The sequence below is a fragment of the Phaenicophaeus curvirostris genome, chromosome 8 (genome assembly GCF_032191515.1).
Source record: "Phaenicophaeus curvirostris isolate KB17595 chromosome 8, BPBGC_Pcur_1.0, whole genome shotgun sequence".
NCBI classification, from domain to species: domain Eukaryota; kingdom Metazoa; phylum Chordata; class Aves; order Cuculiformes; family Cuculidae; genus Phaenicophaeus; species Phaenicophaeus curvirostris.
In genome coordinates, this window is record NC_091399.1 from 18,439,237 (window position 1) to 18,718,380 (window position 279,144).

Genomic DNA, 279,144 nt, shown 5'->3' on the forward strand with positions numbered 1-279,144 from the left:
TGCTAGATTGGGGCAAAAAATAAGACAGCACAGAAGAAAAATGAAACTTGGTTTACTGGACCCTCCTAATCGAGCTCCAGTGCCTAGGATCAAAGATTAGCTGATTAAAATCCAATTTCAAAGCTTATTAACTTTTGAATGAGAAATGCTGCTATGGTGAGCTTACTCCGGCAGGCTATTTCTGGCCTGGAAGAAGCGGCTGGCAGGGGAAAAACAGCTTTTTGCTTACTAGCACCCAGCCTGGACCCAGATGACGCAGCAGAATTTCACCTCCCTGGACCATTTTAAACAAAGGGACTTCCCTTAAGCCAGAGATTAAAATCAGCTGGGCATTTCCCCTTCATGCCACCACAGCTCATTTAAAAGCCACACTGAGCCACTGCGCTCCATTTCTAAACTACCCAACATTCAGTTGGTTGCAAGATATTCTGGTCAGGCTGACAACTGCCAGGTGTCACAAACTCTCTGGGTATCTTCAGCCCATGTCCTCGCTGCTCTAGTGCAGCGAAGAACGGCTCTAGCTCAGCAAAGCAGAGGCCTCTGTCCTTACAGCAGCTGTATCACCACAAGAAGCTCTGTCCCACTGCACAAGGGGGAGGATACCCTGCCCTGCTGGCCGAGGGAGATGGTGAGCTTCTCCTCTTCCTTTCCTTTCCTCTTTCTTTTTACCCTGAAGGACATAAATCCCACTGCTAACCTGAGATGCCTCCAAGCATGTTTTAAAGCATGCAAGATATAGGGAGGAGCCATGTCATAGAATCATAGAATCACCAGGTTGGAAGAGACCCACCGGATCATCGAGTCCAACCATTCCTATCAAACACTAAACCATGTCCCTTAGCACCTCATCCACCCGTGCCTTAAACACCTCCAGGGAAGGTGACTCAACCCCCTCCCTGGGCAGCCTCTGCCAGGGACCAATGACCCTTTCTGTGAAGAATTTTTTCCTAATGTCCAGCCTAAACCTCCCCTGGCGGAGCTTGAGGCCATTCCCTCTTGTCCTGTCCCCCGTCACTTGGGAGATGAGCCCAGCTCCCTCCTCTCCACAACCTCCTTTCAGGTAGTTGGAGAGAGCAATGAGGTCTCCCCTCAGCCTCCTCTTCTCCAGGCTAAACACCCCCAGCTCTCTCAGCCGCTCCTCATAAGGCCTGTTCTCCAGCCCCCTCACCAGCTTTGTTGCTCTTCTCTGGACTCGCTCCAGAGCCTCAACATCCTTCTAGGGGTGAGGGGCCCAGAACTGAACACAGGATTCGAGGAGCGGTCTCACCAGTGCCGAGTACAGAGGGAGAAGAACCTCCCTGGATCTGCTGGCCACACCGTTTCTGATCCAAGCCAAGATGCCATTGGCCTTCTTGGCCACCTGGGCAACTGCTGTGTCCTGGAGCTCCAGGGCTGAACACATTCCTTATCCCAAGGACAAGCACGGGGTTAAGCACTGCACTTTGGGGTTCCAGATCATCCCCTCCCGTTCGAGCTACACCTCACAGTACTGCTTGCAGAGAGTTTCCCAGCTCCTCCCTTCTTCCCTGGGCACAGCAACTGTAAAGATGAAAACTGCATCACACAATTTCATAGCAAACCTTTTCAGATGCTAAGGGTCCATTTTTCTCTCAGGTACACCATTTCCAGAACATCTCTCATCCAGGGATACAGTATTTAAAGCCATCTGTGCCCGAACAACGGGATTCACCTCTCCTGCTGAAGGACTGTTTATCAGCTGAGTGCAGTACTTGTCTGCATCAGCCATTGACAGGGACTCAAGTGCATGTATCAAGGGTGACAACTGTAAAGGACCAAGGTCTGGGTCTGACTCTTGTTCCACTCACAGTGAAACACATGACGCGTCCTCAAAAAAACATCAGATCAAGCAGAGGTTAACCCCAAAGCAGAGGGGTAAGAGACAATGTATGCTATTGCATGTTAAAGAGAGAAGGCAGCAGGTAGTCTGGATGACCAAGTCCACATTGAAGAGTGGCTGGTGACAGCAACATGACAAGCACCTCAGAAGCACCTTGGTATCTTCTTTCCTCTCTCCTGCTCTGCTCCAGCTATGCAGATGGGCCTGAAGAAGATAGAAACCATTCTAACTACTGGAGGATTAACAGTTGTGGGCTCTGGAGTAACCTCCCTGCACATTTATTTGATCCCTTCAGAAGGATTCCTGCTCTAGCAGATCAGGCCCAGGCTTTCAGAAGAGGGAACTCACTTATTTCCACACATCCTTCTATAATGAACCCTACTCTCACTTGTAAGCTATGCCATGTTGCCTACTCCAGCAGCAAGCTACAACCGAGCTGTGAAACAACACTCGGAAGTGACACCACCAGATCACCCAGGCAAACGCTGAGGAGAGGTGACAGTAACAAGGAAGGTTATGTTTAGCCTCACATCTGTGCTGTTTCGACGTTCTCTTCAGGGGAGGAGGAAAAACAGCTTAAGAATAAATCTTTTACTTGGAAAACATCCAGCCTGGGAATTAAAAACAACCTAGTCTAAGAGAACAAGTACTTCAGCGGAGAGAGACTGCTGAAGAGGTCAGGGGATATGGGGAGCACACAGGCAGGACCATCAGCACAGGGAAGATGTGGGACAAGCAGCCACCTTTGTGGGGGACAGGTATGATCCTTCCACCCATGCCTGGCTGTCTTGCCAGGATCATCTTGCAGGGAAAGGAATGAAGCCCTGTGCCGCCTCCATTTCTCACCGCCTCTACTCCTATGGCAGGGGAAACTAGCTCTGTTCTTCCCTGAGCAATTCCATCCCAAATCTCCACAGAAAGCCAGATGCCAGACAGGAATGGGAGCTATCGGTGAAGGTAGCCCACTGTGGAAGCCATGCAAAGTCACTGAATCTGGGCATCAGGCTGGAACGAGCTGCTTCATACACCAGCCTAACATCACAGAGCCCTCCTGCACCTCCTCTGAAAAGCACTAGTACATCTTCCCTTAGCTTAATGCAGCTCCACCACACCTCATCCCGGACCCCTTCCCACTGCAACAGCGAGTAGCAGCAGAGGAGTAAAGGCACACACTGCTTCCTCAGGACCAGCTCAAGCACACATGATTGCAAGTACATTCCCAACTAGTCTTCCAGTGTCCCAGCATCCACCAGAAGCCAGCACGGTAGCCTAAGGTCCCTCCCTGCCCACTGCACCCCAGTTCCATGGCAGCACCATACTCCGCTTGACCAGTTACAACTGGCAAACAGACCACCTGGGCCGGCAATTCCAGACTCTTTAGGGACATTTCCCCATTACTGGTGACAGATCTCAGCACTGTAGGATGCTGTGAATCCAATATCTTCTCTTAAAAACCTGAGATGTTTCCCTCTGCCTTGACTCCCCTTTCCCCCTGCCTAAGGATGGAGCCAGAGGCAGCTCAGCTCCCCCCTAAGCATTAATCCATGTTCAAATCAGAAACCCAAATCTCTAATTTACTTCATCCCAAAGTCACTTAAATGTAAACAACACTCTGGGTCCTAGTTCTGTATTTATTTTTATGGTTGCAGGTATTGTAATTGTTGTACTAACAGCGCTTTAGCTGTGATTATAAATGTACAAACTCACATTCCTATATATACACAGGCGTGCGCCCGCACACACTCACTCTTCTACCTCTTGAAAAATGGGTCCGTTCCGCTTTCTTCTGCTACTGATAAAATATTGATTAGGGAATTTGAAAATTTGAAATGATTTAGGAGTCCCTGGATGGGAAACGTAATGTACTGTGCCAGTCGCATTATAAGCCATCCATCACCTGTCAGCAAGCAGCAAGGAAGTGACAGAATCAATACAAACGTGTCTGAAGATGGGTTTAACTCATTTCCCTTCCCCCTCGGGCAATGGCTGGAGCATCCCAGTTGGAGTAGAAGGGAGGATTGGTAGCTACCACCAGGCTACGGTCAATCCACCCAAAGTGAAAGGGGGTTAAACCTCTTCCTTGGGAGTCCAACTACACCAGGGCCAAGAACCAAGGCAAGTGATCTCAGCCACGCTCCCAGGGGAGCACAGCCAGGTCAGCGAGCCAGGAATTCATAGAATCATAGAATGGTCTGGGTTGGAAGGGACCTCAAAGCCCATTCAGTTCCAACCCCCTGCCATGGGCAGGGACACTTCCCACTGGATCAGGGGCTCCAAGCCCCATTCAGCCTGGTCTTGAACCCCTCCAGGGATGGGGCATCTACCACTGCTCTGGACCAGGGCCTCACCACGCCCACATGAAAGCATTTCTTCCTGATACCTCATCTCAATCTCCCCTCTTTCAGCTGAAAACTGTTCCCCTCATCCTATCCCTGCACTCCCTGATCAAGAGCCCCTCCCCAGCTTTCCTGGAGCTCTAAGGTCTACCCAGAGCCTTCTCTTCTGCAGGCTGAACAACCCCAACTCTCTCAGCCTGTTCTTATAGCAGAGTTGCTCCAGCCCTCTGGTGATCCTCGTAGCCCTCCTCTGGACCCATCCCAACAGTTCCACATCCTTCTTACACTGGGGATTCCAGAACTGGACACACTACTCCAGGCAGGGTCAGGCTACGTTCAGCTGCCCATGTGTCAGCATGTAGAGCTGTTCAAGATGGTTTGGGGTGCCCGAGCCCTCCACGTGGATCACAGAACCTGCATGGCTCCTACTAAAGCTGCTTCTACCCACCTGGGTAAGTTATTCAGCCCTGAAGTCTCCCACAGCTGGCAAACACCTTCTACTCTTGCCTCTCCCAGCACACTTTAGCCCATGGCACACTCCCAGATTCTCACATAACTTCATTCTGCTTCCAGAGGGAACAGGCTCAGCAGCAGCACACTATGAATTCCCACCTTGCTTCCCTGCCCATTGCTGCCATGTACATCCTCAGCATCTGCTTTGCTTCTGCATCATCCACCTTCAGTTCGCACAGCCTGATCCAGCTTCTCGCTACACCACAGAGCTCAATGCTGAAGCATCCATTGTTCTTTCTGGGATCAAGAGCTTAAAAATAAAAAAAGGTGTGGTGCAGTCCATCTACAGGGTGATAATAATATATTGTCCTCCCACACTTTGCAGATGGATTCAATTGGCCTGTGATCCTATTTTGCAGATTCCCTTAGAGCACAGTAATTCATCCTGCAAGGCATTTCAGACGAGACTGGACAGAGCACCAGAGAAAAGACAGGAGCAGAGCGCCTTGCCTCGCTCCCGGGACTGGGTAGGGTGACTTGCTGTGGGGAGCAAGATCCAAAATCCACTTGGGTGGGAGCGGGAAGTCTCAGCCCTTGACTGGCTCTTCTCTACTTTGACAGACACCCCATCCCAGCATCTCTGGAGCATCAATAAGAGAGGGGAAGATTTAGACTAGACGTTAGGAGGAAATTCTTCACCATGAGGGTGGTGAGGCACTGGCCCAGGTTGCCCAGGGAAGTCGTGGCTGCCCCATCCCTGGAAGTGTTCAAGGCCAGGTTGGAAGAGGCCTTGAGCAGCCTAGTCTGGTGGGAGGTGTCCTTGCCCATCACAGTGGGGTTGGAATTGTATGACTATGTATTGTATTTAAGGTCCCTTCCAACTCAAACCATTCTATGGTGTCTTAAGGCTTCAGAGAAGCAGCAGTAGCCAAATGGATACAGCAGCAAGCACTCACCATCTGGGTAGCTCTTTTTTCCCTCTGGCCTTTCTGTAAGGGTGAAGCTGCAGTCTCTAGACAGAGTCAAGCCACTGTGTCATGGTCTAGCCCCAGGCAGCAACTAAGCAACCACAGAGCTGCTCGCGCACTCCACTCACACTGGGATGGAGAATCGTAAGGGTAAATTGATGAAACTCATGGGCTGAGAAAAAGGTTTAACAATTGAAATAAATTAATAATAATAAATTGCAATGAAAAGGAAAATAACCAAGAGAGAAATAAAGCCCAAGAAATACAAATAATGCAGACAGAAACCCATTGCTCACCACCAACAGATCGATGCCCAGCTAGATCTCAAGCAGCAGTACAGGCAGCAGTAGAAGCCAGAAGGGTGGCACAGCCCAGCTCTGCCACGTCTGCTGCCGATGTGGCTGCAGATAAAGTTTCTTGGACAAAACTTTCTCATTTATTTTACTTTTAATTCCATTATTTAATAGACTGCAAAGCCCTTAATGCAGAAGTTTCAACTACTGCGTCTGTGCAATTCACTCCGGATACGTCCCCTCTACCTGACCATCCCTAATAGACTCTATAAATGGTTTCCAAATCCAGCAGAAGTGGTCTATTTGCTGCCTAGTATACCATGTAATCTTTCGCAGAGGTGGTATTGATCTTATTAAACCTGCAGCCATTGAATCCTCAGATGTGTCTCAGCATTTGCTTTCCTGCAGCCAAGCAAAGCACCTCTTTTAGCCCCACAGCAGCACGCGGGTGACAGCACCAGCCCACACTGACCCCGAGACAAGGCGATCTCTCCGCTTCTGAGAACAATTTAATAGTCAGTAGAGCCATGGCTTTAGGGTACTTAGTCAGAAGCAATACCCCATCTCAAAAAGAAATGCGAGTCATTTCAACTCTAAGGGACGGAAATTAGGGACTAATTCAGCCCATAACAGGTACTGAATGCTAAGCCCAGAAGCAGCTCTGCTTGTGGCTAATGGATTTTGCACAGTGAGGCTGGCTCGGGGCTCTCAGCTCACTGCTCCAAGACGCTCACAAGACTCATTTGCAGCAGCCTTGCCAAATTTTCCTCACCCATCCACAAAAGAAGAAACTCCTGTGATTATTTATACAGCCTTTTCCAAACAACCAAGCTATTCCACAGCACATAAACTGGCTCTGGGCGAGAGAGGAGAGGCACGCAGGCTGCAGGAGCCCACGCAAGGGAAGAGGCGTTAAGTCACAAAGCTGGAGCTCTAGAAAAATAAAAAATATATATATACACACATACACCTATGTGCAGATACATGAAGAAGCTCACCTTTTTGAAAGGGAAAGCAGCACCACAGTGTGCTGGGAAGGTAGAGGTGTAGAGCACAGTCTAACCAGATACTTATCTGACAGAGCATCACCACTGGGTTAAGTTCTCGGGCCGCCCCAGCAGCAGCATCCAAGGAGAGTACAGATGGAAGCTCCACGGAACAGCATTAGGACCACGACTAGTGTCTGTCTTCTAGACCAGGCTCTCGTGTCACCAGCTTACAGCAGTCACTGAAGGAGCTGGTGATAGGCCTGTCCCAGAGGTGCTGGGGTGCCAAGCAGAGGGGAGATGGAGATGGAGCTTCCACCTCTTCGACATTGGCACTGACCCAGTTGTGTCAGCCCCACTTGTCAGCACATCTGTCACTGTGCTGGCTCCTGCCAGGGCCTCAGCACCCGGGAAGGTGGCTGCACGTGTTGAACTATTTGTCTTCTCAGGCTGTTGGGACAAAGAATCTGACAGCCTTATTAGTTATCCCACAAAGCGGGAATAACCCCGGGAACACCACAAGCCACGTGGCTCCCAGCTCCCCAGGCCTCATCAGGGAAAGGTGAGGCAGCAGCATAGCCTGAGCATTGAAATACCGGCAAGAAGAACGTGAGGAAGAGCCCTGGAAGCTGAAGTTTTCACTTATTTTCCATCTTTCCTTAGCCAAGAGTAAGTCACCACTGTTAATGGGTAAGGATCATCCACACAATTGGAGCTGTCCTTTCAAGCCCTGCCCTGGGAGCTCTTTCAGGAAGCAGCACTGGCCCAACGATCCCTTGTGCTAGGACCAAGACAACACTGTGCCTTCACTGGACTGGCATCATGGAGAGCTAGATTATTCCTGCACCACCCCAAACTAACCCCGCAGTCTTCAAGGCAGAAGATCATTGCTCTGGGAACCAGCCACCCATACCCACACTGATGCCTAAGAGGAAGAAATGCCGCTCCGACAGCCCAAAGAAAGGATTATTCATACCTACGTGATACCCACACATCCTGGGAGCAGCAATTCAGGACCTGTGCCTCTCTGTCCCAGAAGAACTAGGATGTACACAACAGCTCATCAAGGTACTGGAAGAATCAGGCACAGAAGTTGAGTGACTAAGAAAAAGCATCCAATAAGTCCTCAGAACACATCAGTAAGACAGCAAAAGTGCCCTGCTCACAAACCAAGAGCACCTCTAACTGGTCAAAGTGTTTCCAAGCGATACATACATGTGTGATTAAGGCAGCTCCTAACTCCCAACACCTGTATTAGCTTTTGGGTAGGGATCTCCACCTGAGTGATTATGAGCCAGCTGCTCACCATCACGTCCAAGGCTGTCCATCTGCCCTCTCAACACCTCCAGCAGAGCCCAAACCCAGCCAGCACTAGGTCCAGGATCTAGCCCAGCAACTCAGGACACAGTCAGGAGACCGAGCAAAGGCTTAGTGAAATGGAGCATGTTGTAGGTGGGGAGGAGGGGAAACAGCTCTTTAAGTCATTTCAATTGCCTTGAGAAAACAGGCTATTAAAACGATAGAAATAAATGGGTTGTTTGAGCAGCCTCAGAAATGCTTTCAGAGAAAGCTCCCAGGTAGGAATGTTGATTGCAAATACTTATTAACCGCTACTTCATTATCAAAGAGATATGATACATATGTTTACATATTTTGATTTTTATTAATCCTACTTACTGTTTAATTCCCTAAACCTGCCCAGAAGAGCTGTCACCAAGCAACCCCCTAAAAGCAGCCTCAACTTCTGCAAAGGCAGGCGTGGGCACCAAAGGAGTCACTCAAGAATCCTCCCGTAATGAAGAACATTGTGTTAGACCCAGAACAGCTCTTTTGATCACAGCCTCCCAAGAAGAAGGGCCTTGCTTCAGGCAGTGAGCTGTAGGGTCATCTACCCACCTCTGTGGCTTCACAACAGCTGTCAGCCAAGAGAGCACAGGTCCTTCCAATTCAGCCTCTTGTCTCCAACAGCAACCAAGCTTGATGCTAAAGGAAAGAGCTGAACAAAAGGTGGAATGTGGAGGTGTTTTCCCAGGATGTTTCTCCAACTCCTAGCAGCCCAGCGCTCAAACTCCCAAGCTGTAAATCGCTCCAGGGTTGTGTTTAGGCCCATCATCAAGAATTATCTGCCATGAAATTGCCAACTGCCTTTTTTAAAGGTTCACAATACTTTGCAGCCTCCACAACATCCCAGAACAAGCTTCCAGGGCTGAATTAATTTCCGCACACGTGCTGCATGTAGGGCCGTTCGGTTTAAACGTGCCTGCTATTGTCATCAGGGAGCCCTGGCTTCTTGCCCTGCATAAAACAACAAAATTCTCTCGTAATCACCTTCTTGGGTGATTTTATAGCTGTCTCAAGCCTTCCTCACTCTGATCTTTGCCAAGTTGATCAACCACGATCTAAGCATGGGGGCATGGGGGTCACTGGGGACACAGGGGACACTGTGGACATGGGGGACTTGGGGGACACCAGGGACATGGAGGTTGTGGGGGTTATTGGGGACAGAGTTACATAAAGCACAGCTCCTTGCTCTGGGCAGCATCTCCTCCAGCAGAAATTGGAGTGCGAGCAATGCACTGTGCCGGGACAAGGGTTCTCCTCTGGGACTCCTCACCACAGCAGCTCTTCCAATGGAGAACTTGGTCTGTTTATTTTAAGCAGGGCTTGAGAGAGGGCAGGCAGGCAGGGTGAGGAGGAACCCTGTCCCTACACGACCGCGCAGCCTGCCACAGGCAACACAAAACAAGATTTTGCCCTGAGCAGCCCTGTGCTGGAGGGATGCACAGATTGTCACCCCCTGGCTACTCGGGCAGGGGCTTCTGTCCAAAGCAGAAGCATCATGCTGATGGCCAGATCCCTGCAGGCTTCCGCAGGCAGCCCTCCTTCCAGCATTCCCACCCAGGGACAGCGATGTGCCAGCCACAAACCTCCCTCTGAACAGACAAGAAGCACCATGACATTGGCATGGCCCGCGAAGTCCACCTGCCACAGAGATCACAGTCGGTCCACAAATGCATTTTGTTTTCAAAAGGAGCAAAGTACCCGATGAAAACCCCGGTGTGCTGCCGAGCCATAGACTCTTCATCATCGGCCTTGAGACTGTGCACAGCACAGCTGGTGTTTACAAAAGAAAATAGGAAATATCCTCTCTCCACACAGAGCTGTTACAAAACGCTTCATCAGAATGGTAAACCCAGCACGGCCCAGAGCAGACAGGCTCACAGGTACAAACTGAGAGGCACAGCATATCTGATGGCCTTCATTCCCTGGCAAATAGCTCCTATCAGCTCAAACACCAAAAAAGGCAGTTGCAGCTTTCTATATACAGCAAGAACATTGCCTTGCTGTTGCAATTCTCACGCAATTAGAGCAAAGACACTGGATCACAGCCACCAGACGCGTTTTGGCATCGAGTTCCAGGCTCTCGGCATCTCTGCAGAGCCCCCAAACGGAACCAAACTATGCCACAAAAGCCAATCCTCAAGTCACCTGTGGGCCAAAGCCAGGTACCCTTCCCAGGCACGTATCCTCCAAAGACACTTCCACCAGATGGGCCAGTACTTTAATCCCAGAACACCAGATCCTGCTTAGCTTGCAAAGCCTGCTGAGAAGGATAACAAAGCATCTCTTTTACCAGCATCCACGTACACCCCACACATCCAAAGCCTCGGTTCTGCGCATACACCCACCATGCAGTATTTCAACTGCAGAGAGAAAACAGCAGCAGGACTCTCCCTCCCACAGACCTCATCCCTCCCTCGCCGCAACTGTGCGGTCCCTGGGGCCTTAATTAACCGACACGCATTCTCTCAGGGAGCTGCTCCACGGGAACATTTACATGTTCAGCTCCTTTGGACAAGTTCAGAGGCAGGCGGCTAATCCTCTCCCAGGTCTCAATGTCATATCAATTTCCTGTTCGAAGCTGAGCTCTCTCCATCAGGGTTTTGAAACTAATGAGATGCACCGAGGCCTTCAACTCTGGGAATATCAAATGCAGCGGGATTCGAGTTCACTTGATTTTCATGTGGTTTTCCCTTTGTAATTAACACCAGACAGTATGCAGCTCCTCTTCATCCTACTAACTAGGTCCAATCTCTGCTCAAGACAAACACGTCAAGAAAGGCGATGCTTTTACCCTGTACGGCCAAAGGCTTCTAGCACTTTTTCTCTGCTTTTTCCCCCCTCCATGCATATAATCTAGGTGATATTCAGAACATTAAATCTCCAAGAGCAGGGGCACAGGTCCCCGAGGGCTCGCAGGTACAGCAGCCCTTGCTGCTTCTTACTCACGTGGATTACGCTCCAGAAACACTGCTGCATGGACAGGCTCAGAAAGGATTCTGTAGGTCAGTCTTTCCTACCCTTCTCAGAGGACTAAGGATCTCCAATGTACCTGGGCTCAGAATCATAGAATAACCAGGTTGGAAGAGACCCACCGGATCATCGAGTCCAACCATTCCTATCAAAATGGGCAGTACGAAACCATTCCTGCATCCTTCACAAAGGCAGCTCATTAGTCTTCCTGTCATAGCAAACGTCCCTTTTCCTATTATTTCTGCCACAACCCTCCCAGGCCACAGAACCAACTGGCAGCTCCCTGGGCACGTGATGTTCCCGCACCAGCCAAGGTCTTCCACAAGCTTTTAGGGAGCTGAAGGGAAGGATGAGTGCTCTGATCTGCTCATACCTCGCTTGCGGTCACCAGTTTGATTATGGTTGCAGGATACTGATAGCAATTAACACAACAATTAATACTCCCACCCTTGCATTTCATCCCTGGGTGTTAAACGAAGGATGTGAGCAACTTCATAGAATGCAAAGCTGAGCCCTGCAGGCCCTCTATAAGCTGCTAAGACGTGACAGCCTGCAATGGCTACAGCACAGAGACAACACTCACCAATTTTTAACCTAAATGTGCTCTGCTCTGCCTCTTTTTGCTCAGAGGAATTTCAGATACACCCTCTGTGGACCAAAGCACAATACAGCACAGTGCAAAAAATGGGTCAGCAAGGGGTGATTCCTGCAGGCACTCGTATATGAAGGTTTTGAGGAAGAATGCGTGCGCGGTCTCTAGAGCCAGGGAACACCTGAGGGGGAGAGGAAGATCCTGCTCTAAGTGAAAGCAGAGCAAGTCAGGTCTGCTTTACTTCAGGAGTGCAGCAGATTCTTCTCCACAGATAAGAAAACAACAGTCATCAACCATCCACCCCACAGAGCTTGACCCTGCTTTCTCATTTCTGGAGCCACATAAGGGTTCAGAACAAGATTTAGGGTTCTTTCTCTAAGTTAATCTTTCAGGGAGCAATTTCACTGCCATTCAAAGCACAGATATTAAATACACCCTATTGAAAGGGCACTGTGTAACGTAACCCAGACTAGAATGTAAAAAGCTTCATTTTTCCTAGGACAACTGTTTTATTTACAAGACCTCAGTTGTTACCCACACAGAGTAGCAGAAACTGGAAGGATTGATTAAGCAAAATAGATTAATGCAGCAAAAGCCCACTTCCCACACATTCAAAATTACACTCTTCACTTGTACATATGTAACAGCCACAATCCCATTCCGTATGGTACTTCCCAGCTGGTACCAGCAGCCCACAAAGGCTGTTCTAATAGATGTGCTGCACCTGTCCTCGCACCAATTCCAGTTCAGAGCCTTGGAGAGCATTAGGATCCATTAACCAGACAGTTTGCTGCCTGAGTTTGCTCTCCCATACCTGCAGCACCCAAACCGTCCCCGTGAGCCGCTCCCACTGCTGCAGGAGATGCCAAGCCAGCCTCATGGTGCTGCGCCAAGAGCCTACAAGTTCAAAGTCCTGAGCAGCACCTCAGAGCAGAGTTCACAACCACTTCATTATCACTCCATCACAGAGTTCCCTGCACTGCCCGGCAGCTCCAAATGAACCCTCCGTGGCTGTGACAGTCAGCACCACAGGACCACTGAGGTTTCATTAATATTCATACCCCACTGACACTCTGAGCAAGCAGTGAAAACTCACTTTCTACAGCAGATCATTAAGCAAGGGGAAATGAGCGACCTCTTAAGACCCGCTGCGTCACAGATGTCACCAGGAGCTGAAGGGACAGAGACAGGGTCATCGCCCGGCACCTCACTTAATAAATAACAGCTCTAAATGACTGTGGTCTTGCCATGCTCAGCGACACCCACATGAGATAAAGCATCTGGGAAGTGGATGCCCAAAATGCAAGCTGGGCATAGCTGTGCCTCCTCTCAGCAACCTTGCCCCAGGAGAGCCTTGGCAGCAGGATGCTGCTGTGTGGCGAGGAAGAAATGTGTCGCCAACAGATTAGGTGCAGAATTCTGAAATAAATCATGGTGTTTGGGGCACAGTTAACCCAGATCAGTAGGAACACCCTCAGCCTGCAGAGCTTGGGAAAACTTACCTCCTTCTACAAGCTGGTCACGTTTAGGAGCATCCCAGCGCATCCTCAGAGCATCCCAGCTCGGGGCGTTCAGCAGAGCTCCTCCAGGCAGTGGTTATGACACTCCACACAGCAGAGACTCATCTCAGATTACTGACCCTAATTGCTGCTATCAGTCAGAGCAACAATTAGCATCAGGTTAATGCACTTCCAGCACTCACAGGAGAGGACGAGGAAGGAAAAGGGAGTCTTAGTCCCAGTTCACCCCGAGTTCATTGGGAGGCCACAAGAAAGGACCTCACAGGCACACTTCCCAGGCAGCTGGTTTCCCCAGGATACCCAGCACCTCTGAAACACCTAAATCAGCACATAAAAAACCCCAAGCTCCTCCAGCTCTCCTAGTCCAAGCAGACAGCTGCCCTACCTCTGCATTCCCACAGAAAGAAGCTAGTGGAAGATCACTCCTCATCCAAAATGAGTTGCCCTCTCTACTAGAAGCCAACATCACCCCCCACAGCCTCTGCTCTTTTTAGCTCCTTCATTAAAGCCTAACACCCACCAGGTGCGCACCAGGCTGGGCAGATTCATCCTCTTAACCCTTCTGTAACTCTTGAACTCCATATCCCCACAGTACCAAGACTACAAGCACTGCAACAGGCCACATGCAGCAAGGAAACTCCTGTACCCTCAGTGTGCACGGCTGCTGATGGAGCTGCTGCTGAGAATTGAGGTTCACAGCATCTCAGAACTCTGCCACCCAACTCCTTACAACCTCAGGGGAATCAAGAGTGGAGTCGGAAACTACAAGTCATCTCAAACCCACAAGATTTATTTCTAAAAGTACTTGCCCGACCTGCAAGGCTATATAAGGAGTCCCCTACGTTTACCATTTTCCTCAAAAAAAAAAGATATTGCCTGAGGACCAGGACAGACTGTGTTCAGTCTTAGAAAAGCAGGATATTTAAGGCCCGAGATGAGAGCTTTGTCTGCTGTTCAGCCCATTTAAACCAACTCAAAAGACTAGAAAATGGCAAAAAGTGCTTACACAAAGCCAGGGCAGCAGCATATTGACCTCACGAAGCACCCTGCAACAGGGACTGAGGGAGATAAAGGTGCACGGGTGCAGGGTCACAGCCCCAGCACATCCGAGAGGCAGAGGCATCCCAGGACTAGGAGCCCCGTGTCCCAGGAAAACAACTGGAATTGTGTGCTGCAATCAGCCAGGCTCCGGCAGCGCAGCATCCTGGGCTCAGCGAGCCCAACCCGGGGGCATCCAGCCTAGCAAGGAGAGCCCGGTGGGCAGCGCTGGGAGCGTGTTTGTGGGGTCTGCCCAAGCCTGCAGCCCCAGGGACCGCAGCTCCCCAAGAAGCACCTAACTCCACACCCTGTCACCAGGCGGCCTCAGCCCCACAGCCTGCAACCTCCCAATCCTACAGGCTGCACCCCACAGCCTGCATCCCCCAATCCTACAGGCTGCATCCCCACAGCCTGCAACCCCCCAATCCTACAGGCTGCACCCCACAGCCTGCAACCCCCCAATCCTACAGGCTGCACCCCACAGCATGCAGCCCCCAATCCTACAGGCTGCACCCCACAGCCTACATCCCCCAATCCTACAGGCTGCACCCCACAGCCTGCATCCCCCAATCCTACAGGCTGCACCCCCACAGCCTGCATCCCCCAATCCTACAGGCTGCACCCCCACAGCCTGCATCCCCCAATCCTACAGGCTGCACCCCCACAGCCTGCATCCCCCAATCCTACGGGCTGCACCCCCACAGCCTACAGCCCCACAGCCTGCAGCCCCCAATCCTACAGGCTGCATCCCCACAGCCTGCATCCCCCAATCCTACGGGCTACACCCCCACAGCCTGCATCCCCCAATCCTACGGGCTACACCCCCACAGCCTGCATCCCCCAATCCTACAGGCTGCACCCCCACAGCCTGCATCCCCCAATCCTACGGGCTGCACCCCCACAGCCTGCAGCCCCCCAATCCTACAGGCTGCACCCCACAGCCTGCAACCCCCCAATCCTACAGGCTGCACCCCACAGCATGCAGCCCCCAATCCTACAGGCTGCACCCCACAGCCTACAGCCCCACAGCCTGCATCCCCCAATCCTACAGGCTGCACCCCCACAGCCTGCATCCCCCAATCCTACAGGCTGCATCCCCACAGCCTGCAACCTCCCAATCCTACAGGCTGCACCCCACAGCCTGCGTCCCCCAATCCTACAGGCTGCACCCCCACAGCCTGCATCCCCCAATCCTACAGGCTGCACCCTACAGCCTGCATCCCCCAATCCTACAGGCTGCACCCCACAGCCTACAGCCCCACAGCGTGCAGCCCCCAATCCTACAGGCTGCACCCCACAGCCTGCATCCCCCAATCCTACAGGCTGCACCCCCACAGCCTGCATCCCCCAATCCTACAGGCTGCACCCCCACAGCCTGCGTCCCTCAATCCTACAGGCTGCACCCCACAGCCTGCATCCCCCAATCCTACAAGCTGCACCCCCACAGCCTACAGCCCCACAGCCTGCATCCCCCAATCCTACAGGCTGCATCCCCACAGCCTGCAACCCCCCAATCCTACAGGCTGCACCCCACAGCCTGCAACCCCCCAATCCTACAGGCTGCACCCCACAGCCTGCATCCCCCAATCCTACAGGCTGCACCCCACAGCCTGCATCCCCCCATCCTACAGGCTGCACCCCACAGCCTGCATCCCCCCATCCTACAGGCTGCACCCCACAGCCTACAGCCCCACAGCCTGCACCCCCCAATCCTACAGGCTGCACCCCCACAGCCCCCAGGCCTAAACGCAAAAGGCGGGAACGCTCTGGCCCCGCCCACATCCCCTCAGCGCGGAGGGCGGGAGCACCCTGGCCCCCTGCCCCCGCCCTTATCGGCGGGGATCCTAATTAGCATACGACGCAATGCACGCCGGGAGGCGCGCCGTCGTCTCGCCGTGATCTGGAAGCGTGTCGCGCCGCCGCTCCTATATATACCTTCCGCGCCGCTGCTTCCGGGTGCCCGGGGGAAGCTCACCGCCGAGGCCAGCGCGGGGTGCGCGTCACCCGGGCCCCGCCTCGGGGAAGGTCTGAGGGAAGGGCCGCCCGCGGCTCCTAGCAGGGCCCCGCCCGCGAGGGGCGGGTGAGCCACCAGCAAGGAGGGGGGCGCCGCGCGTGCACGCGAAGGGCAGGAGAAGCCGCGGCGCGCGCTCGCTCGCTCGCCCGGCGGATGCTCGAGGCCGCGCGGGGCTTTGGGACAGACTCACGGCCGGCAGCTGAGTCCAATGGGTGAGGCGGGGCAGCGCCCCGTAACCCAATTCAGACTACTCTCCCCCGGGCGCTTTTTTTTTTTTTAATCTCGCTGATGGTTCTTACGTGTGTCCCCGCCACACGCCCGCCCTTCCCCTCAGATTGACGCCGCTCGACCTGCTATGCCCTTTTCCACCCACCCCGACGCCCTTTCTTGAGGCTGAGGGGCAACCTTATTGCCCTCTACAAGCCCCTGAAAGGAGATTGTGGAGGGGAAGGAGCCGCCCTTTTCCACCCACCCCGACGCCCTTTCTTGAGGCTGAGGGGAGACCCTCTTGCCCTCTACAAGCCCCTGAAAGGAGATTGCAGAGAGGAAGGAGCCGAGCTCTTCTCCCAGTCATAGAATCACTAGGTTGGGAAAGACCTACTGGATCATCAACCGTTCCTCTCAAACCCTAAACCGTGCCCCTCAGCGCCTCATCCACAGGACAAGGGCGAACAGCCTCGAGCTGCGCCAAGGGAGGCTCAGACTGGATATTTTCCACAGAAAGGGTCATCAAGCGCTGGAAGAAGCTGCCCAGGGAGGCGGTGGAGTCACCACCCCCTGAGGGGTTTAAAGAAGGGGGCAGAGGAGGTGCTCAGGGTTTAGGGGCAGGTAGGAACGGTTGGACTCGATGATCCAACAGGCCTTTTCCAACCTGGTGATTCTATGATTTTTCACCCCCCGGTTCAGACTACTCTCCCCTAGACACCTTTTGCAGCCCCAAGTCAGACCGCTCCCCTCACACCCCTTTTATCCCCCCCCAGCTCAGATTCTCCCCCAGATACCCCTTTTCTACCCCCCAATTCAGACTACTCTCCCACTACTACCCACTCCGGTTCAGTCTCTTCCCAAGATACCCCTTTTTTTACACCCCCAATTCATACCACTCTCCTCTAGCTGCCTTTTTTATCCCCCCAGACACCCTTTTTCACCCCCCAGTTGCAGCTACTCTCCTCCTCCACCCTCTTTTTCACCCCCATCACTGGTTGGCCTTTAACGTCCCTTCCAACCCAAACCATTCCATGATTCTAAAACTGGTGGCAGAGGATGGGCCCGCAGCCCCAGCTTCTCCCACCCCCTCCAAAAGAACCAAGCCAGATGATTTTTGTTAGAAACTTCCACCACTGTTGGTTTCTGTCAGCCCCGTCCCTGCTCTGCGCTCACAGCGGGTTGGGGTAGCGGCGCTGGGAGAGCAGCCTGGGCTGGCTGGGTCGAGCAGCAGCAGCGAGCTGGGAAGCAGAAAGAGAGATGGGCTATAAGGGAAGGTTGTACCCCAAAACGCGGACCTATTGTCCTTAGGACACAGCCATCTCCACGTCCCCCATCACATCCCTCATCACGGTGCTCCCCCCATTTAATTTCTTAACCTCCAGGGCTGGTAACCTGCTATATCCCCCTGCCCACAGTGGATCCTGGGCAATCTGGTGTCACCACAAAAGCCAGGAGCCACCCCCACCCCTACCTGGCACCACCCAAGAGGATGCTCTCACCTGAAAGACCTGGGCTGGGTTGAAGAGAGGGATGGTCCCCACTGGTGGGGGAGACTCATGTGAGCCCGTCTGGAAGGTGTAAAGAGAAATTTAACAGCCTCTTTCAGTCTGAAACCCCCCATCACACACACGCATCTCCCTCCTCTTCACCTGCTCTCCTGCCCACTCCCTGTCTGCATCCCATGAGCCTTTCATCTCAATGGACGCTGGAGTAACAGGAAAGGTATTTTCACCTTGCAAACAAAAGAATCCCAAAACAACTTAAAATTAAGAGCTTCTAAAAGGCTGGCAGAGAGAAGGGCGAGGGGATCCACACAGTATTTACCAGGGTTTCTGGATAGAGGCTGAGCCAGAGAGCTTGTCCCAGCCACAAGAGGGGCATCAGGTGTGGATGGCAACATCTGTTCCTGAAACCACATCCGCCTGGTTAGATCAGAAGCTCCTTGCGTGGTGAGACCTCTGTACCAGAGAGCACACTACGCTTCGGGGGTACCGCTCTGCACCCATCCTGCTGGAGGTACCCCAAGAGCGACAGAGGCACCCAAGCTACGGGGCAGCTGCAGGGCGAGCAGCCCCTGTCACAAAGCTGAACAACCCAGGGAGCTCAAAACTAGGCAGGAGGCTGGAGGCCCAGCCTGTGTACAGTGAAAGGGGCCACCGGGGTCCGTGGGTGCCATGTTGTTCCTCATCTCCTGCTAGTTTTGCAAAAATATCCTAAAATTTCCTGCTGTGGGGCTATAAGGTCACCCCCAACCAGGAGAAAACTTCCAGAGGAAGATCTCGCTTCAATATCTGCCTCCAAGCCCATCATGCAGCTGCAGCTGGGGACGTGACACCCAAGGAGTCAGTCAGGTCTGGGGTAACCACGTGGGGCCGCTTCCCTCTCTGCCATTTCCCTCTCTTGACTGCTTTTCCAGTCAATGGTTTTCCTTCCCCTCAAGTCCTAAAACCTGCTGGAGCGGTGCCACTCACAGTTGCTTTCTGCTCCAGTGGAGGGCAAGCAATCCCCACAGACTTTGCTGAGCACTCCGAGGACCTCCCAGGTCAAAGAGGCTTTAGGAATTTACAATTATTATTAATCAAGGATTCATTTCCAGTCTAAAAGGGCTCCCAGTCTTGCTCTGTCCTGGCACAGAGTGCCTGTGGACACAGAGAGCTGTGCAACGTTACAGCCCAGCTGCCTGCATGAGGATGGGGGAAGAAATAGTGTGTGATGGGGAAGACACGTCACCCATCCTTGTAGCTGCACCCTGGGTGTCACCTGGGGACAGGACAGGCTTTTGTCCCCTACCTGCAGTTCCAGCGTGGGGGAGTCCGGATCTGCCTCGGACACAGTTTTGGGAGAGGTTTCCTTGGTGGGCTTCGACCGAAACCAGCCAAACCACCTGAATCCAGAGCTCTGGGAGATGGAGGTTGTCACAAAGAGAAATTGTGGAAATAGATGACGAGGATGCTACGGCCACGCAGATGCTCACTGGCAGGCACAACAGGCATCGGGACAAACAAACCCGAAGCATAAGGCTTCACATTCGCTCTGGTACGCTCACCTTGTCCTCATCCGGCTTCGTCTCCTCTGCCGATGCCAGCTCTTCAGCAGTGTCATCAGCTGTAGTCTCCGAGGAATGCTGGCTGTCATCTTCCAAGGAGATGGTGGAGCTCTCCGAGACAGTCCGAGCTCTCGTCTTTAACCCATCCTGGCATCAGAGACTGGAGCTACCACATAGTGTTTCCCAGAGGAGCCACCCCAAGCACCATCAGGGTGCTCCCAGGAGTCCTCCATGCCAGGCTTCACAGATAGCATCCCTGGGGCCCCCCACATCCCTCACACAGCAAGAGGGGAGCAGAAGCACCCACAGAGTGGTGCAGTAGGGAGGCTGGAGAAGGCTGCCCCAACCCATCAGGTCCCCCAAGGGGACAGCTGGCACCATGACAGGGAATTCTTTGTGAGCAAAGATGTAGAAGGATGAGCCAGCAAGTCCCAGATCCCCCCAGGTTCCCCAGTGGAAGGGTCTCCCTGACCCCTCTGGCTCACCTGCTCTGCTGGGAGGGTGGGCTGCACGCCCTCGGGGGACAGCAGGGTGCCCCGGGGCTCCCCAGCATCTCCTGTGGAGCAGAGAGAAGGACACAGTCAGGGTCTGACTTGAGGGGCTCCTGCCACGTTCATCAGAGATGTTTCCAGTACTTCTGTCATCCCACCACAGAGAGCAGGGCTGTGTGGCCAAGACGTCCTCCCAAGAGATACAAAAGGCCATTGTAGTCCCTGTCTCTGTCCATGCTGGCACCGGGGAAGGAGTAAGGCACAAGGCTCCACTGGTGCATCCCAAAACCCCACTTTGTGCTCCTGGACACAGAACTGGTTTTCTCATCTGGCAGGGAAGTGGGAGCACTGCCACCAGCCCTCCCTTGCTGCTTTGGTCACGTTCTTCCAAAAATGAAGACCCATCCGCCCCAGGCAACCAGTGCTGGTGGATGCTGTTTGCATGCACAGCACCACGGCAAACGCAGCTCAATGCCTGGAGCAAGGTTGGAGGGAAACAAGGCACTGGATGAAGGCAGCGGTGTTTCAAGTGACACACATGCCATAGGGAATCACGCTTCCCTGGTGGACTGTTCATCCCACTGCTGCTACCTGGGGGCAGGCAGTTTTGAGACAAACAAGGATGGAGCACTTGCCTGCTGGTGGCACTGGCTGTGGAGAAGGCTCAGCAAAAACCACACCGGGGCTGAGCATGGGGTTCTGCTGCTCTTGCCCAACGCTGAGCAGCGGCGACGCTGTGACCCGAGCGGATGCTGGAGACCAGAGGGACACATCCTTATGGGAGCTGGATCCCTGGGGTGGCGTGGATTGGTACCACTGGTGGTCTTTGCTCTGTGGGAGCTCATGGCCAGGTTCTCCATCTGCAAAAAAAAACCCACCGCACCACAGGAGTTTACTCCAGCGCTTATTTCTCCTGGGGGTTGCGCAGAATTCTCCACTTTTCCATTATACATCAGCGGGTGCCAGGGAGGGACCCAAGGGGGACCACAAACAGGTGAGGGATGAGTAGGGCACAGCACAGCAGTGCGGGCCTTCCAGAGGCTCCAAGGAAGGTGGGCTGTGAAAGATGGGAGGAAGAACCTCCTGGGAAGGCACCTGAAGTTGCAAATGAGATCGGCAGGGGGAATGCTGTGGAAGCAAAGAGACTGAGCACAAGCAGCACGTGACAAGCAGTTCAAAGGAGCCCGGGGTCTTCAGCCTCTTCTTCCACTCCTGCTGCACCCCCTGAACAGCAAAGAATTCACCAGGAGGCTGTACCCTTCGTTCCTGCTCCACAGGAGGAAAATACAGAGTTCTAGAGGGATGTAGGAAGGAGGGAGCAGTTGCTAAGAAGTGCTCCAGGGAGCAGGGAGTTGCCTTTCTGCCCATGGCAGCTCAACTCCACGTGTGGCGATGCCCACTGCGGCCACTGCAACCTGCTGCTTCATTTTCTTTACCTGCCATTGATGCAGCAGCCCAGGAGAGCCCTGGCTGAACAGGTGCCACCTCCGGGGGAAGGTCATCTTCCTCCTGCAAGGAGTCAGAGGGAAAACATGATAAAACAGATGCAAAAAGGGATGGCACAGGGCAAAGAGTAAGGAAAACATGAAGCCAATGTAAAGGAAAGCACAGTGCTCACGAGTCCACAGGAGCTTAGGCTGCAGGCGAGACCCGTGCCAGCACCATCACAGCTCTTCCCCAACAAGCAGAACCAACATCATGCTGAGAGCTGGCAGGAGGGGTAACCAGAGATAGAAAAGGGCACAAACCCAAAAGCAGACATGAAACTTGAGTGAAGAGCATTAATCCAGGGTCCAGACCACAGCTAAAGGACATGAGCACCTGCCAGCAATGCTGCAAGCATCCTCTGCAATATCCTTACCATGAGAGGAGATCATCGTTCACCCACCAGCCCCTGACTGCCCTCCTTGGGCCAAGACAAGGAGCCTTTTGCCCCGTGGGAAGCTCCGCAACCGTCACCGCTCACCCCCTCAGGTGTTGCAACTGCTGAAGGCCCAACAGCACAGACCACATCTGAACTCACAAGCCAGGGGGAAAGGCACCCTGGTAACAACCGCCTGTCTCCTTGGATTCAGGGCAGAGGAAGAAGATGCTTCTGCAGACAAACTACAATGCAGACAAGCTGCATCCTGGCTCCTCCTTACCTCCCATTCCTGGCAGCAGGCTCGGAGCTGTACCAGCCAGTCGGGCTCCAGTGCCTGGTTCTCTTCTGGCATCTCCAGAAGCAGCGGGTCAGAGAGCTTCAGCCGCTCGGCTAGCTGCAGAACCAGGAGGGCAACGGGGCTTGTCACACAGCTCCACAGGGAGACTGACCCTGGCAGCAGCGGCCCACAGCCCCAGGGGAAAGGAACTGCACTTAGTAGCGTGGGAGTAAAAGTAACACCAGCCTCTTGTGTGGGGTTTATACCATTCTGCATCACTGCAGGGCTGATCCCAAGCCCTGCAGAACCTCCCAGCTGGGATGCCTTTCGCCTCCACAGAGATGTCAAAGTACCAATGTCAAAGATGCTCTTCCCATCAGAGACCCAGGTAACCATTACCATCCTTTTCTCCTCCAGGCTAAATGAGCACCTTTAATCCCACTTGACATCCAGCCCCGGGCATCAGTGGGTTTGCAGGACACCCCAGCAGGAGGTCTGGGAACAGAGCTGTGCATCACCCTCAGACCTGCCCCATGAGGATGGATGGGAGCTGGTAGGGTTTGAACTAAGGGCTCACCCAGCTTTCCTCTGGAGTTGCCTCGCCTGGCTTTGCAGCAAGCATTAACATTACCAAAAAACACACAGAAAACAAATACAGGGCTGGTAGGGACTTTCTCAGGTTACGGGCACTCAAGAAAATCTTGTGTGCCCACACCAGACCGTGGTTGTCTGATTTGCACTTACAAATCTCCCAGGAGAAGATTTCACAGCCTCTCAGGCCTGTCCTGGTGCTTAACGCCCTTAAAGCTAAAGAGTTTTTTCTTAATATCTGAGTGAAATCTTCCCTGCTGCAAACTAAGCTTCTCGATTACTGCTCCGTGGAAGCTGCAGAGACAGCCAGGCACCAGCCCGTGATCAGCAGCCTCCTGCGTGCCAGAGGTCTGTTATCACATCCCACATACCCCTGCCTCCCCTGGCATATCTTGCCTGGAAAAAATAACCCTGAAGCCTTCTTCAGAGGTCATTTTCCCCTCAATCTCTTATCATTCCTGCTCTTCTCTTCTGCACTTGCTTCCAATTTGACCCTCTCTCCGAGTGCAGCATCCCAAACAGGGTGCGGTGCCCCAGCAAAGACCCCCAAACCCCGAGCATGGGAGACTGTCACCTCCCTGTCTCACACGTGCTGTTCTTGCTCTCACAGCCCAGAATAACATTATAACATTGGCAGGTTTGTTTTTTCCTTTTTTTTTTTTTTCTTTGCAACAGCATCCTGTTATGCTGCTGGTTGGTATTTTTTCCATGCTCCACTATCTCCCCCAGGTCCCTCTCTGCAGTATTGCTGCTGCATGTCTAATTTCTCCTGCAAGAGAGGGGTCTGTGCCGCTCTGTCTGCAGCCTTCCCTGTCAACGGAGCAGGAGGCTCTTCTAGGGCAACTCATCCCTCCAGCCCCAGGTGAGATGGAGGGCTCCCTGCAGAGCTAAATCCCAGTCTGGAGAAACTGCTTAGACCAGGGCCTAGTTTCAAAACAGCCAGATGAGAGGAGATGACACTCAAAGCACCGCTCTTCAAGTCTTGACTGAATTTGCTCTTACTGATATCGACCCGCTTCTTGGGGATTTATTAAGGCTCCCTCCCAGGTCCTTCATGCTTATTTATCTTCTACATTTTCCTATGAGGCTGCCACCAAAAGCCATCCAGAGGTGACTCTGCAGCTCAGCCATAGAGGTCTCAGCTATTCCCTCCGCCCCAGTCCCTGTCAGACATTTCTTCCTGTTCCTAAGGTTTTAAAATCAAAGTCCAAACCGGCACAAAACACACTTCCCATCTCTGGGAAGTTACAGCAAGACACTACACAGCCGGAGCCCATCGTGGGACAGGGACTGGCCATGGAGAGCAGAGCAGCCCAGCACCCAGGCAGGTACCTACAGACCCACTGTCCCATCTCTTTGCAAACACAAGCGTGTTCATCCTAAATCAATTGCAGGAAAGAGGAAATTATAAGCATGATTACTCCTAAACGGGGGGAATGTTTAATCCAAAAGCTAATATGCACTTTGATCCAATATTAATGAACCAGCACCTGGTTGTGTATCATTCCCAGCTTCAAAAGAGGGGAAGTCTTAATCAAACACTAATGTGTATCATAATTTGTAACACAGTCTAAAACATCAAAGACAAGAGCGTCTACGAATGCACTAGTTTTTCAGATGAAAGTGTTTTCTCCCAGGAGGAGCATTATCCCCAGCAGAATGGTGGATCCGAGAGGCTATTAGACAGTAAATGGGTTTCAACAACGGGATGGGGGGGCTGCATGAGCCAAGTTTGGGGCGATTTCTGCAGCATCTGCTTCAGGCAGGCATCCTTGCTGTCCCTCACCACACAGCACTGTGGCCTTTGCACCCTTCCTGATGGAGGAAGGCTTTGGGCAGCCTTAGCACTGCCCTGGTGATGTGCATGGAGGGAGCAGACCTACTCCCTTGAGCGCCCAACCTGCCTGGAGGACCCGGAACCCTTTGCTTCATCCCTTCCTGCCCCCGCATCCTGCTTATGAAGCTGAGGAGCTGGGCTCAGTGCTACGAGTTGGGACACAGTCCTAGTCATTGTCACACCAAAAGAGCCCTTGGCAGGTAAACGCAACCGTGGGATGATGTGCTGGAGGGGAAATGTCAAGCACTTGCACTTCAGCTTAAGTCTGTGCCATTTTAGAAGTTCAAAAAGCCTCTCCAGAATAAAAAACATCCTCTGCTTCCAAATTATTCTGTTCCTACTTGGCAGTCAACACAATTCCTTTGTTTTCTGCCCTAAATCCACGGGTATTAGAGATCCCACGGAGGCGTCGGCTTTGCTGTACGCAGCACACACCAGACAGCAAACCCTGCAGGCCCACTCAGAGCTGCCAAGCACCCCCAGCACAAGGAACCCTGAGGATGCTTCCCACCTCAACGGGTCCTGAATGGGTATCACACCCCGCCAAGGATATGGGGAGGTTGGGCACTCACCTTCACCACCTGCTGGGCCAGGACAGCCTGGCTGGCCGGATCCTGACCCAGGAGCGCGGTGGCAATCTGCTCACAGTATTGCAGGGACAGTGCTGGGAGCCCGTGGTCAGCCAAGCGGGAGGCGTAGAGGAGCTTGTACACCTCAGGAGGGGGAAGCAGAGCAGACAGGTGAGCAAGGAGATGCTCGTGCCTAGGGGTCTGCTGTAACGCATCATCCCAGTGTGATTCACAGCACCTTGAATCACAGGTCTCGTCAGCCAGAGGTCACCTGCAGCTTAGGAGCACCCCTACCCACCTCCATGGGGCCATCTGGCCTTGGTTCCCCAAACCACAGCGTCATCACAAGACCAGACCAGCCCAGAGCCAGCAGACGGGCAGTGGGGAGAGAATGCCAGCCCATCACCTGCAATTATCCACCCAGCCTAGGCAGCACCCACAGCAGCAGCAGCTGAGTGTGTATTTGAAATCGGAAAAGTCTATCCATCACCCAGAGAGCAGGAAGGCAACCAGACCTGGGCAAGCACTGATTAGACACACCATTCCCCAAAATCTGCCTGAAGCCCTACCCTGGAGAACCTCCCTGCCTGGCCCAGGCAGTCTCCCAGTAACTCCTGAAGCCCTGCGAGCGGTTAAGCCTCGAAGAGCAGCCTGAATCCCTGTTTTCAGCGGGATGGATGCCTTTTGGGGCAGATCTGAGCTGCTGCACCCGCTGTGTTCGTGCATCTCTGCTACCTGGAAGGGGAGCAGGAAGGACTTGGGCTGTCGTAGGTGCTGGCAGTACTCGAAGATTTCCATCCGCTGGATGGCCTCGGTCCTGGCAAACTGGGCAAACGCCTGACTGCGGAGGAGAGGGGCAGGTTCAGTGAGCAGGAGCAGGGCTCTCCCTTGAGACAGACCCGCACGTAAATTTACAGCTCCATCGCTGCACAGGCCAATGAGAAGAGCAGTTAAAACCCACAAACAGGGATTGCTTTTTCATAAAAGCGAGAACCCAGAGATGGGGAAGAAGGTGGGACATCACCCTGGCAAGAGCACCACCTGCCTGGGCTCACTCACCTGTGGCTGCTGCCCAGAAGGACCATGCGATCTGCTTTCACCCCAAAGTAACCAAAAGGGACATCTGCCATCAGGTAGCAGAAATGAGCTGCTTCAACTGCCCCCTTGCCAGCTGCATGGGAGGGGAAAAAAGACACTTAAGTCCTGAGAGAGAGGTCACCACACAGTCAGCATTGTTTTGGAGGCCCCCAAGCTCACATGAAAACCCCAAACCCAACTACATCACTTTTCTTGCCTGCCCTTTCTGACTTTGAACTCTTCCTCCCCCTCATTTTTTACCTATTTTCCCCACATGCTGCTTTTCATGCCAGGCAGGGGGGTCAGTTCAGTGGTGGGACCAGGGGAGCCTGTGCAGAGCCCAGCTCCAGCTCCACCTCTTCAGGGTGCCATCATCAGCACAAAACCACTGAGCGTCCCCAGCACTGGGAACAAGTCTTAGTCACTGCAATCACACATGCCCTTGGGTCCAGCCACTCCAGAACAGCTAATGGATGTGTCTGAACTTCACAGCTCCAGGGGTACAGATGCACCATTTCAACAGTGATGTGCATCCACGCCAGCGTGGACGTGCTTGGTGATGTTGCAGGTGCCCACCCAACTGTTACAAGACAGCAGGGACACAACTGCTCAGTATGGCTTCAGCTCACCCAAAGTGTCTCCCATGGTGACGATGGATCGGTGACACAGCTCCGTGTCTCCAGCCTTGTTGGACAACATCGCAGCCAGGTGGGGCCTCCAGTCTCCCCACGTAGCATTCCCGCAGCACTGGAGGAGAAGCAAGGAGGGGGAAGGTGAGCAGAGATGGTGACCACAAGGTGGGTGCCACAGGCAGGTGACGCAGCACTGGGGCACGCCTCTTGCTCACAGACCAGAGCTGCCTGGGGGATCCTTCCTGACATGAGCTGGAAGAGGGTCTGCAGGGGATCGTTGGTAGCCAGTGTGCTGGTGAACCTGTGAGGAGACAGCAGAGATGGGGCTGCCACATCAGGACCCCAAAGCCCCATTCACCTCCAAGGGCTCTACCCAAATTCCAGGAACGCAGTGTCTCGAGGGGCTTCTTGGAAAAGGCACAAAGAATCATCAGCGGTGCAACAGGCTGATGATCTATGGTACTTCCAGAACAGCCAAGTCTCCAGGACAATGCCGGATAAAACCTCCTTAAAAGGATTCAGGTTGCATAAACCAGAAAATTTACTCTTAACTCTCCCTGAAGGGATCAACTCAGTCCAGACTAAGTACATTAATTCCGCCAGAAAACATTCATATGAGTGGGATGAACAGCTCAGATCAGGCCGGATCGTGACAAAGATAGTTCAGCTCCCCTCGCCTTTGTGAGGGCAGAAAGGGCAAAGCCCAGGATAAATGCACTCCGCATCTCCAGAGAATTGCATTCCTTCTGCTTTACAGCCCCTACTTGGTTTCTCATGTCCAGCAGGAAGCCCAAGGGACTCAGAACCATCCAGATGGTTGTCCCCTCTCCCTTTTGCCCCCTCTGAAAGAATCCAGTTGAAATCAACACACTCTCCCGTGCACTGGGGCTGAGGACACCCAAAGGAACAATAGGCTTCGCAAAGCCAGCCACAGAGCATCTTACCTTGCTTTAACCTCTCCAACTTACCCGGTGAGCACCCAGCTGTAGGTCCGAGGGTCCATCTTGCTGGAAAGGAAGAGAGCGTGGCCCCACAGCTGGTTCCTCATGGCCCAGACCAGGGCGTCCTGCAGCCGAGGTGGAGAAGAGACAGGGCTTGCACTGACTCCACTTCCCCGCTATCCTCTTCTGCCAAGGGATCAACCCTTTGCTCACACAGCTCAGAAAAGAGCTCTGATGACTGCTCTGGCTTCAACAAACACCTTTTAAAAAAAACTCTTCCACATTCACAGAGTTCCTTTTTCTTTCTACCTTGCACGATTACAAGAACTGGAATCTTCACAGCAATATTGTCATCCTTGAATTTCCAGGTGTCTGTTGCCCGCTAGCTCTCAATGCCACCACTATGGGATCCCAGTCTGAGCACCCAAGCTTCACTGTATCCAGCCGTCCAGCTCCCCATGCCTTCAGCATCCCCTGAGATCGCAGCTGCAACTAAACCCATGGCACTGGCAAAAGACTTTGCATCTTGTCCTCACTCAGGACCTCATCCCAATGGTAGGAAATCATTGCCATAAGAGCTGTTGTATGAATGCTACTTAATCCCACAACCAGAAGGCACCCCTAGGCCACTCTTCCCTTGATGAAGAGGTCAAAGGGGCCAATAAGGGTCAGCCCCGTGTCCTGGATCCTGCTCGCCACTTACTTTCTTCCTGCCATAGTAGAGGAGCTTGGTGAACTTCTCCACTATCTGTGCTTGCGTTTCCACAACAGGAGAGACCTCTCCTGTAATGAGGTCCAGTGACCCTGGCTGACATGACATCAACTCATCATCTGTCAGGCCGATCAGGTTTGACGCGGGGCTCTGCCTCTTGTACTTCTCCCGGCGCCTGCAGTCTTGCATCAGCAGCTCAGCCGTGTCCGAGCCCATCATGGACTATGAAAGGGAAGGGGAGGAGTGAGACCCATGGAAGCTACCCCATGAGCAAACACTGATGGCACTTCCAGTCCGACACCCTTATGCTTGTACCCTCGTCCTGGCACAGTTCCCCAACAAGGTCAGCGTGCAGTTTTGGAGGGTTCAGTACAACTAACAAGATCTTCACTGCTCACACTCTGAAAATCTTGTTCATCTGGTTCCAGCAAGCAGCCACGGATTAGATTGAGTGGATTTCATTGTGTTAAGGGAATAATGAATATAGGGGATGTCTCCTCAATGAAGGCGGCACTTGTTCCTTTCACAGTTATTATAGCACTGAGTTGTTGGTACTTCACAAGGACGAAAAACAATCACAGAGAAGAGTTTGCTTCAATTATCCAGGCAGTGTCAAACTGGTTGATGGTGCCATGAGAATGCGATGCTTTTAAGGTAAGGCCACCCCACCAGCAATCAGATCAAGAGGCACCTAGGGGGCATATAACTTGTCTCACTTCTTAGACTGAAAGGGTCAGCCCCTTCCCATGGGACACGTACCCCGTTCTGCTGGCAGAGGAGGACGAGGAGTTTCCAGAGAAGAGCTGAATCTCTGCCTCTTTGTGTTGAGAGATCACAGCTCGTGGCTATCTTCTGCTGGCAAAATGTCAGCACATCCACCTTGTGCAGATCCTCCCTGCAGCAGCAAAGTCATCAAAGGAAACCCAAGGCAAATAAATCTAGGACATCATTCAGGTCCCCAGGTTCACTGATGGGGATGCTGAGAATTCACATGGGAGATGGAGGAGGGAAGATCCCCAGTGCCAATACCACACACTGCATTGGTCACACCAAACCCCAAAGCGTTTCAGTTTTATCATTACTACGACTCTCTGCAGACTTTTGTGTTTCAGGGATGCAGAGTGCATATCAAACCCTCTCTCTGCTCTCCTGATATTTCCATCCACCCATCTGCAAAGAGCCTCAGATTTGCTTGGCTGTGCTGCTGTTCCAGCCGTGGGTGTCTGCGGCTGCCTGAGCAGGCACACGTGCACGCAAGTGTCTTTTATTTAACTGCCAGAACGCAGGGAGAAAGACACGCTTGTGACCACCTAAACCCTTTGGGTCTGAAACAGAAGCAGAAGCCTTTAAGCTACGTTCAAGCCAGGCAGAACTGCTGCCTTAGACTACAATAATCAGACAGTTGGAAAGCCAGGAGAGGAGGGGCTGGGGATGGAGATGCTGATCCTGACTCAGTCACACCAACATATCACGTGGAGATTCCCAACATTCCTTTTTCAGCAGAAGTGGTGGCCACCAGGTCTTCTACGTGACTCTTTTGGTCAGCTCTGCCCCTTCTGCACACTCCTCTATGCACTTTGGACAGGAGGGACCAGAAGAGACAGTGGCGTAACCAGTACAACAGAGACAACCTGATGCGACACAGCACGATCCATCCCAGACTCACACTAGACAAAGGTGCATCCTGGGTCTGACCCTGCCGCGCTCAGCAGTCTCAAGGGACAAAAATCTTAGGAAAAGCTAAACCACAGGTTGATCCAGGGCTTCAGACATCCAAACAGATCTCCCAACAATCAGTTTTCTAAGCCACGAGTACAAAATAAGTTCAGACATACAAACCACACTGAACCCACACCCAATGAATATTCAAAACAACCAACTTCCACAATCCAAACCAACCTACCCTGCAGCAAACAGGCTGGGCTCCTAATTTGAACCTAAGCTTGGCCTTTGCAGATAGCTCAAAACCATGGGGACCCTAGAAGTCTGCCTTGATCTCATGCCTCCTCCCAAAGAAGAGGTGCTGCCAGGCCAGCCGTGCCAGCACAGCCTGGAGGACACGGCTCCTGGACCTGCCGGTGCAGCGTACCTGGCCAGGGGCCCCGGGAAGGCCTGTAGCTCCTCCAGATCTTTCGTGCCATGAAGGATCACCTAAAAACCAAGAGCAAATTCAGCTACTGGACTCCAGCAATCAGGCCAGTCCCTGCTGAGCGAGCTGAAAGTCGGTGCCTCGGCCAAGAGTTCAACAGTGGCAGTGAACCTGTTCTCTGTGCTGTCTTAAAAGGTAAATCCAGAGCACAGACCCTAAACCACCCCATGGACCACAATGAGAAGGTCTGGGAAGGAAATGCCTGTTGAGGTGGCATCTGCCTCCTTTGGGAGGCAAAATAGGATACTGAAACTGCGTGGTAGACTCCACGACGGATACAGCTGCTGTATTGGAGCACCTCAGAAAGGTCTGGGTCACATCTGCTCCTATTGGAAGGGATCACGTCATCACACAGGACAAGGGTTATGGAAGGGAAGGACCAGGACGTGGGGCTCAAAGGCTGACAGCAAGGCACAGGCTGGCACAGTGCAGACTCAGGAGTCCACGTGGGCTGGAGATAAGAGGGCAGCAGGGGACAGGAAGGCTGCTAAGGAGGCTGTTTGAGTGATAAATGGTGTTTGCATCCCTTGGGGCAGAAGAGGCTGCTCCAGGGAGGGAACCGAGGGTGGTTTGAGTTACCTCCAGGCTGTGTAGCTCGACGTGGGCCAGCTGCCCCTCAGCAGGGCGATGGGGACACACCAACACCAGCTGGCCTCCAGCTCCAAAGCACAGCGCCACGTGTGGCAGCGGGAACTTGTGGGGTACCACTGGGGCTGGGGTGGATACTGAAGGCCCCTCTGCAACAAGATATAGGTCAGCACGAGTCCCTTCAACCAGACCCCACACCACCTCCACGTGGAGAAGGTGACCATGTCTGGATCTGCCCCCTGATTTAAATAGCTCTCCACTGACTGTCCGTCCATCCATCCCCCCCCCAAGCAAGAACCAACCCCTGAAGCAAAAGGCAATTGTGTGGCAGCTCCTGAACCCACCACAGAGGAGCCACCAGATCACACAACCACACTGCAGCCCCCCAGCCATGCCTTGTGCCTGCACAACTCCTTCAGGAAAAGACCAAGCTGCCAGACAGCACATAACCTAAGGCTGGCTGTTTATTTCCTTGCTCCCTGCCTTGTCAGATCTTCATCTCGGCCTCCATCACACCTCACCTGCTTGTGCAGGGCTCCAGGTCCCTAGAAGCGCAGGGTCATAGTGGTCAGCACCATCAGGGATGTACTGGCTGAGCTCATGGCTGCTGGAGCTGAGCCCCGACTCACGGTACTGCAGGAGCAGGCTGGGCTGCATCGAGGAGAAAACACAAACCTGGATGACCATGGGCAGAGGGTGAAGGGGGTGGAGAACAAGCCTTATGAGGAGCATCTGAGGGACCTGGTGCTGTTTAGCCTGGAGAAGAGGAGGCTGAGGGGATAACTCTCTGCAGCTCTCTGAAAGGAGGTTGTGGTGAGGTGGGTGCTGGTCTCTTCTCCAAGGGATGGGACAAGAAGAAGTGGCCTCAAGCTGTGCCAGGGGAGATTTAGATTGAACATAAAGAAACATTTCTTTACTGAAGGAGTGGCAAAGCACTGGAAGAAGCTGGGGATCGTTGGAGTCTCCATCCCTGAAGGTGTTCAAAAAACGTTAAGATGTGGCACCGCAGGACATGGTTTAGTAGGGACGGCATATTGGACTGACAGGTGGACTGGACGCTCTTAGAGGTCTTTTCCAACCTCAATGATTCTACAATTCTATGAAACTGGGGATGCCACTGCTTTTCTGCTCCCAGGGCAGTGGGACAGGCTCTGCTGCTCTGTGAAAGTGCCCAGCAGGAGCAGCACAACCCAGCCCATTCTCATCCAAGCAGCTCATGGCCTTCAGCACCTTAGGTTCACCATGGCACAACCATGGTCATACCCACTGGTTTTTAAAATAATTTCCATCAGCCACCAGTCTAGCTCAACAGCTTTCCTAGCCCTAACACAGGCTCCCCAACACAGGCAGCAGATGATGCTCGAGAACCCAAGAAAAACTCTGCCCAGGATCAACACCACCAGAGCAGCTTTGATTTGATCTTTTAATTTGCTCTTTAGCAAACACAGTGATCAGGATAAAAGTGGGATGGAGCAAACCTTGGTGGACACAGCTGAAAATGACACAGCTTTTGGCCACCTGGGGAGGATGCAGGAGAGCATTCCACCCAGCTTGGACTTCTGTCCTGCTCTTGGCCTCATGCAGAAGCAGTGTACAGCCCCACGCCGGGGGGAACAACAGCCTGGAAAATGGTTCACAAACACTAATAACTCACTATAACCATAGAATAGAATCATAGAATGGTCTGGGTTGGAAGGGACCTTAAAGATCATCCAGTTTCAATCCCCTGCCATGGACAGGGACACCTCCCACTGGAGCAGGCACTCCAAGCCCCATCCAACCTGGCCTTGAACAACCCCAGGGATGGTGCAGCCACCACTGCTCTGGGCAACCTGGGCCAAGGCTTCCCCACCCTCATCGTGAAGAATTTCTTCTTAATGTCGACCCAATTTAAAGCCATTCCCCCTCATCCTATCACTCCACACCCTTGTAAAAAGTTCTTCCGCAGCTTTCTTGTACGCCCCCTTCACGCACTGGATGGTCACTATAATGTCTCCTCAGAGCCTCCTCTTCTCCAGGCTGATGATAATCCCCAGAGATTAAATACTGAGTGCAACATAGCTAAGCAGGTTTTTTTCTCCTCAGGCTCCTTCCCAGCTGGAGGAGGGACATGTGGATTTGCGTTTGGGAGATCTGCAAGCCTTTTGCCCTTCACCCCTGCCCATCTCTTCCAGGGAGGTGGTTGAGTCACCTTCCCTGGAGGTGTTTAAAAGATGGATGGATGAGGTGCTGAGGGGCATGATTTAGTGATTGACGGGAATGGTTGGACTCCATGATCCAGTGGGTCATTTCCAACCTATTGATTCTATGATTTTATCTTGATGTTACCTCTTGGGGCTGGCCGCTGGTCTTCCCCGAGCTGCTGCTAAGGGTTTCTCCTTCTGTCCATTCAGGCCAGGCAGCCGTGGCGTATCTCTCCTTATAGGAGACATAGGTCTGTGTCCTGCAGAAGGGAACAAAAGGAGATGCTCTGAAGGCGAGAGATTTTTGGGACCAGCCACAAACACAACAATTTTGCAGTAGATGGTTGCACCAGGTGGTGTCCAGACTCCCCAGCCTTACCTGTCCTGCCCCGGGGGGGTGGCCAGGTTGGGATGGTAACCCCTGTAGTAGTGCTGGTCCCAGTGGCTGGTACTCTTGCCATAAGGTTCTCCCTGTCTCAGACCTAGAGGGAGAATCGAGATTTAGAGTTTCCCCTCCAGAGCAACAAGCCATACTGGAGTTTCAAGGAAAAAGCAGCGAGTCAGGCAATGCACCATGCACCCCCCATTTGCTTCCAAATCAGCCCAACGTGTTGGAGGTGAGATAAAGCCCTGTGCATGTTTGCCAACACAGCACTGATGTCCTTTACATTTTCCTCCCTCCCCTTTTTTTTTCAAGCTAGGAACTCCAGAAACAGCAAAAACGAGCCCCCAGCCACCCCGATCACAGCACCATCACTACCAAATCCAGCCTTGAACTACGAACGACCCAAGTCTTTAGACATGGAGATCAAGATCAAACACTCCTTTGGTGTGTCTCCTTCCTGCTCACGATTCCCAAATGCCAACTGAGGGCAGTGCTGCACGGGGGCAACAGCACCAACAAACCTAGGAGCCTGGTGATGTGCAAGCCCTGGGGGAACCTCCCATCCTAGAGAAAGCATTGTCTCTTCTCTTGCAAGCAAGTTGCCTCTGTCCCCAGGCCCAAAGGTTGAGCCCGTACCTCTGTCATCCTGCCAGGCCACCGGCTGCCGTTGGTGGCTTTGGTAGGTGTAGTCATCCCTGTAGCCGGCTGCCGGGTACTGCCAGCGGGGGTCTTCATATCCTTGCCTGAAACGCAACACACTTAATCTGAGGAAGAACGGGCACCGCTGCAGCTTCTGGACCACATATGGTATTAGACTCATGAGCTGGATGGGACCTTCAGAGGCAGAAATGGCGATGGAAATAAAATCAGGTCTCCCACACAGGTGCCCTGTTCAGGAAGGAACAGCATCCTCCAGGTAGCATCCTCCGGCACCCCCGGCCAGGTCTGCAAAGCACCAGCACTCACAGCCTCCTCGAAAAGGTGACAAATCAGCTTTACCTCTGTGACAAGGCAGTGAAACCTCATTTTGTACGTGGTAGGAGAAGGAATATGGACAAAGCTACGAGGTTTGGACACTTTCCCATTCCCGTATATGAGAAAGCTGTTCACTGCAGCTTCATGAGATGCCCAGTTCCAACTCAACGTTGTGGACTTGGGTGAAAGTTGATCATCATGACATCTTTTAAGAGATGTCCCCCAAAAGCACCTTCTCCCACAAGCTCTGGAGCTGCCACGTCCGTCACACAGGCTGGTGGGTCTCCCCCCGCGCTGGATCCCAGCGCCAGCCACCTGCCCAGCACCTGCATACTGGAACCCTTGGCAGCTGACACTGCGATCTGGTCAACCCTTCGCAATCGACACCCCCCTTCCCGGTGTGAGCATCACACAACTTCAGCGCAACCCCCGCTGTATCCACACCGTAACTCAGAGGGCAATAACTGAGGAAAATCAACCCAAATTTGCTGGTGTGCTCAAAGCTCTTTTCCAGCACCTAGAGCATCCTCTAGCCCATGTTTTATCCTTCCACCCTCCACTGTTTCAGCAGCTGAGCTTGCAAGCTCCCTTCTGCTTCTATATTACCGTTCGTATTTTTATTGTTCACCTTGCACTTGGTAGAAGAGAGCTGCATTTAATCAAACCTTCAAGAAAAATGCACCTTGGGACCAAGCCGAAGCCTGTGATGGCAACCGCAGAAGGCACGGCTGTAAGAAGAAATTAGAGCTGCAACGGCTACGCAGCCTTAAATAGAGAAGCCACTGGCTGCTTTAATAGCTGGACATCATCTCATCACGCACGGCCTCCTCGAGGCTGCTCGCTGCTTCCTCCACGCAGTTGCAAGGGCAGGATCTGTGTCACAAGCCCGTGAGAGCAGCAAAACAGTCAAATCTTGTTTTAAGAAGGTTTCTGCGGAGGGGGCTCAGCAGGAGCATCGCAAGGCTGGGCAGCTCTCACCTGGAGTACGGTCTATCCGGGTAGGTGCTCCTGTGGTGCCCAGCCCGCGCAGGCAGTCTGGGGGCATCCCTCTGGGGGCGATGTCCCCCATCCCAGGGGTGGCCCCCATCCCAGGAGCCAGGGCGATGCCCTGCGCGAAGGACCTGCTGCCTCAGCTGTGGTGGGGGGCCACGGGGAGCCTCTCTCCACTCCCCCAGCGCCGCCTGCCTCTCCCAGGGCTGGGGTGGCCAGGAAGGCGCCCAGGGGTCCATCCCAAGCTTGCAGCAAGGTCGTCTCTAATCTAGGGTGAGAGAGGGAGTTACGTCCCCAATGGCTTCAGTGGCCTGCAAGCAACGAGATAAACCACAGAGCGTTTGATCAGCGGGTTTTCACCACCCTCAAATCCCCTATGAAGCCCATTGCCACCTACTCTTTGCTTTCGGGAGCCTACTGGGAACCTGCCATCCTCTCCAAAATAACCGGAGGCAAGGAAAAGCTGCCTCCTCATTTGCTCAAACTTGAAGCTGCCTGTGAAATGGTCCATGAAAGCATCAGGCACCCCGCTCGCCCTGGAGCAAAAGGCAGCAGCCAGGCAGCATCCTCCTGCACCCCTGGCCAGGTCTGCAGAGCACTGGCACTCCCAGCTTCCCCCATAAGGTGACAAATCAGCTTTACCTCTGTGACAAGGCAGAGAAATCACATTTTGCATGTGGCAGGGGAAGGAATACGGGCAAAGCTACGAGCAGGACAACAAGAGCTGTTCTCAGAGATGACAGAAGCAGAGAGAAATGGAGCTTCGCTCTTGTGAGCCATAAAATAGGGTAGAAACAGGGATTTCTTCCTCCCTTTCAGCTCCAGCAAGAATATAGCAGGTCAAGCAGACACCAGATTTAATTACAACAGCCTCTTGCAGAAAAGGGAGTTATAAGGAGAGCCTAGAGCAACACACGGGTGAAGCCCCAGCTGCTGAGGGAACCTTAGAACCCCTCCACCCCGCGTCTCCTCTTGCAGCATCAGCGTCCCAACTGCCCCCACAAAGGCTAACGAGCCTCCTCGACACAGGCAGATGACAAGATGCTGTCTGAACCCCTCATTACCCCTCTCACACTCAAAGTTTAAGGCACTCTGGGGTGCAGGGGTATGGGGGGACCACTCGGATCTGAGCAGAGGTGGCTCTATTTGTGCTGGCTGGGTGAAACCAGGCTTTAACTCTTGCCCTAAACAGCCCCCAGGGACAAGTAGCCCAATGCCCACCACCAAGAGCCTCCCTGACTTTGGGGCAGGGGCTCCCACCGCCGCACACACCTGCTCGGAGGCTGCCAGAGCTCATCTTCCGCTCCCCAGGTGCTGCTGCCAAAGTCCACTGCCACATGGGCCACCGCGGGGGCAAAGACCGTCCTCTGCTCCTCCGCTCCAGCCAACCAGTCACTTGGCTCCCAGGGAACTGGTGCTGCTATTTGCAGCCCTGAGGGTCACCTTCCCCATCACCCGGGTCTCCTCTCACCGAAGAGATGGAGCGCACGGCTTTCTGAGCTCAAAAACAAGCCAGAGATTTTTTCTGTGGGTTTTTAATGCCATGAGATAATTATTCCTCTCTATACATCCTCAATTCAAGGCTGCACAGTAGCTGCAGCTCCAATGTCTTTACAGTGAAGAAGAAAGCGTCCCTGCCCATAGCAAGGGGCTTGGAACTGGATGGTCTGTGAGGTCCCTTCCAACCCAAACTACTCTGTGATTTCCTAACAAAAATAAACAAAACTTGCTGGATGAGTTGTTTGATGAATCCAGACCCAGACGGAGCTCAAGCAAACAACATCCATCCCCCTGGCCACTGCCCAGGGCAGGATCCACCCCAGCACCGACACATCTAAGTCCCTATATCGCAATAACAGCCTCTTTTGACAAGTGATTTGGGATTCCTGCCCAGAGATCCTCTCCCAAACTCCCCCAAGCACCTTGAAAACTGAAAAGGAGTAGATTAGGGCAAATGGCATCATAGACAAATGCAGTAAAACTAGATATAAGAGCAAACCTCTTCCACCTGCCTGCCTAGTGACACGCTATCTTCTCTCCCTTCTCCCATGGAAAACGTGCATGGATTCCTAACCCCTGAAGCCTCCATTTGCTGAGTATGAGCAGCCAGATTTCAGCCCCAGGGCAGCATGGAGAAATGTGGGATGACTGGCAGAAAAAGAAGGTTTTTTTTTCCTTCTTTTTTGCTTTTTTCACACCCTCGCAGTCCCAGCTTTCCTTGGCCGCGCATGAGAGCCTCCAAATTACCTCCACTGTGACACCGCAACACCAATTGATTTGGGATTCACAGGCAGCGTTGTACGCTTTGCATCGCATTGTCAGAAAACCCTATTTTAATGATGTTGCAAGACTACATATATTACGGCTTCAGAGCTTGAAATTTCCACCCTGCTAGGGGAGGAAGAGATCTTCCCTGGTGTTGCTAAGAAATAAGCACTTGGTCTCTGCAGAATTCAAGGTTTCAACTGAAAAAAATATATCCCTAGCACTCAGCCAGCCGTACCAAGAGCCGACTGGAAGAAACACAGACCAGAAGTGTTGTCCTCGTGCTGCCAAGCTGCTTTAGCAGAACAGAATTAAACATCTCCTACCTGTTTCACAGCTGCCCCTCAAAACTTTGGAGGTGCTGAACAAAGTGAAAGGTCTTTTATGGGCAAGTCAGACCTCCCCAGAAAGCTGGAAAAGATCCCTAGAGACCACAAGTGTCCCACTTTTTTAATATGTAAATACATTTCAAGCTTCCACTTGGCTGCTGGCTAATAATTTTGAAATTACAGAATCGTTTGGTTGGAGAAGACCTTTGAGATAGAGTCAATGAAGAGGATGAGAGCAGCCCATCTTCTCTGGCTGCAGTTGCCAGCCTAATCTGGGGGATTCATCTTGAGAGGGAGACTCAGAAGCCCGACTCGCATAAAAGCATCTGTAACTTGTGGTGCTTGTGCTTGAGAGAAGTGGAAACACTGTACTGGTCCATGCTAGGGAAGGAGATGCAAGAAACACTACCAGCAACATCAAGCTTTGAGCAGAATTAGCTTAAAATAGGCAGCTGGAGAACACCGATATAAAAGAAAAAGCAGAAAAGCATGTTGAGAGAGGAGAGAGCCAGGGGAAAGAGCTGGGAAATGAGAAGTGAAGGAAGAAAAAACAGAGATAAAACAACCACATGGGCTAGAAAGACCAAAAGAAAAGGGTAACCCTTTAACTACATTGCTTCTCACCCAGAAACTTCTCTTTTTGAAAAGATTCATAGCTTTCTTGGAAACGCAAGCCCTGCACCCGGGACCGCCACGGAGCATACAGGGCTGCTGCGGCACAGAGCGTTTGTCAGAAACCTAGAGGGACAGAAATAACCCTTTAAAAAATCGTATTTTTCCACTTTTAAAGGTTTCACTGCTGTTGTCACAGTAACAAGATTAGGTGGAAAACATTTTTCTTCATGCCCTCCGGGTGCCTGCACCGCACGCTGCTCACAGCCAACCCCGGTTTTTCCCCGCAAGCCCGATGGGTGAGCCAAGCCTCATCAGAAATCTTTGTAACCTAAGACAAGACATCCAGGTGGCTTCACTACCTGAAGCTATTTTTAGGTGATTTATGTTGTCTCTAATTGGTTCTGAGATTTTTTTTTTTTTTAAATGACATCAATAGGAAGTTTTATTCATCTTTGAGCTTTAGCCTCCTCGAAGTGCCAGATACATACATGCACACTTTTTTTGTGGAGATGTCTTAAGCATCAGGTCGCAGCACAGAAGAGTTTGAAAAGGCTGGTTACAGAAAAAATTGAAACCGGCTCATCTGTCCTCACATCTGTAAGGTGGAAATGCAAGAAGTAACTGAGTTACATAAAACAAGAAAACCCATCTTAAACATTCTTTAGAGTGAAAACATCAGCCCTGAATACTCTGCCAGCATTCGAGACATTGGATGGAGCGTGGCATGTCGCACACAGACCACAAAAATGAAAATCACCCAGGAAACATGGGGACTCAGGTTCTCAGCACCCACATCAGCATGGAGAGAGCCTTCATCCTCCATCAGTCTCAATGGCAGCTAATTAAATAATGAGCTTAATCACTCCTGATGGGCTTTCAGGGAAGGAGCAATAAGAGCCCCTGCTCCAGCTGGGGTCATCTGGGGCCTTCCCAGGCTGGGGACAACCCCAGGGAGGAAGGTGATGGTGGCCCCTAAAGCAGCTGAGATGTCTGCTCCCACCTGCAGCTGCTGCATTAGCACCATCGTGTGGATTCGATTCGGCCAGCGTGGCACCACTGCACATTTCCCCATAACCAGTTGATGTGCTTATGCTTGCTGGATGGTTTTGCACCTTTTTTCCCCACATGAGATTGTTTCCAGCTTCGAGGGACTGAGCTGTCCCTCCCATCACCTCATGGGAACACATTCAGCAACATCCAGATGTGCCTATTAATAGCTTTGAGACTTAGGCAAAAATATTAATTGTGTCCCGAAGACATTCAGCACCCAGAAAATTAAGAAAAAGCATTTTACACCTCATGCCATATCCTATGAAGAAGCAGAGCTGCAAAAAGCTATTGTTTGTGGAAATCAAAGCACTTGTGTGCAAAGAGCCATGTGAGTCCCCAGTCTGGCTGCAACGAAAAGGTACCTTCAAGCCTTCTGCACGAGCTCCTATTACAAAGCAAGCCCACAAAAACTTTGAAGGCTTTTCCTTACTTCATTCCCACTTGAACAAAACCTCCTGACTCTTGGCTGTGAACACTAAGTCCTTGCTACTGCATCCCCCACCCCGACAGGGAAGGCGGTGCTGCTCCTGCATCCCATCGTGGCAGGCTCTGCCATGGCATCTCGACTCACCACTGGAGAGGATTGGGATGCACGAGGGCCAACAGAGACACGACAGCAAAACCCAACTGTACTGAGGAGGTCAGAGAGTTCTCAGTATTCAGGTCCTCTCGTTTTCCTATGCAACACCCTTCATGTTTTCCCAGCCATTAAATTGATGTTTATCTCGCTGCTAACTGCCTTACAGAGATCATTACGCATTGCAAATTCAACCGTTTGCAGATAAAACAAGCACGAGCAGCCTGGAAACTGTCACATCGCCCCTGTTGCCTTGCCACACTGCAATGCATTACAACCTTTAAGCTGAAAATTAACATATAAAACCGAGAGGCCTGGAAATATTCACCAAGCAAACGATGAAAACCACGCAGAGGTAATTCCTCCACCGATCTCACACCACCTCCTGCTCAACCATGGAGAATTCATTATTAAGTGAGACAAATTCAGAAGCTATTCTTGTGGCATTAAGCAAAAAAACATGAGACAAAGTTATTCCTCCTTGTCTAAAATCTCCTTGCTATATGAGACGTCCCTTGGGATCTGTGTCTGCTGGGAAATACATGGGGGGCAGAAGGCAAAGATGTGGATGTAGAGGCCAAAACAAGCCCTAAAAGAAGCACCATCAGCCACAACTGCTGCATCCTGTGGCATTAGGTGTGATGAACGAGCAGGGGAGGGATGCTGAGCTCCTGTCAGGATCTGACCACGCGGCAGGAGCCACCAGCCCTACTTCTGCTGATGCCCTCAGAGATCTCCACCTCACCCCACACGCCTTCAGCCTCCGGTGGGTTACAGGGGGAGCGAGCTGGATGGTCTCCAGCAAGTGCCAGAGCAAAGAGAGCCGATAGCTTAGAAATCTTTAGCCCAGAGATACTCCAGGGTGTCCATTAGAAAAGATTGCCATCTTGTGTCATTTCAGACACTCGAACATTTGTTGCCTTCATATTTGAGACCACGGGTCTCTTTCAGGAGCTTTATTACACACAATCAGGGACAATAAAGACCCTTGACAGTTACAGATGGCTTTGCTGTGCCCTGTTCTCAGCGCTACCTTGTAAAGTTGGACAGCAATGTTTCCCTCATTTTTTCTCATCTCAATTTATGACTCTTCTACCATGAAAAGCCACTTATGCCCTCCACAGTTACATATACCACAGCCTTCAAGGCCAGTAAATCACAGTCACAAGTCACGTCAAATTTTGCAAAATAAAACTAAATTGCAGCTGCTCTGTAAAGCAAGAAGCTGCAAAATTGAGAGAGAACAAGCTCTGTTTGAAGCCAGAAAACTGGCTCCCACGGCGTGCAGGGGCAAGGACCATCAGAAACCTCCAAGTGAAGCAGAAAAGCCTGATACAAGGGAGTCCAGGGACTCCCCGCCACCCCAACCGGCTGCATCCAGAGGTGCTTCTATGGTCTAATGGTATGAGTTAAAACTGCCCCAAAATCTCAGGATTTCTCTACATAATCTGAGCCTCCAGCTCCCCGCTGCCAGGATGCAGAAGGCTGGGAGCAGGACACAGCTGGGCTCCAGCAGCATTTATTCATTGAGGCTTGGTCCCTGGGCTGGGGTTGTGCTTGGAAAGAAAACTAAGGACCCGATGGGATCATAACTTCTTGTTTTAAGGCGGTTTTGTGCAGAAGAAAGTTAGAGAAGTACTAACACAGCAGAGTTACACTCAGCTGAGCCCATCTGGGTTCGCTCAAAGTGCTGGGCACCTCACCAGGGACCGGGGAAACTGAGGACAAAGCCTGAGCACAAAAAAGCCACTGACCCCAAATGTTCTTTTTACATTTTTCAGGGCCACAGTGACTTGTCTTTTCCCTTCCGCAGCAGAGTTAAACTTTCATGGCAGCTGAATTAACTTGAGGAAGAGCCAGGGACAGACAGCAGCACTCTAGAGTAGGTGCAGGGAAGACCCACAGCACCTCTGTGCTTGCTGATTCCCCTCCCCACATCCAATTCACGGGGGGCTTGAGCTGCTCCGTGTGTGGCAGACTCACCATCGCATCGTGGCTCAGCATCCAGGGCAACTCTTTCACCCCACGCAGCCATCAAAACCCTCGTGATAAGCACTATTTTAGAAAACTGTTTAAAAGTTTGTTCCACAGTCAAAGCTCAGGAGGCTTCATCACTTCACAAGGTGACCTTACACCAGATTACATGAGCTGAGAGCATGAGTAAGGGGCAAACTCTTGGTGTGGAACAGCTCCCTAGAAGAGAGAAAGATCCAAAACACACGAAAAAAGAGAAAAATTGCTACAAGCAGCCATGACAGAGACAAGGAAAAATGCAAAACATCTCACGCCAGATCCTTAGCTGATAAAAACCCAACGTGCATAACATACATACAGCTTCAGGCTGGGATACACTTACCCACCTCTGAATGTTTAATGGGAGCGCACGCATCGGTTAATCAGCAGCGTGAGACACAAAGCAGTTTGTACCTCCTCTCCACGTGTTGTGCAATTAAAAGGCTTCTCATTCAGGCACAGAGAGAAAAGTCAAGGGATTTCGGCTGTGAAGCATCCATTATTCAAAAGTGTATCCATTATTCAAAGTTTTTCTTAAAATCCTATTGTCAGCTTGAAAGGAAAAAGAAAATGAGTTTTTGAAAGCTGTGCTCCGTTGACATTCCACTCCAATTTTTGCTGATTGTAAGTATTAAAACTCCAGACATTTTGAAGAGCTGAAGAAATCTTTCGTGGTTACCAAGGAAGACAAGACCCTACGAGTAGCTGCAGCTTTTCCCTCCTCGCTTAACTCTACCCAGCATGATCCTTCCCCAAATTGCTCAGCCACCCCAGCATGAAGCTGATGAACGTCTATCAAGGAGGCAATAACAAGCTACTCAGCAAGCAGCAGTAGATACCACCCCAGCCCACCTGACCAGTTTATTGATACCCATAAGCTCAGCTGAATGAGGTCTGGGTGGGATGCAAAACCTTCTCGCAGCACCTGGGAGTTTCAGTGGTGGGTGCCAGGGCAAGGCTGGGGAATCTCACAGGAGTTGATTCCCAAAGGTGTCTTCTCCCACCTGGATAGGGGTGCAGAAGGCTCCACAGAGCTAAAGCCAGGGGAAGTCCAGCACTACCACAGCTCCTGCTACAGGGGAAGACACTGGGTCAACCAAACAGCGCTGCTCACACAGGAACCACCTGGATAGCAGGGAAAACCTTCAACAAGACCAACAATTGATCAGCTTTTAACACTAACCTATAAAAATAAGCAGTAAAGGAAGCTTTGCCTGCTTTTAGGAGCTGGAGGACCCAGAGGGAAGGGCATTGAAAGTCCCCAGGTCCAGTCCAGGTACCTCTGTAGGGATGAGATAGGTCTGAATTCTAGCTTGTAAGTCTGTCTACAGGTCAGAACCAAGCCTGAAGAAAGCACCTAAGTCACACGTGCTCAAGCCTCATCCAGAAGCAGCAGGGTCTTAAATCAGTCTCACTGGGATGAGCTTAAGATCACTCTTCCACCACTGCTTAAAAAAGAAATAACATCCCGAGGCTGAGCTTATATAGGGCCCCAGGCTTGTGGGTGGGGATGCTCAGGTGAGGCCAGTTAGGGCCACTAAAGCTTATTAAGGCATTGAAAGCCGTGGTAGGAGCTTGTAGAGAAAGAGAACAGGGAAGGGTGGGCTGCGGTGATGGTAGCTGGGCATCAAGTTAAGAAGTGGAGGCCAAAGTCTGAAATGCGTTTGATAGCCGTAAGGTTAAAGAATTTCCTCATTGTTTTGTCTAAAAATAATTCTTTGTGAATGAAAAGTAGAAGCCTTTGAAAGGCTTCTTTATTCTTGAGCAGATAAGGCTGTAGGACTCAGAGGTTGCTGGGGGCCTGAGGACCCTCCTACCTAGGAAAAGGAAGATCAAAAAAAGGTGTGAAAAAGGTAAGAGCTGCTTAGGAGTAAGAGACTTGCTTCTCTAGGGCCTCTTGTGATAGAAGTAATACCAAAAAACATTTTCAGACTTAAAATGAGCTTGGTTAGGTTTTCTGTATCTATAGAGTACGACTAAATTGTGAACATCCCCAGGGAGCAGTATGAAGATAATAAAGATGCTCTTTCAACAAAGCGAACCGATGGAAAGCTAATAAATGCAGTAATCTATATGTGATGTATGACTTAAATTCCTTAAACGCTGCTGGAAGCTTGGTGGGTGCAAATGGGGAAGAGGCCAGCTCTTCCACCATCAGGCTACTGGCTCCAGGTGTCGTCAATAATTCAGAGGACTGCTTGAATGTATAAAATGAAACCATTGTTCAGCAGCCTTTGCTGACTGCTATCTTTAAGTAGCACGTTTACCTAAAGCACAATGATGCTCCAATAGCAGATGCTCACAGGGTGCTTCCAGGACACTAAAAATGAGCTGGATGTTATCTACAGGACAGCTACTGCTCACAGCTTATTTGGATAAATTTTTTGCTGCAATAGATCATTTTCTGCTATTACCAGTGAAATAAGCTAAAAAAAACCCACTCCTTTTCTTCTGCAATGAGAAGCTGTGCATAACATGATAAATTTGCAAAGCTTTTAAAGCCTGGATGAGAGTTAAATAACTTCCTCTGGGGTCTAAGGTGCTGCAAAGCAGGACTGGAGATGCTGCTGCAATAAAGGCTCTCTGAGAGAGCCAGGAGGGCTGCTGCGGCAGGGGAAGGACGTTGTAATGGGAGACAACACTGAAGCAACTTGTATAGCCAGACTCTGTGTAATGCTGGAAGCTGGGACGGCAGGGCACAGCACAGACAAATTTAAGTGTTGTCAGATGAAATGGTTTGATTCTCATGTCTCCACAGCCTGTTGTTGTTCAAGTCTCTCTCCTAAAGCTTCAAAGAGCGTAGCCGGCTTGTTACCAGAGTTTCAGGTTCTTTTTGTTTGCGGTGATGCTTAGGAAGGTAACGATATCTGTAATCACCCCTCCTGGGACCAAGCTGGACTGACACAGATTCAAGAGCATGTTCCTTCTGCTGAGGTAGAAACACCTGGGAATGTGGAGGGAGAACAGTGTCTCTTCTTTAATGGCCACTGCTGGAGGCAGGATGGACCAGGGACTTCATATCTGGCTCAAAGCACACGTGCAGACCTTTATCCCTCCACCCACGTCCATCTCCTTTTGTTCCTCGTTACAGATCGGACCTTTCGGTGAAGCTGGCTGTCTGATGCCTGGTGGGGCACTGCTCTGATGTCCTCTGGCGGTGGCTCCCAGAGCAGGATTGCTGGGACCCCAATTAGCCTCAAACTTTGTACAGCTCAAACTGTGTAAAAAGCTGGAAGTGAGCCACTTTCCCCTGCTTCCCTCAGGGATAACCACAGCCAGCACAGGATAAGGCCGTTGCCAATAAGCAGTAAGTGGCTGATACTGATGCGGCTGGACAAGCTGTGTCAGAAATCAGATCGTGTCTGGACTGCGTATGTGACCCTCTGCCACGGAGAAACGTTGGGGCAGATTTTGAACACTCTGTAAACTTATTCAAGACTTTGGGAGGCCAGGCAACGTGGTCCAAATTGCCATTCCTGCAGCTGTGGCGATACAGGACATTCACGAGGTGAGCTCGACGCTGCGGCATCCTCAGAGTCGCCACATGAGTACAGGCAGCGAATCCCGGAGAGCACACAAGGGTCTCCTGGGCTGTGTGAAGGCGTGAAGCAAAGCATCAGCCACACCAGCTGCGCAGTGTCTGCGAAGATTCCCCGCTCTCACTTGGTCTGCAGAGCTCTGAGCCTTGGCAGGAGGCTTTCCCAGTGGTGGCAGCACCCAGAAAGGTAACAAGCACGTGGCCATACAGCTCCCCTGCTCAGCTGGCAGCAACTTCTTAAGGCACCACAACCAAGTTGTGTCCTGGACTCACTTGGCTTGCCTGTTGTTAGCGTGGGGGCTTGGAGAGTCTCCTCTGGCTGAGTCCTAGGGAAACGGTGAATTTGCCTCGTGGATGTGATGACCTTTTCCTGGATTTGCACTGGAGCATGTGGCTGAAGGCTTCATTTACCTGCAAGCACAAAGCCCTGGGTATCTGTGGTTATGACCATGAGGATGTGTGGGAGATGTAACATCGAATGTCCTGAGTTGGAAGGGACTCCCAAGGATCACCGAGTCCTACTCCTGTCTGGGCTTTCAGTCGCTGGGATCCACCGCTGGGACCGAAGTAACTTGGGATCAGACCAGCTCCTGGATATTCCTCTGCCTTACATCCCTGAACGTGCCAGATGGTGGCTACATAAATAATTCTGGGGAGCTGAGACATTATTTAAGGATTAAAATACCATCAAATGAGGAAAAAAGTGTTTTGGATGCTTTGAGATGCTTGGGGGTAGAATGCAAATGAAAGTACATCAGGATCCGCTAATCCACTTCTAAAATATTATCCCAACGCATTATTCTTCAAGAACACAAACTCTTCGATAGGGAAGTGAGCAGTTTTAATATGACTTTGCCATTCAGCACAACACAGTTCTGGCCTTGCAGCATCGAACTGGGAGTTAACGGCTCCCTGGCTCAGACACAATGAAAGAAAATTAAAAAGGGTGAAGTGAAAATGGGATTTCTTGATTTAATATTTTTGTTTCTTAGAGAAATAGGACTCTGGAGGCTTCTGTGCCAGGGGCCTAACTGCACACAAAAGCACATTTCTAGCTACAAAAAAAAGGGCTTTGCTAAAACAATATTGAGGGATTCTGCTCCATGCTTACCTCTTCAGCTTTGAAGAGTGCTGCAACACGGAGGTGGGTATTTCCCTCCTGGCAATACTGAGCAACGCAGGAGGGAGTAGAGGAAAAAACAAAGAACTCCTCTTTGTGACATTAACTTAGCATGCTCCCCTGGTAGACGTGGCCTGCAGAAGCAGCAGGTTGGTGAGAATCGAGGGGATTTTTCTTCTGGCAAAACCCATCCCTACAATCCTGCCCTCCCACGCCAACCTGGGAGGGACAAACGCCGTGGAGACCTCGCTCCTCATCTCGAGGCAGCACTTGCACGCTGAGAGGGCTGAAGAGCTGCAGGTATCAAGCATTCAGGTATGGAAAGCTCTGGTCTGAGCTGTATTATTTCAGTGACTGTTCTCAGAGAACGTACTGAATGTGCTTAAAAGCACGACAAGCCAAGGTGCTGTCCCACCCACACCTCTGCGTGCACCGCGCTGCCCGGGGAGGGGTCAGCTATAGCTGGGCTGCATCTGTGCAAACAGAGCCCAACAGGCTTGCTTAACCTTCTCCTGGAGGGCTGCAAAGCCTTCCAAGAGGTCAAGAGCATAGCTTCTGCTTACGCAGGTTTGTCACAAGGCAGGAGTTCTGCTCAGTGCTCCCTACAGAGCTGCCCTGAGGATGGCCCTGCTGATGCTGACCCCTCTGCTGCTTGTGAGCTTCTCCACCTCTTCTCTGCTGTGCCTGTCGCTCATGCTGTGGCTTGTGCTGCTCTTCAGAGCCAGTTCATATCTGAGGGACTTGCTGCTGCTGCTGTCACCTGAGACCACCTGGTGCCAAAGCTGCTCCTTTCAGAGAAACGCAGCTTGTCTCAGGCTGGAGGTAGGTTTCTTTATCTTATTTACAGCCAATGGGAAGTCGCAGCCGGTGACCCAACTCTTTGTAAGTTTAAAATGTGTCTATGTATACAGCACGGCAGAAAATTGTCATTGATTTCTGAAAGGGAGAAAATGCTTCTGGGCCACAAGAATCCCCCTTGCCCTGGGGTGTGTGCTGGGGACTGCAGCCGTTCAAGAGGTCCCTCTGGAAAGGAGGTCTGCCCCCTTCCCAGGCTCAGCTGAACCCAAGGCGCGGGCTCTGCCCCAGCCCCCAGCTTTGACGCTGCAAAGTGAAATGATGTGCTAAGCAAGGATTTGCGTTTGCTGGCTGGCTGTACAAGCAGAAGTACATTAACTCCACGCCGTAGAGCAAATGTCATTCCTGTACCGTTCAGACAGACCGTGTAATTGCCTCTGCTGCGGGGCCGGGGGAGGAGGATTGCATGAATCGAGGTGTAGACATGATTTCTGCAGGCTGTCCCCACCTCTGCTGTTGTCTGTCTGTATGAGCATCGGAAAGGTGCTTAATCTCCAGGGCTCCATCCAGTGATGTTTCTGTATTCCAGAGGAGTGGAGAGCTCTGCAGTTCAGCTGCTATCGAAAACCCAGGGAGGGACAGACATCCCCCACTGCAGCTCCCTCCCTAGGCAGAGCTGTACGGCCCCGCTCCTCCAAACCGGAGCTGCTGCCCTGGAGCCCATCAGGAGACATGCTCATGGACAGCAAGCTTGTCTTTGAGATAGCAATGAAGCATCACCCGCCTGGGACACTTCCCAGTGAGGGGAATGGGGGATTAATTCACTGCTGCATCTGGCCTGAGGCTTATACAGTGTCTCAGCAATGAACAGGTTCACCAGGAATATCAAATTCCTTGTAGAAAGTCCACGTTGAACAGTTTCAAACCTACAAGGATACAGTACAAGCTTTAGTTTGTAAGAGCTGCACTTCCTACAGGTCCTGACAACTTATTACTGTTGAAACTCAGATGCTGCCACATCTACGAGGAGCTGGGGGTGTTTAGCCTGGAGAAGAGGAGGCTGAGGGGAGACCTCATTGCTCTCTACAACTACCTGAAAGGAGGTTGTGGTGAGGTGGGTGCTGGTCTCTTCACCCAAGTGATAGGATGAGAGGGAATGGCCTCAAGCTGCACCAGGGCAGGCTCAGACTGGACATGAAGAAAAATTTAGTCACTGAAAGTCTTATCAAGCACTGGCAGAGGCTGCCCAGGGAGGTGGTGGAGTCCCAGTCCCTGGAGGATTTTAAAAGCCGGGTAGATGAAGTACTTAGGGACGTGGTTTAGTAGTGGACAGGGGTGGTTGGGCTTGATGATCTTGAAGGTCTTTTCCAGCCTAGAGATTCTATGATTCTTGCTGGCTACATCCCACCTGGATGCTGTGCAGTCCTCACCCCCGTGGATTCTGCACGCTTTCTTTCTGCTTAGAGGGAGTAAAAATCGAGGGGTAAATCTGAAATACAGCTTATGCAAGCGTGTGCAGAAGACACAAGACTCGACACCACTTCTGACAGCTGAAACACCCAGGTTTGGGGTAACCCTTCATGTGGTGCCCTCTGAGCTGCTGCTGCCACCACTCAGCCTGGCTGAAGCTGTGCCCTGTAGCTGAGAACCAGCAAGGTTGTGCTGTAGGTGGTCGGCAATGCCACCGCACCCTCGTATGACACCTTCAGGGGTCAGAATATGAAGACCTTCAGCATCCATAATCCCAAGGAAGGATCCACCTCTGCTGAACTGAACCCACAGCCAGGCTTCGTGGGGGGCTGGCACGTGAAAAGATTTGTTCTAACAGTTTTTACAGCTTTCTATGAGCCTGCTGTTTGGAAAAGCTCCTGTGAGCATCCTGCTCTGCCAGTGGTGCCAAGGGAAGGGGAAAAAAGTAATCGGAGGGTGGTGAGGCAGAACTAAAGCGCCGAAGAGAGACACAAAAGTCTCTTGCAGTTTTGGAAAACAAATGCTCTGTATCTTTACCTTCCAATTAACAATGTACTCCGGTGCAATAGCATTAGTGCCAGCCACACCGATTACTCTGTAACCCTGCCAAAAAAGCCTTCTTGGACGGGTGTCGCGAGAGAAATTGTGCGGTCCTGCTGTTCTCTCTGAATTAAGCATTTGATTTTCCTGTGTTTTCAGGAAGAACCATGAGCAGCTCAAGCTGTCTTTAATAAGAGTCCACTTAGCATCTGCACTAACTGCATGATTTATCCCCTCGATGCCTCGCACAGCGTGCTCCTTCTCCTTTACCTGGCAGAGCTCAGCACCTCTCCCTTGCATCCACGACCAGGCTGCAAAGGCTTGAAGAGGACAACCCCTGCTTGACACCCCTGGATCTCCACCCGCAGTCTCCCAAGAGGGACCGTGTGGCCATGTCTAATTTTTATCTCTGTGTTTTTCTTCTCTCCTTTACCCTGCACAGATCTCTGGGCCGGGGAAGTTCTCAACAGCAAAGCCCCAGATGGGCAGGAGGTGGCAGCATCAGCCCAGCAGAAGGTGAGGGTTTGCTAAATGAGGTAGAGCTTGCTTGTCATTGGGAATACCAATATATTTTTGCAGAGGAAAGTAGGCATTTTAATGCTCTTAGACTCCAGAACTGTGATCAAGGCACAAAAAAAACCACCCCAGCTCCTGGGCTGGCCAAGCCAAAGGAGATGGCTCAGCCTGGTGCGGTGCAAGAAGAACCGCACGATGCTTTTGTGGTTCTTCTTGCACCGCACCAGGCTGAGCCATCTCCTGTGGGAAGATGCCGGGCATGGGGCTGGAGGGATTTCATGGCAAAGGGATGTGCCTTCAGCAGGGGAGTGGTCCCACTGCCCCTGCCAGGCTGCCTCCTGTGCTTTAGGAGTCACTGCAGCACCTAGGAGCTCTGCACTTGGGACACAAGGACCCAAGATGCCTTCGGTGAGCCTCTGCTTTACCTGCAGTGGCCTTTGTTTCCCAGGGCTGCCCCTCTGCTCTTCTCCCAGTGAGAATTCAATGCTTCAGCTCATGAGCTGCTCTCCACTTTCTGTGCAGTCATCGCCTCACCAAGAGGTTTTCCTGCTAAAACCTCAGACAGGACAAGGTACCAAAGAAATTTCACCTGCAGTGCTGGACACCCACTGGGACTTGTGAGAGCAGGGGACAAACGCCACTGCCTCCTGTCCCACAGCAGCAGGAGAGTTTTGAACAGAGGAGCTGCCCTCAGTCCACAGCAGAGTCTGGAAAACCAAATCCACATCTCTCCAGCTGTCACACCATCCTGTCTCTTGAATTACCAGTGGGGCTGCCCACCGGGATGGGCTGGCAGGCACTGGACGTTTCATGTGGGAGGGCGGTGAGAGCTGAACATCACTCTGCCTTGCATCCTGGATTTAACCTTTCTCTTTTCTTCTGCCTTCCTTGCAACCCTCGCGCAACCTTTGTCTGTTTGTGTGTCCTGTTCTTGGGCAGCTTCGCTGTGCTGGGGCTCAGGAGATCCTCCAGCTCTGCTGCTGCTCTGCCTGCAGGTCTTGCACAAGTCATTTATGTAAGCTCGGTGTCCACCCTTGTAAATGGGAGGCAAAGAGCCTGAAATTTGAATGCGGGGCTTAAACTGTTATGAGGTGTCACCCAAACGCTACAAAAAAGAGGCAGCCCCTCATGTTGTGGAGAGTTTTGGGGCAAGTGGACAAGATGAAGCAAGCAGAGAGGTGGCTGGAGGTACCATCAAATTCCCAGAGCAGGGCTTTCTCCAGTGCAAGAAGCTGCCGAGGAACCAGGCAAGGGCAGAAGTGTTTGCAGAGGGGACAAGGGCAGCAGGAGGGATCTAAAGAGGGTGCTGAAGCAGGAGATGATTTGAACTGAAATAGTGGAGTAGGGGGACAACGGATCCTGGAGACGATGGAAGACCAGGCAGAGCAGGTAGAAGGTCCCCTGAGGAACACAATGTCACTTTCTTCCCTCATGTAAGAGTGTTAGATTATTCTTGGTGACTCATCAGATGCCACAAGCTTTTGCAGTGATGGGTGTATCTGATGGGGTTACGGAGGAGGGGATGGGACATCTTGCAAGACCAGGGGCTTTGCTAACTTGGGATCCCTAAGCACCTCCTCTCCAGCAGGCTTGTCTTAGGATGTCCATCTTGAAACGCAGGCACTGCGTCAGGAGGTAGAACTGTACCATCCTCTTGCCAGGGCAGCGTTTCATAAAGCCATCCCAGATAAAGCCAAGAAGGATCTTTGAGATGCTCCAGGAAGGCTGTGTTGGAGCAAAGATCTTCAGCCCCAGGCTTAGGGGGGAAGTGAAGGAAGCTCTGCCCTGGGGCTGGGCTGCAGGAAGGCTTGGGGGAGACAGCGGGTGCTGAAGGGGAGAGAGGAATGGGTGGGGAAAAGAGGATGGGGAAAAATAAAGGGTGTCTCGGGGCATTTGGGGTGGCTAGGGAGGCTGCGCATCCCTGGGGGACCAGGCACCGAGCACTGACTGACACTTTCAGTAGTGGGTAAACATTTAAATGCTGGGTAAATGTTTAAGTATCTGAGTAGATCTTTGCAGCTCCAGTGAACCACACTGGCAGAGAACTTAGCAGAGGAGCACTTTGCCTCCTGAAGACCCAGTTTTTGCAGTGAGAGAGTGTGCCCATGGAGGAGCACGTGGTGGATCCCAGCATCTATAAATGCACTCCCAGCGTGTCATCCCACCAGTTTTCCAGATGGGGATACTGAACACAGATGAACTGCGCAGGGGCTACGGGGTGAGTCAAAGCTCTCAGAGCCAGGAGATGAGAAACCCCAGCCTGCTGACTCTCCATCCCATGGTTTAACCACAAGCTCATCCTTTCCCCTCAGGGGATCTCCCGTTCTGAATCTGCGCTACAGTTTGCTTCTGACTTTTAGAGAAAAGTATTTTCAGATAACGTAACGTGCTGCTTGGGCTGAAACATCTTAGAATAACTTTCTGTCCGGAAGGTAGATGGAAGTGCACGTGGGGGAGGGAGTATGAAACAACAAATTTTGGGGCACAACAACCCTGTGCAGTGCTACAGACTAGAAGAAGTCTGTCTAGAAAGCTGCCTGGAGGAGAGAGACCTGGGGGTGTTGGTTGACAGCGACTGAACATGAGCCAGCAGGGGCCCAGGTGGCCAAGAAGGCCAATGGCATCTTGGCTTGGATCAGAAACGGCGTGGCCAGCAGGTCCAGGGAGGTTCTTCTCCCTCTGGACTCGGCACTGGTGAGACCGCTCCTCAAATCCTGTGTTCAGTTCTGGGCCCCTCACCCCTAGAAGGATGTTGAGGCTCTGGAGCGAGTCCAGAGAAGAGCAACAAAGCTGGTGAGGGGGCTGGAGAACAGGCCTTATGAGGAGCAGCTGAGAGAGCTGGGGTTGTTTAGCCTGGAGAAGAGGAGGCTGAGGGGAGACCTCATTGCTCTCTCCAACTACCTGAAAGGAGGTTGTGGAGAGGAGGGAGCTGGGCTCATCTCCCAAGTGACGGGGGACAGGACAAGAGGGAATGGCCTCAAGCTCCGCCAGGGGAGGTTTAGGCTGGACATTAGGAAAAAATTCTTCACAGAAAAGGGTCATTGGGCCCTGGCAGAGGCTGCCCAGGGAGAGGGTTGAGTCCCCTTCCCTGGAGGGGTTTAAGGGACGGGTGGACGAGGTGCTAAGGGACATGGTTTAGTGTTTGATAGGAATGGTTGGACTCAATGATCTGGTGGGTCTCTTCCAACCTGGTGATTCTATGATTCTATGAAATGTGGATTTGGTGAAATCGGTGTGGCTTTATGTTCCAGTTGTGGCCCTAAGAGAAAGACCCTGCTACTTCCAGCAGTGACTGGTCCTTGTAACAGTTGCCCTGCAAAGGTGCGGGGCCGTGCCGTGCCCCACGCGTGGTGTGGCTGCCCAGTCCTTCTCCTGCCCTGCTGCTCCTTGGCATGGGCCAAACTTGTACTGGGGCAGCTCCTGCTTTTCACCAGCAGCCGCCCTGCCTGCATGTCCTTGTCTTTCTTTTCAAGCGAAGCAGCATGTTTGCGTGTGACCACCCTGTTGTTTGGCACTTGCGATGAGGAACAGAGACGTTTTCTTCTAATAAGATCCTGCCAGAGCTCTAAAGACCAAAGTGTCAGCGGTGGGACTGATGGAGAAGGATCTGTGCAGGGTGCTGTGCCCTGACAGGAGCTCCAACTGATGCTGCGGAGTGCCCCACATCTGAACAGATACATGATTTTTTTTTTTTAGGGTACCTCCCCATTTTCCTTCTAGGATTAGCTCCAATCAGTGGTATTTCAGTAGCTTTGGGAGAGAATGGCTTTCTTACTGGGGTCACGACTGCTGTGTTATGGTGCTGTGAAGGAGAAGGGAGCAGGCTCAAGCTGAACGCTGGTGTTGTTTTTCAGATACGCCAGGACATGATGTTAAAAGACATCTGGGTTGCACTCCTGGACTCACAGCCCTTCTCTGTGGTGAGGGGATTTTGAAATCTCAGCCGTGGTTGGGGCAGATCTGGTGCTGAGGCTATCCTCTTCCATGGAAGATACAGGGAGGAGAAGAAATGTATCCCATCTATGTCCCAGACACTCAATATTTCTCAAGCAAAAATCTGTACTCGTGCACAGGGAGCCCTGAGTTGTCTGGCTGGTTCTTGCGGAGATGCCTGGGCATCGCCCCTCTGGAGAGCGGGGGCTTGTGGAGGGGTTCGCTGCAGTCTGGGAGTTCAGACTCCTGAAATTCAAGCTGTAGATGTGCGGGGCAGTCATCGTGTGGGCTCTCCGTACGTGCTGCCCTTCACACCTGCCCTTCCCAGGCGTCAGCCCCTACCTGTGAGATGAAATGGATGGTTTGAAAAGCCCTTTGCTGCGATTTGCCAAGGGGAGTCTGTCAGCTCGTTTCATCCATCAAATAGGTGCACGTTTGGCACTAATCACTTTTTGTCTCTACTGTGTGGGTCTGATTAAAGAGCAGTGATGGTTGTAGGGTAATCTGGCCAGGAAAAGAATCGCTGCCTCCCTCCCATAAGCAACAGAAGGTCTCTCTTGTAAAGGCAGATGCGATCAAATGAAATGGCTGTGCCCCTGCCCGGGATGACTGTCTGGGGACAGAGCAGTGAGTCTTGGCTGGCAGCGGAGGCAACGAGACGGTGAGCGCAGCGTTTTCCTCCTCGAAGCAGTTCAGATGCAATTCAAATGAATGCCTTGTGGAACCCTCCTGGCTTCTGCTGAACTGTGACACAGATGGGTCTGGCTGATTGTATGCGGCAAAGGCTGCTTAATTACAGCAGCAGCTCAATTTATTTGTTTTGGATCATCTTTATTAGCCATCACTTAAGATCATAATTAAGGGCAGAATAGAGACTGTAAAAATGATACCATCCTACGCTGTTTGCCTGCTCCCTGTGCTGCAGCTGCTCAGTGCCTTCTGGGGTCTCTCCCTCTTGTATGGGTAGCACTGTTGTCATCTGCACTCAAAAAGCTTGCTTTATTGCAGGCAAAACAGAAAGGAAATGGCAGTGTTTTTATCCCAGGACACTTTTAATTGACTGAGGTGGAACATCCGCTGCCCCATGTGCCAGGCAAGCGCAGCGAGAGCAGCAGGTGTGACTCCTGGGGAGATGTTGCAGCCCAGCTCTTAAAACAAATATCCAAGTGCTAACACTCAGTGACCAAAATCCTCATAGAGGTTCTGGCAGGCAAAATGAAATGAGGCTCTGGAACGAGTCCAGAGAAGAGCAACCAAGCTGGTGAGGGGGCTGGAGAACAGGTCTTACGAGGAGCGGCTGAGAGAGCTGGGGGTGTTTAGCCTGGAGAAGAGGAGGCTGAGGGGAGACCTCATTGCTCTCTGCAACTCCCTGAAAGGAGGTTGTGGAGAGGAGGGAGCTGGGCTCTTCTCCCAAGGGACAGGGGACAGGACGAGAGGGAATGGCCTCAAGCTCCGCCAGGGGAGGTTTAGGCTGGACATTAGGAAAAAATTCTTCACAGAAAGGGTCATTGGGAACTGGCAGAGGCTGCCCAGGGAGGGGGTTGAGTCACCTTCCCTGGAGGGGTTTAAGGCACAGGTAGACGAGGTGCTAAGGGGAATGGTTTAGTGTTTGATGGGAATGGTTGGCCTCAATGATCCAGTGGGTCTCTTCCAACCTGGTGATTCTATGATTCTATGAAGGCAAGAGCGATGGAGACTTGAGGCTCATGAAGCAGCTAAGGAAGCTTAGACCTTCTTCTCAGGTGAGAATGCTGCTCAGAAACGCAAAGCTACATCACTGCTCTGATTGTGGCTGTTATTGCCACGTGGTTATGAGCTTGTGTTCAGTGAAGGCATTTCTGTTCGGCTGTTTCTTCTGAAGTCCCTGAGACGTTTTCATGGTTTTCAGTCTGCCTCTGTGCCACTCCAACGTCCCAAATCTCCTCCTTGCAACCGCAAATCCTGGTTGCGCTCTTTAGGGCTGAAGGGCTGCTTCAGACTGTGAAGACCACACAGTCTTTTCCACCACAAGGCAATTCTTGCTCTGAGACTCGGTTTTCTTTTGGATGACCCAACTCTGGGATTCCTACATTTTATCTCAAAGGCAGCTTGAACCAGGGCAAGCATGGGATTGTAGCTTTACTAATCTCTTCATTTCTAACAGGGACTGAGTCTACAACAGCTATGCTGGTCTCTTCTGTCACCGTGATGCCCAGTCCTGGACCAGGACCCACCTCGGCCATCAACCCTGCAGGGTAGGACCTGCTCGCAGGGTGTTTGCGGGTGACAGTCAGGGATATGTCTCCATCACAGCATCTTCACAGCAGAATTGTAGGTGCCCTCCCTGTGGGAGGCAGGGCTGGGCTTGGTTTTGAGAGCTGGCAGCTACAGTCACTGCTGTGGTGCGCAAGGAAATCCCCCAGACTGGAATCCAGCTCCTGTAAAACAGCAAGCAGGTACTGCGTGTGTTGCAAGGTGATGTGTATCGATGGTCTGGGGCTGTTCCCAGGACAGTGGGGGAAGCTGGATGCTGTATTTGCACATACACGAGCAGTTGTGAGGCAGCTGCCTTGTGCTCCAGAGCAGTGATTTTTCCTTTATTTGTTCAAACATATGAAGGAACAATAGGTTAGAGAATTGGGAGGAGGGAGGAGGCGAGCTTATAAATTTTGCTCCTCCTTTTTTTCCTCCTGAAATGTCAGCATCCTACAGCATTCTTGATCCGTTCTGCTTTGGTGGATGCTGCTACCACTGCTGCGCTCAGCTCCAGTGATAAACATCGAAGGGCAGAGTGGGGGACCCCACAACAGCGTTTTTAATGAAGTGCATCTCCAGGCTACACCGAAGGAAGCTATTTGTGTCCTGGTACAGCCTTTGTTTGCAAACAACAGCCTCTCTAGGTAACCACAAGGCAGAGAACAAGTGCCTATTTACTTGCCTCTGTCTCCACCAACAATAGCGAAGGAAAGGAGCCCATCTGTCTGGGCAATGCGGAACAAAACTATTGCAGAGTGGAGCTGGATAAATTAATAACATAGGCAGCCCAGAAAAATAAGCCCGGGTTCCTAGAGATGTAGATAAACCTAGTGGTTGTTATTTTCTCAAAGTTCAAGACAAGTCATCTAACCTGGAGTCGGACAAGAAAAATGGGGACAGGTAAATAATTCCTTCCTTGTTGGCCTCTTTCCTTGCCCAAAGATAAAACAGCATCTTCTCTCATCACTGTCCCAGGGACCACCTTTACCACAAAAAAAGGACTGGCTCAAAGGCTGTGATTTTAAATGCCAGTCTTGCGCTCTCTGAAGATGATCCAATCCATGAAGAAAAAGCTGGCAGGTTTGTCACAGTCTTGCCTTTGCTCGTTAGAGTCAGTCGGAGAGTTTCACAGATCTGTTCTGAAGGTTGCTGCGGGCTGGTTATTCTGTTTTAAAGCTCGGGCAGCAGTGTTTCTCCAGACAGGCAGCCACTATTGAAAGAAAGAAATTAAATTTTAAGAAAACAGAAATGTTTTGGGGTTAAAGTCAGCTGACTGGTTTTGACAAGCTGAAGGGGGGGGTTGTACTTCAATATTCTCTTCCTTATAGCAGCCTTCCAGTACTTAAAGGCAGCCTACAGGAGAGCTGGGGAGGGTCTCTTGGTCGGGGAGTGCAGGGATAGAATCATAGAATAACCAGGTTGGAAGAGACCCACCGGATCATCAAGTCCAACCATTCCCATCGATCACTAAACCATGTCCCTCAGCACCTCGTCCACCCGTGCCTTAAACCCCTCCAGGGAAGGGGACTCAACCACCTCCCTGGGCAGCCTCTGCCAGGGACCAATGACCCTTTCTGTGAAGTATTCTTTCCTAATGTCCAGCCTGAACCTCCCCTGGTGGAGCTTGAGGCCATTCCCTCTTGTCCTGTCCTCTGTCACTTGGGAGAAGAGGCCAGCACCCTCCTCTCTATGAAAGGGGAACTGGTTTGGGCTTTAAGAAGGGAGATCAAGATGAAATCTTAAGAAGAAATCAAAATGCTTCCCAAACAGAAAAGTCCTGGACAAGCCCATGGGTGGCCACACTTAGAAATGAAGAGCTCGCAAGGGCTCAGATGGTTGCCTTTTCACCCCAAAGTGTCCACTGAGCCATCAGGGTTTCTATTTGGCCTCTGCTCTTCCAAGACTGAGTCGTATTTCCTTCCTCGAGAGTTTCTCCTAAAGGCTGTTGCTCTGGGAAGGGTGCATGTTTCTGCCTGGTTCATGCAATACCCAGGAGTGGCCTTTTCTGTTGCATTTTTAGGGATCCCTTCCAATTTGATATACTCTATGGCTCAGGCAGACACGGATCACTGAGCACATATGAAAATTAGACCTGAACTGAGTAAACAAATATTGATCAACTCAACCTCAGGTCACTGCTGAGAACAGTATTTTGCAGGAGTATATTGAAGAGGCAGGATCCCATCGGACGGTACAAACGCAGGGTGAAATTCAATCCTGCTCCAGGGAGTTTGCAATCTCAGTACAATCAATAGTAGCATTGAAAAATGCTGGTCTCATTGGGGTGACAAAAATCTGTCTGAGTGGCTCCTCCTTTTGTAGCTGTGAATCAGAAAACAATGAATAAGCAGTCCAGATCTCATCAAATGAGGAGAGGGAGTGATGCTAAAATAGCTGTGTTCTGGGGGTACGCAGGGCCAGAAGTGGATTGGGATGGGAGGAGAGGAACAGCCCATTCGAGGGAAAAGCAGGGCAGTGGGATAGACCTTCTCAAGATGATTAATTCCGACCTACACACCATCATCATTCAGGAGACGAGTGTTTGCTTCATAGAGCGACTTGTGCCACTGTATGTGCGATCTGGTAATTTTCCAGGTACTTGGCTGTTTGACTTGAGGGGTTTTTAAACACGCCGAATGAGATGTGATGTCTCGTGAGCGCTGGAGTGGAGGTAGCAGAGCGGATTTTTCCCACCGTGGTGAATTAAGTAGGACACGCTGCCTTCCCAAGCAGGGTCTCTGACTCTCCTGTGTCTCTGCAGGGTCACAGCTTATTTGTTAACGCCTCGTAGAGAAAAGCTGGGGCCAGCCGGTCCCTTCTCCATGGTCTGAACTTTCCATTGAAATCCATGCTGTGATTCTGGAGGAAAATTCAGACTGTTGGTGTTGGCTCATTCAGAGCAATGAGGTCAGCTCATCGCAGGCTTGATCCCCCATCAACATCATCTCTGGGATTACTGAGCAAATTGCTGTTATTTTCTGAGTCGGACAGTTTTTCTCTATTTTCATTCCACCAGGATGGAAAGACAGGAGCAACCCCGTCCGTAGAGGCACTTTGTCACCAGCCCAGCAGTCAACAAACATCAAGTGCTGAGGGGACAAGTTCTCACAAGTCCCCATTTTTAGGGCTGGTTTCTGTTTCATGTCACGGCCTCGACCCCATCCCCTGCCCCAGGGAAGCAGGATACGACGGCGTGAAAGGGGCTGTCGTGTGAAGAACAGCTGAGAGCCACAATGATCCTGGCATGCGTATAAATAGAGGCAGAGCTGCTATCCCAATGAAACGAGACCAGATGTTTCTCTGAAATCCCTCTTCTCCCCCAGTGAAAATGATTGTTTAGTTACAGCAGAGCTAAGCAGGCAGCAAAGTATTTTTAGACCTATTAATGTTGGGAAGCCAGAGGGAACGGCGGAGGAGCTGAATGCCTCGCTGGGTCAGGGGGTGCCGGGGCAGCCACCCTGTGATGCTGCGGGGATGGATGGAGCACGGTCGAAGAGAGTGTGAGCCAGAGGAGCCCCTCGCTGCCTTTGTTCTCTTCTTCTGCTTCCTATCCTGGCATTAACAGCCTGAGTTTAAAGCCCATGCTGCGGCCGCTTCTGTGAGGTAGAAATTCGGTGTCAGCATATGTATCCTGGAGGCAGTTGGCATGAGATGAAGGAGGGACGGCAGCAGCATTAAAACTGGGCTTTGGCTCTTTAATATTAAACTTTCCCCAGCACCGGGGGTTTTTTAATCAGTTGGTGCATTATCTGCCATCCCCGTTCAAAGAGGGGTTTAGGACAGAGATTTCAGCGCTTAATCCCAGGGGCAGGGAGAGCGGAAGAGTCTCTCTGAAGGTTTTGGGGCTCAATCTGGCCTCAATTACATGAGCCTAAATCAATACAGAGTGGCCACGACGGGCTTCGCTGGGACCGTGTCTGGCTGGAGGTAACAAAATCAGGGGTCAGCCCCGGCTCTGGCCAGGAGACGCCTCTGTTCCCTAACGCTCCATCCACAGGGACCTACCAGGGGGATATAAGCATTGCCAGGCTGGCTGGGGATAAACCTTCACCTTGGGCAATAACCAGCGCCTGGCCGTGTCCAGCTGCAGATGCTTACGAAGGGATATCGGAAGAGGGAGACTATAAAGTGATCCTTCCTCCGGCATAGCCTCCTGGCTCCCGGTAATCACCAGTTGAGAGACTTCCTGAGCCGGAGCTTGCATGAATTTGTCTAATCCCTTTTTTTTTTGAATTCATTTATGATTTTGGCCTCCATGACATCCTGTGGCAACGACTTCCACAATGTAATTATGTGTGGTGTAAAAAAGTACTTCCTTTCATCTGCTTTAGACCCAGCTCCCGAACATTTCTCTCTGAGCTCTTTAACTCTTGTGTTGTGAGGAACAATAATTCCAGGTCCGTACCAGACCTCTCTCACCTCCTCAGACTTCTCTGTCTTTGCTTGCCCCACGGTTTAGTTCTAGCAAACTGGAGTCTCTTCATTTTTCTAGTCTTTCCTCCTTGTATGGTATCTACCCCATCACTTTCACTCTCCTTATCACCCTCCTCCATTTCTCTTCTCATTTTATTATCATCTATTTTTGAGATGAAAATCACTGAAGTGAAACTTGTTCAATCCTGAAAATGTGAATTCATTCTTCTGGAAGAAGGTCAGCTCAGAAGCTTCATTTTCTCAAGTCAGATAGGTGTAGTTTGATTTCTACAACACACAGTCTTTGCCTGAATGGAAATACATAGGCAGCTCTCTCCGAACGCTTTGATTTAACCTATTCTGAGTAAACTTCCAGCCCTAATTTAACCAGACCCCGTGGGTTAACGTGATGGCCACGATTTTGATAGGAATGGTTGGACTCGATGATCCGGTGGGTCTCTTCCAACCTGGTTATTCTATGATTCTATGATTCTATGATTAGATCAGCTAATGGGGCTGGTTTACACAAAGGGAATTTCATGCATGTGCTTGTATCGCCGCTCATTTACGCCTGCACGAATTCCCTGAGTGCTGCTGGCAGAGAGGACCCCCAGCCAGAACAGCTGAGCCGATGAAACTCGGCAGTCTCTGATTTCCAGGATATCTTTATTTATAAAATATGTCTATTTTTGCTACTGTCATGCTTGCAAAACCAGCCTTCCTCTGTTAGTCATCCCTGCTCTTTATTAGTGTTTATATTGCACCAAACCCCACAAATAAGGGCAGAGGAATGGATTTTGTTTCCTGCTACCGTGTGGACTGCAAAAACCTCACTATCCAGTTGGTCCAGACCTTGCTGCTAGGATGGCTTCATCATACTTGCAGATAAAACCAGTCCTCGCTTGATGGGAACCAGTTGCTGGTGCCTTTCTCCTCTCCTGCGTAATCGCTGTCCCAGGAGTGTGTGGCAGCTTTTTAAAGCACCACTATTCCCCTTCTGGCAGTAGCTCAGCAGGCACATCCTTCCCTCGCAACACGCCGGCTCCTCTCCTCTTCCTTGGAGCAGCTTCGTGCAAGCTCCGTGTGGCTGCAGCAGGTGAAGACCCGTGTGAGGGATGGAGCAGCCTCTGCGAGGCTGACAGCAAGAAGGGAGTTGCAGGGAGAGTAGGAGAGGAAAACCTTGAAGAGTTTAATGGATTGTGGCCACTAAATGATGAACTTGGAGAATACGTAGGTTATGTCATCGGCAGAAGTTGGAATGAGCTGGGATAGAAAGAATGTAGGAGGGAAAATTTTGGTTTTCCTACTCTTTATGGTATTATTATGGCAGTTTATGCAGATGCCTGCTCTGGAAGGAGCAGCCTGCCTCCCCTCAGCACCCAGGCCTTTTTAAACGATGATGCAGAGCACGTTTTGGGGTGGGAAGAAGCCAGGAGAGGTTACTGGGTGTCTCGGCTGTGCTACTTCTGTCCAGACCTGTGCAGCATCTCCCGCGCCTGTCACAGAGATGGAGGGAAAAATCCTCACTAGGAGGATTTTAAACCAGGTTTCAGCCTGGTTTAATTCTTCTTGGTTACAGTGGTAGTTTAAAAATCCTTATTTCCCAAAGAGTTGAGTGTAACACCACCAAGATCTCTCTTCCCCAATCCCGTGTCTTGCCTCCTACAACCTCAGGAAGCGTTGAACTCACTGGTCTGTTTCAAATAAAATATATAAAGGATAAAGGTCCAAGAGCTAATTAAATCCCTGCAGGAATAATGAAACCTGGCGGCAAGGTAAAGCAGGGAGATTCTAGAAGGCTCTCGGCTGAGGGTGTCCACCCTTCGCTCTGTGCCTAGAGGTGAATCCGCAGGAAACTGGGCTGCACCAGTGCTGCCTCGTGAAACCAAAGAGCCAAACATTTTGAAGGCTCCTTTGTTTTAAATCCCAGCTTGGAAATCACAGCAGAGCACATATTCTGGCCGTGCAGTGGGAAAACTGCAGCACAAACTCATCCCACCTCAGAACAGAGGGGTAGAGAATGACCAGGGCAAGTCATGAGACAGAAACCCACAGGAAATGAGGCTTCAACAATTAATCATAGAATCATAGAATAACCAGGTTGGATGAGACCCACTGGATCATCGAGTCCAACCATTCCTATCAAACACTAAACCATGTCCCTCAGCGCCTCGTCCACCCGTGCCTTAAACCCCTCCAGGGAAGGGGACTCAACCCCCTCCCTGGGCAGCCTCGGACAGGGCCCAATGACCCTTTCTGGGAAAAATTTTTTCCTCATGTCCAGCCTAAACCTCCCTTGGCAGAGCTTGAGGCCATTCCCTCTCGTCCTGTCCCCTGTCCCTTGGGAGAAGAGCCCAGCTCCCTCCTCTCCACAACCTCCTCTCAGGGAGTCGGAGAGAGCAATGAGGTCTCCCCTCAGCCTCCTCTGGGCAACGGGGCGGGGCCAACGAGGAGGGGAGGGGGAAGCGGAGGGGGCGGGGCCAGCGGAGGGGGCGTGGTCACATGGGCGGGACCATCGGAAGGGGGCGTGGTCAGAGCGCGGGGCGTAACCAATGGCGATGGGCGTGGCCGGCGTGCAAGGGGGCGTGGCCACAGCCTGTGGGGGCGTGGCTAGAGAACTGGCGCGGGAGTCAGGGCCGGGGGCGTGGCCAGAGCTTGGGGCGGGGGGCGTTGCGGGGTGGGGGGGGGGGGGGCTCGGCTATTGCCGGGGGCGGGGTCAGACCGGGACACGTGGGAATTGCGGGGGCGGGGCCAGAGTTAGAGGCGCGGGTATTGCTGGGGGCGTGGCCAGCGTATATGAGGCGTTTCTTGAGCTGGGGGCGTGGTCATCGCTGGGGGCGTGGCCAGAGCGTCGGGGGTGTTTCCTGAGCTGGGGGTGGGGTCCACGAGGGGGCGTGGTCAACGAGGGGGCGTGGCCTAGGGGGACTGGGGGCGTGGTCAAGGCAATGCTGTTAGAGCTGGGGCGTGGTCACGTGGGAGGCGTGGATACTTCCGGGGGCGTGGCCAGCGGGCGTGTTCCTTAAATAGGGGGTGTTGCCCGGGGGGGAACGTTTCTAGGGGCGGAACGTTTCTAGGGGGAGGATGTTTCGGGGGGGGCGTGGCCAGGAGGGGGCGTGGCCAGTCCGGCGGCGGTGCCGGCTCGGGCGGCGCTCGCTGAGGCGGCGGCGGCGGCGGCGGCGGCGGCTCCTCCGTTCCCCACCCCCGCACCGGCCTCCCCGGTGTGGGGCATGGACGTCCCCGCGGTGGAGCCGCCGGGCTGGGCGGCTGAGGCGTTCGGCGAGCCGGAGGAGGCGGAGGAGGCCATCGGCGGCGGCGCGCTGGACCGCGTCCTGCTGGAGTCCGTGTGCCAGCAGCAGGGCTGGGCCCGCGTCTACGGTAAGAGAAGCGGAGCCGGGCTCGGCCTTTGTGTGCCCGGCGGCCTCGGGAGCCTCAGCGAGGGAGGCGGCCCACACCCCCTCGGTGGCCCCCGGTAGGGCTCAGGGCTGCCCCCCCCCCCCTCCCCCCCACCTTCCGAAGCCGAGACCCACGGAGGGTGCCCGGGGAGCCCCGAATGGGGCTCCCCGGGCACCCTCCGTGGGTCTCGGCTTCCCCCGGTGCCGCTTCGGGCTCTCCCTGCGATGAAACCTCGGGTTCAGTCTCTCCGTCATCATCCAGACGGTGGGAATGATGTTTTCTCTCTCCCTGTGGCGAATCCCGTGCTCCAGCCTTGGGAAGGCAGCAGTTGCAGCGTGTGGCTTTGCTGTTACCGCTGCCCAGTCTTGTGTAGAAGCTGTAAAAAAATCATTTATGGCTCCTTTTCCGCCTCAGGTCCTGTCACGCTGCTGTCTTCTCCCTCTCCTGCCCCGAATCCTAGAATCACCAGGTTGGAAAAGACCCACCGGATCATCGAGTCCAACCATTCCCTAAACCAGCCCCTCAGAGATCCTCCTGGCCCATAAAAGTAGAACCAAATGCTTTCTCTTACCCGTCTCATCGAGCTGCTACCGGTCGCGTTATTCCTGAAACACGAAGGTGACATAAATAAGTTATCGACGTGAACTCTGCTGGATTTCTTGGCTGAGGGTGGTTAATTATTGTGAGTACCACCAGCCTCAGCCTCCGCACGTATCAGGTGAGGAGGATCAGGCTGCAGGTCTTTTGGAGAGCACGGTCTGTTCAAAGACCTTTGTGTTTATTTTGGAAGCTTGAAAAGCTGGTGCGGTGGGATGAGGCTGTCTGGCTGCTTTCTGTCTGGTGCATCAGGGAGCAAAGTTATAGTTAGCGCGGTTAATTGCGATAGAAGTTTGGGATTTGTTGTAGTTTCCACTATGTCAAGCTCGCTGCTTCTTGCCTGGCTTGCTTTGTTGCTCTCACCCTAATGCTGAAGCTCTAAAAATGCAGCCTTCTAAAAAAAAAAAAAACAAACCCTCTCTACTGTTGTCAGGGTGAGCTGGGAAGATGGCAGATTGCCTTCGAGTTGATTGTTTGTTTGTTTGGAATACTTTCCAAAGGTAAAATGAGAACTACTTAAGAAGAGGATGTCTGGCACCGGCCTATCTTTTTGTTACCCAAGGTTATATCGTGGATGAGTGGAACCAGGAATGCGGTTTCAAAATTAGCCACAGCGAAAAACATTGCTTGTTGATAAAGTCACGTTGGACGTCGTAGTGTGTCTGCAGCCTGACACTAACACGGAGATAAATGGAAAGTCGCCTGTGACGGAGCAGCGAGCTCACGGGCTATAAAAATCAGTGTAGACTTCAAGCATGTAAAAATACATCTCATAGCCCAAGGACAATAACTAATTATTCCTAGTCTGTGTTTAAAAACAGCTCATTATCTCTCTCCCTGAAAGAATCTGATGTGGTAGTGCCTTCTCTCCTTCCCTATGAATTTGCAATCGGATTAGCTCCTATTTGTTCATTTCCTCCTGCTCATTAGCCTTTTCTTCTGGCCTGAACACATCTGGAGGAGTTTGTGGACAATGGATCCGGTTGAAACTGTGCCATGTTTGCGCACAACTAAATATGGGTTATAAACCTATGAGTGACAAGTGTTATTTATAGGATTAAAAGTAAAGCCTTGCACAGTTGTTGAGGAACCACCGCAGTATCAGGAAAGAAAACAGGAGCAGAAAGCTCAGCCTCAGTGTCTGTATTGTCTGAGGAACAATGCGAACACTAACAGTAATTATTTCACCCTCAGTGGCTTGAGGAGGGAATGAATATCTAGTGTATGAAAAGTAGAGAAGCATTTTCTAGCAGGGCGAGAAATGCAGCTTTTGATGTCATAGCCTTCCTTTTCCATGCCTCATTCTGCTGTGTTGGGGAGTTGTGCCTAGTGAAAGGTGGCTGTCTGAAAAGTGGCTCAAGTAGCTGAAATGCTTATTTTAAAGAAAAGGAATTTGGGAGCCGCTTAAAGGTGACAGTGTTTATTTCTGTGCATCTCTCTTTTCTGTAGTGGCGTGCTCTCCGCTTTGTCTCTGTCCAAGGAGGTAATTACTGGCATGAGAGGAGCCGGTCCAATTGCAGAGCCTGTAAAACTTTGTAGGCAAAAGGGAAGAAAATGTAGCAGTAAAGTACCATCATTACTGGTCTCTGCGGCTTGCCAGCAGTGTGACAGTGATGTGAATACACTAGGACTTTACCATGTCTGGGATGTGATTTCAGTGTGACGCTGAGGTCTCGTCTGACTTTGCTCTGAGATCTAAATCATAGTCTGGCTATTTTTGCATTTCCTGCCTCAGCTGATTAGTTAAAGGGTAGCTTTTTCATTCCATGTTCTGGGGGTTCGGCAGCTTCTGGTTAAGTGAATTAGCAAGGACGTTATCAAACCATGGGATTACAGTTTCCGTACTAGAGGACAGAGCTTATCATGCAAGCAGTTTCCTCCAACCTGGTGTTTGAATAGTGGACGGGAACAGCAAATGTGCCTGTCGGAGCGATAGATATAATTGCTTATGAAACACAAATCACGTGAGTGCTGTTAGATGATGTTTCCAAGAACTAGTTTTGACACACAACTAATGTTTGTGTAAAATATGTATCAACGTGCGTTCTGCACGATGGCTTCCTTTCAGCCTCGCGGCGTGTGTGTAATGGGTAGGAGGGAAGAGGTTATCTTGATTGGATTAATGCTATGACTTTTGGTTTTCCCCCTCTGTGAAAGGGATAGCTGACTTTTGAAAGCATCCACCAGTGCTTCAAGGTCATTTTCTCTGCTCTTTGAAACTTATTTTGGGGGGAGAAGGCAGGGGAATGACTGAATTTGCAGCTTTCTCTGTGCTAACTGTGAAAACAGAGCAATTGTGTTGCCTGCTGTGGCTGACTGAACGGCCATGGATTTTGTATCAATGAATTATAAAGCTAGCATTGCAGCACTGGTGTTAAATGTTGCGTGTGATGGGGGCAGAATCAGATTTTGCCTGACTTACAGTCTGTGTCTAAACGGGTTTTAAACTTCTGCGACAGCGGTTGTCAAATTAGCTTCTGGTGCGCCTGCTCTAAATCTCACTGCGAATGTCCAGGCGCTCAAATGATTGATTTCAAAGTAGGAGTCGCTGAAATACATAGAAAATAGCACCCGGGCCTTATCTGGACTAGGAAATGTCTTTCTCTTTCAGCAGCGGTGCTAAAAGAGGATAGCGCAAACTCTGGCACAGATCAGACACAGGCATGTTCAACACCTTGTCCTCTAATCCTGTGAGCAGCCTGGGAACATTGCTCACTGCCAGAATAAGCCTCCTCACCTCTTCCTCCTGGCCGAAAGAGGAGGCTTTTCAAATGTGGGCTTGAAGGGCTCCGTGCTTTTTCATGATTGTGATCTGCAGACAGAGCTTCTCTGGCTCTGACTGCAGAAAAAGCCCTAGACCCCATGCAGCCAGATAGAGATGTCTCTTGGCTGCCTCAAACCTGAGTTCCAGGCTTTTCAGTGTTGTCTGTCAGAAAATACTGGGCTCACGTGCAGGGCTGAAGCCACGGTAACGCGCGCAGTGTCATGTGGAGATTAAAAACCGCGTGTGGTTCGAGCACAGCACAGAAGCATTTCCTAATCGTGTGAAGTTCGGTCCAGAAACCCAATTTCTGCAAGTTACCCATTCAGCAATCAGTTGCCTACCTTGTTCAACTCCTCTGTCGATTATTCCAGCTCTGTTCTCGATGCTTTCTGCTTCTTTACAGCCTGCCTTGCTATGACTTTGTACCTGGCTTGATAGCTACCTGATCAAGAGCCCCTCCTCAGCTTTCCCCTTTCAGTACTGGAAGCTGCTCTAAGGTCTCCGGGGAGCCTCCTCTTCTCCAGGCTGAACAACCCCAACTCTCTCAGCCTGTCCTCGTATGGGAGCTGCTCCAGCCCTCGGATCATCCTTGCAGCCTCCTCTGGAATCACTCTTAGCAGATCCGTGTCCTTCCCGTGCTGAGGGCTCCAGAACTGAATGCAGGGCTCCAGGTGGGTCTCACCAGAGCGGAGCAGAGGGCCAGAATCCCTTCCCTTGTCCTGCTGGTCACACTTCTTTGGATGTGGCCCAGGATGTGTCTTTAGATGAGCACCAACAGGCTTTGGTACTGGATAGCATCTCCTTCTTGTCAGCAAATCCTCTCCTACCCACCTTGCTTGTTGTTCTGGCCAGCTTCTTCCAAGATGTTCATGTGAGGATGGGAGTCAGTCTCCCCTCCCGGGGGTCCCGTCTGTCCCCCACCATCTCCACGGCTGGTGGAGGTCCCACCAGGTGGCGGCATCTTCATTGTGGTGGTGCAGGAGCTGCTGAAGGACACCCAAAGCTGCCCTAAGCAGGCTGGGGAATGGCGTCCTCTCCACATTCGGACCTTATAGCTCATCTTCTGGAGCTCAATTAAAAAGTAATCTGGAGGCTGTATAATGGGGGGGGTGGGTAGGAATAGTGTGTTTGATGTAAAAACCAAACAGCTCTTGTGATGGAGCGAAGAGGCAATCTGATAGCGGAGAGACCGCTGTTGCAGCTGTAGAAGGCTTTCCTCTTCCTCCTGAGATGGGTGCAGGTAGCTCAGCCGGGCTTGGTTCCGTGCGCTGCTGCGTTTGTGAGTGTGAGCGGGGCTGCGGTGCGTGGCAGGAGATCGTTGGCTGTTATGAAGGATTTAACGTGAAACAAGCTGAAGGTGCGGATGAGACCCTTGGGAGGCTGGAAGGGAGCTGACGAGCTGCATTAGCGCGTCTGTGCAGGCGGTTGTGAGTTGGAAAGAGGACGGGGTCAGCGTTCCTGAGCATTTCTTTCCCTTCTGATCAATAGGCTTATTTTTAACTCCCTTAGAAAGTTGGTGCAGCAGAAGATAACCCTCATTGGGACGGGAAGTGTCATTTCCTCTGTGTTTGCACAATGCCTGCGCTAGCGATACCTGACCTTATCGCGGCCTTCAGGTGCCGCTGCAGCGCGTTAAATACAAACTTGGAATAATGAAGGCATAAAGCTGCTTTTTCATTTTGTTGAGGTGATCAATGACAATGATTTCTAGTGAATGCCCCGCTGTGAAAGATGGAGTTTAATCAAAACCAAGGTTTTCAGTGCCCGCGTTTGCAGATTAAAAATGGATGAGCGCACAGAGATTCTGCAGTGAGGAGCATCTAAAGATGTGACTGGAGTACTTTTACAGGTGATCCGCTCATACCTGCTGTGTGGTAGCTCCTCTGACAGCTCTTTTTGACCACAGGGAGTTCTTACAAGCACAAGGGGGTGAATTTTGGAATCTCTGTGCTACCACAGCTGTTGAATCTCTGATGACTTTCTTGTGTGATCATAGGGGTGATTTGGAGTTCAGCTGAGGGCTAGATAGACCCTGTTTTCTTCTTGGTTGCTTTGCTCCCAAACTTCATTGCAGAATTACTCTTTTGACATTAAAAGTTTGCACTTCACTCTTTTTAAAGAACATGAATGTTCGTTTATACATGAAATAATTTTTTCAAAGGAACTTTTGGCTGGGATCTTTCAGCTGGCTGTGTTGTTGCAAACGTTGCCTAGGTTACTAATTCATTAAGTCACTTAAATATTTGGAGGCGTCAACAATACTAGAGTGTGGAGGGGAAATGAGGATGACATTATTTTAAAACACCAGTTTCCTGACTCCTGTATTTCAGTCACACGATTTATCTCTGGCTGAACGTTTTCATGTGGTGCTGTTTCCTATTTTTAAACAATAGGGGAAAAAAAAAGGAAGATAAGAGGAGCATAACGGTGACCCGTTGACTTATTATGAGATCATGGGTTCCTTTCAACTGATATTTATAGATTTTTATAGAAAATAGCTGAGATTTCAGCGTTTTCTGGCATATATGCATTCTTACCCTCAAGGTCATGGAGTTAAGCTCTCATCAGAATTCTTTCGAAATCCTCTGTACAGGCACATAGTAATCATGGAAATACAATTTGTATCTGCAAGGAAGGGAACCCAGTGGAAAGCAAAATGACTGCATTTTGGGTTGTAAACTGCTCACGAAGTCCTCTGTGTGCTTGGACACCCTCTGGTCTGAGAAAGCCTCTGTGGAAGTGATGGGGAGGGGAAATAACATTTGTTAATTCTCTTTAATGGGGTTTCAGAAGGTCACAAAACTGTACAAAGGCTCTTCTCCAAGAATTAGTTTTATTTTTAACTATAAAGTTAGTCAGAGTAACGAGCACTTGGAGGTGAAGAGGATCTTTGCACTTAAGTAAATGTAAAACCAAGTCCTGGATTTAGATCCCTTATTATCTAAAAGGATTTCTTTTGTTTCTTTACAGCTGGGAATACCCCTTTAAAAACTAGCTCTTACACTTGCAAGCACTGGCAGGCACTGAGTTAAAGGCATTAATTCTGCAAACTGTGGGAAAACGACACCCATTTCAGCAGATGTGCAATGTCTGGTGTGGATTTGCATAAGAATGCTTATGCTCCTCTGTTAGTTTCTGGCTTGATTAAAACCTGCAGGCACCTTTTCTCTCCCTGTAGTGCTGTGTCTGCGTTCTGGGACATTAGTACTTTAATTGAAAATGCCCCCTTTTCTCCTGCGTTAAGATAACTGATTTTATTTGCCAAGTGCTGCCCTGTGGATGCTTGGTGCTTTACAGACAGAGGATGCTTGGCTTGCCTTTTGGGATGCATAACCTGGACCAGAGAAGAAAGGAAACAGCAAAGATGAAAAACTTGTTTGGAAGTGGATGGAGGATTACATGGTATTGAGTCCTTGCTTCTGAGGACATGTGGGAATGGAAAGGAGAGTTGTGGTGAGAGGAAGGGAAGAGCTTAGGAACCTGTGACTAAAAATGATCACCCATCTCTCACACTTAACCTCTCCCCACGTCAGGCTGTTATGTAAGAGTTCCAAGGATTCTGCAGAACCTCTTGTTCCTGTTCCCAGTCTGGATGCCATGAAAAAAAAAGCCTAGACTATTCTTTCAGGGAGACCATAGATACAGCAGCATTAATTCAGAGGGAGCTTTCTGTCCTCAGAATAGCAGGGAATTTAAGCAAGGTACCGGGAGGTGGGATATTGGAAAAGAGGATAGGAAATTGGATTTCTACCTGCAGTTTCTGACAGGGAGGGAGAAACTAATTAGGAAGCAGTGTTTTGCATAGACTTTATCCACATATGATCAATGTTGGATGCCCACCACCACGATGCGGGGCTCTGAGAGAGGAGGCTTTGTGTTGGGACTGTTTTGAAGGGTTTTTTTGGCATGGAGGCACAAAACACAGCTTAGCAGTATCCTAGACAAAGCCTAATGCTCGAGGAATGCGGGTCTGGAGCTGCACTGCCCTATCTGCTGCTGCCAGTGGTTTTTCCTAGCCCTGGTAGCCAGCAGAGCACTTTTGGGTTGGCCAGCACGGGAGGGAGGAACAGTTAGCGTTGCCTTCGTGCAGCACCTCTAGCTTTGTTGTCCCATCGGTTGCAAGGAGTGTAGTGGCATGGAAGTGAGAGGGAAGGAAGGAAGGAGGTGCTCTTCACAGGCTGCAGGGCAGTGAGCCAACTCGCACCCTTAACAGCTTCCAGCTCTGTTGCGAGAGGGCTGATGCGCCCCAGCTCTACAAGAGCAGTGTTTATGTTCAGGCTTAATAGGTCGGAAAGCCTGGAAATTCATGTCATATCCATTTTTTGGGTATCCTTCATAGAAGAACTTTGAGTACATGGAATATAATAGCACAACTGCTTTTTTCCTTTTAGGAAACGCATCTCCTTTGCCCAGTAAGGGCTTGGAGGAAATGGGGCTGGTTCTTCTCTGGAACGAGTCCAGAGAAGAGCAACTAAGCTGGTGAGGGGGCTGGAGAGCAGGTCTTACGAGGAATGGCTGAGAGAGCTGGGGGTGTTTAGCCTGGAGAAGAGGAGGCTGAGGGGAGACCTCATTGCTCTCTGCAACTCCCTGAAAGGAGGTTGTGGAGAGGAGGATGCTGGCCTCTTCTCCCAGGTGACAGGACAAGAGGGAATGGCCTCAAGCTCCACCAGGGGAGGTTCAGGCTGGACATTAGGAAAAAATTCTTAACAGAAAGGGTCATTGGTCCCTGTCCGAGGCTGCCCAGGGAGGGGGTTGATTCACCTTCCCTGGAGGTGTTTAAGGCACAGGTGGGCAAGGTGCTGAGGGACATGGTTTAGTGGTTGATAGGAATGGTTGGACTTGATGATCCGGTGGGTCTCTTCCAACCTGGTTATTCTATGATTCTGTGATTCTGGAGGGGCTTCTTTTCCATGGTTTGTACTTGTATGGCGGATGGATTTAAAAACCTGCTTGTTCTCTTCAGTTTCTCATTACTTGAGTCACTGGATTGGCTTGAGATAAGCAGAGGTAATTCACACCCTCATTTAGCTGACTCTTAGTGCACTGACACCCATCTCCAGAAGACGGGGTGCAGACCTTCCTTTCTTCAGCACAATGTGTGGTATGAGGGATTTCAGGTTTGAGGAGAGTGTGTGGAAAGCAGCAGCAGCTGGGAGGGAAGACTCCAGTCTTTGGGTCTTTGACTCTCTTTAGGGAATTGAATGATCACTTTGCTTCAGTTTGCCGTACCGTTTTGTCGTGGCGAGTGGTGCCCTCTTTATTAGCAATTCCCATTCTGCCCCTTGGGGTAAAAGGAGGAAGGATAGGTTTCACTGACTTGCACCACTCGTTGCTTTGCTATGTGAGTGTGTCCAGAGCTTTAACGGTTTCATTTGAGAGTGCTGCTGTGAGCTGGGAAGGTGAAGGAAAGAGGCACAAGTAGGTCAGATAACCTGCCCAAGGGCACGCAAGAAACTTGTTGGCAGAAGTCAGATCTCCTGAGACCTCTGCAGTGCTTTCCTCCACACTGAGTCGCGCTGCTTTCCGTTTGGGGTACCTTTAAGCCTGCTACATACTTGGATCCTTCTGTGGCTATTGATGATCCTCTCCAATACCCTGTCAGATCTGTAGGTCTGTAGGCTGGGCAGGGTGCTTTTGGATGGGAAACTTTCATTCGGGTGGTTTTGTCTGCTTGCTCCTTTTTCTGAAAAGAAAGAATAATTGCCACACAAAAACCAAAGGTAAAGTTTTGTTGACCTTCAAAATGTAATGAACTTGTCTCCTTGCAGCAATAGCAGGCTGGACTGCTGGTCGGAAGGAGTTTGGATAGCGGGCACTGATCAAGTTCACTTAATTGGTGGTGAGGGCCAAGTGTTTGACTAAGTTGTCATTCCTGAGCAGATAACTCTTCACTGTGGGAGGAAACCACGTCACAGATTGAGACTGGAGAACCATAGAGCAATTATTAAACCACTTGAAGGTCTAGCATCCTTTCCGTGGTATTGGAGATCCTGTGCCACTGAGTAACACTTTTCTTTTTCATTGGCTTTGCCAGGAGAGTTGACTGCTCCGTAGTAGTTTTCTGTGTTAGTTGGGTATTTTATCTTGGTGTGCAGGAGTGCAGTGCAGAACAGGCACTGTGGCAGGAAACAAAGCTTCCTGAAAATAGGCTTCTTCACATTATGAGCTTGTACCTCTGGCTATACAGACAAGCTGCTGACTTTGCTGGGTTTCCTACCTTGCTTGAGTCTACTGGAACATGTACTCCACACAGCAAAAGCACGGTGTGGGTGCGCTAATGCTTGTAGGAAATCATCAGCTTCCTCATCAAATACTACTGGGCATTTGCTATTTTGAGGTACATTTCTGTAAGTACTTTCCTTCTTTTTGTTCAGGACTGTGGGTAGTTGATAGATCTCTTGGAAAATAAGAAATTGGGAAGAAGGGAGTGGTGTCAGTAGAGCAGTCTGGCAAAAGGACATGGTGTTTAAATAATAATAATGAAATCAGCATTCTTTTAAAACTGGTTTGAGAAGATTTATGTTCTAGATGGCATAGGCTTATGGAGTCTCTCTGTCTTGCTCTCTGGCAGCACTGGGATAGGATGTTGGTGAGGGATGGGGTGATTGATGACCACGCTGGCTGGATTTCATGGGGTTCTTCCTTAACTCCTTCCACTTGCTAAGGCTTTGCTCACTGAAGTTTTCAAGCAGCCTGAACTCCTTGAAAGTAATGAGGTTTTTTTTTTATCCCGTGTAGTAAAGTAGCAATGGTCTTGCCATATATATTTGTCAGTTTTCTTTCACGTGCCCTCAGCTGGCAACAATTCTGCTCAGGGAACCCCTCTGGTTGCTCCCATCCAGATCTGTGAGAAGTGGCAGAGCAATGTGAACCAAGACCATCTGAAACTCAACCGTCCTCATTTTTATCCCAGTGGCTGCTATTTTCTCAATTTATAACCATTAAATCAAATTAAGGAAGAAAGCCTCTTTCTTATGTCAGCCTGGACAATCTTTATAGATGGAAGCTGGGCATTTTCCACTCTAATTTCTTCCTTTTTTTTTTTTTCCAGACTTATTAATAAGGAAGTCAGGAATGTGAAGTAAACAGCCTCTGTTTGCCAAAATGATGAATGTGTAGGAGAAAGGAAGGATGATAAGAAGGAAACCAGTATTTTTGATTCCTGCCCAATGCTGGGAAGGGGGAGTTTGCATGCTGTAAAAATTAAAATATGTCTGAAACTTGAGTGGAAAAAAATTGGAGAGGAATGCAGTAATAATAGTTAAAAGGCTAGGTGGTATGAAAAAGCATTAATCTTCCCTATGCTGGCAGAACTTGCTTTCTGCTCTTTCTTTGTCAGAACGCACTGTTTTTTCTGTGTTAAAAAAAAAGAAAGAGGGAAAATAAAAAACTGTCTGAAAGCGCAGTGTGGCTCTCAATGGTAAACGAATGTTTAGTGGCAGGGCAGGATTCACCCAAAGCTTAGTGTCTCAAATTTATCTGGATCCTGGCTTCATTGATTTCACGTTGTACTGTTTGGGTAATTTGGGTTTAATAGCTCTCTTGGCACCTTTAACCTGGTGCTTGGAAAGAGAAGGCAGCCAGCGTGTATAATTTTTACGTACATGAGCCACTAAGCAGTAGCACACTATCCATAAGCAACTAGGAGGAGGTTATCTCCTTAGTCCTGTGTTAATACATCTAAAAACTTCGTTATAAGCCCTGCCTGTATGGAGAATGTGAGGCTCAGTAGCTCTTACTACCAAGAGGCGCTGGCTGTTCTCCTTGCAGTGGTCTGACTCTTATGCAGTGCTACAGACTAGGAGAAGTCTGTCTAGAAAGCTGCCTGGAGGAGAGGGACCTGGGGGTGTTGGTTGACAGCGACTGAACATGAGCCAGCAGGGGCCCAGGTGGCCAAGAAGGCCAATGGCATCTTGGCTTGGATCAGAAACGGCGTAGCCAGCAGGTCCAGGGAGGTTCTTCTCCCTCTTTACTCGGCACTGGTGAGACTGCTCCTCGAATCCTGTGTTCAGCTCTGGCCCCTCACCACAGGAAGGATGTTGAGGCTCTGGAGCGAGTCCAGAGAAGAGCAAAAAAGCTGGTGAGGGGGCTGGAGAACAGGCCTTATGAGGAACGGCTGAGAGAGCTGGGGGTGTTGCTTATCATTGAGAAGAGGAGGCTGAGGGGAGACCTCATTGCTCTCTCCAACTCCCTGAGAGGAGGTTGTGGAGAGGAGGGTGCTGGCCTCTTCTCCCAAGTGACAGGGGACAGGACGAGAGGGAATGGCCTCAAGCTCCACCAGGGGAGGTTTAGGCTGGACCTTAGGAAAAAATTCTTCCCAGAAAGGGTCATTGGGCACTGGCAGAGGCTGCCCAGGGAGGGGGTTGAGTCACCTTCCCTGGAGGTGTTTAAGGCACGGGTGGATGAGGTGCTAAGGAACATGGTTTAGTGTTTGATAGGAATGGTTGGACTTGATGATCCGGTGGGTCTCTTCCAACCTGGTTATTCTATGATTCTATGATTCACAGACTGGGTTTGAGACCAGCTCAGCCCAGGACTCAGCAGCTGCTCTGGTGAGAATTAAGGTAGTTTCCCATATGAGTAAGTAGCTGTTCCCATAAACAAGTGCCAAGAATTAAGTTGACCTGCTTCTTCCCTGCTGAGAAACTACTTGCTGTGGCCACGCGTTACGTCAGCTTTGGTGCTTCACTGACAGCTTAGGAAAGGAGGTGAGAATGGACTGGAGGACTCTGGCTTTCCATGTGTTCTGGCTGACGACTGGCTGTGTGGGGCTAGCAGAGGTATCCGCTAGCCTGCTGCACGGGCCAGGAGGTCTCTTGGCTGACGTGCCCGGCCAGTTGTAAAACACAACCACCACATCTGTTTGTGGGACAGTCTGTGCCGAGATGGCTCTGAGAACTTTGGGATGAATGTTAGATTAAAGCCGTGGTGAGAGAGGAGTGTTGGGGTGTTGATATCCAATGACACAAATCTTTGCTGTCGAGATTGCTGGTGGTGGTGGCAGAGTTTAGAAGGGTTGTCGTGGATTTGGCCTAAAAAGCATGCAGTTACATTTAAAACTCGAGTACCTTTGCAGGAGACTTGCAAAGGAAAAGCTGTGGTGTATCACTCGCTGTGTGCTTATATTTCATCCACGAAATGGCTTTCCAGTTGAAATGCTCTCACTGTACTTTTGATGTCCATTTATAACAACCACTCAGTTCTATAGCTGACACAGTGTCCCTCCCTATTTTGCTTCCAGACTTTATTGATGTGGCTTCTTGGTGACCTACTTGGTGTTCACTCCTTTAAGGTTGCCTTTTCTCATTCCTTTGTATAAGGAAGCTCCTTCCATGAGAAATGTTGGAAGCTCACTAGCAAGTTTTTAATACCGGTAGATGGAAACTTGGACCTGAGCGGTTGAGTGGCCTTTGGCTTGCACCCAGGATAGATGACACACTGACTCTTAGGTACTTTCCTTACTAAGTTCTGTTGCTAATCATTGTAAGACCCTGGAGGGGGGTGTTTGGAGAACTAGGGAAGGAAATGCTTGTATTTCCTTGGAGATCACATTACTCATGCCTGAATTGGTTAGCCCTGTGACTCCAAGGGCATTGCGTGTGCCTCTCGTCCTTGCAAGGGGCTGGCAGTCTGTCATGTGCTTGTTGCTTAAACACTTGCGCAGCTGGAGGAAGGAACATCCCAGTTCTTACTCTTTTTACTCATTCTGGGGTATTTTTCCTTTGCATTGCTCCTTGTAGGGTTTTCCTGTGACTTCCACTGGTGGTGATTCAGTTTGAGGCTCAGCTGTGTCACCCTTCAATTAGAGGAGCTTTTGCTTTTTATCTTGGATGTGAGGTATATGCTTACTTATTTGTCAGCATACTTAAAAATCAGTTAATGTGATGCAGATGTGCAGTTTTCAGCAGATACAGAGCATTTAGCTAAGTCTTATGGAGGAATTAATAACCTCACGGTATTACAAATCATAGAGCCACAGAATGGTTTGTGTTGGAAGGGACCTTAAAAATCATCCAGTTCCAACCCCCTGCTGTGGGCAGGGACACCTCCCACTGGATCAGGCTGCCCAAGCCCCATCCAACCTGGCCTTGAACACCTCCAGGGATGGGGCAGCCACAGCTTCCCTGGGCAACCTGGGCCAGTGTCACCACTCTCATGGTGAAGAAATTCCTCCTTCTGTCTAGCCTAAATCTGCCCCTCTCCAGTTTATTCTCATTGTCCCTTGTCCTGTCACTCCAAGCCTTTGTGAACAATCCCTCCCCAGCTTTCTTGCAGCCCCTTCAGGTACTGGAAGGTCACTCTAAGGTCTCCTCGGAGCCTTCTCTTCTCTGGACTAACAACCCCAACTCTCTCAGCCTCATTGGAAAAGTCTTATTCACTTCTGTAATTTCACAGTGTGGGTGTAGCTTAGCATTTGTAATCATTACCCTGTAAGACTCGCTGCTTTCTCCCCGTGCTCCATGTCATTTGGTTGTCGTGTTGGTATAAAGACTGGTTACCATGAAGGCAAAAATCCACACCGATCCTTTTCTGGGAACCTTGATGGCTTGTTGGTTTCCAGCAAAGAGTAGCCAGATCTTTTGTGTGTGTGTGTGTCTTTCTGCCATAAAATTAGCATGCTGTTAACTGAAACCGTGCGGTGTTTGCTTGGAACAGCAAAGAAAACCATAAGGGAAAGCATTTGCATGTGTGTAAACGTCAAAGGAATTTCAACAAGGGTAACATCCAGCTGCCTTTAGGATCTGGAGGTGAGCTTGCCTTCTCTCCACTGGCATGGGGTAGGCAGGGCCTCTGCCCCTATTAGGAGAACCTTTGGCAGAAGAGGAATTAAGCATTAATGAATGAAGCAGAAGAACTTAAACTAGCAAGAGATGTTGAGGGTGATGCAGGCAGCAAGGCATTTGAGGAGAAAGTCCTTGTAGCTCACCGTTATCATTAGTAATCCTTGCTCCTTTCCTTGCCACCTTGTCATGTTTAGCTGGACGCGGGCGTGCGTGCGGGTGAGATGATGAGGTGGAGGTGTGCTTGTAAAAGGAGTGCTGGACGGGCCTGACGGACTAAACCTGGAGCTAAAAGTAGCTGCGTCGGGGTCGGTTGCCTCAAAAGGCCAGCCTGGGGCTCTGAGGTTAAATGAACTGTGTGTGATCGGTGAGAAAATGAAGAATTCAGCGAGCGCTGTGACTGCCAGCTGCAGCGCGGCGGCAAGCTGTGCTACCCAGTGGGTTGCTGGACAGACCAGCTATTTATCCAGATTTCTTGCCAGCAGAGCACTGGGTGGAAGGGGGGGCAGTGCTGTTTTTGTTGGAAGCGGGCTGGGCATGGAGGCTGTGCTGGTCCAGAGGCACCGCATGTGAAAGATTTCGGTGGTCTGCAGTTTTCTGAGGATGTTCTCTTTCTCTGGCTGAAATATCCAGCCAGGCAGGTGAAACGTTGGCACAAGGAAGGAAAGCTACCAAGTTCTATACTTTGTGGTTTTTTTAATCTTGCCCTTTATGAGCAGATAGGAAACAATGAATGCAAATCTAATCCCCAACACGTGCAGATGCATTTTGTTTCTTGGAAGCTGAGCTCTGATGAATTATCATCGTCCTATTCCAGAGCTCTGACAATCTACAGTCTCCTTAATATTCTGATGAGCCATCGTGGCTATTATTCCTCTGCATTTTTCCCCCTTTTGTGTTCTTCAGACCCATATTGCAATCTGAGTGTTGTTGGCTTAGGATTGAAAGAGATGCTGGCTGGCTCTGTGCTTTGCTCAGTTTTCCTTTGACAATAGAGGGGGAGAGCGGGTGGTATGAGTCTTCCCCCTGCCTCAAAATAGAAATGTAGCCTGGTTTAGAACCAACTTTGAAAACTGAAGAGTTATCTCCTATTCTGTTCATAATTGTCTCACTCTAATAGTATAAAGGCATACAAATTATTCATGCCAAGAAGAAATCCTTGATAAACTTAAGGAGTTGCAACACTTCCAAGGAAAAAAAACCTTTTGCTTCTGAAGGCTGTGAGCAGCTCTGCCCTGGATTCTCTGGCAAGAGAATTATTCCAGTGATGGCTTATCTTTAGAAATAACTGCAGATTAATTACACATGTCTTTTAAAATGTAGCTTTCTTACCCAGATGGCAATTAGATTTGAGTTAATGGCAACGTAAACCAGCAGGATCTAGAACAGCTCTCCAGCCTGAGGGCTGAGCATTTTTACTATCCAGCTGTTTTCCAAAAGACTTATTTCATATTCCCACTTGGTTTCTTTGCCTCGCCCTTCTGTTTCAGTCTTGCTGCTCGCAGTACGGTGTGGGTGGCAAGGCAGGGAAAGAACAGCTGCACTTAGCAGCTCCAGTGAATGACTTTATTAGAATTAGAGTTGTGTCTGCGTTACACTGATACCAGAAGTCTTAGATCATCTTGTAGCTTCTAGACCGGTTTGTTATCATTTCCACCCGGCCCGCTTGCAGTGCAGAAAGACGCCCCTGACTCAGCCTCCCAGATAAATGGGGATGCAGTGAACTGCCTCTTGCTGCCGGGCCATTTATTTGGGCTTTGTCAGCGGCTAGACGTGCTTATGCCTTTTTCCCACTTCTTCTATGTTCTGTGTCATATGCAGGAGGAAGGACGTGCTTTCAGACAGCTCAGAAATAAGTATGAAATACCTTGCTGGCCAAATGGTGTAGATAAATCCTTACGCTGTGGTTCTAGCTTGAGGATTTAAGGTAGGAATTCAGAGGAATGGTACAAATGTTATTAATGGCTATAAATTGGAGGGGGGAAGATTTAGACTAAACGTTAGGAAGAAATTCCTCGCAATGAGCGTGGTGATGCCCAGGCACAAGTTACCCAGCGAAGTTGTGGATGCTCCATCCATGTCCAAGGCCAGGTTGGATGGGGCTTTGAGCCCCTGATCCAGTGGGAGGTGTCCATGCCCATGGCAGGGGGTGGGACTGGATGGGCTTTAAGGTCCCTTCCAATCCAAACCATTCCGTGATTCTATGAAATGTTATCTTGGAACACATAAAAACCAGTGGTAATTCTCCATCGCAAACCTGCGAGCTCTTTGGCGTCCCTTGTTGAGAGAGAGGAAAAAGGGTGCAAACCCCTACACTTTTCAGGTTTTCCGATGAAGAACAGGGTCATGAGCAGGGAGTTGCCTTGTGTTTGTCATGAAGCAGCTCGCGTTTTGTGTGGCGAGATGAAAAACAATTTGCTGCTTTACCCAATTCTTTGAGCTACACAGAAATCAGGGTGCGCGCCCAGTGCAGGAACATTCCCATCCCAGGGAAGCCATACCTGCAGTGTCTTGGAGATGGAGGAGAACAAGCCTTGGAGGCCAAACCCATCTACAGGATCCACTTCGCTACTCCGAAGTCCACATGAAAGGTCTGGAGGAGGAGGCGGTGCTCAGACTCTCTTGCTCAAGAAGAGGGTTGAGTTTGAAACGCTGCCTCTGGGCTTCACTTTAAAGCTTCTCATCTTTTCATACACAGTGGTTAAGTGTGAGCTGCTGTTTGCATTTGTCTGGTCTTTGGAGCAAGAAGAAGAGCTAAAAAGGGAGCAGTTTGTGAGAGATGTCTTGTCAACCTTATTTAACTCCAGTACTTAAAAAATTTCACTGGAAGTTTTCCACCTCTGTTGTTGGTCAGTGGAGGGATTTCTGGCAGGTAGGCACAAGGTGCACTTGCACTCCCACATCTTTGCCATCACTTTTTTTTTCCCCTCATTTCAAATACGAGTTCATCCTTCTGAGTAGCTCATAGTGGCAACCTGCATGAGTAGAAGAAAAAGGATTTCATTTCATCTTTCATAAGGTGTATCACTGTCATCAAGGAAAAAAAAAAAAGAGTTGGAATTTATAACCAAGATAATTTTCAAATGCAGTGTGAGACATGGGATTTTTTTCAACCGTTCTGCTTTTAACTGGAATTTTGTGGGTGAAGTGCTAGAATAAAACCCAGCAGCTGGATGCTCTACACCCACTTTAATGGTAGAGCAGAAAAAAAAGTACCAAGAAAGCTGGGGAAATGCGCAGCAGCCCTAAAAATCTAAACTACTGCTAACCCCTGCCTTGTTCTCTTGCGTTACCACGCTCGCAGGAGTTCACAGACAGCCTGAAAGCAGAGACCCAAAGTACTTCAGGGGAAATTTGACAAATCCATCTGTCAGTGTCACCAGACAGCTGATTTATCATCTCTGACAAGGAGAAAATTGCTTTGACTTGTCTACGGGACAAGTAAAATTTACTAATAGTCATGGGATATTTTAAAAATTGTCATGATCATGTAAATCCTGTTATCTAACCCAATGCGAGCGAGTTCAGAACGGTGAAATGACATTAACTTTCTAGAGGAAAATAAAAAGCGAGAGTCTAGTATGAACAGATAACTGGACATTTTTCCCCCTCAGTTCATTTTTAAATCCTGTTGCCTTTGAAAGGCTGACATTTCTGTCGCTGAGCCCTGTTTCCCTGGTAATAGAATATCGAAGTAGATGTCTTTGAAAGAAAAAAAAAAAAAGGCATGTAGCTACATCACATCATAAAATACAAAGGAAGCAAAGTATGCTTAATCTGACAGAGCATCAGTGTTCAGGCTGTAAGCTCATTACGAGGCTTGTGTAGTGGGAGCTGAGTTTTTCAAATTAATTTCTATGTATTACCATAATAAACACTTCAATAAAATCCTTTTCCTTCCTTCATATCCCCAGCAGCTGAATACTTTAGTAAGTTATCTGGTCTTTTATAGCAGTCTTTATCCCCATCATCCGTGCATGATGTGTTTACAAGAATGCTGGTAGGTATTTCCAGTTTAGTTCAATGCTCCAGGTTATGCTCCTTCAGCAGTTTCTCTCGGTGTGTTTACGACAGCATTTGGGATGTTTCCATGAAATACTTAGAGAAAATTGTCCTGCAATCCTAGAATGGTTTGGGTTGGAAGGGACCTCAAAGCCCACCCGGTCCCACCCCTGCCATGGGCAGGGACACCTCCCATTGGACCAGGGGCTCCAAGCCCCATCCAACCTGGCCTGGAACACCTCCAGGGATGGGGCAGCCTGGGCCAGGGCCTCCCCACCCTCACAGGAAAACATTTCTCCCTAAGATCTCACCTCATCTCCCCTCTTTCAGCTGAAAACCATTCCCCTCATCCTATCCCTGCCTTCCCTGATCAAGAGCCCCTCCTCAGCTTTCCTGCTGCCCCTTTCCATACTGGAAGCTGCTCTAAAGTCTCCCCAGAGCCTCCTCTTCTCCAGGCTGGACAACCCCAACTCTCCCAGCCTGTCCTCGTACAGGAGGTGCTCCAGCCCTTGCATCATCTCCGTGGCCTCCTCTGGACTCGCTCCAGCAGATCCATTTAACAAATATTGAGACTTGCTTTTTATTTCTAATTTTCTTGGATAGTAAATGGGGAAAAAAAGTCCCATCTTCTGTTTTAATCTTGCAAGTGTCTGAAACATAACTCGCTGTAGCTGGCATCTAGCACCTCAAAAAAAGTAGGGCTTGGACTGTGTAGGGTTTCATTTCATAGGTTCGTTACTTGCCTACAATAATAAGGACAGCCTGTTTTTTGGTGACTGCTGAAACTGAGCGGTTTGAGGCATCTGGAAAGGAGGAGGAGGAGGACACTGTTAAAGCACAGAAATCTGTAGATTAGGGATCTGCCAAAACTTCCAGCTTCTTAGATGCTGGTGACGTTTCAGGTTGTCACCCCACTTGGGTTTAGCCTCGTGGCTCAGTATTCTGCTGCTGCATTTCTTCACAGTTCCTGAGCAACTCTGTGGAAATGTCCCAGAGGTACATACTGATCTAGGCTTGGGCGTAACAGGCATCCGCTGGCATCCTCCACCGCATCCAAAACCCACCTCTGTTTGAGGCAAAACCCAGCTCAGTTTTCCACAGCAATCTCGCGTTTGGTATGTTGTCCGTGATCATCCTATCTCTTCCAACACCCTTGCTTCTCACCCACCAGTAGCTTTGGATATTTGTCATCCTGCCTCGAGCATCTTTTTGTGTTTAGCACTTTACTGAGTCACTTGGCAGCAACAGAGAGGTGTGGCACACGGGCTGGAGACCTGCAAAGCTCTGCATGGGAAGGCTGCACAAGTGTTTGAAATCAAATTAAAATCTCCTAGCAAAGTACTGGCTTAATCGTGAATTCTAGTATGTAAACCTGTTTTTCCAGCCTGCTTCTCTCCCTCCTTCAGCTCCCCCATCCTTCCTTTACTTCTGCTGCCCGCTGCTAGGTCTTGGGGACAGAGACACCTTTCTTACAATAAGACACATTCCATGTGGTAGCTAAATTCAAGAAAAATACACAGGAAGTTCTTAATAATTGTCAAAATCCCCTATCAAGACCTGCATAAGATAGATAAAGCATCGATAGGACGTGTGACACTTCTGCAGTGATTACATCCATCAGTACAGGAGACAGACAGCACAATCCAGGTATGCTTCCGAGTTCTTTTTGTTTTTTCTATTCTTGTCTTTGAAGCTGCTTCTTGGCTGCTGGTAGGTGACAGCAGTGCTGTTATCTTCAGGCTTTCTAGTGGCAGCTCATTAAGAAATTATGCACTGTTTTACAAAGGGGGGTGGGGTGGAGGATTGTGTGCAAAGGAGGAAGCAAACAAAACCACTTTGGAATTCCAGCCCAGTGCAAAGAGGAACAGGTTCGTTGCTGCAGGAAGAAATTGTTTCCAAGTTCTAAAGAGACTTCTGATAAATAGGAAGAAAAATAGGAACCCTCAAGCTTGTGACTTGGTACATGCTTTAAATGTTTCAGCATCAACACGGAGACAAGCAATGAAGCTGGAAGGTGGCTAAAAGCACCTCTAATGAAAATACTGATAAGACCAGAAGGAACAGGTTTTGCTGTAGAAATGAAACGCTTCTTGCACTTGCATTCTAAGCAACCTTCTGGCTTTTTAAAAGCATTTGTGAGGAAGACAAAGGTAAAGCAATAGGAGATGCGGCAAATACACGAAGAAGCTTGTTTACTTCTGACACATCACGCCAACCAGAAAGAGTCAGGAGATGTGACAAAAGCAGATTTAGAAGATTGCTTTGCTAAACTTGAGCTGCCTTTGGTTTTCCATTTTATTTTGATTGTAATTTTGTCATATAAAATCAGAGAAGGTGTAAATACATGCAAGCGTTGCAGCATTTTAAACTTACCCCATTTCCTAATGACTGGCGTAGGAAGCAGGGGCTGCCTGGTGACCTTGTCCCTTGGGGTGGTGTCCGTGCCTCATTGACCGCTCTGTGAAGCTGAGGAGGCTTTAAGAAGTTGCTTTTTGGAATGCCAGTAATAGAAGGGTTTTCCCAATCTCAAATATGAGGTTGTTGATTTTGGTGATTTTATTTGCTGTTAGAATGAGATGTCTTCTCCCCCCTGATGTGTGGAAATGCCAGTGGCCAATGAAGGCAAAATCTGCTTGGTTTTGAAAAGTGACCATCAGGAAGCAACATTTTTTGCTTCTTTTAAACTATGCAACACATTGATTCCATGCTCTTTCTGTCCTCAGTTCCAACTTGCAATATCTCAGCTTCCTCTCCATTTACTCCAAATATATCCACATACGGGGTGGGGGTAGATAGGTTGTCTTTCTTCTTGGAGGATAAGCTTTTAGTAATGCTGCTGTTATCACCACCAGACTGGAGTTTGCAGGGTGATGCTTAAGTGAGAAATAGGCAGAGTGTTAAGGAATTACTTTGTGCTCGAAGCATTTTCTCCAGTGGGAAAATAAAATGCCCTGTTAGAAGGTCAGTGAGCCTCCGATAGCCAACATTTGTTTTTAAGAGGACATAATTGGAGAGCAGACTGGTGGTGTGATAGAAAGGAGACGCACAGCATCTGCTGCTATGCCTGAAATGGTGCAGGTTTTGTTTGGTAAACTCGGTTACTCGGGTTACATTTTACCAGTTTCCCTTGTCCAATTAAACAGTTTAAGTAAGTTTTGGCAGCTGCCTTGCTTAATATACGCATGATTGGTTTCTTCATGTCTTCGTTTGTGCCCTGCAGCCTTGTTAATCTGATCTTTCTTTCAGACGGCATCGTTAAAATACACAGGCTCACTGGGAAAATGCCAGTTTTGTGAAGTCTCCTCACCGTAGCCTGCGTGCATCCACTTGGTGCAGTAACGCCGTGTGTGAGCTTGTCTCTTCTCCCTGCCCGCTGCCCCGCAGTGTGTTATCAGCTGTGGTAGATGAGTGGAGAGCAGGGACCCTGTAGCTCCATGTTGGGGCTCAGGACTTCAGCAGCGACTTATCAGGAGCCTTGGCTGAGTAATGGCTCTGTCAACATTTGCTGAATGTTGCTTCCTTGGTCACAGGGTACTGGGGCTGCTATTCTGCTAAAAACCGTGGACTCTTTCTTTGCTGTCTAAAAAGACCAAATGCAGGTCCCTCTACACAACCTGTAGCCAAAGACAGAGATGTGTTTTAATTCTGCCTTCATTTGAATGCTGTTTTGATTACATGAGATGGAAGTTTTAATTGCTCGGTGCCTGCTTGGTGTAGGTGGGTCACACATACTGTCACTATTAACATACAAATGAAGGATATTCTTCAAATATAACTTTTTTTCCCCCTCTCTCTCTCTCAAGAACTGAGAGATTGGGGTATTTTCTCTCCTCCTTTCCTCCTTCTCCTCAGGTTGTCATTCTTTCTCCACGTTGAGAGATAAATTATATCAAAACATGATTTCGGGTGCTGCTTTATAGAATTATTACCTGGAAATCTGCATGCCCTCTTTAAGGACTGACCCTCTACCTCCAGACCGTTTTGGCTCACTGACCACAAACAGTGTATTTGTAGAGCAGTCGCTTTCTTTACGAAGCAAATGCAAATCTACCAGACCCCACGTTTCCCAGCAAGAGGCTTTCTGCCACTCTAATTCCCTTATCGTAAGCACAGCAACTTTACTTGTCCCTGAGTCCTGGCCCATCTGTCTCGGATTTACTAGAATAGTATCATGATTTAAATAACGCTTTCTCCATCTGTGGAAGCAAGCAATTATTGTTTTATCTGCGAGAGGAATTGGTGAATATTAGTATGTGCAGAGATAAGCAGCGTTTTATCGTGGGCTTGTACCTGCCGTGCACCTGGCGGCGGCGGCTGCTGGAGACAAAGTGCAGGGGACAGGCAAGCGAGTTCGCGTACGGGCTCGGAGGAAAGCCAGCACTGCTCTGCCTCCCAAGGGGGCTTGTTTATAAACATTTTTTTTTTTTCTTAATTTGAGGCATCTGTTTCGATTTTGTGTTTTGTTTTTGTGATCAAATGCTTATCTCAACTCCTTTTCCTGACCTTCCTCAAGCGTTGTTTTTTCCCCCTGTAGGAAAGAAGCAACGATAACTTTCAGCTTGGGAACATGCATTTGTTAGAACGCTGACTAGGAACCCTCGATGAACCAAACCTGCTGCTTTTTTAGCCTAGCTGGCATAGACCTGGGCTTCGGTTCAGCTTGGGAAAGATTAAAGTGTCCTTGATATTTGTGCTGATTTCATGGATGGTGAAACTTTATTTTCCAATTTTGTAAGCTGATCTAACAAATATTACGTGGAGAATCATCCTACTGTGTAACTAATATGAAAAAGCGTGAAACCTTTTCTGTAGCTTTCCAGTATTTTTTCTGCTGACGTTTTCTTGTTACAGTGATTTTTGCAATAGTTTTATACCTACTTTATTGCTGGCTTGTAGCAGCTGTAAGAAATCTACTAAATAAGGACAGTTGATAGTCAGGGAGGATTTTAGGAGTTATAATTCGTGTATGTGCAGGAAAAAACAGCTCATTTGGTGCGGGATCAGTCCTTTCCACGGTCATTCCCACTGCCAGATTCCTTCAGGTAAGGGCAATCCAGCCTGCGCCGAGTCCTCTGGCAGGATGGAGGAGGCTGTAGGTCACCGCTGTAAGCCAGAGGTTATGTGTGTGCTCTGCTGCGTTGGAAAGCTTGATTACTTCGAGGCTTCTCAGGTTTTCCTCTGGGTGGTGAGGCAGAGCTGTATGCAGGCATTAGGCAGCTGCCATGAAGCTTTCCGAGCCAAGGACTGCTCTCGTATCCCTTCTGTCGCTTGCCAGTCCTGGGAGGAGGTGGTTCTGTGAAGATGCCAGCCAGTCCTGCTGGGTGGAAAGGGATTGACCCCGGGGTTAGTGCTGGGCAAAGTGTGCTGCGAGCGTCATGGATGTGCCACTCCCAAAGAAATGAGTAGCCTGCCCTTGGTGGATTACCTGTTAACCAGCCAAAGTTTAGGAATAAAAGGAAAAAACTAGCATGTGTGCTGTCAAAGCAGCAGCTACGCATTTGATTACAGGGTAAGAAAGAAAATCATAAGACAAGGAAACCCAAGTGCAGGTTACACATGAGAACGAGATTCTTCCTCAGCTGCTCCAAAGGCCGGCGGCTTCGGGAGCCTGGCAGCACGCTCACCCGCTCCTCACAGGGCTCGCTGGCTTTGGGATAGCTCCAGGTTTATAATTTACTTGCTTCTGTCGCTCATATAGAAGCTCAACAGGCTGCTGAGGGCAGCCGCCTTCTTCAGCCTAACCCAAAGCAGCCTGGCAGCTGTACCGCCCCGGCCGGGCTTTGCCAAGTCAGGCGCGAGGGTGGGAGCGGAGCGGTTCTCCCCTTGCCCTCTCAGCTGGGAGAAAGAGCAAAGCGAGACGCCTTCCTCAGTTTTGTCACTCGATTCACATATTGCTCAGACCTCTGTTGGTTTTGTGCATCTCGCAGCGTTTGTGGGATCTCTCTTTGACTGTTTGGGGCTTTCATTGTCCGTAACCCTGATGTGCTCCCTGCCTTCCATCTCACTGTGTGAAGGCGAAGCGTGACAGACACAGGGCAGGTTTGCCATTCCCTGGGTTTTGCGTTTTTTTTTTTTCTCTAAGCTACCTTCCTTCCTTTCCCACCACGTCTTTTTAGCATTTTTAGCCACTGTAACGTTTCTACTATAATTAGCTCTGAATATGACTGTTGTTATCTTAACAGAGTTTAATTTTTAAAGGACGATCTGGAGGAAGCAATGCTCATTTGGCTGGAGTCCTTTTATTGTTCTAGCTGAGCAGCCAGCTTGGGGATCACATCACACAACAGGTTTTTTTAAAAGGTATCTGCTTGTCCCCTTCAGGTCCTTGGTCTAGGTGAAGGACTTGACGTACCTTGTGATGTGCAACTGAGAAGATGTATTATACACCGATTTATTTTGATTTAGTCTGGAGTTGCATCAATATAATTTGTCTATCATATCTAGGTCATCGGTGAAAATCGGCTCAGGGTATTATGCCCAACACTATCCGAGCTGTGTAAAGGAAATCTGATTTTTGACTTGGATCTCTTCTTCAGTGTGAGCCATATCCATTGTAGATTTTTCCAAAGGTTGGTGCCCAAATATGAGGAGGAAAGAATTTTTCCTTGTTTTGAAGCTTGTGCTGGTTAAGGCTGAGTTTTGGGCATGAGATGGCGGGGTGGAAGCTCCGCTGTGGTGTTTCGCTGGGCTGCCACAGCCTGTGCCCTGCTAACTCAGCAAGCACACAGATCCCAGGGGGCTCTACTCAGAATCTTTTCCCTGCAGCTGCTTCTTGCTATTCATGAGCTCTGCTGCACTCCTTTTCAGTGTTATTTTGATTTTTAATCTGAGTTTAGTATGGGATCACTTCTTACTCCTTTCACTCTTCCTTTCAGCACGCATACGAGTGAATTTTGTCTCCGTGTTTATTAGTGCGAGATTAAAAAATTGCTAAATTAAACAGGATACGGGATCATTAACTTTGACTTCACCTTGCACCATCTTGCAAACAAATCAGTGGCTATCGTGGTGCCCTTCCCAGAACTGGGTGTGGTGGTGGAAATAAAACGTGTCAGGAGTACAAAGGGAACAGAGTCCTATTGTTTCAGGGCAGGCAGCAAGATGACTTCTGAAGGCTGAAGTGTGGGTTTGGGGAGTTTGTTAAAAGCAGGATATTTGTGCTGCTCTAGCCACTTTCTTTCCACTCATGTACATATTTTGTTGATTATCTAAATGAAGTAATTCGACAAGCAGCCTTTGGGGCCAATTCCTATAATTTGAAGCTTATTTCGAGGTATCTGCTCCAATTTAATTGAAGAATTTCAGTGAGTGGTAGCTTATTTTCAGTGTTCCTATGTGATGAGGAGGGGCTTTGTCAAAGCAGAGGCTGCCTAGACAGTTGCCTCTATAGTTACCCTTAGAGAAACATTTGTATCCCCTTCTATTCCTCCTTCTCTTTGTTTTACATTCATGCTTGCAACTATTTTGCATGTAGTTTTTAGGTTTTGAGTCAGGATTTTTCCTTACACACTTTATGAACACAATGTCCTGCAGGACTTGGTCTGATACATTAAATCCAGTCTGGATTTAGTGCCTAAAGAGCAAACAAGACAAGAGGCCCTCCTACATACCTGATTTAATTTTCCTTGCTGAATAAAGCTGTTCTTATGATCGTGTGGCAGGCTGAGAGAGTTGAGGTTGTCCAGCCTGGAGGAGAGAAGGCTCTGGGGAGACCTTAGAGCACCTTCCAGTAGTCAAAAGGGAAGGCTGGGGAGGGGCTCTTGATCAGTGAGTGCAGTGGTAGGATGAGGGGAAAGGTTTTAAGCTGAAAGAGGGGAGATTGAGATGAGGTGTTGGGGTGATTGGGATGAGATGTTGGGGAGAAATGTTTTCCTGTGAGGGCTGGGAGGCCCTGGCCCAGGTTGCTTAGGGCAGTGGTGGCTGCCCCATCCCTGGAGGTGTTCAGGGCCAGGTTGGATGGGGCTTGGAGCCCCTGATCCAGTGGGAGGTGTCCCTGCCCGTGGCAGGGGTGGGACTGGATGAGCTTTAAGGTTCTTTCCAACCTGAACAATTCCAGGACTCCATGATTCTTCAGTGCAGTCGTCATGAGAAGTTTGTAGACAAGGTACTTATGCTTGCCCATGTCCTGCTTTGTGACTTGTACCTACAGCAGGGGCTAAAGTGCGTCTGGTGTTGGTGTATTCCATATGTATGTTGTGGAGAAATGCTGCGCATGGAACAAACCAGCTGGGCTTGACACAAGGATGACTAGCTGAAAGCTGGAAGAACTTCGTGCAGGAGAAAAGCCTTACGGGGGTGTAAGATAGCCTCTTGGATCTCAGAGCAGGATTCTCCCAGAGAACCCTGGATGATGGTGCAGCATAACTAAAGATCAAAGGAAAATCATGCATAATGAAAGCGTGATTTATGACCGTGGCTTCCTCGTGTGTGGAGATCATTCTTAATAACATAAGAGGTAGTCTTTGGGTTCATAGTTTTATTCACTCAGAACACCAGCTGAGACTGAGTTTGTTTGAAAGGGAGTGATTTTAGGGTGTCTTTTCCTCCTGAGAATATGAAGGAGTGGAGCACTGCAGGCTTCTTCCTTTGCCAGCACCTGCGGCCGTGGTGCATGGGGGTGTCTGAGCACAGCCCAGCTCTGGGTACTTTGGTGAGTCTCTCGCTGCTGGCACAGAGCAGCGCTTGACAGCGTAGAGCAACAGTTTTCTCTATTAAGTGTCTGGGTTCATTTGCACTCAGCATTGCTCAGCGTGGGAAATGAGAAGGTTTCCTTTTAAGACCTGTCACTAACTCCTTCCATATCTGATCTTTCACATGTCTTCTTGTGTGGCTTCTCTGTGTTTTCTTTTGGAGCAAATCTGATAAAAATGGTCAACTGGAAAAACTGATATACAATTCAAATATGCTGCTTCCCTACAAACCCGATGATAAAGAATTTAGGAAGCTACCATGCTGCCAGAGCAATTGTTTCAGATCATTGACTGTGGTGGGCTAAGGCTTGATCCTTCAGTCTCCCGTGGAAATATAAAAATACAGGTTTTAAAAGCTTCCTCTCTATTTTAGACTGAAAGCTTAGACTGTGTGAAGTGTGAGTGTGCCAGAGCAACATGTGCTGGTCAAATGAGAGAAATATTTGATGTCCTTTAGCTCTGGTAACAAAAGGAGCATAGTCTGTGGAACCCCTGGTGCCAGCTGTGTGGAAAGTTGCTGACTCTCCGCTGCTCAGTGTCATGCTGCCACAGACGCATCCAAGCTGTGTGCAGTTCTCTTTTTCTTATAAAGAAAACCCAAACATATGCACACCTATAAGCAAAGAGGTGTGTGAAAAATTCAAAATAAAAAGCAGGCGACAAAGCGGTGTGTTCGTTTCTGAGGGTGTTTGTGAGTAATCTTGGGTTTGATGGCTGGCCACACCTTCATCCCTTTTTCCTTTTGTGCATCTTCACAAGTGCCACAGCTTTGCCTCATCCCTTGGAGAGAAGGGTAATAAGGTGATAGTATTTCTAAGGAATGCAGTGTCACATCTCTGGCTGTGCAGCCTTCCTTGCCTTTGCTCTTTGGCTTCTTAGTTGCTGCTACATGCAAATAATCCTCCTTCTTCAAGGGCTTTTCCTGCGTGTTAAAGTGCCTGTAGCAGCGGTACAGCAGCTCCTGAGACGTGCTTTTGTTCTTGCTCCCTGCTGTAATGGGGAGGAGTGAGTGATGGAGAAGAGTTTCCTTTTTTCTAAGCACCCAGAGCAATCCGTAACTTGTTCCGGATGCAAGCAGGACTGCTGTTTGTAGAAGATCAGTGTGTGGTGCCACAGGCTGTTTGAACAGGGGTAGAGCCATGCATGGATTTGATGATATCTGTGTACTGGCTACTCATAACAAGAATTGTGACATCCTTTAGAAATTTAAATATTTCCCCCCAAATTTTCTTTTCTCCTGAATCCTGGTCTTTCAGTGTAGGACCAAAATAAAATCTAATCAATCTGAAGTTGTAGAAAACATGTTAATGTTTTATGTCACTGATTTTGGTGGGCTTGAGCTGAGGATGTAAATATCATTTTACAGCATCGTTTACACAAGACGACAGTGAGAAAAACATGGTTCTTTGAAGGATGGCTTTTTTCAGGCTACTACAGAATTTCATTGGGGGCCCTGGGGGTCAGTTTGTTCTAACAAGCGTAGTGCTCCCCAACAGTAATTCTCCCCGCGTGGAGGAGGATCGGTGGGCAGGGTTGACTGTCAAAGGCCTGGTGGTCTGAGTAGTTCCACGATGCATCTTTCTTACCCCGGAGAAGCTGCCTTCTGAGGTACGAATGGTTTTCACAGCAATAAAACTGTTAAGAAGTGCAGTGCTGCGATTTTTACTTTGCTAATGCAGCTGGGAAATCCTTTGAGATGGAGGCTGAGAATGTCGATTGCTGATCTGCTGCAGAAAGGCAAATTAGAGTTAACTGATGCGCCTCGAAACGCGGCCTGGGTGAAATGAAGTTGTTTGTAGTGTAATTTTATTTTTTTTAAATGGCACGATTTATTACTCTGTAAGTAGGTAATTTCTCATTGCTGATAACCACATGGCTAGTCCTCCCTCCTGCCATTGCGGTTCCCTTGCAATAGCAACGTTTCCTTTCGGAATGCCAGAGATGGAGTTGTAGCCCCTTGGGGGGCTGTATTTAGACTGCCTGTTAATAGATCAGTTCGTTCCTGTAATTACCGAGCTCCGGCGGAGCGGCTTCTGGAGCTCCGCGCACATTATCGCTTTACATTTGCTCTCTTCGAATTGCAGAACCCTTCACGCTTGGCGAGAGCTTTACGGCGCTAGAAAACAAAGCAAACTTTTTGTAGCTCCCAGCAGACCTTTTAATAAATTGTAGCAAGTTCCGTTTATCCATGAGATAGCAGGAAAATATTTTCCTGTCTGATTCTGTGTCATTACTTCATTAGCTTGAAATGCCCCGTTGCGGTGTGGCCGCGGTGCCTCTCCTGCCGGGATGCGCGTCGTCCTGCCCTTGGCACACAGGAGGAGGAGGAGGTCGCTCCCACCTGCCTCAGGAATGGGCTTCACCGACATCCTCGGGGCAGGATCATACGTGAAGCCGTACCTGGCTTTGCAGCCGCTCTGCTCATTCGACTGCAGGGAAGGCTGACGGTGTTAGAGACAGGATTTTTTTCTGAGCCTTTTTCTAGCTCCATTTCAGTAAAATGGAGCGGTGTGAGCGAGACAGTGCAGAGACTGAGAGAAAGGCTTTGTGGATTTTATTAGCAGCAACTGTGCAAGCAAACTTAATTTGGCATTCTTAAGTCCGCTGGTGTTTTTCCAACATCACCCCTCAGCTGTTGCGAGCTGCATTGCAGAGGACTGTGCGATCCAGCAATTTCTCATTGTCTCCAGCCCCTGCCATTTATAAGTGGGGATTCAGATTGCAAAGCAGATTAAGTGAACATTCCCTTTTATTTTTAATTTTAATACAACTGTTCCCTCAAGTCCTTGGAAAAATATACATGGCACACTCTAGCCTGAGGATACGTGCTTTTCAGCTGAGGTAAAAAATACCTGTATGGTCTTGTCCCACATGGTTTTATAGGAAAGAAACAGTTATATGCATTTCATTTATTTCACTTCCTATATTTCATCTCTTCTCCCAACCCCCAGAACAATCAGTCTGGCTTTATTCTTTCTCGTCTTCCTCCTCTCCGTTTCCTTCTTGTACAATTCATGGTGTATCTCATCCTGTCTCTTGTCTGTGTTCTTCCCTCCCTTGCCGCTGCCCCATGTGGAGCTTGTGCCATCTTGATGATTTTTATATCCAAATTTATATCCTTTTGATAGGGGTGTTCTTCAGGCATCTTTTACCTGCTCTGTTTTACCATCCATAGGAGACGAATGTAGCAGCCACCTCTAAGAGCTCAAGCCTTCTCTTCTCTGTGTGCCACAGGGACCATCTCTGCTGTCCCCTCACTCAGCTGTCAGATGTCTGACTTGCCCCTCTTAGACAAACTTGAGCAACTTTGGCACAACACGCAGTGACACCCGGATGCTTTTCAGCCGACTGTGGACTCGGTTACACCCGCAAGAAGAAAGCGATCGGTGGTCGAGGAAATTCCTAATTCCTTCAGTAAAACGAGCATCTTTTTCCTAAGTGCTACCCCCACTTTGTCCTGTCGCCCTCTCCAGACAAACTTTGCAAGAGAAGGAAAGACGAGGAGGTCAGTGGGTTTCCTTCTTGCTAATTGCAGTTCAAGGAAAAACCTGGCACTACAAGCATGCTGGAGGGGAAAAATCACTAATTTTCATTCAGTAACACAGCTAGAACCTGGTGTGAAGGTGTGATTTTCTTTTTTTGGCTTACAATATCTTGTAGCATTTTTTCCTCTCACTTGCTCCAGAGTGCAAGTGCGTGCCCGGTGGCAGAGGCAGGCGTGTGCTCACGTAAAGCTCTCTTTGGGGAAGCAGAGGAGGAAGAGCCGTGCAAAACAATTGAACACAACTGCTCAGCAGTCCCTTTGAGGGAAGGTTTGGGGATGGAAGGCTGCGCCGGCACCGACTCCGCTGGTGGGGGGCATGGAGAATAGGACTTTGCCCTGTTGGAGGAGGCAGGCTGCTTGGTGGCCATTGGCTGTGGTAAGCGTGGGAGCTGGGGAGGCAAAAGGGCTTCTTGCTTTTGTATTTTTAGGACCTCACCTTAAGACTAGTGGAATATTTTAATATTATAATATCTGTGAGAGTCATTTTAAGCAAACAAGAGGGAGACAAATTGTCTTCTGTTGAGAAATATTGTTAAAAAATGGTTGTTTTGGGCATCTGAACTTCTCAGTCAAGAAAACCTTGAAAGATTGATGTCTGCATCCTGCTTTTAAAATACCGACACCTGCAGTAAACCTGTTTAGGTTTCAGAAGTTATTAATAAAGCTGCAAACAAGTCTGATATCAGTGAGGGGTGACTGAGAACGAGGGAGATGGATACCTTTGAGTCTCTTCTACCCTGCAGCACAGATGAAGCTCCAATTACTGTCGGATACTTTCATTAACTGCATTTTTTATTTTTTAATAAAGGTATGGTAGTTTACTAATACAGTAATAACGACTATTTTGTTATTTTAATTTGGCAATATCCTACAATGAAGTAGGTAATTTATTAGCACACTGAACTATGTACTTTTTTGCAAAGCACCAGTAAATAAGGTATGTGAGGTGGCACTTGTTCTTTAGTCTTTTTAGCATCCTTGGGCTGGAGCTTCTCCTCTGAAATAAGAGGTGCAGGGTAAGGCAAGGTCTGACATGTTTTTATTCGCACTAGTGCTGACAACAAAATCGTTCATCTTGCCTCTCAGCACAGCCCGTGGTGAGAATGGGAACAATCCTGTGGTAACAGCGATCGGGAGCAAGATGGATGTTCTGCAGGTGCAGACGGCATCTCCTCCCCATGCTGAGCACAGGGCTATAGAAACATGCTTCTGTCTCCTCTATGCACCCCAAAATTGTTTTCCTAGAGAGATGCAAGGTCCATTTCCAGCTGTGTACATCTGTTTATCCTGGGCTAAGGGCTGCAGAATCATGCTTGAGGACCAGGAGAGTGTGTAGAGACAAAAATCTAAGCGTGCTTTTCTTCCATTTTCTCCAGATTTTCTAATCTGTTGTAGAAATCTGATCATTTTTTTTTTTTTAGCTTCCCGTCCTCAGTCTCCCTGACTTCTCCCTTGCCTTCTTTTCTCTCTTACATCTTTCGGATGGGTGGGTTGATGAGGAAGCTGTGTCTTTGTTCATTTCATTTGAAAACTGTTTCTTGTTTGGTTTCCAACAAGTTTCCCGTTTGTCTAGATTCTGGATTATTCACTCCGCAATGAGCAGAGGCAGTGAGGCTGCTGCAAACTCCTCAGCGCTGAGATCTGCCTGGTTGGCACACACGACTGCGTGTCAGCCACAAAGGCTTTCCCCCCTTTTCTGGCAACAGCATAATTTATGCAGTTCCCTTTCATCCATCATTTCAGATTTCCGATCTTCTGAGTTTAGTTTCTTAGCTTCTTGTCCTTCTTTCTCGTAGAATCACAGGATGGTTTGAGTTGGAAGGGACCTTAAAGATCATCTACTTCCAACCCCCTGCCGTGGGTGGAGGCATCTCCCACTGGACCAGCCTGCCCAAGGTCCCATCCAACCTGTCCCTCTTCTTGTCCCTCGGCAGAACAGGCACTCGCGTGCAGTAGCCGACTGCCTGGTTTGACTTGTGAACACCTGTAGCTGCTGAAATGGCCCTGCATACCAACAGCTGTGTCTCTAAGGACTGGTACTAGATTCCCTCTTCTAGACTCGCTGTACTTGACCTCTGTGTCCCTCTATCAGCAGATATGGCCTCGTCTTCGTACTCTTTTTATCTTCTCCTCTCTTCTCCCATGGAGCGTACAGGCATGGATAAGAGAAGCTGCAGGGAGAAGGGGACTGTTTCCAGAGGAGGGAGGTTTCCGTGGAAGAAACGGAGACCTGTTTCAGGGAATAAGCCTGAGGTTTGAAGAAATGAAGACAGGACAGCTCTTGGCAACCTCAGTGAGGACTGTGACACACACGGGCAGACCTCTGCAACCATGGTGAACTCGGGTGGACGAGGTGCTAAGGGACATGGTTTAGTGTTTGGTAGGAATGGTTGGACTCGATGATCCGGTGGGTCTCTTCCAACCTGGTTATTCTATGATTCTATGACTGTTGAGGGGGGATGAACCTGCACGCAGAACTCGCTGAGCTGCTGGAGAAAGTTTGATCTTGTAGAGAGTAAAATGTAGTTTAAATAATATGCTATATTTTAGAGCTTTCATTCTGCATGCAGAAAAGTTTGCAACTTTTTTACGGTGTTCGTTTTTGGTTTGGTGGTTTGTGTTTGGTTGGTTGGTTGGTTTTTTTTGTCCTATCAAAAGTTCTTAGACATTTAGGTCTGACATCATGGACTCAAGAAGACAAAGTCTCGCTCGATCAGCACGTTTCTGGGAGTGTCCATGGTTCTCCCCACACACCCCTCTTGCCTCAGATGCCTCGTAAATCTTCATTGTTTTATCTGTCACAGTGGTGTTAATCATCCCTGCAGTTACCAATGATTTCCCTGTGTTTCAAGTTTTGCTAAAGTGAACCGGAGACATGGAGCTGCAATTGGCATTTAGATGTAGGAAACGGGTACACTCTGCTCCCAAATAAAGACCGTCTCTGGAGACAAATTCATAGCGATCTCCCATGTAGTCTCAGTGCTCTTTTCCCTGCCTTTCTCGATTCCTAATTAATGTGCAGAGAGATGTGGTACTGAGGAGGCTTAAAAAGTTGAATTTTTCAATTAGATGGATTTTCACAGATTGGATATGGTTTGCAGGATGGGACGTGGGAAGCTGGTGAATATCTGTATCTTAAAAACTGAACATGTGAATCTGAATTATTTGGTTTTTAATAATCCAGCAAGTCTTTCATCTGTTTGGTTTGTGGGGTTTTTTTTAGAGAAAAGCTTTGAATGCAGACTGTGTAAAGACTTTGAGAATGATCAAAACTATTAATGCATCATTGATTTTCCCCATTGACTTGTCCGTTAGCTATTTAATCTCTCCTTCTCTAAAAATGTGTGCTTTGCTGTTTCAAAAGCAGCCTCCCACTGTCCCTTGCCTAGCGGGAAGCATCTCCCGCTGGCTCTCTGTAGCTTTGCCAGCCTTGAGGCTTCACTTTCAAGGGCGGTTGAGCACTTTGGGCTTTTCCTGTCCTTCTGGAACTGATGGAGTTGGGGAGCAGAGTCCCCCGTTGCACACTCAGCTTCGTGTCCAGCCGCGCCGATTTAGCCTGTCCTGCCCGAGCAGTGCGTGCTCTGATCCCATTTCGTTGCCAAACCCATGGTAGGACCTCTCTGGAAGGAATCACAGCACTCTCCTGGATACTCCTTTATGCTGTGTGCTTTTTTTCCTTGCGTCCTTTCTATTTATTTATGCCAGTTGTAATAACGTCTTTTAGATGGTCGCTGGTGGCGAGGTTTCTTCGCGGTAATGGTTGTTATAAAGAATTGCCTGAGCTGTTTTGCAGAGCTCTGTAATCATTCTGGCTCTAAGAATACATTTCCTCTCTCAAAAATAAAATTACTTACCAATGAGAAATGCTCAGCTGTTCTGGGGTCTGCAGAGGGACCGTGGGTTTGAACTTCTGAAATAACTGGTTAAGCTGAACGCCCGAGAAACACAGCGATTTGACTCATTGCTTATATTTAGTATCATTACCTACTGCATTTGGTTCCGTTTTCTTCTGAGCATTAATGTCTCTGGTCAGGAAGGTTAACAGGGAAAACGCCCAGCAGAAGGCATTTCTGTGCTTATCGGGGGGCAAATGCATGGAAAACATCGGGTCACAGTGCTGGGTGTCAGCTTTTTTTCCTTTTTCTTTTTTTTTTATTTTAAAGAGCCTGTGAAAGGAGGGGTGCTCGGGGTGGGGAGAGGATGTCCTTCCTTTCCAGTTAAGCCTGTAGAACTGGAGATGCTGGTGCATCCTTAGGACACATGTGACCTAAAATCACAACACCCTCTTTGTGTCTTGATCCAAAATCATGTGTCATTAATGTAGAACATCCCAAACTTAAAATATATCCTTGGTTCCTGCGACCCAAAGTTACAGTTTCTCTGGTTTTGAGTATATTTGTAATTGAAGGAAAAATTCTGAGTGCTGGCTTTACATCTAATATTAAAACTGTGACTAGTCTTATATTTTTGTTAGGAACAAGGTTTTACTACATCTTCCCGTAATCCACGTGGCAAACAAAGGGGAGATGCCCCATTTTAAGGTGCTGCCTGTGAGGCTTTAGACTAAAGCATGAACACTTTGAGTTCTAGATACCCAAAGACCCATAAACCTGGCCAGGCTCAGCTTGAGAAGCTTGCATTTCTGGAACCAAGTGAGGAGCTGTGATGCTGTGATGTTCCTCATGTTTAATGGCTTTAATAGGTCATTAAATTTGGTGTATGTCAGGTGACACCACCTAGTACTGGGGAAGTGGGGCTGAAAATGAAGTGAGAGGAAGAGTTTGAGCACGGTTTTGCTGTTCTGAAGCCTGCGTGCTGCTCTTTTGTAGAATCATGGAATGGTCTGGGTTGGAAGGGACCTCAAAGCCCATCCAGTCCCACCCCCTGCCATAGGCAGGGACACCTCCCACTGGATCAGGCTACTCAAAGCCCCGTCCAACCTGACCTTGAACCCCTCCAAGGGATGGAGCAGCCACAGCTTCCCTGGGCAACCTGGGCCAGGGCCTCCCCACCCTCATCGTGAAGGATTTCTTTTTAATGTCTAGTCTAAATCTTCCCCTTTCCAGTATGTCTTTGTTCTCCCCATTCTCATTTCTGTACATTATGGTGTTGTTTATTCCAGAAAACCTCTTCAAGGGGTTGACTGACCCCTTTCTTATGGCACCTCTTTTTATGAGACCTTAACTAGACACCACATTCAAGACAATTTTTCTTCTCCTTGAGGGGTGTGAGAGGTGGCAGAGCCACTGTCGTATTTTTCCCTTTGAAAACACTGAGGGCTGTGACTCCTCAGAGTGCAGGTGATGGAAGCAGCAACATTTTCTTTCACTCGCTCCCAAGTGTTCTCATCCTGCGGCTCGTTATTTTTATTGTTATTTTTATTACATGGAACCTCCTCCGTACCCAGGCTGAGGAGCCTCTGCTGCCTCAAGTAATCGCTCTCTAAATTGATACAAATTTGAGGCATTGTACAGAGTCTCCAGTGTCTCCTGAGATTCCCTGTGCTAATCACAACATCCTACAGAGGAACCCCTGTTAATATTCATGCAGTAATTGTTTCAATACTTGGCAAGGAAGAGGGCGTTAATGTGAAGCCTTCTTTGGCTAATGCATATTAAAGAAATGATTTGTGTTTTGTGCTGTAGCAGTGATTTCATTACACTTGAACAATGAAATCCTGGATGCCTTTCAGTAGATGTGCCTATAAACACTCGTATTGAGGCAACGAGCTGACTACAGGAACCTCTTATTATCTGTGTACAGATCCATTTCCCAAAGAGGACTCGAAGTGAGCTTCCAGACCTCTTGAGGGCCATCCAGGAGATCAGGAATGGTCCTGCACTGTCCCTGGATGTGCACGTGTATTTTACGTGCACGTACGTGCCCAAGCATGTTCCTGTGGTGCAGTATGTGTGTATGTGGCTGGGCAGTCTCAGTGATGTGGACTCAGATTTTGTTGTTTGAGATGGTTAATATTTTGTTGGGTGTTTTTGGTTTTCTTTTCTTGGATCATCAAGGTGAGGTGGAGTAGGTAGAGGTGGATTGCAAAGAGTAGCAGGGAGGAGTTTGCGAGAGTAGCAGCTTGCATGACTCTGCCTGTGCCTCTAGAAGCTGTCGGGAGAGAAGACCGAGAGGCAAGCCAGCTTCTGGATGAAGACTTGTGGCAGGGCACCTGCTGGCTGTGGTGCACTGGCTGGTGCTGGTCAAGCGAAGAGGGGCACGCACAGAGGGACGCTTTCTTATTCCTAGAATCATAGGGTGGTTTGGGTTGGGAGGAACCTCAAAGCCCATCCAGTTCCATGCCCTGCCATGGGCAGGGACACCTCCCACTGGACCAGGGGCTTCAAGTCCCATCCAACCCGGCCTGGAACACCTCCAGGGATGGGGCAGCCACCACTGCTGTGGGCAACCTGGGCCAGGGCCTCCCAGCACTCTCTCACAGGAGATTATTTCTTCCTGCTAACTCATTTCAATCTCCCCTCTTTCAGCTTAAAACCATTCCCCCTCGTCCTGTCCCTGCACTCCCCAATCAAGAGCCCCTACCGGACTTTCCTGTAGGCCTTAGTCAAATGGAAATGAAGGCTTGAAACTGTGTTTGGTTCCTCCATAATGAAGTGTTGCTTTTTAAGCTTGGATGGTAGAACAAGGAGAAACAGCCCTTTGGCAGAAGGCTGATGGGCTTGCACAGCCTGCCCTGTGCTCCTCTGCTTCTCTGTAATTGGACTTCTCTCGTACGTGGAGCGTTGTTGTGAAACTTGTCCCATGTACCCTGAGAAGATTACTATGAAGTCTCTGAATTTAAGAGCAGCTCTTGTCTTTCTTTACCCCAACCCCTTGATCTCACCGTTACATGTCTTAAGGGATGGCAGCAGTTTAATTTTTCTTTACTTTTATAAGACTTTGGTGTCTTGAAAGTCAAGGTGGAAAAAAGGAGGGGAAGAGATGGACTGTAGAATCTGCTGTTGCCGTAGTAAGAGATTAAATAAAAACGGGGGGGGGGGGGGGGTCTTTTAGTAGCCAGCTTTGCAAGATGGTAATAAAAAGGACGTTTGTTGAATGGTCATAGATCTTTCTGTGTTTCAGCTTAGATGTAATAAAGCTCTTTTATGAGATAAGTGGTCTTTGATAGAACGATAAATAACACACATCTGTCTGAAAAGGCATAAGATGGTAGCTTTTTCAGACAGGCACTTCTTATCATCGTGGGGAGAAGTCTTGCCAAGCTGGCAGCTTCTCTTCACTCAGCCTTTTGTTCCGGACGCCGTGTGGCTCGGTTTGAAGAACCACAGAGTGGTCAGACACAATTCCGTTAGCATTCTCGATAAAGATACCGGCTGCCCAACATCCCAGACCAGGAACTACTGTAACTTGGGTATAATTTCAGAGACACAGGAAAGTTTGTAGTGCTGCAAAGCCATGTGGATTCAGCCTTTCCTACCATGGGCAGCTGGGGAGAAGACTTGCATTTTCCAGCAGCCAGGCTGCTCCACTGGAGCATTTTGGGTCAGGAGAGCCTGACCTACCTGCTCTCTTATCCATCAAGAGGCGTTTGTTGCCAGCAGTGTGCGAATGTTAGAGCCTTCTGGTTCTGTGCAAGATAGTTTGGTGGCAGGTCTCAGGCACGCTGGTGCTGTGCTCTCCAGTTTGTTTGAAGATGGAGCTGCGGTGAGTTAAACGCCTCAAGATGGTGGAGAAAACCCGTTGAAGACTAAAGGAGCCTGAAGCTGTGTGGGATGAGGTGGAGATCTTGCAAAACACAATCACGCTGTTTATGGAACACCATCTGAGAGGATGCAGTTGACTTCTGCCTAATCCCTGTGCACACACGCACTCCTGCAGGCTGCTGTTGTTCCCAAGAGCCGGTGGCAGGGTTGCCCTGGCCACGCGGTCTGTCCCAGACACAAGCTCAGCATCCCCTCCAACTTGTTCATGGCGCCTACACTGGAAAGGGCAGCAGTTTTAGCTGGTGATGCCTCTCCCTGGGGCTTATTTCTGCACCTGCCTCCCCCTTCTTTGCCATCTGTCCCTGGAGCGATACCAACGTTTCTCAAGTGTTTTGTCCAGGCACTTGAAAAGCTTACGGGACGCTTCATACTGGAATTCCAGGAGACCTCTCCAGAGGAGGAAGCAGAGTCTCCTGTTTGTCTTGAGTTATTCTGTCACAACAATGGCTTCAGAATTTGCCTAATTTAAAAGCTGGTTTTAATCTGATGGGAAGATGTTTGTGTATTTAAAATAGTTATTCCTTGCTGGAGCCACTCCCTTCTTTTGTCCTTCTCTGCTGGACTTTTCGGCTTCACTTAGCTAATATGCAGTGCTTGTTTACAGCAGAGATACTGGAGCATGAAGAAGGAAGTCGGTACGTCTAATACTGATTTGGTTCCAAGCTTCCTGTGCGTGTGTGTGCACGTGTGTGTGTCTGTGTTTTCAGCCTTGTTCATCCAAGCGCTGTGCAGCCTCAGGAGAAAAAGCCAAGGGACCAGCGGAGATGCAGGGACTGGATGCGAGCAGGTTTTTTTAACTCTTCCACCTAGTTTGGTCCTGAGCAGGTTTAAACAACACGGGTGAAAATTCCAGAATGGCAAGCCTGGTGAGGAAGGTGCTAGTGCAGACAAAGCCGTGGAGTGGTGAGTATGAGAAACATCTTGCCTGATGGGAAAGATAACTGATCAGAAGGTGTTGCTTTAGGTGCCTAGGAGGAGAAACATGGTATAGCGGGCAGGGACCTGTTGGGTACAGTTGTTGTTTTCATTTTCCATTGCCAGTGCGAGGTGGCAACCCTGAAAAGCCAAACCCTTTGTGCATGGGAAGATGGTTATCAGAGGAACGCGCTAGTTATGGAGTGCGGTCACTTTTAAAGTCCGTTCCTCAACTCGCTCTGGGATTTCTGCCCAGTCATATAAGAAGGATGCCTTTTGATTTGGGAGGTTCTCGGGGAGCAGGGGTCTTGCAGGAGACAGGCGTCTTAAGAGCATATAAACTGTTGTGTGAGTTGTGTCTGTACCAAGAGATGAGACTGAGAAGAAAACAATGCTAATAAGCTGTAGAAGAAGCAGTTTTATTGCTTTGGTTCTATTCTGTTTGGTTTGGTGGTAAGTACTTGATTTCAGTAAGATGCTCTAGTGTGTCAGGGGTTACAAATATCCTCAGCAGCAGTGCTGGATATTTTTTTAGATTTTAAAATATTCCAGTGGCAGCACCAGCCTGTGCCTGGGGTTCTTAATTTAAATTTATGGTGTTTATTCAGCTCTTAATTGTGCAAATTAGAATAATTATGGCGTGTGATTATATGCGTACCCGGTGAGTGTTTTTAAGAAGCCAGCTCACATTTCAGGAATTGATTTTATTAGCCTTGTGTCTTTCTAGTGCAAGCGTCCTTTCTTCGTGCCGCCGTTCTGCAAAGCAAACATCATAAACTGCCACAGCAGGAAACCATTTTTGCAGCGGCATATCTGAGTGAATCAATCTTTAATAGGGCAGAAGGCTCGTCAGTAACTCTGGCTAATTAGGACTGATGGGTGAGATATCGGAGTCTGGAACAACCCTCCCCAGGCAGAGCAGCTTCTCTCTGCTCCAGGGTTTGATAAGGACAGGAGAGCACAGTTGGAGCCGCGTGTGCTCCAGTTTGTGCAAGTGCCAATTTTATCCATGTATAAACCTTAATGAAAGGTTGTTCTTGAAAAATAAGGGCTTTTTTTCCTGACTTACTTGCTGCTGCAGGTCTCTTCCAGGGCTGTGTTTGTTATGGACAGGATTTTCGAAGGATTGCTTTGGCTTTTGCTGGAAAAGAGATCTTATGGGCAGCTGGCGTTCCCTCATGCCCAAACTCACTGCTCTGTCTTCATTCAGTCAGGACTTCTTAGAAACCATGAACATTTTGCCTCTAGCAAAAAGGAGTCATCTCCTTGAAAAGGAGTCATCTCCTTGATGAGTGTGACAGCCGTGGTGTGACACGCAGGAAACTGAGGAGGAGGTCTCAGCAATCCCTCTGTGAAATACTTGGGACAGCGGGTAAATCAACCAGTCCCTATAAAAAGCGACTCAGTGAAACCAAAGAGGTAAATAGATTTCCTAGTTTTGGAGATGAGGTTAAAATCATTTTGGTTGAAATTTCACTGGAAAAAAAAGAAAAAAAGCAGTCTGAGAATTAACAGATAGGTTGGGGTTTTGTTTGTTTGTTTTTTGTAGAGGAGTCCAGCAATTATTAAATGACTAGAGCCTATGTTTACCTTGCCTAGATTTCTTTAGAGAAGTTTTAGCCCATTGCTGTTTGAAAGCGCAATGCCTTGATGGAGGAAAGAGCCAGTAGGGAAATGTGCAATAAGCAGCAGCTTGATAGCTTTCAACGTGATTTCAGAATCTCTGTAGAGGCTGTTTCGGACTGAAATCTCATTATTTACGCCGTGGGGTTGTATGTTAAACACATTTCTTAAATAACTGCGGGATGTTAGGAAGCTCTGGGTGCTAAGAGAATGGTGTGTAATGCAGCTGGCAGGAGGGGAGGGTGACCCCAGAGGAAACGCATCCAGTGAAAAAAGGTTTGGATGGGGTGTATAAATACAAGCACTCATTCTGCCCCATGGAAAGTGTATGCTTCAAGCCACTTTGGCTTCTTCATTTGAGGCGGCTGGATGCTGAGATCTTAGTCCTGCAATGCCAGCCTGCTGCCCAGAGCTTCGTACCAGTGCGTGGGCGAAAGGAACACAGCAAGGAGTGCTCAGATGGAAAAAGAAATGGCACAGGAAGGAAACGTTGTAAGGAAGCATAAAGGACACTTACAGGGCTTATTTTCCTGTGTTTAAAGTGTGGAGAGCAGCAGGAATATAGATCTACACGTTATTCTGTGTTATCGCACGTAAGTCTGGCAGAAGAAAAGTCTGCAGCAAAATAGTCTGAGTGTTTTGGCTTTGCGGTGGGTCTGTGTCTGACTGCCACTCTTCTTTATCCCTTCTCATGCCATTAAAAAAACCTCTTTTCATTCATTCTTAGTTCTTAGTCTGAGTTACTCACAGGATATCTGAAAGTCATCGTGGGTTTGTGTGTTCAAAATCGTGGCATCTGGTTCACCAAGAACAACTGGCTTTTGGAGACTTCAGGATTAATGAACTAAATTAAAGAGCACTGGTCTTCAGAAGGGACTTCTGAGGGTGCCTTCTGTACAAGGATAGATATGGGCAGAGGCTATTTCAGCAGGAGGTACATTCCACTTACTTTGAGACAGTTGTTTTCTTAATGACCCCTTTATATAAGTGTCTGAGGTTGGTTGTGGACACTTCGTGAAGCAGTGGTGAAACAGCACATCCCAAGGTTTTGATCTTTAAAACAAAAAAGTTATAAAAAGTTGAGATCAAAGTAAGCAAGTGGTATTTTTTCTGGCTTAACAAATGGTATAGTATTTATCTCATGGTTTAGTGTTTGATAGGAATGGTTGGACTCGATGATCCGGTGGGTCTCTTCCAACCTGGTTATTCTATGATTCTATGATTCTCCTCTCCAGAGATCCCCGTTCCCTTTAAGGTAGTGTTTAATTTGCCCATCTGCTGGTCTACAACTGCAGGGGGAACTGCAAATCGTGTTTTGGTTTGAGGTAAACTGAAATTAGCTTGAGCCTGTTCCCTAGCTGAAGAGACATTTAAGTCAACTGAAACTGGCTGTTCTTTAACGTCATTGTTTACCTTATAAAATATAAAAACACAAATTGTATGGAAAACCCAACATATTAAGGAACAGCAAAGTAGCAAAAACTTATAAAGAAATACTTGGCTAAGGAGTATCCTTTGTTTTCTAACTATATGCTGCCTTTTCTTTTAGTTAATGTTTGAAATGACACCCATTATTTCAGCTGCATCGCTACAAACGATGCTGCCGTATCATCTGAAGCTTGTGCAAGACAGTGGTGGATGCAAGAAGCTGTTAAATAAGAGTTAAGGTTGTCACATCAAAAGCTTTCTAATAGCAGAAAAGTAGCAGCCCTTTTGGCAGGTAAATGACGGCAGTCAAGCTGCTTCCTCAGAGTTTTTTTTAAGCATGAGGAATATCTTACATCCGAGACTGCTGAGGATGATGCACTGGGGACCTGTTCAGTAGAAACAGTATGGAGTTTAAAGGCAGCAGCTGCCGAGCTGTCGCATCGGAACGCCGTGGCTCAGGAGGCTTCAGTATTGATTTAATCACGTGAGTGTAGTGGCATCGATGCTGCTGGTTCAAGCAAATGTGTTCTAGAATGTATTTACTAACAAAGCAATGCGCTTGATGCAACTCTTGTGGCACGGGTGTTGGAAATATTTCAAGTCTGGATTGGTAGCAGTGCTTCTGTCATGGAGCCATCAGAATCCCGTCTTCTGAAAGTCTTTTAATGTTCTTAGGGGGAAAAAAATCTATTTAAAAATAATGTGGCATTATCTACTATATTCATTCTTCTCATCAATCCTCTAGCTAAGCACGAAACTGGAGGCTGAAGGCTGGCTGATGTTGTGCCCATCTACAAGAAGGGTCACAGGGAGTATCCAGGGAACAACAGACCTCTCAGTGCTGGGAAAAGTCATGGAGCAGGTGATCTTGAGTGCTATCATACAGCACATGCAAGAGAACTGGGTGATCAAGCCCAGTCAACACGGGTTCACAAAAGGCAGGTCTGGCCAAACTAACCTGATCACCTTCTGTGACAGAGTGACTCGGCTGCTGGATTAGGGAAAGGCTGTGGATGTGTCTTCCTGGACTTCAGTAAAGCCTTTGACACAGTTTCTCCCAGCATTCTGCTTGAGAAACTGTCACCTCTGGCCTGGACAGGCGCACACTCTCCTGGGTGGAAAACTGGTTGGATGGCCGGGCCCAGAGAGTGGTGGGAAATGGTGTGAAATCCAGCTGGAGGCCAGTGACAAGTGGGGTTCCCAGGGCTCAGTGCTGGGTCCAGCCCTGTTCAATGTCTTTATCAATGACCTGGATGAAGGCATCGAGTGCACCCTTAGCAAGTTTGCGGACGACACTAAGCTGGGTGGAAGTGTGGATCTGCTGGAGGGTCGGGAGGCTCCAAAGGGATCTGGACAGGCTGGACCGCTGGGCAGAGTCCAATGGCATGAGGTTTAACAAGGCCAAATGCCGGGTCCTGCACTTGGGGCACAACAACCCTGAACAGTGCTACAGACTAGGAGAAATCTGGCTGGAAAAATGCCCAGAGAAGAAGGACCTGGGGGTGTTGGTTGACAGGGACTGAACATGAGCCAGCAGTGGCCCAGGTGGCCAAGAAGGCCAATGGCATCTTGGCTTGGATCAGAAACGGCGTGGCCAGCAGGTCCAGGGAGGTTCTTCTCCCTCTGGACTCAGCCCTGGTGAGACCGCTCCTCGAATCCTGTGTTCAGTTCTGGGCCCCTCACCACAAGAAGGATGTTGAGGCTCTGGAGCGAGTCCAGAGAAGAGCAACGAAGCTGGTGAGGGGGCTGGAGAACAGGCCTTATGAGGAGCGGCTGAGAGAGCTGGGGGTGTTTAGCCTGGAGCAGGTTGAGGGGTGGCCTTATTGCTCTCTACAACTCCCTGAAAGGAGGTTGTGGAGAGGAGGGAGCTGGGCTCTTCTCCCAAGTGACAGGGGACAGGACGAGAGGGAATGGCCTCAAGCTCTGCCTTGGGAGATTTAGGCTGAACATTAGGAAAAAATTCTTCCCAGAAAGGGTCATTGGGCACTGGCAGAGGCTGCCCAGGGAGGGGGTTGAGTCCCCTTCCCTGGAGGGGTTTAAGGCATGGGTGGATGAGGTGCTGAGGGACATGGTTTAGTGTTTGATAGGAACTGTTGGACTTGATGATCCGGTGGGTCTTTTCCAACCTGGTGATTCTGTGTGAGACGTGTGTTGTTTCCTCTGCAGGCAGGGAGAGGAACGTGAGCAGCGTGAAAATCATTAATAGCGTCTGTAAGTGCCCGTTTCTGTTTACTGAGAACTTAACGTGCCTTTTCTTTGTAATTTTTTGCGAGAACGAAAACATTTCCACCTCTAAAAAGAGAAGTTGTCATTAGTAATAAATTACGTAACATTGTCTCTGAAGATACCTTATGTTAAAAAGAAACTGGTTCCTGTTTTATCTTCGCTTGGAATCTCCTCTTCACTGTAGATCACCAGGGGACTGCAGCAAGGCCACTTCTCTTGTTCCACAGTCACCTGTCTTTCTGGAAGTAAAAGTGAGAGAATCGGGTATTTGTTTATTCCCAGAGTGCAAGCCCCGTTCTGTGACCATTCTGTAGGGCAGTCTTTTCTTCCTAGCTCTGCGGTAGATTCAGCCTTAGATTCTCCACAAGGTAATTAGGAGCTGCACGCTGTGGTCTTTCCAGCTTCTAATACTATTTATACTCTCCGTGGTTTTGATTTGGGAGTTCAATAAACAGAATGCTCCGTCAAAGGCATTTTGGAGTTCTGGGGGATCCATCCATTCCCCTCCATCACACGCTGTCGATATCCTGACTCTTTCAGGACAGGCTTTTTTAGTGATGGATAGAATTTTTTCAAGGAATGAATTCCAAACTGAATTCAGCTGTACCAGAGGAAAGCCACTGATTCTTAATGAGGAAGGTTTTGTAAACGTTTTGTTATCTGTGATAAATTACCTTAATTGCTGAACATAATCAGTTTTTTTTACTGTCCCTGCGTTTATCCATCCAAAATCTGCAGAGGGTGTCTGTGATATCAGCTGTGACATGAAACTATTTTGCCTTCTGCTAACCAGCTCTCTGGCACTGCCACTGTGTAAATAAACACTGGTTATTGCTGTTGGTGTAAACACTTAAAGCATTCACTTGTCCTTATTCACGTGATTAAATCTGCAACCCTGAGAGCTGTTATCAGGTAGCAGTAAGGGAGGGAATTTGTTTGGAAATGGGATTTCCAGTCTTAGTAGGGCCTGAGAGGAGACAACAAATTAGATGACCATCTAAGTAGAACGAAGAATGAATTTAAACTTTGAGCTCAGATGTACTGAAAGTTGCTTTGAGGCTGAAAGTTATAATTAAGGTAGTCAGAAAAAGCACAAGCACTAATTTCCTGCTTGTATGTGTAGCTTTAAAGCTTTAGAAGTCCCTGTATGAACCTTTCAACATCACAAGTTTCTTTCTGGGACAATCACAGGCAGCAGCTGATTCTTCTCCGGGCTAAATTCACATTTTTTTTTTCCTGAGTAAATGCTCAAAAATAACTACCCTGGCTAAATTACAGTATTCTAGCTGTCAGATTTCAGGAGCTGTACATCCATCGTTGGATTCCTGCGGCCAGGTAATGGCAGCCTTGGGCCCATCTGTGTCAGAGAAGCGGCAGGGGAATTTTTTTGCTGCTGCTTTACTCCTTCTGGAATCTCTGAAGTTAAGATCTTGAGATAATGGATAAATGTTTTCCCCTTCCCCGTCCCCTTCCCCTTCCCCGTCCTATTTCCCCTGGTATTCCTGGCTGTAAATTTCTGAGCTTTAAATATGCGTTTATCCCTTGTTTACTGAGAAATTGTGCTGTGTGTCACGAATCGCTTTTGTATTGCTGCGTTGGTTTTCCGTTCTGCTTTGTTTTCCCAGTAGTGCAGTTTGTGGCAATGGGCTTCAGTAATTTTACTAGGAATCCTTGCATTTAATTATATTGCATTTAATAATAAGAAAAGAATGTGAGATGTGAGAGCAGTGAATAACCGCTGCCTCCCCCAGGTTGGGTGGGATTACTCAGAAACTGCTGCCTTCTGGTTTGTTCAGAAATTCCTTTGACTCTCTAGTACAGTATTTGGAGGTCTTAATGGTTAAGGAGCTAAAGTTCTCATTTTAATATTCTTCTCATTGCCAAGTTTAAAAAGCGCTGAAAAGAGAAAATTTAAATTAGTGTTGGAATAGATATTTTTTGCATGGTTAATTCTATTGAACTCTAATTTGTTTGATAGTTGAGAGCTATGATTATAAGAAGGACTTTCAAAAATAGACTGAAAGCAGAGGTGCAGGTGGGTGAACTCTCCCATTAACTTGAGTGATATGCAGTCCCTTCACATCCCCGTGGATCAGAATGGAGGTAGTATGGACTTATTCAGCTGTGTAAAACTTGGTGAATAAAACAGAAATGTTGTGTGATTTAATCCCTCTCTTGTTTGCATTTGATAGTTATTACATGGGAAGAGCAGGGAGGAGAGAGAGTGGAAAAAGAGACTGAAAATACCCAGTAGGGCAGAATAAGGAAGGATGGGAATAAACCCAGCTGTTTTTTCCAGTGAATTTGACACAAAGATTCTGAATGAGGAACTGATCTGCAGTCATGTCTGCATCAGTCTTGCGCTATTTCTGGAAGACTCTTGGTAGACTCAAATTCCACTGCAGATGGATGTCAGTGAAGACAGGTTAAGAGGCATTTGTGTTCTCCCACCTTTGCTACAGGCTCTTTGTATGTGCTGCTTTAAAGTGTGGAGCTGTAAACCCACCATCACCACAGTGAAAGGTTTTTAGCAGCTCAGAACAACAAAACCTTCCCACGAGACCACTTCATAGCCACAGCTTCTGCAGGGGACAACAGCAGCCTGGTGTGAGCAATGAGGTTTGGATTTGCTTGGGTTTACTTATATTTCTGCACTCTAGGATGCACAAGTAAAAATCAAATTAATCGTCTCTGGACTCGATGATCTTAATCACACTCCTTCTCCATCAAGGTGACCATTTCAGGTTTGCAGACTTGGTCTCTGCATACCTGAGTTTCCACCCAAATCGCTAGGATGTGCTAAATTGAGTGTACGGTCTAAGATGTGAACGCGGTTTAGTGATTTGGCAGGACATGTGAATTTTTGTTCACTTGAGAAAAAGAAACGCTCAATTTAAGCACACTGGAAATCTGCAAAATGGTTGGGATCTGGGGGGAGAGTGTGGGCGATCTTATACCCTGTCTTGTGAGTAGACAGTGAATCATGGTATCTGCTCTGGGAACAGAGTGTTCCACTCCTCAGCTGGTCTGGGAACATCTTTCTGTGTATGGAACAGAGCAAGTAAGGAAATACAGAAAAAAAGAGCTCATGCCTTCTGTGCACGGAAACAGAGCCCGTATCTGAACTTTAGTGACCCAGAAAGGAAAGACAAGGAAACTCAAAAGAGAGCTTGTTAAAATAACTTTGTATACCTAAAGAATGTGTAAAGTTTATTGCAAATATCAACAATTAAACCTGTCTGATGTCCAAAAGCAATGGTGTATTTACTGCAGGGCAGTAAATGTCTGCAGCATTATCAGCTCTTTCCAGGCACTTTGGTTTCAAGAATTTCTCATTGATCTGTGAGAGCCTGTGTCAAAGAGCCAGTTGGATGGCAGGACACTCAGCTTCCCATGGTGACGTTGCTGAGTCTGGTAGGGGAAAATATCACATTCTAGTGCAGTTCAGTGAAGTTATGATACTAGGTGAGACCTGAGATGTCTTACTATTTTAAGAATGAAATATTCTAAACCTCTTTATTGGAAAAGTTGTCTCAGTGGTCCTAGAAACTAAACTGCCTTGCACGCTTTCTGTTCTGGCTCCTGCGTCCATCAGTTGTGGAAAGCTCAGAAGTAGGCTTGACAGGTCGGTTTAAAACACTTAATGCATTGAACAATCCCCCAAACCACAACTTAGTAAACTCTTAAGGTGATTTGTTAAGGATTATCTTGAGGATTGTCTTTTTATATTTAATTGCAGCAAATTATATACCTCAAGGGGTTTATATTTTAAGAAGATAAGCTCTGATTTATCCCTGTTTTGTTTTTTTTTTTCTCTGTTCCAGTTTATCCAAGACTAATACTCTGTTTTCTTCTGTCAGTTTTTTAGACAATCAGCACGATAAAAGGAAGACTTGATAGCTTGACAGAGTTTCAGGGAGGAGAAACTCGGGTTTGTTTTGGTTTCATTTGTCCTTGTGTCCTACGTGTATATTTATACAGCTAGGTGATTTTGGTCTCTGTTCCTGGAAATCATGCCAGCTGCATGATGGTAAAACCACTTCTCCCTGAGTCTTAAAATTGTGTGTTAATCCTGTGCCATCAACACCTTTTAGTGTGGGGCTACTTGTGCCTCGCTCTGCCATTGGGATAAGAGAGGGCACAGTCACTCCAAAGTGAAGCCCAAGGGATGGGTTGGAAAGGAGATTTTTAAATATGCTCTATCACCTTTCCTCCTTTTCCATATCTGGTGTGAGCAGGAGCACTGTGAGCTGAGTGCTCACATCTCCCTCGCCCTCCGTACAGCAGGACTGCAGCTGGGGAGAGATTTGGTTTGGGGTTCTTTTTCTTTCTTTTAGCCATCTCTACCTCAAAATATTGCTGGCTGGTGGTGGTAAGAGAAGTGCGTTCCCAGAATGTAGCATGAGCTTTACTGACCCTAAGGCCTGATCTGGGTTTTCATAGTTAAAAATGTGGGTGCTTTATGGTGGGATGAGAAGTCGCCTGTCACCCTAAACAAAGATGATAACCCCAAGCTTGGGTGATGTTGACGTGTGGAGCTTCTCCTGCGAGAACTGACGTTGGCATTGTCCCGCTCTGTCCTTGCTTGTGAGAACTGGGGAGGGAGCAGGAAGCCAAGGCAGTGTATTTCATCTAACGCGGTGGTGTTGGGAATGCCGAATTGGGAGGATTTCCTGGCCTTTCTTGTTTTTTTGGAAAGAAGAAAACAAAACTTTAAGACCAAAGAAAAATCCTTGTTCTGTCTGCCTCTTCCCCTGCCACTCCCCAGCACTTCTGCCTCGTGCGTCCCCAGCCTGGAGGGAACGTTTCCAGGCTCCTGTTTGAAGATATTTATAAACAAATTTGGCTCCATATGTTTTTTTCCCAAATGATTTCTTTACTGTAAGTCATTGTATTTCTGTATAATTGATCCACACATGGTGACTCCCATCCAGGGAGGGAAGTTGCAAATGGTTTTGGCCTCTGCTGTGCAAGCATGGAGAAAGGAAATAAAAAAATAGTCTGACAATGACCCAGCAATAACATCTGGGGAGAGAAACTTGGTAAAATCACAAGGTAGTTTTAAATTGTTTTGAAATGATAAGAATAAACGTGTAACTGTGCTGAACTGAAATAGAGTGGGGAACGGCACGCAGAGATTTCTCCCCTCAGCCTGCCTGGCAAAACCAAGCTTTGCCTTTATAAATATCAATAGATCAAAGGGCAAAACCAGTTTAAGTTGTGAGTATTTTTAGCGAGAAGGAAAAGCCCCTCGGTGGTGTTCCTTCCTTTACGCTGCGGTTACAAATCGCATTACCGCGGCGAGCTGCAAAACACAGAAGGATTTCGGGTTCAGTGTCCTCAGTGTGCGGATTTTGTTTCCCGACACGGCAAGGGTGGATTCGACTCGTTCCTACGGAGTTTGAGGAAAGGGGGAATGTATGGCTGGACGTTTGCTACCACCAGGGAGATCCGTGGTGGAAACGGGGCAGGGCAGGGGGGCAAATGCCCTGCCATGTGCCATGTAAGAGGATTAGGTTAATACTGCAGCACGGGCTTAACGAAAATTAGAAAGGATAATGCCGCATTAGTTCACACAGGTCTAGTTTCTGTAGCGCGGTGACAAAACAAAACTATTAATAGTCTAAAAATATAACCCTGAAGAAAAGAACTTTCTCCTCCTCCTTTTTCCCTCATTCCCCCTCCTCCTCCCACTTCCTGCTTGGGCACCCAAGATTTTTAAAAAAAACTTTAAAATGTCACTCAATCCCTGTTGCCGTGGCCGTGATTCAGTGTGCGGTGCCTGTCTGCCCGGTGTCAGGCCGGGGCTGCCGGCGAGAAGCAGAGAACGCGCATACCCGAACCGTGATGCAAGCCTTGAAATGGCACCAGGGGCGCTCGGAGCATCAAACGCACCAGATCACGCTGCGCTTCCAGTAAGGGGCAGAGCTCCCTTGGCTCCGGCTGGGAAAGTCGTCATGCAGCCTGGCAAGGGGAGAGAGGCCAAATTGCACATTCATTTGGATAATTAGGTAAACAGTAAATATGAGAAGTCTGTCTCCTACTCACACTCCATTGTTTTCTCCTTAAAGGCTATTTTTGGATTTGGCAGCCAGAATTATCGCAATAATTGGTGCATTGTTTAAACAAGGTCACTGATGTGTGTGCATGTTTATCTCTGCTTCACTGGATTGCTTATTTGAAGTGGAAATACCTCAAAAATATGATGCAGACCTCTTAAACTCACATACTCGACTCCTGAGCCACATGGTCTTTATTAGAAAATAGATGCAATGATTCACGTTCGGTTTTGCAGCTTGAAGCCCTGAGGGATTTGTACATAAAACTGTGGAGATTTGATTACATCCCGATTTTATGTCTCACTGGTATATGAGTGTTTCATATGTGTAAAACCTTTTTATAAGGCATAGATTACAATAAGTCACTAAGTAAAGCCATATGAGTGCCGGCCCATCAATTGGAATTGGAATACACGTGTTCATTAATTTAGTCTAGCTTCGGTGGTTGCTTATGTATTTATAAAACCCAACGTGGCTTCGTGTTTTATATTTAGAGCAAATACTTCTGGCTTGTTGGCAGGTTGGTTTGAAACTTCAAGATACGATTTCAAAGCTGGGCTTTATTGTTCACAGCAGTTCTGCACCGCCGGGTGAGGACGCAGCGCGGTTACTGACAGCGCTAGGGTGACCAAGGTAAAACCAGCAAATAACAGTTCATCTTCCCTGTTGCTCGTAAGCGCGAAGGCCTTGAGGAGGAATGTTTTCGTCAAGGAACATTTTGGAGTACAGCTGCACATCAGGAGAGGATGGTATAGAAGTATCATTCCTGAAACTGCTGCGTCCCATCGCCTTCGCTGCAACTGGTCCTGGCAGGGCAGTTAGCTTCTAGGCAGTTAGTGGCTTGTTTCTGAAAGCTGGTTTCTTCGAGGGTGCAATGGTTTTAGCACCCCGAAGAGGCTTGTGCAAAACTATCTAGGGGTTTAAATAAATAGTGTTTAAGAAATGTCAACTCGAGAGGATTTTGCTCTAAGCAAGAGCATGCAGTTCAGGGTTTGTTGTTTTGTGAGGTTTTTTTCCTGGTCCTGTTAAACCTTTTGGCTAAAATTTCCATTTTTGCAATGGAAATAATTGAGACTTTTTTTTTTTTTTTTAAAGAGATTGCTGGTTGGGGCTGTCAGCTCAAGTGACGCTTGCGCAGACATACAAATGGGACTGTGCATGCTCAATTTGGAAACGATTGACCTCAGAAACAGGCAGTTCTGTCAGCTGCTTAAGCTGGTATTCGCACCTAATGGAACAAAAACAAAGTCATTTTGGAACTTGAAAGAGAAGTAGTCTCTGGTACAGAAATAATGAATGGAAAGACACAGAAGAAATGAGGTGCTTGTGTCATGAGTCACTGCTGTGTGCGGTTATTGGGAGGTCTGGGCTTCAGCCTCCCTGCCTGGTGGTGCAGACGGCAGCCCTCGGGAGGGCAATGCTAGCAGAGGGGACCCACTGCAACCACTCACACTTTGTGCAAATCCTTTTTCACGATGTCCAGCTCTTTTTGTCTCGTGGCGAGAAGATGTATGCATAGGTTACAAATTTGTTCCCTAAAGAGCCTCTGACTGCAATTCTCTTTCTTCCCTCCCTCCCTCTCCCTTTCCTCTTCTCAAAGGTTGAAATAGAATCATAGAATCATAGAATAACCAGGTTGGAAGCCACCCACCAGATCATCGAGTCCAACCATTCCTATCAAACACTAAACCATGTCCCTCAGCACCTCGTCCACCCGTGCCTTAAACCCCTCCAGGGTAGGTGACTCAACCCCCTCCCTGGGCAGCCTCTGACAGTGCCCAATGACCCTTTCTGTGAAGAATTTTTTCCTAATGTCCAGCCTGACCCTCCCCTGGCGGAGCTTGAGGCCATTCCCTCTCGTCCTGTCCCCTGTCACTTGGGAGAAGAGGCCAGCTCTCTCCTCTCCACAACCTCCTTTCAGGTAGTTGGAGAGAGCAATGAGGTCTCCCCTCAGCCTCCTCTTCTCCAGGCTAAACACCCCCAGCTCTCTCAGCCGCTCCTCATAAGGCCTGTTCTCCAGCCCCCTCACCAGCTTTGTTGCTCTTCTCTGGACTCGCTCCGGAGCCTTTTTTTAATAAAGAGGGTGTGCTCCTATCTTTCCCCCAGCCTTGTGCTCTTTTGGTGCCTGCAGGTCACCTTGCTTCATCTTTTGGCTCGGCCGTTGCCAGTTGTGAAATTGGCTCCAGCCCTGGTGCTGGGCTCGAGCCGGCTTGGGCTGGCAGAAGGTGCATCTTCATTTCAGTGCTTCATCACTGTCCCCGACTTCTGGCATTTGCACTGATTCAAGACTGTTCCCGACAGGGAGCGTGTGGAGAGAGAACTTCTCAGGTTAGAAGGTCATTTAAATTTAATAACTGATCTTTTTTTCCTCTCTCTTATCTCTTTTTTCTTTCTTTTTGGTTGTTTTTTTACTCTTTTCTCCATGTGATGTGGTAGTTACTGCTACAGCAACCGGAATGTTACACAGACCCCCTTTATAAGCTGGTGCTAAATGTTTAATTGCAAACTTTTGCTGGCGTTTTGAGATACTGGTGTGTTTCATCCTTCCTCTCTGTGATCCATTTCTCCATTTAGATGAAGGTTTAATACTAAACTCCTACATGTCACTGAATTATTGTCAATAATTGTTGCACTTTAATTTGCCAATATTAATACAATGTCCTGGAGGGGTTGTGAGGTGGGCATTAGGCCAGTTCTCATGCAGCTCAAGGAAAAGGAATGAGGTGATGGAAAGTTACTTTTGCCTGTTGAAAAAAAACATAATTAAAAACTTAAATCAGTAGCTCCCATGTGATATTTCAGATGGCACCAAGACCAACCTGTCATTGTGAATAAATGGGTGTCAGGCTGGGGATAAGCACTTATAATCATGGAATCATAGAATGGTTTGTGTTAGAAGGGACCTTAAAGCCCATTCAGTCCCACCCCCTGCCCTGGGCAGGGACACCTCTCACTGGACCAGGCTGCTCAAAGCCTCATCCAAACTGGCCTTGAACGCCTCCAGGGAAGAGGCAGCCACCACTTCTCTGGGTTTCTTTATTTATACAGTTGAAGGACGGCCTTGCAGAAGTCGTCGGTGCAGTCGGTCAGTGCACTTGTCTGTCTTCAGGAGCTGAAGGGAGGTTATTCTCCCTCTGGACTCGGCACTAGTGAGACCGCTCCTCAAATCCTGTGTTCAGCTCTGGCCCCTCACCACAAGAAGGATGTTGAGGCTCTGGAGCGAGTCCAGAGAAGAGCAACAAAGCTGGGGAAGGGGCTGGAGAACAGGCCTTATGAGGAACGGCTGAGAGAGCTGGGGGTGTTTAGCGTGGAGAAGAGGAGGCTGAGGGGAGACCTCATTGCTCTCTACAACTACCTGAAAGGAGGTTGTGGAGAGGAGGGAGCTGGGCTCTTCTTCCCAGTGACAGGGGACAGGACGAGAGGGAATGGCCTCAAGCTCCACCAGGGGAGATTTAGGCTGGACATTAGGAAAAAATTCTTCCCAGAAAGGGTCATTGGGCACTGGCAGAGGCTGCCCAGGGAGGTGGTTGAGTCCCCTTCCCTGGAGGTGTTTAAGGCACAGGTGGACGAGGTGCTAAGGGGCATGGTTTAGTGTTTGATAGGAATGGTTGGACTCAATGATCCGGTGGGTCTCTTCCAACCTGGTTATTCTATGATTCTGTGAAGTTGGTGACGTGTTGCTCCAGGGGATTTCCTCTCACCTTGACCCCCTGTGCATGCTGGTGGGTTCACAGCTCTGCGTGGTGGGAAGCCCACGAAGGAGCCAAATCTGTGGGAGCAGCTGGGCCAGGTGGAGGGCTAGTCTGCCTTATGGAAACCTGGAAATCTCTTCATACGTCTTAGGCAAGAGCCACCACTCACTGCAGACGGGTCTTTTTGCTGTTATGACTTCCCATGCTACAAAGTCATTGCCAGTGTTTACCTCCAGGTTATGCATTTGTTTATTTGCACCAGTGCATGTTGCTGAAAGACTCGTCTGGCTCGGGGCGGCGTTGCTCGCAGCCGTGTGTGGGCTCGCTCCGCCGCCGCGCGCTTGGCTGGCTTTTACGCGTATGTTTTTATGGCCCTTGAAACTTGGCACGAGCTGTGTTTTGTCGACAACAACAACGAGAAGATTGCTAGTGAAATTAAAATCTGGCATCGCTGTTCCGCAGGTTTATTCGCGATGTATTGAAATGGGATTTTCTTGCTAACTTTTCCTGGCACCCATCCAGAACCCAGCATCTCATAAATTTATATTATCTCTCCCTGCTCTGCTCAGTTGACAGGGCTGTGGCGGTTTCTCATGCTGATCACAGGAACAGCATGGAAAAATGAAGCCTGGAGACATTCAAGCGGGGAGTTTGTATCGACAGAGACATTGCAGGAGGTGTTTTGCCATGGAATTAAAGGGCAGAAATCCCAAAGGGTTGTTCAGTACCAGCCTTCGGAAATTGGACAACCCCAAATGCTGCATCATCTGCGTGACAGCAGCTTTGGCTGCAGGGAAAGGTAAAGGGCTTGGAAACGCAAGGCAATGGCAGCGCGACTATCGCAGCGTGCCTTGGCATGGAAATTTCAGACCAGGAAAAGGAGGTGCTCTCTGGCATTGGCATTTAAATGTGCCAGTGTCACCATTTAGCTTGTTCATAGGTGCGTTTCATTCTCAGCATAGTAATGGCCAAACCAGCATCCCTTGCTGGTTTATCTGGGAGAGGGGAGCTGTCTCTCAGGTCACGGCTGCGCCGTGCCAGCGCGAAGCCTGGCAGAGACACACGTGGCAGTTTTGCTCTCGGGAGCTCTGATCTGGGCTCGGTGAATTATCTGTGTTCCACTCATGCAATTCCACACTCCAGTAAGCCTTGCTCTTCCAGCCCCTCTAATCCTAAACGCAATGATTTTTAAGGTGCTGTTTCATTTATCCTCTGCATAACTTCGTGTATGAAATATGAAGCGGTGGAGGGAGTCAGGTGCGCTGGTCTGCGCCGCGGCGAGGAGAAGTGATATCCACCTGCAGGAAACGTTGCAGGGGGGAAGCAGATGCATCTCAGCGATAGGAGATGGGAAGTGGATGTTAGGTCATTAATTACTTAGCCTTGCATAAACAAAACTTAGTATTTTGTGGAGTTTTTAATTTAAAGGGAAGGAACAATCATCTTGTGTGCTGCTTAGCCTCGTGCCAAGTGGGGTCGATTGGAAGACATCTGGGATGGTACCTGCCCTACGCATTGATTACTCCTCCGTGAACTGCCCCTGTGGCAAGCGTTGGGCTGGTTTTGAAGGTTTGATAGGAACGGTTGGACTCGATGATCCGGTGGGTCTCTTCCGACCTGGTTATTCTGTGATTCTGTGGGAAGGGAGGTAAGGGGAGAGAGACTGCAAAACCAAGGCTCCCTGCCTGCCTGCATCCCTTCTGCATCCTCCCTAGAGAAACCAGGGTGCAAGTTGTTTTACTTCTCTGCATGTTAAAGAACTGATTTGATGGATGCTGGTTGGGGACTTAGCCTAGAATCTTCTCGGAAATGGCATTTCTTAACCTGCTGTCCTTATGATTTAGAGGAGAGGACTCAGTTGCAAACCTGAGCACGGTGAATAAAGGCGCAGGGTTTGTCCTGGGGTTTTAGTGGCTGTATGGGGCTCGGGGCTTATTTTTTTAACTTCCTACTCTTTCCTCCCTCCCCCTCCATGTCTTGGCAAATGTTTTAGAAAATGAGAAGCTGGTAAGTTTGTGCTCTATCCAAAACTAATGTAAAATGGAAGTTTCTAAAAACATAATGCCACAGGAGGTTTCAATTCATCTTTTTCTCCCTATCAGCTGTGCTAAAAAATAACCAAAATGTTACTCATTGTAGTGCCTCTAGTCAAGCCCTAGACAGCTTTCAGAGGGAGAGTGAGCACGAAATGTTAATTTTTATCATCAGAGAGGGGCTCTCCCCCCAGCTGCTTGGCAATGATGCGTTTGGCTTTTTGGTGTTGCTTTTTATTTAAATTGGTTGATAGTTTTTATTAAACAACAGATACACTGAGGAATTTCTGCAGCTTCATGCAGCAGAGCTGGGTAGGTTTTTGGAAAGCTGAATGGTGGGGAGCAGACTGCCCACGCAGGAGGCTGTTGCCAAAGGATTGTCTTCGTCTGCTAGGGGAAAATGAAATGCTGCTTGTGTACATCTCCCATGAAATGTTGTTATAAAGTTAAAGATTGTTTTCCCAATATAATCCTAAAGCTGAAATACAGTTCCATTCCAACACAACCAATCTGCATTTCGTGCATAAATTACTTGAATATCTCAGTGTGGTGAAATATATGCTGTTAAACATGTCAAGTTGGATGATTAAATGACTGGATTGTTAGGGAGAAAATAGTAATTTTCTGAAAAAGCTAAATGAGTGATTTGGCACAATGAATTGCAAACAGTACCAAAAAAACTTCTTCTGAGGAACGTGTGCCAGCTGAGGATCACGTTTTTATGCAGTAGGTATTAAACACAGGGGGCATTAGTGACAATATTCCAGATTTTCTCAGGTTAATTGACAGGCTCCTTTCTTCCACTGAAATGGCTTTACCTGCTGGGAGCTGAGTGGGTGGCTCTGCGCAGTCGGAGATCTTGCGTCACCAATATTAGCAATCACTGCTGCAAGCTGATTTCTTAGTGACAGCAAGAGCGTGTGAGTGCTTCCTTGGGTAAACTGCTGCTCTGAACAGGCTCGAGTTTGCACATGAGTAACTGGACTGCGGATCAGGGAGAAAGTTTATACAAATTACTTTCTTGCGTGTTATATGAGCACAAGAAACGCTGGAGCCAAGCGAGATCAGTTTTCACTGGGTGGCATTGGATCAGTATAGACAAAGGGTTTGTCTGGGCAGTATCTTCGATACCGATGATGTGTTTAAGGAAGAGTCCAGTTTGACTCAAAGCCCAGGCTAAAGTTTTTTGAGCTAGCAATTTAAAAGGATGTTCTTACCCGTAGACTAAGCAAACTTGTGTATCAGTGATTTTACGTCAATAAACACATAAGCCTTGTGTGCCTTTTTGGAAGTATTTTGAGAAAGACCATTTTACCCTCTGCAGAGCATGCTGGAATTGCAGCTAAGTGAAGGCAGCTGGGTAGCTGTTTGCTTTGATCACAAAGTGCGTTCGTCTGAGCAGTGGTAATGTGAAATCACAAGTGAAGTCAGAAGTCAAAACTGAAGACCCTTCTTAGTATGGTGCAAACTTAAACTAAGCTGTGACTTTGATGTTACTGGGCTTCGTGTTGCGTGCTCATTGAACCTTGTCTTTTACTGTACGATAGTTCTGTACTGAACTGCGGTCAAGCCCCTGGCCGCACCAATAAAAATATCTTTGAGTAGAAGTTAACCTGTAACTGGTTTTATGCATTGATTTAAGCTGTAACTTGAGACACGGTTAATCTTCTGTGCTTTCCCTTGCTGAAACGGGTGGTCTGAGGACGTCGACGACGTAAGGCAAGCTGCACTGGGAAAGAGATGAAATGGTATTTCTGTATAGTCCAGTGATCACAGGATGATGGTGAAAAAGAACTAGGATGAGAGTAGTGTCCTGGTGAACACCTCTGTCCTCATGCAAACGCCAGTGTCTTGCCTGTAGTTTCATTGTGTCCAAAGTGCTGTTGTGCTAAATCCCTGCTTCAGAAAATCGTTGACACAGCGGCTGTCATATTATCTGAGTTGAGTCATTCCGGTTGGTAGTACCGAGTCCTCTGATAAGGTAGTTAAGTGCTTTCAAAAGGCTGTCTCAAAACATGGTTCAGGTGAGTGCTCAGCTTGGTCATTAGGTTCCCACAGGAGTTAAAACATGTCCTAGAAACCCACAGCAAGCGAATCCCAGGGGGACTTCAGCTGCTGCGCTGCCTTTCTCCGTTTGCTGTCCTCTCCTGCCCTTCTGTGCTTCCAAACCAAAAGCAGATGTAGATGTGCTAGCGGAAAGTTGTACAAGTGAGGCTTGCAGAGCTTGACCAGAAACCTACCTCACATTCTCGTTTTTCTCTGACGATTATGGCTTGTGCCTGTAGGCTGAACCACATCGTTGTCTGTCGAATGTATTCATACTTATTTCTGAAGTTCTGTTTCTGAAGTTGTTTAGCCTGGAGAAGAGGAGGCTGAGGGGAGACCTCATTGCGCTCTATAACTACCTGAAAGGAGGTTGTGGAGAGAAGGGTGCTGGGCTCTTCTCCCAAGGGACAGGGGACAGGACAAGAGGGAATGGCCTCAAGCTCCGCCAGGGGAGGTTTAGGCTGGACATTAGGAAAAAATTCTTCACAGAAAGGGTCATTGGTCCCTGGCAGAGGCTGCCCAGGGAGGGGGTTGAGTCCCCTTCCCTGGAGGGGTTTAAGGCACGGGTGGACGAGGTGCTAAGGGACATGGTTTAGTGTTTGATAGGAACTGTTGGACTCGATGATCCGGTGGGTCTCTTCCAACCTGGTTATTCTATGATGCTATGATAGAGCCCACTTTACTAGACTGGCTAACTTAGAGCATCCTTTCAAAGCAGCACTGCCACAGTTGTAGTAAACGGCTCGAAAGGAGAATGTGGACCTGTTACTGAGAGGAGTGGATGATCCTGTTACAGCAGACCCAGGTGAGGTTGAGATCCTCAGTGCTGCATTTGACCTCTGTGCTTGGTGAAAGGGACAAAGGAGGACAGTGGATGAGGGTCAAGTCAGGGATTGCTCACAGGAACTCAACCCACGCAAGCCCATGGGACCGGGCAGGCTGCACCAAAGGGTGACCCACAACCCCTGCAATGAGGAAACAGAAGATGATCCAAGGGCTGGAGCATCAGCCTGAGATAGGATTGTTCAGCCTAGAGAAGAGAAGGCTCCTGGGAGACCTTAGAGCCGCTTCCATACCTGAAAGGGGCTCCAGGAAAGCTGGGGAGAGGCTCTTGATCAGGGAGTACAGGGACAGGATGAGGAGGAACAGTTTTAAGCTGAAAGAGGGGAGATTGAGGTGAGATGTTGGGGAGAAATGTTTTCCTGTGAGGCCCTGGCCCAGGTTACCCCATCCCTGGAGGGGTTCAAGGCCAGGTTGGATGTGGCTTGGAGCCCCTGATCCCGTGGGAGGTGTCCGTGCCCGTGGCAGGGGGTGGAACTGGGTGGGCTTTTAGGTCCCTTCTGACCCAAACCTCTCTTTGATTCTGAGTTCTATAACTTCCACAATGGGAGTACTTGCATCTCTGCTCCTCTTGTCTCCTCTAGGAGACCACTGCTGTGCGTGGAAATAGTAGCAGGGTTCTAATTTAGATACATTTTGCCATTTAAAATTTGTGCTCTGAGCAGCAGGACTTCCTACAGAGCAGGCGAGTCAGCGTCGTTATTTTCAATGCAGAATTTGCATTGCAGTGTCTGATCTGTTCCTGCAGCTGAGGTCATTTGTTGTAGCTTCTTGAACGTGGCAACGTCAGACGCTGCTGTTACTTCTCATCGTAAAGCGTAACTTGCTGCCACATCAGGAAATTATTTCTCTGGGCTATGAGGATCTTTAGGTGACTCCATCCCTGTTCAGGGGAGCAGTGGTGCCCTTTTGCATATAGACACAAAAGGAAGATACTTTCTACATCTCCAGCTATCAGGAATGTACTTTGGCTGACGAACGGAGCCCAGCTTAAACGCAAGATCCCGTAGCGGGAGAGTTGGGCTTTATTGGTCTGCCAGACCAGATTATCATTGTATTTAACCAGAGAAGGAGTTTTCATTGTCACTTGATTGCCAAGGGTCTGTCAGCGTTTTCATTATAAACCCCCTATTTTCAGGGATTTGAGTAGACTTGAGATTTAAGTGTTCTGGTCTAAAACTTGGCAAGCGTGAGCCGAGTTCACCAGCGGATATTTTCTTTATGAGATTTTAAAATAGTCAGCTGTTTCTTAAATTGTAGAGAAGGCAAGGGGTTTTTTTTTCCTCTTGGTTAAACAGATAGGACTATTTTTTCCATCTCACTTATTCCAAGTAGATTTATAAAAATAAAGCCCTATTCTGTTGTTTAAAAAGGAGGGAGAGGGGAGAAAAGGGGAAAATCTGCCTGCTGCCCTGTTCTGTATGCCAGAGAATCGTGCCTCAAAACCTTCCCCGTGCTCTGTGTTTGGTGAAGTCCCACCCACCTTCTCTGTCCTTTTTCTCCTCCCCTTAACTTATTTCCCTTTGGTGTATTCACACTCTCACTACATTAAGTTGCAGAATTTCTTACTCCATTCCTCCCTGTTGCCTTCATCTCAGGGGCTTCCAGTGCTCGCTTCTGATGAACATGCCTATTTTACCTCTCCCTAAAAGGCAACTCTGACCTATTCTTGAGTGATATGAACTACCTGCGGTAAATATGAACTCTAAGAATCGTCTTTATGTTGTACGTTACTTTTTACTTAACTCTCTGTATAGTTATATACTTTACTACTTTGCTGAAGAACGTAACGTGCGTGACTCTCAGTTGCGTATTGCAATTTTTAAAGCTTTTCTGAGACTTTGCTGTGACTCTAGAGTGAAATACTTTCACATTCTTTTTTTTTTTTTTAACCAAATCTTTAATGTAGACCGAAAAAAGCGAAGTGTGATTGGCGCAGAGCACCACTGTGGGTTTTCATGGCTGGGCTCTTTTAGTCATTTCCTGAAAGCCTGGTGCAGAAATGTGACAGCGCAGGAAACAGCAACGAGCTTAGCAAGGCTTCGTGTGCCGTTCAGAAGTCAGCTTGCTAGAGGTGAGGGCATGTCCTTCTTGCTGAGATGTAGAAATACCTGGTTCTGGGATTGATGCTCAGGCTCTTCAAGAAGAAGCTCCACCGTCTGGCAGTCACAGCGGTGAATAAAATGACTGGGACAATAAAATAGTGATCGAGGAAGTACAGCTCTATGATTCGTAAGCATCAATGAATGTAAGCAGAGAGCTAAAATTCAAGGGCTGGAAAATGAGTGCTTTCAAAAAGCACTACAGCCTCTCTCCCAGGTCCTTCAGAAGATCGTTGTCAGAACAAGATGCTGGCACCGCTGCCTTGAGGGACTACCATTGGTACCACCAAATGAAAGGCAAGAAGGTGAATCAACACACAAGTTCTGACCTGGAGAAACCTCTTGGAGCGTACAAGTGGCAGGCACGTCCTCGGCTTCCCTGGAGGATAAGCAGAAGGGAGCGCTTGTGCAGCCTGAAAGGGGAATGCGATGATACAGGTCTTGCCAAGAGTTCTGCAAGCGTGGATGCTACCAGTGCTGATGATCTCCTTGAAGACGCAACGGAGACCTTTTTCCAGGCAAGGACTAGACCGTTTCGGGTTCCCTTCAACCGCTCTCTGTCCGAACCCGTGCCAAGCGATGGAAACAGGAGTGCAAAGCCATCCCTGCAAGCTGTGCATTCAGTGGACTCTGAACATCAGGGCTATTTCATCCGTAGCATTTTCTCCTCTCTCTCGAATGGCTTTTCAAAGATAATGAGTCGAAAAGAGGAGCCTAGCAGTGAGTCAGTAACGGAAGGGAAGACAGACGATGATCCCGTAGATCTGAGTACAGGTAACAAACTCATTTTTGTTTTGTTCTGCTTCTGTTTGTGTAACAGATGAGTGTAGCGAGACATTCTTCGGGACATACAATGGTTGTTCTAATTAGTTTTTAACTTACTTTTATTAACGCAAAGTAGGCAACTCTCTGAAATTCTGTCTTAATTTAAAAGAAGTGATGGGAAAAGAGCCTTTTCTGGTAAAGAAGTGGTGTGACACGTTTTGGCGTGTTAAAAAACTTGGAGGTTCCCTTAAAACAAGGATCATCAGGTTGAAGCAGTAGGATTTTGCTCTCAAATGCACCCTGTGTGTGATGGATGTAGTCCTGCAAGCACAGCAGCCTCTGTGGCATTGTAGTGCCCTGATTGAGATATCAAGCCTGATGCTGTAAATGAAGTGTGAGGGGGAGAGAGAAAAATCAAGCTCTCTTTTTAAATGGCGTTCAAGGCAGTGGAACTGATCTGGTTCCTCAGACCAGCTTCACAGTTGTGTAATCACACCGCTATGTTGATGTCTGCTCTCAGGGAGATGCCAAGGACAGCAGTGCTGCAGGGGTTTAGCCAGCAGGGATTGAGGTCAGCAAGATGCCAGTCTGAGATTTCATTTAAATCTGCCCTGCTGAGAACAACGCTCGTAAAGTGGGAGGAGGGGAAGGGGAAAAGGGGAGAAATTTGCCTGCTGTTCTTTTAGTCTTTGCTGTGACTTCTAGAGGGCTGCCCAGCCTGAGCTAAATCATTGGTGCTGCTTTGGAAAAAACTCAAAAGTTGATATTTCTAATAAAAACAAGCCTTCCTTTTCCTCAAAACGTCAGCTCTTTCCAGAGTCCTCCAGGTTAAAAGCCTGATAACCTCTGGATTCAGTTGAGATTGCTGGAGGAGTCGTCTGTGTGCAAAAAAGCTCAGCTTAGTAGTAATGGTGGTAGTAAAAGCAGATGCTCTGGCTACAGGGCTGTTCGGTCTCTCCATCACAGTGGAATGTCCTGACAGGCTTGTATTTGCTGCAGGAAGCTGTCATGTTGCTTTAAAACAAAAACAAAGAGTCAAAAAGAAGAAATAGCTGAGAAGGACTGTATCTTTTGCTCAGCCTAGTTACGTACAGACAGTCCCTGACTTGTGTTGTTCCTAGACCTTGCTCAGTTGGAATTTGGCTTGATGATGCTTGTTAAATTGCATGGAATATGTGGAAAAAACCAAAGGGGATAGGACTTTCCTTTTTGCTGTTGAAGGCTTCTTGTTTAAGGGGGCCGTATGTTTTTTCCCTCTCTTCTAAGCATTCATATTAGAAACAAAGATTTGCTGCTTCAGGCTCCCGCTGCTGCTGAGACCTCCTGGGAGGTTGCGTTGCTCTTGCCGACTGCCTGGGACGGCTTTGCTGCCTGATCTCTCCTGCCCACCGATGCACGTCAGCGAGCTGTATTGGGGAAGTATTCTTTGTGATACAAGGATTTTGGGTTAAAATCTTGCAGCGTGTGAAGGGCTGATCATGCTGTAGTTCCTTTTTTTTTTCCTCTTTTCTGGTGCACTTTGATACCAAATGGGTTCTCTCATAATTCCCAAGTGGTGTCAACAGACTGGGTTATTGGGATGCTTTGCTTTTTGCTTTTAATAGCATGAAAAGTAAACTAAAGAAAAAGGACTGTTTGTGAGAAGCCACCGCTCAGTAAATACCGCATATCAGTTGAGGGACAATGACAGAGCTTTTTGGCTCTTTGGGGGTGGATAAGCCTCTGTGTGAAGCTGCCAAAACTGGTTTTGCAGAGAGGCACCATTCAGGAAGCGAGAGAAAAACAACAGGGCTCCAGATGAAAAGTCAAACTCTCAAGGATGTCATAGCTGGGAAGGAGTTTGGGGAAACAGGGTTGATGCGGTCACCCACAAAATCACCTGGAACAGCCTGTGGTCCTGCTTGGGCTGCTGCTGTAGGACCGCAGAGGGCTTGGTGGGATGGACACCTCCATGGACGTTTCTTCTAGTTTTGCCTTCTCAAAGGTTGGGCCTCTGATCATCAGGCAGACGACAGCTGGGGCTGAAGAGAACTTATTCACCTCATGAGACATGCTGCCAGGTAGCACATACAGCCATTGGACAACTGGCTGCTTATCACAGGGTTTATTTTTCCTTAAAGAAGAGCTGACCAGAGCTTGCAGGAGCTGCTGGGTAGAGTCTCCTGCCCCTCACAGTGCTGCAGGCTGAGACCTAATAAAGCAGTGGCAACCCCTGTGGCCTCCTGGAGTTTAGCTCTCAGATCTGAGGGAGGTAACTCAGAGACAAAAGGGGTGAGAGAAATACTCCCATGTTTGTTGTGTGCTTCAGCCATGGTCTAGGTGCTCAGAAGTGGTTGAAGCTCCTTCCAAGCACCTCACAATTTTAGTTCATTGGGGGTCACTGAGTTCTCCAGTGACAGTTTGGGGTCTTGGGAAGACAGAAGATATCTTCCCATGCCTATAGCCCTGTCTACTGTTCAAGAAAAGATCCAAGAACATGGATTCCTTTTTCCTCTCCAAGAATGGCAGAATTGGGGAATCCTCAGGCCACTGAAGTTTGTGTGGTAAAAGCACTCAGGCACTTTACTAGCTCAGAGAAGGTGTGAGACGTGGGGCTTCTCCTAAGTATGCAAACAGTTTAATTGTGAAAAGCTTGATCAAAAGACTCCCAGGAAACATCTGTTTATACAAAAATTGTTGTCACTGTGACCCAAACCCCGAAGAACCTTTTCTGTGCTTTGAGGTTCAACCAGGAGAACGTGGAGGCGTGCTTTCTGTCTCTCTTCCACAAGCTCACTTCGTTAGAAGTATTTCCGTTTTCCTCTGAAATACTTGCAAATTAGCAACTTTTAAGTTAAAAGGTTGTTTTCCTTGCAACACTTACCTGGCTTCTTGTGTTTTCCTTCATCTCTGGAGTTCTCTCTGGAACTGGAGAGGCTGGGTCTTCTGTGTGGGTTTGTGTAGCGCCTGGCAGAGTCTGCTGCTCATCCTTATAAGCCTAGGGGAGAGCAATTCCCTTCTTCAGGAACTGGTTACCTCCCAGAAGAAGATTGGTTGGTTTTTGAGCAACTTGAAGAGGGAAGCAAGGTTTAGAAAGCAAAGGAAAATTAAAAAAACCCAAGTGGATAAATGTTTTCCAGTTGGTCTCACGGTGATGGAACAGCTCAGACACTGCTTCATCGGTTCTCAACTGTAAAAAAATCCTACCGCATCGACTCACTTGCCATCTCCAGTAATGAAAGGATGCCGAACCTTGGCAGATCAGCCCCCTTTGGCTCTGCCCTGAGCTTTGGCAAGTTATGGAGACTCCTGGAGGCAGGTCGCATGCTTTCTGCACCACCCTGCAGTGAGGACAGAGGAGCGGACAGTGGGTCGTAGGAGCAGAGCTCATGCCCAGGGCGCTGCAGGATCTTCCCAGGAGCAGCCTGGGCCAGGTTGGGGTGTGATGGAAGTGCTTTTGGTGCACGTGTGCTGTCTTCAAACCACTGCTGGAGCTGGGTGCTTTGAAACCAGCCTGAAAATCAGCACACGGCAGAGCCTGAAGGTAGAAGGATTTACGGGATTATTATTTACAGCTTGAGAAATCTAAGAACATCTTAATTTCTAGTAAAGCTGTCAGCTTGAGGAAGGAGAGGTGTCATTCTGATGAACTTGTTGGTTGCGAACATGCCATGTTTCTGGTAGAAAGAAGATAAGGAAGGGGCTCTGCAGACAAAGCCTCTGCTCCAAAGGCTCTCGCAGAGCTGCTGCACCTTTCTCGTTACTGACCTCTAACACCGCTGAGAATGGTTTGTGAAGGAGAGCTCAGATAACATTTATTTCACTGTTCCTTCTTATCTGAATCTCGGGGCATTGCAAATTTAATTGTAGATTGATGACAAAATAATTCTTCTGCAGAGTCGTTTACCTCTGCCTTCCCCGGGTGTCTGTGCTCTGGTTGGGGCAGGGAGGGGAGAAACACTAATTGCTTTGATTTAGCATGTTTAGCTTTCACAGGCACTCTATTGTTACGATTTTCATAAGCAGTTTTTCAGAGTTATTTCCTTCTCTTTCCTCACCTGGATATGGATAAGTTTCTTCAATCCTTTAATTTTGATTTCATGCTTTAGCTCGTTTTATAGAGGGGTTTTTGTGCCTCGAGCAAGAGAAATTATTTGATATCCTTGCTCTTCTGGAATTGATTTTGGCTTGTTTTAGTGATTAACTAAAGTTATTCAAAATCTATGCTCTTTTTAGTGTCATTACAGTCTAGATTGTTTCAATTCTATTCTTATATCTTTTCGTATAAATTTAGAGATTTGTATTTTCATGTTTATAACTCAATGTAAAGCTGAGGCAGTTCCACATTCTCTTTCTTTCAGTGATCCTCAAAATACAGTTTTCTTCCTGTCTGAGATGGGAATTCAGTATTTATTACTCATTGGAGCAACTTTTTTCCTGTCATGCTTTTAAAACCACTTTCTCCTTTTAGAAGGAGACTGACTCATGTTCCTCCAACCCCAAATCTCCTTTGCTCTTAAGTAGTTTATTTTTAGTGGGGTTTTTGTTAGGGAACTTTGACACCATTGAGCTCATTCTGTATTTTATCTGTTCAAGTGCTGTTTATACAGTGCTGTTTTGATAGGAATGGTTGGACTCGATGATCCGGTGGGTCTCTTCCAACCTGGTTATTCTGTGATTCTGTGATATGCCTGCTGCTAGGAACCCCTGTGGTCCGTTGCAAGGTGTAGCCTTAACGTTAAAACTCATTCACCTTTAATTGTCAGAACAGATCCAAGATCACTGCTTTATACCTAACCCCTTTGCTGCATTAAAATGCCTGTAGTTCTTTGTAGAGTTGCAGCTTTGGAAATAACGTGTTGCAGTCCAGTTATTGGTTCCTTTGCAGCAGCCAGTGCTGTGTTATGTGGTATATTGGAAATTACAGGGGCACAGGGAGGCACACATAAGCATTTCTGGCATTTGACAGCTTTGAATATCACTTAAACACCCCACCATCATCCAAGTATTTCCTTCTGCTGGTCAACCGTGCCAGGTTCATCCCAAGCATTCTAACATTCCGTGTAGATAACCGATTAATGCTATTCAGGTGAGTGTTCATGAACACAGCACAAAATAATTAGCCATAATCTATGAACCAAGTAAAACTATGCCTATCTGGGTTTAATTGCACTTAACAAACGGTGTCTCTAAGCAGGCAGTTGTCCTCATTTCAGTGTTGACTGTTGATTTTAGTTTTTTTTTAATCTCCAAACCATTTTGTTCAAAAATTAGCACCCAGTGGGATGAATGAGGACATTTATATTTGTAAGAGCTATTTTCTGAGTCATGAAATCATGGCAAGCGAATGGCAGACTCTTGCGTTCCAGGTTGCTCTTCCTTGATTTTGTGGTTGGTATCCACGGGGCTGTTGGGATGTTGTACTTCACGCTGCTTGTGCAGAGGAGGCCGACAGCTGGTGCTTTCAAGGATCTGATCTTTGATGGCCTTGATCATGAGAAATTATTGCGTGGGAATTATCTAAGGAGAGGGTAATCGTGTCCTAGAGACATCTCGTCTCCTGGATTTTCTTTGCCGGGAGATAGGGGTTTGAAGAGATGCAGCTTTCTTAGAGGCAGGAAAAAGTGAAAGTGTTGGGATTAGGAGAAAGGGCTCATGGTGAAATAAAGATTTGGGGGTTTGGTGGGGGAAGTTTTTCCTTTGATAACAGGCCAGACAGGGTCAGAAGGAAGTGGCTGGAGGAGGAAAAAACAGTCTTTGCTTTCCAGAGGAGGAGCGATGTCTGGAGCAGTTGGATTTGGAGTCTTTGGCAAAGCTTTGTGTTTTGACTGTTGAGTGTCCGGAAGGAGAAAGTTCAGTTGCGAGACCCCATGGGGCAGGATCCCCGGGAGGGCACCGGGAGATGCTCACGGTCTGGGGTGTCCGCGGCATGTCAGCACCTACCCCACAGCCCAGGAGGGCAGCTGGTCCTTGCCGTCTCCCTTGAGGGGTTAGTGAGCCCAGGCTTCGGGAAGCAGAGAAAGAAACAGTGTTGGACTCATCTCAATATGCTGTGTTTTTCTTAAAGATAGACTTAACGCGCAGCAGTTGGAGTGTGTGGGAAGGGGAGCTGTGCCCAGTGGTTCAGCTGTCCTGGAAGGCTCAGCCCCTGCTAAGCTTATTCGGCACTGGAAATGGGAACCTTAACTCTTGTAGACGTGTACATTTGGAGCCTGTAGCGAGAGGGTGAGTTCTGCTGTGGTAAAGTTTTTCTTCAGGCAAAGCTCCCTGGTTTGCATTTCCACAAACGCTGCCCCTAATGGAACTTGGCGCGAGATGAGAATTGTCTGCATGCTTACACAACGAGCTCTTCCTAGGCACATTGACCCTTTTTTCCTTAAAATAACAAACCCAAAGGAAAGTATTGGGGTTTTAGGTCTTTGGGTTTTTTTCCAAATAATGAACAGTGTAGGTTTGTAGTTGGGACTCAAAGCAATGGCATTATAGAAGTAAACAAACATGCATACGATTATCTCCATGCCCTTATTTATACCATTGCTGTGCTACAGTTACTGGATCTTTAACTAACATGTATTATTGTTAGCCGTATGCTTTCTATGATGATACTTTCTCTGTGATAATTACTCAAGAGATTCTTTAGACCTCTCTAAAATAAATACTTCATAATCTTGTAAAACATGATTTGTTTAAAGGAAGCTGTTTGTGTAAACAACAGGCTAATGCATGAAACTCTTGACATGTTAGCATTGAAACCAACTGCCCGCTCTGTGGTTTTGTTCTGACTGTGAGGAAGGCTGAAGCTAGACATCTGGTCTTCTGTGGGCGAGAGAGATCTTTATAAGTTACGGGACCGCTTGTTCAAGTGAAGTTAAAGAATATTTTGTGCAGAGAAGGTGAAAAAAAAAGACTGAAATAGCCAGCTTCTCCAAGAAGCTCATGTTTAGAGAGTAGGCGGTCATTGTCTTTATTTCTGATGGGAAATGTGCTGGTCATTTTAATGTGTGCATTTGGTATGGGAGCATCCTTCTCAGAAACCACTGTCTTCAAACTGATGCAGAGAGGAGCCAGATTGTTGGCAGTGTTGCATGGGAATGGACAGTGTGCAAAGAGGCTTTTCCAGCTCAGGTGCAAGGGTTGCAGTCAGCTGTCACCACACATCACTACTGATACGGTCTATAGGTTGGAGACCTTGTGGATCAGAAATGTCAAGGGATCATTGAATGGTTTGGATTGGAAGGGACCTAAAAACCCATCCAGTTCCAACCACCCTGCCATGTGCAGGGAAACCTTCCACTGGATCCGTTTGCTCAGAGCTGTGTCCAACCTGGCCTTGAACACGTCCATGGATGGAGCAGCCACCACTGCTCTGGGCAACCTGGGCCAGGGTCTCCCCACCCTCACAGGAAAGTATTTCTCCCTAAGATCTCATCTCAATCTCCCATCTTTCAGCTCAAAACTGTTCCCCTAGTCCTGTCTCTGCAATCCCTGATGGAAGGCTGAGGAAGGGACTCTTTGACAGCCCCCCATTTAAGTATTTGTTACTTAAAGGGGTTTTATGTGTTCGTTTAATGGTTTCTTGCCTTTGTATGAAGTTTGAATTCCAGTTCTTGAGATTTGTTTAATTTGCAAAGCTCCCTCTGTCTCCTCATCCTCCTTCTCCCATCATCACAGACAAATCCCTCTTTTTAGAAAGTGAAATACGAGAAAGTCAACTGCCAAGCCCAACGGCATGTTATAAGCAGATCTACTTATGTTTTCGGTCTGCTCTTAGTGGCTTTTGCTTTTTTTTATAGGGACAGGAGTATTTTCAGGCATCCCACACTCTTGATTACCCCTGAGTAAATCTTAATCTTCTGAGATGATTGTGGAGTCATGTTGGGATGGGATGGTCAGACTTCCAGCTGCACCTCACCCATCCTCAGCTGAGTCGCTGTAGATTTTCTTTTAGTTATGTCTACAAGTTTAGAATGCATTTTCATAGAAAAAATAAAGTCCTTTTAATCCAGTCGCTTTTAAGACCAATTTTCTTCTGAGAGTCGCTTAATGACACGGGTGCTTTGACAAGCTGTGTTGCTAGATTACTACATACAAAACTGCCAAACTAAGTTCTTGCAGCGAGTCTCCATCTACCTTAGCACTCCTGTTGGCTCTGGCTCTGCTGGCATGTGAGGAGAAGCTTTGTAGGTGGCATGACTCCAGGTAGGGCCTCTGCACGAGCTGCATCTGCGGGGAAGAAAAATGCAGGGATCCGAAGAGCTCCTGGTTACCTATAGTCATTTCCATTCAAGCAGCACTTTGTTTACACTACTGATCAGTCTATTGCTGTCCCCTCTATAAATGACCTGTCTTTATAAAGCTCGTAGAGGAACTGGTTACTAAGCAATGCAGACGTATGTGCTTAATATATGATGCTACGATGCTGGTGTTCTCAGGCTGGGGTTGCTGAGCGTGTGATGCTTCTGGCTGCAGTGTGGTTGGCGGCAGGCTTCCTGTCAGACCTCCTGCAGCTTGATAAAACCAGTATGGTTCAAGCCACCAATGTCTTGAAATGACAATCTTTTCCTTTGTTGAGGTAGGGCTGATACCTAGGCTTTTATAGAAAACAGTCAAGTTTTGAAACGGAACGGGAGAGGAAGAGCTAATCATTCTGAGTCTGCTACGATGGAGCTGAATTGTTTGTCTCGACACTGGTTTTCATGGTTTGTGACTGTGACTTCCACCCCCAGTCTCACATGTCACTGTCACATGAAGGTCTGACTCATATTTGGTGTGTCTTGCTGGTAGAGAAGACCTGGAATCCAGAAGACTTGTAGAAAGCAGAGGACACCTAGGAAAGTGTTGAGTGCTCTGGTAGGGTGGGAGGCGAGGCCCTTGGGACGTGTAGGGTCAGGCATTAGGGGGTTTGTGTGTCTTTCACTGTTAAAACATAATCGAAGTGAGGTCGCTGAGCTGGTCACTGTGGTACTTTGGAGTCTGAAGTCATTGGGGTAGCAGCGTGCGTCGTCAATGCTAAGGCAAGAGCAAGCCAGTGTATGGCAGTCAAAGATGGTGCAACAATTTCTTTGTCTTGGTCCTGCAGAGACAAATCCTGTACGTGTCCGGAATCGGGCTGGTGCCCTCCTGCGTGCTCGAAGAACGCAGGTCAGGGTTGGGCAGTGCTGGGGGGGGAGCTGAGAACTGGGCATCTCTGCTGGGCTGGCCCTTTCGGGTGCCCTTCTGCCATACCACGCTGCTTGGGACTTTATTCCCCTCCGTGTACAGATCCGTGACTGCTGGAGCCTCTTCGCTGTGCTGACGAGGGAGTTGGTTTCTGGCATCTCCGCAGCAGCAGGGAGCTCGGCACAGGGTGCCACGAAACCTGCCTGCGGAGCTCGTTACGATGACAAGTCCTTAGCCCCCGCTTGGCTATAGCCCAGGAGCTGCAGGAGGGGAAGACTTCTTTCCAGGAAATACATTTTGCCGTCTTTATTGTGGAGTTTCTTCTGAGCTTTCTGTGAACGCTGCGTGTCTGTAAACAGAAGTGAAAGCCCTGAAATGTAATTGCAAAATGCCATTTGGTGCGCCTGGGGGAATCGCTTGCATAGAGCAGGAGTTTTGAGTTACTCTGACAAAAGACATGAATGGCTCAAATGTACTAATTGAGAAATTTGTGTTTGCGCAGCAGCTAGAGCTGTTTATTGTGTGCATATGTAGCATCTTGGGGTTGGTGGATGCTGGCTCTCCAGCAGCCTCGCGGCGCTGCGCAGCGGGTGTGCCCAGACTCCTGACACCTCCCTACTGTTACTGTGGAAACTGTAATTTCTAACTCCAGGCTTCTATATCCCTGAAAACAGCAAAAGGGGACAAACGAGATAAGATGGAAATGCAGCGAGAACCCAGCTGGTGCACTGCCTGTGTTTGATTTACATGGTTGGGCTTGGTGGGGAAGCAAACGTTCTGATGGATGTGGATTTATTTCTTTTCACGGTGAAACTCCAGGTAGGTGTGCTGCTTGTGAACACAGATGTATGGACCTCAAGAGACCTACCCTAAGGAATGGAAACTATAGAATTGCAGTAGGAGGAAAACCAGCCTTACCGAGTCATACATTTCTGAATTGTCAAGGACACGGAGGGAGAAAAGTGACAGCGTAGAGCCCCGTCGGGCTCCCTCCCTGTCCCCCACGGGCCCGGGCTGAATTGAAAACACATACAGCAGTCTGCCTTCTGAATAACTTATGTGTGGCTATATCATTTCAAAGAGGAATTTTTTCAGGGTGATGATAGGTTTTGTCTACATCTGTAATATCTCATTTGTCTTTGGGTACCCAACAGCCTCCGCTTTGTTTATTCAGAGATGAGCAAACATGAAACCGAATGTACTTTTCAATGATGTGTGTAAATCAACCTGAGAAATGGAGATCATTATAAAATATATACACGCGTATGTATTTAGCGAGGTGTGCTAGATTGATTGCTGCAAAACATAGAGCCTCTTACGTGCGGAGAATTCACTGAGAGACTGTTGTAGCCCAGGGACGGTGAAGTGTGGTCACTGATGGGTAAAATAAAATTCGAGCCGCTTTGCATTTTAATGGATTTTAATCACATGGGAGTCTGGGAAAGAAAAAATAGAGATTTTTTTTTATCATCGTGTCTGATTTCTTTAGGGCTAGCAAAACCGGTCCCAGGTACCGAGATAACATTTTCATGTCTTATACTGGTGTTAAAAGGGGCTTTTAAAAAGAGACGGGATGTTCAGGATCATCATTAGTCACTGAGAGCTGAATAAACAGCGCTCATCTGGATGTGGCAAGGAAAGCGGAGTCGAAAGTTTTTGGCAAACTAAGTAGTGAGGAGGAAATGAACAAGATGCCATGCATGGTTTTTATCGCCAGAGATTTACAAAAATAGGTTTGACATCCGTCAGGGGCTGGGGGTAGGGTACCATCCAGCTGTAACAGCGCGGCGGCAGCACCATCTGTCTTTAACAAGCTAAAACCCTTGAAAACAGGGCCTTGTTCCTTAATCTCTCACTTTTTGGTGCTGCCTCTCATCTGTTCGTCATTTCTGCTGGCTGTGACAAGATCTTCATACATATTTTAAACGCTCCTGCGCTGTGCTGCTGGCGTGGGCTCTGCCTGGTTCCTCTGCCGCCTGTGCTGTGCAGCCCCACTCCTGCTTGGTCTGAATTCCCTGTGCCATAACATCAGATGGAATTTATCCCTCAGCCCCCAGGCGTCGTTGTTGTTTGACACCGCCACTGCAAAGACAGCCGAGATGGGTACTTGGTGGTAATAGTGTCACTTCAATGAAAGAGGGGGGACCAAAGGACGTTTAAAACACCGAGATTCAGAAACGGCGTGGCCAGCAGGTCCAGGGAGGTTCTTCTCCCTCTGGACTCGGCACTGGTGAGACCGCTCCTCGAATCCTGTGTTCAGCTCTGGCCCCTCACCACAAGAAGGATGTTGAGGCTCTGGAGCGAGTCCAGAGAAGAGCAAAGAAGCTGGGGAAGGGGCTGGAGAACAGGCCTTATGAGGAGCGGCTGAGAGAGCTGGGGGTGTTTAGCCTGGAGAAGAGGAGGCTGAGGGGAGACCTCATTGCTCTCTCCAACTACTTGAGAGGAGGTTGTGGAGAGGAGGGAGCTGGGCTCTTCTCCCAAGGGACAGGGGACAGGACAAGAGGGAATGGCCTCAAGCTCCACCAGGGGAGGTTCAGGCTGGACATTAGGAAAAAAATTTTCCCAGAAAGGGTCATTGGGCACTGGTAGAGGCTGCCCAGGGAGGGGGTTGAGTCCCCTTCCCTGGAGGGGTTTAAGGGACGGGTGGATGAGGTGCTGAAGGACGTGGTTTAGTGTTTGATAGGAATGGTTGGACTCGATGATCCGGTGGGTCTCTTCCAACCTGGTTATTCTATGATTCTATATTTTATAACAGGCAGAAAATAGAGTAGCTGAAGTTTTTTGCCCCGTATTTTCTTTTGTTATATCCCTAAGTGGATGTTTGTGTCTGTTTACGCTCTGATTTCGTGTGTGTTTTGAAATCTCATTGTACTCGGTGGTGGAAAATTGGCTGCTTAAGTAAAGGCATGTTAAGGACAGCTATCTACAGTAGCTGGAAGGAAATGCTTCTCAAATGTATTGTCCAAGTTGGTTCTAGTTAATAGTCTCTTGGGTACGTGAACTTTCCTTGCCTTCTCCACCCATCTTTTGGCAGCAAACAGAATTCTCAGTGTTTTCATTTGAAAATAAATTAATTAATAGAACCTTTGCTACCCTGTAACTTGTTTCCCCATAGGAGTGAAATGAATTTCAGCAGTAAGTCGTAAAACCACTTGTGTGGGTTGACGAGTCCTGTTGCGGGGGGGAACTCCTCAAAACAGTAATGTAAAGCAAATATCTTCAAACTGTGTGAAAATTATTATATTTATATACAGCTTCCCCACTCCTTTTCCTTCTGGTCTGGTTGGCTTTGCTCTTACAAATTGCAGTTGTGCAGCAGGACTGCTAATGAGAGGTTGCAACCTGGTGGTTTCTGGTTAACATTGCTAATGTAGGAGAGATTTTCTCTCCACTGGGGTTCATTTGTTTGCCTTCTAGGATTCTGGAGACAAGCACTTGTGGCTTCACCCTTCTGGTGGAGGGGCTTGGGGGCTGTGGGAGCTTCATGTCAGTTTGCAAAACATGGCAGGGCATGGATTTGGGATCGAGTGCATGTTTGTGCTGAGGGGCTTTGTGGCATCACCACTAAGCATCAGGTAAATCAGATAAAAAAGCAACATAAGTGAATAATAAAAGGTTTGGCCCTTACAGGCGGTATATTTTGCACACTTTGGGGAACAAAGTAAGGAGGAATAAGTAAGTAGGCGTGGGCTCCAGGCTGGAGGCTGTTTGGGGTGAGTCTGTGGGGTTGCCTTTATTCTTCTTAGCCAAGCTTATGGGGGAGAGAAGGAAATACATTAAGTAGAGGGAAAACCCAGCTGAAGAATACCTGAAACGCTGCACCCTGGCTACAGATCCTTTTATTTTCCTAAAGCTAGCCTGTCATCAAAGGAGCCATTAGTCCTGCTTGCTTAGGTTAGCCACAAGCGTAGTAAACCTGTCCCACCTGTTGTGGTGGTATCTCGGGAGCCTTGGTCTCGGTGTGGCTTCAATGTCCCAATGGAGCAGCCCTGCAAAAATGAATTCCCCTGGCACAGTGTCTGCTCGGCTCTTGCGGTTCCTCTGCCCTGGCACTGTTATTTCTTCCTACGTTGCCTCTTTATTTCACTGTCATCTTCTCTCAGCATCACGCGGAGTAGGCAGGAAGAAAGAAATCATCTGCCGTATTCTGGAATTTCAGAACAAAATTGCGCTTTGATTTGCAAATGTTCAGGTTGTGGCAATGAGGAGACCAAAAGTGCTCTAAGTCAGGAGGCTCCGGAGCCTTCGTCTGCACCGGCAGCTCCATGTCCTGCCTTGACCAGGGTGGTGAGGACTTCCTTATGCTTAGCCAAAGTGGATTTCTGTCCTGAAGCCAGCTTTCCCTCCCTAAAACCAGGTACAATAACTGGGTTAGATTACAAAGGGAAAGTAACCTCATGTAACCTCTAACTATAGAGTAAAGGAGAAAGATGATAAAAGAAGAATTGCAGGTCATTACCTCGCTTTGCCGCATTAAATGCAGCATTCAGAGTATTTGCAATAAGACATCTCTTTGCATAAACCTGAACGTGGCTCAGAAACCCCACTGAATTTATGCAAGATCCACTCTCCTTCCCCTAAAGTTTTGTGAATGAACCATCTTTAGAGGCTGAAAAAAGTCCAGTTCCTAGTGTATTAGCATCATGTTCCTGAAATGCATGGAGACTTTGCAGATATTAGGGAGAAAAAAAAGGATGAAGAGTGTTCTGGTGCATTTATGGGGGTTTTGTTTGTAAGTAGGTCACATCACTGAGTTGGGTGTAATAGCTGGCTCCAGGTTCTTCTGAAAACGTTTTGAAGATGCCAGAAGGAAGCAATGCAAGTCTTTTTAAATAGCGTGGGGAGTACTGGAGGGCTTCACTTCCATTATAAGTGCATCCCGTGGTCCCTTATGAAGGCATTTGTTTAAGTGGCTGAAATAAGAAAGCCGAGTTCAGCCTGTGCGCCCGAGTGACCTGGATAATATGCAAAAACATCGCATGTGGTTGTAGTAGCTTTGAGTGTCCTGTGAACTCTCCCTTTGACAAGGGAAATGAAACTCATCTGAGACATCAGCGCTGGCCAGAACTCCTGTTGTCTCTTTTCCCGCAAGCCTACCGAAGCAAAAAACCCAACCTCAATCGCTCGTGTGTTCTCGGGCTTCAGGAAATATTCAGGTTGCAAGTAGCTGAAGGAGTTTGGCAGCCCCAGGCTGTCCAGGGATGGCAGGGTGGCCGAGGACTTAGAACCCCTGGGGTGGGAGAGACCCACAGAGAGCTTTGTGATTTATTTTTTACATTATTATTGTTACTTCTGTAATTCCTCAGTTTGCCTTTCTTCTTCTCTCTCACCACAAAAACCAGCACACCCAGGGAAGGTTGTTTTTTTTGAAACCACAAGAGCTGTGTCGAGGTAGGCGTGAGGGAAGGGGAGTTCAGCAGTCCTGCCGTTGCTCTGAGAAATTAAGGGTAAGGGCTGAGATTGTTCAGATTGGTGAGAGCGAACACGTTGGGTTTCTTGCAGGAAAAACAAAGACAAAGGCTTATAAAAGCAACAGCCTGCGTGGCGTGATTCAAACAGTGCCTGAAAGGCAGCGTGTTTGTTTTTCAGTTGTTCAGCTTGACCTTGTTGTGGTCGCTGCCTCATCGCCGCGTCCGTTCGTGTGACTCGCTCTTGTCTCACAGGAACGCCTCCCTACCTTTGCTCTTCCCATCCCTCCCTGGCAGAAGGAGGCGAAAGGGGTCTAGTGTCTGAAAAGGGTCTGGGACAGATCATAGAATCATAGAATAGAATAGAATCATAGAATAACCAGGTTGGAAGAGACCCACCGGATCATCGAGTCCAACCATTCCTATCAAACACTAAACCATGTCCCTCAGCACCTCGTCCACCCGTGCCTTAAACCCCTCCAGGGAAGGTGACTCAACCCCCTCCCTGGGCAGCCTCGGACAGGGACCAATGACCCTTTCTGGGAAGAATTTTTTCCTAATGTCCAGCCTAAACCTCCTCTGGTGGAGCTTGAGGCCATTCCCTCTCGTCCTGTCCCTTGTCACTTGGGAGAAGAGATGAATGTCAGCCAGTCAATGCTTCATAAGTGAAGGTAGAGGGTAAAGCTCCTCAGGGTGCTTCTGCCAAGCTCCATGCCCTGCTTGTGGTTCACTTATGTTTAGCTTTGACCATGAGTACACCGGTACGTTTTTGTGCAGAGTTTGCTTTCAAATTGTTGGTTGTTTTGGTTTTTTTTTCACAGCTGCCCTGGGCCAAGGTGCTTTTTAAGTTCTGGATGCTTTTCCTTCTAGTCTTCTTCCTGCGCTGCTGCAAGGAGTAAAGAATTAAGAGCCAACAGCCCCATCTGGATTTTTGGGGCTGAAGAGGCTGTGAGATGGAGATTGGGCTTGGGGGGTGCAAGCATTACAGAGAAAAGAACAGGGGGAAGAGGACAGAGCTGGGTGAGGAAAGGAGCGTGCAAAAATTAAGAGGAAAAATTGTGGACTTTTTCCTCCTACGAATAATTAACTTTTCTGCTGTTCTCCATTCTCCGCTTCCTAAACCTCTCACGAAAGCTTCTCCTTGCTGTGGGTAAAAGTGTCGCTTGAGAATCTTCTCAGAACTTGGCAGCTATGTAATAGGGGCATGTAATCTTTTATAATCCTCTCTACAGGTTTGTAATAACCATTTGTGTTTTGAGATTCCAAAGCATTTTGTAGCCCAAGTGGGAATGTAATTGTGAGAGAAAAATGTACTTAATATTCAGGAGCAAAGATGAATGGTCCTGGGCAGGGAAAGAGAATGGAATAAGGAGGAGGGAAAGCCTGCATAGTATTGTAGGAAGTTTCACGCGGTGACTTTGAACAACTGCGGGTTATTTGAAATCCTAGATAGCTTGGGAACCAAACTGTTTATTACACAGCTCGCAGCTTCTCCTCTGGTGATGTCACGAGATGTTCAGGGCTGCACGATGAAGTCCTTGTTTGCGGGCACGCACAGGAGGCTGGGCTGAGCACCAGCGCACCTGTGTGATTCGTCAGGTCCCCACCTTGGCTGGGTTGTGTTTTCTCGTTCCACTAGTTGAGCTGCAAAGCACACAGATGATTGCATGCGTTGAGGTTGCTGGCACCGATCCACTCAAGAAGGTGCTGATGTCTCCTGACAGACCCATCTTTCATGCTGTCTCACGAACCTGACTGGGTGCAGACCATGAGAACAGGGACGGAGGGAGACGCAGCCGGGGAAGGGAGGATCAATTACCCTTTGTAAGTTTAGCAAGCGGCTGTGTGGCACGTAAGAAGCTTAGAGGAGCTCAGCGATGTTCAAGCTAATTGGCAGATTTAAAGCGCTATTAAGAGCTCCTACACCTTTTGCTCAGAGAAGCTGCATAGTGACAGCGAGCGGATGCAACTTTCTGCTTTCTAATCAGAATCACCCTACCAGGCCAATTTTAGTTTTCTGCCTAATTTTCACTTCTGCTGCTAGCTTCTTAGCTCTCATTTTTAGGGCTTTGCAGGAAAGCTCAAGACTGTTGGCACACTCAGCATCTGCTCGCTAAACTACTCGTAAGATTTTAAGACTTGCGGTTTCTTTTTTTGGAACAACTCCATGATTTTCCCTTTTGAAAAGAAAACCTCGGTGAAACGGCTTGCACGGTTGCGGCCTCACTGAATTTGTGCTCTCGTGCCTCCGTGGAGCATTTCGGTACCGGAGAACACTGAGCCCTTTTAGAGAATATCGGGAGCTGAGGGTGGTGAATGTGTTAGCACAGGTCTCGACAAAGGTTTGGGGTTTCAATTGCATGTGTTAGGGGGAAATGAGAGGGGAAATCTTGGCTGGTTGATGCTGTAGTCTCAGCCTTGATGTGAAAGCTCCTGAGTTTTTGATAGGCAAAGTGGTGGCGTTGCAAGAACAGGGCAGATGCACTGACTCGGGACCGAGCTAAGTAGGCAGAGCTTCCTGGGAGCCCAGCTGGAGGAGTCTTGCTCATCGCCGTCCGTCGCTTTTACAAACAAGTCAGATCTCTCCCAGTGAAGGAATGAAAGAGTGGGAATGATGTCACCAACAGAGGGAAGAGGCAGCGAGAGCTCATCCTTGTGGGAGATGCCAGGTCTGTGGAACAGTAGCGTTCTGTATTTTGTCTCCCACTGGCTGCAGAGGAGACAGCTCTTGGGCTGGCTGTTGGGCATTCGCTCCTCTGATGTCTTAACCTGTCCCACACAAAAATGTCTCCTTACCCTTTTTATGCAGATTGTCTGTTGGAAAGTCAGGAATCTGACTGGTAGCTCTGGCCTCGTGGACAAAACGTCGATGCCACTCTTTCAAGTTTAAAGTTTCACCCTGCTTTCTCTCTGTTGAGGTATCATAGAATCATAGAATAACCAGGTTGGAAGAGACCCACCGGATCGAGTCCAACCATTCCCATCAAACACTAAACCATGTCCCTTAGCACCTCGTCCACCCGTGCCTTAAACCCCTCCAGGGAAGGTGACTCAACCCCCTCCCTAGGCAGCCTGTTCCAGTTTCCAATGACCCTTTTTGTGAAGAATTTTTTCCTAATGTCCAGCAGGAAGGTGACTCTTCTCGCTCTCCATCACAGATCTCATCAAACAGCAGCTGCTGGAAAAAAAGCTGCGCCCTTGCCTGTTTGCAGGAGATGTGTACGGTCTGTGTTCAGAGGAGACAAAAAACCCCAAAGCCTTGTCTGTAAGCAGTAAGCAGCAGATGCCATCAGACTTCTCTGCTGAAGAAGAGAAGAAGAAGAGAAGGCTCCGAGGAGATCTTATAGCGACCTTCCAGTACCTGAAAGAAGCCTACAAGAAAGCTGGAGAGGAACTATTCATAATGGCTTGTGGTGATAGGATGAGGGGCAACAAGTGTAAAATGGAGAAGGGCAGATGTAGACTAGACATTAGGATGAATTTCTTCACCATGAGAGTGGTGAGGCCCTGGAACAGGTTGCCAAGGGAACGCCCCATCCCTGGAGGTGTCCAAGGCCAGGTTGAATGGGGCTTGGGTAAGCTGATCTAGTGGGATGTCCCTGCCCATGATAGGGGTTGGAACTAGATGATCTATAAGGTCCCTTCCAACCCAAACTATTCTGTGATTTTACGATTCTGTGATTCTCATCTCTACATTTAGGAGATGCCTCCAGCCAGAGCTGGTGGTGAAACAGAAGCACATGGTAAGCGTAAAGATTGCCACAGTGATATTTCTGTGAGGGTACAAGGCATGAAAACTTCACCTGACTGGACAGTTTTTATGTGAATCAATCTGGCACTTATGAGGTTCTCCTCTGGGATAATGGAAAACCGGCTTTTAGACTGTGCCTGATCACTGCCACTCAATAAAAGAGTAGTGGAAAGTTAATAGGTCAGACTGGCGAGCTTGGCCTGTGCTAGAAAAACTAAACATCTTATGAAGTTTGTGTTGCTGTGCCAAGTGCACTGGAATCTGAGAAAGTCATGGCGCTGGTCATGGCTTCTGCCAGCTTCCAAAACACCATTTTCACCTACTTAAACCCTTTATGGCTTTATTCTTTGTAGAATGGGTTTTCCAGGTAGCGTTTTGGCTGTAACCAGTTGGTGCGTGAGAGCTTTTGAGATCGTTGAAACCTGATGGTTTGACTAAGCTTCCTTTTCCTCCTACCCCTGATATTAGGTTTCCATACCAGAGTTTGATTATCGTTGCTCACAGCTGCTGGAGGAGAACAACTGGATTCAACTGTGATGCGGGCTGGTTGTTGCACGTGTACTGAAGTTTGTTGAGGGCAGCTATTAAATATGACAAAGAATCCACACCAGGTATTTACCTCTAGTAACATCCTCCACAAACAGCATGCCTCTCATCCCGAAGGATCCACTCGTGCTTTCTACACTTAAAATAATGCCTCCTTCCTCAGAGAGATCTCTTGCTGACCACGAAAATGTAGGTACCTCTTAACTGAGATGGAGCCACGCTACGCAGTGATTTAGGAGGGAAAGGGAGTAGTGTTCTGTCTCACAGCAGCTACAAGAAGCTTCATAGAAAACCTGCCGTCACTGCCCACATTGTGGTTTGCAATGAAGATTAATGGGTTTATTTCTCTAATGAGTGCTGGTCATATCTCGCAGCGTGTTGCAATTCAGAGAAGAATTGATCAGCCCTGAGAGTGTCATATTTTCTATGCACATGTGAATTTCTGTCTTAACACACAGAGTATGTGCTGAATTTTCTATATTGTATTATACTATTTATAGCATGATATATATTATATAGCATGCATAAATATAGTATGTATTTATACTATGTATTTACTATCCTATATTAGGAAGAAATGTTTTCCTGTGAGGGCTGGGAGGCCCTGGCCCAGGTTGCCCAGAGCAGTGGTGGCTGCCCCATCCCTGGAGGTGTTCAAGGTCAGGTTGGATGGGGCTTGGAGCCCCTGATCCAGTGGGAGGTGTCCCTGCCCATGGCAGGGGGTGGGACTGGATGGGCTTTGAGGTCCCTTCCGACCCAAACCATTCTGTGATTCTATACAATCAGTCATGACCGTTGTATGTTCTGTGTCAGGACATTGGGGTTGTTGTCTGTACAAACTTGGACAACTACCATTCCCCTCCTCCCAAGTGAATTTGTGCATCCTGATGGGTTTTCTTTGAACAGTTATTTCTGAACGTGCCTTTCTGGAGACCTGCTTGGGTCAGAAACCACCGTGTATGGCTGGGAGCTGGTTTGAGAAATAGGGAATGCTAACAAAAGCTATATATATCAACATGAGAGAAAGTGGAAGTTGTCTCCATTGTGCTTTTCCTAGCAGACCCCCAGCAACTGAGCTCTGTTGTTATCCACTTCGTGTTCATGCTGGGAGATTGTCTCCCTCTTAGCTGAGCCAGAGTTGTTCTGACGCCCGTGCCTGCTTTCAGGGCTTGAATTCTCTTCTGTTTCAAACTCAGACCCTGCAGATCTTCATCTGAGCAGCGCACAGCTGGCCGAAACACTTGCACACAGGCACACAGCTGTACGCCACAGACCCGTGCTATTGCTGTTTATTTTCACTCGCATTAGCGACTTCTTTTGCGGAAATCCTGCCTTCTTACAAAATGCAGGTTTAAGGCAACGAAAACATGTTGAGGCGCAGTGTGTTTCCCTTTCTGCCGTATCCTTTTCCTTGAATCACGAGCGTCGTCAGCTTTTAGGGATGGTGCAAGTTTCGCGAAGGGATTTAATTGCTATTTGTCTTTGAGGCTTCATGTCGACAGTAAGGCTTGTTTGAGCTTCTCTTCAACCGCTTGATGAAGATTCGAAGTGATGATTATTTGAATGAGGCTCCGTGCTCATGCACCGCTGGGTAGATCGGGGTACTGACAAGCTCTCAGACGACAGCGCTTACCTAAAGCTTTCCGAGTCCTGTCTCTATGGCAAGAACATAAAACACTACGGAAACATTGACATCGGGCAAGTAGGCTTGTTGTCAGAAGGTGTTACGGCTCCTACTAATCTCTCTTTGAGGGGGAAAAATCCTCCCCGCATTCAAACTTGGCCTCTACATTAGTTACTCAGCTGCTTGGCAGCTCCGTACTGGAAATACTAGGAACAGAATACGGACCCTAGTAAAGTCAATGAAAATTTGGCAAGGACTTCAGTAAGTGCTTGATTTCACTGTAGGAAGAGTGCGGTTCCAAACCGGAGCTTTGACACATGCCAGGGGTGCTCTTGTCATCACCGGGAAGGAGTTTTAATTTTCTGGGTTTATTGATGGTAGGTAGAGTGCTGCTTGGCAAAGAAACTGAAGGCATGGATTTACCTTAATGTAGTTTGGTTGGCCCCATTTCTGCTAATTCTGTACTAGTTTGGAAAAGGAGAGTGTTGTGGTTTGAGATGTCCTTCTTCTAGTTGTAGGAGAGCTGTTGAGGACTAAATGACATTGGAGCTCTTGGAAATAATTTTCTGATGCTGCCCATTGCCTGCTTTTTGGAAAGTGTCCTCTGCTTGGAACTGCAAAACAAGAATTGTTGCATGCTTGCCATGGAAGATTCAGAAACGTTCCCATCCAATAGCACCGGTATCCCTAAATACTGCCAAACTGCCATCAGTTTTCATAAAATGTCTTACTCTTTCTGTGGGGATTGGCTTGGTACCGGCTGCTTCTTTCCTTGTTCCCTCACCCTGCACCAGTCAACATGTTTTTTTGTTGTGATGTGGTTATGGCATCATTGTTCCTCTTTTTCCCCTCCTCTCTTTTTTTTTTTAATAAGCTCTGTAGTTAAAGAATAATAAGATACAAGTTGTCATCTGGCTGAGAGAAAGGGAGCTTTGTTGATATTTTTAACATGCCTAATGGCATTTCAGAGCCCTGAGGAAAAACAACGCAGCTTCAAGTCTTCAGCTGTGTCGGATGTGGCAGGCGGGCAGCGATGCTCTTCTCAGTTCAGCAGGGGAGGATGTACTGAGAAGGGGATTTTTTCCAAGCTGTTACTTAACTGATATTAGCATTTGAAGGCACAGAAGGCATGACCTTTAATCCTGTGTGTAGACTATCTGGTCTGCTTGTTTGAATGCCTCCTTGTCATGGTGCAGAATGGAAAGATTGCATCAGATTGGGGAAAGAAATCTGCAGTCACCAGAACTTGCATGTTGAGGTGTGTGGCTGTATGAGCCCATCCCACATGTAACATCTGCAATGTCAGAGCTTCAGACACATCTTGATCTCTTCTCCAGCTCCTGGTCGAAATGGCATTCCTCAAGGAGTTACCCTCCAAAGGGTCCCTGCTCACTGCAGGGGCTTGGACTAGATGACCTTCATGGTCCCTTCCAACCCAAACCGTTCTATGAAAGCACAAGCCTTTCAGTGTGAGCTGATGGAGAGCAGCCCCAAAGTGAGAAAGGACAGCCCTGACACGTGGTCTTCCCCAAAGCGTTCCTACTTACGCATGGATTTCTTGTCATTCGTTTCCATAGTGATTCAAACAGCGGTGGTACATTTGTTCTGGGGCACTAGTGGAAGCAGTTGGAGGGTTTTATTACATTAACATGAAAAGTTGGAGCCAAGAGTGTAAAATGAAACCTGAAGATGAAGAGTATCGGAAAGCAGCAGAACAGTTTGTGAAGTGATCAAGTGTATGCGTGATCCTGTGTAAAGTCCCAAAGAGTCTTGAGTCTAAGCTAGAAACATGCTTCAGAATCAGTTTTGAGGTTACAGCTGTTGTGAGAGGCTTCCAAGAGGTCAGCCATGCAGAAGAAATAGTTTGAATAGGTGGGACAAATGAACCAAAGCTACACTGTGAGTTTTGTCGCAGCAAGTTTTCTTTCAGCACATATTCAGCATCCATCTGGTTTGCAAGATGGGCTTGCAGCATCAGCCTCGGGGAGAGGACTGGAGTTGTGGGATCTGATACATCAGAATACCAGCTTGCCACTGCTCCTCTTTGTTGAGGAAAGCACTTGGTCAGCCCAGGAGCGGTAGAGCTGTGTCTCGACGTGTTCAAAGGGATACCAGAACAGACACCAAATATTAATGCTGTTCTCTGGTGGTGGCTGACAGCTCCTGGCACCAAGATGGCACGTTACCCTGCCAGCAGCCTGTGGAAAGCTGTTCTGACGTAGCCACCCCACTTGGCAGCAGAGCCGGGGCTGGCCCACAGCGCCTGATGACTCAGTGGAGTCCTGGAGTTGTTATTGCAGTGGAAGAAGTTGTTCTGTTCTTTAATTCCTTTGTGCAGCCCGTAGATCAGTTGGATGGTATCCTGCCAAGGCCTGCAGTTAGTAGAAATTAAAATGCAAAAGTCTTTGTGGGCTGGATGAGTCGTGACTGTAGGTGCTGTGTTGGAGCTAATGGTCTGGAAGGGTCTTCTGCTGTGAGGAAGTCTACCGGCAGTTCAGAATAGAGTTTACTCTGTTATCGCTCGGCGTAGCAGCTGGAGGCACTCCCTCGCTTCTAGCCCACCCACATGAGCAGGATGGGGTATGCATCATCCTTTTTCCCCTTCAGTGACTTATCATGTGCTTTCATCGCCCGAGAGGCTAGATCCCAGCACTCTGGTCCTCACATTTCTGTTGCACACTCACACTTGGAACCGTTGGCTTCACCCTTCTCACTCATCTTCCCCCTCTCAGCCCGTTGCTCAGAGGTTTATCTTGGGTGCGGGTAGGGTTCATGAGCTGCTGTTTGGGAAATCAAGGTCTAAGCAGGAGCAGCAGTAGTTTTATTTTGCATCTGGTTGGATTTTGGGTTGGATGCCATGATAAATGTGTGCTGATGTTGTGCCAAAAGTTTACAGGGAGGGTTAATGTCTGTACGATGGACAAACATGTAATTGTGATAGGGCCCGTTGTGCTCCAGGAGTTTGCACAAATGTGCATCTGCTTCACGGAGATCGTGGTGATTTCCCTTAGCTGTTTTTATGCCTAAGTAGAGTTTTGGGGCAATTTTGAGATGCACAGCATTACTTTGTCCCTTTTGGAAGCTGAGCTCTGTTCGGAGAGGTTACAGTGCGGAGCCCAGCTCTGAATCTTGGCTTCTTCCCTGAATTCACCCAAAATTAAGACAACAAAGGTGCATTTCTTTATTATTCAGAGCAGTAGGAGCCATGCAGTATCAGGTTGGCTGTTTCAAGCGTTCTTCTGAATGATCACAAGAGTCCTAATGCACCATGAGGTTGAACTAAGTACTGAATGCCATCTTTCAGGCTTTAGAAGCTGACGTTCCTTTCAGTGCGCACGCAAAGTTGCAGTTACCTGCAGGAAAAGAGCATGAAGACGTTGCAGGTCTTTTAATGTTTGGATGGGGTTTGGCTACGCAAGATCTGCAAGGAGTGCAGTCGGTTGGAGGGTCTCACCAGTCCAGCTTCAATGGTTGCAGTTGGACTTGGAGGCTGCCTTGCAGGTGGGTGTTTGAGGATTCACTGGCCTCTAGTGGTGTAACTGGGTAGGAGCTCCAAGAATCATAGAATCATAGAATAACCAGGTTGGAAGAGACCCACCGGATCTTAGTGTGTGCACTGAAAGGAGGCTAACATTACAAAACACTGTGGTTCTGAACATTCATTTTGCCTAATGGGCTCCTCAAGTAGCTGAAGGAGGTCCTGGACACAGCCAAGGCCTGATAATATCCTGATTTTTGCAGTATCTGTCTCTTAGAGGCAGTTCAGGGACTTGAGGAATCTCTAGAATATGCCTTGAGAATGGCCAAGTTTTAGATCAATGCAGGTCAAGTTGTATAAAACTAGAGTGCAAGATGGAACTGAAACTAGATGTTACAAAGCAACAAGAGCTTGATCTCAAAACTTTGGGAAGACATGACTTGAATGTGTTTTCTAAGTTGTATACATGACTCTGTTGCATACGTCCCTTTTTCTGTTACTCAAATAGCATTTCTGTCTCCTTGTAAAGAGGTTTTTACCAGTTGACTGCACACTTGAGTTCCTACGGCAGCCTCTTTGCACCCAGTCTTCTCGGAGCACCAACCGTGCTGCTCCATGGCTTCCTTGCCTTTTGAGCTGGGCTGCTTGGCAGAGAAGTCTGTCTGCTGTGCTGCTCCATGTGCTTTCCTTCCCCAGTCTGGGAGGAAACCTCTTAGCTGTGAGAGGCACGATGTCCTGTGTAGCTCAGGCCTGAGAGATTTAAGGGAAATTGATTTTTAAGTCAATCTTAAAAGATCAGCACTGGGACCCAAATGAGTTGGATTTTGCTTTGGAGTTTGGTTGGGGTTTTTTGTTGGCTTTTGAGGGTTTTTTTGTTTGATTTTTTGCCACCATAGCGCCTGCGGCTAAAATGAAAATGCTGGAAGATTCCTGTCTGTCACAATTTAATCAAATAGCTTCCCTACCAAAAGATGCTAGTAAGCCCTTCTTAATTAAATATCCACCCCTTAGAAGTTCTCCTTCCCTTCTTCAAGTCTGTGTTCCTCGATCCCCATATTCCTTCCTCTGTCTCTCTTTAGTCTCAAATAACCTAGTTTATTAATTTCCCTTAGTTTATTTATTTCCCTTCCAACTTAATTTGATAGGAACGGTTGGACTCGATGATCTGGTGGGTCTCTTCCAACCTGGTTATTCTATGATTCTATGATTATTAAGGTTTAAGGTACATCCAGGCCCTATCCATTTGACCGCATTTTTGAGAAGGGAGTGGAGGGAAGATGGAGTTTGCGTTAGAGCTCTTTGTCAAGGACCAAAATAGAATCAAAAGAAAAGACCAAGACATTTATATTCATCTCAGGTATTGCCATTTTTGTAAGTCATGCTATAGATGGGTAGTATTATTATATATAATATGCATATTATATATATATATATATATATCAGGTATTCATAGTGTACTTTCCATAGCATCCCGTGTGGGTGCCTCCCAGGATTAGCATCGTGTCTTTTCGATACACTGAAAGGGGCGCCGCTAAGTACAGATCGCAGTTGTGGGTCACATCTGGCTGCAGAGCCACAAAGGCAGAGGTGGTGGTTAACGACACGTGCTAATGCTTCTGGCGTTGTGGTTTTCTGTTCGCAGATGTGAAAGGACCACCTACACACAGACTGTCCTGCGGCCAGTCCCCCTACACGGAGACGACAACATGGGAGAGGAAATACTGCATCCTGACAGACAGCCAGCTGCTGCTGCTCAACAGGGAGAAAGAGGTGAGAGAAGAAGGTGTTCTTCTCAACAGTATGAGAATAGGTTGTTTTCCTTGGTTCAGGAGGAAGACTCCTGCAGCCAGCAGCACCTCAGAGGAGCAGGTAACTCTCTGAAGTTCTCGTCTCTCTGGTTTTCCATCTACAAAGCAACTGATGCTCAAATTAACCCAAGCTGATCAAGTCAGCTAAATCAGGGTGTGCAAAGGTGTGCGTATAAATTCGTAAAGCAGTTGGGTTCCCGTCCTTATCCTCCAGACCCCTTGGTATGTTTTTTGGGATTGGATTAGGAGTACAGAATGCCCGTTCCTTGTTCCCAGAGGTAGGTGCTGTTGGACAAGGAGACTGTATTGCTTGAGCTCCTTGGAGCTCTCGGCTGTTGTCCAAATGCCTTGCAGCTGCAGTGAGAGGAGCACAATTTACCACTTCTTTTTCCAGCGTGAGCACCTCTTTAGCAAAATGCAGGCGTCCAGGCAGGTGTGGGAGCAAACCCTAAGGGGTCAGGTTCTGCCAGAATCTGAGAAGATAAATGACATCTAGATCCATTCAATACTTTTAATGAAAACTGGCGTACAGAATATTATAACTAGGAAATACTGAGGATCCCAAGCCTTTTTTCAAACCTTCTGAGGTTCCACCTTTAGGATGAGTTTGACGTAATCCTAGAAGGGATCCCCTTTCTCTGTGTGCCCAGTACAAGCAGCCAAAGGTCCGTTTGTCCCTGACGCACCGTAGCCGGCCACTGAATACGTGCCGAGGCTGCAAAAATTGTTTTGTCATCTCCAAGCCATCTGAGCAGCAGCCTCTGCCTGACCTGCCCAGCATGGAAGCGGGTGAGGTAGGGCAGCAATGGGTCTGGCTTTGGAGAACCAGTTTGCAAAGGCTGGAGAGCCTCGTTAGGCATGTGGGTCGGTTGTGTCATGTCGAATCCTGTGTTCAGTTCTGGCCCCTCACCACAAGAAGGATGTTGAGGCTCTGGAGCAAGTCCAGAGAAGAGCAACGAAGCTGGGGAAGGGGCTGGAGAACAAGAGGAGTGGCTGAGAGAGCTGGGGGTGTTTAGCCTGGAGGAGAGGAGGCTGAGGGGAGACCTCATTGCTCTCTCCAGCTACCTGAAAGGAGGTTGTGGAGAGGAGGGAGCTGGGCTCTTCTCCCAAGTGACAGGGGACAGGACGAGAGGGAATGGCCTCAAGCTCCACCAGGGGAGATTTAGGCTGGACATTAGGAAAGAAATTCTTCCCAGAAAGGGTCGTTGGGCACTGGCAGAGGCTGCCCAGGGAGGGGGTTGAGTCACCTTCTGTGGAGGGGTTTAAGGGACGGGTGGACGAGGTGCTGAGGGACATGGTTTAGTGTTTGATGGGAATGGTTGGACTCAATGATCTGGTAGGTCTCTTCCAACCTGGTGATCCTATGGCTCGATAGCTCTGGAGCACCGGTTGCAGCACGCCGGCATGCAGCTCGCTCCGGGCTGCTGCTGCACCGAGGCTCCTCGCCGCTGCGGTGCCTTCCCGGTGAGCTCAGGAATTTTGTGGTAAGGCCAGGCACTCCAAGCTGCACCTGGAAGTTATTACCAGATGAGTAGAAAATTAATTTCTTATCAAGATGGCATACTAACAGCGTGGCCCAGTGGCAAATTTAACAGCTCTCGGCATCCTTTTTGTGCAGGTGTCTATCGATGGCCTTCAGGAGCCGCTGGTGGATGCTACCAAAGGGCGATGCCTGCGCCGCACGGTGAGCGTTCCCTCCGAGGGCCAGTTTCCCGAGTACCCACCAGAGGATGCCACCAAACTGGGTAAGTCCAGATCTGGGACACAACAATGCATTTTATTGTCATTTATAGCTGCAAGCTCGATCAGCCGTCACTGCTTCCCAAGCAGCGTCCTTGCTGAGGAGCCGCTGTGATGGGTCACGTCCCAGCTCGGTGCTGGTGTGGAGACCCTGTGCCTGTGCTGCCCACCAGCAAAATGACTTCCAAACATGTGGATTTATCGAAACGTCAGGTTATGATGGGGTACCAGAGAAGCTGGGCCATTGCTGCGTACGGGAAGGTGTGTAGCTGTGTTTGTAAGGTTACTACACAGCCCTGGGATTTGCAACTGAGAGCTGCTGAATGCAGCGGCTTTTGCAGATAGCTGTGAGTGGTTCCAGCTGGTTTTAGAACTGTTGCGTGGTGGTGTTTTTGCCTCACTTTGAGTCTCAATTTCCTTTGCTTCATATTTTCATAATGAGCACTAAATAACTGGTTTTTCTGTAATGTACTTTGTGCCTGTCCAGGGTGCAGTTCCTAAAAAAACAGCTAACTGCATGCTGCTCTTGGCTGTAGGTATGAATGTTGAAATCTAGGGAAAGCAAAAGAAAGGGCAGGTAGTAAAAATGACAGGCAAAAGCCCTGTTGCAATGTTTTCCCAAGTCCAGATTTGGCCCGGTTCCTCTTTTTTGTTCCACCCAACCTGTGGTTGCATAAAAAGCATCGTTCCCACTCTCTCCAGAAGAAGGGAAGAGTGGAGGGAGGCAGGAATCACGTACAAGCGAGCTCTTCTTTCTATCCCCACACTGTTCCAGAAGCTTTCTTTGGCATAGGCTGACAGGAGCTAAGAGCAGTTCTTCCTTAGTTCAGCTGTGAAAAATATCAGTCCTGGGAGAGAGTGGACTATGAGGGAAAAAGTAACGTGCATCTCTAAACAGTAAAGCAGCTTTGATAACATCATTATCGGAGGTGACGAGCAGGTAAGGTATTTCTCATTTCACAGGCTCAGCTGGTTTTTATGCCAATGAATTTTATTCTGCGAGTACATTGCACACAAGTCATTAAAATCCCACTGTTCTGGATAGTTAATGAACACATTGCAGCTGTGGTACTTATCTGTACGTGCCAGCAGCGCTGCTTCCCTCCTCCTTATTTGAGGAAGGCAGGTAGGGTTCGTTCTTTGGGTTTGTTTGGTTGCTGGATTAGAAGTCTGAAAAACAGCAGGCTAGGTTGGGGATTTAGGAGGAAAAACTGCAAAGTACTTGGGGGCGAGTGACATAAACAAGAACCCCTGTTGGATTTATTTGTGGCATTTCAAATGCAGCTCTAAATGATCATCTTGTTTTGCAATATGAATAAATATTTGTTCTTGTTCGGGACTAAACCCAGCATTAAACATGTTTACACAGTGTTATAGGTACTTCCTCCAGGTGTGTGGCTAGTGAGATGAGTGAAGAATCCTATTGCAGCCAGTCTGTGCTAGGCAATGACCATTATTTTCAGCTATTTTGCAAGCCAGAAAAACCTTTAAAGTTTAGGATTTCATTTAGCATATCTTTTTCTATACCATGTGCAATAAGTGTTTAATTTCTAGACTTCACTGAGCATCTGAATAGCTGGAAATCCCAGTGTTATGGTTTTAAACGTAAACCTTGTAACCTTCTTCATATTTCCTGAATTGCCATACAGAAGAGATGATTGTGCAGTTTGGGTATACGCCTTACCGTGTATTTTGCTGCAGTTTTAGGGGTGTGTGGTGTCTTATAGTGTGCTACTTGATGCACGCCTGACAAGACTATATTAAAAGTGCAAGAGAAAGTCATATTCACATGGTCTTTTCCATATGGGAGCTGCAAGTGTGGTGAATATAGACGTCACAGAGCGTGTAGTTAAAAGAAGGAGGCATGCACTGGGAGGGGAGGAAAGGCATGAGCTGGCAAAAGGTAGAGGAATGCCCATACTGTGAGGAACGAGGAGGGTGAGTGGGAGGGAAGGTTATATTTGATCTCTGATTGCAGCACCCTAGGTAGTTCCCTTGTTTTTACATCCTGCTTAGAAATGTCTCTTATCAGGATTACAGAATTCCTGCTAATGGGAAAAAGAGCGTTGGTGGAGAGCAGTGGGAATAGCTTTTTGTCAAGATATTGAGCCAGAGGACAAACCACTGAAGGAAACCATTGAACATCCTTATTAAAAGAAGGGAAAGGATGGTGACAGCCAGAACATATCACAGGCAGTAGAGATAACAACTGGACTAAAACAGCTTTGGAATGGACACCAAAAGCTGAAATGTGCAGAAGAAGCAGCTAAAACATTGAGTTGAGAAATTGTTATGCAGAGCTGATAAGAAAATTCAGCTTGTCTTAGGGAAGCGTGTGCATAACATGGCAACAGTGGGCATTACATCTTAAGATGATATCTGAAATTACTGCTTGCAGAAGAGCTTCTAAGGGCTGGCTCTAGCACAGAGGTTGTGGTATAGCAATGGCATTTGCTTTTGCCCCTGAGCAAGGTTACCATGCCTCTCCTGTGGTTTATTGATTGATTGATTTTCAAAAAAGGAAAAAGGGAAAATCAGGTGATGAGACTCTCTTTCATCTGTAGAACTATGGTTACACCTTGTATGGAATGTTCAGAGTATCGTATGAGGTCAGTCTTTCTCTTACTAGAGCACCTAGAACAGTGCACGTTCGTCAGGGGCTCTGCAGAATCAGCGGTCATACCCATTCTGCAATTTTTTGTGGCATTCCTTATAGCATTGTGCACAGATCCTCACAGCACCATTCCCAGGAAGTGAGTGGGAGAGAAGCTACCCACGCTACAGCCGAGAAGTTGAAGCACGAGCTTCGTAACTTGGCAAAGGTCAACATTAAGTCAAGGGTGCTTTACCCAAGGGCTGCTGTAGCTATTCCTGCTGTCTCTGTCATTTCTACCCTTGCTGCAGGCTTGGCTCAGCTGTTCATGAGGCAGCTGTTGCACCACCGTGGTTTACAGCCCCGTGTACTAAGATAGACACCAATTTCCACATACTTTGGTACAGTAAGCTGTAATTTGTGATGGTTCAGCAGCTGCTGGAGGAGCAGCTGAGCCATCCCTTCTGTGCAGGGAGAAACCACTAGTCACCCTCCAGCGAGAGCCGGAGGGGCGGACACAAAGATACAGCGCGAGATAGAGAGTGACTTGTTTAAACGGTGAAAACTAATAAGATCATTTAAAAACTGTGACTCCGGAGAACACTCGCCGTCTACTGCTTGCTTAGGAGCTTGCCCTCTGCTTGCGGGCAGCGGAGAGGTTGTTTCTAATGCTGAAATTCTTAATTCCCACCTGGAAGGTACGTTGTACACAGAGTGGTGTCGGCACGCCATCCGTTCAATAATACACCAAGAAATACCCATAGCACATAAGCTGTATCGTTGCAGTAATACAGCTGTGAGTGAATAGACACATTATAATATGTCATTTACTAGTTAGGATTTCATCTTTGCAGCACTTATTCGGAGGTCCTTCCATTCAGGGAAGCTAAAAACATCCCTGTAATTTCTCCTTAACTCCTGCTTGACAGCCTCTGTCCTTCTTCTTTCGAGCGTTACTACTCAGTGGGCTAATCCTGTTATCAAGTGTGGCCCAGGCCCTGGAGACCAGCACCTCGAAGTTACAGGGTGAAGAAAAATCAGGCTGGTTCATCCCTTCTACTTGCCTCCATCCCTGCTTCAGATCCTGCTCTTTTTCTGTCAGGTGTGGGTTTGCCTGTCAGGGAGGTGGCATCCTCCATAAAGGGTCTGTGCTTATAGCAGCACGTTGGAGTTAACCTTTCATGCAGTCAAAGCATGATTCAGGTTTCCACCATTCATGCTCTTTGACAGACTAGTAACAGTTATCGCTTCCTTTCCCAAAATAATCCTCTTTTCTCCTACTCGGCTTCCTTCTCACCAGCTGCTCACACTGAAGGAGGGTTGTGAAGGAGAGTGCGTAGCACAAGTTCTATTCTGGCATCTGGGTGCATCTTCATGGCATTAATAAGAGATTTTTTGCCTGCATACAGGGAAATATTAGGAGGGATTGAAAGTGAGGAAATGTATTTTTTTTTATTCTTTATTTTTAAATTGTTGGAAGGGACCATCACTGGGGAGAGTTTTTTGAGCTTCTCTGATCCTTAGAAAGGCTTGTGTTGATGCAAATGGATTTTCATTTTGTATTTGGAGAGGAAGTCATCCGAGAAGAAAATAAAGACTGTTTCACCTGTTGAAACACATTAACCTGTTTTTTCTCTGTCGCATCTCTGCTGAATATGCAGGCTCTTGAGAAAAGACTGCTGGAAGCAGGTCAGAGGCGAAGATGCTTTTGCATGTTTTCACGTTGCCCTCGCCTTGAGTCATTAGCATTGAGAAATTCTGGTTTGTACCCAGTCATTTGGTCAAATCAATGGGAAAACACAGTCTGTACCCTCTACCCACGGTAAATACTGGCGTGCTTGCTGCTCACTGATCTTATTGTTCTAAACAATATGAGCATGGCAGGTAGGCGAGGAGCTCTGGTGGGATGGTTCCGCAACACAAACAAGCAGCCAAAGGGCAGAGGAGGGAAGACAGGGACTCCTTCAGCTACCTTTGTTATTAACTAAATTACCTGGGACCACACAACTAAAGGATCTTTTTCTTTTCATTTCTATTTATTTCTTTTAATTTCTTTTCTCTTTCTGGTTTTCTATTTTCCTTCTTTTCTTTTTTTTCTCCTGCTTTTTATTCGGCTGGAGAGACAACAGCCACCAAGTTTGAGGACAATCTGCGTAAGCGAGCCTTATGCCTTTTAGAAACTTCTGTGCAGTCAGCTCTGCACGTACAGTGTCTACTGCGTGTATCCGCCCTTGTACAGCTCTCTAGCTCGTCTTACCAACTTTTATCTGGAGTCATCTTCTCTTCATCAGAGAAGCAACTGGCCTTTAGTGCCTTAGCTGTCTCTGTAGGGCATTAATGCTGTTGCTTAGCTGCTCACTCCCCTCTCTGAAGCTCTTCTCCCCGTCCTTTGGTTCAGTTGCATCCACACAACCTACTGTTGTCTGTTCCTCCTCCTTGGGAAGAGCCTACCATGCCGAGATGAGCTGCCCTTCTCCAAGTGGCCATAAAGATTGGTTTTGCCAGCGCAGCTACATTCATGGAGGAGCAGTTGTGCTGATGGCCTGTATCCAGTGCTGCTGACATACTGGGAATACTGGGTGCAGTGTCGGACCCACCACTTGAAGGAGGATGTTAAGAATCTGGAGACAGTCCAGCAGGGATCTGCCAAGGTCATTTTGTGAGTATGTGGCCCATGAAAAGAGACTGAGAGAGCTGGGCTTGTTCAGGATGGCAAAAAAAGAGGCTAAGGGGTTGATCTGATAGTCTGTGGCTGCTTGGAAGAGCTGGCAGTGATGGAGCCAAACCCTTCTCCATAGCGACAGATGATAAAAGTAGGGGTGGTGGCCACAAGTCACACTTCAGGAGATTCAGATTTGAGAGATTAAGAGGAAGTTTAGCACCAGGAAGGTAGTGCAGTGCTAGAACAGGATGTTCCGCAAGATTGTAGAAATTTCATCCTTCGAGTCTTTCATGGCTGAGCTGGACAAAGCCACAGGTGACATTATCAAGTGTTGGCAAGGCACTGCTCTGGTGGTTCCTTACAACCAGTGAGTCACTGGTTCTTTGTTTAACTTTCTATCCCTTTTTGACTTTCTCTCCCTAGCACGTGTGTTTCTGCCTGTTGGCATAAAGCCGGCAGAACTCGTCTCGTGTAGAGACTTCTCTAAATACTTTCAGCCTGTTTTTGGAATGAAGCAAAACTGATGCTGTATCTGTGATCCCTCCTTTCTTCAACAGTTTGTGTCTCCCAACCTACAAATAGTGAATTTGAGAGAGAGAGAGGTCTCAAAGATACTAAGCTCCTATGACTTTCATAAAAATACATGACCTAGTGATGATATGGGAAGGAGAATGGACAATTTCGGATGAAAACAATATTGCAATGTGTGCTGCAATTGGAGAAAAGCACTAAAATGCAAATAGATTGGAAACTCCGCAGTCTTACTTTCCTGATCATGCAACTGTTATGTAGTTGGCACCTAATCTGGAATTCCAGCTCAATGGTAAATCAACCCAGTCGGATTTTTTCAAACCTGAAGTTAAGCCCATAAGTGAGAGGACAGAGTTTCACAGCTACTGCAGCAATTTCTACCTTTTACAGAAAGACTGAGGCTGCTAAAATTGATTTTAGATCTCTAGACAACCTCAGGAGTGTACTTTAGAGCTGGTAAATAAAACCTGCCTTCTCCACTCTAGTGAACTACATGTACAGTTTTGAAATTTGGGAAGAAGCGATAAAAATGGAGCACCGATTTGTTTTGGTGCCAGATCCATACTGCATTGCTATCAGGTGACCAGGTAGCTGTGCAGAAATCCTGCCTCCGTGCTGTTTGAAAAGGTTGTGTCCAGAGGCTTGGAAATGGAGTGAGCAACGGAGGATTTGTGCAGCGACACCTGGTTTCGTTGCTGCCTGGTATGTACCTCTTACAGCAGTTCCCGCGGAGCCCTCCTACGCGGGGATGGTTGCCCCGAGAAAACACACAGCCTGTGCTCATCCTTCAGGTACAAACCTGGCAGGGGAGAACAAGCGTTAGCCAGAAAGATTTCTAGGATTATTGCAATAACTGCTGGTTTTGAGACAAGGTTGTTTGCAAGTAAAGCAATCAAAGCCGAGACTTGCTTTCTGTGTATTCTAGTTGGAACGAGTACTTTGTGATGAAAGAATAAACAGATTTACTCTGTGCTCACCACATAATTACCATCCTCGTGTACTAGGGTTTAGGATGAATTCCTGAGAAGGGTTACTGCTTTAGGTGGCAGGGAGAGGGAGGCAGGCTGTTCTGGAAGAAGAGAGGTTGTTTGTGACCTGGTCAAGGGAAAAATCTGCAATGCACCAATCTTTACATATTCAGGACAGATTTACTTAGGATAGATGCGGGAATTTGAAATAATGGACATCCAGTAACTTCTAACAAAACTGTACTGGAAAGAGGACTGTCACTTTGCCTGCCACCACTCAACTTTGCCTAGAAAGGATATCTATTAGAAAGTGAAGGTGAAAAAATGCTGTTGCAGCTCCCTGTATCTCAGCTGTAGGAATTTCTGATATGGCCTGATGAAATCATTTTCCCAACAGCACGATCTGCTTTTTCACTGTGTTGCTGTATGCAAAATATTCAGCCCCTGTCATCTATTGCGCGTGGCTGGGATGCGAAAGAGGGCTTGGAGTTTGGCCACTGAGGGGCTGTGTTGTGTAGCAGCATTTCTGGCTGGGAGGTGGATTCAAATGTGCTGACTTGACTCGCTTGCAGCTCCTCGGGTTCGCCTGATTTGGGCTTGCAGAAGCGTGTTTGTGGATGCACAAACACACACGCGAGAGAGTGTGTCGGTTGCCTTCTTTGTTTAAATTCGCAACCCTCCAGGAGTGTTTTGGGGATTCATTTTTTTTTTTTTTGTCTTTTTGACCCGTTGTAAGTGCTTTGTACCAGAAATCTAAACTGAGAGGTTCCCCAGCAGCGGAAAGGTGATACCCTACTGAGATCAACACATAAAGCACTGCTCTGCCCTTGGGTGGTTTGAGGCTGCTTGGCGGTGGCCAAAGAACCGGCTGGGTTGCTGTAGGCTGCAGGGGGACACTGAACATTTAGCCCCACAGCTCTGTTCTTCACTGCATGGCAGTCCTGGACCTGTGCACAGGATTTGTGCAGTAGCACAAATGCAGGTTTGCTAAAGCCTTCATGCTTTGACTGCTTCACTGTCTCACCAGAGTGCGTTGGGTCACGGGCTCATCATGGTCTGTTGGGTATGGTTAGTAGGGAGTGGAGCTACGCCGAGATAATTGAAATTCTAAACCTTTAACTGTCTTTAGATGACACTGTTTACCCATCATGTTCTATCCCAAACTGCAAATACGTGCAAACTGTGAGCTGCATTTTTAAAACTCTCCCGTGAAATGCTTTTGGGCATCGTTAGAGAACCAACGGGCTACGCAGGGAAACACCTACTGTGAGCGAAGTGTCTTGCTGTCTCCTGCATCCACAGGAGAGGTTAGGAAGGTTTCAGAAAAGCCCTGAAGTGATCTGAAATTTGGACTATCCACAGGGTAATTTGCTTGCCTTGGAAGGATGAAGAATTTAGGCAACTGCTGGGAATTAAAACCAACTCCAGGGAAGCGAGGTGTAACGGACGGGATGGCTGGATCTCAGTGACATTCCCCCTGGGCAATTGGAGTTATTTCTATACAGAAAATTGCCAAGCTGCTATATTTTTCTTCTTCTACCACGCAAGTGAAGCCAGAGGATTTTGTTTTGTTCTGAATGCTGCTGAAACTTTAGTCCCTTGGACACAGATTGTCTGTGCTGAAAGCCAAGGTTTGTCATGAAGCAAATTTTATCTGTTTAGATCTTTTTAGATCTGTTTAGACCTTTTTAGGACAAATTAACAGGGGTCTGAACACATAATCTTAACTTTCTAGTATTGACACATAAAGCATTAGGGCTTTTTTTTTGTCTTGGAAATGTATTATTCGATCCCTACTCACTACTTGCAGCATGCACAAAAAATCACCTCAGAGATTTAAAATTTTTGCTCTGTGAGCATAAAGAGCACTTTTTCAGTAGAGCGTGTTGTGCGACGTAGTAATTGCTAAGAACTGGTAGCTCTTGGACCATCTGGGGCAGATTTGTTGGCTGTGCTCTAGCCAAATCTCAGTTTATTATGAAGGAAGCTATCATTTTCCTTGGTTTTCTCAACAATAACAACAAGAAATCATTTATTTAATTCTTTTGAGAAATCTACCTTAAATCATGCATGAACTTACTGTGGATTGTTTAATTTTGTAGGTTCTCTTTTATAGTTGTTTGATCTGATGACAAAAAGTAATTATGCTGCACCCAGCCATGTATCGTTGTCCTTTTCCCTTCAGTAACTGGCTTAACACTTGATGGAAAATTAACCTTCCTCCCTACAGCCTGAATTTCCTTATCCTAACTCTTGTCTAGAGTTAAATTGAACTGTTGAACTCAAATTTAAAATGTCAATGTAATTAAAGCTCGTTCAGACTTCAGTATTAGTTATAGTTGCTGATCAAGTTATTGCTTTGGCATAAATTGATACTCAATGATGCAAATATTTATGAATCGGGATTAAGCGCATCTAGTGTGAAGTTTGTATGAAATCCAGTATGCAAAGTTCTCTCCACTGCCCACTCTTGTCTCCTGCTTTACCACCCTCCTCGGTGCGAGTTCTGTCACGAGTTTGCCAGGTGAATCGGGGAAATCCTATTTGCATCAGGTTGATGGGTTCCCAGTAACCCTGCAGCCGTGCGGGGGCTCCAGCCCCAGGGAGGTGGTGGGACTCTGTTGCTTTAGGGCAGCAGGAGAGCCAGGCTGCTTCCATGCTGCACTCACCCCAGTAGCAGCCTGGAGTCGTGGTGGCTTGGGTGCAATGTGAAGCTGCTCTCCGCATTCACTTTCATAGAATCACAGAATAACCAGGTTGGAAGAGACCCACCGGATCATCGAGTCCAACCATTCCTATCAAACACTAAACCATGCCCCTCAGCACCTCATCCACCCGTGCCTTAAACCCCTCCAGGGAAGGGGACTCAACTCCCTCCCTGGGCAGCCTGTTCCAGTGCCAAATGACCCTTTCTGTGAAGAATTTTTTCCTAATGTCCAGCCTAAACCTCCCCTGGCAGAGCTTGAGGCCGTTCCCTCTTGTCCAGACAGTGCATTTGCAGGATCAGAGATTTGCAGAAGGGCTGGGCAAGAAAGATTTTCAGGAGAGCTTGTGTTGCTGCCTGCCTCTGACACAGACAAAGTCCATGCTCCCACATTCTCACAGCTGCTGTTACTTGAACCACTTCTGGTATGTTCGCACGCGTTGCAGTCAGGGCTTCTGCTTCGTTTCCGAGAGCTATTTCATTAGGGCTGCACATTTTTCTGTCCTGAAGCTCCCTATCTCTTGCTAGCTACGCATACATTGTCTTACAAGTTCATCCCCTTCTCTAGCCTTCAGCTGAGAGAGCTGGGGGTGTTTAGCCTGGAGAAGAGGAGGCTGAGGGGAGACCTCATTGCTCTCTCCAACTGCCTGAAAGGAGGTTGTAGAGAGGAGGGAGCTGGGCTCTTCTCCCAAGTGACAGGGGACAGGATGAGAGGGAATGGCCTCAAGCTCCGCCAGGAGAGGTTTAGGCTGGACATTAGGAAAAAATTTTTCACAGAAAGGGTCATTGGGCACTGGCAGAGGCTGCCCAGGGAGGTGGTTGAGTCCCCTTCCCTGGAGGGGTTTAAGGGACGGGTGGACGGGGTGCTTAGGGGCATGGGTTAGTGTTTGATAGGAATGGTTGGACTCGATGATCCAGTGGGTCTCTTCCAACCTGGTGATTCTATGATTCTATGTGTTTCTGTAATCTTTTTATAGTCCAAACTTCAAAGCAAGAAAAACACAGACAGGGGATCTGATGGACAAGCTTGACCGATCGGTGGGAAAAACACCAAACCCTTCTGGGGGGCCACTCAAGTCATCCTTCCAGGGGCTTCATTTAAAACAAAGCACTCTGTGCTGAGTAGTAAAACCATTGCATTTTTTGTTTTGGTGAAGCTTGGAAGGGGGCACTGCCACTTCTACTGGGTTTTTGCCTTGGTCGTGTTGTTTCTGGAAAGTTTGATCCAGTCTTCCCTTCACTCGTTCCTCCCCCTTCCCCCAGCGTGTTGTCTCCACATCCTTGTATGCTGGACGTTCTCATAGCAAGCAGAATATAGACAAGGAGGGCTGGCTGCTTCTGTGCTATAATAACCCGTGAGCTGCCCTGTGTCTTATCTCTAGAGTCCTGAAAACCTGTGAATCCCCATGTTTTGTTTGTCCTTATGGGTTGGTGTCACGGCCTTTGGCAGGTTTCCACTTGTGTGTCTGAGCCGCCCATGCTGAATGTCTCTGAACGTATTTGGTGGAAGGTGTTCTGCGTAAAAAGTGCTGAAGAAGGACACTTTGTCGTTGCTGCTTTCAGATCCAAAGTTTGGGGGATTTTCTTTACTATCATTACTTCTGGTTGGGGGTGGTCAAACGTGCTGAGAGAGCTGGAATGGGGCAAGAAATCCATTGTCGGTTGGTTGTTCTTGGGCTGTGCCACCCAAGACTCTCAGGAGATTTGTTTTCCAGCAGGCAGTAATATTCTTACATCTTCAAAATAGTCTATGAACACAGGCTAATTAATCTCCGTGAGACCTGTGGGAAGCAGACGAGAGAGGCTTTAAAAAATAAATTAAAAAAGAGCATTTTTCGGTATTTCCTGTGCTGCCTTGTGATATTTACACTTCGCCGGGGCAGTGACACGCCTCCTATGGGTGAGCTACTTCTTATCGATGATTAAAAGGCTCGTAATATATGAGGTGGCTTAGGTATTAAATCAGACTTATTCAAGCATGCACTGGATATTTTGCTAACCCGCTGCCCCTTTTGTGAGTGATCGCTCTTTCATAGCAGAAGGGGAGGAAAGAATTACAACTGTGATTTTTATCTGCAAAACAGACAAAAAATATTTCAGCAGCAGTGCAGAGAGATAATTTACTTAAAAAAAAAAAAAAAGTAACAAAGCCACAGAGGAAAATCGCACTACTGAACTCTGCTGGAGTTCATCAGAACCTCTTCCAACAGGCACCTCTGTGTCGCAAGCAAATCCCCGATTCCCAGAAGGAGCCGTGGAGATGGAGGGGACGTGTGTTCTAGGAGTGATTAGTGCCCATTAAGATTCAACTCAGTGTCCGGTAAAGTGCTTCTGGCTACAAGCTAATAATTTGTAAAGCATATTTGAGGGTACTTTATCTTGTGCATTACCCAGTGAAGAACTGAAGGGGTTTTCTGCCCTGTTTTCTTTTCTCTCAGATGGAACTGCAAATATTTCCTTGACTAGTGACCTTCTTTTCAGCGAGCTGGTGTAGTTTAGGTGAGAAACTGGCCACTGAAAACTCCATCTGTCTCACTTTTTCCTCACCAGTGGATTTTATCCCACTGTTACATGTGTGTAAGTTAAAACGGTAGCAGCAAAGTCTCGAGCAGTGGTCACCAACCTTGCTGACACAAAGATACTCATGTTGTGCAAAGAATGAGTGCTTTGCTTTTGCACTCAGTTTCATTTTTCTTTGGCTCTAGGTGCTGTTGGGGATTGCTGATCACTTTTTGATCGTCGTTGGGTTAGTGCTCTGGTCTTGCTTTGACAGCGAGGGTCAGGCGTGAACCATTCCACCAGGAGCAAACGGGAAGGATCTCAGGAGTGTGTTTTGTTGGATTTCAGAGACTGAATTTAGGAAGATGTTTTATTCTTGCTCCTGGTGAAGCACGTAGTGGTGGGTTGACCTTGGCCAGCTGCTGGCTGCCCACCCAGCCACTCTCCCCGCCTTCCTCAACAGGTTGGGGAGAAAATAAGATGGATAAGCTCGTGGGTTGAGAGACAACAAGGAAACCACTTCCCAGTCATGGTCAGGGACAAACCAGGCTTGACTTGAGCAAAATGAATTTAATTTGTTGCCAGTTCAAATAAATTTGGAGGGACAAAATGTAAACCACCGCCTCTCCCTCATCCTTTTTCCAACTTTATGCCTTCATTCATTGGAATGGTTGGACTCGATGATCCGGTGGGTCTCTTCCAACCTGGTGATTCTATGATTCTATGATTCCCAACCCCCTGCTACCCTGCAGTGAACCTGCTAGCAACGCTGTGCCACCAACACAGGCACCTGGGAGCCGGCCAGGGCTTGGTGTGGATACGTGGGTGTATAGGGGAAGTGCCACTTTGCTCTGCACACGCTGCCACCAGTCCAGATATTTGTGGAGAAAAGAGGATCCGCACTGAAATGCCATCCTTGTGTGGCTTCTCCCTCGCACTCTTGGTGGTAACATGATCAATGCAGGCGTATGAGCTGAACTCAGTAACTTTTCCTGATAAAAAAGGCTATACTCGGGGCAGGTTGCAGTAATTTGAATTTATTCAGATTATCAGATCTCTGTGATGTTAGAAAACCTGATGATGTCTGTCAGTTTTTAAATTCATTTCTGTGTCCTCAGCAACGGGAGCTTCGCTGAATATAGACGACTGGTGTTTTAGATAAAGAATCTGGAATGCACTGGATATATAAAGAGAATGTTTATTAAAACATTTTTCTAGTAGCTTCTCTCCCTGTATAATTTGGCATTTACAAATCTTCTGTCAGGCTAACACTCATCCAAGCATTCCCATACGTCTTTCTCATTTTAAGTAGTTCAGATGGATCATAGGAAGATAGACCTTAAGCCGACATCTTACCTTCAGTTGTAAATGATTTATACTAAAAGAAGTGGGTTTACATTTAAAATAGAAATTTAAAAAAAAAAAAATCCAACTCTTAGCTATCTTCTTTTTCTCTCTCCCACTGCTCCTGCTCTGCTGGCAGGATTCTTCAGCAGCTGCCTCGGAGGCAAAAGCTGTACAGGTGCCTGCTCTGAACAGCCAAGCTGGCCAGGAACAGGTGAATTCATTGCACCAACACTCTCCCTGAGCAACCTCCTGTCCTTCCAATTCCACAGCTCTTTGTTGTGAGAAGTAGAATTGTCAGAAGACTGGTTATTTGAACCAAAGTAGGTGCTGAGATACAGGTGATGTTATCGGGGGGGGGCGCTGATAATCTTTATTCAGAGTCACAGTCTTTTAGAAACAACTTTTATTCTTAGAGTTCGCAAACTACGTTTCAGATTCCTGCAGGTGGGCAGATTTCTAGGATACTTCAAAGACCTTGTATTGTTTGCCCTTTTCTTTTGGTTTGGTTGGGTTTTATATCTCCCTAAATTCATTGTCTCTTACTAATTCTCCAGCTGCTGTGCTTGCTTATGTCTGACAGCTCCTTCAGCCTTTCAGAGATCTTATTTTGAGGTCATTACAGCAAGTTTTAGGGTTGACAAAAATAGATACCAGGACTGAACCTTCCTAAGTTGCTAAAATGGCTTCTTTGGACGTAACAGGCAGATTACGGCCTCGCTACAGAGCTGGTTTTAACCCCTCTATTTGAACCCTGATTTAAAAACCAGAGGATTCCTGAATGATGTGCAATGAAAAGAACAAAACACAGAGTCAATGTAATCAGACAAACTTAAAAAAAAAAAAAAAAGTCAAGAAAAAGCCAGCATTTGCCCATAAAAGCATTAGAATTCTTTGAAGAGATGTACAGACTAGCTTTAATGTCCCGGTCTTTACTTTTTCCATCTTTTCTCTCCTGCCCTGTGGTGTACATGGCTTCTCTGATGTTGCTCCACCCTCCAGGGAGATGCTTTTCTGTGGTGCTGCAAATGCAGTTGGTACCGGGCTCTGGAATGGAGCGTTCTGTGTAATTACCAGAGTACTTAGGGTTTTGCGGAGCGAGGGTGGTAAGAGAGAGGAGATTGCAATCATTTATAAGCTGTTACTACTTTTTGCAGATCCTGAGACCGTTTTGCCCTGCTGTGTCCGGTAATCAGGCATTTCTGAGCTGCAGGTCAAACCCATTTGTCTATCAGCAAAACCGTTGATTTGGCGATACTGCTGTTAGTGACAGGGGTTTGGAGGTGTCTGTTCTTTGAGCTGCTATTCCATCCCTCGGTGTGAGATCCCTGGCTGTCGGTTAGTGATTGGCTTTCAAGGGACCCATTATGATATTCTGATTTATTTTACAGTCAGTATTGTTTAAGCAAGCATTCAACAAGTTTCTTTCCCAAGGGCTGTGTTGTGCTGTTTGCACAGATCTCTCACGTGAGCCTTGGCAGGGGGTAGGTGAGCAAAGCTGCTGTTTCTTCCAAGGGAAACACCTCCAGAGCGTGCAAGGCTATTGCCTAAGACAGTGGACAGAAGCTCATCTTAAGTAATCCTGCAAGAAAAAAGGAGATGGGTAGCACTGGAGGAAAAAAGGAGACTACTGTGTTGTGAACAAATAGCAAAATTAGAGTAAAGTAGGTATGTTCGGCACCCCGCACACCCTCTCTCAAGGGCTGCAGAAGGTAGGAGAGAGCGTGCAGGCTCTTTGCTCTTCATGAGCAATTTTAGCCTGTTCAGCAACAGGCTGAACCACTTTGCATTCCTCTGGTGTGCCTGCTTGTCTGCTCTGGTCCCCGACTGGCAGGTGGGATCTGCTGGGAATCAAACCACGGACTTTTAAACTGATCCAGCTTGACACGCTATTCTCAGCAGGGGCATTATAACGTATAAGGGACGTTACGATGGCAGCGGCAACCAAAATGTGTAGGTTTTCGCCTCTGCACCTTAAAGAACAGCTTTTGTCTTGTTGTTTTAGAGCAATGCTATACCTGGAAGTTCAGCCCTCAGCACTTTAAAAACAAAAAAGAACAGAGCTCAGGAAAAGGCGTTTGGTATCGGACGTCACCATTTTGCTTTCAAAGGCGTAGATCTTAGATTGAATTTAAAGGGGGAAAAAAAAGTGCAGGAAACAAAAGGAGGGGAGAGTTCCTTGTTTGTTTAAGTGACTCTCCAGGGCTGTTTTGGTACTGCCTATTTCCTAAGCTGTAGAAACATTTAGAAGTGAGGAAACACCTTCAAATACCACGCAGTTTTGTCAGACCCGTTTGGAGGTAGCTCCTCGTCCGGCTGCCAAACCCGTGTTTTCATCTCGACTGCCTCCTTGCACTCTGGTCGGTGCACGCAGTGGTATCTGCCTCTTAAGTTTCCCCGTAGCTCATTTTGGATTTGGAGGCAGCTGTGTGAAATCCCAGACTTTTCTCAGCATCGGAGTGGTTTTGCTTCGCAGGAGTCTCCTCCTGCCCACACCCTCTCTACCCAACCCCGAGTGCTTGCGCTGCCTCTGCTCCCCCACTCTCCCTTGGGACAGGAAAAATGAAGCTTCTACCTACCCCGGGTAGCTCGCGTCGCTGTTTGCAGGGAGGGCAGCAGGCATCCCATGCTCAGAGAGAGAAGGCAAGCAGCAGAAGGGTGGCTATTGTTCAATTCGAGCCAAGGAACTGAACGAAGAGGCTTGGGCTTGACGGGCTCTGGCTTTTCTGCATTCCAAAGTGTCTGAGGCAGAGAAACCAGCGCGGGAGAGAAGCGCGCGGAGGCTACACCGATTTTCTGGTTGGCGTGGTGGCAGGACCATGGTTGAGGCATTAGGATTACCGCAGAATGCAGTTCACAGGTGAGAGATCCCTCCCGACACGGTCCATGCAAAGCAGGGACTCTGCTGCTGCAGCGTTTCCAGTGAGACAGGATTGGGTTGGAAGGTGTTTGGCTGGCAATTTGAAGTGAATAGGCTTAAAGCAAAACTTCAACGCGTTTTCCCGTGTTGCATGTATATATAAATGTGGGGGGGGGGGTTGCTATTTTAGTTTTGTACACGGGTTTTAGAAAAAAAGATTCGTACACAAATTTACTGTGATGAATGGAAAAGTTTATTATTGGGGCTTTTCTCCTCACTAATACAGAAACTACGTTTTAGTGTTCAACTATAATCTAGTTGTGAGAAACAAGTTTTCATACTGGCTTTCCAGTTAAAAATCTAGTTTATTGCTACTTAAATCATCAGGTTTACTTTCCTCCCTCTCCCTGAAAGCCTTTACGTACCTCACACAAGTCAGTGCATTTTTATGATACTGGATTTGTGGATGAGGCCAGACATCGTTCCGTGCTGCGGGGATATTTGTCAGTGTTTACTTGTGGTTAGCATTGTATGATTTTTTTCAGCATATAGGATATTGCCAGCCTTGCTTCGTGTCCTCCAGCAAGTGATGGGAAATCAAAGCTGTGCAGGGAATCCTACAGGTTGCTCATAAAAAACAGAGGATTTGTTTTCAGTAGAAAGGGCGCTGCATTAGTAATGCTGCTTGCTTTTCTAGCAGCTTTGGTCTTGAAATGTATTGTTAAGTGGTAGCAAGCTGGAAAGCATTTAAATTTCATGCCTTTTTGATATAGTTAAACGTTTTTCAGTAGCTGCAAAAGCAATAAATGTTGTCTAAGGAAACAGGGAATGGAATCTTCAGAGTTAAAATTTTTCCACCTTGGAAGCATCCTTTAACAGGTAGCGTTTATGGAGTCCTCCTTAGTCATTTTCCTCCTCATCTGTAGAGCAGGGAGAATACTAATTTGCTAACTTGGAGAGGCTGGTTTTGTTAGCCTGAACCAATGAGGTGGTTCTGCAGCTGCCTTTGAATTACATGATCAGAAAATGAAACCCTTCTGCCTTAGCTTTTTTCTGGACAAACACGTTTCTTTCAAAAACAAACAAACTTTTGGCAAACTAATCAGAAACGCTCAAGGCAACGCAATCAAGATCCTTTCCAAGTCTCATTTAGGTGATTTTGTGGTGGTTACCAGGACGTACCCTTTAGAATTTCATGTCCTTTTGGGGGGGGCTCTTTCATACAATTAACATGTTAATAGAGTAGTGAATTAAAAATGCAGTAGTGGGGAGTTCTGGAGGGCAGGCGTGAGCAGCAACTTACATTCCTGCACATTTTTCATGTTGTGCCTAACATTATCAGATACCCTGTGGCTGCACTCCCACTTTCTCTCTCTAAAATCCATACAGACAGGGAAAGGGTGTGATTGTAACGAGTAAGTGAGGTGACTTCTGTCAGAAAGATCTGTCATGGCTCTTTAGAGCTCATGGGAACCAATCGGTTTCATTGGTGGATAAGCAGGACGGGGCATTCTGGTACACTGAGGCTTGGGCTGCTGGCATCTGGGACTAAGTCTTGCTCCAGCAAAGTGGTACTGGAAGTCAGAGAATGATGTGATGCAGCAAAATACGTGGAATGGATGGCATTTGTAAATGGCATGTTGGCTTCAGGAGACAGATTAGTTTTCCAGCTTGCAGAGGTACCTACCTTTTCAAAGCTGTAATTCTCCACAAAGGGAATACTTCCTTTTATCTGGATTTCTTGGCTAATTGGGACCAGACAGCACAAATGTTTTTTAGGAGAGCTAATAATGGTGAGATTTGAAACAGGGTCGGTGGCAGAAGGGAGACCTAATGATCCTCTTCCATTTAATTTTCTACATACATGGGTGACTGCTTCTAGGGAGGGAGAGCGAGAGCTGCACAAAAAGTCAGCAAGCAAACAATGCAGCTACAGTCACTGCACGCAGTTCCAGTTTACCACCTCCACGTGTTAAATGGTCAACGGCCTCCTGTGACTGTGTAGGTTATGGATTTGATGGGAAATGGTGCCAAAATTGTCGTGAAAGAGAGGTGAAACAGCTCTGCTGGTGCCTCTGCTTAGACCCAGCCTCTGGGCAACCTTCAGAAGGGGAACCAGCCACAAGTGGTCAGAAAGGCGAGTCTGGCTTGGAAAAAAGGAGGTTGGAAATATTTTTTTTTTAATTCATTTTCCTGCTTGTTTTGACCCTTTTTGGAGTAGGCTTCAGATTTAAGCTCAGTCGTGCTCAAACTCTGAAAGCCAGGCCCTTTTTCTAGAATAGAAGCTGGGATTGTCTCAACATTTGTTTGATTCCAGGGATAATGGCTACAGAAAAAGTGCCAAATGTACACAATACAGCATAATTCTAATGCCAGCTTTCACCACATCCATGCTTTTAAAGCCCTGTCGTGGCATGTCCTAACGTCACTCTAAAATGTCAGCTATGTTCTCCAGAGAAACTCTCACCACTGTTCAAGAAGAATTTTTGAAGATGCTGCATCATTTGGGAATTAAGCCCATGTCCACAAGATGGAAGACTTGGTATGTCCTCGTAAAACTTCTTTAAGCTGCACCATCTCTTGCCTCGCTGTGTTTCCTGGTTTCACCACTGAATTTGGTCTCTAATCTGAAAACAAATTGAACAAGCCTTCCATGCACTGCCTGTCGTGTACTGATCGCTCGTGTTTGGAAAGGCCTTGGGCTTTGGCAGTTGCCTTATTTTGATGCTTACACAGAGATTAACATATTATTCCTATAAACACAGGTGGAACTGACTAGTGAGAGGGAGGAAAGCCACGTGATTCATAGGCAGGGGTAGGAAATCATATTGCTGGTCCCTACCACGCATTCATCAGAATGCTCCTGCTTTTCTGCTCGGTACCTGGTAAGTGCCAGCTGCACGCTTTCAGGCTACTGGACACAAAGAGGTTTTTGTTGGTGGTTTTCCATCTCATTGTCCAGTGTTAGAAATGCAAGTTATTGTGAATTAGTCTCTTTTTCGCCTGTGCCAGTCAAGGAGAGTTCAACTCACATCTGATGATGTTGGCGAAGCTGCGGTTTCTTGACATATAAAGGGAGCAAGCAGTGACCTCAGGGTGGAGTAAAGCTCCCTCTTGGCACAGCACCACCAACCCTGCTCTGCAAGAATTGCTGGTATTTCGTTTGTGCTGAAAACAAGCAAGCTGAACTTGTCGTGGGAGTGCTATATAAAGCTGTTGCCTTGTGCTAGACCTTGTAGGAAGAGTGTAAATTGTGCTGAAATTGGTGTGGCAATTCCTATGGGATCTGACCAGAAGCTTTAGAAGTCGTATGGTCAGTAGGAGATCTCATATTGATCCTGTTGAATCTCTTCCCAGAGTACTTCGAAGCCATCTGTGTGGGTCTTATACATTCTGATGGCACCAGAATGGTGCAGGCTGAATGATAAGATGTTAGGTTCTTTCTCATCTAGAACTGTTTTTCTCGGAGCTGCAGTTGTCTGTTATCACGTCCAGTCATAGAAGGCAAGAAACACCCACGCCACCCAAGCCCCAGCCCTCACTGACTTGTTCTTTCCTTTGTTTGCTTGTCAGAGATGTCATCTAGATAACTGTCTGAATAAGAGAAGTCGTTCCTGCCTGTTTCTCTGCTCTGATTGAGAAAAACACTAGGTCAGAAATTAATAGTAGAGACCAAAACGAGTGATGACAGCATTCCAACAAAACTGCCTTAATCAATTATTTTCACTTGCATTATTTTCTGAATTTCGGTAAAATTCAGCACTTATGAAGACATGAGTTGTGCAAACGATGTGGCCTGCAGGGTAAGCGAGAAAAATTGTTTTCCTTTCCCTTGTCTCACTGCAGCATTCATGGGGAAGTGCTTTGCTGCCCCAACAGCAACTCGGAGGACAGCTTCGTGCAGCGTGTCCCCTTGCCCCCCAAACCTGCCTGTTTGTTGCCTCTTTCTGATGATTCATAGCTCATCAGCATCTTGCAAGTGCAAAGGATGGAGCAGTTGATTCCTTGAGGACAATAATAACGTGTTGGATTGCTCACCCTTTTGCACTGTCCCTATCAGTCACATTACAAGCACTGGGAAGAATTACTTAGAAGATACTCCTTCCATGGTGTTCTAATATAATTTTTGATGAATCCGTCATATATTAAGTGCTTCTCCTCATCTGTCTTTCTAATAAAGTTCTTTTATAATGATTTAGAACAGATAAAAGCTGTAGGGCCTTTAAGATGTTCTGTAAAGTAGCAGTGGTGCTGTACCTGAACTGCTTAAGCAAGGCAGAGGTAGGGAGCAGTGGATGCCTCAGCTTACTGCCCGCCTGCCATGCGCTTTCTAGGCAGTTGCTGCTTTTTCTTCTTCTTCTTCATACCTGGGAGACTTGGAAATACAGCCAGGAAAGCTTCCTAGCTTGGAAAGTTGACTCTTCAAGGACTACAGCAGGTTTAGGGGGTAGAAGGAAGGAAACTGTGCTGGGTTTGGTGGTCAGCAAATATTTGTGGGTTTTTTTTCTATTTCCCTTCCAGTACCTCTACAAAAAGCAGTGTTCATTCTTGTTAACTTTTGTCTTGGTCATGTTTAAGCTGTGCTTGTATCTGAAGTTTGCATTTCTTGGAAATACTTGTTCAGAAAAACAGCGTGATGCTGATATCGCTTGATACACTGGTGATTTCAGTCCTCCTAGTATCAAATTCAAAAAATAACCTTCTCTTCCTCTTTCATACTATTACGCTTTAAAAGATGGAAGAGCTCCTGGATTTCTGGGCTGGCTGGATGTATGAAGCAGGTGAGGTAATTGGGCTGAAACGTGGGAGATGTAGGTTAAATCTTAGGAAGAAATGCTTTTCTGTGAGGGTGGGGAGGCCCTGGCCCAGGTTGCCCAGAGCAGTGGTGGTTGTCCCATCCCTGGAGGGGTTCGAGGCCAGGTTGGATGGGGCTTGGAGCCCCTGATCCAGTGGGAGGTGTCCCTGCCCATGGTGGGGGGTGGGACTGGGTGGGCTTCGAGGTCCCTTTGAACCCAAACCATTCTGTGAATGTTTCTAGCAAAGCTGCTTGCTCAGAAATCCTTAAACTGAAGTGCTTGAGGCTCAGTTGGATTCAATCTGTCATTTTAAAGTGTTACTGAGCAAGGACTTCCATATCGATCTTCATGCTTGCAAATCTAGGAAAGTGTGGGGTTTGTTTTGGTTTTGAAGCTCCATATTTTCGGTTAGAGGGAAAGAATTTAGAAGGAATTCTTCATGAACATATTCCTGGGAAACAAGGCATCGCCTGAATACCAGCATGAGGAATTAAGTAGTCTTTACGTCCTGCTCGTTAAATGTATAGCTGGGTGTAGTCATACTTTAATACAAGCCTTCTGTTTACATGAGGTGTATGTCTCGCAGTTTGGAAAGGCACTTCAGAGTGGATGACTCTGTAAATAATGTCTTGGCCCTAATTTGGAATTAAATTAGCTTAATGTTTTTTGAGTAGTCATTAATAGATACTTATAAACTACCACACTTCTAGGAGCATAACTTAGCCCAATCCCTTGGCTGTGCTGAGGATACCTGAAGCTGGACTGAGTACAAAAATGTAATTAGGTTGGTGTGGAAATGGGGAAATAAAACCCGTGGTTGCTTCATCAGTGGAGTTCTGAAAATCCAGCAATTGCTTCTGGTTAGGTCACTGTTTTGTAACGTGAGCGAAGTTTTTTTTCCGTGGAGAAGTGGACAACAGTAACAGGACAGTTTGACTGACAGCGGTAAAACTTCCCTAGTTCTTGTGATTTTTTGGAACTGGCTTACCTAGGGTTAGCATGCCCAAGAACCAAACTCACAGTCATCTCAATTTTCAATTACAGCAATTTGTTAAAGTGCCCTTAAGACTGCGTGTTTCTTTCTGTGCACGAACAGCACGATGGTCCTTCTGTGCTTGCCTCCTCGGCCTCTAGATAGAGGCAGCTTTCTTTCCTTAAGCGATTTTGGGTGTTCGCTGGGGTGTGGATGCCGGTCCGTGCCTCGCTCTTTCTTCACCTGACGGTTCGACTCCCGTTCTTCCTGCTCTCCTCAAGCATCTCTTTATTAATACATTGAAGGAAAAATAGTATAGGGGTGTGTAGCCTTAGACTCAGCAAAGCTTCATGTTGGAGGAATCATCTCCAGCTTCAGGAGGAAGGAATCATCTCCAGCCCCTACAGCGTTAGTCTTGCATCAGTTTTGCCAGGAAAACACAATATGGGGATATAGGGAGGGCACTAGGGCAGACGTCCTTCTAAAAAAAGCCACCTGTTTATGTTGTGTTAGAATATTCAGGAGTTTAAAAAAGTTTTATAAAGGAGTTTAAAATTCAGCTCCTTGGCAAGAAGCTTGTTAAGCTCCTGACAGCTGTTTTTCTTTAATCTGCAAAGCACATCTGTATTTCTGAGATGTTGTGTATACCCGAGATAGTTCATACGCACTGAGGAACCAAATGGGAGGTTGCTTAAGACATAGCTCACTATAATGGAAAAGACTCTGAAGCATTGATTAGATTCATGTAGGCAGTTAGGTATATCTTTATAATGCAAAGGAGATAAAATCCAGCTTCTGTACTGGCGAGTGTCGTTCTTTGAAGTGTTTGGGGTAGGGACTCGCTGCTGTTCCTGTGTAGGCGAGATAGCCAGCCAAGAGGGCAGGTGATTTCGCTAGGGAGGCTCAGTGGCTCTGGAAGAGCTTTCTAAAGGCTGGCTAGCCCCTTCAGGTTTAGGTTCAATTTTCATTTTGGTTCCTGGCTTGTTTGTGATGCCCTGTCAAAGCTAAGTGTGGAAATAGCTTCCTGGCGTTATTTAAAATGTCACTTGTAGAAGGGATGTCTTGCCTGTACTACTATATACAAGAGAACTTCAAGGTTTGTTGGTTTTCTCACCTTCATTTGAGCCTTTCTGTCCCTATTTATCTTTACAGACTGTCAGCAGGTGCAGCTTTTGCTGCCCCGGGTTCCTTACTGCTCCAACAATTGTTATTTAGGAAATTCTTTGCTTTGCTTTCCCTCCTGGGTAACCACTAGGTTGACGCCTCTGATCCCAGCTGGGTTTGGAAGGATATTGGTCTTCACTCTGAAAAGCAAAGGGAACTGTTACCCTGGTGAAAATATAATATTGCATCAGTGCTGTGGCGTGTAGAGGTTGTCATCTTCAGCTGGATGAGAGCTTTTGAGAGCGAGTGCTAAAGATCATTGACTGTGCTAAAACCACTTCATTAAGCAATCTGACAGGATAAAATGCTAGATGATAATGTGTATGCATGGGCTGGTACTTCATCAGCGCAGCTTCACTCTCCACAACAGAATGGACTGGCTTAAGGAGAGACCTGACTGTCCATTGGGGTTTTTTTCTGATAAAAAGGGCTTTCTGTGTACTTTGCCACACTCCAGCAGGGCTATCCGCATCTTCAACGTCTGACATAAATCCACTATTGATTACATTGCAAGAGCATTGTCCTGTTCAGCTGCTCATAGCTTGTTCAAAGGATTGTGTCACAGTATTAGACGCTGGGTTTGCTGATGTAGCTTAAGCCAAAACGTTATCTGTGTCGCAAAATCATTGTGAATCCTTTCACCACGGTTCTGTAATACACGATGAGCTACGCAGCCTTGTCCATCCAGAGCTCTTCAACCAGGGTATAGCACGTTTAGAAGGCTGTCATGTTGTAATACTGCTTCTCAAAGCAAAATTACATTCGTTGTGGATAGGCATTTAAAATTATTTAATGCAGGAAACGGAGCCTTTTGCATCTAGAATTGACATTTGTAGATGTCTGGAAAACTTATTTCCAAGCTAGCTTGCTTGTTCTGTGCTGTGGCACTGAATAGGGTTGGAAAGTTATTACCACTTGGTGTTCTTCTAGGGCAAACCGACTCCAGTAACTTTTCCTATTTCCTAATGGACAAGCATAGAGGTGAGCAGTGTTGCCATGTACGTTGATCCAGGAGTTGGAGAAGCGGATGTTTATTGTTTCTTGTGGGCTCACTAGTGCTGCAGCCTCCAAGAGCTATTTTATGTGTCTATGCCTACCTGCTTTTGGTGAAAAAAAATTGTTCTCTCTCTCTTCTGAAGCATTTCATTTTTCAAGTGTGCAACTATCCTGTCCTTATTCACCCCTAAATTAACTGTAGAGCATTTTAATAAGAATGACTTGGGTTTACAGAGTCTGATAAATATTGCTCTGAAGACAACGTCTACTGACTGTAGCAATATCCATCAATCAGTCCATCAGAGTCTGTCCTTAGTGCAAGTATGATCTATTTCTCCTCTTCTTATAAGTGCCTCGTGCAGTGAACATTAATACATTATGATTTATAATACTACCACAATTTTGTGCTTACAAAGCATCTGCATGAGAAGGCATCTGTGCTCAATTTTTTGCATATATTATGAATTATCATTTACTACAATTCTTGTAGAAAAATCGGAGCTGTCATGCTTCCGTGTAGTTTCACTTACCAAGAATGCCGACTTCTAAATCCACAGGATGGCAAAGCTTCATAGGTTTCAGAGTCATAACTGTAGGAGGGTGACGCTGCAGAACAGAGCAGAAGTGCATTTGTTGATGGTAAAGCAAAGAATTACCAGTTGGGGATGCATACAAGTTTTAAACGATTCATTTAGATAGGAGGTTCCAAAACAGAAGGGCTTGGTTTCATTGTCAGCCTTGTGGATTCAAATGCTTTCGGAACTCAGGGGTGTGAGGGAGTTGAACTGCAACGCTATGAAAGAGTTTTCTCATATTTTCACGTGCTATTCTGTATGGCTCTCAGGGCTAATTCTGGAAAACAGCAGTCTCTCGAAGACAGGGATTACCTGCTGCTTACTCCTGGTTCGGGTTGTTTGAATTACTGCTTTGCTGACCTCTTCCACCTTTCTATATCTTTCCAGTATAGGCTATTTGCATACTTGCACTCTGGTCGATAGAGCAATTGCTATCTGTATTTGCATTGATTCAACAAACTTTTATTTTCCAGTGTAGGTGGGTCTCACAGCATGAAAATAAGTTAGCCAGGTTTTGAATATTCCTCTCTTGCTTATTTGCAGCTTATCTCAAAAACTGGCTGTCCTGGCACGGTGGTGTTGGGCTGATGGTTGAACTTGATGGTCTTTGAGGTCGTTTACAACATCAACAATTCTATTATTCTATTATTTTTTGAAAGCTTTTGGTAAGCTCTAGAGCAAAAGATCTGCTTTAAGGTGAAGAAAGACTAAGAAGCTGTTCACAGTCTTTCTTCTGCCTTTGGCAACTCCAGCACTGCATCCCTCCTGCAGTTGTGGAGCAAGTTCAGTGCTGGAGCAAGTTCAAGTGCTGGCTTTTCTTGGCCAGCAAAAGTTTTAAAAAGTAAAACCAATGTTACAGAGGAGATTCAAGATACTTTTGAAGTGATTGTTTGAAACTAAATATTCAAAGGATGTAAACAGGGAGGACGTTTCTGATACCAGAATTTGATAATGGAGAGTGTCAAAGCATCCAGATGTCAACCAGTGCCCAGTGGTTGGGAGATAAGGCTGGTTCAAGTAATTCTTGGAACTAAGGAGCAAATGGCTAAGCACGAATGGAGTTAGCCATTGGAACAGAGCGGCTCTTTATGTCTTTACAGTGTCTGTTCACAATCACCCTTTTCTCTTGAAGGTGTGTGTTGGTTCAACTAGAGATAATGCAGTAAGTGGAGGAGAGTCACTGGATGATGTTCTAAAGGTGTTCCAAGTCAGGTTAGGTGACTGTCACCATTATTCCTAATAAAAATTGGATGGATTTGGTGTTTCTAAACGTCAGTGGTTCTACATCTGTGTATTGCTTTAGATTTCCAAGATTTCTGACGGGGTGTGTTTGAGACTTACTTTCTTATGAGAACTTGACCTCTTCAATTCACGCTTTGGTTCCGATGCACATCTCCACCTCCTGACAGTCCATTGCGAGAGCCTTCCTGCCTGGTGCTGCGACCTGTTAACCACACAAAAAGGAGATTTATAGTAAGGAAGCATTCATGCTGGTTTGTTCCCCTCTGTGTGTTGCCCCAGGAATGTTAATACATGGGAGAGGTCGGCATATGAAAAACTTTAATGCCCTTTCAGTGCCTCGTTACATCCTTCCCGCTGAACTCTTTGCCAGTTCTGCCTCTGTTGTTTAAAGTTTTTAATGTCCCCATATTATAAAATACTCCAATAAGCCAGTTTCCTATTTGATATTTAATATACTCCCCCTTTATCCTGAACATTGTAAAACATTGAAAAGGGTGAGTAAATTATGATAGAAGATGAGGCAGCTAGGGAGGAAAACAGGATCTGTACGCAATCTGTATTCCTTGAGAGGATATGAAATTGGTAAGCATCCATGGGAAATCAATACTCTTAACTTTGTTTTCTCTAGAACCTATTGGGCACAGTATTTGTTTCACGGAAAATTATCATGAAAGCAAGGAGGTGAAATTTTTGTTTCATATTGACCAACCAGACAGAAAATAGCTCTCTAATAATTTCTCTAAACTGCTTTTAATTCTGTGCTTATCGCAAATAGATTCATGTCATCAGTTCACACATTCTTTACTCAAAGAAGATTCTAGTTGTAAAAGTTGGGCAATCTGTGATCCTTACACACGTGCAGTAAAATTTATTGGAAAAGCTCATTTTGCCTAAAAAAATAGCTGTTATTTTTTGCATGGATGGGAAACACATCTGATGTCTCTCTGTCGCTGGCTTTTCTATTATGTAGGAAACGTTTCTGGTTTTTATCCCTCTGCTGATACTGAGGCATGTACTTCCTCAGTGTGAAGAGGAGGACTGCTCTGCTAAGCCTCCCGTGCTGCCTCACTCCGGAACCGTCTGTCCCGCATTCCCTCATTAATTGTGAATTCTGTACAGCATCTGCCCTGCCGGGCAGGTGTTTTATGAAAATATCTGTCCTACACAAACAACGCTTGCTACAGTTTGTCTTCGTAATTGGAGTGTTCTTCCCTACTGGGACTTCATAGCTCTTTTTTTCCTTCGTTGGTTGGTAGCTAATTCATCGCTTTGCTGATCTAATGGCTTTTTGTTGTTGCTCTCCGGGCTTGGGTTTTAGTCAGTGGTCAGCAAGTGCCTTAGTTCGTAATAGGGCTTGGCAAGTGTATAAATTATTTAAAATAAAGACAGGTTCAGAAAATGGTGAACAAAAGGTGGCTGTCTCTTTAAAGAGAGCAGTTTGATCGGAGCACCAGCCCCATCCCCTGAGGACAAAGGCAATTTTGATTTGTGGGGCCCAGGAGTCCCTCACTTATCAGGATTCGTCTCTGCTCATGCATGTGTAAACCTGTAAAATGCTCTTTTGTGTCGAATAAATCATATGCTATAAATCCTGTACAATTAAATGTGACCCTCCGTGAAGTCACCGTGACAGGGCTTCATTGCGGAGCTGCGCGGAGCACGCTCGCTCTCTTGACAGACCAGAATGATTTCCCATCTATCTTCTTTTTATTTTTTTAAATACCCAACCAACCATTAGCGTCGATGGCTTCTGCGACCCCCCGAGAACGCTGCTCTCTCCTTACCTCTTTCTCTTTGCCCCGTTGCCGCCGAGGCTGAAGCCTGGTAGGGCTGTGACCGCTGCGGGCGCTGATGAAGAGGAGCAGCTCCCCTCTCTCTAATGCTGCTCTTGGCAGTCCCAGGCAGATTCCATTATTGCCGATCAATGCCGCCGCCATGCAGGAGGAGGGGAGAGGGAGGGGTGGGAGCTTCCTAGTCACAGATTGATCAACCTGCCATTGCATGAACAAATTCATTCTAAGAAAGGCTGGGATGCTGGTATAATAGCTGGGGTAGGAAGGGGCTGGTAAACAGGGGAAGGCAGGCTCTTGGTGACAGGGAGGGTATTTAAATTGCCTCTAAGCTCGCTGCTTTTTCTTTTAGCATACCTGAGCCTTCAAACAAAGCCAGCCCTATGAGGAAGGACAGGGATATATTATGCTTAGCTGATGAGCTATTGTGCTGACTTATTTGAGCTTCTTTAGCACTGAGACCTATTTCTTTTTTTTACTTAAACTGATTCTATCATAACCTGCTACCTCTTTTGGATTTTAAAAACTCAGTTTCCGCTGCTCCCCATTTTTGCCTTCTTTCTGTTCCAGCTCGGACTGAAACCTGATACAAAGGGACAACAAATACAGATCCCACTTACTGCTCCCACCCATGCCTGCTTGGTCAGTGGGGGCTGCTAGGCGTAGGGCTGAGGGGTCGAGGCAGGAGCAGGCTCTCATGTTGTCAGGGTAGACAATAACTGGAGTTCTGGAATCCCAAGACCATCAGTTCCTCCCCACCCTTCCTGCCCTGCTTCGTTCACTTACTGTTTTCTGTATGGAAAAGTTTTCTGGCTGGAGAATGAGTCTTCTTTCTCCTGGTGATGTGGTCGAGTGGCTGGATAGCAGCACAGAAGATGAGAAAAGCCTTCTCTCGTTTCTTGGTACGGTAGGGTACTAACTGTATTTTTATTTTTATAACACTTTACTGGGACGCCTTTACTACTTTCACTGGGGCTTAATCTCTTCATTCCTTTAGCTCTCTGACCTTATTTCTTTTTAAAAGCTTATGAATGGTATGTGATTGCTAATTAAGTTTGTTTACAGTCTGTTTGAAAGAGTTGCAAAACACATTGGGCAGAGGTCAAGTTATAAATGGGCATGTGCCATACAGAAAGTCCTTTCTGGACTAAACTGTTACTGGTCTGGTTTTCTCCTCACTGCCGTTTGACCACTGTGTGCAGTCTCCTTCCACTCATTTCTGTCAGCTTGCCTACAACTTGTCAGCTGGGTGATGGTAGGAAAATAAATTGGAGGAGCTGCTCAAAGTTTTGCTTCTCAAGAGAAATGCTTAGGTGGCTGGAGTATAAAGATTTCAGTCAAGGGATCAGGCACTACTCTAGCCTAGAAATTGAGTCTAGGAAGCACAAACAGTCCTGTGTTCTTTTTCTGGTTACTTACACCTCAGTTTACTTGCATTCAGGTAGAAAAATCAAACTGTTCTTTTATTTATAGGCCAGTGTAAGTACCACTAGGAGGCTGAAAATGTTTTAAACAGAATTCACACATAGATGCTGGTTATTGATTCATCTTTCCCTTTGAGCTGTTGCTGCTGCTGCTATGTCAAACTTGTTATTTGGTTTTGTTCTTTCAATCTCATCTCCACAAACCGTTCCATCTCTCTCCTTAATGGCTTCTGTTCTCGGGACACAGTCTGCTTTCTTTCTGTTTTGATAATTTCCAGGTACTGTGTTGCTCAGATGGGCTACTTGATCTGAGTGCCCCTTTTCCTTTCCATGGACCGTTTAAAGTAATGTTTGTCATAATATCTGCTCTAACATCTTCCTCCCCAGGACACAGTAATCACCGTTCTGGATCTTTGGCTGTCAGTTGATTAAGCAACAGCCAATCCAGATGCTGGTTTTTCCCCAGTGTTGTGGCCTCCCCCAGACGAGAGTCGGGTACCTGGTGTGGCCATGCTCTGTCAGTAGAATTTACACTAGCGGCTGCAGTAAGCACTTCTCTTAACTCAGCAGGTCCAGAACAGTGCAGAGCATGGGAGAAAAGTAAGGGGCTCTCACAGAGTCTCGTTTGGTTTGGTAGTACCTCATTGCTGCGCGCTGTGGCCTTCTTTGGAAGCATCACACTAGATGGGAACAGGGACGAGGGTATGCATGGGTTGGCACACGGGATGCCAGTTTCCCCGCCTTGCACACGTACCTGCATTCACATTTTGTTCCAAACCAGAAGATCCTCAAGGTTTCTCCTAAATCCTACCCCAGGAACTCAAGGAAGTGTTTATCCAGGCTGGCGTCTGAAGGGCATCACAAAGCTGAGCCACGAAAGGTGGCATGTTTTGCCTCCAAGTGCTTAAATTATCTTTTTTATTTTATCTAAAAAAGATACTAATTCCAAAATGGTTTCTTGACTGTGGGGCCATTTTTAAGGTTCAGTGACATCCCTTGGATGTCTACAGTATGTTGGGACTTTTTGTGTGTCCAGAACCATAATTATTATTGCTCAGGGGCAAAATCCTGCCATAGCGAGCGAGAGGTGCTGAAGCTTTGGAGCAGCCTTCTGGCCCGCTGAGAGGGACGGAGAAGAGCTGTCGAGCTTTGATGCATCCAAAAGCCACTCACCTGTGTGCATATCCCGATAACCAGAGCAAAGGATTGCTTTTTCAGGAATGCCTCGATTCACAGCCCTTTCGCAGAGAGTAAAAACATGGGGTTTGAAAGCCGTGGCTCAAGGCTGTTGTATAATAAAGAGGATAATAAATATTGATATCGTACTAATGCATGTCTGTCATAAGCCTCTAAACAAATTACATTGCGGGAACAAGTTACCATGCATCAGCTGATCTGCCTTAATTATCTGTGTGCAATCTCTCTGCAGCAAACACAAGGTAATTTGAATTAGCAGAGGCGGCCCAAGATCATTAGGAACTAACGAGGACATCAGCATCTCCAGGTCATGTGGAATAGCTCCTCGTGTCTGCTTCTGTGTTGGCACCGTTGTCTGGGCGATTTGCATTGCGGTGGCGAGTCAGGCAATAAAGGCCTTCACGCTGATGCATGAGGAGGTTGAAAAGGGGCAACTCCTCCATATTTTGTGTGGCCACCGCGCACATCGTGCAAAGGATGGGTTAAGCGATTTCTGGGCATGCATCTGTTTCATTTCAGACTGACATTTGCAGAGCTGGAGGCTTCGTTCCTCCACCTCAAAGCCAATGCGTGAGTCTGGTAACAGCTGATGTTGTACTCGCTGTTTCCTCAGAACGTTCTGCAAAAAGAAATTGTCAGAATCAGGACTTGAAAGCCAAAAAATTATTCTCTCCTATGATATACTTGCCCTTTCTTCCAGCCTCCTCTGTGTATTCATCTGCTTTGCATGTTAGGTCTTGTCTTTCAGAATGTGAAGTCCTTTAGGAATCAGTGACTTAAATGTCTTTTAAGTGACTTACTCTGTCAGTTAGGTTGCTTGCTATGCACCTTCTGAACTGGGCACTAATTCAATTGCACTTTTTTATATGCCAGTACTATGCAAGGGTCTTCACGCCAACAGAATTACCTGGCTGTGAATTAAAAATCTTTAATAGCCACCTGGATCATCTGGCAGGGCTTGATGGACTCAATCCCTAGTAAAGCACATATCTTCTTCTAAAAATCCTGCTGATGGGCTGGGAGAGGTTTTGGTTGTAATTGTTATCTAGCAGTTGTTTGATGATGGAGTTCTATTGTCAGCGAGCTTTGCAGAGTTTCCTTTGTATTGCCCTTTCCAGGCTCAGTAGCTTTTGTGCACTTCAGTGTACTGTGACTTGGTTCCATTCTCTGTGATGTTTCTTTTTCTGGCTTTTTCCCTCGTCTAGTTGTCTTGATAAATGTGGAAAAGCTGTGACTGCAGATTTTTATGTTCTTTCAGTTATACCTTGTCGAATTTGCATGATGTGTTTTAGTGTGAACACGAACTTGGACTTCAGGACTTCAAAAAGATCGGGGTTTTCAAGTTTGCTTTCACCTTAAGCTTCTTATTTAGTTCAATTTTTATGACAGTCTGTGAATTGGGCTTAAGTCTGATTTTCTCCCCAGGTGAGCAAAATGGGAGAGAAGGCATACACCAAGATAAAACATTAACATTTTTATTTATTTTTATATGAGGCTTCCTATTTCACTAAGTAATACTCACCTGAAAGGTGCTATTTAGGCATTTCTTCTCCTTAATGTTCCTTCTTATGAATCTCCTAACGCTTTTGGTCTTTCTGCTTTTTATTACTGTCTCTTAATTATTTCAGCTGGTACATATATTCACCAGGGTAGAAGAAACTGTAAGTAAATACTGAAAACTGCACCCAAGGAGATCTCCTTCTCATTAGTGCTGCCCCCTGAGCACTCTGAAACAACCCTAAAGAGACAGTGAGACAAACCCAGGCTCTTCTGCCTTTACAGAGTTGTGGATGCCATATTGCTACTGATATCAGTGCTGTACTGATACATCATAAACTGCCTTGGAGCGTGTTGTGGGTTTGTACCTGCTGCAACGCTTATTTATTTTTTAAAAGGTTCTAAGACTGAATTAGATGCTCCCTTTTTAATAAGCTTAGCACAGTAGTTTATTTGGAATGAAAGTACTTGAATTAGCAGCCTAGCTGAATATTCCCACTGGAGGAACATCCATGTTTTTAAAAGTGATGTATATATGAGTGTCAGGGGTTAATTTTTTTTTAAATATGCCCATATGGGAGGAGATCAAACCACCAGGGTCCAACAAGCACCTTCATTCTGTATTAGCTGTGGTAGGTGATCAACAGCTTGCAGTGAAAATCATTAATCAAAATGTAGACAAGCAGAAAGGCGTTATCTCCACTTTGGTTTGATTTTCTGCTCTACATGCTACAAGTTTTAGGGTACTGTCTTGGTAAAGTAAGAAACAAGCTCTGTCCTTTGTGTTGTCTGAGAAACAAATACTGGATCTCTATCTTGGTAGCAAACCTCTGGACTGGTGGTTACATCTAGGAGTAACGCCTTCCAAGACCAGCTGACAACAGCAGACCCATAAGTGCTCCAGCTCTTCCAAGCTTAGATTTGAGTCCTTCACTTCTTTGTGTTTGTAAAAGAAATAGTCACAGAAAGTCAAGTGCTGCAGGTGTTTACTCTCTATTTCTTTTGTAGTTAATCCGTAAGGCTAATTGGCCTTTTGATGGAGCTGAAAAGCATGTTGAAGGGGGTCTTTTTATTGCTTCCTTGTCCCTTCCCACATCCCCAGGAGAGTCTCTTCTGCCTGTCCTCTTCAAGACAGTCGCTTGTCTTTCCCATTCTTAAAAAGCTTCAATAATAAGATTTCTTTTTATAAAATCTTTCCAAAAGATCGTGTTATTTTCTCCCCTGGAGGTGTTCGAGGCCAGGTTGGATGGGGCTTGGAGCCCCTGATCCAGTGGGAGGTGTCCCTGCCCATGGCAGGGGGTGGGACTGGATGGGCTTTAAGGTCCCTTTCGACGCAAGGATGGGTTTGGTTTTGTGTCCACTGGGGACATTTTAGTGCGAATGCACCTGAGAGGTGGTCTGGGCACGCGTGGGGCTGGCAAGGTGACTGGTGGTGTTGAACTGGTCTCTGCTTCTCCAATTCCTGCAATTAAGCAAGGCTTGAGAGGCAGAATGAGTTGATTCTTTTTATTAATCACATCCCCTCCAGTCGCAAACTTAGGTACCATCACATCAGGATGTGCACAGACAAAACAAAAGGAAGTCCCAAGCCCTGAAATCTCATTATCTTTTATTTTCCTAAGCAGTGGATGATACACACCAGCAGTCTCCCCCTTCCTACTAAAGACAAAACAAAGATATCAAATTAAGATATTTCATAGAATCATAGAATAACCAGGTTGGAAGAGACCCACCGGATCATCGAGTCCAACCATTCCCATCAAACACTAAACCATGCCCCCTAGCACCTCGTCCACCCGTGCCTTAAACCCCTCCAGGGAAGGTGACTCAACCCCCTCCCTGGGCAGCCTCTGCCAGGGACCAATGACCCTTTCTGTGAAGAATTTTTTCCTAATGTCCAGCCTGAACCTCCCCTGGTGGAGCTTGAGGCCATTCCCTCTTGTCCTGTCCCCTGTCCCTTGGGAGAAGAGCCCAGCTCCCTCCTCTCTACAACCTCCTTTCAGGTAGTTGGAGAGAGCAATGAGAATTGGAGAATTAATTTGAGGACAGTTTGGTTTTTTGTTTCTCAATAGAATCTGTGTCTTGGGAAATAAATTTTCTTTGGTTTTTTTGGTTTTTTTTGTCAGTAGTACAATTTTATTTTTTTTTAGTGGATGGAAAAACGTAACCTTGAGATCCAAATCCTTCTCGCACATCAGAACAAAGGATGTTGTAGCAGTTACCTGGCCCATGCGAAGCCATGTGTTATTACCAACTGCTGAAAATAATAAAATTGTGACTGATTATTGTTTGGGACTTATGATTTATTGATTATTATGAGCAGCTACAAGTCACAATTGATCAAAGGCTGATGTGCAGAACATGAGCAGGCTGAGAACTTAATTATAGAAACGTAGGATCTGCCAGCCCAGAGTAGGTGGACATCCCTCTAATCTTTGCTTCTGTGACCTTATTGGCAAGTTCGGTACCTTAATTCTTCTCACTCTAACCCCTGAGGGATGTTTCTTCGCTCCTGATTGTTTTTCCTGCCCTTCTCCAGTCCCTTTCTAATTCAGAAAAATAGAGATCAAGCAGCAAGCACTGTCCTGCAGAGCTGGGAGCTTTGTTTCATCTTCTCCCAAGTGACAGGAGACAGGACGAGAGGGAATGGCCTCAAGCTCCGCCAGGGGAGGTTTAGGCTGGACATTAGGAAAAAATTCTTCACAGAAAGGGTCATTGGGCACTGGCACAGGCTGCCCAGGGAGGGGGTTGATTCACCTTCCCTGGAGGGGTTTAAGGCACGGGTGGACGAGGTGCTAAGGGGCCACAAAACAAGCGCTGGAGTGGGAGAAGGTAGGATGGCGTGATGTGGGGAGCCCTGTCTTCAGCACATCCTTGGGCAGATCCCTCTTCAGCGGCATCTGCCGGGTAATTGGCTCATCTAATTTGTAACCGACCGCTTCCGTGTAGTGTGTAAATATTTATTTGCATAAATATTTATTTACGTAATTATTACTGCATCTCACCAATATATGAGGTGATACATTAAAAGTGTCCCATAGGAATGTTTACAACTCTTTTTTTTTGATGGATTATTTTTTTAAGGTTGCAAAGGGGAAAATCTGTCAACTTTTCTTTTTCTCCCTTTTCTTCACTGAAATTCAGGGTGGCTGAAAAGGGTTTCAGATAGCTTACCCATAGTAACGATGTGATTTATCCATAGTCTTGGTCCCCTTGAGTGAGCAATGCAGAGAGCGGTTGTAATTTAATACTAAGCCGAAGAGAGGTGCATTGATTTTTCCAGCAGGTGAGGATTATGCAAGAACAGCCTCTGGCATCACTCGGGAAGCAGGGGAGGGAACTGTCTAATTTTGTGCCGAGTGGTGACAGTATAGATTTATTTATTTTTTTTACTCAACTCAGCAAAAATACTGTTCTACAGGCATCGTAGCAGGTGACTTAGCTTTTCACTTCCAGTTAATGTATCTCGACAATTTTGCTATATCTAGGTCTTCTTTTTCCTGAGGAATGAGCTTGTTGTTTATTTGCTCTTGTTTTCTTGGGAAGAAGAAGAGAAGCAAAGGAAGTTTTTCATTCCTTGCAGGCACCTTGTGAATATTTCATTTTCCCTTCCCCGTGTGATACACTTTCATGGTGGTCTGAGGATGGAAGAAACTCATTTTAGTGATAGAATCTCTTTGTTTTATTAGCAGAGAGTTTGAATTGCTGCCGAGTGAATGTGGGGGGAGAGGGTCAGCAAGGAGAGATGGGCGAGTTCCTTGTAGCTTTTCAACTCTGTTTGGTTTCAACTTTTCCCTAAACTGCTCCTCCTGCAGAACCTATTGTTGCAGTGGTGGGGAATTCAGGCTCTTGCTTTCATTTATGACTCAGCAAAGTTAGCAGACTGTGTTAAATTACTGAGGCAGCTTTGATGTGATTTCCTGTGTGTGAGAGGCAGAGAAAGCCCCGACCCATTACGTTACACGTTGCTATTTGATGGAAAAGAAAAGGTGTTCGCTTCAGCCCCCAGTTCCAAGCGAATACATCGCTCGCATTTGCTTTGATTCCATTTACAGAAGCGACCAGTGAAACCCTGCGTACTCCGGCTCTCCTTGGGCAAGCAGTACTTACAGGGGCTACGGGAGAGAAGTTTCCCCTTGGCAGAGGCAGGGGGAGGAGGCTGGCGGTGTAAAAGAGCGCATCTTCAGCAACCAGCAACCAGCAAAGGCTTCGGAGCCCCGGCCGCAGACTGACATTCAAACCCCTTGGCCGAGCGCTGGCCCCGCTCCAGGCGCTTTGTTCTCCAAAGGTGCCCCGATGGGGACGTACGCTGGAGCGCTGGCACGGGCGATGCCCCCCGAGCTGTGCAAGGAAGTGCCTGGTGCTGCTCATCAGCCGCAGGAGAAACCTCCTCGAGAGTGGTATCGCTCTATCGCAGTCACTGTGAGCTTTGACAGACCCTGATGTACTTGGTCGGTGCGAGCGGGGCTTGAGCATCGTCCTAATGGTCAGCAGCGAGCAGGGCTTGAGCATCATCCTAACAGTCAGCAGCGAGCGGCTCTGCCCTGCCTGTCTTCCCGTGTGTGTTGGACCTTGTTTGCCCAGTTTGGGAGGCAGCTCGTTCCCCATCGATGGTTACAAGCAGAATGAGAGCCTGAATGGTGGCAGTTTGGTTTTTTTAAGAGATAAATGTCTACATTATACTGCAGGGTCCGTATTTCTTAGCCTCTCGTTCGGCGTGCTCCATTTTGTCGTTCCTCAAGCATCCGTGAGAGATACATGTTATAACTGTGCTGAAATCAAAATCCGGTGTGCAGAGACATCACCGGTAACGTTATCCTTCAAGAAGGCTTGTTTTGTTTTGTTTTCTCTCTGGTTATTCTGAGGAAAAAGCTGTTCTCGTGGCTCCAGCTGGCTGCCTATCTCTGCAAACCCTTTTTGCTGCTGTGAATCAAGATACCCAGGGAAAATTTCTGTAGCAGAGAGAAGCCGGCAGTTGGGCGTCTGTTAATAGCCTGAAAGTAACTAATGAGGATGTGCAGCCGGAGCGATTGATTGAATAGCTGCAGTCCTGGGTGCTCCTTCTTCGCTCGCTGGCTCGCCGGCTTGCTCTCCGCAAGCTGTGGGGAGGGAGGGGGAGACGGAGAGCCCCGGCTTTCTCTCGAGTGGAAGTAGCACGGATCCCTAGGGCCAGGCAGCCAGCGATGGAAGTTTAAGCCGCATCCGTCTCTCAAAAGGAAAACAGCGGGAGTCAAGATGTCACTCTCTGGATTCACAGCGTACTCCTTTTCTTTACGATTCGGAAGATAACAGTGGACTTTCTGCTAGGAAGTGATTTTTGCCCTCCCCGTGTCGGGGGGTGTTTTGTGCAGCCGGATTCCTTTAAGTCTGGCAGTTGAGCTGGAGATGGGCAGCAGTTGTGATAAAGGTATCTGAGTGTAGACGTGTGTGTGTACCTGGCTATATATATAAAAATGCATGTATGTACAGTATCTGTGTGCTGTGTAGAGATTTTTAACGGTGTGTACTTTATTACGCTGTTATTCTAGTCTTTATGCTAGGAAAAGATGCAAGTGTGTCTTTTATCAATCTTTGTGCTCGGCAGATCAGCCTGTGTGGATTTAAGATGCCAAAGTCGTATCTCAGTAAGGTCATATTGCCAGAATGAAGGGAAGTTGACCTATTTTTTTTATCTGCAGAGATATATATGTCACATTACCTGGGCAGTGATGAGTTGTGCTGGTTGCTTGGTTGGAGCAAGTAGTGGGATTGTGTTCGACCGAACTTTGACCTTTGTCAAATCATGTTCATCTAAGACTAAAATTGAGCTTCTGTGTCTTGATTTTAGTTATCTGCTAATTACTGCATCGCTTATGTAAAAAATAAATAAAAAATAAAAGAATTTAAAGTTTTCTGAATACTGCCTCTCAAACAGTGTTAGAATACTGTGTTTGGGTATTGAACTTTACCAGCATTTTTTATTTTAATTGCCTATAGCCCACAATTAAGTCAGATTCACAATCTTGATTCAGTCTGTGGAAATGCCGTTGTAATTTAGCAAGTAAATAAGATACAGAAAAACAGGTGAGTGTAATTGAACAGTTCAGTACTGCACGTGAAACTTTGCTGTCCTGCAGAGCGTAAAACCTGCCTATTCCCCACCCCCCGGCACCCAGTCACCTTCTTTTTTTTCTCTTCCTCAGAGGTCCCAGCAGAGAGATCTCCTCGGCGACGGAGCATCTCCGGGACCAGCACCTCTGAGAAAACCAACTCCATGGATGCATCGAATACGTCTCCTTTCAAAGTGCCAGTAAGTGTGCCTTTCCTGCAAAGGGGGAATTTTTCTCATTGAATACGAGGAGGAGATTAAAACATCGCAGCGTACAATTAAGCTCTGACAATAGGGAAAAGAGAATATTTATTTAATATTTCCAGTTGGCCAAGAGGCATTGCTGTCAATGGTCGTGTATTAGAAGCGAGAGTTCTGGTAGATCCATAACTTGCTTATTTTCATTGCCTTCATCTAAAGTTGCAAATAGTGAAACGTCAGTGTTAACGTGGGCAGTGACCTATATAAATACTTTTGAAGTCGCCACTGGGGATTGCATTACATATTCAGTTTTTACTAGGAAAAAATTTCCTTTAGGTTGCTGATAGCATGTTATTTTTCCCTCATGCCAGTGAAGTACGTGGAAAATTGAAATGGCTTTGTAGTTTATTCAGATGGTGCTGAAATTCCTGCAGGTGTGTTGATTGCTCTTTAGCTCTACAAGTTTTGTCGTGAGTTCAGTTGTCTGTCATCTGTATGTGACTTTTTTTCAGCTAGAGTCTGGCTTTCCTTGCTCTGTCAGCCTTTGGTCAGTGTATCCAAAAGCAAAGAGGCTTTTTGATTATTAAACTGAGGGCAAGTGCTTCGAGTTGAAATGAGCAGCTCAGTATTTTTTTTAACAGTATTTGTTCGTGTTTTAAAATATATAACTTGAATATTGCAAATATTTTCATACCCCTCTTTACTTTTGGCAAGTAATTTGCCTGTTTTAATACCTGAGGGGAAAAAGGAGAAGATTTATCTAATGATTATTGTGGTTTCTGTATGTTCTCCATGGACACAAGTACCATTTCTGTGACTTAGTTTATATCTTCTTGCTTTGCTTTAGAGACACTCATCCCTTTTAAGCAGGCTTCCTAGCTCAGTTCAGATCCAAATCTGTGCAAAATTTGGTTTTTATTTCAAGTCTATGTTGTGTCACTGTAAAAATAAATTTTAAAAACAGCCACGGATTGAATGAGAGCTATTAAAATTATTAAAGGATAAAGGTTGGTCAGAGTATATAGAACATACATTGTTTAAAACAGCCTGTAAACTTGTGATTTGTTGGAATTGAAAAAGGGGTCAAAGAAGCAGTGAACATAGCAGACATCTGTACTCGGTCCCTTTTTGGAGTCCTAGAATAATGCAGATTGCGAGGGACCTCCAGAAGTCTCTGATCTGTCCCCCTCTGGGATAGCTGGACCACCTTGTATGAGGTTGCTCTTGGCGTTCTTCAGTCAGGTGCTGCAAGCCTCCACGGATGCAGATGACACAGCCTCGCTGGACAACCTGCTCTGATGTGTCACAGTCCTCGTTGCAAAGAATATTTCCTTTGTAAAGGCTTTCTTGTCAGAGCAAAACTAGAGCTTCTAATGTCTATCGAAAGACCATAAATCACGGTTCCCTTTAGTTCAGAAAATATCTGGAGTAACAGTTAAAGCAGAATATATTGCTTAGCCTTGAGAAGAGAAAGCACAGAGGGAAATCTTAGCAGTGTGTGTTCGTACCTTATGGAAGGGAATAAAGGGAACGCAGCTGGGCTCTTTGGACAAGAGGCAATAAGCACAAATTGAAATATAAGAAATACAAAAAATGTCCTTTCACTGTGAGGGTGATGGAACACTGGGATGGATTGCTTGGAGAGGTTGTTGAGTCTCCATCCTTGGAGATGTATTCAAAAGCAGACTGGACACAGAGTCCTTAAGCATCTTGCTCTAGTTTGCCCTGGGCTGAGCCTGAGCTTGGATTAAGCAATCTCTGGAGATGCCAACCCACCATGGCTGTTCTGTGAGTCTGTGCGCTACCCTTGATCTCTTCAGTGACCTGTTTTCTGAGTGGTGCTTGGGGGAACAAGGGTCGTGGTCTGGTTGCATGTGAAGATGTCACAAGAATATCCTAGTACATCAGGGTCTGGGATTTTTATGCCGAGCCCATGGTCCACACAGTCCCAGGAGGATTTCTGTACTCTAAGAGCCTTCAAAAGTCCTAGCTATTCCCATCTTTGTTTATAAGAAGTACTCTTTCTTCTTTGTCTTCCTCTACAAGTAATTGCCCCAGCCTTTAGACGCAAACATGCGTTGTTGTAGTCTTTGTCTACTAACCGCAAGCTGCATATCCGAAGTGTTTGATTGCTATTTCTGTTCTTCATTTTATATGCCTCACTTTTTCTTTGTTCCTCATTTGTGTACAATTCTTTTAATGATAATCCTATCTTTTAAGTAACTTTTTAGTGTTTCTCTAGTTCTTCTCTTACAGTTCTCTAATACTTCTTAGCTCCCACTCGCTTTCAAAACAAGAACCTTGCAGAAATGTTTCTCGTTTCCCCAGGCAGCGTATCAGGATTTTAGGGCTCGAGCATATAGGCTGAGGAAGCAGGACACGGCTGCCTTACTTGGGCGCAAACCAGCAAAGAAGCCTGGAAGCTATTTGTGCCCCGTGTGGCTGGTGTTGTGCTGCTTTGTCTACCTGGCCACCTGCGTACCCAGGAGCACAACGCGCCCTCCTGCCTTTCTCACAGGGACGAGGCTGCTGGCTTTGTAGTTTTTGCCCTGAATAACCTGTTTCTGTGCTGTTACTCTTCAGCAGGTTGCGGTGCAGGTGGGGGCTGAGATCATCCTGCTTTAAAACATGCCAACCTCTGATCTGTTTAGAGCAGCAAGCTGTGATTAGAAGTTGCTTAACAATACAGATGAGCTCGAGCCAGAAGTACTGAAATAAAATACCCTGTTAGCTCTGTGGATTGGCACACACCTGATAGGTGGGTGAGGAGAAGGCGAAGAATCCTGTTTCTCCCTTTGATTTATATTGAGGTTTTCCCAGCTCTCGGGTGGCTTGGGTGCCTTGTGGAGGTCCCGGGTCAGTGGCCTGAGAGAGCTCCCAAGCGAAAGGCACAAGCAGGGCTTGTAATGGCTTTAAATTTGTGTGTGTGAGCCCATCTTCATTTGACAGGGATTTATTGTGCGTATAACGGGGATTAATAATAAGAGAACGTGCGTTTTTGTTCTTCCAAACGTTGACGCCTAGGGTTGAGGTGGGAGGGCTGGAGGCAGCTGCAGGGTAGCGCTGCCTCGGTCGTCTTTCCACAGACCTGACTCTGTGCCATCCCTCTTCTACTCACTGCCTGGATTTCTAACGGAAAAGCAGCTTAAGGCAGGGGACGGCTTAACCTTCTTCCATACTGATGGAAAATTATGCTGAGACTTTCATAATAAGTTGCTTTTACAGCTTTTTAAGTTTGCCTCTCCGAAAAGCTATTTAAAAGCTGTCTTCTCCATAGGACTGTGGCTTCCAGCATGTTCTGTACAGGTTTTTTTTCCTTTCGAACACCAGGCAGTGGTACTTGCTCAGAGCAAGGCATCTGTTTTTTTTAATTCTGCTAATTGGCATTTGCTTAGCATCTGGAATTTTGATTCATATCGGCATAATAGCCTTTAAGTGAACATTTCCTTGACGAGACATTTTTTAAGTAGCCTCTTCAGTGGCAGTGGTCAATGGAGGATTTATTCTCAAGGGCTGACACGTAAAATTCAGGAAATCTGCCTTCCAGACAAGTGTTTAAATTTACCATTGTAAAAGTAACGTTGTGAAAGGTAACATTTGAGTAGTTACGAACATACTGGTTCTCCAGACCAGCCACTACGTGGCCCAGCGTGCGCGCCGTGGTTGTCTCCCACCAAGGGGAATGAAGCGGACTCTGCTTACGCTGACATTGCGCAGCACAAAGCATACAGACCGAGATAAGAGCTTTGGGGGCTTCTCCTTTCTTTTTCTTCCCCATATATTCTTGTCTGCAGTTAAAACACGAGTCTCCGTCTAGGTTCAGTTGTGTTAGTTGTCTTCTGGTGTTTTCCAAGCGTATCTGGGAGGAATATTTAAAGAACGGAAGGGCACAAAAGGTAGGAAAACTGAGATGAGGAAGTGAGGAAGTGTGTGTGTCTTCTCACATGCAGACAGATGTGTGCTGTTTATAGATACGCGTGGCTAGGAAAAGTCATATTTTTAATAATGAATATTATTTGACTGAACAAATAGGAAGGCAGAAGGAACTGGCTAGAAGTAGGCATCGTGACGCATAGGTGGGCGAGGAACCAGCTTTTCCCTTCCCACACACACGATGTCCTGGCAGAGCGTCTCCGTCTCAGTGCATCCCGTTCCCTACTGTTGAGCCCCGGCAGCGCTGCGGCAGCCTACCATATTCTCTCATCGCTCTGCCGTTGGAACTGAGGGACTGGGGTAAACATAAAATCATCAAAATCTTCAACCCTCTTGCAGTGGCAGGGCAGAGAGGAATTGCTAAACCCCTCTTCAGACTCACCTTGCACTCTCCAATTTTTGCTTCTTTGGGGTAGGGTTGTTCGTGAGTTATTATTAGAAATAATCTGATTTATCCAAGTCTGCTGGCTATTCCAGAAAAAGAAAAAAAGGAAAGTAGCAAGAATTAGTGCAAAGAAATAAGTATCTTTGAAATAAATAAAATGATGTTCATAGTATATCTGCGTCCATACGATGGGAAGACTGAAACTTCCACATTGCCTTCCTTGGTTTGTTTCTAGTTGAGGATATAATTGGATCTATAGAAACACTGTCTGCCTCTCTGCTCTTTAAGAGTACTGCTAAATGGAACAGAAGACAATGCAGCCAGCATAAGTGAAGGTCAAAGCTTGATGAGATCTCGTGGCTGCCCAGCCTCATCTTTTATGCAGTCAGCAAGATTGTGGCTTCTCCAGAGCACTGCTCTGCTACCGTCATGCTGCCAGGTTAGGACGAGTCTGATCTCTTCTGGCCGTGTGACCTAACAGCGTACAAGTACACATTTTTAATTCTGCAACAGCGCCAATGCAGAGATGGAGTTGCTGATTTACTTTAGCGTGAGGCATCGCAACATCCTTCATGAAAAACTGCCTGTGCTCAAACCTGTCCTCCCTACTGTAAGATTAACATTTTCCTTCCGTGTTCCACTCTTTTCTTACCGTAACACATTTGTTTGAATCAGCTTTGATTTTTTTATCATTTGGCTGTGATATGAGGGTGTAGGTATGCTGGGAATTACTCCATAAAGTTTGTGTCAGAAGGCCAAAATGGATGATTGACTGTCTCCAGGACACTCACCAAGTTCTCATCCCCGTCTTTATTCTGAGGTGATACCATTCACAGGCTCTGTAACCTTCACAATATCTTCCTGCCAGAGCAGATTTGTTCATTACATCAAGCTTTGGCATTGAGTCAGATGATGGGTATATCCAGTATGTGACACTGTCTGCGGAACCTCAACAGCAGGAGCATTTTGCTCAAGTTCGGTGTAAACTTGACTTTATCCCCTGCAATTGATGTACGGGAACTATGAACGTATATAGTGTTAAACATGGATCATTTTCCAGCTGTCCTTGGTTTAATAGGGTTTAAATGTATACTGACTCATTCTATTCCTCACCTCCAAATCACAGCTTGTAAAGTTCTGCAGAGTTTAATTAATGTGCCCTCTGCAAATCGGTCTTTCTTGCTCTTTTATCACTTCTCTTGCTCTCCTGTTTTTAATTCCCTTCAATTGATTCTCCAAGTTCTGGTACTAAAGTTCACAGGAATGCCTGTTATCAGTTTCTAATTGCTCACAACCCTTTGTGTTATTTCTCTGTCCTCCCTAGCCCTCCCTTTACTTCCTAATTTAATATAGCTCCCTGTAATTAATGTGCTGTTTAACGTTTCTTCCAGATCATTAACAAAGATGTTAAACAGAAGCAGGCATGCCACTATCCCTACCACATCCCATTGGACCCTCTCTTCTACCTTGATACCTTATCACTTGTTGTAATTACTCTATTTAGATATTCCTGCAGCCACTTCTCAGGTTTGTGTTACCAGCTTTGACAAAGCTCATTTCCATTAATTTTTCTAATTAGGATGCTCGTTGGTTTATCAGAAAAGCGTTCTGCAGTGTTGGGCTGCTTACTGTCTGTGTGCCAGAGGACTGGAGAGCCAGGGTCACAGGAGTGATTGCCTCCTTCCTGACAGCTCTTGAATCACGGCGAGGTGGGCTGGAGGCCATCGCCTCTCCGCGTACCTCACCGGCTTGCTGACAAACTGTTGTTTAATTAAAAGTCTGATAGACTCCAATGACCCGTTTCGTATGATATTTATGGTTTATCACCGTTGTTTTCTTGTTGTATAGACAGACTTCTCACTTCTATTCTTAATGCCTGGACAGGGGGTTTTAAGGATGCTCTGTTCCCACGCTGGTGCCTGGTGTTGGCAGCGACCACGAAGGCAGCCAGGCTCCACTCCCCATCGCGTCTGTGCCAAAAACCTTGCTGAACTGGGATCTCAAAAGCTGAAGTGGCTCTCCCCGGCTATCGGGTAGCTGTTGTTTCTTCATGCATTTTTAAGTATGATTCCCAGTGATTTGGAAATGCAATTCCTTCAACTGCCTATCACGCAGTGTACCTGCAATCTTATGGTACATTTTATTAACAGATACATTATCAATGTGTTCCTGTTGCAGTATCCTCTCCATTTCCCTGCTTTTCTCATTGCTGTTCTTAAATTTGTTCATCCTATTCTGCATCCCTCCTGTGGCAGTGGACAATTTTTCATTGGAAAGTTGGAATTGTTATCTGGCCAAATCTGCAGTGCTGTCCCACCAGGGGAAAAATATCTTCCTGATCCTTGCTGTTGATCAGCTTGTGTCCTGGAGCATGATAATTGCTCACTCTTGTTATTTTTAAACCTGACTAATGCAGCTACATATGTTATTCTTCCTTATATAAACACATAATCCCTTTTTAATCTTGCTGAAAAAAAAATGTGTATAATATCTTGTGGTAGAGAATTCTCCGGGCTGATTTATAGCTGGCGTTGGAAAAGGGCTCCTGACAATCAGTGAAATGTGCTGCCTCTCATGGTAAATTGCCCCTTGGTTTTCTTATGTAAGAGGGCGCATGAGAAGCTTAGGTAATTTCCATTCTATTTGTTTGATACAGCTCTAATCCCTTCTTGCTTTTGTTTCTAAAATAAATAGTCAGTCTTTAAAATATATCATTTGTAAATCCCCCTCTTGTCTGCCTTTAATCAGTTTATACTTCTGGAGTTTGGTTCTGTTCTGGTTTTCTTGCTGAGATGAGAAGATCAGAAGAGAGTGGTGCATTAGTGTGAAAGCTCAGGCAGATTTACATAATACCACTTCACTTTTATTGTGCCTTATCCTTTGTTCATACATTCTAACATGGCTTTTATTGTTCTCTGCCTGTGCACAAACCACCTTTTCAGTGACTTAGTGCCAGGCTTTTTGGATGGGTTGCTGGTAGAATTTGACTGCTGTAAGTCGCCGTCTTGTTCTTTTTATCGCCACCAAGGTGTCGGTATAGTTGTTTTCATCTGCTTTTCCGCTGTGCAAATGGCTGAGAGCCTTTTCAGAGGCGGGCATTGCTAATATTTTAGTCATGAGTGTTACCGTGCTCATAAGCAAACTTCTCCACCTCCTCGCTAGTTACGTTGGTGGTTTGTGGTTCTACAGGGGGTAGTGAACTTCACCATATTTGCTCCTAATCCCTGGAATATCCTGCTAGTTTTCTCTTTCTGTTTTATGCACTGACTGTTTTCCCCTGCTTCTTTGCTTCCCATGGCTTTACATCCTTACGGGCACAGGAGAGCATTTTTCACTTGGCTACAAGGAGTTTTTTCCCCGATAGCTGCTTGTTAGCAACTTAAGAAATGGTGTGCTAACAGCGTGCGGTGGTTGGGAGGCCATTCTGCTGTCGTCCGTAGCCCTCTAGTGCTGTCTTTGTACCCATCCAGTCCTTCCCCTCAGAGAGAGCAAGTCTCATCGCTCTGTAAATGAAGTTACCCACCTGCTGCTATTAATAATGCAGTAGTGCTCCTCATCGAGAGTTAAACATGTTAAATATGCCTTGCAAGCCTCTGAAAGGCAGTGTGTGTGCCCCCAGAAACACCTAATGAGGGGAACAGTGCTGCAAACCACAGCTTTTAATTTAAACGAACCTTCATTGCCACCCCTAGGTTTTGTGCTTCAAAACTTCCACTCACTCATTGCATTTCCTCGATGGATACTTCGTGTTGCAGTTACGTCTGTGGTTTTATTATTTCATGGCTGGATTAACCTTTTGCTTTCAAAACACCGGAGACAATCATTATTTGTTATGCATGGGCTGTTCTCTCCACGGTGAGGAATCGGGGCGTCTGCAGGGAGCAGCAGGCACTGAGTTGAGTGTCTCATACTTGGGCTGCCCTGGGATTCATCGGGTGGTTCTCATGCTGCTCCGCTGAGGTTAAGGACGGACAGTTGGCATCTTTGGCATGGATTGAGCATTTCCGAAAGCCCAAGCCGTCCCGAGCACAGGGCAGCTTGAATTTAAAATCCTTGGGGGTCCGAGTGTCTGTGCTTTCCCTGCGCAGCGATGGAGTTACAAACCCTGCTGAATTTATCGCTCTTCCTGTGGCGATTTCTTCTTGGCAGAGTGAGAGAGATGAGTTGCTTAACTTCCAAATGAGATGAGTAGAATTCTCAGTGGGTTTGCATTATTTTTAGATGTTGTGTCATTGGGATTTCGTACCCCAGTGTTTGATGCTTTTAGCTGAGATGATAAACGTGCTCTGAACCTATTCCACATCCCCAGTTGAGTCCAGGCTTGTGCGCTCTTGCACTCTCTCCCTCTGTCTTCTTTTTCCACCCCTGTTGCCCTAAACCTGTGGTTCTGAGGGGAATTTGCACTGAGCTTTCTCCCATTAGATATGGACCATCAAATCTGTCCCTTGAGGGATTAAAGCACAATTCTTCTACAGTTATAGTCTCACTGGACTCCTCCTAAAATAACTGTATTTACACGGTACTGATCTTTTCAGATTGCATCCTAGCAAATTGGTCCTACCAAATATTCTGCACTTTTTTTTTTTAGTAAGAACATAGTCTCATAATTTCTGACAGTTTGTGTAATGAGTTTACATCTTTTTGTCTGAGGGTGTTTGTTTAACCACTGAAATTTCCACTGATTTTAAAAACATTCCATGATTATTCTTAAAGCTCAGACACTTCAATGCATTTAGGCATAAGAACCAAAGAGCAGTGTATTTTGTATAGGAATAAGTATTTAAGAGAAATACCTAGGCAATAAGAAAAAAAGTAAAGATTGTTTTGTCTTTTTAACAGTACAAGCTACAGTTATTAGCACTGGCACTTCATATAAGGAAATGAAACTTAGAGTTGCATCGTTTTGTTGCAGGTGGAAGTTTATTCTTCATCACTACATCTTTTTGATATCTGCATTCAGTGTTTAAAAGCATTTCTTTTGGCCAATGGAAGTCGAAAAGCTCTGCTCGGTTCTGGCACGTGTGAATTTTTCATGCTGCTCCCAGGTTGTCCATCTGTAAGCACTGGCCCTGCATGAACTGCCAGTGAGGGGCAGAGAGCAAATATTGCAAATGTGAATAACCAACAAGTACTTTCTTTGTTTGAATAATTTTTATCCTTAAGTATGTCTTTACCCTAATTTTGTTTGGGGTTTTTCTGTATGGTTAACTCTGGATAGCCTTATTCAACCCCAGACAGCATATTTATTTCATTAGGGAATAGATTATGTTCAATTAAACCGAGAACATGTTTCACTAACGTCAAAGCAATGCCAATTTAAAAATGTACATGCACACAAAAATGAATATTCACAGTCCCGCTCTGAGTGGGATTTTGAATGATTTGGTATAAATACTTCTGGATGCTTGCTGAATTGGGTCAGGTCTGTCTTATTTGCCCTTAAGGGGAGAAAAACATGTTATTTCGTGTTTGTAATTCGAATAGCCGGAGAGGTACTGGAATGAAGCCAGGGTCCACCAGGTCTGAATCCTTGTAGCTGAGTTTGTTCCCTTTTATGCTGAGAGGCCAGAGCAGATGAAGGTGCCTTTGAAAGGGCTGTGCATCCTCGACTTGAATTCCAACAGTGGCCCCAGGAGAAGTCCAACAGCATCTATCGATGATGGGGTTTTTTCAAAGGCAGTCCCCGAACCTGAGGGCTTGTTTGTCTGGGAAAGGAAAGCTTAAGGGGGGATCAATGGAGAGGGGAAGCACAAGGATGATGGAGCCTTCGTGAGACTTCATCTGGAGCCCTGCATCCAGCTCCGGAGTCCTCAGGACAGGAAGGACACGGATCTGTTGGAGTGTGTCCAGAGGAGGCCATGAAGGTGATCCCAGGGCTGGAGAACCTCCCATATGAGGACAGGCTGGGAGAGTTGGGGTTGTTCAGCCTCGAGAAGAGGAGGCTGCGTGGAGACCTCAGGGCAGCTTCCAGGACAGAAAGGGGCTCCAGGAAAGCTGGGGAAGGGCTCTTGATCAGGGAGGGCAGAGACAAGACAAAGGGGGATGGTTTTAAGCTGAAAGAGGGGAGATTGACATGAGATCTTAGGGAGAAATGTCTGTGGCCTACTGGTGCTGGGAAACAACTGTAGTTCAGGAGACAGAGGACTTGAAGATTGCAGGTAGGTTTTTGAGTTGCGTTTAGCTTCAGGGGCTGGTATCTGAAGTCACTGGTATATGAAATCTCTTCAGATATTCAGTTCTGGCTAGTGAGACTATTGACATTACAGATTGTTGTCAGGCTCACCTGCTCTAAATTAAAAAGGACAACTGTGGGTGCAATAGAAGCTCATAATAAAAGACATGTTCTTAATCTGCTGAGAAATTAAAAACGTGGTCTGTAAAGAGGAGGTAGGAACAAATACTGATATCTAAGACAGCTCCTTAAATGATAATTGTGGGGTTTGAGCCCTCTTGTATGATAGCTGGAATTCATCAAAGAACACCTGTAATGTGAGTAGTGCTAATTATTGTAATTTGATGTTATCGCGCACTGTAACTGTCACTGACAATCTAGCCTTGCCTTTCTTCCTGCTCAGAGGAATCCCAATGCAGCACGGTCTGCAATCCGCCAGCGGGAACCACTGCTGAGTCTGGACTCAGTGGCAAAGCATTGATTGATTTATTACTGGCATCACTTTCCCTGTTTCACTTCTGCAACTTCTCATTTTAGGGCTTCTTCAGTAAACGTCTGAAGGGATCCATCAAGAGGACCAAGAGTCAGTCGAAGCTGGACAGGAACACAAGTTTCCGTCTCCCATCTCTCCGCAACGCTGATGACAGGTAAGCTTCAGTGCATCTCCCAAAACAATCTCTCCTCATGCGGAGGTACTGTGCACGGTCCACATGCAGGGTGTGTATGCACTCACAGAACGAGAGCAAAGAAGGGGATTTGTTGTTAAATGGGCAGATAAGTGGGTTTTTTAGGCTGACTTTAGTATGCCAGAAGTTATTTAGCATTCAACATACTGTTGACCCAGGCCTGGAAACCTGCACTGCTCTTAACAGCTGACAAAAAGTTCAGGTTAAGCTTATAGACCAAAATACCTTTTTCTGCATCTGTTACAAATAAGCTGCAGACTTGAAATTTTATGATACAAAACTGTTGGATTGACCAGCTTTAGCGGAACTTGCCTTGATGCATGCAAGGCTTCTCTGCCAGTGGGTGCAGCGGCCAGTGTGAGGAACTGTGTTGGTGCAAGCAGGTCAGCCCATCCCGTGCTGGCAAAGTCCAGGGGTGCGTGGTGTGGTTCTGGCACGTTAAGGATCCTGGCTAATGTCGGTCGATCGTATAGTTACTGCAGCGTTACTACAATGAACAGACGATCTTTTTTTCAGGAATTTGGAAGACTCAGGAGCTTCTGCCCATCTTTGTGCTCTATTTGGTTTGTTCTTGCTTGCTTAGTTTTTGGCTGGCAATTCAGGCTGGGAATGGATCGTATATGAGGCAAGCGAAAGCTCTCACACACAGTTCTTCCTAACTATTTGTAAAGTCTCTTGACTGTTTTTTATGAAATGTTACTCTGTGTTACACACCAGGGTAGCCTGGCACCACAACTGGACTGAGTGAAATATAGGTGTCCTAGTACTTAAGGCAGCAGGAGGCTTCTGGTGGTTCTGCATTGTTTAGTGCATCATCCCTTCTCCTTCAGCTGACTTGAATTCATTAGTTGTATCTTTCATGCTGTGCTGCTTCAGTCAGTGGTGCTGTCTTCTCCATCGGAAAGGCAGCACCATAAAATCATGGGGATAGCAAGACTTTGGATGTTAGAGGTCTTGTTAGCTTCACGAGTTACAGAAAAGGCTGCTGCTTACTGAATGTGACTAACGATGGGGATGGGGTTGCTCCTGTACTTACAGTAATGTCTACGCACTCTGTTCTGGGGCCGGGTTGGTTATAAATCCCTGTTTCCACGGGGTTCCAATGTGGCTATAAAAATCAAGTCAGTGAGCATAAGCATGTTGAGTAATGTCACTGTGTGATAAAGTACCTGTTATTTTTACCATTGTTTGTAACCAGCTTTGCTTGGAGTTTTGTAATGCAAAAATCTCTTTGCCATAAATAATGTATTTGTCTTTCCTTAACTCGGTGCTCACGGTGAATGTGGACTGCTGATACTTCCTTTTGCAGTGTAAGGGAAACGCTATCGTTCTGGGAAAGCCAATAAATGTAGCTAGAATTAATCCCTACAATTTACGTTGAAGACATGATATTATACATAGCAAAGCTGCCTTGTCTTTAAAACCAGATCCTCCTCCTGTTCCCTGCCACTGTGGGAATGATTGTCAACTAGACCTGAATGAAACATGCATTTTCTCTGATTGCTTGCAAAGCATGAAAAACAATGCGTGCGGTGATGGCGTTAAGCATAGCCGGTCTGTTCTGTCCTCTCGAGGCTCTTTGGCATGGATTTAAAAAGGAAGATCCAGGAGCAAATGAGAAGTTCCAGGGGCAGAGTCCATGCAGAGGTTCTTGGGGGACACAGCCCAGGAAAGCCAGCGATGTGCAGGATGTTAGATGGGGACAAGCCAGTGGTGGCTTCTTCCTCTCCATCCCATCAGTCTCTTCCTGTGGCCTTCAACACTGCATCTCGCAGTGATTGTCCTCCTTTCAGAGGTCCATTTGCTGAACTGAACAGAGGTTTGAGGCAAGGGAGATAGTTTGAGAGTAGCCACACTGTGTGGACGGCAAGCCAAGATTAAGTTTGTTTGGGGATAAATCTCTATGCAAATGAGTATTGCTGTTCAGGAGCGTGAGCCTCACCTCAAGCTCTGTTTGAAGCCATGTGCTGCAAGTGAGCGCCGCAGATTGCTAATAAGTTGGTTTTGGAAAGAAAGCATACCAGCACTGCACAACCTTGTAGTTACCTTTTGTTGGAAAGATTGAAGGTTTAGTGGAGTTCTGTTTGCATTTGTGGTCTAATCGGACACTGCACCAATTGAACATACGAACTTTGAGAGTTTATGGTTAGAGCTATTGGTTTTCTAATGGTATTTTGTAAATAAAACCATAAAGGAAATCTAGTTCCGCTGTCAAGTGAAACTTGCCAATGATTTCTCCCTTCCCTCCCATGTTTCACTCGGCATCTAAGGGCGCCAGAAAGATTCAATTGGTGGGTAGGGCAGCAGGAAAAACCACTCGGAAACTATGTGGGAATGAAGCAGTGAAGATGAGGAACGAGTTAGTAAGCAGGTGATGTCATGGTATTGCACAGGCTTCCAGGGCCAGGTTGACGGATAGCATCTACCTTTTCTTGCTCTGACAAATACGAAAGCCCTACCTTCAAAGAAAGTGTTATATAGCTTTATAAATTAAAGCCCTGCAAGGATTAGAAGGAAGTGGAGCCTGCTGTCATGTTGCTTTCTTGTGCTTTTGAGATGCTTGGGTCCTATTAAGAAACAGGAGATATTCGTAGATAAATACCTATAAAGACTGGAGTAAGGAGGATTAGTTATCCTGGTGCACATCAAGAACTGGGATACTGTGACAGAGGATGGATGCTGTCTGTTTAGAGCTGATTTAAAATAGAAAGGATTCAAGAATGCTGTAGGAGGGAGTGATGGAGATAAGGTGCAGAGTTTTTCGTAATCAGATTTTCTGTTTCGGTGGGTAGCAACCAGCAAGCCTGGCTTTCCTGGCTTTTAACTTTGTTTCAGTGTGATTGGAGTGAGATTGGGAGAGTGGAGAGCTGCGGTGGCCCTCCAGAAAGGAGCCCAGCACAGGTTAGCATCCAGGTGTCCTGTAGAAGTCCACAACTTCTCAGTCTGTGGCTCCCCTTGCTCCAGATTCAGGCTGTTTTCTGGCCCGTCTGTTGTACTTGAAAACTCGAGTTTTGTCTTCACAAGGCACTAATGCGAGACAAATTAGACTCTGCTCGGCTGTGACCCAGGCCAGATGTGAGGGGAGCTCTTCAGGCCAGCTCACCAGGTTATCAGCAGCCCTTGCCATGAGGCTTTCTGGCACCACGTTACTGTATCATCTTTCACAGCTTTTCTAGCCCATTTCCCACTGCGTTCTTTGAGCTCTTCAACCCACACATTTCTCTCTAACATTTTCGCAGTGTCAGTAATATTATAAAACACGTTAAAAAGCATGAGAAAAGATTTAAGGAAAATTACATTTGAAACGAGACACCAAATTAACATTTTCAGTTTGCGGCCAGGAATTTGAGAGCATTTCCAAGCGGACCGACAGTTCTCGCCTCAGTTTTGTTTATGGTGAGGGAGTGAAGATGATTGAGACTGGCTGCATATGGTCTCAGCGACTGCAATAAAGCTCTGCAGACAGCTGGGAGGGTTTTGCCCTGTTGGGATTTACTGCCACGTGGGAATCCTCCTGCTTTACTAAAAGTCATTTTATGGCATTATCAGATAGTGGTAGATGAGCGCAGGATCCGTTGTGTGCTTGCTCAGGATGGGCTCCGGCAGGGCACAGGGAAGAGGGTAACCATGGCTCTGGGCCTCATGGTGAAACGGTATCGCTACCCAAACGACAGATTTTTCTACTTTCGGTAAGTTCTCACTCCTCCCTCCTTTTGCAGTATGAAAATAGCACAGATCATATAAACGATGCGAATCTTGCTGGGCTTTTCGTATTTGTTTGTTCGAATTTGATGCTGGTTTTCAAAAAAAGGTGGATGATTTTTATCCTGATTTAGACGTAAGATGGAAATCCGTGTTACACAATGTGTTATTAAGGCTTGACTCGCTCAGGGCTTGTATTCATTCAGTGTATCTGTGTCAGTCTGCGTACTGGAGTGTGGGGAAAGGGGAGGAGTGGTTTGTTTCCAGACAGACGTCTCACTCATGTTTTGGTGAACACGTTTCTTTCAGCCAGTTTTTTTTTTTTTTTCAGTCTTCATGCAGTTGGTCCATTTTTCTGTGAAAACTGAACAAAATCTTGCTGTTAAACCTATTGTCACAAACCTTCACTTTGGTGCCAGGCTTTTCTCTCCCACCTGCAAGTTCACTTGAGCACTTTATAAAAATACACGTAAGGACTGGTGCTTTTCTGCAACCCCCAGGCTCCTCCCCATAGCATTCACCTCTACATCACTTAGCAGGGAAATGAAGCTGAATTAGTTCAGCTTCTCTAGTCCAGCAAAACAAAAGGTTTTGAAACGCCGATAGTGGAGACCGAGGTTACAGCAGAGCGAGGACAACGCTAGCACTGTGAAACACAGCAGCCCTTTTGGCTGCACCGGGTGAGGTGCCTGTTGGACAAGCTGTAGCGAGAGCAGGCGGGCAGGGAAGGGCTTTGCAAATCCAAGATTCAGACAATGAGGCTTTTGGTAGAGCCTTGCAAGAAAACACCAGAATCTCCATGGAAGGCTCAGTGTGCTCAGAAAAAAAAAGCTAGTGCTTAATTGCAGCTGAGTCGCTCTTGCAGCTAAATAAGTTACCGTATGTTTGGTTTAAAAAAAAATATATATATTAATAATGAAACTGGTTAGACTTGTAGAATCATTGACCAAGCAATAGGATGTTCTGCTAATTGGCAGTTGGAAAACGAAGTGGGGTGTGGTGCCTCCAGAATGAAGGCTTGCGCGGGGAAAGCTGCTGCAGCAGCACTGGCAGAGCCCGCCCGCGCTGCGGATGATGCTGCCGACGTTAGGGTCTGGTTCAGCAAGGCTGGGATTTCGAATAGCAGCGTTGAGCAGAAAGTTCAGTGCGTTACAGTCCAAGCTCTCTCCTGTGACTTTGCAGGTGGCTAAGTATTGAATTCGACTTTCTGATCTCGGGGAGTGTCTCTAAACACACGGGTATTGTGCTGGAATTATTTGAAGCATGCAGACATGGAGTTTCGCCTAAGACCAGCGGAGATGTGGCTTTAGCTGGGTGTTTGGTCTGGACAAAAAACTCTTTTCAGAATTCTTTGCCTTCGCACCAGTTTTGTAAAGGAAATGAATTATGGATTCTGTTCCTTGGTACTTGATTTATATACATTTATTTTTTTATCTTTTGGATTATTGATGACCACAGGCTTGTTTTCCAAGCAATGTAGTGCTCTCCCTGGTAAGCTCAGTAATTGAAAGTCTTTTGTGCTTTGTAGGTTGCCTTTTAAATAGGTCAAAATCAGCAGGAGAGCTTCATAACCAGAGCAATTAGGATTTTAACCCTTTATCCTACATGCCTTATAGACAGTAGAATATAACACAAGTCGACTAATAGGCAGCTGTGTGCCACGGGCGGCCACTGAAAACCTGAGGTTTCAAGTTCCTGACTTACAACCCAGATTTGGATTGTAGTGGAAAATTACTGAATTATGGTGTGCAAGGAGAGGGTCAGCTTGGGACTGGGCTGGCAACATGGTGGTGGTGGAGAGATCTTTTTCAGTAGCGGTCACGTGCCACTGCCAGGTCGGTGGTTTGGGGCACAGGCTGGGCTCTGATTTGGAAGGAAATGATGCGGCTCAGAAGACTGGTCCTCCAAAGCATGTGAAAAGAGGTGAGAAGTTTAAAATGTTCCCTGGTATGCTCCTCCTCCACCTGCTTTTTCTAGTGGAAAGAAATGTTGGAGTACACCTCTGTAAGACTCCTTTGGTGCCGTTGGTGACTTCTCTGATTTCATGTCTATTCCTTTTCTATCTTTGTTGTGTGCAGTAGCAGACAGAAAAAGCAGCTGGAAAAAAAAGTTGCTCATCGGACGTGAATTGTAATTTAAAACAGGATTTGTGTGGTTAATGGAGCTGTTTAACACAAGCAGATTTGTACAAACAACCCTTCCCCCACGTTTTGCCTGTGCTATCTTCCTGTTTACGGTAATCTGCTTCCCTGGGATTACCAGAGACTCTCAGCAGCACTCATTGCACCAGTACCTTCCCACCTAATCCAGGAAAGACCCTGTTAACTCAGCCCCTTTGCTGGATCTTGGGAAGTGAGTTAGCGGCATCTCTGCAAAAGGCATTTTCTTTCATTGTTACTTACAGCTTCAGAATATTGGATGAGGCTTTACAGCCGCAGAGAACTATTATTTCTGTATAATTATTGCCGATATTGATTGGGGTGCTGCTGATTTGGGTGAAAGTCAATTATTTGCTTTGCAGATCTATCAATAGATGAAATATATACCTTGGTGCTTGCAAATGCACGTACTTGTGCTTGTAAATGCATGTGGTTGCATCTAAACAACAACGTTATGACATTGCTGGGGTGTTTATGGAAGATAAAGTGCCAAATCTAAGCCACTTAATCAGTTTATTGAACTGTTTTAAATAGGGTAACTTGAAGGGGTCGCTGGAACAGATAGGCGCTCCTCTGCCCAGGACCCTGAGTCAACAACACTAAGCGTGCTCCAGCTGATCTGCAACAAGACCGGGTATTCAAAGCGAGCGAGTTAGACGAGCAGTGGAGCAGAGTGGTTGCTCCTAAAAGGTTTAACGTGCAAGATGGGATGTGGCAGCACAGAGTACAGTTGCTGTGTGTACCTTCTTTTGCCTTCACCCCGTCTCCAACGGCTGTTTGGAGGTGTTCTTGGGAGATGCCTTGCTCTCTCCTGCTGTCTTTAACCGCCTGGGTTGTTAAACTCGTTGTAGGAAAGGAAGAGGAGGCACTTCTTTCTCTCTGGGAAGGTCACCTTTGCCACGGCTGCAGGCACCCTCCCTGTGCCTGCTGCCTCTCTCGGCTGCTGGCCCTCCCTAATCTCCTTACAGAAGCCACTCCATGGCAACCCACACCCGGGAGCCTCTCGGTGTCACTCGTGGGGCTGGGTGGGAGCACCGCCAGCAGGAGAAAGATTTCTGTACCAGGGCGGCTGTCGCGTTCCTTCTTGCCCGTGCATGTCTTCCTGGCGCGATGCTCGTCTCAAATTCATAACCTAAAGCTCGAGGAAGAAGTCCTCCTGGATTTTTGTGCTTTTCTTCCTCTCCTGTCAAGATTCGTTGTCTGAGATGTAGCCCAGAGAAGGAAGTTTGAAGGGAAGGGCTGCGAGATGTGGCACCGCTATGATTTGGGGATGCACTGCTCAGTGGCTGTACGATTGTTTCATGTAGGTGGGCTTGATTCGTCTTTTTCCAGGTGTAAAATCTCTTTTTCCTTCTTCTTTATTTGATGGATTATTCCTTCTCCCCCCTCCTCTTCCACCTCTGCGTGACCACTCCATGCTTTCCTTCTGTTATAAGGAGCTAGGGCAGGAGCTGGCTCGGGCTTTCAGCATCATGCACTGAAGTACTTTGTTAGGACTGGAATTGCTGAGAATTCGGGATAGGGACAGAAGCCAAGTGACCTCAGCAGCGCTTTCTTGAGAGGAGAAATTAGAGATGCTTTCGCAGAGTTGAAATTAAAGTGGTGTATTGCGGTGGGTTTATTTTAGACTTGCCCTACCTTAACTGCAGCGAGCGTTCAATTATACATGACAGAGGTTTAGGTTTGTGTTGGTACAGCTGCTGCTGTAACCTGTTCTAACAAAGCACGCACAGCGCAGCCAACGCAGTTCTACCAGCACTGCTGTTTTGCATTTGAAATCAGTGTCTTTGTAATATCCCTCTGATGAAAGCTTTTTGCTGCCTGCGCTTAGGTCATGCAATGTATTAAATGGGAACAAAGTTCTTCCTTAACATTTAATAAATATTATTGTACGTGAATCTCCTAGAATACCTTCAGCATTTCATTTGGTACAAAAGAGCCTTCAGACGAACTCAGCTTGTTGCTTTACCTGTATCCTTCATGCTATCCAAGTTTTTGTTAGACAGCCTTAGGACTGAGGATGCCTCTTCCAAATGTATGTTTTTTCCTTTCTGTTTCCCTGTAGGATTCCCTAAGGTTAGGAAGAATTTGATTTTGCTGAGGTTATAAAATATGAAGATTTTTTTGTATGAGATGTGTGAGGGAAGTGTATGAAGACTACATATTTTTCACAACTAGGATAGCTGTGCTTTTCACTCCTCCATAAATACATTTATGTAAACATTTTCCATTTGATACTGAGCCTTGATACTGGGAATTGAATAAAAGACACGGAATGAGGACAAACACAGATGAGAAAACATCACTTCAGAGCATTGCTTTTCTCGGCATAATGTATAGACAACTGATGCCTTTCTACTGCCACATCTGTTCTTTGTGGTCGGTCACAGTTACTGGGTGTGCAGCTGTATTTACAGACACACTTCGATGGATCACTGAGCAAGCGTAGTGACCAGCATGAGCTTTGGTATCTTAAGAAAATCTAGACCTGGCAGGTAAACAGCTCCTTCCCTGTTAAGCTGGGGCTCGGTGCTTTCCCTCCTTGTTGGTCATCTTTGAAGGCTTTGACTGAGTTCCAGCCAGATGAAAAATAAGATGTGTGCACGCATCATGTTTGTCTTTTTTATGCTTAAAGTATCATCTGACTTCATTGTAGAATCTTATAGTGCAGGTGTCAGCTTGGAGTTAGAAGGAGCACCGGTGAGGCCACCATCGCCTGTAAATTGAGTGTGTTTTACAGCGCTGTTTGGCAGCAGAACTCCCTAGTGCACACAAATGTCACATTAAGTCGAATCAGGAGAATGAAGAAAGCGTTGGAGCTCATTTTGTAATGTTTCTGTTGGCTGCAAAAAGCTACGGCGCGATGGAGGGAGGGATGTGTCTTTGAGAAGTATTGGAGAACTGATGGGGACAAGGAGACGACTGCTATGTTAGAAAAGTGCTGTGGGTTTGGGAGAGGCCAGCGCTGGTAGGACAGTTGACTGTAAGAGAAGAGGGCGAATTAAACAAGAATGGAGGCAGCGGAAAAAGTCGAAATCTAAAACTGGAAGAAAATGCAAGGTATAAATGTAGGTAACTGAGCACTGTGAAGCGGGAAATAATTTGCTACTTGACTTTAGTGTAAGAAAAGTGTGTGTTAAGAAAAATCAGGAGTATCATAGGGGGATCATCATCTGCTGTAACAGCAGTAACTATCGTTCTGCAGTGGTTTAGGGGTCCAGAGATGGGTGTGCTTTTTGCTGTTAATATACTACATAAATCTAGCGATCCAGATAGCAGTAAATATTGTCAGTAATATGTCCTAACCTGCCTGTGGGGTTTCTTTATGTTTTGGCAGCGTAGTTGTGAACTTCTTGTTTTGCTGTTCTTTCGTTGATGGCTCAGCACCTACAATTTCTAGGTCAGTGGGAATGGACTTCCTAGGCTTGTGTAGGAGGATATTTCCTTAGGAGTCTGGGATTACTGGGCTAATGTTATTTTCATAAGGTTTACAGACTAATTGTAGAAGCTGTTCTGAATAAACACCGAGTAGCAGCATTCTCTGGGATCTTGCCAGCTCTTTTGGTAATGGTAAGAAAAATAATGTTTCCTTCCCTCCTTGTTCTCCTACAGGTCACGTGGATTGCCGAAGCTGAAGGAGTCTCGTTCCCATGAGTCTCTCCTGAGCCCAGGCAGCGCCGTAGAGGCCCTGGATCTCAGGTCAGAAGAAAACGTCTTTGTCAAACCACTTCACAGCAGTATCCTTGGACAAGACTTCTGTTTTGAGGTAAAGAACGCTCTCCAAACACACAGCTGATTATACGCTGTCGGTCGGTCTGAACCCTTGCAGTACGCTCCTCTGTGACTTTGTAATTGGAGAACAGATCGGCAGCCGCTGCTCTGCTGAGGTTTGGGTGGGGGCTGTCTAACCAGCGTGCAATTTTAAAGTCCTTGAGGCTAATGGCATCAATCAGTCAATGGAGAGAAATCTTTTCCAATTACCGGGTCTTCTAATTGAAAAATCTCTTCAATTTAATAAATATCTAAGCATTTGTAGTTCACATGCATTCATAAGCTGTGTAGTCGTCCTCTCCAAATTCATCTAAAATTAAATTTAGTAAAGATACCTTAACTGAGAAATGTGATTTCCAGTCAGAACACCCTTCCATTAGCTCAGCCCGTTTGCTGATTGCTGAAGGAGAAGCTTCAGTAACTGCAGGCGTGTCCGTTGCCCTGTAGACCGGGAAGCAAAGATCCTCTTGCTGTTTCAGCTCAGGCTGGAGCACAGCACACGTGGCTCCCAGCTCCAGTTCAGAAGCTGCTTGTGTGAGCACAGTCCTCGCCTCGCAGGACCAGCAGCGTATCCGTGTGTGCTGTGTGGATGTGTCTAAGGCCATCGTCGTCTGTCGGGGCAGGGGCGGGTGTCTTCAGCACCATTAGTTAGATGTGTCTGAGCTCCTGAGAAAAAGATCTGTTTACAACCTGGAAAACTGCTCTGGCAGAAAACCAGCGTATCAGGCCCCTCTCCCTCGGGATGTATCCAGGAACTGTTCCTGTTCGCTTCACTCTCATTCTTCTGGTTGGAAGCACTTTCCAGCTTGCTTAGGTTTGGGGAGTTCAGTGAATCATAGAATCATAGAATAACCAGGTTGGAAGAGACCCACCGGGTCATCGAGTCCAACCATTCCTATCAAAAAACCTGAAAAAACTGGCAACAGCTTAGCTCTGATGCTGTTGCCTGAAACTGCTTTTTAGTTGTGTGCACAAACGAATGGAGAGAGTAAATGAAGCTTGTCAGGCCACGGAAAAGGGAAAGAGGCCAAGGTGGTTCCCTCCCACGTCAAAACACAGTTGTGTGGGGCATCGAGTCTCAGGGCACAGCTCCTACAGTTTGTTTTAGGCTGCTGCCGTGTATGTGGACCCTTAGAAATGTTTTGTGTTTTCTGAAGACACCATTTCCAAAGTGTTTTGCCTGATGTTAATACGTCGTTAGTTCTGTCTGTCCTTACGCTGTTAGTAACCAAATCATCTGCCTCTGGGACTTAACGGGCAAAACTGCGAGCGTTTGATAGCTATGGATCAATTAGCAAGTGTTTTGAGAAAAATAAACTAACTGGTTGATTAAAGCCTTGTTGAAAAGTTTTTAAGAGCCTCTGTTGCTCCTCAGACATTTCTTTAGTTTGATATTAATTTGAACTGAGGGTTTTTTTCCCTTACATTTTGTGAGTCTTTTAACCTCTCTGCTTTCTAGGCTTCCGTGTTGTTTTCCTGCCTTTTCTTGTTTCCTTTGTTGCTCAAACAACATCATATCATCTTCTTTGCTTTTTGCAGCCTCTTACACATCTCCTAGGCTTGCCTGAACTCAACCTGTCGCTTGTGTGTTCCAGGTAACCTACTCCAGTGGCAGTAAATGCTTCAGTTGTTCCTCTGCAGCAGAGAGGGACAGGTGGATGGAAAACCTACGCAGAACAGTGCAGCCGAATAAGGTGAGAGGAACTGTGGAAATAAGATTACCAGGGGAACGGCAGTGGTGTGATTGGGTTTTCATCCAGTGTTGGTATGGTTGGATTTTAGTCCAGGGATTCCACAGATGCAGGTGCAGTTAATGTATTCTGGGGAGAAGTCTGCTCATCGGTGTATAAAAAGCCTCTCTGTACTGTTGTGGTGCAACAGGTCAGACCTTTAATGAATAAATACATATCAGCATGCATCCTGATCCATCCCTGCCCCAGTGCCTGCTTGGGATGTTTCAAACTGATTTGTGAGACCACACACCTCAGAAAAACGGGAAGTGTCTATGTAGGTTTCATGTTTTACTGTGAGGGCACAGGGCGGGAGTAAAAGCAGAAAAGAAATTTGAGCCAGAGTGAGAAGAGGGGTCAAGGTGGAAATACCTGATTAGTCACCTCCGTAGCTGGCATGCCACCTTTGAAGGACAGGCAAACAATGCTCTTGGAGTCCTTCCCAAAACAATGCAGTGTGCCATGCCAGTCTAGCAGCTTTTGAGTGGCTCCTCTACAGTGTGTTTGCGTTCTAAACCATTTCAAATATGGCTTTTGGAGAAGAGATATGTTCCAGTCCCCATCTTTGACACACAAAGATAGCCCTTTGTCTCTTCTTTAGAAAATATCCAATTTTCTAGACATTCCAGTCCTGAAGATCGCAGAATCTGATTCTGTTCCCTCCCTTGGGCACCAAAGGCAGCCCTTTGCTGCTATTTTGGAAGACAAAATGTTGAGATTTTAGGAATCCTGAATCAAAGCTGAGCTCTTTCTTCTGCACAGGACAATTGCCGTCGAGCTGAAAATGTGCTCCGTCTCTGGATCATTGAGGCAAAGGACCTGGCCCCTAAGAAGAAGTACTTCTGTGAGCTGTGCCTTGACGACACTCTCTTTGCCCGCACCACCAGCAAAACTAACGCAGATAACGTCTTCTGGGGAGAGCACTTTGAGTTCTACGGTTTCCCACCTATTCACAGCATCACAGTTCATATCTACAAGGACGTGGAGAAGAAGAAGAAAAAGGACAAGAACAATTACATAGGCCTGGTCAACATTCCTGTGGCCAGCGTAACCGGACGCCAATTTGTGGAAAAATGGTACCCAGTCAGCACACCCACACCCAACAAAGGGAAATCCGGAGGACCTTCCATTCGGATAAAGTCCCGTTATCAGACCATCACCATCTTGCCCATGGAGCAATACAAGGAATTTGCCGAGTTTATTACCAGCAACTACACTATGCTGTGCTCTGCGCTGGAGCCAGTGATTAGTGTAAGGAATAAGGAAGAAATGGCTTGCGCCTTGGTGCACATTCTTCAGAGCACTGGGAGAGCTAAGGTAAGAACAGGTCGTTTCTGTCAAAACAACTCTGTCTCACTGGGAATAGGTGATACCTGTTCAGCTAGAAACTAGGAAGCCTGGGCTGGCAGGACCTTAAGCGGCAGCAGAAGGTGCCAGATGGCATCAGGCTGAGAAAAGGGTCTCGGGAATATTTGAAAAGACTTGGGTGGTTGCGTCTACCAGGAGAGCACGCAGATAGGCATGATACCAACAATGGTTAAAAGCTGATACAAAGACCAAAGATGCTGTGTACAAAGTATAAGCAAAAGGACTATACAACTTCGTGTTATTCTGGAAAGTTAGGGCCTGCACTTGAGTGTTCAGGAGCCTTTTCTGTGTTTCTAGAATCATGGTACAGGAGAAGAGATAAATAAGCAAGGGATTAGTAAACTGGGGAATGACTTCTATAAGTAAAGTCTCTGATAGAGTGAGCAGCGGAGTGCGATTGTTGATGCAATGCTAAGTCAGCTAATCAATGCTAACATTGATTTCATCAGTGTTGAAGAGCCATTTGGAGAATCTGTACTCAGTGAAAGGTGATCCCACCTGCCCCAAGGATGTCGTTAGGACTTCTAGGTGCACACTGGTGGTTCTCTGTGAAGCAGTAATTGGGACAAGCCTTGGTTTCTTTGAATAGATTGTGGGACAATATAACTGTAGGTCTTGGGAAATTCTGGGAAGTATTTACAAGCATTGATTCACCTGGACGCTGCCTGCCAAGAGGGTGTGTGAGCAGTACCAGGCTGTAGACAGCTTCATCCAGTAGTGCCAGCTAGAGCAAGTTAAGCATGACCAAACACAAGTTAGAGGGTTGGAGATGTGGAAGGTTGGCAATAAGCCTAATTTAACTGCTCCATGTAGGTCCTTCTATATTTGCATAATCATATGCCACTCTCTACTATTACCCCCTTGATGTGTGTTTTGGAAAGGCTGATGCTCTGTGACTCTGTGTTAGGAACTAATTCCTTACCAAGTGTTGTCTGATCAGGAGAAGCTGGTAGCTGGCATAGCTCCTGTAGGCTTGAGTTGAAATCCTGCTGGAAAGCAGGCTCTGCATTCCTGCCGTGCTAGCTGCAACAGGTAGATAAATTACTGTTATAACTTTGCCTTCCTAGTGCTTGAACATTTGAACCTCTCTTTACTGGATGCATTGAGCGGCTCAGGCTGCCATAACCTGCAGCTGCAAAGAGGATACGTTCCCAGGTCACACTGTGGTGCTGGTAATGATGCAGCTGCATGTTCCTGGTTTGCGCCAGGTGAAAATGTTTCTCTCAGATTTTGCTGGGAAGAAGCAGCAGTAATGGGTTGAGACCAGAGTACTAAATGTATTTTCAATCTATATTTATCATATATAGTTTGTTCTGCATGATTTACACTCATGCTAGCAGTGCAGTATGGTTTCTGTAGCTAATGGGGTTTTGAAACCTCACTACAGCACTCCCTTAGCTGTTTGGAGGATGTTGTTAGTTTGGAGGATGTTGTTAGTTTGGAGGATGTTGTTAGTTTGGAGGATGCTGTTTGCAGCAGAGCCAGCAAGTCACAGTTATCATTCAGCCCTGATTCAGGGGGTAGTTTGTGTTTGAGAGGTGGGGTTTTGCAGGGGCGGGGGTTGGTTTGTTGGGGTTTTTTTGTTGGGGTTTTTTTTTTTTTTTTTTGCAACAGTTAAAAAAGAGTTTAAAAAGGAGAAATAGGATTACTCTCCTGGAGAACCTTGCAGTGCCTGAAGCTGGCGCTTGCAAAATACCAAGTATTTATTGTGAAATGCTGAGTGTCCTTGGCTCACACAAAGTTATCACTTCAGGAAATAAGTATTACTGTAGAATTAGAGCCAATATCAAGAGGTTATTCACTGCATCAAACTTGCTGATAGTTCCTGCCAGACATTTGAATGCAGTTTAAGTTAAGCCATATAGATCCACAGCAAACATGTTAACTTTTTTCCCAGATCCTGAACCACTTTTGGTTTGTGAATTTAATATATGTAAGCCATTCTTATTTAAATTTCACCAAGCTATGAGAACTTCTGCCATGTGAAATCCAAGGTTTTATGTAATATCCAGTATTGTAAGGTAAATACGATATCACGGTTTCTTTCAGCAGACAAACTCACTGATAAACAAACTGGCAATAGTTTCTGTTCAGGTTCCAACCTGAAACACAGCCTTGGCTGTGAAGGTTTTAATTTAGAGGCTTTTCCTTCTCCCTTTGTAATGTGTGATCTGTATAATTTTACAGATATAATGAACCCAAGAAGAGCCCTAGCTGTTGCCCTAGCCCTTAGAACATGTAGTATCTGCACCTCCGGTCCCAAGCTGGGCTGTCATTCCAGCCATCCACTCCTCTGTCATCCTTCCGTCTTGGCTTCCACACCCAGCCTGACGTGACTGAGTCTGTTTAAAATGACCTCTTGCCATTTGTCCTTTTATTCTTCAGGACTTTTTGATGGATTTGGTGATGGCTGAGATAGATCGTTGTGGGGAGCATGATGTCTTGATCTTCAGGGAGAACACTCTTGCTACCAAAGCTGTTGAGGAATACCTCAAGTTGGTAGGGCAGAAATACCTTCACGATGCACTAGGTAAGAAAGTTTTCTGCGTCCTGTTTGCATTGCAAAGGGCTAACCCTGAACTGTCTGCAACATGACTGAAGCCTCATGCACCTAGGGATCTGGGATGGGAGGGAGCTGCCTCAGTGCAGAGCCTGACTGCCTAGTATCCAAGCAGCAAAATACTTGCTGTCTTACACTTGGTGCCCTTCCTCTAGACAGAGAGAAATGCTCCTTGGTGCCTGCAGGAGTAGCTCCTAAGGGAAGGCAAACTTGATTTGATACAGCTGAGTCCCTTTTACAGTTTGTGTCACCACACTATGTGTGTCTGGGCAACCTTTTCTGTCTCTAGTTGTGAGGAAGAGGTCTAATCCTCTAGATTTGTGGCAACGATGATTGTTCCCTCTGATATGTGATCAGACTTAAAAAAGGGATTTTGACACAATTGAAGTTTAGCAGAGGAAACTGAGCCCCATACTTTGTGTTGTGGTGCCAACAGTGGATCTGGTATCACATGCAGTACAACTGGGTAGAGATTTCGGAAAGGGTGAAGTGTAATTTTCACCCATCTCCTTTGATTTTTAAGAAGCCCTGCAATCAGTTTAGGCCCAAGTGCTGCCACCTCAGGCATTAAATATACTCCAGGATATCTGGCTGACAGCCTAGGTTCCCATTCATAGGTGAACATTGCTGGGGCATCTCCAGTTGGTCTCCTTCTGTTGCCATTGTAGCAAACAGCAAATGCTAGCTAGAGCGCTACCCTGTGTGTGGTAGGAGATGCCCACCCTCACACTTGAGTGGAATGCAGTTCATACAAGAAAACTCATTTCCAGGTGCATTAGCTGCATGTATTGGCACATTCTGGAGTGACCCATGGACTTGCTCAGCCCTTACCTTTGCCACAGAGCAATTAGAATCATAGAATAACCAGGTTGGAAGAGACCCACCGGATCATCGAGTCCAACCATTCCTATCAAACACTAAACCATGTCCCTCAGCACCTCGTCCACCCGTGCCTTAAACACCTCTAGGGAAACATTCCTATTAACTGTTTGAAGTGGAATCTTGCCCCAACAAAAGTCCTTAGACAAACATGGGCAGAAGGAGCGGGGCTGCAGGGCTGCTGGGCAGCACAGGGCAGGAGATCAAGATGCAGACTGTCTCGGGAGACTCCTGCTGGTCTTTATCCACAGGGCTCTTTATTCGCCACCTCATTAAAACTGCCTGCCCAACCTGTGATGTCCTACTCTGTTCCCCTGGTGGGGTCTTAATGTCCATCGTTACGTGCCTGGGTGGATTCTGATTACTGTGTTATTCTCCCCTCTCCGCTGAAACATTCTGCTCTAGTCATAAGCCACTGCCTTGGGAATTACTGTCCACGCAAGTCATATTGCAGAGGACCAAAACATGCACAATCCTTTCTGAAGAAACTCGCAGCCTCATTACAGTTAGCTTTTACCAGCTCCACACAATCATTGTTATCCACGATTGCACAGTGAGCCACCCATCCCCCTGTTGTTTCTTGGATAAAGAAAGCTTTGGAATTTGATACATGAGAAATAAGATCAGCCCAAAGCCAAGTCCCACACCACATCCTTTCAGAAAAGGGGGGGAAGAAACCACCAGCCTTGCCAGCAGTTTTGCCTTGTCCTCAGCAGTCCCAGACACTGGCAAGTCATCAAGGAGATAGTTGGCTAAATTAGTGCTCCAAGGGTCAGTATAATCCACTCTGTGATTATATGCATTTCGGCCATTTCTTAAGCATAATGAGCCTGTTCTGGTAGTTTTATTCTCCTGGGTGGAACCGCTGAGCAAAATTCAGAGTCCCCCACTCCTGCTTGCTATGGAGCAATGAGCAGTGCGTTACTTTGTACTGTGCTTTTCAGCAGACCGAACGATCAGCCGTTGAACCGGTATGTTACACTCAACTGCAAGCCCCTTAATGTGCAGTAATTACATAAAAATATTTTAAAATTGATGACTTCTGGTACATCATTTAGAGCATTGCTGCTGAGTGATAACGTTGTAAATCAGAGACATGAGAGACGGAAAATCCCCTAAGGTCATCCAGCTTGTCTGTAGCTCAGGGCAAGATAGTCCATGACAATATACCCATCTAATTCTTTGTCAGGTTTTAGATGTCATTTTGCTCAGATGCCATGTACTTCGAAAGGATTAACAACATTACGTTTGGTGTCAGCTATTTAATACAGCTGTGAGAGCATCTTAATATATGATTAAGGCAGGATCTTGCGGGCAACAGAGTAAAGTTCAAATGTGTTTAAGGAAAAAAAAAAATTAACCAGTAAGCAACAGTTAAAACAGAATTGGGCCAACAGAAACAGTGCCGAGAGTTTAGTAAAGAAGTGATCTCAATGCCAGTGCCCTCAGCAGAAATTGTTTGGACCCCAACAAAAAAAAAAAGCTTAAGAAAATGTGCTGCCTGCTTTGCTTGCAAGAACAATGCTGACTTGAGATCTGGGGAGAGGGTTGGGAGGTGTGCAAGGGTTTTGTGAAAACCAAGACAAGAAACGAAGCCCTTTTGCACAAACAAGTCCTGTGGCTTAGCTCAGAGCCAGTGAGATCATCTGAGGAGATGAACTTAAAAGACATGGAATCATTAAACACGTGAATAAAGAGTTTTTCCAGGTGAACAACAACAGTCTAAAAGTTGCTTGGCGTGCTGACATACATATTACTAGGAAAACTCATAAGTAGTTCCTATATGTCGAACAGAGGGATGGTCATCTGGTTTTGTTTGTCCAGTTTCTGTTGTGATGCCATAAGTGAATGTTGACAGGAATGCAAAGGATTTTGAAAGGTGCAGGCTATAAAAATGTTGTAAATGTTGCCAAAAGAGGTTGAGAAAATTAATGGTATCTAGCGAGCACTCAGAAATTGAAGCTATTCAAGAGCAAGGTGACACTTTCTAAAATGTTAAAAAAAAAAGGGAGTAAATCTAGAAATAATAAAAATAAATAACATTGTCAAGTGCATTTCTTAGGGGAATTATGAAGACAAATAGCACAGCTTCATTGCTAAGAATGTGAAGGATTTTAGAGTTGAGAATGCAATTTGAAAACAAATTCAAATCCTGTTCTTTAGCTACAAGTGCAGCATCTGCAGGGGCTGTAAGCACAGCCATCCTGTTACTGCACCTCTGTCTGGGGGCAGTGGGGGCATGGGGGGCTGAAGCATCAGAGCACCGGCCACCTGATCTGGTGTGGCAAGTGCTCTGCTCTGCAAGAGCTGGGAGGAGTCACGTCCCCAACATCTGGTGTCTGGAGGCCGTATCACAGACGGAGCAGAAGAGGCAGTTGCCAAGGGAAGAAATAAGCAGGATTTAAAGGTGTGTCAAGGCAGCTTGTCGTGTAACTACCCTGGTTTGTCATCTTCTTCCCTTTGTCCAGGGGAGTTTATCAAGGCTCTGTATGAGTCAGATGAAAACTGTGAAGTGGATCCCAGCAAATGTTCATCCAGTGAATTAGCAGATCATCAGAGCAACCTGAAAATGTGTTGTGAGCTGGCCTTCTGCAAGATTATCAATTCCTACTGGTGAGGCATCTCCCCTCCCCTTCTCCCCCATGAGGTCACTTGCTTGAAGGGTGCCTGTTCCTCCTCCAAAGAAAAGAAAAGGGCAGTTGTACAGGAAAATAGCATAGACACAGCTACCTTTTGAGACTGCCTTCGTTTCCTTTCTTCACTCCCTTCCTACATATGACACCATTTTGCTAGGGGTACTTGGAATAAAATGTTGAAAGTTTTGATCTCTGTAGAAAACTTCCGCGGACCCTTTAGATCTGTAGAACTGATTGGGCAGTCACGGGGAGGAAACGTTGGCAAAGGGATTTCTATTAATCTCTGTTTCTGAATACTAGTGAAAGAAGGGCCCTTCTGCCCCAGGACTGAGCACACGTGAAATACGGAGAGAGCTTGACAAGCAAAATAAGAATTTCAGTTACGGAGATGAGTTCAATTTGGTTCAGTTTGGTTTTAGTATTCCAACACCCTGTTTGCTCCAGGGGAGCGGTGGATAAGTAGTTCTTAGGTCGCAGATCGGCATGTCTGAAAATGGCTTCACTTAACATATATTTAACAAGGAATGCCTTAAAGACTACTTAAATATCACCAGATTAAAGGAGGGGCCAAGAATAGATGCCTAATGGCTTTTCCTAGCCCACTGAGAGAAAAGGAAAAAAGAAAAAGAGCCAGTGGTGCTTTCTGACAGATAACTGTTTCAGGTGATCGGTCACCAGCTCAACTTGTTGCATCTTGCTGCCCATGTGCTTTTATTTCCTTTTATTTGTTGTTTTTCAGCGTGTTCCCTTGTGAGCTGAAGGAGGTATTTTCATCGTGGAAGCAGCAGTGCCTGAGCAAGGGCAAGCAGGACATCAGTGAACGCCTGATCAGTGCTTCCCTCTTCCTCCGCTTCCTCTGCCCCGCTATCATGTCCCCCAGCCTCTTCAACCTCATGCAGGAGTATCCTGACGACCGGACATCTCGCACGCTCACGCTTATTGCTAAAGTCATTCAGAACCTCGCCAACTTTGCTAAGTAGGTGGTGACAGTAAAGCTGAAATCGCTTTCTCTGGGGAGTCACTGCAGGTCACTGTGGAGCAAGGGAGCCCTGCTCTGCGAGTCGTGTTCGCAGGCAGCTGATTTTCTGTCAGACTGAAGTCAGCCTTAAAAAAAGAAGGGAAATTCTCACTTACATGTGAACGCTGTTCCCCGGGAGACACCTCAGTGCCTAGCCAGATACTTTTCACATGCAGATTTGCTCCGTGTTGGATTCAGTAGATGGGACACTGTAAAATCCAGAGGAGCGGTGCATTAGCATGTCGGTGTGTGTACTATTTCAAAAGAAAGCAAGCCTGTTCCCTCAGAAAATCATGATTTTCTTCCATTCTTCCTCCACAATTCCCAGCTGAACGATACATGGCACGTCTTTTACTGGGAAGGAGATGCAGTTCTTTGGGGAGAAGAGAAAAAAGGTGTCTGTGGGAGGGAGGAGGGAGAGATGTGTTGAGTCCTTTGTCATAATGTGAACAGTGAATCACTGGGATTTAAATAAGTCCAAGAAAGCAGTGAATCTCTTAAATTGTCCATTTTTTTTGTCTCCCAGACCAAATCTTCAGAAAGGCAGGTCTGAAGTAAAGCCTTTGAGTAAGCACTTGTACTCTGCATTTTGTGTGGAGATTGTTGACTGGGTTTCCCCTGTCTTGCAGGTTTGGTAATAAGGAAGAGTATATGATCTTCATGAATGACTTTCTGGAACATGAGTGGGGAGGAATGAAGCGTTTTCTGCTGGAGATCTCTAATCCAGATATAGTCTCAAACATGCCTGGATTTGAGGGCTACATCGACCTGGGAAGAGAGCTCTCAGTTTTGCATTCGCTCTTATGGGAGGTTGTGTCCCAACTTGATAAGGTAAAGCGGGCTGGAGGCCTGGGAGGGTGAATCTGGTGATTGTATCGTAGCAATGGTAAACACCAGGAAACATCAAGGGAGCAGCTGAAGCCTGCTTTGGGGAGAAGTTATTCAACAACGCTTGAGAAGAATGTTTGATAGCAGTATTTCACAACTTTTCTTGCTGTGAGTTCAGAGCAGGACCTTAAACAGGGCGTGTGAAGTGGTCGGGCTTCAGCAGTAACGCAAACACTTTACAGAGCCTGAAGTAAGGAAGGGCGTTAAATGGTGGAGAGGGCAGCGCTTAAAAGTAGGCCTGGAATTCCCTGAGCAGCTGTTCCTTTCTCATAAGTGAGCTGGAAAAAAAAAGGGAGGGTGTTTGGGCAGAAAATGGAAATGTGGCGGTGCTTTTTTTGATGCTAAGAAGGGTGCTTTGCTGCACACCCAGCAATGATGTGTTGGCCAGGCAGAGCTGGTCTCAGTAAAGACCTGCTCCAAAACCTGCTGAGATGTTCTCGTTTGTGTGGTCTTGGGATTAGTTCCTAGAGTACAAGAGGAGGTCGTGTAAAAACCTGGTTCCACTCGCAGTGCTGCCCCATTAAAAAAAAAACAAGATGCTTTCTAGCATGTTCCGTGCTGGGGTCGTATGCATTGCCCAGACCCTGCTCTGCTGATCACAATAGACATCACTGACAATAACCGTTGCTTCCATTTAACTAGAGAAGGAGTAAAGGCAGTAGTTTGTTCTTTCTTAGCTGTGTGACTTCCCAGGATCCAAAATCATTAAAACCGGGACAGCAAAGATAGTTGGTAAGACCCAAAAGGGCTGAGCTGCGAGTTTGGGTTTTTTTGCAAGTATTCCATATTTCAGTGTTTCGAGGTGTATTATTTTGTCAATATTCCATTTATATTAGTCTTTATTTTGAAACTGGAGGGGTGAGGTGAATTGCAATGTGCTCTTCATACTTCCATTGCATTAAGGTTTGCCAAAATAGTTATTTGTTGGGTAGTTATTTTCTCACAGTACATTATTTAAAACAGAAAACAAAAAAACTGAGCTTGTTGCATCACAGTAAACTGCAGTGTCCTTGACTCAAAAAGGCAATATGTATTAATCTCGGTTAATCATAGCTTGATAACAATTTATGGTCTTGTTTTTCTGTTTCCCTCCTGCATGCACACCGTGTACATTCTAAGTGTCACAGGCAACAAAGTCAGCAATAAAGCTTGTTCAGCAGCCTCAGGAGAAGAGGCAAAGGCAGCACTCAAAAAAGCAGATCCTCCATTTCCACAAACTGGGGTAAAACCACCAGTGCAGGGAGCACGGCCACCCCCCTCCAGCAGCTCAGGCATTAGGTCGGGGGAAACCCAGCTCCCATCTGTACAACTGCAGATGGATCTTCAGACTTGGTGCAAGTTCTGTGAGCTGCACTCTGGATGCAGTGGTCGTAAATGTCTTCAGCAGTGAGGAAAGGGAGGAGCCAGACCTGGATAAACCATCAAAGCAGGTCTGCTTTGCCCTTTCTGTAGGTTAGATGCATGGATCTATCCTAGCAGGCCCTCGGGAGCTGGTATAGTGGTTTGCTAAAAAGAGAATTAAGGAGTAGAGTTACATAGCAACACTGCTTTACTGCAGGTAATTGCTGGGAAATGATGAGAGAAGTCACCTCAGAGATTTTAATAGAGGCAGAAGAAGTGCTACATGAAAGCGTCTGTAAAGAGACCTTTCTCTGGAGCCAATCTGACCAAATACCTGCTTACAGGAAAAATAGGGATATCTTTGAAAAGAATATCATCTTTTTAGCAGAGTTTTACTTTCTTATAAACTTTCAGCAGTTTCACCTTCTTCCTTCAGTCCCAAGGACCTGAAGGTGCCCTGTGGATGATACAACCAGCGGGGACCCAAGGTGGGGAGTAAGATAAAGGACCTGAACAAGCAGCCTTTCTTGCTGAAAAGACAGCTGCTCTTATCCTAGCCCTGGCCAACACTGAGCTGACACCTAATTTGATTCCAGGCTGATGTGATAATGTTGGGATGAGAATCACTGATGTTTACATGCAGTTATTTTTCACTTTTAGGTAGGGAAGAATGCCTTAACTTTTTGTAACAGGGTGCTATAGAGGATGGCATTAGTGTAGGATGCCAAAAGCAAAAGGATTATGAAATGAAACCTTCCTTTTCCCACATCTCCCTCAACCCTTGCGATTCTCTCATGATCCCCCTGAATGCCGCATCCCCTTGTCTGTTGGCATGCATTTCCTTCACCACATGGCACCCTTTGCCTGGAGAGTTCCCCCGACTAGCTAAATCTGTAGTCTTTGAATGCCCTTTAATGATTAGATACCATAGTTTTCACTTTGACCTTACCTACCCTGAACTTAGTTTGCTTTGCATGATAGTTTTGCATTGGAATGGCAACAGTTTTGTTTAATTGAGCATGATTTTTATTTTTGGGGGTCAATCCTAATTTCTTTTCTATTTCCTTTTCTTTCCTCAATGTCTGCTGCACCCTGTTTCGTCTCCTCCATCCATCTCGTCGCCGTGGTTACGCTGCTCCGTAACACTGCATTACGGTCCTGGCACACCCGCACACAACCACCCACCCTCCTTCCTTCCACCTCCACCCCTCCGCCTCTGTGCATCGTTATCAAAAAAAACTGGCGGATGTCGCGGTGCTTGTTGTCCAATTAGGGTGAAAATTCCTTCCTACAGGCGACCGTGGCAAAACTGGGGCCTCTTCCTCGTATTCTTGCTGATATCACTAAATCAGTGACCAACCCGACACCAGTACAGCAGCAGCTGAGACGTCTCACTGAGCACAGCTCTAGTCCCAACGTCAGTGGCAGTCTCTCCTCAGGGCTTCAGAAGATATTTGAGGACCCCACTGATGGGTATGTAATGACCAGAGCTCAAGGGAAGATGTGGGATAAGGGGGTTGTTAGGCCTGTTAAGAGTTGAGTGCTTCATCTGTAGGAGTCAGTGACTTAAGCTGTTAAAAACCAATTTTGCAATTCACTGCTGGTCTGAGAGAGCAGATCCATAGTCAGCCTTAACGGGCTGAGACAGGCTGAGAGAGCTGGTGGTGTTCAGCCTGCAGAAGAGAAGGCTCCAAGGAGACCTTAGAGCAGCTTCCAGTGCCTGAAAGGGGTTACAGGAAAGCTGGGGACAGACTTTCTAGCAAGGCCTGTTGTGACAGGACAAGGAGTACTGGTTTTAAACTAAGGGAGGGGAGATTTAAACTGGATATGTGTCACAGTTTAGCCCGGCCTGGCCAATTTCAGCAGCTAAAACCGAGATGGGCTCTCAATTCCCTTCCTCCCACCCCTGAGGAAATGGAAATTATAGGAATAATAATGATGAAATAATAAGAAAGTAATAACATAATGCAAATATATGAAATCACACCCCCACCCCTCGATGACCCTGCTTCACCACAAATACTGCAGAGCAGACACGAGGGAATGGCTCTACAGCCAGGAGGGAGCTGAGCTCAGGATCTGGATTTAAGACTGCATGGCTCCAGGATCAGGAGCGAGCAGACAGACGAGGTCCCCGCTGGACTTTGGCTGTCAAAGAACAGAGAGAGGCTCTCATGATCTCTCAGTTTTATCGCAAATGTGACATCTAGGGGATGGAATGTTCTGTGGTCAGTTTGGGGTCACCTGTCCTGTCTGCCCCTCCATGCAGGTGTGACCTTCTCCACCCCTTTCACTTACGGCTCCACCAGCTCAGGGATGGCCTTGGTTTCTATAGGAATAAGTCTAAGCAATGGCCTTTCTGCGTCCCAGTGCCCCGTGTGATCACTGCCAGAGAGAAACCCTGTCTGAAAAACACGCGGTTACCTTCAGAAAATTAAGTTACTTAGGAAAGACTTAGCTGAAAAGGTAGAAAACTGACTCTAATTTAGCTCAAACCACAACAATATAAGGAAAAAAATTTTTGCGCTGAGGGTGGTATAACACTGGCACAGGTTGCCCAGAGAGGTAGTGGAGGTCCCATCCCTGGAAACATTCAAGATCATGTTGGACCAGGTTTTGAGCGACCTCATGGAGTTAAAGATGTCCCTGCTCGTTGCAGAGGAGTTTGTGTGTGTGACCTGTAAAGGTCCCTCCCAACCCAAAGCCTTCTGTGATTCTACAATAACGTTTCCTTCTTGCAACCTGGCCACTTATTTACTGCTCGTAAAGAAAATTGGACTGCAGGTGGAACTTGGTGCTGTTGAAACAGTGAAAATAGTCCCTCTCCTGTCTAGTGCAGGGTTTCACACACTGTAATAGCTGTTAATTTGAATTCAAAAACTGTGGCAGAACTGCCAAAGAGCTTGGATGCCATGGTCTCCCAGTACTTTCCGTGCCACCAGGTACAAGGGCCAGTTTTGTAGTGAAGAAGTGTCTTCCCTCGCAGCTCACACCTAGATCTACAGGAGCCTTCAGACAATTCCTGTTGACTCCTGTTGAATCCATAATGCTGGCAAAGGGTTAGATGGAATCTGAAACCCTCTGAAGTCTTGCTGGAGACTGAAGTGTCTGAAGGGAAAGATTCAGTGGGAATGAACACGAGGAGCTCATAAGAGGCAATCTGGTTCCTTGAAGCTTTCAGTTGAGGAGGAGGTTAAATGAGGTAGAAAGACTTTGCTGGGACAGATCTCTCAGGGTCTTGGCTGCTTAAAAATTAACAAGTTCTTTTCCACTCCACAGTGACTTGCATAAGCTGAAGTCTCCAACCCAGGACAATGTAGATGGTTGTTTCAGGGGCAAGACCCTGCTGTTGGTTCAGCAGGCGTCCACCCAGAGCATGACTTATTCAGACAAGGATGAAAGAGAAAACCTTTTGACCAATGGACGTAGCATCTCTCTCATGGACCTCCAAGATCCTCACAGTGCTCACAGCGACCACTCTTCTGTCGTGCACGACGTGCCTTTGCGCCTGGCTGGCAGCCAGCTCTCCATCACGCAGGTGGCGAACATCAAACAGCTGTGGGAAACCCAGAGCACCCCCCAGAGCGCTCCCCAGGTGAGAAGACCTCTGCACCCAGCTTTGAACCAACAGGGGAGCCTCCAGCCTCTGTCATTCCAGAACCCAGTTTACCATCTCAACAACCCAACCCTGCCGATGCTGAAGGCCTCTGTGGACTCCAGCCTGGAGAACTTGAGCACTGCCAGCTCCCGGAGCCGAAGCAACAGCGAAGATTTCAAACTCAGCGGACCCAGCAACAGCAGCATGGAGGACTTCACCAAGCGGAGCACGCAGAGCGAGGACTTCTCCCGGCGCCACACGGTCCCCGACAAGCACGTCCCCATCGCCCTGCCCCGCCAGAACAGCAGCAGCCAAGCACAGATCCGCAAAATGGATCAAGCTGGGCTGGGCGCTCGGGCCAAAGCGCCGCAGTCCTTGCCGCACAGCACTTCCTTGCGGAGCACGGGCAGCATGTCGGGAGTGTCGGGGGCCATGGTACCTGAGCCCGTTCAGAGTGGGAGCCTGTCCTGGCAGCAGTCCTCATCCTCCAGAGAGAGCCCTGTCCCAAAAGTGAGGGCAATTCAGAGGCAACAAACGCAGCAGGTAAGGAAAACCTTTTTCCAGTGCTTTCTGCTTAGGTGTTTAGCTGATCGCTGCATTGACTTTCAAAGCTTTTTATAGTTGAATTGAGTTGAATGAAGAGTCCTGGCACTTAAGCCAAGGCACCAGTACAAAGCGTAAGGAGTAGTCGTGCTTGTTACCCTTACAAGCTTGGCAAGCCTAGCTTAGGTATTGTTTTATGATGCTTTTGTACTAAATTTACAAGAAAAGCTTTAGTATTTACTAAATAACCTCTCTAGCAAGCCTGCCGAAAGAAATAGAACGTGACAATTTCTCTGAATAAAAAAATAACATAAGCGATTTGAACATAAGTTCAAACTTAGTTTGAACTACATAAGTTCAAACTGTAGTTCGGGTTGCCAGGTGAGAATGCGTTTGCCCTGTGGTGCTAATTTAGAAGCGTAGCTGCCTCAAAACACAGCAATAAACAAAGGTAAACTATCAGAGAATATGCTGCTGCCAAAATAATAAGTACAGGTTTCTTCAGCATGGAGAAATCTCTGTTTCACCAAAATGCAACAATCTATTGGTGGTCCTCAAATACGTACTTGTTTTTAATTAATTGTCCCAAACTACGAATAATGCAAGCACTTTGTTACGGCCTGCTCCTGGCACCAAGAGTGTTCGGGCTCACAAAAAAGATGGCAAAAGAAAAGATGGCACAGATGATCATACAGTGATCAAAACCTAATGCAACCAGTGCAAATATGAACCAGAACAAATACAAATCCAGCAATCAAAATAGTATTTTCACAGCTCAGGAGGCCGATACTACAGTTCTTATCCTTATTTTTCCATCCCTTGGATGAGTAGCGTTGGTAAACACAAATGACTCCAGTCAGAATCCATAGAACACATGCTATAATTTTGGAGCACAGAAAAGGGGGGATGCCCCTTCCTGGCTCTTGGATTCTCCCAAGAGTTTTAAGGTTGAATTTTGTGACCAGAATCACATTAGATCAGATAAATTTTGGAGGCTTAAAACCAGAGCATCAAGAACCTCGATGCAGCAGTTCACGATCAGCTTAATCACATACGAAGCCTCATAATAATTTGTTCTCTCCAAAGGATGGAATTTCAGATCCCAAGGATGGAACTCAGAAAACTGTGTGGTGCTGAAATCTTCAAGAGTATCTTTCACCACTACTTTCTTGTTTCCAGTTAAGATCAGTGGATCTAGATCTTGCTTGCAGAGAAGGAATAAAAGTGTTAACAGTGAATATACAAATTCCTTGGGAAAGGAAACGTTCCCGTTAGGGAAACCAATGTCTGTCCCACAGGTCTTGCCCACTGTACAAGGCATCAAAAAATGGGCAGAGAGGATTGATTGGTAAAGTATCATGAATATAGCTAAGCCCAGTGTGGGAGATTTTTAGGCCAGTAACAAGGATAAATTTGAGGGATAAGCTCCCTTTGCAGTTCCCAGGCATCCACTGTGATCCTGTATTGTATGATCTGCTGAGGAGCTAGTGCCTTTCCTCAGGGCTTGGCACGGGAAGTGCCTACACAAATATGTAAAGAAGGCTTTATTCGGAAGGTGTTAAGGTGAGGAGAAGGTGCAGGTGGTGTGTCTCCAGCCTTTGTGCATACGTCTTAGCAGGTGGCTTCAGCCCTGTCGGTGTTATCAAGAAACGTTCAGTTTGCTCTTTGCAAACCCCTGGGTCTTCACATCTTAAACTGCTGACTGCCCCAAGTACATTGGTTACCTTTGCTTGTTTAGCATCAAAAGGACGTCTCGGACTTCCCTTGTCTCCAGTTATTTTTTCCATTCAGCTTCATAGATGCCTGCCACTATGACTTGATCCAGGTCAGTCTCATTCCCCCTTCTTGCACATCTACTTATTTTTCCACTCTATTTTCTATACTCTTTGTTTCCACTGGATTAATTAGAGTACTTGCTTGTACTTTGTTCAGAGAAATCAATTTGTTCTTTCCTTCCCCACATCCTTGAGAAATGTCTCAAAGCATGCCAAAGCAAGTGGCCAAATTTTTTTTGAGGCAGATTCCATTGCATCTTTTTAATTGCAAATTGTGTTGTGGAATTCTCTTCTTTTTTAAAAAAAAGAAAAAGAGAAAAGAGAATTTGGGCATGTTCTTTCTAGGCATGCTTTGTGGGCGTTATAATTATTGGACTCTGTTCTCTACAAGTCCCATTTGTTTCTGAATATAGAGCTAGGCCCTTTGTTTGCTGGGAGAGGTCACTTTTTGCCTTCCATTTCCATTTAGTAGGTAGGTGGGAACAGAAATGTCAGTGCATTCCTCTGGAAGAGAAGCAAAGAGGGGAATTAATACATGTTCCTAGCAGGCTTTTTCTTTTTTCCCCTTTATTGGAGTATAACTCATAACCCATTAGCATGTGAAACACTTGCCATCCACTTGATGGTCTTTTGAGTTTGGCTGCTGAGAATATCGTGTCCTACAGCTCGGAAGGTTGTCTGGCAAGGCTGGCTACTGATCAGCAGTCTGTTACGAGGCCGATGGTGTAGATTATAGTCACCCTTCTGCTATCTTAGTCCTCCATAACTCCAGCTATGACACTGTGCAGCCATAGCTCTTCCCCCAGTGATTCCTAGAGCCAAAATATTTCCCTCCAAGAGAAACTCGTTGGTGGCAGAGCCGCGCACAGTTCACGGTCTCCCTTGCCATGCTACCTCACAGCAAATACCTTCAGAACACCTGACGTAGGAGCCATGCTGAGCTATTGAAATTGAGAGAGGCTGTTAGCCTTCCTTCCAGCAAAAAGGACTCTGCATCAATCCATGGGGCGATTCCTGCTCCTTGCCTTTGCCTTCATACCCATCTTTGCTGAGCCTTCTGCCCATGCTAGAGTTTTTGTGGCTGCTCGGGACAGCTGAGCTATTGCAGGCAGATCCTCTGGCCTGAGTTGGTGCAGGGTGTGTGCAGGACACGCCAGCCCCGTCCTTGTGAACAAGAGAAACAGAAATGGAGGCTGACTGGGTTCCACACCTGAAAAGAAGCTGTTAGTCCCCCATAAAGAGCTCCTGGCTGGAACTTGGACTTCAGCATCCGCCTGCCAGGGAGCACGTTTCACGCCGGTGCAGAACTGAACCAGGGCAGCAAGCTGGAGAGGTGCTGGTGCACAAAACGAAGCTACAACTGGGGTGGGGGAAGTTAACTTTTTGAGAAATGCAAAAGATCAAGACATTGTTGCTCTTTCGGGGGTGACTATGCTAATTCCTGTGCTTATAAACTGGTCTTTGTCCATGAAAATTGCTTGGAATTCATAGCAAGCCATACTTTCCCCAGCCGTGCAGAGAGTTTCTTGTTTCTATTCTTGGCTTCTTTTCAGACTCCTTAAAGAAGAAAGCCTCTGATGATGTTTTACAGTTCTAGTAAGCACTGCTGGCCCTGACTTCCACACATGGGCTTTTCTGGGTGTGTGTGCTACCAGAGACCATCTAAATCTGACAGATGCTGCACTGATGCTGTTCCACCTCTTTGCCAGTCTTAAGCCCTGCTGTGCTGTCTGGTATCTAAGCCTCCCAGCCCCATCCTTCACTGCGAAGCCTTTCTGCAGCCTGGCTGCTCCCAAGCTGAGCTCCTCAGTGCTCCCCAAACCCGCCTGCCTTGCCTGAACAGACTGCAAACAAAGCTTTGCTGCTGTTTCCTTTGTGAGAGAAATCACTGGTTGAGAAAGCCTCCCTGAGGCTGGCGAAGGGGAAAGGTGGATGTGAACAGAATTTGGAAATGGGAATGTTTCCAGAGAGAAGCTCGCTTAGACACGAAGAAAAATTTCTCAAGCACATTGGTTTTGAGAGGGAATTGGTAAGTGCTATGGGTGCAAAATCAAGGAAGAATGAAACGTCCATGCAAGAGAGCTTTGGGGGAGCCCTTGAGACTGACAGATTCATGGTCATTTTTATTCTCTAAAACTGAATTTTAGCGCTGATTTGTATGTTGTTTCTCTGAAGAATGCTTACAGGTATCTCTTCTCCAGGTTCAGTCACCTGTGGACTCTGCCACCATGTCACCAGTGGAAAGGACGGCTGCCTGGGTTCTCAATAATGGACAGTATGAAGAAGTAGAAGATGATACGGAGCAGAATCCAGATGAAGTAAAACATGCTGAGAAGGTAGATTTAATTCTCTATGCAGTCGACTTGAGGGCCGACAGAGTCCCATCCACCTGCAACCAAGTTCAGAATGGGTTTCAGCACTGTTGGGGCAGAGTCGTGCTCTCAAACACAGCACGTACTGTCCTGTCTGCAGGACAGTATCCCATACTGTACATTAACCCTTGTACAGGCTGTAGCACGTCAAGTGGGTGCAAACTGATATAGCTGAGGCTGTGTACTTTACAGCCTGGTGCTTGGCACTTCTTGCATCGTGAGTCACTGCCTAAGTGTATTAGATCCTGCTCATGTCATTAGTTTTTATGACAACACTATAGCTACAGCATACTGCCTTTTTTCTATGCTTGCAAAGCTTTTTAACAATCATTAAAATCCATCCAAAAAAAAATCATGATTTTTCATCTGGCAGACTGTAGCTTACAATATATACAATATGCGAAGTGATTGTACAGTGTGCTAAGTGCAATTCAGTCTTCATTGCTAGTTGCATTCAGACTTTGTCTTGGTCTTCACCTGAATCAAGTGCCTGTCATCAAGGCAGTACAGTGTTTCTGGGCTACCCAGAAATGTCTATGATCTTTTTTTAAAGTCTGTTTGTTTTCAGGAGTAGATACCATTTTTCCAAATAGAGGACATTTACGTGCTACTGTAGTGATGATGTTCAGTAAGAATTTTGGTATTTTGAGAAGGCAGAGGGTGAGGAGAACATATGGTGGTCAGGAAGCAGGAACATAGGAGAAATTAATGAATCCAGACCAAAGTGGAGTGTGTTGAGATTCATTAAAGTATTGCAGAAGTGATCATCCACTGAGACTAAGTATGAGAACAAAACCGCAGCCACGTAAACTTAACATACCCTGCTCTGTAGTGAATGATTTCCTCTGTATTCACGCATGTTTTCATGTCTTGATGAGGTCCTGGAGAATTAGTTATTTGGGTCCCATACTGGTCCGTTTTTCTAAGTTGGGTCACCCCAGGACATCTTCACAGTTGAGCACTACTAGCAGCTTTTGTCTGGGAACTCCTTGACTCTGGAGTAACTGGGGATGGGATGTTACCAATCAGGAGTGAGGGGCTGTGTCAAAGCTCTCTGATGCTTAAACTTTGGACAGAATGACATCCTGCAGCGTGGGAGTAGCGTAATACTCCATGGGAGCCTACGAGCAACTTGGCTGTAGTTGCCCACAGATGTTTCCTTGTCATTTCTGTTACTTCTATCAACTTATTTTTTGTAATAAGCCCGATGTCCTCCTCTGACCAGCAGCGGAAGATTCTAATGAACTGGTATCTTCCTTCTTCCTTTGCATCTGATTCTTCCCTTCTTCCTTTCCACCTTTAGTATGAACAAGAGATAGCGAAGCTGAAGGAGCGCCTGAAGGTGTCAAGCCGCCGGCTGGAGGAGTACGAGCGGCGGCTCCTGGTGCAAGAGCAGCAAATGCAGAAGCTGCTGATGGAGTACAAGTCCAGGCTGGAAGACAGCGAGGAGAGACTGCGCAGGCAACAGGAGGAGAAGGACAGCCAGATGAAAAGTATCATCAGCAGGTGAGGCTCTGGAAAGTTTGTGTAGGACAAGAAGTCCCCTATGGAATGTGTCCTCTTTGGCACTAAAGCACATAGTTGCATCAGCTTCTTGACATCTCTGGCCTGGTACTACCCTCCCTTAGAGTTGAAGAAATGGAGATGCAGATGTGGGAACTTGCCTCAGATTGCCAGGAGAGTGAAGGAAAAGATTTAGGAATCTTTAACCTCGGTCTTCACTGTAAGGATAGCTGGTCTCTTTGTTTGGAATCTATACTCAAAGCAGTAATTTTCTAGAGTAGTTGCATTTTTGGCAATGTCTATTTTGAAAATAACAAGATTAGGCAGTTGAGAGTGTCAAGTGGCTAGATAAGCTTTTCTGAGTGCAGCAGAATCCTACTCTTGCAAAGCCAGGGCAATCCGAGAAGTCAAACCAACAGGCCAGAATACCTGAAACGCTCTGGAATAATATTAAACTGTCCTGATTTGTACCTATTTTTGCTCATCAGACTTATGGCAGTTGAAGAGGAGCTGAAGAAGGATCATGCAGAGATGCAAGCTGTCATCGATGCAAAGCAGAAAATTATTGATGCACAGGTAAGGAGCTCAGGATCTCCAAGAATCAAATGTTCTGTTTGTAGAACCCATTATCTTCCCCTATCCTCCTGCCCCAGCGTTGTTACCCAGCCCCGAAGCCAGTATTGGCCCATGGTGTTGCACATATGACTTCTCAGAGAGAACTGGGTTTCAAATAAAGACTGTACTGTCTGGCACTGGGCTTTGAGACAGCCCGACAACAAACCACAGGACAGATCGCTTCTCCAACATCTTCTACTTTGCAAAATCCCAAAGGAGTAAAGGACTAGTGATGCATCGCATAGACATTTTTCCGAATGTGGGCCTGGGAGCTCTGGAAGAGCTGTGCCTCATGCCAGCATAGTTTAATTGCAATATGCATGCATCTCAGCTATGCAAGCTAAAAGCATGCCTTTGAATGTTGGACTCAAGAAAGAGAGTGCTTGCAATGAAGCATTGCCCTGTATAATGTCATGTGTGGCATTTCACCCCGTCCGACTGTCCACGTCAGTCCTGGAGAAATGCCCACTTCGCCACAAACCTGCAGCTCTTGCCTCGGTCAACGCAAGTTAGTCGTGGAGAGCGGGACCTGGCGGGCAGTGCATGTGGGTGTGTTGTGTGGGATCATTCCAGCTTTTCTTCTGTGTCTGTGCCGATCCCAGAGGGCAAAGCTTGTACCACAGAACCCAAGACTGGTTTGGTATCTGCCTGCCGTGTTATGTTTGTGATATTTGCATTTGGAGGACATCTTCCCTGTTTCTGGGCTTTTCAGTAGTTCCAGCTGTTAACTTTCCTTAAGAGGGAATCTTAAGCTGACCTGATTCGGGAATAACCGAAAGGATTTCTGAAAGTTGTTTCCCTGCACACAGAGTGGAGGGGTAGGAAGGGAAAGCCTCAGCTGAAAACTGTTAAAGGTGGTACTCATGTATTAAAATCTTTCCTTAAGTGAGCACAAAAGGGCATATGCTGGCCTTTTTCTCCTTTTGAACAGCCAGCAATGATAGAAATGTTTGAGCTCCCATGGTGGAACTATAGGGAAAATACAAAATAGGAAAAGAGCTGTGCTTTTAAAAGCCTGCAAACACTAGGGGCATATTTATAGCTGATTTCTTTGGATAATTTGAAAAGTTCTGTTTTTTCTATTGCCTCTGCCTGTTTCCCACAGTTCCGCAGAAAGGCTGTTCATGAAAGCTGGATTTTTGGATCTGTGCTATCTAATCTGAATTATGTATGAACTTGTATGCAATAACATGGCACCTCTGTTACCTAGACTTGCAGAGTAAAAAGAAAAACTTATTGGAGTTACACAGTGTGTAGTTCCCAGCTGTTGAGCAAGGTGCTCTACGTGGAGGCACCGATGTAGTCACCCTGTCTAGGCACAGCTCAAGATTGAATCCTTTCTGTGAGAACTTGCACTCAAAATGTGAAGTGAGAGATTGCAGTGCTGGAGAAAGAACAGCAGTGTAGTTGCTCACTCTATTTTTTTAATGTCTTGGTAGAGGAGCAGCCTCAAGGAGTTTGCTCAAGGAGTACAGCAAGTGGAGGCTGGAGTAGAAGGTGAATGTGCTGGGCCATTTTTCAGAGGTAGGCACAGACAGGGCATCATGCTGTTACACACTGATGGAATAGCAGCTCATCTGAACACCAGCCCGGTTTTTGAAGGCAGTGATGCTTTTCCCATCTGCCTCCAGAGGGTAAAAGGGACACTAAGCAAACTGATCAAAAGTGGTTTTTGGAGGGGAGGATGTGAGAGGTTGTGCCTGAATAAGAAACTCGTCCTTCACTTTGTTCCCTGTGCCAGAAGTCACTCGCCCTCAGCGTGGGGTTATGGACTAGCAAGGTGGAGAGTGGGCAGTCTGATCCCTCGTGTCACCAGTACGGCACCGAGAGACAAGGGCAGCCTTGTTCTCAGCACGGGGGCTGCTGGCCCTGGCTCCAGGCAGCACCCACATGCCCTGTGGTTCCGACGATTGGCTCTGGGCCTCCCACCCTGACTGAGCAGCAGCCAGGGCTGGCTAACCTCTCCTCGGAGCAGCGGAGCTGCAAACAGTACTAGACCAGTTGCTGTTGCGAGTGACATCTCCGCTGTGTTAAATTACAGGTCATAAATGGGGATGAGATAATACAAACAGGCAAGTAAACCCAATCAGTTCTCTAGCTGAGCAGCACCCAGTCCTGGCCCAGTGCGCTGACCTCCTACCCATTCCAGCTCCTCCCACTCCCTGTGCCCAATTCGTGTGTGTTAGGGACACATTTCTAAGGCTGTATTTTTCTTCAAGCGAGAAGGTGCCTCTACTCCCCAAGCTTACGCTTTTAAGATTGATTTTCCAAGTGTAGATTTCCAGCTGTTTTGCAAACTGGCACAGCGAGCGCCCATCCGTGCCCAAAATAACCAGCCTTTCCTTTGTAAATCTTTGAAAAGCTCTGTTATTGGAAAGAAATTTTAATTTTAAATTATAAACTCCAGGTGAAATTTAGTCGGAGGAGGAGCTTTAACTTGCTAAAGAACACCTTTCTGCTCAGGCAGTTGTGTTTTGCAGGGTTTATTTCAGCATGGAAGGAAAGGCTAAGGCCTTTAACTCCTCCGTTAGTACTTTCTTTGCTTGCGTTGACTGGATCAGCAGAAGCGCTAGGGCAGGCTGTAGCCTGCCTCGCTGTTTGATATCTTGTGCCTCCTCCTCCATTTGCTCTGCTGTTCAGGGCCATAAGTGCAAGCAGCACTTAAATTCTGCTTTGTTTTTGCACCCTGACGCTTCCCCCTGTGGGGAAGCCCACTGAGAAAAGCAAGCATTACCTGGTTACTGATGTACCACACAGCCGATGTGCTGGGATCCAAACCTCCAGGGGCTGCTGTAGCACTTGGGTTCCCTGAGCAGTGTGTCTGAACTATCCCTTAATGTTTGTGCCTTTTGTGCATCATTTTTCCTTCCATTTTGTTTCCAAACGGGCCAGGCTGGGAAGAGACCCTACATGCAGCTTTTTTCCGTTCAAGTAAATTAGACTTTTTTTTCCTTCTCAAAGGAAAAAAGCCACTCAGTAGCATGCAGAGCATATTTACCTGTTGCCATCTCTGTTGCTGCTTTGTGTGGCTGCATTTTTTTCTTTCTTGAGGGAAGATGAAAATCGCCGTTACCAACTGTGCCACCAACTCCTTGGCTTGACCCTCCAGGGTTGTGTCCCACTGCGGATAATCTAGGTGGTAGTAGACTGGGGTTTGTTGATGGGTGTCTAATTTTGATAAATTTAATCCACATCCTTTAGCTTTCTGACTCCTTCCGCTAAAGGTGGAGGCGAGCACTTTCTGTGCCGGAAGAATCAAAACCGGGATGTAGGAACGCTAGATTCGGCAGAGCGCGGGAGCCCCTCTGAGCTGGAATGGGTCTAGGAGCAGCATGTTCAGTGTTTGTTCTTTGTGTTCTGTCGATGGCATCTCCCCCTCCACCCACACTGCCCTCTCCCCCTTCACCTCAAGTTACCCCTTAGTTTTAGCTTTTGGCTGCTTCTCTGTGTTGCTGTTGCACCCTCATTCTGCTGGTCACTGCAGGCTGCCATTATCTGCTTTTATTTATTTATCTATTTATTTCAAGCATACCCTGAGTTTATTCTGAGCACACTCCATCCAAAGTACAGAGGTGATGTTAGATACCACTTGCACTTTTCTCTGCCGATGAAACCTCCACCACTTTTGTTTTCTGCTGCCTGTTTCTGTTTTTCTAACACATTTTTTCATTTAAATTAATTGGCTATTGTTGTTATTAACACCAATACCCTTCCCACCCTCCCATGGCAAAACACTGCTTTTTCCATCTGCCTTGGCTGGAGGCTGCCTGGACAAAGCCCAGGATCCCACCCTGAGTGGGTCAGGTAACCGATGTAATTTTGACTCACCTTCCATCACTCCAAAAGGCCAGGAAGGCCAGAGCAGCCTGTGAAACGCCCGTGGCACGCAGGGGCCGTGTTGCCCCAAGAAAACAGAAAGAGGCAGACATCCCATCCTCCAGAGAACGTTAGCTGAGCTGCCTCTGCCTAGAAAGGAGGCACCGTCACAGCCCTGGGTCCCTGTAAGACAGGCTGGCGGGGCCAAGGCGTTCCCTTTGTGAAGAAACTCTGACTTTGTGGGTTGTTTGTTGCAGGAGAAGCGGATCGTCTCGCTGGACTCTGCCAACACACGGCTCATGAGCGCCCTGACGCAGGTGAAGGAACGCTACAGCATGCAAGTCCGCAATGGCATCTCCCCCACCAATCCCACCAAGCTTTCCATCACGGAGAATGGTGAATTCAAGAATAGCAGCTGCTGATGGGGCGGATGCTGCCAGAGGGAGCAGACTTGAGAAACCTTTAAAACCGCCCCCCTTCCCCCAACAAGTTTACATAATGCTGCTAAAGAAAAATGGAAAAGAGAAAAAAGAACCCTGAAAGGCGGACTTAAGTTCCTCACTCAAGGCCAGGAGAACCAGGCTCCCAAGAACAAGTCCTTCCATATCACTGTGTAAATAGAGGGAGCTCTTGGGTCATGTACAGAAAACGCCAATGTAACACACCAAAAGGAGGTGGATACTGTAGATTTTTTTAATTATTGCTATTTTTATTATTGTTTTTTCTCTTGTTGAAAGCACTGCAGTCCTTGGAGGAGGAAAAGGGGAGTGTGAGTGCCTGTGTGTTGTGGGTGAGAGCGAGCTGAGCTTAGACAGCAGCCAGATAAATCAGGCTGGCTGATACATGTACCTGAGTGGAGTGAGACAGTAGTGAAATGAGTTCTATAAGAAAAGGACGTTGTAGAGAGGAGGGTGCTGGCCTCTTCTCCCAAGTGACAGGGGACAGGACAAGAGGGAATGGCTTCAAGCTCCGCCAGGGGAGGTTTAGGCTAGACGTTAGGAAAAAATTCTTTACAGAAAGGGTCATTGGGCACTGGAACAGGCTGCCCAGGGAGGTGGTTGAGTCACCTTCCCTGGAGGTGTTTAAGGCACGGATGGACAAGGTGCTGAGGGATATGGTTTAGTGTTTGGTAGGAACGGTTGGACTCGGTGATCCGGTGGGTCTCTTCCAACCTGGTTATTCTGTGATTCTGTGATTCTGTGAAAACTCATCTGCTGGTTTTATTCCCCTCTTCTCTAGCTGTTCTTTAATTGAATGCAAACTCAATAGCAAACGTCTTAGCAAGAAAATTGGCTCTTGCTGGATCCTGTACCTACCTTCGGTAGGACTCCAGCAAAGAAAATCCAGTCCCTTTGAACAAGGTAGAAACTTGGAGCAGGAGCTTGTTTCCCTGCATTTGCACACAGCCAGGCTTCCCATCAGACACACAGAGAGAATCTGCCGTTTTCCAAGGTAGGATTCTTTCTTTTTTACCCCACTTCCAAGGCAGTTTTGTATTTTCTGTTTTGAGAATTGACAGACCTGTAAATACTTGTTTTAAAGATTTCTATCCAACCCCTACACTCTGCACTGTGCCGTGGCACCTGGAATTCGTCTTGCACTCCATCAGACCAGCCAGGTTAATGCTCTGAGGAAAGGGCTAACCGAGGGGTGCCCATGCCCAGACAGGCAGGCTGCCGTATGCACAATTCCCTTTTTCCTAGAGCATTTCTCTATTTTAACTCAATTTCACTATTTCAGCTACTAGCTTAGCCAGTCTCACTCCAATCAGAGATACTTTCTGCACGTTTGTGTTTAAAGATGTTGCGTTTCCATTGAAATTTGCCTTTCCCTGGATACTTTTTTTGAAGTTCTGTACACACTAGTTTTTTCTCAAGGAGTTTGGACTGAGCTTTGATCTCCAATTGCTTTCAGTTGCATTTCATGGAACCACGCTTGCAGGCTGTATGTGAATGCGTGTGTAATTACAAAGTGACCTTGTGGAACACGGTGACATTCGCAAATGGAAAAAGATTAACAAGAAATGATACAGTATTGTCAATTCTCATGATTTCGACAAATGCCACGATATCTAGTCTGAAGGTTTTTTAAATCCCTGAATTCTAGACTCAGGTAATAAGGTGTGAATCTTTCACTTTCACATCTTGGTATACGTTTCTATCCCCCAGAGTCTCTAAGTAAGTAAAACTATGGCAACAGCAACTGAAATTTTGAATTACAGGCATACACTAATAACAGTGAGCGTGTCAACCCTTTAAACACGTTATGAAGATTAGAAATTGGAAGAGTTGACTTCAAAACAAGACCCTCAAGGGGGTGCCTTGCTGTGGGCTGTGTTTAGCAGACAGTTTAGGCTGCAACTAAGAACAAGTAAAACATACAGCCTGCAACGGTGGAGGGGGTCAGAGCTGATGATCTGATTTATCCGTTCTGGCCTCGGTTTCTGGATCTCTAAAGTGGTACAGCATTAGAGATGTAGACATTTCTAAGCTGACTTCTTGACTTGCTGGCAGTGAGCCATGTGACGTTGAACATGAAGGATTGACAATACTGAGGACCCAAATTCAGTGTCTGTTGTCAGGTTTGTTCCTTGAGGGTGAGTCAGTCACACCTCATTGGGCAAATCCGTCTTGTGACCACTATGTTAACTGTTCTGCTTGATTGTTGTGTTGTGATACTTAAGTTAAATGTCCTCACGCAAGTATGTTACGTTCATTAACTATGCATTAAATACGGTGTTCCCCTCTCCTGCACTGTAGGATGCATAAGAAAAATGTCTATGAATCTCTCCTATCAAGGCCTTGGCTGTTAAATCACCTTGAGAGACTTGTCTGCAGTGAGTTGGGATTTATATTTAATGCTTAGTCCTTTCATATCAAAGCTGCTCTGACTTCTGCAATGTGACTTGGTACTGCTGGCGAAGGAGGATCTCTGTCTTGTTCTTGGTGTCTCGTAGCCAAGTGAGCCTTGTCCAACAGCTGCCCGTATGCCCATTCTTTGCAACTGTACAAATTCAGACCCTTTTTTTGAAGGGAAACTGATTTCGCCTCCGGGAATTACCAACCGTTATTTTCCTGGTGTGTTAGAAGTGGGTGGCTGTGTGTAAAAGCAGGATCGTATGGCTACACATTTTGCACCATTCCTCTCCGATGGAATAACTCTAAGTGGGAAATCCAGAGGAGCGTGGAAAGGGATGCGTGTATTTTCTTGTTAGAGAATTTGAAGTGTGTCCAGTAATAAATTCTGTATCCACCTACTAAGTCATACAAGAAATGGATTTTACTGTATGCTTTATGCAATTGCTTTGGGTTGGTTTAGGCATATCTTTTTTACATGATATATTAATTTCATGTTTTAATGCTTGCTTAAACCTACCAGCTTTTAACCTCATCTGAAAGCTCCACAATTGCTGTCCATCAGTTTTGCAGCAGTGCCCGTGGGCTGTGCTGGCAGTATTTCTCTGCTAAGGTCAGCGTGTGTGTATGAATTCTGTTTGTGTTCCTCAGAGTCCGTGTCCTTACTGGAGAGCAATTCCTGTCCAGGCTGAACCATTTAGTGTGTTTCCATCCGTGACTGGTGTGTTCAGCCTCAGGACTCCAGCTGAGGGCGACGGAGCAAAAAGGGTTAAATTTTAGCCGATGCTTATAGGTGTTTCCTTCTCCACAGTAAGGTAACTCCCATGAGCTAGCGTGTCATTACAGGTCATGCCTGCCTGGAATCCTACCTGTACAAATAGATTTTCTGTCTCAAGGGCCTTAATGAGAGCGTTGCTACACAGAACTGTTTTACAGTGATAGCTCTAAATAATTTATTTTTTATTTCAACAAAGTACACCTTAAAAAGTAATAAACTTGGTTTTCAAGCCGTATTTTTATGCTAGTAGCACTGGACTGTTTGGTCTCCGAGATCCATTTCTGCATTTCATTGCCTGGGTTTGTTCTAAAGAAGATTTATTTTTGTTCTGTGAATAATTTTTGAAGGTTCTTGTAATATGTACAGATACAGATACATTTGAGGTCTTTTATTGATATTCCTACAAAGAATACAAATAAACTTTAACTTTAAACACTTTGGACTCAGTAATCCTATGCCGATGTACAACGTGCTCTCCCAGGTTGTCCTTGCAGTCTGCGTGCCAACGTCGGACTGTGGTGGGAGACACGGGCTGCGTAACTTCATGTTTGGGACAGAGCAGCTCCCCTTGTGGGCCACCTGGGCGAATGGAGGGGTCTGTGTTGGAGCAGAGCAGCAGAATTAAACCTTTTCCCAGGTTTATGGGGCTGGGTGCTTTGCTGGGCTGTCCAGTTCGGGTCCCAGGGCTGCGTCCTAGAGTGCTGCCTCCCTGTCCTGCTGACTGCTCCAAGCCTTCCCTTTGCCTGCTGGGAGTTGTCTGCATTGTGGAGTGGGAGAGCGACAAGCTGTGGAGACCTGGAGAATTGCTCTCTGCTGCTTCTGAGCGTGGGACTTCGTGAATAATAACATCTTCAAGGGTGAGAAGAGAGTTATCTCGTACTGATTAATGTGTTTCCCCTCACATGCTGGACCCATGAACGTGAGCATCCCCATTTTCCTTAGTTACAGGTTCTCATGCACCAGCCCGAAGCTGCAGAGTTTGGGGCGTGGACGTGCAGAGGAGCGTTTTTATTTCCAGGTATAAAATGCTGGGTTCTGAGCAACTGATACTTATTTTTCATACGTGGATGCAATCTTGTGCATAATGAATGGGCAAACCTTTCATATTGAAATTACTGAATGTAGAATCTGCACTTGAGGGGATGTTTTCACTTCACATGGGGTTTTTTTTCCATAGCTTTGAAGCCTGCAAGATACACACAGCAAACCTTTCCCTGCTGCTGCGTGCCTCCGCCCTGGCCCCGCACTTTGTTCTGCTCAAGCCCCCTGCGTGTTCTGCCTTGTTCTTGCTTAGGCTGTAGGTTTTTCATGCCAAGAGTTGTCTCCCTGCGTGTTCGTGCAGAACCCAGTGCCTGATGCTTCTGGCGTGAGGGCAGCTCAAGCAGCGTCTCTGAAGGAGCTGGATCTGTAAAATCCCGTTCCTGTCCATTCTCGTTGCTCTCATCCGCTCCTCGGCGATGCTGAGCGCTGCCCGGGGCAAGCCCAGCTCTGAACGGGCAGGTGGGAAGAGGGACAGGCTGGGATGTAGACCCAGTGGGGAAAGTGATCTCGGTACCAGGTTTGCTGTTGTGGTTTTGGGAAGAGGAATGGGAGAGGGATGAGCAGGGGAAAGTAGGGTTTGGGGGGAGGAGGAGTCAGCTGGAGGGTGTATGGAGTGGAACAGAGGGAGGGGAGTGGGGAAGAGCAGAAGCACTGTACATAAACCAGTTAGGATGGCACTGGGATAGTATAATTAAAACTGGGCTGTTCTGTGGCTGTCCCAGAGCAACTGGAGTATTCTGTCCTGCGCATGTTGAGTTCCACTCTACCTTGGACATGCTTTTTATTTCCACTGTGTAAAATTCCTGTATGTGACTGTGCAAATTCCTCTCCCATTTCTAGCTATTCTGGATAAAACGCTCGGGGCTCTGGAGCCCGTCTTCGTCACTTTTGCAGTTCAGCCAGTCCAGCTGGGAAATTCCTTTAGAGATGCTTCCCTCTGAGCCTCCTGCCCGAAGGATGCTAAGCGTAAAGCCTTTAATCGTTTCCTCTGTGCTAGAGTGTGTTCTGCTGCTTTAAGTTAGCCACAGCTGCTGCTTAGATCGTCAGCCAGTGGAATACCAGTTTGCTTACTCTGAGATCCGAGTCTCATGAGAAGAGTCCTTGCTGTTACTAGAACCCATCTCACGTTGCTGTCCTTCACTCGTCTCCTGGTCCCACTGATTAAATATCCTCACGACTCCAGAAGATGTATTAAATTCCTGCTTATTTGCTGCGAGAGGTAGATCAAATAGCTTGGTTGTAGGCATGAAACATGGCTACCCGTCGTTGTTTTTCCTGCTGCAAGTATGAGTGCATTGTCCTTACTCAGCTCTGTGGGAACATGTAATCCCGCTGCTGCAACTGGAAATGGGAGTTCTGTGGACCTGAAGCCCCTTTTCAGTCGATGCGCTTGGCCCAGTAGCCGCGCAGCCCCAGCTGAAACAGAAATGATCGCGAGGGACAGACACCCGGTAGCGACAGCAGGAGTGAGGGAGGGTGCAGAGATGATGGAAACCAGAGCAGAATGGAATGTGATCTGCACAGAGGTGAGTGACGTTTCTCACCCCCTTTACTCCGCTGTCCAGGCTTCTGTCTGCAGCTGGATACAGATGTTGTGAGTGGCTCCTGTTTTGCTTGGCAAAGGGGGAGTCCTGCAGGCAGAGCAGGAGGAAGAGCTACGGCTGATTTGCAGGCTGCATTTATTGCCCCCTACCCTTTTTTGCTTCCCTGCCTTCTCTTAGTTCCCGTGAGCCAGATGACGTGCAGATGCCGCGCTGGACCCCACCTGAACCTATCGATTTATGAATTATTGCTCTAAGAGTAGCTGCTTTGTTGTTGGGAGCTACATCTCACCTCCCAAAGTTAACCCCAGGTTTATAATCTCCTGGTCTTCAGAAGCACATCAGATTGAATGGTTGGACTCGATGATCTGGTGGGTCTCTTCCAACCTGGTTATTCTATGATTCTATAAAATCCACTTCCAGAATTAGGAGCCCGGTACCTATGCAAGCAAACACAAATACTAATGAACAAGGACCAACGATGCCTCGTATGCAAGAGGACAGTGTGGATAACGGGGTGGCAAGGGCTCGTTAAAGGTTAAGACACTTCTTTCCTCATCGCTGGGTAGCTGTGGATGGTAGCATCCTGCTCTGCCTGGCTCTGTGCTCTGCTGCCCACGAGTAGAATGTCAAGGCTACAGCAACCAATGAGGCTAAAAAAAGCTGATAAAATACTTAGCATCTCCTCTGGGCTTGACTGAAGGGCAGAGAGATTGCTGCTCCCTCCATAATGTTTTCCTTGTTGTGTTTTTGGGGCGGATTTTTTTTGTTTTTCTTGAAAGAAATACATTCCCTGCAGGCCGATTCCAGATTGTAGCTTTGGCAAAATATGGAGCTTAAAAAGGAAAGTCCATCTGCCCCAACTGCTGGCTTGACAACTGCGATGCTGGAATAAGCTGTGTGCCTAAAAGGGAAGGATGGAAAGACTTAGGAGGTCGTGTGCTCGGTCCCCCTTGCAGCTCACGATTGCCTGCGCAGGAATGCTCCGTTCAGTCGCGACTGACGTGGTTTTACGAGGTGCCTGCCAACGTGCTGGTGGTCTAACAGCTGTGAGGAGGTTTTCCTGAAGGGCTAGACTGGGTTTCTTGCTGTAGTGACCGTCCTCTAGAGAGCTGGCATAACATCACGGGTGTTAACGCTCCCACCTGTATGCAGAGCATTTGCTGTTCTGGCTGGGGACAGGAGCAGAGCGTTAGCTGGGATCATTTGGAGACCCTCACAGTCTACTCGCCCCAGGTAGCAGCTCTTGTATTCAAAGACAAAAGATCAGAAATTGGACTGTGCCCATGACTTTTGTCCTCTTAGAATCATAGAATCATAGAATCACCAGGTTGGAAGAGACCCACCGGATCATCGAGTCCAACCATTCCTATCAAACACTAAACCATGCAAAGAGCTTGTCTAGTCCTTGGTTCAAAAATACTCAACCAGCTCATTTCAGATGGATTTAAGTATCTTTAGGATCTGAGGATTTGACTAGTTTCCTTCTCGCTGTTCTGGAGACCAAGACCGGGGCAGGCGTTTCCTCGGTGGTTTGGCTCCGTGCAGGGTTGCTGCGTTCACGGCTTTCTCTGCAGTTTTCCAGGTGCAGGACTGTGCTGACACAGATTTCTTCTCTCTGCCAGGGCAGGGCTGTCATACGGATGTTGTGCTCCTGTTCCCCAGCAATGCCTTTCCCATGCCCTTCCAGGCGGGAAGTTAGTGCTAACCTAGCATCTTCCTGATCCCAAAAAACAGAAGCAGCTTTTTCTTCTGGATTTGTCTCTTATGCTATTTGGCGTAAGGTAAAAGGGTTTTTGTTGACCCACAGTCTCTGTGGCATCAGCAAATGCATATTCGGGAGCTGACCCCAAAACACAAAGCAGGATGCGGTTAATAGTTTGAGAGTTTATATTGACAATAATTTCCTGCCCTTGGGGCACAACAACCCTGAGCAGTGCTACAGACTAGGAGAAGTCTGGCTGGAAAGCTGCCTGGAGGAGAGGGACCTGGGGGTGTTGGTTGACAGCGACTGAACAGGAGCCAGCAGGGGCCCAGGTGGCCAAGAAGGCCAATGGCATCTTGGCTTGGATCAGAAACGGCGTGGCCAGCAGGTCCAGGGAGGTTCTTCTCCCTCTGGACTCGGCACTGGTGAGACCGCTCCTCGAATCCTGTGTTCAGTTCTGGGCCCCTCACCACAAGAAGGATGTTGAGGCTCTGGAGCGAGTCCAGAGAAGAGCAACAAAGCTGGTGAAAGGGCTGGAGAACAGGCCTTATGAGGAGCGGCTGAGAGAGCTGGGGGTGTTTAGGCTGGAGAAGAGGAGGCTGAGGGGAGACCTCATTGCTCTCTAGAACTACCTGAAAGGACGTTGTAGAGAAGAGGGTGCTGGCTTCTTCTCCCAAGTGACAGGGGACAGGACAAGAGGGAATGGCCTCAAGCTCCGACAGGGGAGGGTCAGGCTGGACATTAGGAAAAAATTCTTCACAGAAAGGGTCATTGGGCACTGGCAGAGGCTGCCCAGGGAGGGGGTTGAGTCCCCTTCCCTGGAGGGGTTTAAGGCACGGGTGGACGAGGTGCTGAGGGACATGGTTTAGTGTTTGATAGGAATGGTTGGACTCGATGATCCGGTGGGTCTCTTCCAACCTGGTGATTCTATGATTCTATGAAAGTTCTTAATTTTGTTTTAGTGTCTGTGATGCCCGTGTAAGCGGCTCTCTGAGTACTCTCTGCACTAGGACCAGGCTGCACGGCTGTTCTTTTCTCTCATTTCTCCAGGTTCCCACTGCACGTTTTTGCTTACCAGGGCCGCAGCTATCAGACAGGCCTCTGCTAGGGAGAGTCTGGAATTAATTTGATAAGGGAATCCTATGCTTGCATTACACAAACACACTCATTGCTACAAGTGTTTCTTTAACCACTGCTCCCTTATCAGCATGAAAAACAAGTACGGGGAGTATCCTGGGCAAATACTCTCATGCAGATGCTACAAGAGCTGGAAGCATTATCAGCAAACTGCTTGACGCGGAACATTTGCAATTCCCTATGCCTCGAATTGCTGTCAGTAAAACAGTCGACTTCCCCGAGTGCCTTAGGCCATCCCGAACTCGCTCCTGTCCCCTCCGACACCACATCAAGATCTGTACCGGTGACAAAGTCCGCTTCGGCTTCCCACGCACGCTGCCCTTGAATATGTGTCCTCCTGGGGTATTAGGGACATATAAAGGACAACCACGCATATGCCAAGTAGCTAAATCTCATATAACAAATCTCTCCTTGCCACCCTCAGGCTGGTCTGAAATATTTCTCTCTTACAGAAGTGATATTTATTATGAAAAACCAGCTAACAATGAGTAGCTGTACAGCAACACACCAGTGCTGGGAATAAACAGCCAGAACAACGGGCTCTCCTCGTATCGGATCCTCGTATCGGAGTGGATGAGTTGGACAAACCATGCTGAGAACTAAAAGGCATTTCAATCATTGCTGTTACGGAGAACAGAACAGCCCGTGGCAGCAGCAGAGCTTGGTGTAGGGAAGTCTGTCAGGTAGGAACTGGGGTGAAGGGTTGTTCTTGGGCTGTCAAACTGTGATTGTATCATAGAATGGTTTGAGTTGGGAGGGACCTTAAAGATCATCTAGTTCCACCCCCTGCCATGGGCAGGGACACCTCCCACTGGATCAGGGGCTCCAAGCCTCATCCAACCTGGCCTTGGACACCTCCAGGGATGGGGCAGCCACAGCTTCCCTGGGCAACCTGGGCCAGGGCCTCCCCACCCTCATAGTGAAGAAATTCCTCCTTAAGTCTAGTCTAAATCTGCCCCTCTCTAATTTTTAGCCGTTCCCTCTCATCCTATCACTCCAAGCCTTCGTAAAAAGTCCCTCCCCAGCTTTCTTGTAGCCCCTTCGGGTACTGGAAGGTTGCTCTAAGGTCTCCTCAGAGCCTTCTCTTCTCCAGGCTGAACAACCCCAACTCTCCCAGCCTGTCCTCGGATGGGAGGTGCTCCAGCCCTCGGATCATCTTCATTTCCTCCTCTGGACCCGTTCCAACAGCTCCACCTCCTTCTTGCATTGAGGATTCCAGGACTGGACACAATCTTCCAGGTGAGGTCTCACAAGAGGGGAACAGAGCGGCACTCTGAGTTCGGGCAGTTTAAGAATCGATAGATGCCCAACGTTCGAAGTGACCTTTGTGACTGAGTGACTGTGAGCGCAGACCACGGCGCTTCTGCGACCAAGGTGTCATTTTTCATTTCTTGGGAAGCTGGAGCTTTCCCCAGAAGGGATACGCAGCAGATCCAGCTACGTAAGCTTTGGCCAACTACTGCAACACAGGGAAAGCTGTTGCTTAAAATGGAGATCAGAGGGTTACTGCCAGACTAGAAGGTAAGAACCTGTCCAAAAAGGAGGGCAATTGTGCTGAAACACGAACTGCAGCTCCAAGATCTTGTTTAGCATTTACCGTTACTGCAGGAGGCACGGCGCGAATGTGCTGACAAGGCTGCTTAGGATGCAAAGTTGGGCGACATCTTCAAACATGGAAGGACTGGAATATCTTCCCAAATTAACTAAATGGCCTTACAGGCCATTTCACCTTCCCTGGAGGGGTTTAAGGCACGAGTGGACGAGGTGCTAAGGGGCATGGTTTAGTGTTTGATAGGAATGGTTGGACTCGATGTCCTGGTGGGTCTCTTCCAACCTGGTTATTCTATGATTCTATGATTCAGGCTGGGATAAATGCAGAGCTTTGGATGGGGGAAAAGGAAGGAAAACGCTGAACTTAGATGCAGTAAGGCATGGATGTTATAATTAAGGATTCACAGTGCAGAAAGGCATGGTGGGATCCTAGCTGCCCTATCAGCCAGCCAGAGCGAGGCTGTTCCACGTGCCCCTGCACACACGGCACTGGAGCCATGGGAACTCTACGCAATCTCCTTTACAAGGGACGGGGAGAATTTGTTACCCATATCAGGAATTGTAATTTCTCCCAAGCGCTCAAAATCGACAGAAACCCCATGGAGAAGGAACACTCCAGTCCCGGGGCCTGGGTTATTTGCTCACTGGAAACAAGGCAGAGAAGAGACTTGGCTTTTGTGCCACTTGAGGCAGGATTTTGGAGGGCGTTCGTTCCCCTGGGAAGACAATCTGCACGTTTTCATGTGTTGTGCACAGGGTAGCATCCTGTCAAGAATGTCTTTGGCAGCTCAGTCCAAAGTGGGTGCTGGGCAAGCAGGACAAATCCAGTCCGGAATGAAAGAAGTTTATCCACATCTGACGATTTCAGTGAGAAGAGAAGAGAAGAGAAGAGAAGAGAAGAGAAGAGAAGAGAAGAGAAGAGAAGAGAAGAGAAGAGAAGAGAAGAGAAGAGAAGAGAAGAGAAGAGAAGAGAAGAGAAGAGAAGAGAAGAGAAGAGAAGAGAAGAGAAGAGAAGAGAAGAGAAGAGAAGAGAAGAGAAAGAAGAGAAGAGAAGAGAAGAGAAGAGAAGAGAAGAGAAGAGAAGAGAAGAGAAGAGAAGAGAAGATAAGATTCCGGGGACACCCTGTAGCAGCCTTCCAGTACAGAAAGGGGCTCCAGGAAAGCTGGGGAGAGGCTTTTTATCAGGGAGTGCAGGGATAGTTTGAGGGGACTGTTTTCAGCTGAAAGAGGGGAGGTTTAATTTAAATCTTAGGAAGAAATGTTTTCCTCTGAAAGTGATGAGGCCCTGGCCCAGGTTGCCCCATCCCTGGAGGGGCTCAAGGCCAGGTTGGATGGGGCTTGGAGCCCCTGATCCAGTGGGAGGTGTCCCTGCCCATGGCAGGAGTGGAACTGGGGGGGCTTTAAGGTCCCTTCCACCCAAACCGTTCTGATTCTGTGATTCTATGAGTTGCTTGCTGCAAAATTCGGTAAGACATGCATCTTCCTGAGTCACAGTCTTTCTTGCTGGCACCAGTCTTGTCAAGCACAGATCCCTGGAGCCTGATGAGCCTCCTGCAGAGTTGAAGGCAGCCAAGAATTGTGCTACAAAATTCTGTGAGCTCAGCTCTGACTGAAGCATTAGGTTTTTTTAAAGCACAAATTTATCATCGTCATCAAAGCATGCAGATTTCTGAGATGATGTGAGCAACTCCAAAGTGGTACAGCACCATCTTTGCAGGCTCGAACACACAGCTTCAGCTGCAATGAGCAGAAATCCTTTCTATTTGGTTCAATGGAGTGGTGGAGAAAGCTGGTTCTGTATCGTAATCTCTAAAACACTAAAAGCAGTTTTATGCACTCACAAAGTTGTCCTGTTTCCAGAGCAATCAGGTAATCGTGGAAGCGGCTTTAGCAAGACGCAAGGATGTTGAGGCTCTGGAGCGAGTCCAGAGAAGAGCAACGAAGCTGGTGAAGGGGCTGGAGAACAGGCCTGATGAGGAACGGCTGAGAGAGCTGGGGGTGTTTAGCCTGGAGAAGAGGAGGCTGAGGGGAGACCTCATTGCTCTCTAGAACTACCTGAAAGGAGGTTGTGGAGATGAGGGTGCTGGCCTCTTCTCCCAAGTGACAGGGGACAGGACAAGAGGGAATGGCCTCAAGCTGCACCAGGGGAGGTTCAGGCTCAACATAAGGAAAAAATTCTTCACTGAAAGGGTCATTGGGCACTGGCAGAGGCTGCCCAGGGAGGGGGTTGAGTCACCTTCCCTGGAGGGGTTTAAGGGATGGGTGGACGAGGTGCTGAGGGACATGATTTAGTGTTTGATGGGAATGGTTGGACTCAATGATCCGGTGGGTTTCTTCCAACCTGGTGATTCTATGATTCTATGATTCTAAGCTGCATTCCTTCTGCTACCCAGTGGGAGAAACCGAGTCAAGGAGGCAGGGTGCGCTGTTCAAAGTTGTGCAGCAAGCCAGTGTTTTCTGACACCTTTAATTGTACGGTGCTGCATCCGTGTCCTCAGGCAGCCCAGCTGCAAGATGAAGTCCCTCCTTGTCAGCCCCAGCCCAAGGTGTATTTTCAGAAGGGCAGTGATGCTATGGCCTGGCCCTCCTGGCCTGCTTCCATTTAAGGGCAATAAATACTATATAGAGAGCATTAAATTCCAAATGGGATGGTTGGGCTGCTGCTGGTTGAGAGGGAAGGCTCAGCGTACGCTGCATCAACCTTTATTCCTGATTAGAAATCACCAATGCTGATTAAATGACTGCTTCTTCCCTTCCAGTATTTAAAAACTGATTCAAACAGTAGGAGATAACACACCCTAAACTGTGTTTTTTTCACTAGGGAGATTTAGGAACCCAATTTTCAAATAGATTGAGCTCTTAAGCAACATGGGCCAGGTCAGACGTCAAGATGCTTTCAACCATTTAGATTTTAGTGGGGACAGCACTGGTATCACGTACCCAGTCCAGGTTATTACATTTCAGTACTGTCTGCTTTCAAAGATTACTGGCTGTGCAATGTCAAACAAGTCACCATCACCTTTGCTGGTATGCTGGAAGTGGCAAAAATCTCCTGTCAGGAGCAGCACTTGCATCCCCTACAGCTACGCCCCGTACGCACTGACCTGTATCCCATTATCTCCGCGCGGGCATCGCTGCTGTTTACCTGTCACGTTCCTGCCCCGCAGGCCAGTTTTACAGGAATTCTTCCCAGCAGTGCAGCCTTCAGGTGCCATCTCAGTGCCTGCAGTAATTATGTTTGAAGGTTAACATTTCATGAAAATATCAAAGCGTTGCTGTCCCTCAGCTTTCCTGACAGCTTTGGAAAGCTGGAGCTTTTTTCCTTGTTTTTTTTTTTTGTTGTTGTGGTCTCACAACAATCTGCTTGGCAGCCTAGTGTTTGTTTCTCTCTAGGGTTTAATCTACCTGGTAGAACCTGTGGATTTGGGCATCCTTGGAAGGTGAGTGACTACAAATGTTTTTTTCTCCCTGAAAATCCTCCTGAGTGTTACAGGAGTGTTTGGGGCTGTGTTGTCAGGCTCTATCTGGCCAAAGATTTAATCACAGACCAGAAACAAGGGGCCTGTGCTGGTGGCAGAAGTGGAAAACAAAAACATTTCTCTCCTGGCTTTGCTATATGACATAGAAAAGGGAAGACTGAAATAACAGCTGTTCTGGCTGTAAAGAGAATCTCCTTTAGAAATTTGAGTGTCGTATCTCTGAAGGGCTTTGTTCTCCCTGTGGGGGGGGAAAAATCTTCCGTAAAAAAAAAAAGCCAATTCCTGTATTAGGAAAATACTCCAAATTGACAGGAATCTCCTGAAGCACCAATAGCACCACTCAAAAGAGAGGGAGATGGGCACAGAATGAGGATGCTTTTCACCAGAGATGCTGCCATCCTGGGAACACTCACTGTTTAACATGCAGAAAGTGATCTGCTTTTTTCTTTATTTCCAGCTGACGGGCAGCTGAAAGGTTAGGGTTAGGGCCGCTGCCTCTGTAAATTATGCAGAAGAGGGGAGAGAAGGTGCTTCAGTTCCCCCAAGCAATATTCCAGCAGCCTCTTGCCCGGCTCCCTGAGTTTGCTTCGAGGTTGGCACTGACACCCACACCCCTGGGTCCTCGTTTGGCTGGGGCAGAGGTTCAAAAGAAGACAAAGTGAACTGCCCAGGAAGGGCACAAGCAGGTAACTCCCTTGCCTTTATTGCACCCGTGAACGTGGCTGCTAGGAGTGACAGAATCATGGAATCACAGAATCATGGAATCACAGAATCTTGGAATAACCAGGTTGGAAGAGACCCACTGGATCATCGAGTCCAACCATTCTTATCAAACACTAAACCATGTCCCTCAGCACCTCGTCCACCCATCCCTTAAACCCCTCCAGGGAAGGGGACTCAACCACCTCCCTGGGCAGCCTCTGCCAGTGCCCAATCACCCTTTTCTGTGAAGAATTTTTTCCTAATGTTCAGCCTGACCCTCCCCTGGTGGAGCTTGAGGCCATTCCCTCTCATCCTGTCCCCTGTCACTTGGGAGAAGAGCCCAGCTCCCTCCTCTCCACAACCTCCTTTCAGGTAGTTGGAGAGACCAACGAGGTCTCTCATTGCTCTCATTCAAATGTTGTGAAGTACTGGTTTTACGAGTTAGATTTTGCGTGGGAGAAGAAAGGCTGGCCAAATTTTTTTTTTTTCCACGTTCTTTGTGTATCATTTTCAAACCTTAATTGCTGAATGTGATGCAGTTCAATAGCTAAAAATGTCACAGCGGTTTTGAGGTGGAAAATGTAATGCAAATGAAAATAACCGTGGGCTTCTGTACAGAAGTGAGAGAGAAAGTGCAGAAGGGAATGCTTGAAGCGAATAGGTTTGGAATATTTTCAGACAGGAAAAAAAAAACAAACCAGTTTTGCTTACAAGCAGCACAGATTGGTTTAAAACATCTTTCAGACTTTGCATATGTTTTAGACTGTTTAGGTGAAAATGAGGCACTGTGCCTAATTATGATCGCAAGCCCCTCGAAGAAATGCTACAGGCTCAACACTTTGAAATGTAAATATAACCACAGTAATGATACCCACATGGGGTAATGGAGAGGTAAAAATGAGACACACCTTCCAGACAATTAAGGTAGAGTGCCTGGAGCGGGCAGAGTGGACAGTGATGAGAAAGAGAACGAAGGTTTCTAACGCAGAGCCAGCTCCCCAGGGAGTCCCAAAGCCGTGTTTCGGGGCTACCCAAAAGGCACGATGCACGCAGGGCTGGGGTGGCCGAGGGGACAGTGTCTGCCCCAGCCTTCCTTGTCACAAGTTTATGCCTTGGAGCCAGAGAGTTGCTGGTGTGTAGTGGAGCATTAACTAGGTCACGGCTGAACTGTTTAATTATCGGCCAACCAGCAGGGCTGGAGAGGGCTTTATGTTTCTCAGAGTCTCTGCCGTTCAAACTGTAAAGTTCAGTTGGAGAGCTGCTCTGTTCTTGAGAGCCCGGGCAAGAAAAGCCTCCAAAGCATCCCCAGCTCCAAGAGGAGGTTCGAGAGTTACATCAAACGGTGGCGTTTCGTGAGGGAAATACAAGAATTGGCTGAAAGGCAGGCCCAGGAGATAGAAAAGAGAAGTTTTACACCTTAGTCACACCTCGAATGACTGCAGAGAGAGAGAGGAGAGGTCACAGTCGTGTGCCCGGCCAGGTGGTTCTAGGGAGGACGGTGAAGAGAAACATTCTGCATTTACAAACGCCGCTACGTCAGTGGTGGGCGACGTTTCTAACCTCAGAGGAAAGATTAACCCCCAGCCTTTGAGGCACAGGCTGCTAGAGAACCAACAGCGTCCAGCCCTGCGGCACCTCAAGCCGTGTCCAAGCAGAGATCTCCAGTGTCCCAGAACCAGCGAGCGCTCTGCTGCTGCCTGGTGCCCAGGGCATGGGCAGGGATGTTGGGAAACCTTCTCCTTGCCACTGGGTGGAGCCGAAGCCCTTTCTGTTCAAACTGCTCCTGTCCAACTTATCATTCCTAGGGAAAAAAATGTGAATCGGGCTGTTTACCGATCGATTTGGAGAGCTCATTATGCTGGTGGCCTCATTCTTCTGGAAGGGGAGGTCACCGCCTGTGTTTTATGGGGGTTCTGCAACGGGACACGGTTGTTTGGACCTAAATGTCAGGCACAACCAGGACTTGAGATGAATTTGTAGCGTGGTCAAACACTCATATAAAATCATTGTTGTCTTTAAATCATAGAATCATAGAATAACCAGGTTGGAAGAGACCCACCGGATCATCGAGTCCAACCGCTGCAATAAACCAGCCAGAAGTCTCTGACCCGAATAAGCGAGGGGAAAATACAGCTGGAAGGAACGCACCAGGGTGAAGAATGTGTGTGTTAAACAATAAGTTTTCTTTGTTACTCAATCCAGCTTTTCTGCTCTAAATGATTTTGAGTGACAGCACCGCATCCATAAAGGACAAGAGGAGAGCCTGGACCAGGACAGACACAAGGAAAATGAGACATGTTTTGAAAGCAAATTCCAAGCAGATGGCAGGGCAGCAGGAGGGTGAAAGCAGTTGTCCAGATCACTCGGTGCTCATTACTTGTTCTTTGTCTTGTCCTCCTTAGTTGGGCTCCAGTTCCCTGTTTTCCACGTGCACCCTTTATCTTGTTCTGCATTATCTTCTCGGTGTTTTGCTAACTGCCCTGTTTTCCCACAGCTGGCTCGGACCATCGCTGGGTCTCTTGAAGCCTGGCTACTCGTGAGATGGGTTTAGGGCCCAGCCTGTCCTCCTTGCCCCTCTCCTGGAGGGAGCCGACACGCCGCGTGACGGGCTGCGTCTCTGTTCTGTGCGTGCCACACATCACTGACCAGACAAGCAGCTTATAACACGAGAAGCTGAGCTTCCTGAGAGGCGAATCCTGGTGGCCAGGAGCTCTGTTTAATGGTCCCTGATGGATTTAGCTACGGTGCCTGAGTGTCTCCATGCCTAGAGCTCTGAGAGCAGAAACGCCTTCGGTGGGTACGGCTCCATCCAGCGGCTTCACGCTCTGCGAGGATGTGTGACGTAGCTATTCCAGGAGAGGTTACAGGTGTGGATGTGCCACTGCTGAGCACCACCTGGTCTTGTTGCCTTCGTTTATGTTGTGAGGCCATGAAGAGACATTCATGACTCTGCTCTCCTGTTGTGACTTCTTATTGCTGCCTTGCTGGAAGCTGCAGCCTCCTTTGCGTGCTGGAAGAAGAGATTGTACCCTAGCCCACGTGAGGCAAGATCTAAGGAGTGGTTTAAACTGCTAATGAGTATGGTTAGCGCTAACTCATCCAGCTTGGTCCAGAGCATCACAGAGAGTTCACAGGATTCCTTTTGTGGGCTCAACCGTGGGGTAGTAACTGCCAGCTGGCAGATGCTGATGGACAGTTGTGAAGCAGAACATCTTCGGTCAACTCAGCCAGAAGGATACCTGTCATTGGTCTTGGAAGATGGGACACCTAATTTCATAGAATCATAGAATGACCAGGCTGGAAGAGACCCACCGGATCATCGAGTCCAACCATTCCTATCAAACACTAAACCTTGTCCCTCAGCACCTCGTCCACCCGTCCCTTAAACCCCTCCAGGGAAGGGGACTCAACCCCCTCCCTGGGCAGCCTCTGCCAGTGCCCAATGACCCTTTCTGTGAAGAATTTTTTCCTAATGTCCAGCCTGAACTTCCCCTGGTGGAGCTTGAGGCCATTCCCTCTCAAAGCTTTTATTGCTGGACACGTTGCTAATAGGAAGACCTGCCAACACAGCTTTGCTGGTACAGGCACATCCGTGAAGATCCTGTGGCATGGAAATATCCCTTGCTTTCACTTTTGAAAGAATTCTGAATGTTTCCAAGATGTCTGAAGTTCTCCTGTTATTCACTAGGTCCCTGATAAGCCCTATCACAGCTCTCGCCTCCTCTTGTTTCTTCTGTTCTTTGCAACCCACATCAGAACCAGCACACACAGTGCATCCCAATCACCAAAGGCTTCTGGCACCGCTCTTGGCTACGCTAAACAAGTCGGGCATCCCTGATTTTCCTCCCTATTTCCCCTATATTTTTTCTGCTCTACCCTAGGTCTCTTCTGATATAGTTAGAGTAGACCAGCATCATAGATCGTTAGACCGTGACATAAAATACGTGTTGTAATACAGCTTATTGATTGAAACTGGTAGAGGGATCTTCCGATACCATAAACATGCTCAGATATAAGGGTGGTGATCTTTGCATCCATTTCCCTCCATCGCATGCGATGATGTAAAGGGATAATTATTACACTTATGAATAATTTAGGAAGCAAAGAAACAGCACCTGGAAATTAGGTGTCAATTTTACAAGGTTTCCACAGAATGAATAAGGGCAAAAAAATAGGTCAGGCAAAGTTATAATTTTGTCATCTTCGAGAGGGGAAGGAAGTATTTTTAGCAAGAAGAAAATGCTTGCTCTGCCTCACTGTGCAGCGCGAGTAGGTGCCCGTAAGAGATGAGCATTATTACTCGTGGTTGCTCATGAGTCTTTCAAATTGCTTTCAACAGAGCATTGTTACTGTTTATATTTAAGAATACTCTAAATTTTGAAGCCGAGTTGAAAAGAAAAGTTGCAACGTAGGGTGTGTATGTTTAGCATCTCTCAACAGGAATAATCTTAAAAGAAAAACTGCTGTTTGTAAATATATGTCATCACTATTCTAGCCAAAGAAAGACTGCTTTTAAAATGAAACGCCAATGTTCTTAAATCAAATGACTCGGTTACTTTGTACAGCAGTACAATGCGTATAGAGCAGCCAATTAATTGCTCTGCCTTATGCGATATTGGTTTTCCTGGTTAGCTTGAGGACCTTTGCAACTGTTCATTTTGAGCTTTGTGGCAAGTGGGGCTGTTGTGGTCTGAAAAATAAGCCGTCAAACCACGTATTACCAAACCGCTTATTACCAAAATAGAAGCTTCATGCCTTCCTCGCTCTGCGTTCACCTCACTGGGTGCTGGCAGAGGCTGCCCAGGGAGGGGGTTGAGTCCCCTTCCCTGGAGGGGTTTAAGGGATGGGTGGACGAGGTGCTGAGGGACATGGTTTAGTGTTTGATAGGAATGGTTGGACTCGATGATCCGGTGGGTCTCTTCCAACCTGGTTATTCTGTGATTCTATGATAGCAGCGTGTCTGTCTCTGGAAGAGTAGTTGGGAGGACCTTACAGGACATAGGAGACTTGTCACTGGTCAGCTCCATTAGTTTCGATGGACATCAGGGGTTGACGGGTCACATTTTTTTGCATCCCAAAGCATCCCAGCAGTGTGAAGTTTGTATGTATTTAAGTGCGTGCGGGGTGACTATCTGGCCAAGCAAAGGCGGGTGTGGGGAATGGTACCAGTGCAGGAAGTTTTTATTCTTTAAATAAAAAGAGGATGGCACAATATCTGTAACTAGAGATCTCAAATGCAAATGGAGTGTGTAGACAGGCCGAGTCAAGAAGGGAGGACAGCTCCTATCATCTTTCCCTTGCAGGGGACAGAACGTTTTTTGCTGGGGCCGAAAAAGCACATCACGGGGTCGCTTTTCCTCCACTGAATTGCCTAAACCAGTACAATTCCTAACTGCATTAGGAATTATTTCCCAGGCTCTGACAAGCTTGAGTCATTTTATATTTCATATTTGAATTTGTCATATCACTTTTTGTTCCAGAAAGATATAATAGTATTTAGTCATCTTTCTAAAAACACATATTTTCCTGCAGCTTTACTGCAGGGAGGTATAAGGCATTAGAAGCTCCTGTATTTGACAGCTGATATGTGCTTTTGCAGCCTCAGTTCCTCTGAATAATAGGAAGTGTTCCACATTACAGAAACTCCAGTTTTACATAGATGCTGGTGGACAAGAATCCTACTGGACAGTTCCCAAAGCGTGTGTGTTGACATCAATAGAGATTTTAGGTTTGTTTTTATTTCTTAAACCATACCATTACTTCAGTACTGTTGTATGCAACTTATGATTCTGAGATGTCTTTTATTTAGGTTTCTAGGAAGTGAGTTGTGAGTGCAACTTTTATAGCTTCTCTATCCAGAAGGATGGTCTCAGGATGACTTTATCTAGAATTATCAGTATTCCCAGCTGGCTCCATGAAGGAGCACTCAGTATTAGCTGGCTTCATTGTAGTGGAACTATGAAAGCTTTTTAAACATGCTTTATTACAGGAACAAACCAGATAATTTATCCAGTCAATATCAATATTGTCTCAATGAAGTTTCGTTTCAGCGTTTGGTCAACCTCACTCCTTAGATTAACTTTCAGTGCCAAAAGGGTTTACATCATACATCGATGCACCGGTACCTGTAATGATGCAGCGTATCGCTTCCTGAATGCATTACAGGCTCTTAAGCACTTAATCAAATTCCTCAGGATTATCCAGTGCATCCTTTTTTGCAGGCAGGTTCGTCTGCCAGTTTGATCATGTTTATCTGGGGAGCGCTTCTGAACCTGAGCACATATGGGACTCCTTGTTCTGCTGTTACAAATCCTGCGGAGCTACAACTGCTATCAGGAGCGCGGCTTGCCACATGCTCTCATTTGGAAGAGTATTAGGGCTTCCTTTGTTTTAAAGTGGCCCCCTGGGAATATTTTTATATTGATATAATTACTCTGCATTCCATTGCAATAGCTAGATTTCAATTCATTCCTGTTCATTTACTTACACGGTTATAAAGCTGAGTTTTTTGCACTCTTCTACTTTGCAAACATTTTAGGATGCCCAAGGAAAAATGCTGTCTACCATAAACAGAGCATCTCCTGACCGTGTGTTCGTGTCTTTAGTTTGGTCTTAAATTCCTTTCCAATCTGTAGGGAGCGCACTGCATTACTGTGAATTGCTTCTGGCTGGCGTGACACTGAATCCTCGCCACTGACCCCTTTCCACAAGTTATGACCACGTTTACTTGCATCACAAATAGAATTTTCTGCCCTGTTTAGTGCCCCTTAACATTCTGCCTTCATACACCCATGGGTGTTTTTAGCCAGAGAAGCCGTAGTTCTCTTAGTTCTCCTTAAATCCTTTGTCTGTGATGCCTCTCTCGCCTCTCCCACGCTGTGTTCCCGGTGTCAGACTGCTCTCTTGCAGCCAGCAGCTCACACCTCTTGAACTGAGGTGTTACCTCAGGCTGGGTAAACAAGAACGCTCTGTTCACGTGCTTTAAAATGTAAAATAATTAATGACGAGTTGTTAATTCCGCTTCACGTTAGTGGACTGATAATTATTCTATGCAAACACAGACTTCTTTGGGTTACACAACTTTTATCTGCAGCTATTTTTATCTGCTGTAAGCCACAGGCCCTGGTGAGGGTGTACGGCAAATATAGAACCAGCCAAGCAAATATCCATTCTCCCCAGTCAAAAAATCCAGTTGGTTCCTTGCGCATCAGCACATCTCAGGCTGTTCGTAACTGCAATTGCACAGCAAAAAGGGGCTAGAAAGGGGCTCAGAGGAGACAGCCAGGTCAACGCCTGGTGTCACCATGCAGCCTTAATGTCATCCGAAGGGCTAATCTTGCTCTACTGTGATGTTTCATTTCCTTCTGCATTGCTTCGTTTCACCTAGCTTTTGTTTAAAACATTTATAACTTATTTTTCGTAAGGGTCTTATGGAATTAAGTAATCCTAGTGCTTTTAAGAGTTAGAGATTATCCACTGTCCGGCATCAGAGTCGCTACGAGCCAAGTTTAAGGGACGGGTGGACGAGGTGCCGAGGGACATGGGTTAGTGATTGATGGGAATGGTTGGACTCGATGATCCGGTGGGTCTCTTCCAACCTGGTGATTTTATGGTTCTATGGTTCTATGGAGCGGTCATGGACCAAACACCAGGGAAGACCATTTCTGGAACAGGTTTAGAGATACTTGGTCACTTTTCTGGTTTTATAGATTCCAGCTATTTGAATCTTAACTTTGTGAAGCTTTTATTTTGATTTTAAAATACAGGAGAAATTGGTTAAAGGAACTTTTTGTTACTACTGTTTGTCATTGCGCTTGCTTTTCTCTGTAATAAACAAGCAAGCATTGAAATGTGGGTTAATCCAAACTGGAAGACTCAAGGAGTGACCTAAAAGAGTACAAAACCCACTGTATTCCTCCCTCTAAGTTAAATGTGGTGTAGTCCTGGTTGTGTGGATTCTTCAAGTGAATGGATGCTGGGAAATCTTTGAGTTGTCCCTGAAACCAGAGCTAGATGGAGCACAGTAACCTGTGTGATGACCCAGCGAGCGGAGAATAAAACCAGCACAAAATTCCCTGCAAATGCAACCTGCTAGCTGCGTTAGCAATCAGAGTAGGGCAAGGGCACTTGATTTCACATGTGAGCTTGGTAAAACCTCAAGGAGTGTGGGTCCTTGCTGTTGCATGAGTTAAGGATGCTGATATTCTGCTTCCCTGATACCGTAGCCACGGCTTCACAAACCCAAAGCTGCAAATCCACCAGAGACATGAGACAGCTGTCCCTGGGTTTGGTAACACTAAATTAAGAAGGTTGTCAGGTGTTTTTACAGGGATATTTCTGTAGTCTGAATGGCCACATCCTGGCTGTGCTGAAGATGCGAGGCTGGGCGTGCGCTCTGCCAAGCACAGGTCTGCAGCCCAAACTCGCTGCCAGAGCTTGGTGTTCCCACATCAGCTTCTGCTGAGGAGTAAAGCTCTGTCTGATCTCTCACACACCAGCACAGCAAGTTTAGCACAGACCTGGGCTGCCATTCGCGTGTCAGGCATAAGCAGAGCCGCGCTGCCGTCCAGCCCCAGCAGGCATCCCTTGTTTCTTTGTCAGCATGTGCAGATGTTTCCCATTCCCACCTCAGCCAGGCTAGCAGCAAGAGCCATGTGCCAAGGCTAGAAAGTGGAGCTCAGCGAGGGTAATCCTGCCCAGAGACCCTCCACTATTGCACAACAGAACCAAGGAGTTCTAAAGCTGTTTGGGTGTGGAAGGTGTTTTCTGGGTGGCAGGAGAGACCTGGAAAGGGCACGGCTGTGTAGGCAGCTGGAATTACCCCCATTTCTCCTTTGGCACAGGGAAGGACAGGCAGTGGAAAGGGCACGACTGGAGCGCTGCTGCATTCTGCAAAACCCCTTGGGCCACCGCGGCTAAAAGGACTTTAATTTTCTCCCTGGGTCCCATCTGTTGTCTAGGACAGAAGGACTCAAGTAGTCACTGAGAGGCTTGTCTGCCCTCCAAGGGGATGGGCTGGGCTGCTCCGGCTAAGCTGGAGCTGTCTAGACAGCCACGCGGAGCTCCCGCTGGACTTTGCTGTGCTCTGATTTTGCTCTGCAGCAAGGCACTGAGATGCCAAAGGGTTCTGAGGCAAAAAAAGTCTTCCTCAACGCCCAGCACGCTCTTCTCGGTGGAGCACAGAGGGAGAGAGCGCGATGGGCACCACGCTGAAACGCAGTCACTGGGTCAGATTTGAGGTGTCCCAACGCTGGTGGCCCCTTTGACCAACAAGTTCAAAACCTATCGGCTAGGATCTGGAAAATTAATTAGGTCAGCACAACGATGAATGGTCTGTGGGACAGCTTTGTTGTTTAAAGTCCAAGTACCGTCTGCATTTATTTGTTTGGCAAATGTTTATACATTTTCTTGGATAATTCTTCAGCTTTTATTTGAGTGTTTCGAGTATGTCTGCACCTCTTATTTGTACCACAAATTTCCTGGCTGAAAATGAAGCTGATAAAAACCCATCACGTTCGTGATGGTTTACAGAGTGAACTGCAAATGCTGATATGTACGGCCAGGGGTGTCACTTCCAGAAGTGCCACAATACACACCGCATCGCTGCCAAGTATAGTCTGATGGGAATGATTGGACTCGATGATCCGGTGGGTCTCTTCCAACCTGCTTATTCTATGGTTCTATTCTAAGTATAGGGATGTACGTAGAATTTACTGGGAGAAAGATACAACAATTCTGCCTGGAATGGGGAGTATAACTTAAGTACTAAATGCAGCGCATCCCAAAAACCAGGATCTACTACATTTCATATGTAGGTAAGCATAACAACCACATTTGCTGTTCTACTTTACTGCATCTCTTCAAATGCTTTCAACATCACGTGGAACAAGGAGGCTTCAGGAAAGCAATGCAGAAGTTAGTCTACAGGTGTGCTAACACGCCAAGTACATCAATGCTGTGAGGTATGTGCTTCTAACAGTGGTTTGGTTCTTATTGAAACCTTTCTGAGGCAAATGAAGGGTCTTGCCGATAGAAGTAGCATCATAGCAAGTTTCTTCTTTGTTTAAAGATGAAAATTCTTATATAATTTGGCTTTTTTTTTTGATCAGGAGGTATTTATGTACACTTTTCGATGGAATCTGAGTATTGATTTCCAGAGTCATTCACAAGTGTCTGGGTAGTACTTTTTTTTTTAGCCTGTTTAACTGTAGCCTCAGCCAAGACACAGTAACTTGCCAAGAGCACACACATGCCTTGTTACAAACGTAACAGAAATGATTAGATTAGACCACCTTCACTGACAACTTGCTTTACTGTACTGATTAATACAATAACATAATTTTCCCATGGAAAATCTGCGTAAGTAGCGTTTATCAGAATAATTGTATTAAAGCCAGCTTATTGAGAAAATAAAAAGAATTTATGCACATACTTGGGTAATTCCAAAAGAATTAGCGGGGAGTAAGATTCTTTCTACAGAGATTCTTTAGATTTTGTCTTCCTAAAAATTTATCCATCTTTCCATGTTCCACCGCAGTATACAGTGTGTTAGGTACAACGGTGGAACATATTTCATGGAACATCTTTCAGTCTTCTGCTCTGATGGGCAAGATTTGTCTCTCGGTCACATCACTACTGATACTGTTCCCAGTGCACAAACTAGCAGAAGAGTCAGTGGTTGGACTCGATGATCCGGTGGGTCTCTTCCAACCTGGTAATTCTATGATTCACTGAGGTTATTCACTGGGGAGATTATTTCACGCATTATTTGGGAGGGGTTTTAATGTTTCATTGATGAAAAGTTATCGATCACATCTGAGGACCCTGTTTAGAACTTTATGGGCATTAACTAAATCAATTTGCTCTCTGTTCAATTGTCCAGTGTAACAGTGGAGCCAGACGTGCCGCAACAGCAAACCCGGTGTGCTCGCGATGGAGACAAACAGCGGAGAGGCTGCAGGGACTGTCAGGCTCCTCCGCTCTGAATGGTGTCACCTCCAGCCTGTCAACACTCCTCCAGGTCCATCATCAGTTTTTAAGTCTCTGTGAGGCTTTTTTTCCCATCAGAGTCATTCAATTGGAGACTTTATTTTCCATTTTTATATGCAATGCCACCCTAGGTATGCTGCCTGCAGGAAGACACGTGCTCTCAAAAGGTTCTGTACGTTTGTTTCCCACGGCAGTTGTGTAGGAATGTGTAGTCAGTTAAAAATGTACGTCCACTGAGGTAATTCCAAGCTGTATACACATAAAAAATCCACAGTCTTAAAGTGTATTTCTTGATTTTCATGTTTAATGAAAGAGGTAGCTGAGAGAAGACCTCTAGTTCACTTTGTAAACGTTTTACTAAAGTCACCTCTCCGGTGCAATATTAAAGCCTGTGGCTCAAAACTCTTGCCCTAAGTGAAAAAGCATTAGCTGTTTGCCACAGATGGAAATCTCACTGAGATGCTTGTATTCCAGGAACAATGTGCCCTAACACAGATGTGTTGATAACAGCACAGTGTTTTTTTCAAAGACCTTCCTCTGCCAAATTGGCATTTTTGGGACCTCTGGATCTGGCTGGTATTTACTGACTCCAAGTCAAGGTTTTCTTATGTGTTCTTAAATGGTTTTAACAACACAGGATCTCGGTACGCGGTTTCATTCCTCCTGTTCCACTGTATTACAACAGAACTTCTGGAGAACAGGATGCCCCGGAGAGGGAAGCCGTGACCTGCAAGGTGATCATCAATAGTGCCTGAGGCTCAGCTGAAGTCCCAGACCCTCTCTGTGACACGCTGTCACCCATGAGGCTGGCACCATGGGTTTCCTGCCCAGGAGCTCTTGGGTCTAAGTGCTGTTCACCTCCTTTAATTATCAAATCACACTACCAAGCTGCCGTTGCACAGGTAAAACAAAAGGTTTTTATTTACATGCTTGTTTGGGTTTGTTTTTTTTTATTCCCTGCTTTAAAGACTTGAGCTTTCTTTCACAGGGAATCACAACTGGGTTTGAGAAATATGTTTCAAAATGCCTGTCGGCATTTTAAGGAGCCTGATGTTCATGCTAGGAATGGTTTGATAGGAACGGTTGGACTCGATGATCCGGTGGGTCTCTTCCAACCTGGTTATTCTATGATTCTATGATTCTATGATTCTATGCTACGTTGCTGCTGAGTTTCTACTTAACATAAAATCCTGCGTAAATGCGTTGTGACTTCCGCAGCATAGAAATTCTGCTACCTAGATGAACCATGAGGTTGCTTTTCCTATTGGTGTCATGAGGTGAGCTCACTGGGCCAGATGACACGGAAGGGCAGATGGGTATTTCCCAAGCGAGGAACCTGATGTAACTCGCTGCTAGCAACGGGGACGGCGTCAAGGCAAGCATTAGGCAATGAGACGTGACAGTGTCTGTAATGCCAGGATATCCCTGCGCAGCGTGAGCGAGTTGCTAGGCAGTGAGCTGGCAGCCTGCTGTCGCAAGCACCTGACACATGGTGTGTTTCTTGATGTGCTTTCTTAGGATGCTGGAAAAAAAAATAAAAAAAAGCTTCACTGTAAACAGACAGGAGCAGCGCTTTCTCTAAAAGTGATTGGATTTCAGTGATTTTTTTTTTTTTCCCCTAACATCCTCGCTTTTCAGGAAATTCCAGGGTTGATTCTTCTTTTAAACAAACAGAATAGACAAGAGAGTAAAAATAATAATCAAAAATCCTGTAAAAAATCCCTAGAGATGGTAAGTGGAGAGGAAAGGTGATGGCAAGCCGTCTCCCAGTTCTAAGACTCCCTTCAAATATCATTCTTTGCAGACTGAGGGTACATGAGAGCTCTGCAGATGTTGCAGGGAATGGGGAGTGAAGCGGTGATGCTGTTTAGCACGATTCTTTTGCACCTTTTAACTGCCAGACATAACTGGGGTAGCAGGCACGGCTGCTCGGGGAAGCGTTTCTTTCACATCTATAGTTTCTCCCCTCTTTGCACGGCTGCGCGTGGGAGGGGGGATTAGTGCGTGGCCATCTGGGAAGGAGCTAAGGCTGCGGGAGGGGTAGAGCCAGCGAAGGGAGCAGGAAACGATGGAGGAGGGGAGAGGACTCCAATGGCAGCTAATGGAAGTGATGCAGAATTCCCCTGGGGAGCCAGGGGCTGAGGACGCAAAGGCTGTGACCCTTCCACATGCCTCACAGACCCCGACTGTGCAGCCACTTGAAGTAATTTATCAATGCAAACTCCAAAATGTGTTTTTCCTACTCCTTGGGATTTTCCACTGGATGAGGAGATGGATGCATTACTTAATGCGAAACTGAAATGCGGGTCATTTGTTTCATATTTCTTCTTTAAATCAGCAGGCTGGATCATAGTTTTATGTTCACAATATATTAAAGTGGGGAACGGCTACTATTAAAGGCATTACACCTTCCCTGGAGGTGTTTAAGGCACGGGTGGACGAGGTGCTGAGGGACATGGTTTAGTGTTTGATGGGAATGGTTGGACTCGATGATCCGGTGGGTCTCTTCCAACCTGGTGATTCTATGATTCTATGATTCTACAGTATGTAAAACCCCTGCCACCCAGATCAGCCCCTGCTTTCCATCTGTAGAAGGACATCTCGGCAACCGAATTCGTCACATCGACAAGAAAGAGCCGTCCCACTGAAATCTGGCACGTCCTCCGGGATCTGTGAGAGTCAAGGACAAGTTTTCCCCAGGCAGGCAGCTTTTCCAGCCAGCTCCCTAGCTGCATGGGCTTTCTCTCAGACACTACATGGGAACTATGCAGAAGAGATAATGCAGTCCTCCGCCAATTAATTTTTCCTGGCGTATTTCCATGGTTCTGAAGAGCAGAAAACATTTGAAGAAGTAGGAGGCAAGATCTGGCCTTGTGAATTTTCCTGAAAAGCTAGCTCTGTTACACACAGCTGCTGGTGGTTCTCTCCCTTTATATTTTTCCTAGTAAAAACAGAAGTGTAGAGTGATTTTTTTTTCCCCCCCTAAGGAAGTTTCTTGAGCTCTTCTGCATACTTTGTTATTGTTTTGCACGTGTTGCCTGCTTTATCGCACACGTGCATTTTTATTCCCTTTATTCTTACTGGCCAGTAGACCAGGGAGTAAGTCTAAGTGCTTTCATTCTGTTCTGCTGCTTTCAACAGGTAAGAGCTGTAAACTGAGCAGCATCTTGTCAGCACACTTCAGACCTCCTGCCTTGTAAGCACCTGCTGCCTTTTCTCATGGCCCGTTGTGCAGCAAGTGGTTTAAATACCTGTCTCCAGTTTCTCAGAAAGAAACCAACAGAAGAAATATTGATTCAATTGAAATGGAAAAGTCTTGGAAGATTTTTCCAACCTGTATGACTCCAAACCATACGCACTTAGCTCAAATGGGATTAGAGGATACAAGGGAGAAACAAAAGACCTTGTTCTTAAGATCCTTTCTCAGTGTTCTTTTTCTGAATACACACTAACATAAATTTCACATATGAACGTGCTTATTCCCTCTCTCTCCAAACAGAACTGCTAGTCTGTTTTCTTAATAATGTAAATAGCTGACAATAAAAGAAACCAGTGATAGAACCGAGGACTTTTAGCCTTGAGGGTCTTCTCTACCTCCAACAGTAGCCTCTATTAAATGCTACAGCAGGAAGCATAATGTACCTGAACTTTATGCAAATTATATAAAGGAGAGAAATTTCTCTAGCCAGTGATCAGTTTATGCTGAGCAGCATCACTGACACTAATGCCTGTAGTTCTTCTCCCTGTCAGCATATTCTTATTACACGTACGTGTCTCATCCTTAAAATATCTTCTGAGCTTTTTGGTTCATTTGCTAAATTATTACTCTCTAGCACAGAGTTCCAGAGCCAAACTAACACATTTCACAAATGAGAGTTAATGCAAACTCCTATCACCTCTTCCCTTGATAAGGTATTTTCTCCTTCTCATAGTGTGTGACAGGGTGTAAGGTGTTTCATTTGCTTCCCAGCTTCAGCTAAGCCTCCCTGCTGTGGGAAGCTGCAGAGATGTTTCCGTAGGACTCACGCTGCCTGGCCTCCTGTCTTCCCAAAAGGTAGGACAGAAGAACTCACCCAGCTGCTGCTCAAGCTAGGAAGCTGCTACCGAAGCAGAGGTGGTGCCAGGAGCTGTGCTCCCATGCTTAACTGTGGAGAGCAGAGCCAGAGATGGGAGAACAGCAGATGAGAAATCTGCCTCTAATCCTCCGCGGCAGATCAAAGCACTTAAACACACCAGTTTTAGTTTCTCTTGGTTTATAGTTTTCTCTTGAGGTTCTGTTAGGTTCTGCTTCCTAACCCTCTTTAGGTACTTGTTTGGGTTTTTTTAAACCAGAAGCCAACATGCAAATTAGTATTTAAGCTAAGGTTCTATTGCTGAAAATACCACTAATCTTTCTGTGTTTCCCATATGCATCATTTAGTTACGCAGTGCTAGTATTCTATTCCACTGTTACTGGAATATGCCCATAACTGAGGTCCACTTCGTGCTTAATTTTGTGTCATAGCATCATAGAATAACCAGGTTGGAAGAGACCCACTGGATCATCGAGTCCAACCATTCCTATCAAACGCTAAACCATGTCCCTCAGCACCTCATCCACCCGTGCCTTAAACCCCCTCAACCCCCTCCCTGGGCAGCCTCTGCCAGTGCCCAATGACCCTTTTCTGTGAAAAATTTTTTCCTAATGTCCAGCCTGAACCTCCCCTGGCGGAGCTTGAGGCCATTCCCTCTCGTCCTGTCCCCTGTCACTTGGGAGAAGAGCCCAGCTCCCTCCTCTCCACAACCTCCTTTCAGGTAGTTGGAGAGAGCAATGAGGTCTCCCCTCAGCCTCCTCTTCTCCAGGATAAACACCCCCAGCTCTCTCAGCCGCTCCTCATAAGTCCTTTTGCAAATATCCTCCCCTGCCCTAATTAAGAGTGGGGACCGTTACTTAATGACAAGCAACATCGTCTGAACAGCGGCTATTAAATGCCAGTTATTTAAAAGAGGTGACACGGGCAAAATAAGCAACGAGGAGCACATCAACCCTCCTCTGTGTTGTCGCGCACCACATTGCTGAGGTTACTCGGTGATGTAAGCTCAGTGTTTCTATACAAGAAGTTCAGTCCTGGAGGCAAGATCTATTGCAGTGGTTGGAGACAAAGCAGCTTTCTGCTGTACAGTCGCCTTTCTTCTGTGCAGGAGGCAGAGGTGGCCAGGGTGAGACCTTAGAAAGGATCCCTGCTAAGAAAGACCACTGGGAAATTCTCTGATTTCTGACTCAAGTTCAGTATGTTCCTCTTTAATTTTATCTCCTCTAGTGAAAACTAAAAGCGCCTGCAGATACAGCTAAAAAACAAATAGTGGCAAAACAACGTAGCTTGTTTACACTTCCCCATGGAGAGAACAAGACAATAAACTGTACAATTTTAGTTGGTGCTTGTAATGTTCTGAGAAGCATTCAGATAGTGTGTTGGCAAAAGCAATGTCATAAAATGTAGTATAGAATAAAATACTCCAATTCTATATCACATCAGAATAATCAGTGGCAAAGTATTTTCTCATGCAACTCTCATAGGGTAATTTATAACGGGTATGTCATTTTTCAAGGTGTAAACCCCTCTGAGTCTCAGGTATGCGTTTTTACGTGTAGTAAGTGGCACAAAGCAGTAGCTGGAGAAGACGCTGTAAAGCGATAAACTTCTAGATTTTAGCAGTGTTTAGTGTTTACTTCTGATGTTTTTACGTTTTAGAATTTACCACTACATATTTAAAGGAAGTATTAACCACAAACTTAATACTAGCAGTCAGAAGCTCTCCTTTAGAATAGTATCATGGACGGGGTTCCTTGCCCTCATGATACTTATCTTTTGAAAAACAGAAGATAAATTAAAAGCAATTATATAGGAATTTCATCCTCTCCCATATTTGCCATGTAACTGGTTTAGATTTGTAAGACTCCGGTTTCAATCTTTAAATGACAACTTCCCATGCGTATCAGTGGGAAGGGATGATGCACAAATGAAAATTATCTCATAGAAGTCGGTTTTGGCTACAGAGTGAATCAGACTACGATAAAAGTTTAGGTGAACACTGGCTAAAATACACCCATTGTATTTTTGGAATTTGTGCTTTGAACCCTTCCCAGAGTATGCAGGAAAATCTCTTCAAAATTTCAGAATCCCACAGCCGTCTCCAGCTGAGGCACAGCTACAAATAATAGACCTTCCAGCCTGAGTGCTCCGTGTCAGATGATTTTTCTCAAGAAACTGCCCTTGCTTCCATACAGACTGACTTGTTATTTACTTTAAAAATAAATTTATTGGGGTTTTTTCTATTTTTCATTTAACCAGAAGCTGTTCTGATGAAAGCTAAAGTGATTTTTCAGCATGGGTATTAAAAGGCTGTGAAAATGTCATGTCATCTTTTCTACTTAAAATGAATTTTTAGAAGTCTCTACATTCCCCATAATGTTTATATTGGTATGAAAACTATTCCACAGCTTACGAGAGAATTTATATCTAGAAACCTGAATTGACTTCATACATGGGTTTCTTGGTTCTAATAAAGAATATTGAAGCCTTATGTAGATGTTTTCCTAAATGTTGTTTTGTCCTTTAATGTAAATTTTCTTGAATAGTGTTTGCTACGTCCTAACAATCAGCATTTTCCAGCTGTCCCATCTCTGTAACCGAACTCAATCACCTGCATAATGCTCGAGATACACAGCAAAAAACGCAGTAGCTGGAAAACACAGAGTCCCTGAGACTTTATCTCTACATTTTTATTGTTCACTTGAAAATGAGGAACTGAAGCTATATTATAGCTTGGCTTCCTCGTTTTCATTTAAGCAGGTATGGAGTGCTCATTCCACCTGACTCCAGCTCCTGACAAGCCACTTTACATGCAGTAACGTGATGCCAAAGAGATGACCAGCAGATAAGACTTAGAGAGTAAGACATATAGACTTCAACAGATGATGTCTTGCTGCTCTGCCCATCCCAGATGTATTTCCAAGACATTTATGTAAATTATTCTGAAAATAGTGGCTATAAAACTATCTATTTTATCTATTTTGGTACTTTAAACAATGGTATTGATTAAATCTACAGGTGAACTGGCTGACTACCCACATCCTTCATAGACAAGCTCTTCAGTAACAGACAGCAGGACTTTGAATGGAGCTGCACCTATTTACAGCAGTAGACATTACACTCTTCGATTTTCAGACAAGGTTTATTAGCTGTGGTTAAAAAAGGACATCATATATTTGCTTCATTCTGCATTATTTCTGAAAATACTTGGCGACATTTTACAAACAGTGCAGAAAAATCTGTTTTCCCACCTTTGCAAAGCATTAGCAGTTGTGATTGCAGGGGATAGCAGAAGCATAGCAAATTTCTTCTCTATAGGAGGAAGAAACAACCAAAAAAGATTTTGAGGGACCTCCTGGAGGATGGACGAGGCAAATGTTTAGTATTTTTTTGACAGTATTGGCATTACATTGTACCTCTACCAGAACAAGCAACAAAACGCTCAGTACTTCTCTAATCCCTTCCATAGATTTCAAGGCTCCTCCTAATAAGCACTAAGGGATGGATGGTGGCTGACCATTCTGTGACTACAGCGGATGACCGACGCAGAGTAAAGAGCTTCCACGTGTGAGGACCAGGCAGGTGTCGGCTTGCCCAGAAGGCAGGCACACGGGGTCTGCGGAACAGCTCTTCTTTGGTTCTCCTCATACAGATGAGAGAGAGCTATGGCTCTGTCCTTTCCCCTCTTCCGTGGCTGCATGTGGAGGGGTAAGTACACAGCACGTCTCGAAGGAGCATAACTGGCCAAGCTTCCCATGGCACAGCTGAAGAATTCTAGAAAGTTTCCGTCTTTTTAAAGCAGAATGCTTCCCGATTCGCATCTATAACATTAACTCTTAACAACAATTTGACCAGTTAACTCAATGATATTAACTTAATCTCCTCCTAATTTATTACACTCTATAATGAAACTATATTGAATCCGTGGGTGCAAAGTTTCCTGTCGTATGGTCAGATGCAAAGATTCCTGGAAAATCAAGTTGCGCATCTCTCTAACAGCATTTCATATCACAGAAACAATGGAGAGCCAGGAGGTGTGTGGTTCTGCAGTTCTAATTTGTTTCCAGTTGTTAATAATTTGGCTCAAAAATTGAAAAATACTTCTTTCCTCTTCTCCAAATAGCTCTTTAATCACTGCTTGAGGTTGAAAAATGTACGTTGGAGCAGATGGCAAGAACATAGGATTTAAGCAGAGGACAGATGTAACCATATTAGGGCGCCTGGAAGATAAATCTCTTCAAGCCTTGTGGTAGACGTGATCAGTACTTTGTTTATGTAGATGAAATATTACTAGTTTCAATTAACAGTTGCTGTTGTCCATATTTGGGATCTTTTCCTGTCAGATAGTCATTAAAACCTGTTGTAAATCATCATGTTTCATGCTACCTCCGTCCTGTGCATAAATCATGTAAGCATCCCAGCATCTCCATTCTTATGGAAAATGTGTAGATGGATATTTATACAGCATAAAAAAATTGTGTTTGCTTTTTATTCAGCAGTGTACAAGGGCTGTGCACTGTCTCCTGTGACGTAGAGGGGTACTGGGAAAGCCGGGAAAAGAGGACATCTGTATTCAACCTCCGTGCTGCCAATCTGTTCTTTGCCTTTCGCTCCCTCCCTGGTATTATCAGCATGGCCCCTGTCGCAAACGGCTCCTCTTAGTGCTCTAATAATATAAAGCGAGTTTCTGCCTCTTGTACATCTGGAACGTAGGAAGGCAGCATGGTAAAGAACAGCGTTCTCTTCCTGCGGAAAAATCCGTAGGTTGTGTGAGAGACAGTGAGGAAATAACATGTTATCTGAGCTTCCTCACTGCTGAGACGTGTGGGAGAGCCTTTCTTGACCTTGGGAAAATAACGCTTTGCGGATGTAAAGAGGAAGTTGTCGTACAGTGTGTGTGTGTTTGTGTTTTATTTACATATATATATATATATATGTATATGGATGTTTGGATGAAGTCAGAAGCTGCTGCCTGAATACGCTCCTTAAAGGGTTGTGATCTCAAAAATATTAAGAAAACCCCAGAACCGGTTCAGACAGCTATTATGTTGTTATAATTCCACCTCATCCCTTCGCTGTTGCTGGAACCGAGAAACAAGCAGCCGTGTATCCCTAAGGGGACGTTCCAGCGTTAATCCCAACGCTCCCAGGAGCGAGTGCTAGAGCATAGCGGGTCTAACGTCTTTTTGGACCAATTTCTCTGTTATGGACAATTTCTCTTTTATCCATTAGAATGTTTTTTATTCTCAGTTTCAAGTTTAACTGAACCAACTGAAAATTGGATTTTATTATGATTGGAGGAGGAAGCTCGTCCTCCTTATTAAAGTGCTGAAGACAACATGCGTGTAGCAAGTTTTTAGCATAAACATCCTCCAACAGGGAAGAGGATGATGGTGATAGTTAGAGCAATATTACATTTATCCTGTTCTGATTTCTATTTCTCCTGTAACAAAGGCATGAACACCACAGAGAACCACAGACCAAAAAAGCAGCAATATTAAAGAATAAATGTTACAAACTACTGGAACCTGGATATTAATTGCACAGTCTAAATCACTACATTTATAAAGTCAGACTTGTGTAGGTAAGCACCCCAAAAGCATTTAACAACAAAACCATGGTGTTGAGATGTGATTATAGAGTTTCAATGAAAAAATATGCAATTTTATTACGTTGACATGTAACTTCAGCAATATTTTGCATTTCTTTAGCCTCTCTTGCCCTGATGGTACCATGTGAATTAGCGCAGCAAGGCTTATGGAAGGTCTTAGTCAGATAATAATAGAAATAAAATATTTTCTACTATAGTTTCATCCCTTAGGGAACTATATTCTTTGGCAGATATGCGGTTGGGACATCTCATATCAAAGTGATTTTAACTAATAATTTTTTTACTATAATAACTGTTTCTAGATTCAGGCAATGCTAGAAGGACTTTGCTTAGTACCAACTCATTAGCAATTAATGAAGTGCTAACTAGATGCCAAAACACAAGCTATACTGTTTCAAATCATTAGTTACCAAAACAAGATTATCTTTTTGCAGCATTCAGAAAGCTTGGTTGAAAGGTAACACAATTAATTTGATTTTATACAAATGTATACTTTTAATCCCATAATATGCAGAAATATATGATCAGTTATAATCAAATACAATAGTATCCGTGTTTTCTTTAAAATCCTTAGAATAGTTTTTTTATCGTAATCTACGCGAGCAAAGCTGATTACATTAAGTGTCTGACTTTTTTTTAGTCTAAAATGCTTTTGCTGTTGCCTGTTAATGAAAGCACAATAAACAGCGACTGTACGCTGACGGCATTTTTATAGACTTAGATTTTACAAAAGCAAGTGCTTCAGATTGCAGTCCCAACACTTCATTGTCACTACTCCTGCAAAAGTCCTGCAGTTGGTGTCTGGAAGCCCACACTGTTTACGTTGCCCGATGGAGAAATGGTTTTGATCTGCAAAATTAGAAATACACAGATAAATTTTCATCCTCTCAATTGGCAGATAACGTTGGAGGTGCAAGCTGTTGCTATCAAAAGGAAATCATAGAATCATAGAATAACCAGGTTGGAAGAGACCCACTGGATCATCGAGTCCAACCATTCCCATCAAACACTAAACCATGTCCCTCAGCACCTCGTCCACCCGTCCCTTAAACACCTCCAGGGAAGGTGACTCAACCCCCTCCCTGGGCAGCCTCTGCCAGTGCCCAGTGACCCTTTCTGTGAAGAATTTTTTCCTAATGTCCAGCCTAAACCTCCCCTGGCGGAGCTTGAGGCCATTCCCTCTTGTCCTGTCCCCTGTCCCTTGGGAGAAGAGCCCAGCTCCCTCCTCTCCATAACCTCCTTTCAGGTAGTTGTAGAGAGCAATGAGGTCTCCCCTCAGCCTCCTCTTCTCCAGGCTAAACAACCCCAGCTATATGTTATATATATATATATTATATCCTATACAGTCTGAGGGGTTTCTATCTGTGGTGAAGGCAGACGCACTCTTGCAGAGAATTGTGGCTTCTTTGTTGGGCAGCAAATGATATAAATGATTGTTGCTAATAAAATTCAGGATAAGTATGTCTGAAAAATAACTTCTGAGTCCTATAGTAAATAATGAGTCAGAAGAATAATCATCTGCTAGAAAAATATGGTTTCTAAATTCGTTCTCCCAGGTGAAAGTGGCGGTGGCAAGTGTGATGTGGTGTGGGCTGTGAGATTTTCAGCCACATTCATTTGGCATGATTCGTGTGACCATGCTTGCTCAGGTCTGGCTCTCTGAACCCATTCCCCGCGGGCTGCCAGTCTCAAGTGACAGCGGTTTCCCGTTACTTTTGACAGCAGCTTTCTGCATCATAACCAACTGTTTTGCCACATTCTTTCATCTAGTTACTTCCTCTCTTTTTGATGCTTCCTGTGGTTTGAATATTTAGCAGCACAGCTGCGATATTCAACTAATAATGAATTTTAAATGGAATATTTAGTATAATGGGGAAAATCTATACGTGCATAGTGTGGGCAACTGAATATTGGAAGGCAGTTATCTTTGAAAATACTTCAGAATCATAGGGGAAAAGCAATGAAACACAAGGCTGTAGTGTAAACCTGTGGCATTTCGTTACTTAAGTGTAATCGGACATTTCAGCTTCACAGTCTAATGTACGTTCACCTTCCCACTTGTTCTTTAAAACACTCTTTAAGGTGAAATGATGGGAAGACATGTGGTTTTCTCCATTTCCTATCTCCTTATGTTGCGTCCACGGCTGTGCTCATATGCTAAGAAGAGATTTCTCCTAAGATGCCTGCATATTACTTAAACTGTTACCTTTGTTCTAGCCCCCTCTGTAATGTAAAACCTGTTTTCTTTCCTCCTATATGTGCTGTGTTGTATTGATGACTGTCAATATTGAATTTGTCACTATATTGTCTTCCTACACAGCTGGGTCACTCTGAGTAACTGTACAACTTGCCCCACAACTGCAAGTAATTTTGTGTCTTTTACAAATGTCTCCTTCTGTATAGCCCTTTTTCTAGATTGTTTTTAAGGGTAGTTACAACGAAACCTTTAAAACACCTGACTCTTGGCTTTTCACCATGATTCTGAATGACTATGCATTCTCTCGTTTAATTTCTCTGTTTTCCATTACATTGATTCTTCCTCACAATCCACTATGGAGTTTGTCTGGAAGCATTTAATGAGAGGACTGCAAAATATCCTTCAAAATTCACGTCACATAGCCCCTTAACTAATGGGGAGAAGCTTGTTTTATGAGACAAAACAGTCTGTCTCCTGCTTTTTTTAGTGAAGAAGAATAGCTTACCAAAACTGACCTTCCTTCCTTTATACAAAGATGTCTTTTCTCCCTATATTTTTTTCTTATTTGTGTGTTGTGGTTCCAAACTGGTCTTCCATTCACTGACCCACCTGCTGAAAACCTTGCAGAACGATGGCATTGGTCATTTTCTTTTCCTTTAATTTAGGCTGGTTCAAAATGAGTTTGTTTTTTTTTTTTAAAAAAAAAAAAAGAGCAAAGGATGTTCTCTTTGCAGGCACAAGGCTTTATTAAGACAGGGGGAAACAACACTTCACCTGAAGGCACTGCCTGGGCCACTCAAATATGCTCTGGATCCTGGAATCTATATACTCATGGGTCTGCATCTGTATTTAACATCACGCAGTACGCAGATGCCAGCAGGTGACTATATATGTATCACTTTAAAAATGTGTAGGTGGTGGCTATACATTGGATGGCAGCAATGGGTTATCCAGTATATGGACACAGGCTGGCTCCATCTCCCAAGGATGTGAAGGAAGCAGTAACTATTTTCACTCCCTGACAGGAAGACAAGTCAATTCACAGGCTGATGAGAGTAGATATTGCTTGTACAGCATTCTGAACACATATAAATACCACCTATTAATTTTTGTAGTGACTTGCCAGGGCTGGAGCTTCCCTGGCTTTCCTCCCATTAGCTACTCATTTCCCAGCAACTGCCAGAGCAGAGAGAGGTCTAGGAAATCCTTGCCCTGTGTTTCTTCCCAATGTATGGATATCTTAACAATGTAATGTTTGGGGCAGAGGGTGTGGAATCCCTTTCCTTGCCCCAGACCTCTTTTGTGAGCCTGTTTCCTGAAATCAATAAGAAGAAACTCCCAAAACACAGTGTTTTGTTCAGAGAAGATACGTTGCTTTTATTCTGTGTGGGGTGCTAAGTGGAAGATCTTCCACAAAACCAGCACAACTACTGAAGACCCCAAAGGCTTATTGGTATAAAATCAATGCTTGAAATCCCACCTAGCTAATACAATCACCACACCCATCCAATACATACGATCGTTACGTTACACAATTCTACTTCAACACATACTCAGGATAAGGATGTCCTTCAGGTAATCCTTAGACAATCACAAATCCCTCCCTATCTGATATTCCTTTTCTTCTTTTATCACACTTTTTCAACCCTCGGTTGATTAACTATTGAGTTCCTCATTTTCTTAAGATTCAGTGTCTGCATCCCTGAGCAGAGGCTGGAATGTTTGTAGATTATATTGTCCACATCTCGGGGCAGATATTAGGATGTCTGTAGAGGATACTCAGCGTCGGCATCTTGGGGCAGATGTTAGGGTGTTTGTAGATATTGTGTCTGTTTCTAGGGGCAGATTTTTAAGGTGTTTGTAGACGATATTGTCTGTACCTGGGGGCAGATATTGGTATGTTTGTAGATACCGTGTTT

The 279,144-nt window shown here is 47.0% G+C and overlaps 2 protein-coding genes across 10 annotated transcripts; one reads left to right on the plus strand and one right to left on the minus strand.

The window, feature by feature from the left end:
- Positions 1 to 17,748: 17,748 nt before the first annotated feature.
- Positions 17,749 to 36,125, minus strand: SEC16B (SEC16 homolog B, endoplasmic reticulum export factor). The gene is made up of 25 exons (XM_069863079.1): positions 35,875 to 36,125; positions 34,558 to 34,664; positions 33,916 to 34,018; positions 33,682 to 33,796; positions 31,875 to 32,028; positions 31,345 to 31,502; positions 30,706 to 30,767; positions 29,376 to 29,511; positions 28,608 to 28,838; positions 27,932 to 28,029; positions 27,183 to 27,264; positions 26,961 to 27,078; positions 26,314 to 26,425; positions 25,990 to 26,095; positions 25,258 to 25,398; positions 22,261 to 22,374; positions 21,553 to 21,625; positions 20,752 to 20,976; positions 20,111 to 20,181; positions 19,626 to 19,772; positions 19,370 to 19,477; positions 18,404 to 18,485; positions 18,229 to 18,311; positions 18,079 to 18,147; positions 17,749 to 17,817 (listed from the first exon to the last, which is right to left on the minus strand). Exons 1-25 carry the CDS (start codon positions 36,123 to 36,125, stop codon positions 17,749 to 17,751), a joined length of 3,015 nt encoding a protein of 1,004 aa, XP_069719180.1.
- Positions 36,126 to 64,495: 28,370 nt separating this feature from the next.
- On the plus strand, positions 64,496 to 240,752 carry RASAL2 (RAS protein activator like 2). 9 transcript variants are annotated; one of them, XM_069862625.1, is made up of 18 exons: positions 64,496 to 64,670; positions 152,107 to 152,234; positions 153,891 to 154,017; positions 192,010 to 192,116; positions 203,144 to 203,253; positions 212,766 to 212,919; positions 214,520 to 214,618; positions 215,417 to 215,971; positions 218,408 to 218,552; positions 221,930 to 222,074; positions 222,837 to 223,073; positions 223,745 to 223,946; positions 226,618 to 226,817; positions 228,624 to 229,485; positions 233,462 to 233,596; positions 234,936 to 235,138; positions 235,624 to 235,711; positions 239,824 to 240,751. In XM_069862625.1, exons 1-18 carry the CDS (start codon positions 64,523 to 64,525, stop codon positions 239,986 to 239,988), a joined length of 3,810 nt encoding a protein of 1,269 aa, XP_069718726.1. In that variant the 5' UTR covers positions 64,496 to 64,522; the 3' UTR covers positions 239,989 to 240,751. The 9 variants fall into 9 exon arrangements, with proteins under 9 accessions (XP_069718726.1, XP_069718727.1, XP_069718730.1 ...); XM_069862626.1 differs by having other exon boundaries at positions 64,497 to 64,670; positions 226,639 to 226,817; XM_069862629.1 differs by lacking the exon at positions 64,496 to 64,670 and adding an exon at positions 103,395 to 103,425 and having other exon boundaries at positions 239,824 to 240,750.
- The last annotated feature ends 38,392 nt before the right edge of the window (positions 240,753 to 279,144 follow it).

Coding starts and splice junctions, on each gene's coding strand:
- SEC16B (XM_069863079.1), bottom strand. CDS start 36,125: ATGGACCCCTGGGCGCCTTCCTGGCCACCCCAGCCCTGGGAGAGGCAG. Junction 28,839..29,375: donor TCCTCTGCCAGCAGAACGGG/GTACGTGTCCCA, acceptor TCCCTTTCATAG/TCCATGATGGGCTCGGACAC. Junction 21,626..22,260: donor CCTGCTGCCAGGAATGGGAG/GTAAGGAGGAGC, acceptor GACTCCTTGCAG/GAGGAAGATGACCTTCCCCC.
- RASAL2 (XM_069862622.1), top strand. CDS start 125,895: ATGAATGTAAGCAGAGAGCTAAAATTCAAGGGCTGGAAAATGAGTGCT. Junction 152,235..153,890: donor TGCTCAACAGGGAGAAAGAG/GTGAGAGAAGAA, acceptor CTTTTTGTGCAG/GTGTCTATCGATGGCCTTCA. Junction 229,486..233,461: donor AGAGGCAACAAACGCAGCAG/GTAAGGAAAACC, acceptor TCTCTTCTCCAG/GTTCAGTCACCTGTGGACTC.